A 288358-nucleotide genomic window follows, 5' to 3' on the forward strand; every position below is an offset into this window, starting at 1 on the left:
CCCTAAAACAGATTACCTCAAGTATAACTCTTCTATCTCTTCATGCATCTCTCTCTCTCTCTCACTCACTCTTTCTCTCTGTCTCTCTCTGTGTGTCTCTCTTTCTGTCTCTCTCTCCAAATTCAAATCCTTCTTGAACATTTATTCCAACAATCAACATCTATACAACTAAGACTTGTATGTGCAAATTTTATTTTGCACAATAGGGAATGTTGGTGGCAATGAAAGAAAATAAGGAAAAAAGAAAGAGTATAATTTGCAAGATAGGACAGCAGATAGAACCAAGCCTTGGATGATTTTTCCCCTTATGGTGGTGTGGATAGGAAGAAAGAGGGCAAGGATAAATCTCAGAGAATTATCTGTGCTCATGGAATATGCTTCCTTCCCTGTCGGGAGAAGAACAAATTATCTCTGAGTTAATTTTTCGTGAGTTCATCAACCATAGTCATGAAAAGAAGAGGAACATTTATCACCATAGCAGCAGTAGCAGGCAACAATGGTCATATCTATCTACATAGGGGAAAGCTTGGGAATAAAATAAAGTACTCTCCAGTACTTGTGCACATGTTGCTCAGTTGGAAGAAATATATCCCACACCAGCTGGCCCTCTCAATTCTTCTTTATTTGATAATTTTGCCTCAAAATTTTTAACAAAGAAGCCTTCCCATAAGAATCAATTCCTACATATTATAAAATGATAATCTCTGGGTTAATATTGATGGGGGGGGGAGAAATATTCCAAGGCAATGTGTATTGCTTTGATTAAGTCTAATTTCTCCCCAGGAACTTGTATATACGTATGCTTAAGTTGTGTTGTTAAAAGACATGAATATTAGAAAATTAGAGATGGGTAAATATTATCTTGATTTTCAAAAATAAATTGATGGATCCTGGAAATTATGCCAAAAGAAACATGAATTCAATAATAACAACAACAAAAGAAAAAACAAATCTGACTTCATGGGCAGACTCAAGATGACGGCTTGAAGTTCCTGGAGCTTTTCCCTACACAATTTTAAATGAAGCCACTATGTAGACATTAAAGAAGAAAAGACAATATCAATATATGTTTTCAACTGTAGACATCATAGAGGTTCTTCAGAGAAGGTCTGTCTCTTTAGGGGGGAAAAGGGGAAGCAAATCCTATCCTAGGCAGGAAAGTAGGTAAGCCAGCAGGAGGTTTTGATCCATAGTGCAGTCCAGGTTCCATCAGCTAGACAACAGCACAGATTCTTGCAGTTAGCTAACCCCAAACAAAGCATGAAGCCTGGGAACACTGGGGCAAAGACAAGACTCTGTTAGAAACAAGCCATGGCATAGGAAGATTATGGACATGAAGGACGAAACAAACCTCTGCATAGAATAACCGCTGAGTTGCAAAAGCAACATTTTGACTAGTGATAAAACAGGAATTGGACCCCAGCCCCACCATATAAATGTTGTCAATACTCCCTATATCCCAGCATCAGAGCTGAAACAGTGAAAATGAGCAAAAAAAATAAAAAAACAACAACCTGAAAGAGTATTAACCACAGAAAGCTTACAGTATAGCTAGAGATGATAAAAATGCCACCTCAGAAGAAGAGAGTAGTGAAATATTTCCTACATGGAAAGTCTCAAAGATGTCTATTAATTGGACTCAAATCCAAAACCTCATAGAAGAATATAAAAGAGAATTTAAACACCAAAGAAGAGAGGAAGAAAAAAATGAAAAAAAAAAAGAAATCAGATCATGCAGAAAGATTATGAAAAATTGACTAAAGAACTCAATTCCTATAAAAGTAAAAATAACTAGAATGTAACTCTTCAAAAATAAAACTGACCAACTGGAAAAGGAATACAATGTATCTAAAACTCAAATCAACAACTGGAAAAGTAATGCAACTCAACTAAAACTCAAATCAACTGATTGGAAAGAGTACAACTCAACAAGCAGTAAAATTAGCTAATTGGAAAAAGAAACAAAGCTAAATGAAGAACTAATTCTAAAAATTAGAATCGGACAAATAGAAGCCATTGAATTTATTAGATAACAAGTCTCCACTAAACAAAGTAAAAAGGCTGACAAAAATGAAGAAAATGTAAAGTACCTTCTAGGAAAAAAAACAAATGACCTGGAAAATTGATTCAGGAGAGAAAATGTTTATGCATGTGGATGAATGTTGAAAAACATTCATAACATGCGATTGAAAAAGTAAACAAAATATCAGCTGTGAAAAAATGATGGATGGAAACTATGCCAAAAGAAACATGGATTCAATAAGAACAACAAAAATAAAAAAAACAAGTCAGACTAAGTTAATCTTATTTTCCTTTTTGGTAGACCTTTTTGAATGGTTCAGAAAGATATTTACCAAAATCCATTTTCAGCTATTCTGTGGATTTAATGACAATAGAGCTAAACACACTGAAATTGGTCAAACCATATCCAAAAATGTCAACTAAGGTTTAATTTTAACATCAAAATAAATGTTTAGTGGTATTTCACAGGTCTATCTTTTCTGTTCTGTTCTTCTTTAAAGTTTCGTAATCAGTGATTGGATAAATATATGCCTTGCTTATAAAAATTTGTTAATGTTCATAAGATAACTATTGAAATTGATTGTAGATTCAGTATACAAATGGAGTTCAATGGAAAGATTTGTTGAACCAGACAATAAAAAAATCAGGAAAAACTGTTTGTTCCTGCTATTTGGTTCAAAATATCACCTGTGTTTGAGAATAGCACAAATAAAGAATGGGAGTGATTCATATAGACAGGAGTTCAATGAGAAAATAATTAGAGGTTTTAGTTGACTGCAAACTCAATATGAGCCAACACTATAATGCTGACTGCCAACAAATTTAATGTATGCTTGGGCAACACTGACAAAAGATAGAAATCCAAGAAAGTAAACGTCCCCTATATTCTGTTGAAGTCAAACTACACATAGGGCATTGTGTATAATTCTGAGAATGATATTTTAAGAGGTATATTAATAATTTAGAGTAACTACTGAAAATTATCACCCTAATGTAAAGGAGATTTGAACCTGTGAGATAGGAAAAAGAATTGGGCAAAAGTAAGGATGTTCAGCCTGAAGAAAAGAAGATGCAACAAAGACATGTTTGTCATTCTCCAACATTCTCCAACAACAATGAGAAAAAGGAAATAACTGTATTCTCTTTGATTCCTAAAGGTAGAATTAGGACCTAGGGGAAGATGTTCTGCAGAAATCATTTGTTTCCTTTTATAAAGATAAAACACTTGACAATTAAACAATAAAAAAGTGTAATGAGCTTCTTGAATTATCATGTTTTTCTTTGTTGTAACAATTGTTTAGGTGTTGAGTTTCTAGAAGTGCCCATAGATGCAGATTCACCCATTTGTGGCTTATTCTATTGCTTTCTAATAATAGAAGATAGCAGCAGGCTATCATGGAATCAATAAATTACCTAACAAAATTTGGGATGATAAATAGGGGGAAGGACTACAAACTGGAGGATACCAGATGGTAACTCTAGCTATCCTTGGGTTACCTACTTAGTTGAACTTCTTATATAGGTATTTAATGAATCCATGTTATCAGTGAATTGGTCCTTAGACTTCATAGATGTATAGTAAAGAATTAGAATGGATCCTTAATGGTTATTCCAAACAGCAAAACTTTCTCATTTTATCCATTAAAATCCTATCCAATGAACTTTGAATTCACCCTGTCAGTCATGAATTTGAATTGATAAAATTTGACAATCCACTCTTAATAATGGATTATTTTATTTTTGAAGCAATCAAGTATCATAGCAGTCCAAAAGTAAAACAAAATGCATTCAAATGGCAATCTGGAAGGTTGATGCAACTTGTGTTGTCTTCTGCTTTTTCCTTACTTTTCTTCTTTTTAATCTAAAGGGTAGGCATGAAAATTAATAGTTTGAGCAAATTTTATAACTTAAATGATTTCCTCAGTAAGTTATCTGAGAAAAAATAGGGAAACATCTATCTCTTTTTTTTGGAGCAGACAGACAAGGAGACACAGAGATAGAGGATAAATATAGATAGATGATGAGAGAGAAATAGAGACACAGTTGGTAGACTTCTTTCAGCTGATCTCAAAATTGAGAAATATTGTAGTTTTTTTGGAATTTGAATCTATTCAGGTTTCTGGGATGTCAAAGACTCCAAAGTCAAATGTCATGATTCTTACCCAAACATTAGGAATCATAACAAGAATGTTGCATATCACAGCTTCTTACTTGCCTGGACTTTGAAAAGCTGAAATTCCTTCCATTTATGGCACTCCAGAGATAGTTGGTGGATCTGGATATACTAGACTAGCAGCATTCACTTTTCTGTTGACAATACTTCCTTTAAGAAACTTCGAGATTGAACTGTTATATTTCAAATATGGATTAGTTTTATCATTCTATCATCAGGCCATAAACATTTTCAGGCTAAAATTCATGCATTACAAGAATAAAGAAATAAAATCAACAAAATTTCAATAGAAGAAACCTAGGTACCTGATCTGGAATTTGATCCAAAGGTACCAAAAAAATAAAACCTCTCTTATTGATCTAATCACCATCTCATGGTATTTAGTTTTGCCCCCACAGCAGTGAAAACCATTTCTTAAGATTCTATTTTAAAATCCAAGATTTTATTGACCAAATGCATTAAAACAATTATGTATCTTATAAAACCAAACAAACAGTAAATTAAAAGACGTTAAAAAGACAGGTTACAGTATTGTTTCAGCCTGGTCTAATTCTCCTTACCATTCACCATTTCTCTAAGCTAGTCTGGAAGTATGAATAGGAAAAAGAATGAATTGAAAAAGATTCCTTCAGTAAGAGCTATGAAGAAGTAGAAAAAATGGTGGAAACTATATTCTGGTTTCTTTTTTAACCTAATAAGAAAATTTTTTTTCTAAATTGAAAGTAACAGTCTTTGTTCAAACTCCACAATTATTTCTCTGGATGTATATGGTATTCTCCATTGCAGATAGCCCAAAATTGTCCCTGGTTGCTGCACTGATAGAATGATCAAGTCCACCAAGTCCATCATTTCATCATCCTCATGTTGTTGTTAGGGTGTACAGTGTTTTACTGGTTCTGCTCATTTTGCTCAGTATTAGTTCACGCAAATCCTTCTAGGCTTCCCTGAATTCCCATCTCTCCTGGTTTCTAATAGAACAATAATGTTCCGTGACATACATATACCACAGTTTATTAAGTCATTCCCCAATTGAAGGACATTCATTTAATTTCCAATTCTTTGCCACCACAAACAGGGCTGCTATGAATATTTTTGTACAAGTGAGGTTTTTACCTTTTTTTCATCATCTCTTCAGGGTATAGAACCAGTAATGGTATTGGATCAAAGGGTATGCATATTTTTGTTGCCCTTTGGGCATTATTCCAAATTGCTTTCCAGAAAGTTTGGATGAGTTCACAACTCCACCAATAATGTATTAGTGTCCCAAATTTCACACATGCCTTCCAACATTGATCATAGTCCTTTCTGGTCATATTGACCAGTCTGAGAGGTGTGAAGTGGCACCTCAGAGATCTTTTAATTTTCATTTCTCTAATAAGTAGTGATTTAGAGAAATACTTCATACAACTGTGGATCACTTTGATTTCCTCAACTGAAAATTGCCTTTGCATATCCTTTGACCATTTTTCAATTGGGGAATGGCTTGTTTATCTGAAAATTTGACTCAGTTCTCTGTATAATGATAACAATATTCTTGCCAGTAGCTAATAATGCTCCTCTCTATTCCTCATCATGTGCCTCAGGTTCATCTACCTTTGGATCCTTTCTACATCCTATCCTTAACTCCATCATAGTTCTCTGGATTTCTTAGCCTATACTTCCAGAAAGCTAACCCATGTCCAAAGAAAATCTGTTGGAGTGATCCCAGTTATTATTGCCCCACTCCACCTAGGGTGATTGAATAGAATATAAGGTATTTTTCCTACTTTTAGTTCCTCAGAAGAAAGCAATCCAATATTGAGTTCAGGTATCAATTTCTCTTTTGTCCCAAATCTTTGGGAAGTTAGAATTGAAACCCTTTAGTTAGCTTAGAGAATTATAGAATCCCAAACCTAACTACTCTTAGGAAAATGTAAACTTAACACATTTCCTAGTTGATTTGTTTCCTCTATCATTTTTCATTTTGATCACTTATAGCATATCTTATTGTATAAATCTAGATGATTAAATAGAGGCTGAAAAGTTAGGTGATAAGATAATGTAGACAGAAATATGGCATCAGTTAGAGGATGAATTAGATGTTTTTAAGAGACCTTCTGGTTCTCTAATGGTAAATATAATTTAAATACATTCCAAAAGAGACCTCTTATATTTACTTGCCTTATCAAAAATAGATTAATAAAAGGAAAACCATACTGTGTCATGATGTGTTAGGCTAAACTCATATGATGATCTTTTAAATTTTTTTCTAATATGTTTTGGTTCTGCTTTATGTATACCTATCTCACCTTTTTCTGTCCATTTTAAGACAAGTTACCTGATTTCCTATTTTTATTTCTAATAAACATAAGGTAGGAGTATCTTTTTTTCTAAATGTAGTTGTTGGTATTTGTCACAGAAAAAATATTTAGTAGAAAGGGTTTACAAGGATAAGAATGATAGTACAGGCTTAGATATTATTCCTATATCTACTCACTTTATCCTCTTCCCACATGCAAGAAACCAACAGAGACTGACATTTGAAAGTATAATTTTATTCAACCATTTAAAATTTATTTAGTATTTTATTTTTCCAGTTACATTAAAAATCAATTTCAAATTCATTTTAAAAATGTTGACTTATAAATTCTTATTCATTCTCCCTCCCCACCCTCACTCATTGAGCCTACAAACAAATCCATATAACTGCTGTAAATATTCCTGGTCATAGACATCCTTTTCCTATTTGTTTTTTTTAATCTCTTTTGGGATATAGACCTAATAGTAGCATTACTAAGTCAAAAGTTTTATATGGCTTCATAGCCCTTTGGACGTAGTTCCAACTTGCTTTACAGAATGATTGAATCAGGTTATATTCCAATGACAATAGATTAATGTCTCATTTTCACCACAGTCCCTCTAGCATTTGTCATTTTCCTTTTCAGCCCTATTAGCCAATATACTAGCAATGAGGCAGTATATCAAAATTGTTTTAATTTTCATTTCTCTAATAAATAGTTAGAACTTTGGCTATAGATAGTTTTAAATACTTATGAAAATTACTTATCTATTTTGATCATGTATCAGTTGGGTAATGGTTCTTGCTTCTATAAATGCAACAGTTTTTTATGTGTTTTAAGAAATGATGCTTATATCAGAGAAACATGCTTCAAAATTTGTTTGCAGTTACTATTGTTAGCTACATTTCCACCCACTGAAAAATTACTCTATCTCTTTGTCCACCCTGTCCTTCCTAAAATGATTTGGATTCTAACTACCTGCTCTTCCATTTTGTCAGCCCTTCTATAATCTCCCTCTTCTCTTAGTCCCTTATGATTTCCCTCTCCTGTTTATCTTTTATGCTTCTCTTGAGTCTTCCTTTTGAAACTTTCTATTCAACTTCGGCCATTTCATCCTTAATTCTTGAAAGTCCTCTAAATCATTGAATATTCATTTTTTCCCTCAGAAGCATTATGCTCAGTTTTGTTGAATAGGTAATTCTTGGCTGCAATCCTAGCTCTTTAGCACTCTTGAATATCACATCCCAAGTCTTCTAAGCATTTAATGTGGAAGATATTAAAATTTGTGTTATTCTTACTGTTCTTCCATAATATTTAAAAATATTCCTCTTGACCTAGAAGCTCTGGAATTTGTTAGAATATTTCTGATAGTTTGCATTTTGGGTTCTCTTTCAGGAGGTGACTGGTGAATTCTTTCCATTTGTATTTTACTCTCTGTCTCTAGAATATCAGAGCTGTTTTGTTTTCCTTGTTAATTTCCAGATATATTTTTTCAGGATTTTGCAAGGCAAATGGGGTTGAGTGGCTTGCCCAAGGCCACACAGCTAGGTAATTATTAAGTGTCTGAGACTGGATTTGAACCCAGGTACTCCTGACTCCAGGGCCAGTGCTTTTTCCACTGCACCACCTAGCTGCCCCTTTTGTTTTTTTGAAAGATAGTGGGATTAAGTGACTTGCCAAGGTCACATAGCTAGGTAATTTATTAAGTTCCTGAGATCAGATTTGAACTCAGTTCCTCCTGACTCCATGGCTGATGTTTTGTCTACTGTGTCAACTAAATGCCCCTCCTTAATAATTTCTTGAAAGCTGATGGCTAAGTATCTTTTTCTGATGATGATTTTCAAGTAGTTCAATTATTTTTAAATTATTACTCCTGAATCTATTTTAGAGTTTCCAATGAGACATTTCACATCTATTTTTTCATTCTTTTGGTTTGATTTTATTTTCTTAATTTCCCTTAAAGTCATTAGCTTCTATTCACTTAATTCTATATTTTAAGGAATTATTTTCTTTAGTATGTTTTTATACCTCCTTTTCCATTTGGTCAATTGCACCTTTTAGGATTTTTTTCCCTTCAGGGAATTTTTATTCCTTTTTCTCCATTTGTCAATTATGTTTTTTTTTTTTGCAAGGCAATGGGGTTAAGTGGCTTGCCCAAGGCCACACAACTTGGTAATTATTAAGTGTCTGAGGCCAGATTTGAACTCAGGTACTCCTGACTCCAGGGCTGGTGCTCTATTCACTGTGCCACCTAGCCACCACCTCAATTATGTTTTTTAAGGCATTCTTCTCCTCATTGATTTTGTGTATCTCCTTTATTAATCGAACTATTATATTTTGTAAAGTTCTATTTTCTTCTGTAATTTTTGTGTCTCCTTAAAAAAAACTATTACTTATTTTTTATAATTTGCTTTTATCAGTCTCATTTCTCTTCCCAATTTTTCTCTACCTCCTACTTGATTTTCAAAATCTTTTTTTTTGAGCTCTTCTTTGATCTGAGCCCAATTCATATTTTTCTTGGAGACTTTTAATGTAGGAACTTTGACTTGTTTCTTCATAATGTATGTTTTGATCATCCTCATCATCACAGTAACTGTCTATGATCAGAATTTTTTCTTTTGTTTGCTCATTTCTCCAATGGATTACTTAAATTTTAAATCTTTGCTAAAAATAGAGCTCTGCTTCTAGAGTGGAGGGTGAGCTATCCCAGGCTTCAGAGGTTTTGTTTTTAAAGGTAATTTTAGGGATCTATAAGTTTTCAGTTCTTCCAAACTGGGTATAACCTAAGGAGAGGCATGTTTATTACTTTCCTGGCATGTGTTTTGGTCTGTGAGTAACCACAAGCACTAGTTTCTGTCCTGGAACTGTGATGAGAATTCTCAGTTTAATATGACTCTAAGCCTTAGTGTGCTAGTACTCTTCCTTTCATTGAAATTGCCATTCAGGTCTTCCATCTGGATCTGAATATGGGCAAAGCAAAAGATTTCTATCTCAGTGATAGCATAAATACCCTTGTAATCTTCTAACAAGCTTTTTAATCCTCTTACCATCTGTGGACTGAGGGCACTGAAAGCTTCTGCTGATTCAGTAGCTTTCAAGGCTTGCTCTGTGTTGGCATGGCCTATGTTAGACAATATTCCATTCTCACTCAAGTGTGACACTCCTTTCCTGTTGACCTTCTAATTTGTCTTTGTCTTGAAAATTATTTCATCTCATATTATGTGGGTTCTGCTGCTTTAGAAATTATTTTTGAGCATTGTTTAAAAGTGTTTTCAGAGATTCTGGGAAGAGCTCAGTTGAGTCACTGTCTTTTCTCTGCCCTATTGGTTCTGTGTCCTTTTACTTACTTAACCTTTTGCAATGACAGCTTTGCCTTTTAATGGTATATCATTTTATTACAAAAATGGATTAACAATTCTTAGTTCCATTGTTCTCTAGAGGAACAGAGTCAGTCTTTTTGCTGATGTTGTTGTATATTCTTAGTTAGCCTCAAGTAAAGAGAGAGATACTAGGAAATTTCCTCTAGTTTGGAAATACTGGTAGCATACAGGCATGTAGCTCAGAGAGAAGAAAATGTAAGCACCATGTCCATTGTATAATTCCCTCAAAATGACTCTCAGTGGAGACATTGTTAAATGAATGTTTCATAAGCTGAGGGTTGTAAGGACAGAACAAGTCAAGGAAAAGAGCAGATGTTGGAAAGGAAATTGATGCAATTAAAGGTATTGATAAAGAGAGCTCTTTTATTCTAATGTAAAGGAGTCTACAGCAAGTCCAACTAATAAAATGGAAAACGCTGAGGTATTTCTTGAAATCTTACTTTTTAAAGTTAAATTTCAATTCCATATTAATTATATAATTTTTAAAAACTTAGAGACAATGAAATGTAATGAAACACATAGTTATCATATAGTAATGATTTTTAAATAACAGTGAATAGTCAAAATATCAACAGTCTAATTTGCTCTGCTAATGAAAATATCGCTATCTGAAATGTCTTCAATTTACATTGAACTGTATGACATGTCACTACCAACATATATATTTGTAATAAAATATGGAAGATAGAAGCATGAAAGATAACCTAATGACAGTTCCATCTTTGTTAACCAAGAGGTTCTTAAATAAGACAAGATAAGCAGAGAAAATTAAGAGTAATATACTGTTAAATTAGTCTGTTGTCATCCTCAGAAGAAAAAATAGCATCAGATTATTTTACGATTATAGCAATCCTAGTGCTCTCTTCTCATTTTTTCAACTTTCAAGTTAGCTCTACATCCTTTTTGGTTTATGCAGTTTTAGGTACCCAATGTTTGGAATCAATCACTTGGCATCATTTTGAGAGTCTCATGTTCCAAGTATATGTCAATGTCTTTCAATCAGATCAACCCCAAATTTTAAGAAGGGAAAGAGGTTAACTGAGTACTTATAATGAAACTAGAGGTATAAAAACTGTATGATCTGTCATTTTTTTTGTATTCTTCCTAATCATTCCTCTACCATTACTACAAAAGAATAATGGGACCATATAGGATTGCAGACTATTGTAAGTTTTTAATTTTTTTTTGGTTTCCATGGCCATTCAACCCAGGTACCTGCCTCACTAGTTATATGTCTATTCACAATTAGCTGTATTAATACCCAGAAAATAGACTCATTCTGTTTGCAGGTACCATATTCAAAGTCTCTTCAGCTGAAAAACATTGAGTCATTTCCATGCTATGATGAAGTATCAGTGGAGATCCTTAAGGAGTTTATATCAAATTGATTATATCATTTTTTTCAGTTCCACAATCATGGGACCTAATTGTTGTATTATTCTAGAAAAACCTTTTCAGTGTTGACTCAGAGAAGTGGTTCAGTCACAATAAGAATATTTCCTATATGACAGACCCTGGTGTAAGTTCTGGGAATACAAGTAGAAAAGATAAAGAAAAACAATTTCTTTCCTCAAGAAGTAAGCCTTCTAATGAAAGAAGAAAACAGACAAAATGAAGAAGAAAAACAGTGGCTGTACATGGGACCCACAAGGATATATGGTAGACAAAATCTAGAAAGAAAGACATGTCTGGAGAGGAATGAAAGCATGACTGACCTGGAAGCTTTTATTAAAATAAAAGTTCTAGGAAGAACTAGTTGAATCAAAGAAAGCTTCTGAAGAGTTGATATGGACTTCCAATTTGAGAAATACTTTCTGGGTGAAGATTCTTCTGTGACATAGCTGAGAAGATTTAGTGAGATCTAAGAGTAGTCATATTCCTTCTGTGATACAAATATGAATTTAATACCCAAATGTCCTTCTTATATGGAGGTTTGGGGGGGTTCCTTCTGATCAAAGAGTCAGAGCAAATAGTTAAAGGGCACTGTCAATGTATGTTTGAATTCAGCTAATTTCCTTGCCTATTTCTCTTATCGTTTAAAAATGAAAATCAGTAAGATGGTGATACTGAAACAAGGATTTGCAAAGAGTTTGAAAGTGGTGTAGCACTAAAAATAAGAAACTTCCAAAAAAAAACTTAGCATAAAGAAATTCATCAAATAAATATTTGAATGAAAAAGACCACCTGTTCATGTAGTAAGAGGAAGGGTTTGCTAATACACTATCCATCAGTTGTGTTGGTCGTATCATTTTAATCTAATCTAAACTACCAGGAGACAGACCTGAATCAGGTCTGGACTAGAATAGAGTTGCACTCAAAAGAGATAATTCCATGCTCCTGATGCTGGCTGATCATAGACTGTGATAGGTCAGCTTGAAAAAAATACATCAAGCTTATAGCTTTTATGAATTTTACTCTTTGACTGAAAATTGAAAGTACTCAAGATATTGAGCTATAAGTATGACATGATTCCTATATCAGACTACCCAATCACTTGTAATAAACCTTCCTCCACATTAACCCTTTTTTCTACTTTAAACCTAAGTTCAGCTATGACTTTCTGAATAAATTCTGAAGGCAAGATCAAATATTCTAGGACATGACTGGTTCTAACATATTCAGATGTTCAGGGTCATTATGCAAAGAAATGAGATACTTACAGGTCACAAAACATTTAACAAAAGAAGCTTCCTTAACAATAGCATGGAAAGGATATCTAATAAAAATATGGTATTAATTTCATTGGGCATAGCTATGTACACCTTCAAATTTATCTTGATACTGTGTTTATTTAAAAGGAATATGTTCATTTTCACAGTAGGACTGTGATCAGACTTTAGGAATGCAATTACTCCTGTTTGTACATTAGGCATCTAGGTAGGTATGTTAATATTTTGAACTTCATCTGAGCCAATTAAGTGTCAAGGACTTTTTAAAAGAAAAAAAAAAACAATGTCGGGAATCTTCCTGAGTTTGTAATGGATGTAGTTCCTACAACAGATACATTGACAGATAAAAAAAAAACCTGTTATCACATCTCCCAGAGGACAAAGATTCCTAGGAGACTTGTGAGAAAGTTCAAAAACAGAAAAGTTCACTTTTCTCTCAGGTTCCACTATCCAAATACCAACTCAAGATCTCATTCCTCTGATCATCCTGGCATGTATGATTCATCTTCCTGGCATTGTTCATCATCTCTTGAGAAGAGAGAGTAGCAAAGTAGCAAAAAGAATACCTCACTGCCAGTGAGCACCTAGAAAATCTTGTTCTTTCAAACTCATAAGACATTCACTCTTAAACCAGAAAATATAAGAATTGTTTTACATTCATCTAGTCTCAACACAATGGGTGACTAAGGATGCTATCTGGTTTAAAGCTTACCTGGCAAGCATGACTTTTTGTGGTCATTGGGCTATAGCCACCAAAGCTGGTGCTGGGGATGAAGGAGAAAGATGCCCTCCTCCTCCTATCCTTATTTGGATTCTGAAGAGAGAGAGAGACAGACAAATAACTGAGAATTGCAATCCAGTTTCAGGTGGCACACTTGTTTTTAACCCTGGCAGTGAGGACTCTGCTCATCTTTTATGCAAAAAATCAGAGAAATTATATGTCTTATGAATAAAGAAATGTAAGGTGTTTTGAATTCATACTTCTTCAAATGGAGTAACATTTGGATGATGTGTGAGTCAGTCTTGGAGGTGTGCAAATAGATAAAATGAGATGGATTGCTTTGGGGAAGCTGCACTATTCTAATAAAGAGTACAAGTTTTTCCCTGAAAATGAGGACCCCCAAATTCTAATGCATATGATACTTTCGCATAACTCTAGTAGAGCCAGAGAGTCAGAGACAGACAGACAGAAAGATAGAGAAAGAAAATGTCTTTTTTAATTTCTTGAAATTGGTTTAAACTATTCCTTGAAATAGTTGAACATTAAAGTAATACTAACATGGCAAATGATTCATCATCACATAACTTAGAAGAAAGAATAAGGTTCTACAAATAATAAAGGTATGTATTTATGTTTTTTAATTTCATATTTCATCACAAGGCATTTTAAAGAGATATTCTAGAGTTGAAGAATTTGCACAACCAAATGAAGAATATCCATATATCTCAACAATTACTATTCCTTTTAGGCATCATTCCAAAGGGAAAACAATTGAATATTGTCATAATATTGAATTATTGAATGAAAGATTATCAGCATTAGCTATTTCATTTTATTTCTTTCATTAGTCTCTCTTAAGAGACATCTTTTTGAACATTATACTCAAATCAGTCTTGTTATATACAGATTCTGTATGCTGTAATACATGCCTGAAATACTTAATGCGGTGCCTTCTCCATGATACCCAGCTACTGACTGTACATGTTTTAATGTTAGAATATGCACACTGTATGGATAGTTTCATTCCTAATTAACTTAAGAAATCTCTGTTGGTATATGACTTGCAGAATAGCAACTGAGTGTCTTCACTGGCAATGGATTTCATAGTTACTTTCAGAAAGAGCCTGAATGTTTCATATTGACAAATTTCATATTTCCTGCATATGTATATCTGGTCTCTCTTGAGGAATGTGAGTGGCAGTTGCTCATTTCTGGAAGTGTGCCACTTGTCATTCCATTTAATTTTCCAAGAGAGTAATTTTATAAAAGGAAGAACTTGAACAATTTGAAACACTGCTGGTAACCAACTGGCACAGTAAATGGAGTCGTTAAGAACTACAATTTGGGATTTTTTCCCCTCGAGAGAAGTAAAAATATTAAGTGACTAGGTTAGATAGAAACATTACCATTTGGTTGTCATCATTTTCTGCAAATATTTTTAGATTACTTGGGGTACAATTCTTTTTTAATTCTTTTAACATTAACTTTTTAACTTAAATACTTTCTAAAAAATTGTACATAAATTTTTTTCCACCCTGTTGGATCAGATGATCTGATTTGCATATTAAAATATAAAATCAGCACAATATTGGAAATATCTAATTTTATATATTAGAAATATGTAATTTTCCTCATGAGAAAACTGAGATGATTCTTAAGTGAGACCTAATGTTTATTGATTGACATTTTGTTGTCTTCTATATTCTTACCCCTTTATGAAATAAATAGAGGACTAGTACCTTTTCCAGATATCTGACCTATTTATACAAAGTTGTATTGGTTTCTGTAATACCATCTCCATCACAGCTTCTTCATCTTCTTTCTCTCTTGATGTGTGATTCTGGAATGTACTTAAGAACCTATTTTGGTTTCCTTTTATAGGTCTATCTAGATGTTCCTTAAGATATTTAGGGTGAGAGTAGGAGAGCTGGATTTCTATACACTATCTTTTATGCCTCTATCAGAATTCATTACTTCTTTTCTTCATATAATATTTATAACATTTTTCTCATGTCCTTATGGTTTTAGGTAAAATAATTTTCTGCATTCTAGCTCTAGGCAGCATTTAATTTTCATATGATGAATTCTTCCTTTTTTCCAAAAAAATGGAGTCAAGAAGCTCCAATCCTATAATCTTGTCAGTTTAAGACAACTGCCTTCTCAGTAAATTTACATGGCCATAGCTGCTGAACTACCTTTTCCATCCTGTCTTAGGGCTCTCACTGGCAGAGAGAGAGATGAGAGAGATGAATATATTCATCTATCTTTACGGGAGGCAGGGGTGGGTGGATGGTGTCTTTCCCCACTAAAAAGTTAAGTACTTATGCTCAAATCACTAAAAAACAAAAGATAAATTTAAAATATCATTGATGTTTCACCTTATACCTATCGATATGAAAAAGCTGATAAACTATTCAAATGATTACTATTGAATGGGCTGCCACAAAACAAGCTTCAGTATTCATTTTTGGATAAGCTGTGAATGAATTCTAATATCCTAGAAAGCAATGTGGAAATATGCCCCAAAGTCATTAAATTATTAACTCTCTTAACTAATAATAATACTGCTAGGTTAATATTCCAAAAGAGAGAGAAAAAATAATAAATAAAAATAAAAAGCAGCATTAAATTAAATATAAATAGTAAATTAAATAAATGTGAAAAAAAGCAGCATTTTTGTTGCAGCAAATAATTGGAAACAAAATTATTAATGGAGTAATTGTTGACTTCATTGAGATAAAATATGATGGAATATTTTGCCATTAAAATAAGAAAAAACCAACGTTCAGTGAAATATGAACTGCTGAAAAAAGAAATAATCAGAACTAGGAGAAAAATTTATATGATGACTGAAAATGAAAAAAAGCAAGATTTAAGCACTAAGGAATTTTTTTTAATTAAAGGAGAGATAAAATATTTTTTGTAAAGAATAATCTTTATATTACCATTCAAAAGATGTAAGAAACTGCTACTGCTATTAATGAATGTTCCAGCAACTAAAAGATGTAAGAAAAGAACTTTGATTACTTTGAAACTGCCAATATATACATAAAAAATTTTATATGATATTTGAGCAGTCTTATGTAGAAATTTAATTATGGCAAAAATAAAAAAGGCAGATTATCTTGGAATTGGTGTAAAAATGATTCCTCTTTTATGTGTGAAATTTGATTTTGAAAAGAATATTTAATTATTAAAAAACTGGAAAAATATGATGGCAAAGAAATACAATTTCAAATATACGAAAGGAGATGTTTACCATGTTTATGACAGTGTTGCAAGGAACTACATTATTTCAGTTTATTGGCAAAGAACTATTTTATGACAAAAAAGATAAAAATATTTATAAAATAGGGGCAGCTGAGTGGCACAGTGGATAGAGCACTGTCCCTGGAGTCAGGAGGACCTGAGTTCAAATGTGACCTCAGACACTGAATAATTGCCTAGCTGTATGACCCCGGGCAAGTTATTTAACCCCATTGCATTAAATAAATAAAAAAATTTCAAAATATATTTTAAAAATAGTAAATTATATAAACTTGATAATTATGGCATGATTTTAAAAAGGATTGTCATTTTCATAGGGGAAATTTGGAGATTAGTTACATTTTAAGTAAAAGGAGAGTCACAGAAATCTAGCAGGCTTTCATTTAAGACATGGGAGGTTTAGGAACCTGACACAGGAAGCCAAGAAGAAAAATCATAGACACATACAACAAATTTTTACTCTATCAGAAGAAAAGAGAGGGAAAAATTCAATGACTTATTTAAAAGAGATTCAGTAGAAAACTTGGGATGCATTTCCAATGAATAGAGTTCTGGGCTTGGAGTCAGGAAAACAAGTTCAGATCTAGTCTCAGACACTATCTGCTTGTCTCTGGGAAAATCACTCAAACTCTATTTCCTTCTGTTTTCCCATTACTAAAATAGGAATGATAATAATACTTACCTCTCAGGGTTGTTGTGAAGATCAAATGAGATAATATATTTAAGGAGCTTAACATATCCCCTAGCACATAGTAAGCACAATAAATGTTAGGTATTTTATTATTATTATTATTATTATTATTATTATTATTATTATTATTATTATTATTATTATTATTATGAGCAGAAGGAAATTCCAAAGGGGACACAGACAAGAAGGGTAGTATCAGGATGACAATTTTAAATTGAATATATATGTTAAAAAATCCAGCATGTATAACTAATTCTTAGTGTTTCATATAAAGTCATTTGTTATTAAACAAAGAAGTTAACTGATGTGTGTAAAGTTTATAATTAAAAAATGAAATTAAAATATTCTTCAACCAGACTAGAATTTGTGAATGGCACGTCAAGTGGTTGCCTATAGGACTTTTGATTTCTACTTTAGCTTTTCTCTCTCTTTTGTATAGATACAGGTACACTAAAATTCAGGATAATTGGTGAAGAAATGATTTAAGGTAACTGGGATATTGCTAACATGTAAAGTAAGAGTGAAGGTTGTACAATGATTCATTTTCTTGACATTTGTCTGTGTGTGTGTGTGTGTGTGTGTGTGTGTGTGTCTGTGTGTGTATGTGTGTGTGTACTTTATTTTATTTTTCACCTTTCTCCTGAAATCCTATTCTGCACATGTGGTTCATTTGTATTCTATAAGAAATGAGTCTATGTTTTGTGACAAGTCGTAATTTCAAAAATATTTACAAGACCTAAGATTTACAAGAACCAACTATTTATTTTAAAAAACCATATCTTTGTAGATAATATATTTCTTGAATTCATGGGCAATCTCTTTGTCATCTTTCACATATATACGTTACACTATCTAGTACAGTTAGACAAATAGTAAGTACTCAATAAATAGCTTTCAAGTGAGCTATTTAAAATATGACAAAGTAAGAAATGTACATTGATTATAAATAATACACAATGCTAAAATACTGAATCATTCATAAGTAGTAGAATAAATGAATATATTTTACTCTATTGAAATACGAAATATTGAAATGAATAATAAGAGCCAAACATTTATCTAGCACTTTGAAATTCACTAAAAGTTTTAACTCTATGAAGTAGATGCAAACAGTTTTTGTTCTGTGCCATGGGTACTATTATTTTCCATGTTTTATAAATAAGGGAAGTGAGGATAATGGTAGGTAGGTGACCTGTTCAGGGTTACACCACTAGTAAGTTTATGAGAGAGAATTTGACCTCCATTCTTCCTGACAACAAAAGCAACATTATTATCCACTGTGCCATCTATGTGATGCTTATGAAATAGAAAGTGTTTGAAGTAATAACTTTGAAGACTCAAAATCTGTCCTAAAAGGAATAAATCTCTAATTCCAAGATTGAGTATAGGTTTTGCTTCATGTTTTCATTCTAGATTCTTTTGTGTATTTTGTGTATTTTTCTTTTCTTTGAAATGTTTAGATTACAGTACAACTTATTACTAGAAGGTTAGCCAACCAAATGGGATTGTAGTTCTAAAGCATAGTAAGAAGATATTTTTACTTCTGCCATCAAAAACCAAATAGAAACATAATTTTCTTTGTTTCATCTAATATCTAGATAAGTATGGAATTAGATACCCTTAAATAAATCTTTCAAAGGAATGTTCTGTGACTTTTTCACAGACAACTAATTTGAGGAAAATGCTGGATTTCAAAGAAGGCAAAGTATAATACTAGAATTATTCAGACAAAAACTGGAGATGGAACTAAGAAGAGACTGTATTTAATATCATTCAGTAATAGGAACATATAAGGCAGAGAGAGTTCTGACAAAAATAATTTGAAAATATTTTATTCATAATACAATTACATTTTCTTGAATAAATTATGCCTTTGCTTTTGTAGTTAATAACTACTTTTATGGAGGAAAATGTGAATTCCATGTCCTATTTCAGAATGCACCATTTTACAAAAAGTACAGTGTTCAGATTTGAACAATGCAAAATTTTATTCAATCAGGCTTGGTTTTCCAATCCATTGTCAACACTAAGCTGAACTTACTTCCAAAACTTGAAAATAAACTTGAGGTTGACTAAATAAACTGCATCTTGGAAGACAGCAGCATTTTTTCCTCTAGATTTCCATTTTTCTTCCTTTGTTGCAGTATTAGATATCACTTTTTTAAAATGAAAAATTCTATGAAATGATTGTAACAATAGCAACAAATTCTAAGTAGCCTAGAAATGTATACAAATAAGATACACTGAAGAAGTAAGATTACTTACATTGAATTATCCATAATACTCTTATTATAGCTATAGATTAAGGGACACAATTTTCACAGGAAAAGTTGGGTACTTTTTAATGATGTTTCTTTGTACCCAAAGAGAAAAAGAAGATATGGAGTTTGCTGTCATGCCTAGAACACAGATTATATAGAATTATGTGTATTTTAATTTTTTCTCTTGTAGGAGGACAGTGTAGTATACATGATTTGTGATTTTTGTATTAATCAAAGTGCATTACTAGGGAACACTGAAATTCACATTATTCCTCCAAATGAATTCAAACTAAACTAATATCTAAAACATGAATGTTGACTAGAATATGAACTATCAATCATTTAACAATCAATTAGTAACTCTTGCATGATTAAGCTGCCTCCCTAAGTCTCAATTTCTTCATCTGTTTGAAAAAATTGAGTTGCACTAGCTATCCTCTAATATATCTTTCCTGATATAAAATATAATAAAAGATTCTTTTTAAATGAAAAACTTCATTGATGTCAAGGCAAGGGATAATGTATGCTTGTAAAAATGAAAATCTTATTATTTATTGTCAAAGTATGCAAGATATTGCTACTATTGTGGAAAAATTTGTTACCTAAAATTAGTTTTTAAAATTGCTTTAATTGATGACTTCCTGTGCAGACCCAAGGTGGTAGCATAAAATTATCAAGCACCCAGGGTTTTCCCCCAACCAACGTTAAATGAAGCCTCTACTTCTCAGGAAAAACAAACAACCAGGAAAACAGATTCAGGAGAGATAATTTACAAATTATTGATCCATTCAAAAACCTCAAGCAAAAAAAAAAAAGAGCTTGGAAAATATCCTTCAGGAAATTAACATGGAAAACTATCCTAATATACTAGATAAAGAAGACTTTGAGAAATAGTCCTTCCAAGAACTCACGGAACACATTAATAAAAACACCCAAGAGTAAAAACTTCAAGAAATATTGTAGCTAAATTCCAGAATTCTCAGTTAAAGGAAGCAGTCAAAAAGAAGCAATTTAAATAAATGCCAAGGAACCACAATCAGAATTATATTGGACATATCAGATTCAGCATTAAAAGATCAAAATGTCTGTAATATGGTAATCTGAAGGACAAAGGACCTTGGATTATATCCAATAAATCAACTACGCTGAAAAATTCAGCTTACTCTTTTGCGGAAAAATAGGTTGTCAGTGAAATAGAGGACTTCCAAAATCTGCTGATAAAAAGCCCAGAAGTGAACAGAAAATTCAATCTTCAAATATAAGATTCAAGAGATGCATAAAAAAGTAAACAGGGTGAAAAAACTGTTAGTCAAGAACATTAAAATGTATATACCTCTCTACAAGGAAAGATAATATTTATAATTCTTAAGAATTGTATTTGTCTTAGCATCCTTAAAAGAAGCATATGAAGAAAGAGGCTATGGGTGTAGGAGGACCAAAAAAGGGTCCAGCCTTTAGCCAATTCTTTAGCTAATGAGTATTGAATATAATAGGAGGGATTGTGCTTAGAGCATATGGGTATAAATGAGTCGTGAAGCAATGTTGATTATGAAGTTTATTTTTTGGGGGAAAGAGGGTAGAAGAGTACTTGGAGAGTCTGTACATAATTAAATCATGAAGTGATCTTCTTTCAATGGATACTTTACTTAACAAATGTTACAATACAATAGTTCTATATGGAAAGAAGGATTTGTGCCCAATACTTTAGTTAACACAAGTTGTAGACCAATAGTTGAAGAATAGGAACAGAGAAAGGGGGGGATACTTAGTGGGGAATGAACATAAATAGGTCATGAAGTGATTTTGCTTTACTTCATGCTTTAGATACAATTAGAGGCAGTATACTTAGGGGGAGGGCATAAATAGTTTATGAAATAAATATTGCTGTACATGGTACTTTAGATCATTAGGATTATATGTCTATATAAGGTAATTGAAAAAAGGGTGTGGTATAAATTGATTATAATTTGATATCGTGACTCGTGATAATTGCATTTATTATTTTTTTAATATTTAATTTATTTATTTTTCCAACTACATGCAAGAGTACTTTTTAACCAATCATTTTTTTATCAAGATTTTTAGTTTTACAATTTTTTCCTCCCTCCCTTCCCTCTTCCTCTTCCCATGACAGAAATTAATCTGATGTACACTTTACATTTATAACCATGCTAATGAAACATAAATTGACGTTGAACATATTGTGAAAGAGGAATCATCTCCAAATGAAAAAAAACATTAGAAAGAAAAAAATGACAATGCATAAGACAACTTTTAAAAATTGAAGATAACATGCTTTGGTCTTCATTGAAACTTCACAGCTCCGTCTCAGGATATGGATGGCATTTTCCATTACAAGACTATTAAAATTGTCTTTGATTATTGTACTGCTGAAATAAACAAGTCCAAGATGGTCAATCATTACCCCATGTTGTTGTTAATGTGTATTCTTCTGGTTATATTCATTTCATTTAGTATTAATTCATGCAAGCCTTTCCAGGTTCTTAATGAAATCCCTGCATCTTGGTTTCTCATAGAACAATAGTATTCCATCACATACATATACCACAATTTGTTCAACCATTCCCCAATTGATGGACATCCTCTCAGTTTCCAAGTTTTTGCCACTACAAAGAATTGCTATGATTTTTTTACATGTGTTATTTTTACTTTTTCATGATCTCTTCAGGATACAGACCTAGAGGTGGTATTGTTGGATCAAAAGGTACACACATTTTTATTGCCCTTTGGACATAGTTCCAGAGAGGTTGGATCAGCTCACAACTCCAGCAACAATGCATTGCTGTCCCAGGTTTCCCACATCTTCTTCTACATCTAGCATTTTCCTTTCTAATCATATTGATTAATCTGAGAGCTTTTTTATAATGTTCTCTCTCTCTTCTTTGATCATGAACTGCTCCTCTTTCCATGGATCTGTACCTTGTTCTCTTAATTGGTTCAAATTATTATCTTTTATGAATAAATCCTGCACCCCTTTCAACCTTATCTTGGTATAGATGCTGGTCTATGCCTAGTTTCTGCCATACTCTCATCCAGATTTCCCAATTCTTTGGATTTATCAAACACTAGATTACTAAAGTCATTTACCCCTTTCTCTTTTGTGCCTAATCTATCATGCCATTTCCTAGTAAGTACCAAATAGTTTTGAGGACTGATGATTTATAATATAATTTCTGATATATAATATAATTTTACATCTGGTATGAGTAGGACACCTTCTTTTGCATTTTTTCATTAATTCCCTTGATATTCTTGATCTGTTGTTCCTCTATTTGAATTTAGTTACTATTTTTTCCTAGTTCCCTAAAGTAAAATTTTGGAAGTTTGATGATATGACACTAAATAAACAACTTTATTTGGGTAGAATTGTAATTTCTATTATATTAGCTTGCCCTACCCATGAGCAATTGACATTTGCCCAGTTATTTAGAACTGATTTTATTTGTGTGAAAAGTATTTTATAATTGTTTTCATAAAGTTTCTAAGCCTTGGCAAGCAGACTCCCAATCTCAATAGAGACATATAGAAATGCTAGGATTTATGTGGATTTATTTTATATACTGTGATTTTGCTAAAGTTGTTAATTGCTTCCAGTATATTTTTAGACAATTTTCTAGGATTATCTAGGTATACCATATAATCTGCAAAGAATGAGAGCTTTGTTTCTTCATTACCAATTGTGAATTTCTTTTTCTTCTCGTTGTTATAGCTGGCATTTCCAATACAATATTGAAAAAATAGTGGTGATAATGGGTATTCTTGTTTCACCCCCCTGATCTTATTGGGAACCTTCCAGGTTAATCTCATTTGATATAATACTGGTTGATGATTTCAGTTATAAACTGCTTATCAATTTAAAGATTATTCCATTTATTCTGATACTGATAGTAATTTTTTTAAAAGTTGTCTGATAGTAATTTTTAGTAGAAATAACTGCTGCCTTTTGTCAAAAACCTTTTTATCAACTATTGAGATCATATGATTTCTGTTAGATTTGTTATTGATATGGTCAATTTATGTAGATATTTTTCCTAAATCAACCCTGGTATAAATCTTGGTATAAATCTTGTTTGAGAATAGTGTACTATAGTAGTAATAACTATCACTTTATTAATGTTTTATTCAAAATTTTTGCATGCATATTCATTAGGGAAATTAGTCTATAATTTTCTTTCTCTGCTTTGACTATTTCTGGTTTAGATAACAACATCATACTGGTGTTATAGAAGGAATTTGGCAGACCTCCTTCACCTATTTTTTTCAGAGTTTATATATAATTAGAACCAATTTTTCCTTGAATGTTAATGGAATTCAATTGAGGATCCACCTGGTCCTGCAGATTATTTTAAGGAGTTGATTGATGGCTAATTGATTTTTTTTCTGAGACAGGGTTTTTAAGCATTTTATTTCCTCTGCTTTTAATCTAGACAATTTCTATTTTTATAAATATTTATCCATTTCACTTAGATTATAATTATTTTGGTATACAGTTGAGCAAAATAGTTTTGAATTATTGCTATAATTCCCCCTCATTGGTAGTGAATTATCTTTTTCTTTTTTGATACTAGCAATTTGGTTTTCTTCTTTCTTTTTTTGATAAAATTAACAAAAGGTTTATCTACTTTATTGTTTTCATAAAACCAACTCGGTATTATTTATTAATTCAATAGGGCTTTTGCTTTTATTAATTTCACCTTTAATTTTTAAAATTTCTAATTTGGAATTTAATTGGGGATTTTTTTGTTTGTTCTTTCCTTTTTTTAGTTACATGCTCAGTTAATTGATCTCTTTCTCTACTTTACTCATATGAACATTTAGAGATATGATATTTCCTCTAAATAAAACTGCTTTGAATGTAGTTCATAAGTTTGGGTATGTTATCTCATTATTGTCATTGTCTTGGATGAAATCATTAATTCCTTCCATGATTTGTAGTTTGATTTACTCATTCTTTAAAATTAGATGATTTAGTTACAATTAGTTTTAAATATATCTCTATATGGACCTTTATTTCACATGATTTTTATTGCATCATGGTCTGAAAAGGAAGTATTCAAGATTTTTGCCTTTCTTCATTTGATTATGTAGCTTTTATGTCTTAATACATGGTCAATTTTAGGGCAGCTAGGTGGAGCAGTGGGTAGAGCATCGGCCCTGGAGTCAGGAGTATCTGAGTTCAAATTCAGCCTCAAACACTTAATAATTACCTAGCTGTCTGGCCTTGGGCAAGCCACTTAACCCCATTTGACTTGTAAAAAAACCCTAAAAAAATACATGATCAATTTTTTTGTAGGTACCATGAACTGCAGGAAATTAGGTATATTGTTTTTTATCCACTTTCAATTTTCTTCAGAGATCTATCATAACTAAATTTTCTAACATTCTATTCACCTACTTCAATTCCTTCTTTTTTATTTTATGGAGATATTTATCTAATTCTGAGAAAGGGGGGTTGAGGACCCCCACCACTAGAGTTTTCTTGTCTGTGTCTTCCTATAACTCATTTAGCTTCTTCTCTAAAAATTTGGATGCTATACCACTTGGTGCACATACATTTAGTATTGAAAACTCATTGTCTATGGCACCTTTTAGGAGATTACTGTTTTCTTTCTTATGTCTTTTAATGAAATCTATTTTTGGAACTGCTTTCTCTGCGATAGGAATTGCTACTTCTGCTTTTTTTCATTTAATTTTAAGCATAATATATTCTGCTCCAGTCTTTTACCTTTACTCTGTGTGTATCTCTCTGCTTCAAATGTGTTTCTTGTAAGCAACATATTGTAGGATTCTGGTTTTTAATCCATTCTGCTATTTACTTCTCTTTTAAGGGAGAGTTCATTCCATTCACATTCATTATTATAATAACTAACTCTTTATTGCCCTCTATGCTGTCTTCCCTCTGTTTTTATTTTTTCCCATTCTTTCACTTTGTCCCTGCTTCTAACCACTGCTCTCCCTTTTCTTTCCCCATTCTCGTTTCTCCTTTTCTCCCTCCCTCCCTTCCCTTTCCTCCTCCTAATACTTGAAAGGTAAGATAAATTTATAAACTCAACTAAATGTGTCTGTTAATCCCTCTTTGATCCAAATCCAGTAAAAGTAAGATTCAGGCAGTTCTCATCTTCTCCCTTCTGTCCCTTTACTGCAGAAGGTTCTTTGTACCTCTTCATGTGATATAATTTACCCCATTAAACCTCCCCCTTCCTTCCCTCTCTTTACTGATCCCTGCCTTTTTAAAAGAAATACATATTATATATATATATGTATATGTATATGTATATATATTAAATCATTCCATCAAAGTCATAGACAAACCATGAATGTTCATACCTTCAGCCCAAGCATATTACCACTGATTGTGTCACAATTCTAAAGAGTTATGAAAAATGGAAGCAGATGGAAGAATGCATTGACAACTAGTATGCTACAAGTTACTTTTTATAAGAATCATTTGAAGCAAAGAGGTATACATAAGGAAAAGGTTAAAGACTGGAACAAATTATATTATGCTTCAGCAGAAATAAAAAAAATCAGGATAGCAATCCTGATCTCAGACAAAGTAAAAATATATATCAAAAGGTATAAAGAAGGAGACTACAGCTTCTTAAAAGACACCATAAGTAATGAAATGATATCATCATTAAACAAAAATTCACCAAGTAGTATGGCATTCAATTTCTTAGAGGATAAATTAAACAAATTACAAGAAGATATAGAAAGCAAAGCTATAATAGTGGGGTATCTCAACGTAGCTTTTTCAGGATTAGATAAATCTAACTGCAAAAAAGAGGGAAGTTAAGGAAAATAGAATTTTAGAAAATTTAGATATGATAGACATCTGATGAAAATTGAATGGGGATAAAAAAGAATATACGTTTATCTCTGCAATATATGTCACTTATTACAAAGTTAACCATGTACTAGGACATACAATTCTTATAATCAAACACAGAAAGAAGAAAAATTAAATATAGCTTTGTTTAGATAATTATGTAATAAAAATTGCATGTAATAAAAGATCTTGGAAAGATAAACCAAAAATTTATTGGAAGCAATAAGTTAATTTTAAAAAATGAGTGGATCAAACAACAAATCATAGAAATAATTAACAATATCATTTAAGACAATGACACTATTGGGACATCATATCAAAAATTATGGGATGAATTAAAAGCAGTTTTGGAGGGGAGCTTTATATCTCCAGAGGTTTACAGGAATAAAATAGAGAAAGAAGAGATCAGTGAATTGGGCATGCAACTAAAATAGCATTACCAAATTAGAAATTATGAAAGATCAATGGGGAAATTAATAAAAATGGAAGTAAGAAAACCACTGAACTAATAATAAAGAGAACAAAGAATGAATTTTATGAAAAAATTAAAACAGATAAAACTTAAGTTAATCTAGCAAAAAATAGTAACAAAATTTATCTGGAGCAATGCAAAGTCAAGAGTATCAAGGGAATTAAAAAATACAAGGGAAGGTAAGTCTAACTGTATCAGATCACATTATATATAACATATCATATATCATATATCATATATCACACATTATACATCATATATCATACATTATACATTATATGCTATATGCCATACATTATACGTTATGTGCTACATGCTACATGCTACACATTACACACCATATCTTATAAGTTATATGTTATATGTTGTATGTTATGAAGCAACAATCATCAAAACTGCCTGGTAGTAGTTAAGAAATAGAGTGATAGACCAATGGATTAGAGTAGGTGATAAAGAAGAAACAGTAGTAAATGACAATAGTAATCTACTGTTTGACAAAACCAAAGACTTTATTTTCTGGAATAAAAACTCACTATTTGACAAAAACAGCTGGCAAAATTAAAAATAGTAAGGTCTATGCCTAATTTTTGGCCATACTATTTTCAGACCTTTGGAAAGGGAGCAGTTTATGACCAAACAAAAGGTTAAAAAACATTATAAATGCAAAATGGGTAATTTTGATTACATAAAATTTGAAAAAAATTTTTACACAAATAAAACCAGTGCAACCAAGATTAAAAGGAATACAGAAAGTAGGAACAATTTTGACAGCTAGTGTTTCTGATAAGGGACTTATTTCTAAAATATATAAAGAAGTGATTGAAATTTATAAGAATACAAGTCATTCCCCAATTGATGAATTGGCTAAAATGACAAAAAAGGAAAATGATCAATGTTAGAGAGGATGTGGGAAAACTGGGACACTAAAGCACTCTTGGTAGATTTGGAAGCTAATCCAACCATTTTTGAGAACAATTTGAAACTATTCCCAAAGGGCTATCAAACTGTGCATACCCTTTGATACAACAATGTCACTGCTAGGTCTGTATCCAAAGAGATTATAAAAAAGGGAAAAAACCCAGAAGTACAAAAATGTTTACATCATCTCTTTTTGTAATGATAAAGTATAGGAAATTATGGGGAAATCCATCAGTTGGAGAATTACTGGACACATTTTGTTATCTGAATATGGTGTAGTATTTTTGTTCTATAAGAAATTATAAAATCTGATTTCATAATGATTTCAGAAAAGCTTGGAAAGACTTTCAGGAACTGATGTAGAATGAAGGGAAAAGAACAAGGAGAACATTGTAATTGTGTGATGACCAACTATGCTGAATGCAGCTCCTCTCAGTAATTCATTGATCAAGGTCAATTCTAAAAGACTTGTGATGGAAAATGCCATCCACGGCTGGAGAAAAACCTGTGGAGTCTCCACATTGATCAAAGAATACTTTTTTCACTTTTTAAAAATCTAATTTTATGTTTTTTCCTTTCTTTATCAGGTCCCCCCCTTAGTTTTGATTCTTCTTTCTCAATATGACTAATATGGAAATATGTTAAATATGATTATAACCTGTATCAGATTACTTGCTGTGGGGAGGAAGGAGGGAAGAGTTGGAGGCAAAAATGTGGAACTCAACAGCTTACAAAAAGATAAATGCCAAAAACTAACTGCATGTAATTTAAAAAATGAATTGGAAAAAAATCGGAAAATTTCAAAAAAATATTTCAGAGACTTCTCTAGAATTCAGTTCATTTGCTTAGGATCCTTAGTTTTTGAAAGTATGATTAATTATTAAGATTATGGATTATTGTTGATGATATGAAAGAGTTGTTCCTAGAAAATATTGCTGAAAATATGTATATGTAATAAGAGTAGAAATGAGTGGCAGGTGGAAAAATGCTAGAAGGAAGATTTGTCTGAGACTAAACTAATATATGTGTGATCCTGGATATTAAATGAGTAAATCAATGGAATAGGGGACTATAAAGTGCTTATTATATGTCAGGGATTAAGTCAATCACTGGAAATACAAATACAAAACTGAAAACATCTGATATCAAGGAGTTTATATTCCAAAAAGAAAAAGACAATGCATATATAGGAATAGTGGCCATGGTAGCCAGCAGTGATCTGGAGAGTTAAAGCAATGGTGAGTTGATCTCTAGGGTAGTCAATTGACAAGTCCATTTTGGAAACAAAAATAATAATGATTTACTTACTGTTCCTTATGTATGAAGTAGAAAGCACATGTGTGGGTGTGAGTGTATGGCAACATGAAAGATGGAAAATTGGTCTGGCTGAATTGCTTGTTGGGATATGAAGCACAGCTATGATTGATTCTGGCTAGACATACTGATTAACTGGGTTTGTACTCACTAACTCACTCTCCATTCATTAATTAAGACAAATCAACACCACTGAAGAAGCTCAAAGCTCAGAGCTAAACTCCCCCAGAAATTCAGTGTACAAATGTCAGAAGTATGGTGGAAAGGGTGCTACTCCAGGCAGAGAGAAGCAGGATATAGTTATGTAGAGACAGCAGGTGACACAATTAGACCACTGGACATTATATAAAGTATGGTCTGGGAGAGGAGTATGCTGAAGACATCTCAAATCATCTTGAGAAACCACTTGTCAGATTTCCAGTGTGGGCATTTACTTTATCCTCAGAAATTGGAAAATGGTAAATATTACACATCACAATTTGTGTTAGAGTTTTTGTGATGGTCTCCATTTTAAAAAAGTGCTTGAGAAAATGATAACGCAGATGAAACTTAAAAGTTTAATCTGGGTCATGACTTTATATCTTTACATAATATCTATTTCTTCTCTCTCTCTTCTCTCTCTCTCTCTCTCTCTCTCTCTCTCTCTCTCTCTCTCTCTCTCTGTGTTTCTCAGAACCACTTTTTAAACCTTTGCCAGGATACTTCTAGTCTGGGACCAAATAGATAATGTTTGGAAGGTTTGTTCTCACTCACATACCAAGATAGCTTAAATGCAGGAAGGGAGTTCCAAAACTAAGAGAATTAACTCTAAAAATCTGTGACATAATTTCTGAAAGACTTCTATGGAAAGTATAACTCTGGAAGGTGTGGAGTGGAAGATGTCAACATTAATATAGATGAGCCGTTGATAATATGCCCAGGTGTCTCTCTGGATCTCAATTTCCTAATCTATAAAATGAAGGGATTGAATAAAATGATCTATCAAACTCACTTTCAGATAAAAAATTCAGCAATAAATAGCAGACTTGGATTCATCCAAGGCAGTCTAGAATTCTGTCCACTATACTGACCAAATTGCCTTTCTTTTGAAAACTTTTGGAACATTGTCTGTAAATTCTCTAAGTCCTATGTAAGTCATTCCTGGAGATTGATTCCATTGAAACCTGGAGAATGAGATGTCATTAAGTATTTCATATATTTTCTCCAATGTGGAATTTAGATATTCTGGAGGGTTTAAATACACCAAATTATAATAATAAGAAGGGGGTTTTAGTGTTCTACTCTGCACCAATTTTAGCCTTTTGAAGATTTATAAAATATTACTTCAAGCAAGGAAAGTCTCATTCCCTAGCTTCTAGGGAAATGAGAAACACACAAAAAAGGTTTTAAAAAGTATTGAAAAAAGGCATTTAATAATTATTAGTAATAATTTTGGAAGCATTGAATCTACCCAAAAGCTAATCTCTCATGGGAGAATATGCAGCTTTTCTTAGACCATCCCTTTGTCTTCTAACTGCCTATGTCTTCTTACCAAGAATTCCAATGTACCTTATCATTTAATAATTGCTGATAGCTACTGGAGTGGCAGTAGATAAGGCTGCAACATCAAGTTGTAAAAAAGTGGGAACTATTAGCAAAAATGATGTTTTAACAGAGCAATGAGGCTTTAAGAAGGGAAAGATTGGTGGTTCTATAGTGTTGCTGAGAGACCTAATAAAAGCATGTCAGAGTTGAATGGAATATGACAAATGAGTGTCCTTTGGGTCCTAAACTATACCGCTTACATTGGCAAAAAGAAATGATACCTGTAGCTTTTTAAAAATAGCTGATTTTAAATCTTCCTCTTTTTATGGCACGGGTGTTGAAGAAATATTTCTTACTACTAAGAAAGAAAATTAACCCTCATTTGATCAGATCTATGAAAAGCCATCAAGTATTTTCATCTCTAACTTTTCAGTGACAGTTCTACTTCTTTAGTGATTTCATCCTTGAACACTTAAAAAATCATGCCATATAACCACTTACATAATTTACTAAAGTATTTGTGTTTCTTTCTTCTTAACTTTTTCCATCAACCTATAAATTAATTAACAAGTAATTACTAAACACTTAGAGAAATCAAGTGATGCATGGATAGAGCACTGGAGTTAAAGAAGATCAAATTTCAAATATACCATTAGATATTTACTACTTAATGTACAATTTTGAGAGAGTGAAAAAAACAGGAAATATAAAATAACAACCATCAAAACATTTGCTTTGTTTTTGATGAAGGGATGCTGAAAGAACCCGGGCTAATAAGAATAGGAATATGTTTGTGACACTCTTTTAAGTCAGGTGAGAGGAAAAGGGCAATGCTTTTAAGAAACCTCCTAAATCTAGTGACTTAAATGGAATTGAAACTTAACCTGATAAAATAGTGAGTAAAAGAAAAATAGAATCACTAATACTAAAAGCAAAATGCAGTCACTAATGTTAATTTGTAATGTAACAGGTGTTACCATTCAATGCTTTGTTGTTTTTATTTTATTTTTATTTTTTATAATTATTTATCTCTACTACTCTTTAAGGTTTCTTAAAATGTAGATCTACTACTCTTTCCATTAATTGATTTTTCTTTGTACCTTCTCTGGTCTCAGTTTTTATCATTCCTACATTTTTTTTAAATTGCTATTTCCAATTAAAGTAATAATTCAGAATTATTTTGCCCAACTTTATGCCAATAAATTTGACAATCTAAGTTAAATGGATGAATATTTACAAAAATATAAGTTGCCCAGGTTAAAGGAAGAGGAGATTAAATACCTAAACAATCCTATCTTGGAAAAAGAAATTCAACAAGCCATCATTGAACTCCCTAATAAAAAATCTCCAGGGTCTGATGGATTCACAAGTGAATTCTACCAAACATTTAAGGAACTGGTTCCAATTCTATATAAACTCTCTGGAAAAATAGGTGAAGATGGAACTCTGCCTAACTCTTTCTATGACACCAATATGGTGATGATACCTAAACCAGGAAGAGTTAAAACAGAGAAAGAAAATTATAGACCTATTTCTCTGATAAATATAGATGCAAAAATCTTAAATAAAATCTTAGCAAAACAATTACAAATTATCACGAGCATGATACATTTTAACCAAGTAGGATTAATCCCAGGAATGCATGGTTGGTTCAATATTAGGAAAACTGTTAATATAATTCATTATTTCAATGACAAACCTATCAGAAACCATATCAATAGATGCTGAAAAAGTTCTTGACAAAATACAGCACCCATTCCTACTAAAAACATTAGAGAGTGTAAGAATAAATGGATTGTTCCTCAGAATAATAAACAGTATCTATCTGTAACCATCAACAAGCATTATATTCAATGCTAGAGGCATTCCAAATAAGATCAGGGGTGAAACAAAGGTGCCCATTATCACCACTGCTATTCAGTATTACATTAGAAATGTTAGCCACAGCAATTTGAGAAGAAAAATAAATTGAATGAATTAGAAATGGGAAGAAAGTGACAAAACTCTCACTCTTGGCAGATGACATGATGGTATATCTAGAGAATCCCAAGAAATCATCCAAGAAACTACTGTAAACAATTAGTAACTTTAGCAAAGTAGCAGGATATAAAATAAACCCTCATAAATCCTTAACTTTTCTATTTATGACTAGCAAGATACAGCAGGAAGAACTAGAAAGAGAAATACCATTTAGAGTAACCTCAGACAATATAAAATACATGGGAGTCTATTTGCCAAGGCAACTCAGAAACTTTTTGAAAACAATTACAAAACACTTCTCACACAAATTAAATCAGATTTAAATAACTGGGCAAACATCAACTGCTCATGGATAGGTTGAGCTAATATAATAAAAATGACAATTCTACCAAAACTAAACCACCTATTTAGTGCCCTACCATTCAAAATTCCAAAAAATCATTTTGAGTCAGAAAAAGTTGTAAATAAATTCATATGGAGAAATAAAAAGTCAAGAATTTCCATGGATTTAATGAAAAAAAAGTACAAAAGAAAGTGGTTTAGTCTTACCTAATCTAAAATTATATTATAAAACATCAGTCATGAAAACTGTCTGGTATTGGCTAAGAAATAGAGTGGTGGACCAATGAAATAGACTAGGTGCAATGGCAGGAAATGATTATAGTAATCTGCTGTTTGATAAACCCAAAGAGTCCAGTTCTTGGGATAAAAACTCTCTCTTTGATAAAAACTGCTGGGAAAATTGGAAGTTAGTATGGAAGAAACAGACCAATACCTCACACCCTATACCAAGATAAGATTCAAATGAATACAGGATACTATATGGATACTATAAACAAACTAGAAGATCAAGTGCTAGTTTTCCTGTCAGGTCTATGGAAAGGGAAGCAGTTTATGATTAAGGAAGAGATGGAGAACATCACCAAAAACAAACTAGATTATTTCGATTACGTTAAATTAAAAAGCTTTTGCACAGACAAAACTACTGTAATCAAGATCAAAAGAAATGTAGTAAACTTGGAAACAATCTTTGCAACTAATGTTTCTGACAAAGGACTCATTTCTAAAATATACAGAAAACTAAGTCAAAAATTTTTTTAAGAAAAAAGCCATTCCCCAATTCACAAATGGTCAAAGGATATGCAAATGCAATTTACAGATGAGGAGATCAAAGCAATCCATAGTCATAAGAAAAATTGCTTTAAATCATTACTTATTAGAGAAATACAAATTAAAACTTCTCTGAGGTATCACCTCACACCTCTCAGACTGGCCAATATGACCAGAAAGAAGAATGATCATTTTTGGAACAGTTGTGGGAAATCTGGCACACTATTACATTGCTGGTGCAATGTAATGAACTCATTCAGCCTTTCTGGAGAGCAATTTGGAATTACGCCCAATGGGCAAGAAAAATGTGTATACCTTTGATCCAAAAATTCCACTACTGGGTCTATACCCTGAAGAGATGATGGAAAAGAGTAAAAACATCATTCGTACAAAAATATTCATATCAGCCCTGTTTGTGGTGGCAAAGAATTGGAAATTAAGTGAATGTCCTTCAATTGGGGAATGGCTTAGCAAACTGTGTTATATATATTTCACGGGCCATTATTGTTCTATTAGAAACCAGGAGGGATGGGAATTTGGGGAAGCCTGGAGGGATTTGCATGAACTGATCCTGAGTGAGATGAACAGAACCAGAAAAACACTGTACACCCTATAGCAACATGGGGGTGATGATCAACCTTGATAGACTCATTATTCCATCAGTGCAACAATCAGGAACAATTTGGGGATATCTGCAATGGAGAATACTATCTGTATCCAGAGAAAGAACTGTGGAGTTTGAACAAAACCAAGGACTATTAACTTTAATTTAGGGAAAAAACCTGATATCTTATTGTCTGATCTTGCTGAGTTTTTGTTTCTTCCTTAAGGATAGGATTTCTCTCTATTCACATTCAATTTGGATCAATGTACAACATGGAAGCAATGCAAAGACTGGCAAATTGCCTTCTGTGTAGGGGGGAGTAAGATTAGTGGGAAAATTGTCAAAATAAATAATGGTCAAAATAAATAAAATCTTTAAAAAATTGCTATTTCCATATCCTTATATAGATCAGATACTAAAGAATAAGATTAAATTATAATTAAGGGACAAAATAGCTATAGAAATACTAGAAAATATGCTTCATTTATATCTATTATTGTTTCAGTTTTAGCTATAAATACTCTCAATACAATATGTCTTCTTTGCTTCTCATTCCATTTTTTCAGCATTCCTTTTCAATCCATCTTCTTTCATTATTCTATCTTCTTGCTCTTCAATATCCTATTAACAATTTTGTTTCCTAATTGACTTTTCCTTTTGGTTATCATAATTCTCCATTTTATAATATCAAACTCTGACTAAAAAATAAAGTATAGTTTATATATACTCATATAGATTTACTATTGTCATAATATAAACCTTCTGATGGTCAGGGGCTAGTTTTTTCTTTCTTTAGATCTTTAGTACTAATGACAATTTAAGTGCTTAGTAGGTGATTGTTGAATGATTGGTTGACAGAATGTAGAGAGAAGAGGATGGGAGAAGAGATGTCAGAGAAAGAAGGAGATGAGTCAATAAATCTCTTGTAGCCTCGTATCATTGCAGTCCATACTATAAGATGGTGAAACTTCTTTTAGAAATAATAATCAATGTTCAACATTACTATTTTTATTCCACTTTTAGAATCAGTAGCTCATTTGAATAGGTCTGATTGGAACTTTTGTAATTGTGTGTAAGTCTTCTCATCTTTATGTTTCTAATTGGGGAACAGCTTTGATCTTTGCTCTATTACTGCACACAGACGATGAAATCTGAAATGACTTTCACAATAGTAACCAATCATTCTTTAGTTCTGCTAACAATATTGTTTTGAAAAAAGCCCCCTTTGTTTTACTTAACATTCCTCACAAGTAACACTTCATTTTAAGTTTTAATTCATGAAACTCCTCTTATGAGATCATGCAACTGTTGTGCTATTCATTCTCAATTATCAGGTTTTTTTCCCATCATCTCTATTTTTTAATCTAATAGCAGCTACCTTTGACAGTGATATACATATCCTTTCATTCTTAGGAAATGAAAGTATTATATCTTTCTCTTAATGACAAAACAGACTCAGAAATATTAATTGACTTGCATGAAAATACAGATTTTTTTCTCAATTCCATGCTCTTCAATTATGCCATGGTATCTCCTCTAATTTTGTTTATAAATCTCCTAAAATCTACATTGTTGTCTTTAGTGAGATCTGTTTGTTCTTTATTATTGGAACCACTTATATTTGTTTCACATTTGATCCTTAAAAATATATCTTTTCCCTTTATATAATGTTGTAGACTATAAAATCCTATCTGTACTTTCTCTTAAGTCTTAGAAATTTCTTCTAATATCTTGAGTGGTCCATATATCATATAATGCTTTCTCTTTTTATCTGTCATTTTCTCCCTTTAAAATTCCTATTTTGACCATTGGTCTGATTCATTGTTCAGAATCTAGGCAAAAAGAGCAATCAACAAACATTTGTCAATTGTGTTCAGTAAGTATGACAAGGAACAACCTACTATAGTAGTTAGATGGCTGGATGACCAGCTACCCTTGGAAAACAAAAAACACAGGTTCAAGTCTTTTCTCTGGAACTTACTAGCTCTGTAATAATGTGCATTAAACTCTACAGTACATCAGAGGATTCATTCCCTATGTCTGAGAATTGCAGATGAATTGTTGATCTATATCAGTCGAATATATTTTCATATTAGGAGTTACTATACTAATAAAATCATAGATCAAATATATTAAACTCTTAACTCGTTACCAATATGAAAGTCAGTATAATAGGTATGAAGTATAAAGAAAATAAATAAATAAAATATTGAAGCCTAAACCTCAAGGAATTTAGAATTTCTCTTTTGGTCCTGAAATAAGGAAGATCTGAATTCAAATTCAGTCATAGATGCTTACTAGATCAGTAACCTTGGGCAAGTCATTTGAAGAGGATAATAACAGCATCTTCTTTGCAGGATTATTTAAGATCAAATGAGATCACATTTGTAAACCACGGTAGAGTAGCTGGAAAATATTGGTACCATATAAATGCTTCTTTTTATTCATTTCACCCTTTTGAGGGAAAAAACTGTTTTCATTCCACAGTCATGTTTTATCATATACAATCATAGATAAAATAATGGATCTAGGTCTTTTTAAGATTCTTAATTTTTGCTTTTAACTTATTTCATGAAAGACAGAAATGGCCCTAGCACATGATACTGAGACTATGTCCCAACTATTGCTTTATTTGTTATATTGAGAGAGTGTTGTAGCTGCATTCCATTATTTCTGTTTCATAAAGATCCTCTTTATGTACCAGAATTATGGTGAAAATAACAGTATATCTTGTTATTTTATCTTCCTTCTGAAGGATGAAATAAGCAGCAAGGCAAGTCTAGATAGACTTGATACATATTTATCTATAGATTTGATTTTAGCAAAGAGGTACTTTCAGAGGATGAAGGGTTATTTATAATCCTCCATTATGTCATCACATCTGACAGAATGAATGCACATTGGATTTTCAGATTTTTTTTCCATTAAGTACTTGGGAGTTACTTGGAACACTAGGATCTTTCTAGAGTTCCTAAAAATCACAGTACTTGGTTTTTTGATTACCTATTATGCTGATATTCCTAACTCCAGTGTGACCTTAGAATGAAATCTAATCCATGTTAGGGCTACTGATTCTTTGCAGATTAAGAATAATTTCTATTTTGCTAAGGAATTCTTTATAAAATGTATTGTTTAATACTGTAGTAACTGGAATAGTAAGTGACTACATCTGTGATTCTATTGGTTAGGGAATTTGGGGGGGGGTCACTCAATATTGGTTGGTATTTTCTCTGCAATTTGTAATCATAGAGAATTGTGTAGAACTTGGAGAAGTTGTATGAATTGGCCAACTTCACAGAATCAGAATGTATCAGAGGGTGGATGTGAACCCTATTCTTGATGACTTTGAGACCAGATCTCCAATCACTAGAACAATAGTTCTGACTTGTGAAACCCCAGGAGTTTCCAAGACCCTGTTGGGAGATCTACAAAGTTAAAACCATTTTCATAACAATACTAAGATATAATTTACTTATTAAAATACACTTCCCCAATTGTCTATCTGCTTGAGGATGATTTTTTCCTCATATAATACATGCAAAACATTATAGCACAACAGATTAAATGAAGAAGCAGATGTAAGAACTTTTGTTTTTGTTCAGTCATTTCAGCTGTGTCCTACTCTTTGTGACCCCATTTGGGGTTCTCTTAATAGAGATATTGGAGTGGTATTCTGTTTTATTCTCCAGGTCATTTTACATATGGGGAAACTGAGGCAAATAAGATGAAGTAATTTGCCCAGGGTCACATAGCTACAAGTGTCTGAGTTCAGATCTGAACTCAGGAAGATAAGTATTAATGATTCCAGGCCAACTACTCTATCCACTGAACTATCTGAATGACCATGTAAGAATGTGCCTATTTTCTATTAAGCCAGATATCAAAAAAACATGACTCTGTTCTCTCTCTCTCTCTCTCTCTCTCTCTATATATATATATATATATATATATATATATGTGTGTGTGTGTGTGTGTATATACATATATATATATAGCATATGTGTGTTATAAAACAGACTTTTTCATCAACTGTTAGTCATGTTATTTGATATGTCTATTATTGTTACTTTCATAGAAATAATAAAAATACACATTTAAAATTAGTAGTTTTAATTTATTCTATATTAAATATGGATAGTTATAACAAGGTGGAGAAAAAATAAAGATTTGTTATGCACCTACTCCATGTCAGGCAACATTCTAAGTGAACCACAAATAAATCTCATTTTATAATCCATATAAATAATAGCTCTTTGATGCTTTCAAAAATTTTGGAGAATGTAAAGGGATCCCCTGATCAAAAAGTTTGAGAATTAGGGCAGCTAGGTGACATGTGGATAGAGCACTGGCCCTGAAGTCAGGAGTACCTGAGTTCAAATCCAGCCTCAGACATTTAATAATTATCTAGTTGTGTGACCTTGGGCAAGCCACTTAACCTCATTTGCCTTGCAAAATCCTAAAAAAAAGTTTGAGAAGCAAGACACTATTATATACTGCCACTCGTAATTTTTAAAAGAAATAATACTCCCTCAAGATACTCATTAATTGGGGAATAGTTGAACAATTTGTGGTATATGAATGTTATGGAGTGCTTTTGTTCTCTAAAAAATTATGAGTGGTCAGACTTCAGAGAGGCATGGAAAGAATTATATGAACTAATGCTGAGTGAAGTATACAAAACCAAGAGAACATTTTACACATTAACAACATTTTGAAGTGATCAACTATGATGAATGCAGCTCCTCTCAGCAGTTCAGAAATAAAGGACAACCATGAAAGACTTCCTATGGGCCATGCTGTCTACATCTAGATGAGAAACCCATGGAATCTGAATGCATACCATGTTCACTCTTTAAAAAACTTTTCTTATGTTTTTCTTTCCTATCCCATGATTTTCTTTCTTCCCCTTAATTCTAATTCCTCATACAGAAAATGATTAATATGCAAATATTTTAAAAGCAAATGTAAATGTGTGATACTCCCCAGACTGTTTGCTGCCCAGGGAAAGGGGAGGGAAGGGAGGATGGTAGAAAAATGTGTGGTTCATAAATTTGTAAATGGATGAATACTGAAAAACTACAGTAGCATGTATTGGAAAAAAATAAATCTCAATTAGAAAAAATACTTCCCCCTGAAAACAGGCAACTCCATTATTTTATTAATATAAATAGCAATAAAGAATTTTCTGTTACATTCTCTTCCTTGAAATTTGTAATACTGATTCAATTGACAGGAATCTGCTAAAGTGATACTAGTGAAATGAGTTCTATAAATGATTAATATGCAAAAAATAAGAAACAACTAACTACAATAACTGACATTTATAAATGTCTTACAGTTCATGAGTCATCTAATGTACTTTTTCCTTTCTTAGACCTCACAATAACTTGAGAAAGAAACTTCAAATACTTTTACCCTCATTTTACAGTTAAGAAAAGTGAGGTACAGAAAAGTGAATTGATCTGTCCATAATGACATGCATGGCTATTAGACATCACAGATGAAAGTTGAATTCCAATATCTTTTAAACTCTAAGTCTAGTCCTTTTCCCACTACCTCTTATAAGGGTCAAGAGAATGAGAAAACACTTAATATATTGAATGTTTCAACAGTAAAACACAGATTCAATTCAATTTAATTCACAAGCATTTATTTAGAGCCTAATCTATGGTAAGCCCTGTGCTAGGCATTAGATATTTTGAGTTAAAATATCAACAGTTCCTGTTCTTTTTTTCATTCAAAAAATAATTTATTTAATGCAGTAGGGTTAAGAATGACTTTCCTAATATCACACAGTTAGGCAATTATTTTCTGAGGTCACATTGGAACTCAGGTCCTCCTGACTCAAGTGCTGGCACTCTTTCCACTGAGCCACCCAGCTGCCCCCAGTTCCTGCTTTTAATGAGCTTACATTCTAAAGTGGATATCAACAATATGTTTACAGACAAGTAAATACAAACTTCAAACATAATTGGCCTATGTTCTTAGTTTTTCCCCCTTCAACGTCATAGTAAACTTCTAAAATCACATATTTTTTCTAATTGCAAATTATGACTTTAATTCAAATGATACACCTAAAATAAAGGTTGCTTTAAAAATGTGCCTATCAGTTTCCAGAGGGTCCATAATAGAAAAAAAGATTGCAGATTGATAATCATTTTGTTACTATGATTAACCACTTTAATTTGAGCCCTAAGAAGAAGGTCCTATTTCTACACTATTTATCTAGAAAATTATGCCATTCATTCTCAGAATGCACCTCATCCTCTTATCAGAGAATAAAGCACTATGGAGAAATATACTTTTCAGTACTTGAAAAATAAGATGAAACCGATTACTAGTCCATTATTTTGAATAGGAAAAACTGAATAGTTCAGGGGGTTCTGGTGATTATTCTCCCATAAATGCTTATTATGCTTAGCTCTACTTTCTTTAATTGAGCCTGTCATCAAGGATAAGCCAAGGGCAACTGATTCCAGTATGTGTCACTGTCTTCCTTTTGTCACATCTGTAATCTGGATGGACATATTGACCCACCATCTAATAACTATCTTTACAGTGGCCTTGGTCAAGTCAGATGTCTGCTCAGTGAAGCCCAGATGAAGAATAGTGGGGCTTTAGAAAGGAAAGTACTTGGGCTAATGATAAGGACAATTATTCACTGAAACAAAGTATTGGCTGCTCTTGGTGTATATTGAAAGTAGATTCTGCCTTTAAATGATTATCTTTGCTCCAATTTGGGGTTTATTGGGAAAACAAATTGTTGCTTTCAAATATTCTCCCCAAAATCTTTGGATACCACTCTTAAGATGAAACATATATCAATAAACAGTATATACCCTACCACCTCACTAAACTGAAATTAAAGTTGTCTGGACAGGCAACAACAATTTCAGATATGCAGATGATAACGCTAAAATGGAAGAAAACAAAGAGAAATTAAGAAGTCTTTTGTGAATGTAAAAGAGAAAAGTGTAAAAGCTGGCTTGAAGTTTAACATCAAAAGAAAGCTAAGGTGTTATTATCTTTTCATGGCAAATAGAGGGAGAAGAAATGGAAACAGTGTGAAATTTTATATTCTTGGACTCAAAGATCACAGCAGATGGTGACTGCAACCATGAAATTAAAAAAAAAATACTTGTTCTTTGGAAGAAAAGCCTTGAAGAATATGGACACTTTACTAAAAAGGTAGAGATATCTTATTTACAAAGGCCGTTATAGTCAAAGCTATGGTTTTGCCAGTAGCAATGTATGAATGGAAAAGTTGGACATTAAGTAAAGTGCTGCAGAACCTATGTTTTCAGATTCTGGTGCTGGAAAAGTTTTGAGAGTCCCGGGGACAGCAAGACCAGATGAATCAATGCTTAAAAAAATTAATTCAACCTATTCACTGAATGGTCAAATATGAAGCTGAAACTTAAATACTTTAGGCACATGATAAGAATAGAAAAAAATAGTGGAAAAGACTAATTGTTGGGAAAGACTGAAGACAAAAGGAAAAGGGAATTACCTTTGAGTTGGATAGATAGTGTCACAGAAACAATGAACATGAACTCAAAGAGACTTTGAGAGATAGTAGGGTATAAAAGGGTCCGGCATGTCATGATCCATAGGGGGGGTCACAAATTGTCAAATACCATTAAACAATACCCTACTAAAAGGTCTTTTGTGCTACTGATTTATGCCTGTAATCAATCTGGTTCCATTCTGGTGAATTTTGGACTTTGAAGGAAGAAATAGCCTTTTCTTTTCATTTTTTTGACATTCTTTGACTTTTTATTGCCCAATTGCAGAGTACCAGAGAAATTACTTAAAGGTTAAGTTTTGGCTCATATCAAGAGCTAACCAGTCTATTTACAAATTAGACATTAGAAATTTAATCAGTATTCCATAGGAATCAGACAGGACAGCTATTTATTTCCTCATAACAGAAGTACTAAACATGAAAGGCTTTCATAAGTGCACATTAACAAACATCTATTTTATAGTAACATAAATTATACTGAATTAGATCTTTAAAACATTAAGATATGATATAGTTTGAACTTTACATTTCACCTCAACTCTGCGTTATAGAATTCCTTTCTGGTTCAGGTCTTCTAGCTAACCCAAAGGGGTTTGAGTTCCTCTCCTTGTTGATGACTATCTTTTTCAAGTAGAAACTAAACTTGTCTGGATTCCTGGAATCTCTGACCTTTTGAATTCATTATATTGCTTCCAGGATCAGACATATCATTTTCAGGATTGCTATTTGACAGCCTATGCTCAGGAAAAAATATAACAAAATGAACCCATAGGTCAGGATCACATTTAACTTAGCACATGCAAGGGCTTCAGCAGTCATGTGGTTTATTAAATCTGAAGGGGTTCTGAAATGTCACCAGTTCCACCTCCATTTTATTAAATGAGGGGTTCAAAGACTATTCTTATGCACTGCATATAGAAAATGGAGAGACTAATGGGTCACATTCTTTTTAAAAGACCCAGTGAATCAGCAACTCTTCCTACTAGGTGACCAAAAAATGGAATAGCTTCATCAAGCCCTTATACACTGAGTTGCTTTCACAGACTATCCAGGGTGCAGTCTGAATACTCAATGATAAGTGTTCTTATCTAACCTTTGGGGGGGAATATATTGTTTAAATTATTTTTTAAAGATTTTTAAGTACCTATTTTGTGACAGGCCCTCTGTTGAGCATTGGGAATAAAAAGTTAAATCTTCAAGGAGTTTGCATTCAAATAGAGTCTACAGCATGGAAATAGTCAAATGGAAAGAAAAATGGATGCAAATTAATTTCAGGATAAATGTTTTTACTGTTTCAAATGTTTTCTTAACAAACTAAGGAAGGCATTGGCCTATTTGAAATGTTTACTGCAACTAGAATGAGACGTTGCAGTGTATACAATGTTGGAGAGTCTGGGTAGAAGTGTTCCCCTAGTAACCAGGGCATGTTGAATTCAGAAAATTTAATTTGATGACTGGAAAACACGTTATCTAGGGACTGAGATGGTGAGTGCCTGGTAATAAACTTGGGCAAACCTTAAAATAAACAGTGTCTCCAAAGCTGGGACCCTCAGATTGGATGAATCTTGAGACTTCAGACCCTAACACTGAAGGGTAAATCAATGTATTATTTTCTGGATTATCTATTTAAATATATTTTACTATGTTTCTTCTAAAAAATGTTAACTAATATTTTAAAATGCCCTTTTGGGTCTCTGTCTAATCATTCTCAATTACTTGCAATAGTTTTGCATTACTGAATATTTGAAGCATAGAATGTCTTTTTCTTCAATCCATTTTCTGTCTTCCCTTCTGTACCAAGGGAATTGAGACTGTATAGTAGCCCCTAACTCATCTGGGCAGTTAACATGAAACCCATATAAATGTTGAGCAAGGCAACTTCCATTAGTTGCTTCTGATTCAACTTCTAGAAACACTGTAGTTATACAAAACATCACATGTAATCAGCAGCATAGGAGAAACCTATTGATCATAACCAAGAAGAGATGATCTTGGCCTAATATTGTTAACTAAAGCAGTAGTCATAATTCTGAAAGGCACTTGTCAAAAACCATATGTTCTAGATTTTCTACAATGATTTCAAATATTTTATATCGTTACAATAGTTTTCCATAAAAATTGCCTATAAATTACATTTTCAGAAAATAATAATGATGAAAAAGTATTAATGAATATAATAAAATAATATAAAGTTGAGAATCAAAAAAGATGACTAAGCATAGGATGAAAATATATAATTATTACTCAGAAAAAAATCATACATGCTCACACAGATTATAGGATCACCAATAATCCTATATCTATAAATGGATAGCTGTGATTTGAGGAAATTGTGGGAGAGAGGTTAATTATATGCCTCAAGTTTCACAGAAAATGACAGATTCAAAATTTGAAACTTAGTCTTATAATTCTCCATCATGGGCTCTATAGCATACTGTCTCTCTGGTCAGAGTTACATGCTGCTTTGCATATACATGGTAGGTGTGGCACGGATACTATGGTTTTGAAGTGCAGTAATGGAAAAGAATGCCCAGGCAATGAACAAGTGATTGTGAGCATAAGATAGAACTGACTGATAAAAATTTGAGAAGATAATTTTGGGAAATATTTCCAGATACAAATTGTTTTTCATAATTTCCATGAGAGATTAGGGACTTCTCTGTGCAACTTAGAAGCAAGAAAAAGTACATTAACTACATACATGTAGGTATGGTGACCAGAGGGAAGACTTCATATTACCACAACAGAAAAATGAATACCCCTATGCCATATGTAAAACTGGCAGCAAACATGGCCTTTACTATTACACCATTAGAAGAGGGTAAATAGTATGAGAAGTGAAAGCATGCAACTATGTTTCCACAAAAGGCTTAATGGTGGAATTTATGGCAATAGGAACTGATTATCCCAATGATGATAAGTAAAAAAGAATTGTTTTCTGGAGTCTCACAACCCTTCCTAACTAACCTTCTACAATGAGGCAGATTATTAACATCAGCTCTCCAGGGGGAGCCATTGCCTTTTAGATACAGAATAATTTGGTGGATGTTAGTCAAAATGAAACTAGTAAACAAATATTTTAATTACTTTGAAAATCACTAGAAACTATTTCCCATCTCCTTCCAATGCCAGGAAGTAAAACTAGTTATATAAAACGACCTCAGAGTATTTTCTGATGCTAGATTGGTGATTTGAAAGAAGCTGGTATAAAATGGATTCAGAAAAAGAGAAGTAGTCATGGAATCCTTGTGAAGTTCTTTCCAACACTCAGGTTCTTGGCAGCAGGAGTGGAAGTTATTGGGTGAAGGTTTGGGTTAAATTATCCATTCCCTACATATTCTGCTTCATTGTATTAAGATAGTTTATAAGGGTTATGACAATTAAGAACTGAGACTTTCAAAACTGTATTTTGAACTGTTATCAAAACAATTGCCAATACCTGAAGGGTTGTGGTTGCAATTGAGTGAAGTCAAGAGTGAAGCCTCTATTGATGGTAGCTTATCCTCTGGGATTCAAATAAAAAGAGACATCTCCATTTCCTATCATGGCAGAAAACAGTTGATAAAAGTCTCTAGATCCTTAGGTTCTCCAAACGCTCTGCTACTATACCCTCCTGACCAAGTATTGTCATCTGCTCTGCAATTGTTAAATGTTATCTCTCCATATTGTAATGTTAACTCCTTAAAAGAAGGGATTGGTATACTTTTATATTTATGTCTCTAGAGTTTAGTTCTTTGCACATGGAAAGCATTTAATAAATGTCCATATTCATGGTTGAACAAGTTGTACAATAATACTATTGTGCTATAAGAAATGACAAACAGGATGCTTTACGAAAAAAACCTGTAAGGACTTAGATGAATTAATGCAAAGTGAGATGAGTAGTAACAGGAGAACATTGTACACATTTACAGCAATATTGCATGATGATGAATTGTGAAATGACTTAGCTCTTCTTAGCAATACAATGATCCAAGACAATTCCAAAAGGTTTATAATGAAAAATCCTATTCACCCTCAGAGAAAAACCTGGTAGGGTCTAAATGCAGATCAAAACATACTTTTTAACTTTATTTTTCTTGGAGCTTTTGTCTATTTTCTTTTGCAGCATGTGAATATATTTTGCATGACTGCACATGCATGAGCTGTATCAAATTGCTAGCCTTTTCAAGCAGAGATGTGGAGAGGGAGGAAAAAAAATTAAAACTCAAAATTTTTAAAAATTAATGTTAAAATTTGTACATGTAACTGACAAATATTTTAAATATTCATTCAAACATTTACCCATTCTTAGCTGTTTGGGCTTTGCTTAATCTCCTTGTTAACACTGTAAAGAAACTTTACAGAAGTTAGGAACAAAATGAAATACATTGCAAGCTAGCAATTACAGTGCTTCCCTGATTGTGTGCAGAATTCTCCCAACTTGAGATATTTAAAGACAAAAAACATACCCAGCAGTTAACTGTGGAATATAACCTCAATGGTATGGCATATGATTAACAACAGACTCTTTGGAGAAAAAAATGTACACATGACACATTTTTAAGTTTAGTCTGTTCTATTAATACATTCTATATCACTTTTTTAAGTCTAGACAATTAAAAAAACTATGAATTAATTTCTGGTTTGAAGCGCTTGCCAGTTTTTGAGGTATAAATTCTCCCATTGAAAATTTAACAATTGATAAGAACTATTTAGACCTGGCCCCAGAACAATACTTCCTGCAAGTGTCTACCTTGGGTTTTCTTCACATGACCAAAAGACAAAATGGTAACAAACAAAGAAGTTGGTCTTTAATACTTTTTAGTTTTAATTTGGTAGAAGTATATTCAAACTTATTTAATGATATTTAACCTCTCTGAATAGCCTTCTCCTTCTCTGATTGACAGATCTTTTGCCAGTTTACATTTTATTCCAGGATTGACCAAGCGGTACCAGTCTAGATAGGTAATGCTGGGTTGTGGTTCAGGAGAATTTTTGAGGGCCTAGCAGCAGGAGAAATGAAGGTGTTGAACTTTTAAAAAAGTGTCAAACTAAAACTTAAAGAAAGCTAGGAATTCTGACAGATGAACATATGGAAGGCATTTGTAATTCAGGCATGGAGGATAGATCGTCAAAAGACATAGAAATGGGAGATTTAGTGTTATATATGAAGACCTAGACAATTAGAAGACTTGAGCAGATCTGAATTCAAATTCAACTTAGACAATTACAAACTGTGTAACCCTGGGCAAGTCACTCAACCTCTATCTGCCCTAATCCACTGGAGTAGTCACTCAACCTCTGCCTGCTTTAATCCACTGCAGAAGGAAATACCAATCCACTATAGTATCTTTGCTAACAATATGCCATGGTAGGGTTCACATGGAAAGAGTCTAACATGATTAAATAAGACCTATGCAGTTGAGCTAAAGAGAATCTGAAATAAAATATTCTGTCTTTAGTAACCTCTAGAACTTTAAAAAGACAATTCCTTTTAAAGATTATCTTATAAATTATCTTAATATAGTTACAGCAAAATTGTTTTAAGAACAACTTTGAGTGAATATTTATAAAAACCCAAATTAACTATAAAGGATGTGTGCTTCCGCAGAAAGAACTCAGAAATAGAAGCATGTTTCCAATGATTATATACACACACACACACATATAATGGTAGCCTCTAGGGCAGAGAGGAGAAGGGAAAAAAAAGAAATTTGCATGATAGCTTTATCTACTTAAAAGGAATTGCAAGTTGTCCATAATAGATTTATAGGTTCATGTGCAGTCATATTTTTTGTTATACTATGTTATAGAAATGCTTATCTTATTCCATAAATTAAAATTTAAACAAATAAAAATTTTAAAAATGAATATCATTCTGGTAAAATAGATTTTTATTAAAGGAAACCACAATTACACTGGGTGAAGAATTGGGAATGGGAATGAATTTATGCTTTCTCTAATTTAGGAAATTCTCAATCTGGATATTCTCTTTACTGATGCAAGTTAGCAACTCATCTACAACCTATAGACTGGGGAAACTGAAAAGACAAGTGACTTGTCTATGGTCATTTAATTAATAAATGTCAGGAACTAAATTTGTACTCAGATCTTCCTTCATCACTCCCAAGTCTATATTATAATAACAACATTAAATAATTAGTTTTAATCATTAAGTCACATTCTTAAACTTATTTCCAGGTTGTTTGAACCTAAATATTCATCAGGACCAAAAGGGGAGAAAGTGAAGCAATAATAAAGAAAGATTCTTGTTCCAGAAGTCCAAAAAGATTTTGTCAACGTAATTGGGCAGAACTTTGTGTTCTACCAATATGATAGATTAGTCAAACTAAAAAGGACAAAGCAAGATATTTTCATGAAAGTGCTGCAGTTAATGTGAAATTTTGTGCACTTGGTGTGCTGCCAGACAAGACAAGTGGCCAATTAAATGTTCATTTCTCCCTCTGAGTCAGAGCAGTTTCTCCGATAAGATCATTGGCATGTCAACTGATGGTTCTAATTCTATAGATGCAAACTATTTAGGTTTTGAAAATCTTTTACAGAAAATGTCTTCATTTTTTTCACATAAAAAAACTTCAAAAGAGTAGGGATAGAGATCTGGTGCATTATATATAATTGTAAGTATTATATTAATAATTTATTTGCTGTCCTTATAGTTGAAAGTCACATTATTACAAAGTATCAGTCTTTTAATATTTATTATTCATATAGATAGATTGAATTTAGTTTCATTATTTTACCAAAATTATTATCTTATTTCCAACACATTAATAGAAGATATTGGTAGAATTCATAATTTTCTGCCTTATAACAACCCATAGAGGAATGAAAAAAAGCCAGCAGAACTCAGAAGGAAATGATATTTTTTTCATTCAGACTCTCTCTTTGAATGCCAGTTATTTGAGTTCCAATCACAGGTTCAGAAGAATTTCAACAAGGCAAAGGTTTCAGTACCAATTGGCTTAGCTCTTGACATTTACTAGGTGCTTAAGGAAAACTCAGAATATTTCATTTAAATGATACCTTGCCTTACAGAAACTCTGATGAATCCAAGTATTTGCCACTTTTATTGTTGACATCACAGAAATATGAAATAAAACATTACTACCCAAACTCCATTTCTTTTCTGCCACCAATGGTTCCTGGTTGGCAGATCTCATGGCCCACTTTTGGTCTTTATTCTGTTTGATACCTCTTCAGCCTTGGACTCTATTGAACACATTTTCATTCTCTCCTCTCTTGACATTCATTTGTTGTCCAATCCCAATGTCTGATCTTCCTCAGCATTCTTCACTGTTTTATCTTACCCCTCCAACTAAGGATGAACATCACTCAAAGTTCTGTCTTTAGTCCTCTTCTCTCTGTTTTCTTTATTGTTAGCTATCACATCCATTTACATATGTTCTATGTATGAACATACATGTATGCATATGTATACATGTCATGTATATAAGTAAGTTCAGAAAACAGCATTTAAGAGTCTAGCAGAGAAAGGAGAAAGAGTCATTCCAATCACTTGGGAATAAATTACTTGAGAGAAAAAGCTGATATTCAGTATTGCCCCAATCTCACTACCTTTGATCTTATGAAAACCACATCATCGTTGGAGGATTGGAGTATTTTGGTATGATAGCAGCTGATGAAATTTTGTCTGCTTTTATTCCCATTTTATCAATAGTCCCTGAATGGTATCAACTTCCATGCTTTGCAGAGGTCTCTCATATAACTGATAAATCACAAAGGCACTGAGTTGGGATGGGGCACTCCTCCTAACCTAATGGAATAATTGATATAAGCCCCCTGCGCTGCTTCCCCTAACATAGAAATTCCTTGATAGCAAGTACAGAAGCAGCTTTATGAGATCCTGACTTCTACTTTGGGGTTTGGTTTTCTAAGTGGGTTCTAGACACACTTATATAATATGTAAGCTTAGAGAAGCTAATTAACTCATATGCCAGCCTAATTCCCTTTTCTTGAGAAAAAAACTTTGGAAACTAACACCATGCTAACCTAATTCTGCCCTTTATTAGGTCAAACTCTGGAAGTTAAGACATGCTAGTTTAATGCTTTATTAAGGCCAAATTCATGGAGATCCTCATATCCCTAGGAGACAGTTAAGAATGAACTCAATACACAAAGGCAAAGAAGCTTTAAGACCCTACAAGGAACCTCATAGAAAGGCATAAGCCATCTAAGTAGCACTTGTCACAAATCAGGAGAAAAATGACTTCCAGCAAAAAGGAATAGGGAATAACCTCTTAACCAAATGAATTTTTTTTTAGGTTTTTGCAAGGCAAATGGGGTTAAGTGGCTTGCCCAAGGCCACACAGCTAGGTAATTATTAAGTGTCTGAGACCGGATTTGAACCCAGGTACTCCTGACTCCAAGGCCAGTGCTTTATCCACTGCGCCACCTAGCCGCCCCTCAAATGAATTTTTAAAGCTGAAATCAATCTTTTTTTCCCCCTGGACTCTTTATACTAGTGGGAGAATATCATATACTTAAGGAAGATATTTTATGTTCTAAGATTACCTTAAATATCATTTTCTAAAAGCTAACTTATCTAATGTCAAGTGATAATGAGTGAGAGTGGCATATTTACAAGGGATCATGATAGCATCAGAAAGTCAATCCTCATGTCTCTTCTTTGTGCTACTTCTTGAACTTTAAAAGAGATATAGTATCTATGTTTTGGGGATTCAGCCTTCCAGTAGGAGCTCTTGGGAGAGTAGTTTCAGGGTATTACTACCAGTTACTGTCCTTTAATAACCCAAATGTATTTGAGCACAGAGAATTCTCTTCCATTTTGGTCAATAAAGTCCTGGGTTAATAAAATCTATACCTGAGTCCTTCTCGACCAGGGAAAGTTTTGCAGAAAAAAAAAAAGATTTGCAGTTTTACTTTGGTAGCTGAAAATATGCCTTAACTTAGAAAATTGTCTATTAAAAAGCATTTGCAAAAGACTTCTTTCGTACTTCTTTTCTATACATCACTTTTTTTTGGAGAAAATTGCATTTTAAATGTCACTGACTCATGACCCAAACTTCAAAATACTCTTTCTTTCCAGAAATTGTTCATCAGCATTATCTATTGCCTTGTGTTTACTTTATATTCTTCATATTGAACATGAACATGTTTGTTTAAGAAAATGGAATTTGAAGGCAACCTACCTTAAGAAGAGTGAGTTTATATTTACTATTGAGTACAAGTCTCTCTAGTAAGTTGTATTTAATCTTAAAAATAATTAGAATTACCCAAAGGCTGAAAATCAATGCATTTAAAATACATATAATTTTTATTGCTATTTCATAAGCAGAAAAGTCCTACTCTAGTGCCTTACATTGGCAAGGATTTAACCTTGGGTTCCTCAAGATTATGTCAGAATAGTTCTATCTTTGACAGGTTCTACCATGCTAGAAAGGCTTTAATATGGTCCTGAAAACTGATGAACCTTCTTTTCCCCTCCTTTACTTCCCCCCACTTTTCTTCATTTCTCTGTCTCTATCTGTCTGTCTATTTTGTCTCTATCTCTCTTTCTGTTTGTTTCTGTCTCTGGGTCTCTCTATCTTTCTGTGACTACCTCTGTCTCTAACTCTGTCTTCTCAGTCTCTCTGACTTGCTCTCTCTCTCTCTCTCTCTCTCTCTCTCTCTCTCTCTCTCTCTCTCTCTCCTCTGTTTCCCTATATTTCCCCTATCGATTCTGGGCTAAAATGTATCAGTCGTTATCTCTTACCTATTCTCTTTTTTTAATCTCAAATCACTTCACTATATTTTAGGTAACTTTATTATCCTGTGCTTTCAGGGGTGAACATATTGGTGCTATGGAAAAAGCCATTAGCTATATCCTTACTTCAACTCAGAACTCTTTCATTTAAATGCTTCAACCTTCCCAGTAGCAGAGTTTACAACTGTGTGCCATCAAGCCCTGGTCTAGTTGGCTTTCAAGACAGGGTCACATAGCTAAAAATGAGGCACATTTTCTGTAACCTTGCCACCTGATAATGCAACATTTTTGACCATAAAAATCAGGAAAACCTGGATGAAAAATAACCATCCAATATGTGTGGCACCTTTCTGCTTTTGCAGAGATAGAGGCACAGAGGCAGGAAAGGTGGAGGCCAGAGCAGGAAAGAATGCCAAGAATCATACAGTTTTTTGGTTATAAACAAACTTGATTGTTGTGAGAACCTGGACTAATGACCAATAAAGACATATGTTGCTAGAAAGGATGCATCAAATCAGTCTGAAAATTCTAGAAATAAAACTAAAGGGAAAAAAAAGTCAAGGCAAACAATTCTAAAAAAAAACTTATTCATGTATGATTAGTTTTTAGTAGTAGAACTGACATGAATGACTATACCATGCAAGATGTTATATGTACATACATACATATATATATGTATATATATATATATAGTATATATATATATATATATAGTGCTTATCTAAGTATCTGGGTTATAGTAGATTTTTAGAAGTGCTTACATAAAAGCTCTAAAAAATTTTTTAAAAAGCAACACCACTTTTAAAAATTAGAAACAAAGCACTATATCCAGTTCATCCTATATGTTAGGGTGAGGATATAGGCCGAAAAATATTACCTATATTTAGAACCAATTTTTTCCATCAGTCTTTCAAAAATATTTTCTGCTAGAGCTGAGCAGAGTGACTGCCTCATAAGAAGGTACTAAATAAATGTCTATTGACAAGTAGGTTATGGTATCAAATGGATGCTATATGTTAATAGAAAAACTTTCCTCCTGTTTTATTAGAGTACCTTTTGATAGTTATGAAATATAAGATATAAAAATTATAAGTTTGCTTTTGATTAAGGTGACCAAATTATGTTAAAGTTAATAGCTGTAAAAACTTATTAAATATATTGATACCTGTGATATATGTTCCAAATCTGAAACAATATATTTGAGATCCCAATTTTATCTGTTTTTAGAATTCTACAATGGAATTTTAGGGTCCGAGAATTAAAATATTGTAGTCTGTTAGTCCTGTCCAAAACACTTTTGAAAAGTGCATACTAAAGTATTATTGTTGGTTAATTTTGAATAGCAGCATTTTCAAATGAAACAGGAGCTCATATTGTGAGACTGCCCCAGAACTACTTCAGAAACTTTTCCATAGGAATTGTATTTGCTGTTCTTCATGGTTTTAAATCTTCTAAGAATATGTATGACATAAAAAATAAGGAATGGGAATCATTCAAAATCAGTTAATGAGTTTCCCCATTTTAGATAGATCAGGATATTAAAGAAGCTGGGGAACCCTAAGTTAAGTAGTGGAGCAGAGCATGAATAATTTGCATTACCATTGCCCCCATCTATGAAACATTTGGGCAGGTAAAATATAAAGTCAGCTCCAATATTATGACCTTTAACTTTTCAGACCCTACAATATTTTCAGGCTCATTGATTTTAAGCTTCTTGTTTCTGATAAATTATTTGCTTTTATCTTCCTGTGAACTGTTTATATACCTTGGAAACTTCTTTTACCTGAGGATATGTGCATAATTTTTAATTTTTTTTCAACTGATATTTTATTTTTCCAGTTACATGTTATGAAAGTTTTTCAACATTCATCCACATGCATATGCACATTTTTAAGTTTCGTGAATTTCTTCCACCCTCCTTTTCCTCCCCCTCCCCTCAACAACAAATAGGCAGGTAAATATTGTATATACATATTTATGTTTAATATGTTTATAGATTAGTCATTTCATTATGAGGAATTAGGATTAAAAGAAAGAAAATCCATGAGGATGAAAGAAATATATAAGAAAATAATTAAAAAGTGAATGTAATGTTCATTCAGATTCTGTAGGGTTTTTTCCCTTTTGTTTTATTTTTTCTTCCTCTGCATGGAGATAGCATTGTCCATAACAGGTCTCCCTGAGTTGTCCTAAATTTCAGAACTGCTGAGAGGAGCTGCTACCATCAAGGTTGATCAACTCACAATGTTGTTGTTAATGTGTATAATGTTCTCTTGGTTCTGCTCCCTTCACTCAGCATCAGTTCCTGTAATTCTTTCCATGCTTCTCTGGAGTCTGACCATTCAGAGTTTCTTATATAACAATGGTATTCTATAACATTTATATACAATTACTAGTTCAAGCCATTCTGCAATTGACGAGTATCCCCTAAATTTCCAATTCTTTGTCACTACAAAAAGAGCTGCCATGAATATTTTGGAACAGATGGGACCTTTCCAACTTTTTATTATTTCTTTTAGATATAAGCCTAGTATTGGAATAGCTGGGTCAAAGGATTTGTTCAGTTTTATTTCTTTTTTGGGCATAGTTCCATATTGTTCTCCCGCATGGTTATAAGTTTTTATTAAATGGGATATCTATTGGAACCCTAAATATCTTACATATAGCATATTATTTTGATGGTATCTCCATTTGGTTATTATCTATTTGAAGTTAGTAGTGCTTTTAATTGTTTTTTTTTTTTTTTTGGATTCCAGAACTTGGTACTTAATTCTTTTTTCTAACTAGATTGGAAAGTATTAATTAATTTATGTGTATATTATTGATGGATGAGAGGTTTTGTGGTTAGAAAATTCATTAAGTGGATTTTTTGTAAAACATTCACTTTTCTTTTATTCCCCCCAAAGTATTGTGTCACCTGACAAAATGTGGATCTAACAGGCAATCACTCTGTTTCTTTTACAGGCATGATTTCCAGAAGGAATTAATGAGTTTCTGTAGAATTTGTCTTGCAACATAATTTTAAATAATGACCCAATCAAAATAAATTAATAAGGTCATTGTTCCTGCTAAAAATCTTATGCTTCTAGACAGACATCATAACATTTTATTGAAAATAAAATTGAAATACAGAAAGTTTAAATGTAAAATTGGAGAGTAAAAGAAAAATATAGTCTTAGATGGTCAGGATGAATTATTTAGAGCTTTCCTAAAGACATTCCATGATCAATGAATCACTTTTGTTTTTAGCTTTTCTTGTTGGTTTTCTTGCCAAAAGTTTTGTTTATATAGAGAAAATACAATATGTTGAGGTTGCTTTCTCTCTCTTTCATATATGTACTGTTGGGATTCAAATAAATTAACAACTGTTTCTCTGCCCTAATGACTGCTTTAAGTATGGTTTAAGCAATAGGTAGTTAAATATTTCATGTGTTTAATACTCAAATAAGAACAATAAAAGAGGTACACAAAACTGGATTATGTTATATGTCTCATAGTAAAGAAATGTATCTTTATGGAGTGAAAGCAGCCATGTTACCACAGCAGCCAATGTTATAACATATACAGAAAAAAAACTCATTCTACCTATTCAAACTTTTTTTTTTCTTCTGCTTCCATGACTTCTGAAATGGGCAATAAGAAAACCCATGAAATTTATGTTTTTATTGGTTCATTGTATTTCAGCTTCCTATTGATTCCATCATTCAGGGAACACTAGCACATTCATCCTTTTCTCAAGGTAATTTGGGGCATAACACAAAACAGAAACAAATGACAGTTTGTTACTCCCTGGTAATTTGGCACTTTTTCTCTATAGGTTATATGTTTCTTTACTGAAGTAACAAAAATGAGGGAATTACACTGTAGTACTTCATGAAAGATAAAATGAGTTTTAAGAGAATAAAAATTATTACAAGCATAGTTCCATCAATTTTTTTCATCTATGAACAGAATGAACAATAATATAGGTGCTTAGAAAACACTGTTGTGCAAATGAACTTTAAAAAAGAGTAAGGAATGTAAATTTGTGATTTCCACATTGGGTGGATGCCAAGGCACCCTCCTGATAGAGAATCCTGATTATAAGTACCCATTTTAACAACCTATTCAATGAACTCAACATAAAACTAGGTATCATTTCTGCCAAACCAGTGAGAACTGACTGATTCCCCACAACTGCATGTAAGTAATGATTGCCACACAGATTTGCATTGGGTAGGTTCTTAATTATTTAAAACCCAGACAAGGCAATTATTTGCTAAAGGTCTCATAGCCAGGAATTATCAGAGAAAGGATTGGAATCTAAACCCTTGATTTCTAAATTGGCACTCTTGCCTTTATTAACAGCATGTTAAGCAGTATGAGAGATCCAACATTCTTTTCACATTATATGTTTTTATTAGATTAATTTTGTCCAGACTTTGAAAGTCTATTTCCCACCTAGCATAATGTTTTGCACAAATAATGGGTTCATAACATGTTGAACAAATTGATGAAATGAAAGAAGGGAAACATATTTGCACATCAGAAAATTGAAAATGAAATTTTACAAAGTTAATCATTTAAAATAATAAAGAAAATGTCATTTTACCCTAAAATGAAAAATCATTTCCCCTAATTTTTAAATGCATTGTCCTTTTTTTGTTTATTCCCTTCCTCGCCTTTGAAGGAAAACTAAGATTCAAGAAATCTATAACTTCAGGAAAACCTTCATTTATTGAAATAGAATTGCAACATCTCTATTTTGTAGAGATACAAGGAGGAAATGAATAATCAAGGTTTTTTGTTAAGCTTAAACTCAAAATTCCAGTATGAACAGTGAATGAACTTGTACAAGGAAAAAGGGAAAACTGAATGCTTGTATACTTTATATCTAGGCCAAAAAACGGTAAATGATTTGCTCAAAGTCACTCAAATAGGAGATGGTAGAACTGATAATCAAGTTTAGATCCTCTTACTTTCCATTCTGCCACAATTGTCCCATTGATGCTCTGAACCTCCATTGCATCCATTCTCTACACAGAAGAGACTCCATTTTCACTGTGGTGTATTTTTACTGAATATGTGATTGTGGGAAGATTGTTAAATATTTTCGTATACAAATTAAATCTCTAGCACTAGAGACAAACCAAAAAACAATCCTTTGGAATCCAATAAGCCTTAATAATCATGAAAAAAAATTTCTGAAGAGAAACATTTTAGTTTCTTCCTAAATTGTCTTTTCAGTAACTATAGTAGTTATCGCAATATTTGAGTACATAAATTTATTATAGTGGATTCTCTCAGCATATAAGAAAATGCATAATTTTCCCCTAATCAAATTGTAAAGTTAACCAAATTTTCAAAAGAAAATTTTTATTTGCTCACTGAAAAAAAATTTAGTTAGGCACATTTCATTAAATTTCAGTTAGAGAAAAGCTAAGGAGTATGATATAATATGGATTGTATTAATAAAATTTATTTTCCTAGTCACAGTTACTATAAATAATTATTATATTTATAAGTAAAATACTTTATTGGTTCTCCAGTCTTTTGCAATTAAAATGGAATCATGAAAGGTCTAATTTTCTAACTCTCACCCTGATCCAGCTTCTTCTTATAGTTGCTCTTTTGGAACTAAACAGTGCAAAAAGGAACGAAATGGAGTGGAAGAAATAGAACTCCTTTCAGATGTGAGGTTAGAAAAAGAAAAGTTTTAAGCTTACTTTAAAATATCATTCTTTTTCTACATTTTCTGTAATATAATAAAATCTACTATTTTGATAAGTTTATCATAGGAAAATGCACTGAAGTATAACTTGATAAAATAGAATTTTAGAGTTAGAATGAACTTATATAATACTTGTATGGACTTTTGTTTTTTACAATATGAAGGACTGAGGTCCATAGAGTATAAGGGATTTACCCAAGGTCCTGGAGATCACACATAATAGAATGGAGATAAAAACATAGTTCTGTCAACTCTCAGTCCATTGACTGTGCTATTATACTACAGTCATGCCACTACAAGTAAAATATTCTTGACTTGAATCATGTATATATAGATTGAAGTTCACAGAATTTAGGTCACCTAAACCAAAATCATGTAGTTCATGCATGCTAAAGTGGAGATGAGAACATAGTTCTCCTGACTCTCAATCCATTCATTGTGCTGCTACAGTAAAGTCATGACTCTACAAGTAAAATACTTTTGACTTGGATCATGTTTGTGGCTGAAAATGAAAGGGGCTAGATTGGATATCTAAGTTTCCATCCAAATCACTATTCTCTTATCTTGATATCATGGTCATTCTAGAGGAACTGATAACTAACTCATAACACTATGAACAAATCAAGAGCATATCCCTTGAGCATAGAATTTATACAAAGTTTCCTAAATTTCTGTTGATACACACACACACACACTCTATATCATTTATTCATCTATGTATCTAAAGGGTCATCTATCTATTTAACACATATTTACTTAGACATATATAATATTCATATATATTTGATATATGAACATTTGTTTTTTTATAAAGACTACTATAAAAGATAGCTATGATTAAATTCTGTAATCAAGGGATACACACATAATATATAGGTATATAGATATATAGATATTATATATGTATAGGTTGATAGATTATTGCCTTTTTAATCTCAATTAAATTGTTGCATTAATTCTTTTCATTTTGAAAGATTACCTTTAGAACATACATAAGATGAGTTGACTAATCAGTAGTTGCTAAGAGAGGAATGTCAAACCCAAGAAGCATAAAATCTCCACATTAACAAAGGGCATCTAAAATTGTCATCGGCACATAAGATTCTTAACTTATACATTTAGACCTGGAATAGTCTTCAAAGATCCCCAAACTCAAGCCCAAAGATGGTAATTGATATGCACAAGGTTACATAAATAGGAGATTGCAGAACTGGTATTTCAAGCTTAGACCTTCTTAATCCTATTTCACTGGATTTTCCATGTTGCCACAATTGTCCCAATATAGTGCTAAACCTCACATGGAGAAGAATGCTGTGTTGTACTTGTACTGTTTAAGTGTGGGAAGATTGTTAGCTATTTTCAGTTTCCTAAATTTGGCTCCTTTAATCAGAGTTTTTTTAATGGTTATGGAGACAAGCAATCTGATATATAGAGGAAATATATAACAGTATGTCTATTAGAACTGAAGGATGTAAAGGAAAGAACTACTATATACTACTATATAAAGAAATTTGTGTGATATTTAAAATGTATGTAACCATCTTTCCCTATTTACTTTTTTTTTTGCAAGGCAGATGGGGTTAAGTGGCTTGCTAGGTAATTATTAAGTATCTGAGGCCGGATTTGAACCCAGGTACTCCTGACTCCAAGGCTGGTGCTTTATCCACTATACCACCTAGCCGCCCCCCACATTTACTTCTTAAAGGGTATTGGATAACTAGGAGTCCTAACTATAAACAATAGCATGCTTATCAAGGATTTCAACATCTCACTATAAATTACACCGTAAAACCTTGATGATGATGATGATGATGATGATGATGATGATGATGATGATGATGATGTGTGCACGTGTGTGTGTGTGTGTGTGTGTATGGAGGAATAGTCTTTTAAGTAGCTATTACATAATAATAGGTGATAAAATTGCTATATATTTGACACAGACAAGGATTCATAAAAGTTGACTTATTTTATTGAAAATTACATTTTATTGATATTTTGGTTCCTACATGACCTAAATTTCTTTATTATTCCTCTTTCTCCCTTATCACAGAAACATCCCATATAAGAAAAAATAAAGGGGAAATGCAAGTAAGAGGGGAAAATTATTAAAAAGTAATCAATACAAGAGAAAATTTGAAAATATACATACCATTTCCACATCCATGGGTCTTCCATTTCTACAAAGTACTTGGAGAAGTATCTTCTGTCATTTCTTTTTGGTGTCAAATCTTTTCTTTATAATTTTATACCACATTTTATTGTTTTATGACTTAACTATATCTGTTTACATTACTGTAGTCATTGTGTATGTTGTCTTCTTCACTCTGCATCAAGTGCATTGCTTCATGCTCTTTTTGTGTTCATCATTTTTCTTATTTCTTAAAACAGTAATATCTGTTTTCATATATAACAATTTATTTAGCCATTTCCCCATTGATAGGTATCAAGTTCTGTGCTACCATAAAAATATCACAATGACTCCAAATTACTTTCCAAAATGGTTATACTTACTCAAATCCCCAACATTACATTACTATATCTATCTTTCCAAAACTCAAACATTTACTATTCTAATTTTTTTGTGAATGTGTTTTGATAAATTTGCTGGATTTTTAGTTGATATCTAAGATATGCATTTCACTTATTATTGTGACATGGAACAGTCTTTTATATGGATGTTAAGAGTATGAAATTCTTTCTTAAAATATTAATTTATTTTTCCCATTATATGCAAAGATAGTTTTCCATAATCATCACTTAGTAAGCTTTTGAGTTCCAACGTTTTCTACCTCCTCCCTTCCCTCCTTTCTTCCCATAATTATCAATAAATGTATAGTCAAGTCATGTTTAACATATTTCCATATTTTTAATATTGTAAGAGAAGAACCAGAGCTAAAAGGGGAAAAAAACCTATGAGAAAGAAAGGAAAAAAAATACTACAGGTTTAAAAAGTGGAAATAGTATGGTTTGGTCTACATTCAAACTCCATAGATTTTTCTCTGAATGTAAATGCCATTTTCTATCACAAGTTTTTTTTTTGAACTGCATACATCATAGTTGATCATCACATAGTGTTGCTCTTTTTTTTAAGTTTTTGCAAGGCAATGGGGTTAAGTGGCTTGCCCGAGGCCACAAAGCTAGGTAATTATGAAGTGTCTGAGGCCAGATTTGAACTCAGGTACTCTTGACTCCAGAGCCGGTGCTCTATCCACTGTGCCACCTAGCCACCCCTATGGTGTTGCTCTTAATGTGTACACTGATTCTGCTTACTTCACTCAGTATCAATTCAAGCAAGTTTTTCAAGGTTTTTCTGGTCTGCCTACTCTTAATTTCTTATAGAACAATAATACTACATCACATTTATATACCACAATTTATCCAGCCATTCCCCAATTGATGGGCATTCCCTCAATTTCCAATTCTTTATCACTGTAAAAAGAACTGCTATAACAATTTTTTTTTTTTTTTTTTTTTTTGCGGCTTGCTTCACCTTGGGGCCCTAACAGCAATGACGATGACCTCCCTCCCGGAGGGGAGCTGAGAATAAAGAGTCAAGCAAAGCTGCCTTATGCCTCCAGCTCAATTTTATTACTGCTTAGCTTCTACATATATACAGTTAGGTCTTCCAAGGTGGAACAAAGAAAAATGAGGGAATGGGGAATGTACAAGTGGTGTACGTACAGCATCTTGCATTACAGGACAAGGGGGTACATTGGTGGGGGGGATGGTAAAACACAGCTGTGTCCTGTGCCCTTGGGCCATGGGGCAGAAAGACCAGCTCCCAAGGACCCCGGCACACCTTATCTCTCAGGGCGACATGGCAGCTCCTGAGACTGTTCAGGTGCTAGGGCCATTAGAATAGCTTGTGTTCTCACATTTTTTTTTTTTTGTATTTATGGGTCTTTCTCCCTTGTTTATGACCTCTTTGGGATATAGACCTAGAGGTTATTGCTAGATCAAAAGTTTTGCAGAGTTTTATTGTCCCTTGGACATAGTACTAAATTATTCTCCAGATTGCCAGGATCAGTTCACAACTGCATCAATAATGCATTGTTGTCCCAGTTTACTCCCATCTCCACCAACATCCACTCCATCATTTTCCTCTTTTTTTTTAAAATCATGTTAGCCAATTTAATAGGTGCAAGGTGGTACCTTAGAGTTGTTTTTTTTCTTTGTAATCCTTTTGAGAATGATTTACTTTTGTCCAGGTTTCTCTAGTGGAATAGTTTTTGATTTTGTGTACTTATCAATTTGTTATTTAGTTTTAATACTAAGCATTATTGGAGATATTTGATACATAGTTTTTTTCTCCTTTGACTCTCTCTCCTATCTTATACTTGAAAATGTAGTCAAATAGAAACTTTTGATTTTATGTGACCAAATTTGTTAATTTTATTTTTTCTATCTATCTTTCTGGTTAAGTATTTCCTCCCTTAGCTTTGAAAAGAAATCTACTTCCCTTCATATTTTGAATATTATGAACTCTATAATGCAGGTCCCTCATAGATTTTTATGATCATTTTTAAAACATAAAACTTTGAAGAATTCTATGATTTGTTAAAAATCACTGTGTTTCAATTTGGTCTCTGTCTGTGTTCAGTAGATATTGTAAACCAGATTCATTTAACTTGAGTGGTTAAGATTGTCCTTTAGAGATCAGTAGATTATACCTTCTATATAGTGTATGTATGCATGCATATTTATGCATATAGTAGATTATATAGATTAAATCCTAATTTGATAGGAAGTGTGTCAATTTATTATTGTACAAAGGATGAATAGGAGAAATAGGAGCACCACCATTCAAAATGTAGCAATATTAAACAACATGACTGAAATTAAAAATGAATGAAGTATTTATTAGCCACTTCCCACTGTGTTATATTCTGGGGATATGAAGCTAAATCATCCCTTCCTTTCAAGGAACTAAATATATATGGACACCACACACAGGGACATGGTAATCAGAAAGAGGCACTTTGGTTCAGAAAATCAGAGAGATGATGAGTGGGATATAGACAATTAGACCTTCCAGGAATAATGGGAAAGTTAAATTCAACACTGTTCCTGAGATAGGAGGTAAAGTTTTGGAAATGATATTAGCAAGAAGGCAGTTACTAGTTAGAAAACAAGGTAGATGCAGAGTAAAAGATAGAGTAAAGCATAGAGAAGAGAAACACTGAAGAATGAGAACAATGGGACCTCAAGGTACATACTATAGGGTCAAAAGTGTCAAAACCTTTTTTGATGAAAGAAGAGGAGGGAATTAAGTGAAGAATGGTTGCAATCTGCTGGAAACTGAGGACTAGAAAAGGGAGCCACAAATCTGGGCAGTGGTTCATTTTGTATATTAGTAAGAAAGGAGATACAGCATTCTTGTGGTAAGAATGAAAGACAATATTTCAGCTCAAAAGGGATAAGACTGCCCTTCCCAAAGGCAACCAATTACCAGTCTTGAAGACATCAGTTCCTTTCAGTAGAAGTGCTTTGTACCACTAAACCAAGGGAAACTATGTTTCCCCTCAAGGGTTCACCTATATTTAGTTACATCACTTTATAAATTGTCTGAGAAACTGAATTTCCTCCATCTTTCTGTGTGACTATCCTTTGCATTCCTCCTTCCTAATTTTATCTCAGGCACAAGAATTTCTGTTTCAATCTCTGAGCCTTTATTTAAATTTAACTATAAAGAAGGAGACAGAGAGTATGTATTAAATAACTGTAGAGGAGAGATCAAATCAAAGCATTATGAGTTACGCATGTGTGACCCATATTAGATTACACACTGTCAATGGCAGAGGTGACAGAAGGGAGGGAAGAAGAAAATGTGGAATTGAAAACCTTACAAAATAAGTTGAAAACTACCTTTTCCTATAGTTGGAAAAAATAAATAAATATATTTTAAAAACATTATGAGATACCTGAAAAGAAACTGTCAATTATGTTTGTGATGGTAAGATCAAGGAGAAGGTATCACCTGAGATGGTACTGTTCTCAAAAACAAAAAAGAATACTGCCAACTCAACTGGCAGCTTTCTCATCTCAATCACAGTCCCTATCTGGAAAGTCTGCTTATTGTCAACATAAGGACAGAACATTAGGCTTTCAAGAATACTTTAGATCATCTCCATTGACAGTACTTTGTACAATGCCTGTGTTTGCTTGCTGACTGACTGACAGTCCAAAGAATTAAAAAAATCATTTTTATTTAATATGTCTTTTTTTCTTTTAAGAAAGTAGCAAAGTGCTGCCTCATTTAACATTTTTTCTTGCAAATATGTCAAAAGAAAGTTAAAATATAGCAGACATGAATGCAGAGATAATTTTGATTAGTAATTGCTAAATATTGACATAAAAAATAAATCTTTTCTAACTAGTTTACCATTGTCATAAAAAATATCCTGACATAATATTTAATGAAAGAAAGATTTCATATTAATTTCAAGGTTCTCTAAATATTCCCTTTTTGCAGATGACATTGTATTAATTAAGACAGTTGTGTATGTACTTATATAATATACATATTCTATATGAAGCATGATATGCAATACATGTATTATGTGAAATTATAACATATACAATATTTCTTTTTAAAATTTTATTTATTTTTTCCAATTACATGAGAAGGTATTTTCCTACATTCATCCTTTTGCAAGTTTTGATTTCCATTTTTTTCTACCACCCTTTCTTACCTCCACCCTCCTCATGGAATCAAATAATCCTATAGAGGTATATCCTTAGTGGAAACCACATCATTGTGGAAGACATGTCAAATCATACAAAATGGAAAAATCAGGTAGGTGACAAATACCTATTGTTCAGATTATGACAGATGATGACAGATATGATGGGCAGAACTGCAGGTGAACAATTAGCCTGGCATTATGTTATCCTTGAGGCAATATGAGTTTATAAACATTCATATGTGCATATATACATTTATATAAACACTTACTGCTTGTGTGATTCTGGACAAATCTCAGCCCTGTTTGCTTCCATTTCTTCATCTGTAAAATGGTTTGGAGGAGGAAATGAGAAATCATTTGAGTATCTATACTGAGAAAACTTCAGAAGGGATCGGGAGAGTCAAATACAAATGAAATGTTGAAGAATACATACATATGTGTGTAAAGCTATAATATCTGTGTATGTTACCTGGAGGAGTTTGGTATGAATTTATTAGATCTCTTAATCCTATCCCATTAACATGCTAACAGAGATGCCTTTCCCAGGGCAACAGTCTTTCCCTTGCAAAACACAAAGATAGTGGTCGTCTTTCTCAGACATTTTGATATAGGATAGGAAAATTTTATAAAGTATATGAAATAAGTATTACTATCTAAGTATATAAATAACTTTTTAGTAATATCTTTGCTTTTATAGGTATAGGAAACTCATAATTTTGAAACTTCTCCCCATGTCAATATTTTTCAGAGACAAGACTTCAACTTGATTTTCTGACATTGGGATGTCTTTTTGACACCAATCATTTTTCTTCTTTGTGGGAATCATGGAAATAAGGATCAAAAGACTAGGGATGGAGCACTTAGAGAAAGGGACCATGATATAAGAAAACATTCCCCTAGTTAGCTAAAAAATCCAGACAAGGGATTATAAGACTGGGGTGATGTAGGGAGAAAGTGAGAATGACTCTAGGGGATACTATGAACTGTTAAAGCCAGAAAGATCTGGGTGTAAATCTCACATTTGTTATTTACTAGGTGTATGATCATTGTCAATCCACTTTGGTCATAATTTTGGCTATATCACTTTGGCTGTGGTATGGAAGATAGACTGGAGAAGATCAGACTTTGACTGACTTTATGCTGACTGGAGGGAAAATTTCATTATTGTGAACCTCTGATATTAGATGTTACTGAACAAAATTTCACTACAATTAAATTGAATAAAAACATTAGATTTACTGAGACTTCAACCCTCTGTGAACTAAGTCTGTTATTCCAAAGGGAGATAGCCTTCTCTTTTTATACCCTTGCTGACAATTCAGGAAATGTTTATTTGGATTTTGTGTCTTTTTCCCCCTTACCAAAAAAAAAAATGTGTTCCCACCCCATCTATCTAATTAGATAACATCATCAAGCAAATTATGTTAGATGTCCAGAAATTAGTCATTGTTATATAATAAACCCAACTTTAGACATCATATGCACATTATCTTGGTTTTAGTGAAAACCACAGTGGAAAAACTCCTATGTGTTTACTGGGGCTTGTTCACGGGACTGAAATGTCATTTGCTTATTTATTCTTTTGTCTATTGATAGTTTCTTAAACCAGAAGTCAGTTAATGTTACAGCTTCTCAAATATTGGTTCCTGGTAAGTGTGTGGCTGGCATTTCTTAATAAACAAATTCCCCATTTAATCCAAACTTGTCATTTACTTACAAAAATTGGTCCCGATTTGTAATACCACACCATATGCCACTCAGGGCATTCTGGAATAATTACTATTTGGAATTGATGGTTTTAAAGTCCTGTGAGCTCTGTAAGGAAAGTTTTCCTTAATAGATAAGGTCAACATTTGAGTTGGAATAGGAAGAAATACAGAAAATCAATCTAGATATTTAGCTTCTATCGCTTCTCGGCCTTTTGGCTAAGATCAAGTGTAGATATTTAGCTTTTAATTCCTAAAAGACAATGAATTATTGAGGTGATCATCACAGTTCATATCAAAGTGGTTCTTCTTATACTATTCAAAGCTATTTTCCTTACTCCTTTATTCCTTCCTAATCTCCCTCTTTCTTTAGTTTGGTGATGTCTATGGCCTCTTTCTGTGGCTCAGTTTCAGATTAATCATTCTTACTATTTCCACTTTTGAACACTCAGAAATCACCCTATTCCATCCTGCTAATCCTCTGTAGAGAGAGAGGTTGATACTCATGGATCTAGAACCAATCAAGGTTCAACAAATCTTCCCTAAAAGTGGAGAAGAGTGAATGATATTTCTAAAGAATGATGAATTTCAGATTGGGCAATCAATAGAATAAGTGGACATCTTGCATTATAAACTTTTTGTGTATTATATATCAGCATCACTTTCTCTTTGCTTTTATCCACACTATCCTAACTCACATACCAATCCCATATCATCTCAAAGAACTTTTTAGTGTTTTTAATGAATGATAATGATAGCCCAGGTAAAAGCACATAGATGTGAGATGGAATATCATGTACATAGAGTAGCAAGATGCATTATTTAAATATAGTACTTCTAATGTGTGTCATTTGTGATCTCACAAAAGGAATGAAAAGCTTGTCTAAAACTCAAAACTACTGCTCTTCAAAGTTAGAATTTGTACATTATTAAAATAATTCATTCACTATATATCAGATAATAATGATAACTAAAATGTATATAGTGATTACCTTATGCCAGGCAATTTACAATTATTATCTCATTTGGTCTTCAACAACAACAGGGGTAGGAGGTTAATGGCTATTATTAAATCCTTAAAATGAGGAAACTGAAGTAAAAACAGAGGTTAAGTAACTTGCTCAGGGTCACAATTATTAAGTATCTGAGTTTGGATTTCAACTTGGGTTCATCCTGACCTCAAGCCTGGTATTCTATCCACTGTGATTCCTAGGGACCTAGAGGTAGAAATTAATCAAGCATACATTCAGAAACTAAAAGAAATTTGATAACATATTCCTGAATATTAAGCATTAGGAAGAAATTTTATATTTAAAAGTGACTTGTGATATTGAATTCTCCCATGCCTGAAATGATTGCCCTTGTCATCTCTGCTTCCTAGGATTTCGACTTCTTTTGAACTTTAATTCAAATTTAGCCTCCTTTATTTTTCTTTCTCTCTGTTAGTACCTTCTCCTCTGTGATTACAATGTATCTATTTTGTATAAAACTTATACGTACTTAGTTATTTACTTGTATTTTCCATTAGAATTTGTTCTTTGTGGGCAGTAATCTTTTTTGTCTTTCTTTGCAACCTCTAGCATTTAACATAGTGTCAAAGAAATTTATTTGAAGCCTAAGTCAATGCTGTATTAAAATGACTGATGGAAAAAAGGAATAATATAAAACAAGAACAGCAAAATTTATGTAGACTAATGTAGAGGTAATGAAGTGTTATAAGAATATAATAGCTTGAAGTCATAAGACAAGTTTTCTATTAGTCTCAATTTCAAAATAACTATGTTATCCCATAGAAGTTCCAAATCAACTCAAAATTTTATACTTATCTGCAAATAGAAATATCACTTTTATTACTTAAACCATGTAAACTTAGCCAAAGCTTCACAAGGTTCTCCTAAGGATGAAAAGAAATAATGGACTGCATTAGACAAGTTATAGATAATCATCTTACACAGACTATGCTTGGGCAATAATCATTCTTTGAGTAAAAAATAAAGTATCATTCAATATTCACATCAATGATCTGGGCAATCTTTCTAACTTTTACCTATCTCAATTTATCCCTTCTCATTCTGTGTACTTCTAATTCGTGTTCTCTCATAAATTCATATAGCACCTGTCAAATGTGACAGAGGCTTTTATATTGATAAAATGATACAACTTAATATGCCCACCATTTTATTTCCATCTACCTTTAGTACATATGTAGTGTTGATAGTTCTGAGACAATAAAAGTTATTGGTTTACTATGATATGACATCAAATTAGGAATGCTGTTAAAAATTTTTCAAATTTCTCATCTAAGCACAGTCAACAACTTGGGAAAGGAAGGGCATAAACTGACTGAAGAAAACTATTTCTTAAAAAAAATACAATTGCTCAATTGAAGGAAAAAATTGCACTAAACAAAAGAACTCCTTTAAAAGTAGATTTGATTAAAAAGAAAAGGAGACACAAACACAAACTGAAAAAATATATTCCTTAAAAAATAGTATTGAGGGGCGGCTAGGTGGCACAGTGGATAAAGCAACAGCCCTGGAGTCAGGAGTACCTAGGTTCAAATCCAGTCTCAGACACTTAATAAGTACCTAGCTGTGTGGCCTTGGGCAAGCCACTTAACCCCATTTGCTTTGCAAAAAACCTAATTCAGCAAGCCAAAGCTGACTCTATGAGACAACAAGAATCAGTTAAACAAAATCAAAAGAATGGAAAAAAATGGATGAAATTGTAAAATATCTCAATGGAAAAACACCAACCTTAAAAATAGATCCAAGAGAGATAATTTAAGAATAATTGCAATACTTGAAAGACTATTTAAAAAAAGTCTGGACAATAAAACTACCCTGAAAACCTGGAAACAGTAACTGAAAGAAGTCACTAATTATCGCCTAAAAGAAATCCCCAAATGATAATTCCAAGGAATATTGTAGCCAAATTCCAGAATTATCAGGTCAAAAAGAAAATACTGCAAGTTATCAAAAAAAAAATCAAACCAAATATCAAGGAGTCACTGTCAGGATTACACAGAACATAGCAACTTCAACATTCAATGATCAGAGGGTCTGGAATATGGCTTTTCTTTTTTTTTTGATAAATTTAAACATGGAATAGGATTTTTCTGAAAGTAAAAGAGTTTGACTTGCAACCAAGATTCAACCATACAACAAATTTGAGCATGAGCTTTTAGGGGAAAATGTGGATATTCAATGGAATAGTATAGAGGATTTTCAAACTTTTCTGATGAAAAGATTATAGTTGAACAGAAAATTTAATCTTTCAATGCAAAAATAGTTTAGAGGAAAGAAAAAACATTTTATTCAATATAATTAAGCTATTTGAAACTCTATATAGGAAGGTGATACTTGCACCTCTTAAAAATTATATCTGTAACTGAACTGTTAGAAGGATGATAATTAGTCAGATGGCATAGAGATAAGGTGACTGTTATGATCTTTAAAATACTTAAGGGACAAAAAGGAGATGAGTAAAGGGGGGAGAAACAATAAAATATATTAAATGAAGAGACACAAAAAACCCATTACTGGTTCAAAGAGAGAATAACCAACATAATCAACTGGGTATAGAAATTTATCTTACCCTTTATGGAAGTAGGAGGGGAAAGGGAAAAGGAAAAGGAAAAGGAAAAGGAAGGGCCTGATAGAAAGGAGGACAGATGGTAGTCAGAAAGTAAATACTGATGTGAAGAGGAACAGGGGGAAAAGGAGAGAGAGAGGAGAATAAATTAGATGAAGGGAAATATAAAGCAATCATAACTGTGCATATAAATTTGATGAATTCCCCCCTAAAATAGAAACCAATAGCATCGTGAATTAAATACTTAAATTGCTTACTCTCTGTCTTTAAGAGAGAGGAAAGAGTGGGGGGGGGGGAAATTTGGACCACAAGGTCACATAAAAATGAATATTAAAAACTATCTTTACATGTAATTAGATGGAACAAAATGTTAAATGATAAAAAGTATATCTTTTCTAGATGACTTGTGAAATTGAAAAGCTTTTTTACACAATAAATGATGAGAGAGAAAATATATAAAAAAAAGTGTGGACAAAAACATGACATGTTATAAATGAAATGATGGAAAATGTAGGTAGATAGAAGTGATGGATTATGATGTGGTTTCTAAATTATTCCCAGCAGTTATCCAATGAAGTGAAAACTTGAGCTATCTATCTAAAGATGAATATGGTTTCTTTTTTCCTTTTTTCTTTTTTAAGAAAGATTTTATTAATTTTGAGTTTTACAATTTTTCCCCCATTCTTGCTTCCCTTCTCCCCCTCCCACAGAAGGCATTCTGTTAATCTTTACATTATTTCCATGGTATACACTGATCTCAGTTGAATATGATGAGAGAGAAATCATATCCTTAAGGAAGAAAAGTAAAGTATAAGAGATAGAAAAATCATATAATAAGTTAACTTTTTTTTTCTAAATTGAAGGTAATAATAGTCTTTGGTCTTTGTTCAAAGTCCACAGTCCTTTCTTTGGATACAGATGGTATTCTCCATTGCAGATAGTCCAAAATTGTCCCTGGTTGTTGCATTGATGGAATGAGCAAGTCCATCAAGGTAGATCATTGCCCCCGTGTTGCTGTTAGGGTGTATAGCATTTATGTGGTTATGCTCATCTCGCTCAGCATCAGTTCATACAAATTCTTCCAGGCTTCCCTGAATTCTCATCCCTGCTGGGTTCTAATAGAACAATAGTGCTTCATGACATACATATACCACAGTTTGTTAAGCCATTCCCCAATTGAAGGACATTTAATTGATTTCCAATTTTTTGCCATCACAAACAGGGCTGCTATGACTATTTTTCTACAAATGATGTTTTTACTTTTTCATCATCTCATCAGGGTATAGACCTAGTAGTGGTATTGCTGGATCAAAGGGTATACACATTTTTATTGCCCTTTCAGCATAATTCCAAATTGTTCTCTAGAAAGTTTGGATGAGTTCACAGCTCCACCAACAATGTATTAGTGTCCCAGATTTCCCATATCCCTTCCAACATTGATCATTGTCCTTTCTGGTCATATTGGCCAGTCTGAGAGGTGTGAAGTGATATCTCAGAGATGCTTTTATTTGCATTTCTCTAATAAGAGATGATTTAGAGCAATTTTTCATATGACTATGGATCACTTTGATTTCCTCATCTGTAAATTGCTTTTGCATCTCCTTTGACCATTTGTCAATTGGGGAATGGCTTGGTTTTGTTTTTTTTTTTTTTTTGAAAATTTGAATCACTTCTCTGTATATTTTAGAAATGAGTCATCTGTCAGAAATAATAGTTGTAAAAATTATTTTTCAATTTACTACATTTCTTTTGATCTTAGCTACAGTTTGTGCAAAAGTCTTTTAATTTAATGCAATCAAAATTATCTACTTTGTTTTCAATGATGCTCTCCATCTCTTCCCTGGTCATAAACTGCTTCTCTTTCCATATAGCTGACAGGTAAATTGCTCCTTGATCTTCTAGTTTGCTTATAATATTGTTTTTTATGTCAAAAATTTGCATCCATTTTGGTCTTATCTTGGAATAGGGTATGAGGTGTTGGTCAAATCCAAGTTTCTTACACTAATTTCCAATTTTCCCAACAATTTTTGTTGAATAGAGAGTTTTTAATCCCCAAAATTGGACTCTTTGGGTTTAATAAAACAGCAGATTACTATAATCATATCCTACTATTGCACCTAGTCTATCCCACTGTTCTACCACCCTCTTTGTTAGCCAATACCACACAATTTTGATGACTGATGCTTTATAATATAATTTTTTTATTTTTTTTATTTTTTACTTTTTTAGGTTTTTGCAAGGCAATCGGGGTTAAGTGGCTTGCCCAAGGTCACACAGCTAAGTAATTATTAAGTGTCTGAGACTGGATTTGAACTTAGGTACTCCTGACTCCAGGGCTGGTGCTTTATCCACTATGCCACCTAGCCGCCCCTTTATAATTTTAGAATTGGTAAGGCTAAGCCACTTTCTTTTGTACTTTTTTCATTGAATCCCTGGAAATTCTCGACTTTTTATTTCTCCATATAAATTTACTTACAACTTTTTTCTAACTCATTAAATAATTTTTAGAATTTTGATTGGTAGGGTACTAAACAAGTAGTTTAGTTTTGCTAGAATTGTCATTTTTATTATATTAACTCAACCTATCCACGAACAGTGGATGTTTGTCCAGGTATTTAAATATGATTTTATTTGTGTATGAAGTGTTTTGTAATGGTTTTCAAAAAGTTTTTGAGTCTGCCTTGGCAGGGAGACTCCCAGGTATTTTATATTGTCTGAGGTTACTTTGATTGGGATTTCTCTTTCTAGGTCTTTCTGCTGTATCTTGCTAATCATATATAGAAGTGATGATGATTTATGAGGATTTATTTTATATCCTGCTATTTTCTAAAGTTGCTAATTTTTTCTAGTAGTTTTTTAGATGATTTCTTGGGATTCTCTAGATATACCATCATGTCATCTGCAAAGAGTGAGAATTTTGTCTCTTCCTTCCCAATTCTAATTCCTTCAATTTCTTTCCCTTTTCTAATTGCTTCAGCTAACATTTCTAATATGATATTGAATAGTAGTGGTGATAATGGGCACCCTCCCTTGTTTCACCCCTGATCTTATTGGGAATGCCTCTAGCCTATCCCTATTGCATATAACGCTTGTTGATGGTTTCAGATAGATACTGCTTATTATTCTAAGGAACAATCCATTCATTCCTACACTCTCTAGTGTTTGTAGTAGGAATTGGTGCTGTAGTTTGTCAAAAGCTTTTCCAGCATCTATTGATATGATCATATGATTTCTGATAGGTTAGTTATTGAAATAATTAATTATACTAACAGTTTTCCTAAAATTGAACCAACCCTGCATTCCTGGGATAAATCCTACTTGATCATACTGTATCATCCTAGTGATAACTTGTTGTAATCATTTTGCTAGGATTTTATTTAAGATTTTTGCATCTATATTCATCAGGGAGATAGGTCTATAATTTTCTTTCTCTGTTTTAACTCTTCCTGGTTTAGCACCATATTGGTGCCATAGAAAGACTTAAGCAGAGCTCTGTCTTCACCTATTTTTCTAAAGAGTTTATATAGATTTGGAACCAATTGTTCCTTAAATGTTTGATAGAATTCACTTGTGAATCCATCTGGCCCTGGAAATTTTTTCTTAAGGAGTTCAACAATGGCTTGCTGAATTTCTTTTGGGTATTTAGGTTTTTAATTTCATTTCCTCTTCATTTAATCTGGGCAACTTTTATTTTTGTAAATATTTGGTCCATTTCACTTAGATTGACAAATTTATTGGCATAGAGTTGGACGAAATAATTCCAAATTATTATTTTAATTTCCTCCTCATTGGTGGTGAGTTCAGCTTTTTTATTTATGATAAATAACAATTTGGTTTTTTCTTTCTTTTTTTAATCAAATTGACCAGAGGCATAAAAATTTTGTTGGGTTTTTTTCATAAAAACCAACTCTTGGTTTTATTTATTAATTTGATAGTTTTTTTTTTTGCTTTTGATTTCATTAATTTCTCCTTTAATTTTTAGAATTTCTGATTTGGTATTTAATTGGTGGGTTTTAATTTGTTCTTTCTCTAATTTTTTAGTTGCATATTATTTCTTTTTTCTCTAATTTATTCATGTAAGCATTTAAACATATAATGTATCCTCTGACAGTCACTTTGAATGAATCCCATAGGTTTTGGTATGTTGTTTCATTATTGCCATTATCTAGGATAAAATATTTGATTCTTCCTATAATTTGTTGATTGATACAACTCACTCTTTAAAATGAGATTATACAGTTTCCAATTAATTCTGTGTCTATATCTCCCTGGCCCAATATTGCATATGATTTTTATTGCATTATGATCTGAGAAAGATGCATTCACTATTTCTGCCTTGCTACAATTATCAGATTTTTATGCCCTAATACATGTTCAATTTTTGTGTAAGTGCCATGTACTACAGAAAAAAAATGTATATTTCTTTCTATCCCCATTCAGTTTCCTCCATAAATCTATCATATCTAGGTTTTCTAACAATCTATTTACCTCCTTAACTTCTTTCTTGTTTATTTTATGATTTGATTTATCTAAATCTGAGAGCAGGAGATTGAGGTCTCCCACCAGTAGAGTTTTGCTGTCTATGTCTTCCTGTAGTTCTTTTAGCTTCTCCCTCTCAGAATTTGGATGCTATCCCATTTAGTGCATATATATATATACATATATATATATATATATATGTATATATATATATATTCAGTATTGAAATCACTTTATTTTCTATGGTACCTTTTCAAAAGATATAGTTTCCTTCCTCATCTCTTTTAAAGCTATCTACTTTTGCACCTGCTTTGTCTGAGATAAGGATTGCTACCCCTGCTTTTTTCATTTCAGCTGAAGCAAAATACACTTTGCTCCAACCTTTTACCTTTACTCTATATGTATCTCTCTGCTTTAAATGAGTTTCTTTTAAGCAGCATATTGTAGGATTCTGGTTTTTAATCCAGTCTGCTATTCTCTAATGTTTTAAGAGAGAGTTAATCTCATTCACATTCAAAGTTATAATTACTAACTCTTTATTGTCCTCCATGCTATCTTCCCTCTGTTTGTATTTTCCCTTCCCCCCTTTATTCATATTCCCAGATATTTAGTTTCTGAATACTGCCACCTTCAGTGTATTTGCCCTCCTATATCCAACCCTCCTCTTTCTTTCCCCTTTCCCTTTTCCCTACTTTCCTTCCTTCTGCTAGTTCCCCCTTTTCTGCCCCTCCCTGTCCTCCCTCCCCTTTTCCCCTTTTAATACTTGAAAGGTAAGATAAGTTTAACTTTACTGACTGTGTCTAAGCTAACTTTAAGCCAAGTCTGATGAGATGAAGATTCAATTGGTTCTCACCTCCTCCCTTCTTCCCCTCTATTACAATGAGTCTTTTGTACCTCTTGATGTAATGAGATTTACACCATTTGGTCTCATCTTACCTTCTATTTACTGTCCCCCTTTTTAAGGAAGTATTATTTTTAAATCATTCTATCTGAGACACAGAAAAGTCATGAGTGTCCATAACTTCTGGCTAAGTATATTTTCTCTAATAGAGTTACAATTCTCAAGAGTTATGAGACACTTTCTCCCAAGTGGGTATATAGACAGTTTCATCTTATTGCAAGCAGTTTCTTCTTTATCCCCCACCCCATGTTTTTTTCCTTTTCCTGTGTCTCTTGAGCCTCCTGTTTGATGTCCAAATTTTCTATTTAGCTCTGGTCTTTTCTTCATGAAATCTTGGAAGTCTCCCATTTTGTCAAATGTCCATCTTTTTCCCTGGAAGAGAAGGCTCAGTTTGGCCAGGTAGTGGATTCTTAGCTGCAGTCCGAACTCCCTTGCTCTTCAAAGTATCTTATTCTAGGCCCTTGGATCCCTTAATGTTGCTGTGGCCAGGTCCTGGTTAATCCTTACTGTGGCTTCTTGGTATTTATTTTTTTTCTTTCTGGCTGCTTGTAGGATTTTTTCTTTTTCTGATAGTCCTGGAATTTGGCCACAATATTCCTTGGGGTTTTCATTTTAGGCTCTCTTTCTGGAGGGGATCAATGTATTCTTTCAATAACTATTTTGCTCTCTGGTTCCATGATATCAGGGCAATATTCCATCACTATATCCTGTAATATTAAGCCCAGGCTTTTTTTCACTTCAATATTTTCAGGAAGGCCTAGCCAGTTATGAATCACAACTGCAAATTGTCCTGAAAGCAAGGCAATTAGGATTGTGACTTGTCCAAGGTCACATCACTAATAAGTGCCTGAAATTCAATTTGAACTCAGGCAGTCTGTCCCTTCCTGATCTGTTCTTGAGGTCAGTGGTTTTGCTGATTGAGGTATTTTACATTTTCTTCTATTTTTTTCAATCTTTTGATTTTGTTTAACAGAATCTTGTTGTCTCGTCAAGTCATTAGTTTCCACATAGAAGAATTTTCTTCATTTACCTTTTGCAAATGCTTTTCCATTCGGTCAAGTCTATTTTTGAAGGAGTTTTCCATTTGCCCAAGTGTAGTTTTGAGAGAATCAATTTCTTTTTGCATTTGCCCAATTGAAGATCTGAAAAAGTTATTCTCATTTTGTATTTGTCCCGTTGTATTTTCCAAGCATTCATTTTCTTGTTACAAGGTGTTAATTTTATCTTGAGCTTCTTTTCCCAATTTTTCCAATTGCTTTTTAAACTCCTTCCAGATTTCTTCAAGGAAGTCTTTCTGGCCAGGATACCAATTCATATTCTCATCAGAAGTGCTAGATCTTTCTGGGTTAAAATCTATTTCTTCTAACTATTTCTCCATGCCCCCCCATCCCTTTTGCTGGCTTTCTTCATATTTCTAGGATCTTGTGTTGAGGGGGGCAGGGCTGGCTCTCAGAGGTTTGCTTTTGAAGATCCTAAAGGTTTTGTTCACTTGGCTTAGTAATTCCAAGGGCCGGCCAGTAGGGAGCACTGGTTGCTTCTCTGGAGTATCTGGGGCCCTCAGCAGCAGGGTCTGAGTTGACCTTGAACAATGTGCTTTGCCCTGGGGGAGGGAGTTAATCTCTTTGTGTAGAGAGAACTCTTGCCCTGAAGGGGTGGGGTGTTGTTTATTGTTTGTTCTGGGCAAAGGGACTTGATGAAAGTATGGAGCTCAAGGCCCTGGCCCAGCTGGTTGTTCTCTGGGTGTGTTCTGAAACTCTGTGCTGGAACTCACCCTCCCCTCTCCTGGGGCCAAAAACTGTGCAATTAAAGTTGGATCTCACATGTGCCAGTCACCAAAGTCTCTAAAACTGAGGTCAGCCCTCTGGCTTCCCTCAGCTGCTGTCCCTGAGCTGACCCTCTGCTCTTGGCTCTAGGTTCACCCAAGGTACCCTGAGACAGACCTTCTTGGTAGATATTCTTCTCCTATCTTCCCTTTCTAGGGTTTTGTAGATCAAATTTCTGCTAAGAGGTTTCTTTCATATTGTTTTTGAGGGGAAAGAGGAGCACTTAACACAGTGTCTGTATTCTCTCTGCCATCTTGGCAGGAAGTTGAATATGATTTCTTTACAGCATATGTTAGCATTGTAGATTTAGAAATGGAAGAGACATTAGAAATCTTCTATTCTAATGCCTTCATTTTACAAATGAACAAACTGAGTTCCCAAGAGGTCAACTGACTTACCTATGGTCAAATGGAAAGTAACAAAACCAATATTCAAACTTAGATCATGACTTCAAGTTTGTCAATCTCTTTAGTATATCAACCCTCTCTCATCTTAATGATGAGGAGACTGAGGCCCCAGAGGTAAATGATTTACCCAAGCACACAAGTGTAATAATCTGAGCTCAAGGACTCCAGATGTGCTGTGGACTCTATACACAGGCTTAGATTTAATGTGATCTGGAAGTCTAAGGTCAACTTGCCTTAACAGTACCCTTTGAACCAAGAATGATTATAGGCCTGGTAAATCCTCTCAGAATGTTTATGAAACAATGCATTTAGAGCTAAATGGTATTTCAAGGATTAGCTTTTCTAATCATTCAATTTACAAAGAAAGAAATAGCCTCATAGATAAAAGCTGATGAAAACATCCAAGGTTGTAATAATAATTATAACAATGCCAATAATAGTAATAATAAGCTCATATTTAGATAGTGCTTTAAGGTTAACAAAGCACTTCACATATAGTAGTTCATTAGGTCCTCATCACTCTCTGAAATAGTTTCTATTAAGAAATACAAATCCCTATTTCATGGATGAGGAAACCAAGGCAAAGAAAGATTAAATGACTTCCCTAAGGAGCCACAACTAGTAAATAAATGAAGGAAGGTTTTCCTGATGCCAGTTTCCATATTCTATTCACTGTACCCACCTAGTTAAGAGGCAAAATTGGGACTCAAGTATATTCAGGTTTTGCTCTAAATTCGATTAATTATGTTTTCACTAAACCATTCTGGGGGTTTTCCCAAGGAAACTCTAAACCTGGACTCAACCTTTAGGAGGCAGGGAGGAACCAACATCAGAAACATATAATAGCATCATGTTACCTATCTGTGACAACTGCACTTCTACTAAATAGAAATATGATGCTTTCAATTTTGAGGAAAATAATGATAATACTGCATGCCTTTCAATTCAATGTAATAAGCATTTGTTAAATCATGCTATTGGCAAAGTGAAGTTCTAGTTATGAATTCCAAAATGAAAACAGTCCCTATGCTTAAGGAGTTTATATTATATGGTAAGTGGATGAGTAAACAAAATATGATTTTCCTAATTTGTAGGGGGAAATTACACAAGGACACTTCCATCAGAAGTGTCACTTAAGCTGATCCTTGGAGGAAGCTAAAAAAAATCTCTCAGAAGGAATGAGGGAAAGCATTTAGGGGTCTAAATGGACTAGAAGATAGATTATCAATTAAGGAGGCAGGAGTGTGGAAGAGCGAAGAAAGAATTTAGTGAAAGGGGAATCAGGATAAATTATTTTTGGATGGAATATACTTTAGTGAAGGGAGTCATGTGAGTGAAAGAGATCTAAGATCAAATAGTAGAGAATTTAAATGACAAACTGAGGGATTTTCATTTATTTTATCCTAAAGCTATATGGGAAACAATGAAAATCCACTTTATTTAGTATTTCTTTGAATTATAACTTATGTTATATTTGTGGTCCTGTTATTAAATGTTTGAAACACTAGATTATATATGTTGAAGAATTATTCATTTTATTTACAATATTTCTAATTTCCTATATCTTAACTAAGACCAAAGTTTAGTTTCTTTTGTCTCTGTGTTTTATTTTGATGTTTCATAAAGGTAGCTAAATCCCACCTATAGTGAGTTATTAATTTAAAAGTAAGGGATGCATGACAAGATCATTTCATTTCAAGGGAGGTCTACCTGAGTTTAATTCCCACATCTACCTTTACCTAGCTGTTTCATCCAGGTCCAAATAGTTAACCGTTCTGGGCCTTAATCTATTAATCTGTAAAGGGTGAATAGGGGTTTTGTCTAGATGACATCTAAGGTCATTTTCAGCTCTAGTTCCTTAAGACCTAAAGGGAGATTGCATTCTTCTGTTTACTCAAAAAATGAGGTAAAAAAGAAAAAAAAAATCATGACAATGTTGTAAAGATGGCGATAGGAAGAGTTTAGAGTATAAACTAAGGCAAATATAGAGGCTGTGCTTGAAGAGTGACAACATAATTGACAGTTTAAAAACTAAGATTGTGGCTATGAAAAATTACATTCCTCTCAGACACACTTTACAAGATGTGTATCTATCCTTAATGACCATTGACAGGTCTCAACTCTGTAGTTTCTGAAATGATATGCTTGTTGTCACAATCAATGAATATTTATTGAATTTCCCCAACATCTAAGACAATATTCAAGATCTCTGGTCTTCTTTGCAATCTATCCTAACCTGCAAGTCAGAACAAGAAGACTTCCATTTCATTTATTTACATTGTTACCGTTTCTATTACAGTATTTGACTCAAGGTCTTCCTTTGATTTCAGTCCGTTTAGACATTGTTGATGATGATGATGGTTACATAGGAATAGGAAACTTTCATCATATATCCACATCCATATCTATATACATTTATAAATATTAATATTTTATATATATATAATATCGGTACTAAAATGATCACATTTTTTGTCAGTCATCATGATGTGACATGCCAGGGGAATGCCAATATCATTTCATTACACCAAACTCTTGACAAATATTTGATAGACAGTCATGCAAAGGGCAGCCTCATATGAAATTTTATCTAACTTACCAATTATCATTTTTAAAGGGCAATTCAGTGCACGGAGAACTCAACTTGTTCTACTCTGTGATTTGTTCCTTAATGAGCTTGTTAAAGGACATTCACCATTTCAGAGCAAAAGAAAAATCGTTATAGGCAGGTGTTCTTAAACTAGAGTGTATGAACTAGATTTTTAAAATATTTTTGTAAATTTATTTCTTTAAAAAAACAGGATATTTTAGTGATGAATCTGGAGTCCAAACACCTGGTTTCAATATCTAACAGTGATACATGTTAACACTGTGACACTTGAGGATTCATTTAATTTTTTTTTTTTTAGGTTTTGCAAGGCAATGGAGTTAAGTGGCTTGCCCAAGGCCACACAACTAGGTAATTATTAAATGTCTGAGGACAGATTTGAACTCAGGTTCTCTTGATTCCAGGACTGGTGCTCTATCCACTGCACCACATAGCAGCCCCTGAATTCACTTAAATTTAATATGCATTTCGGGTATCTTCCTAGAACTTATATGTCAATGACACGTTAATCCTAGTTTATACTGGTTCAAATGGAGGGAGACACAACATTGAGTATTACACACACTGACAAAATCACAGATTCTTTGTTTAATCATATAACATTTTTCTTTTAATAAGAGGTAATTAAAGCATTCTGCTTAGGAGTCCATGGTATGTGATAGAGTTCTGTATTTAGAGTTGTAGACATAGGATTGAATATTTAGCCCATATCAATTATTTTCTGTCTGATTTTAGATGAGTTAACCTGCATGGGACTCAATTTTCTATGTGTTAAATGGAAACATTGGATATGACTTCTAAAATTCCTTTCTGCTTTAAAACTATGATACTGTGACTCAATGTTCATATTTTCTGAAGGTCATTGAGTGGCAACTTGAATTTGAATCTTGACTGATACTACTATAAACTATTATGTGGTTTGGAAAAATTATTTAATTTCTATATCATAAGTGAAGAGTTTGAATTAGATGATCCTTAGGGTTCCTTCCAATTCTAATTCCTATAAACCTTTCACACAATTGCTTTCCCAGTACACATTTATATCATTTTGCAATTAATAATGTTATATAATTAGAAAGTATAAATCTCCTAAGTTGTTTTCCATCTTTAATCAAATAGTGCCTTAACTTTTGAGATCAATCATAAAATAAACCAGTCAACATTCTAGAACTTCTTTTCCAGTTCCAAACATTTCACTTTTATATCTAATATACACATTTGGTATATGCAAATATGCAGATATTTATGTAGATGATAATGTTTGTCTTTGTTCTCAAAAAGACTCTGATATCAGGGAATAGGCATCATGATAGTGACAAGAATTGGATTTGAGTGAGGGGGAGGCCAACTGCAATTATCCTCCAAAGTCGTTTGAGTTTAGGGGCCAGTTATGAATCATAACTGGAGATAGTCCTGAAAGCAAAGCAATTAGTATCGTGACTTGCCCAAGGTCACATCACTAAGTGTCTGAAGTTCAATTTGAACTCAAGTAGTCTGACTTCAGGGCTGGCACTCTATTCACTTTGCCCTTTAGCAGCTAGGTGATGCATTGGATAATTCACTAACTCTGGAGTCAGGAGAATCTAAATTCAAATATGACCTCATACACTTAACTCCCCAAGTCACTTAAACACTCACAAAAATGCTTATATACATATATTAAATTTGTGTTACTATTATATATATATATATATATATATATTAATGACAATAAGACCAAAATGTCAAGCATGTGGTGTGATACATCTGAATTTCCTGAAAGTCACTTGATATAGTCCCTAACACACAGTAGGTCTTTAAGAAATATTTATTGATTAATTGATCTATGGACACATATAAAAACCTTAAGAAATTTTATTAGTTTTTAAACATACACCAATAGCCAAAAAAAAAGATATAATGACTTAAAGAATAGAGACTTTTCCTTTATGTTTTGATAACTTGGGTTCAAGTCTTACCTCTTATATATCCTACCTGCACAGCTGGGGTCAAGTCAGGCCCTCTGTACAAATCTCTAAGATTCTCATTTTTAGAATAGATATTAACCAAAACTGGGTAAGGATTTCCTAACCAGAGAATTACCTAAACCAGTAAAAAAACTGTTTATGCAAAAACAAACAAATAATAAAAACATATTTGTATACATGTATACATACACATGTGTCTATAGGTATGTTTTTATAATATTGAAATGGATGCTATGAGATGACCCTCAACCAAGAACAAGTCCATGATGCAATCTTTCTTTGCCTCTAGTAATGAGATGCTTTCTAGAGGCCTCAAATTGATTCATTTTGATACTGAGAGCATTACTGAAATGAGAGATCAGTTTTCACGGAGGCCTTTTGAAAGAATAAAGTTCACTTTTATTCTAAAATGTGCTGTTATAATACATGCATAATTATACCCTTATACATATGCATACATATAAAATATATATTTGGTATGCATCCATATTCATATAAACATATATGTTAAAATATGCTTCCAAAGATTTTGAGATGAGAGTTCCATATAGAAAAAAGGAAAATGAGACAAGAACTCACTGTCTGTACCTTAATGTTTTAATACCTATGCCACATTGTTCTCACAATTAAAGTTGAAAATTCTTTCTTCCTTAATCAAGCCTTTAATTTATATCTTCCTTTTCTATCTGCTTGGAGTTTATCCAGAAAAGCAAATCAAGAATAAAAGAAAGAAAGATTTGATTAAAGGCTCTTCTTAAAATTCCTTCCTTCAATTTCTACTTTGAGATCTCTTTAAAGTTTGAGAATGATACTGATTTCTCCTAGCCAATGGAGGTGAAGTTCAAACCATGTCAGGACCTACCAATTAGGGTTCCATGGAAACTGGAAAGACTTTTTATATGGGTCCAGCGACAGACTGAATTTATGGTTTCTGAGGGTTAGATCAAATAAGGTTAGAATGATTTAGCTCAAGGCTGATCAAAAACTAATGAATTTTATTGGGTCCTAAAACTTAAGAGATGATGATATTAGCATTATGTGAAGAACAAAATTATCATGAAATCATTTATCTTTGAAAAAGAATGTTAGTAAGATGTCAAATATCTATGCTTCCATATTATGTAACAATATATTTTCATATTAATTATGTGGTTATATTGTAGATGCCAGTATCCCATCAAAATTGATTGAATGATTTTTATGAATGTGGATTACCCTACATGTTTTGGCCATCTACACAGAAGAATTAGATAATCATAGTCTTAATAAAAATTGTATTAATCCATTCATTCTCTAATATTTATTCTCTAAACATTTATTAAGAGAAGATATGATAGCTGTTTTAAAGTATTCAAAGGGCTGTCTTGTGGAGTATCAACTAGATTCCATCAGTTGGTCTCAGAGAGCAGAACTAATCACAATGGGAAGAGGTCATAAGAAAAAAGAGTGAGATTTAGAGTTCAATCCTGATTCTGCCACTAAATTCCTATATCATCTAGGTGGCACAGTGGATAGAGCATTGACCTTGGAGTCAGGAGAGCAGGAATTCAAAGACAGCCTCAGACACTTGACTCTTACTGTGTGACCTTGGGCAAGTCATTCAACTCTTGTTAAATTGGGTTAATGTTAAATTGAATGTTAAATAACAATTGCCTTGTCCTGATTCATATCTGGTCTCTGGATCCAGATGGCTCCAGAGAAGAAAATGAGGATGGTAATTCAGCACAGAATCCAGTTCACAAGCTTGTCATGGTATCACCTCCCTAACATCATGGTCTTCTTCAAGAATGAAGGACAAACATCATTGTCATCATATCATTTTAAGCAATCCACCTTATCTCAGTGAACTAATTTTTGATCCTGAAATGATGGGGTTGTACTAGATAACTTTCAAGTTCCCTTCTATCTCTAGCTAAATCTATTATCCTTAAGATTACAGAGAAACAGAATTCAGCTCTAAAAATGGAATGTTAATTGAACTGTGAATTCATCAATTTGGACACTTCTTCCAACAGGTCAGATTGCAACTCAGCTAAACCTTTTTTATTCTATATCATTATTGTCTACCTCCTTCCATAAAACTTCCACAGGATGTCCAGTCAATATTCTGAGAGTCTACATCTTTATCTCTTAGTAGGAAATGTCTATCTGTTGTTGCTGTCTATCTGTTATCTTTCTCTCAAGCTACATGGCTCATCCAATTTCATTTCTGATTATTTCTTGTCAACAGTATCTTTTATGCACAGTTACTTATTGATAATATGTTACAACATATATTTAAATGATTGGATGACTCTCAGTTATACAATATCACTGAGGGAATATTCACAGTAAAAGTGTTTGCTATTATTTGAGGAAGAAATTTGAGATAATTGCAAATTGTCAATTTTTGCCCCATCAAAAAAGCAGGAAAACAAATCACCTTTTTGATACCAAAGTTCTGTAAACAATAAAACCTCATACCATGAGTCTATTAAATAAATATTAGGTCTGTTAGTAGATCAGGAATGCTAATACAATTAGTATGTCTAGGACTCTTGACATCCCTAAACCTATTTATATTTTGATACTACCATACTGATAATATCAATCAAGATATCTATATCAATTATATCTATATACCTATATTTACCTATATAGGTATGCATATATATACATATATACAAATCTACATATACATAACTATTCGTACATATTCATATATGTGTGCACATGAAACAATGCATATATACATGTAAACATACACACTTAGCATGTCCTAGAGGAATATAGACAGACAGACAGATAGAAAGTTAAGTAGTTGATTTAACCCTATTTATTTCTTGGCCTAGCTCATTGCTTTATAAATCCATAGTTTTTATGAATCCATGTACTGAGGAAACTGATCAATAGATTGAATATCCAACAAAATATCATAGACTGAAAAATTTATATTTTTCATATTCTCGATTTTTCTTACATGAATAATTATCTAAAACCCAATTGAGGAGCTATGAATATTATTTCTGAAGTGTTACAGGAATTATTGCATATCAGAATAATGTCACAGGCAAGCAAGAACACCTAGAAGATTTCTCCATCAATAAAGAATTCCTCATCCATTAGGAACATGCCCTCGATATACTTTGAGACAATCACAAACACCATATTAAAACCACAGGTTTTAAATATCTGAGACCAGATTTGAACTCAAGAAGATGAGTTTTTCAGTCTCAGCACTCTATCTACTGTGCTACCTAGTTGCCTCATGCTGTATCTATAACTTTATATAACTATTAAGTTATAATCTTATAACTTAATCTGATATGTTAAGAATAACATTATTTGATGTTAGGACTATATATTGTACCATGAAATCAAATTCTTTTTGACCAAAAGCAGTAACAATAGTAGGATATTGCAATCTCTGCACATTTCAGTCTACTCTGTGACTATAAATGTATGATCTGCTTTGTGACTACAGAATATATGATTTTTGTTTGCTTCATTTCTTTCTCATCTTTCTTTGATTTTTTTTGAGACTTGGTCTTCCCAAACTGGAAGGGCAATGGTTACTCATGCTCCTGACCTTATTACTGATAGTCACAGAAGCTTAAACATGATCTATTTCCATTCTGGGCTAATTTACCCTTCTTTAGGAAACCTGATGTCCCCCTGCTTCTGAGAGTTCATGATATTGCTGCCAATCAATACAGAAACTCAACTAGCTTTAACCCTACTTACTGTTGCTCAGAACCCCCAGATCAAATGGTCTAACAGCCTCAGTGTCCCCAGTAGCAAAGATAATGAGAATGTACCATTATGCCCAGCTAAAGATATAACTATGAAAGTCTTCCTATTCCTAGCTCATACTTTCTTCAAAAATGTCTTTGATACATTTGAAGAGCCTTCTCATAAAGTTTTGTAGAAATTTGTACTATGAAATTTTTGAGGTCCTTTCCAGCTGTAAATTTCTATAGTTCTAACATAGGACCAAACCATCATGTCTTTTATCATCACTCTTCCACTTTCCTGCTTTTCCCATATCAGTTCAGAGTGAAGATTTCTTTCTTATTAATTGGTTCCATAGTGTAGCACTTACTTACATGTTGGGTCCTCCTCATAATTAATGTTGACTCACTAGGAGTCAAACTCCCAGGTACTATTTGCTGGTTTTCTCCTATCCTTCAGTCTAAAAGTTCTCTCTTCTTCAGATCAGCAATAATTTAAGGAGTTATCAAGAAGAGAGTCAATAGAGGGAGACTGTAAATTCAAGGGAGAGGCAAGCTTCTGTGGAAAAAAATGAAGGGATAGGGCCAAAAGCAAAGGTGGAGGGTTCAACTTTAGAAAGGAAGAGGTTCATTCTTTATTGAAAACCAGAAAGAGAGAACAATCAAAGAAAGAGGGCATTTAGATTTCGACAGTGGAATTGACAAATTAGACAAATGAATGTCCTCAATGAAGTAGGAGGCATGATCTCCAAAAAAGATTAAAGGTTTAGTGTTGTGGTCAGATCCTAGAGGAGTAGGGCAAAGTTTTTGAACAACCTCTTTTGGAAATGTTAATTGAGAATACAAAAAAGGAATAAAAATGTGCTTATCTTGTGTGCTGAGAGGCATCAGTGCCTCATCTAAGGTTAAAAAGGACATTTTACTTTAAGACTGCCCTTATTGGTAGTGGGATAAGGAAAGGAGAGGAAGAACAATGAAAATAATGAGAACCAGGACAAGAAGACTCCTGCTTCCCAAATTCTTATCTGAAAATTTGAGTCAGATTCTGCAATTTGTTTAGCCAAGAAATTAAATATTTATTTACCCATTTCCAAGGACGTTAAAAGGAGAAAATGTAGTGCATTGGAAAGTACATTGTAATGGAAAACAGAAAGACTACTTCTACATTGCCACTACCTAGCTTAAGAACTTAAAGTTTGTGTCTGCTTCAGTATATTCATCAATAAAAAGCTGAGATTGTATTGGTTGACTATAGCTGATCCTTTCCAGCTCCAAAATTCCATGACTGCCCTGGAGTATTGTTTTATTTTTTAAAATGAGTATGGGAAATTGTGGTTATGGTCTTAATTTAAAAACCCCATTGTTATATGAATGTTATGGAATATTCTTGTTCTGTAAGAAATAATGAGGGGTCAGATTTTAGGAAAGCCTGGAATGTCTTGTCTTGCATGAACTGATATTGAGTGAAGTGAGTAGAATCAAGAGAACTTTGTACACATTAACAGTAACATTGTGAGGTGACCAACTATGATGGATGCAGCTTCTCTCAGCATTTTAGTGATCAAGGAAAATCCTAAGAGATATGATATGAAAAATGCTATCCATATTCAGAGGGGAAAAGAACTATAGAATCTGAATGCAGAGCAAAATATAATATGTTTGCTTTTTAAAACTTCTTTTATATTGTTTATTTCTTTCTCATGGCTTCCCTCCATTTGTTCTAATTCTTCTTTCACAAGATGATTAATATGGAAATTGGTTAAGCATGTTTGCACATGTGCAACTTATATCATCAGATTGTTCACTGCTATGGGGAGGAGGAGGAAAGGAAAGGAAGGTGATTAAAAAATGTGGAACTCAAAAGCTTGCAAAAGAATGAATGTTGAAAATTATCTTTGAATGAAATTGGAAAAATAAAATAAAAACTTTATCATTTTTATCTCTGATTTGGATGATAAGTCCCGAGCTGGGTGTGTATATAGGAAAATACAATATGCTCTTAGAGGTTTAAGAACCCTTTTTGTGTCATAGACACTTTTGGTTATCTAGTAAATCCTGGACACCTCTTCACAAAAAAATGTATTTGAATTTATAAAATCAAATGCATAGGCTTATGAAGGAAATCCATATATCAAATAAAGTCATCTTTTTTAATATTCCCAGAAACTAGGTTAATAACTCCTGCTTTAAAAGGCATCTCTTTCCAGCATGGTTTCCAAGAGTGATGGGCAGTGGGGATGCAAATTTCCTTTTATCTACCATTACTTAACATTAAGAATTGCTTGATGATTTATTGCATGAGAGACTAATTGATTTCCTATGGGAAAAGTCAGCAATGATAATCATATTAACACTGAAGTTAAGTAAGGAAAGGAATTGGTAATATCAAGAATACACTGAGAAAAATAAAACACTCTGGATAAATATCAACAGATACAGTTGCCAGCAAGCAACTAAAAGCTAACTATACATGGAAGTGGCACCCCCGAGGGCCACATGTGGATTCAAATCAATTAAGTTAAGCACTAACTAAAACTTCTTTCTCTCATTTCAGAGCCTTGAGCTCTGTGGTAAAAGCTACTCAACTGTTAATTTCCTAATCTAATTGAAGGAACTTAGTCTCTCAATAGGCACCAACCCCATACCATGTAAAATATAAACATAAAGAAACATTCCTATTTCTCCTGAGTGAATTTTCTTTATTACAGTACCCACTATAATGTCTCACTGCTACAAAGATGTCTTGCCCTTACCTGCTGCATTTGGAACACTGGTGCCATTGTAGGTAACCTGTTGCAAGTTCTGGATAATCAGAGGGTAATTCCAGGATAACTTGGGAATAAGGCAAAGAAAGAAACCAGTAGTAGAGATTTCAGATACTGACATTTCTAATTAGAGTACAGAAGGAGCATTTCATTTTTTTTTCTTTTTTTTTCCTTGGTTAATTGCATACTGTATGATTTCTCTAGAGAAATTTAGGTCTGATACACAGTTTTGCTAAATGCTTTGCATGCAGTTTCTAATGTATTGACACTGAAAGAATGATCCAATTATTATGTGATTAATCACAGGCTGCTATAGGTTTTAGACGGATTATATTGATGGTTTATGCAGTAGAATAAGCATTTGGCTCAAATGTCTTCACCTACACCAGTAACTTCCACCTGCAGATTTGAACTACACTGAAAAAAATATTGCAGGCAGAAGCACAAAGTGGTAATTATTCAGTTAATTCCCATTGTCACTTGGAGACATGCCGTTACTAGGCAATGGTAATTACAACTCTGGCACTGGTACTGCTGTTGCCATGTTTAAAATTAATGAATATTTTATTGTCAACACAAAAATAGAAGTCATCTGGAGTTGTTGTGCAGACAAATCATCAGTGTTTCAGCAACAGACACAAATAAAATTAGCGACCATACAAATTTAATTATGATATGATACCCCAAGAAATGAGTGACATTACAAAATCTGGAAAGAGAATGAGAAATTCAAAAGTACTCATTTTAATAAGGTCAATTAACATTCAATGGAATGAAATATAATGTATGACTTCATCAAATACTCCCCTTTCTATTCCTTATTATGAGAAAAAAAATGCCTTCAGTCACTTCTCCCACCCTTTTTGAGGGGTTTCCTGCAAATACTCTGTTGATAACTAAACTAAATCTCTTCATTTTAATTTCTTGACATGCTCAACTACCCTTTGTCACTTCATTCTAATACTGTGCTTGCAATACTTTAGTTAATTTGGTGGTTCTAAGATTCTCCCACTCTTTCCTTGTGACATAAGATTCATTTGAAAAGAATGACACCAGTAGGAATAACACATTGAAAAAGAGAAGAAAGAGAAATTCTGGTTTTTAGGCTACAGAGTAAAGGTATATTGAGCAGTATTGGAAGCATTTCTTTTTGAGAGAAACAGAGAATAAACTAATTTTTTTTCTGCAAGTGACTGGAAGAAAATAAATATTCCTATCCATATTTGACTTATATGCTTTGTTTGCCTTCTTGAGTAGAGAAAGCTCATTTTTACTTCAATTAAAGAGAGGAGACAGTGATATTTAAATTAGGACATTAGGAATTCAACAGATTCACAAACTTTTAGTGAGATCTACTGCAGCCAGAAATAATTACTTCTGAAAACAGATTATAGACTTAAAAATAAATAAATAAAAGTCATCTTTGTAGCAGGTTGATCAATGTGTGAAAAACTTTCCTTTCTTTTGTTGCTATTGCATATTTTCACTTGGTTGAGCTTAAACATTCTTCTACCTTGTTATCAGTTTTGAAGGATCAGTTTGAGCAATTCTGAAATGCTGAATTTGAAATTCCTACATCAATATTTCAAAGTATTCTAGCTTTTATCAAGGTAGGTACTCCTGCTATCCAACAGATGGTAACCCAACCATGTCTTCTGATCCTCTTTGCCATTTTTGACCTTGTTTTCCCATAAATCCTCCACTGGGGATATACACAAACGCCTGGCAGTCTTCAGGTTTCTTAATATTCTGTGGGTACAAGTGAAGTGACACATTTGAAACACTGGCTGAATGTTAAATGTACCTTCTCTTCCTATCATAATTGCCAAGATGTTATGTGGATATGGGAAGAAGTTTCAGAGAGCTAGATTTAGGCTATCTGTAAGAAATTATTTCCTAATAATTAGAACTACACAAAAAGAGAGTCAGATTACTTGGTAGGAATGATGAAATACCCAGAAGCAGAGAGTTTTAAAGAGAATTATCCACTTATCAGTGATTCCTTAGAGGAATGGTCAGATATAGATTAGATTTTGGCTGATTCTTTCCAACTCCAAGATTGTGTTCCTGGAATTCTGTGAATTGAATTAGAGCAGAGATTACAAATAAAGTTGAGACTAAAAATAATGAGTAAGAAAGTTTCTTTCTCCTGTCTATCCTCTCATGAGATATGCTAGCCACAGCCAAATGAAAATTTCTGAGATTGTATGTATATTAGTCATTATATTTCCTTCCACTGGTTTTATAATTTATATTTATAATATTAATTATAATTATATATAATTATATTTATAATATTAATATTTATATTTCTGATTTTTTCCTTTAAGAGAGAAAAAAAGTAAATTATTATAGTCATCTACTTTTACAGTTAAGGCCAAAAAATGTAAAATGTTTTTCAAAAGACAATATTTTAAAACAATGTCTATTATGTACTAGGCCTTGAGAAATAGTTTTGTTTTTTTTAAGTATCTGACACACACAGTAGAAAGTAAAGCCCTGTGATTAACTTTTCTCATTGTATCTTAAATTAGATTAAGCAGCCCTACCAAGAAATGCATGCTGAAGCTAGACTATCTAATCAGCTGTTAAGTCCTTTTGTGGATACATTGATTCATTCACTCACTCACTCACTTATTCATTCAGGCATTCATTCATTCAGCAAACATTTATGTAAATCTTATTATTGATAGGCTTAGTGCTTATTATAATGCTATATTCACTAAGTTTCAGATCCTTTCCTGGGCCACAAATGATAATTCAGAGTCTATCATTTACTAAAAATTTCTGCCAAATATCTTTAAGCTCCTGTTCAGTCTAATTTATTTAGAACATAATTTTTAAGCATAAGAATATCCATTTTATTGACATAGATGCAAAATTATGAACAGCTAGATATATATATATATATATATATATTTATATGTACTGTGCTAAACAAATACTATGTGAGATATTGATATACTATGCTAAATAATAAATATAGGGCTAGACATTAGGGATATAAATAACAATCCCTGTTGTTGAAGTATGTGTAACAATGATGGCAGGGAATGAAAACTTTCAGACATACATGTAATACAGCAGCACATATGAATATATATTTTACATAGTGCATACTATTATATATTAGTTTATATATTTTATGTTTAAACAAATAAACAATAATATAGAAATATATTTATGAATAAATAAAAGATATATTTATATTATTGTTGCTAGCAATGATATATGTGTATCTGTATGTATACAATGTGTGCATGTTTATACATAAAATATACACATATAAACATATTACTCTTTTTAAAAAAAATGTATTTATTCAAGGCAATGGGGTTAAGCTTAAGGTCACATAGTTAGGTAACTATTAAGTGTCTGAGTTCAGATTTGAATTCAGGTCCTTCTGATTCCAGGATCAGTGCTCTATCCACTGTGCCACCTAGCTGCCCTTAAACATAATACTCTTAAAAACTAATGGACTTAAATGAGAAATATAGACAAAATAACATAAGAAATTTTGAGGTACCATTTCTAGTTGGAGAGCTCTGAAAAACCTTTGCTTTGAAAGGTGAGGATGAGTCAGGAGTGGTGGCAGCCCACATAAATTTATAGAAGGTCACAATATGCCAAATTTATAGAATAGTTAGTCAATTAGCTTGATTGTAATACTGAGTATGTGAAGTAGGATGGGATAGGGGGATTATCAAACATTGTTGGAAAAGTAGTTTGGACTAAGGGTTGCCATATGGTTATTTTAATCTATGTCACCAATGGAGTGAAATAAGTTTCTGTTCTTCTACTTTGCTTTTAAGCATGATGCTTTTCAGTCATGTTATCAAATGCCTTCACTGAAGATGAAAACAGCTACTTCATTGATGGCAAATTCTTCAATTTGAAAAGGCTACAAGACAAAAACAAAGTGAAGAGTGTTTGTGAATGCTTTTTTGTTTGCAGATGATTGTGCACTCATTGTAGTCTCTGGAGTTGAGATGCAACAAAATATGTGTTTATTCTCTCCTGCTTGTGCTCACTTTGGCCTAATAATTAACACCAAGAAAACAGAGATGCTCCATCAGCCAGGCCCACACCATCTGTATGTAGAGCCATAATTTACAGCAAATAGAGAAGTCAAGAATGATTAAATAAGTTCACTTACCTTGGCAGTGTACTTTCCAGGGAAGTACCCATTGATAATGCAGTTGACACATGCATTGCCAGAACTAGCTGTATTTGGAAGACTCTAAAAGAAAGTGTGGGAGAGAAAAGGAATTAAACTGACTACCAAGCTGAAGATCTACAGAGCCATCAGGCTGAGCTCATGCTCCATGCCTGTGAAAACTAGAGAGTCTACCAGTGCCTTGCAGGAAACTGAATCACTTCCATTTAAATTGTTTTAGGAAGATTTTGAAGATCACCTGGCAGGAGAAGATACCAGACACTGAGGTAATTTCTCAAGTTAAACTGCCAAACATTCAAATATTACTACAGAGAGCACAGTTACCATGAGGTGCTCATGTTTGAATACATGCTATATGGAGATTATTTTATGGAGATCAGAAAGAGTGATACAGGGATCCACTGAAGGTCTCTCTTAAGAACTTTGGAACTGATTGTGCAGCATGGGAGGCACTGACACAGGACCACCCAAAAAGGGTGTCCTCATCAGAAAGGGTGCTGTATTCTATGAGCAAGACAGAATTGAAGCAGTTTGAAGGAAACGTGAGATACATAAATAGAGTGATAGAGTAATTACCACAGGTTCACATGAACTATTTGTGTCCATTCTGTGATAGAGCATTTGGATCTCGTATTGGTCTGATCAGTCACAGTTGGACACACTGTTAATCATCTCTAAATCATCTAATAATGTTCACTCTAATTAGTGAAGTCATTTTGGTCTTTGATAACAATCTACAAGATCGATCAACCAATCCTTTTATCCTGGAATCAATAGAAAAGGATAGGAAAGAGGGGTGTGTGTGTGTGTGTGTGTGTGTGTGTGTGTGTGTGTGTGTGTTTATGTGTGTGTTTTCTGGTGGTTGTTATTGTTTTGGGGGTGAAGGGTGAAGTCATAGTCAGACCTATGCCTTGGCCAAATTATATTGCTAGCTGTGTAGAAGATTACTCATAGAGGGAAGAAAATGAAGGTGAGAAGACCAATTACAGTAATTTAAGTAATAAATGAGAAGGGTCAAATAGTGGTCAATTTTTGTGGAGAAGGGAAAAGTTGTTAGACATTCTACAAAGCTAAAATTGATAGGATTTAGCAATTAATGATTAGATATACTTATTACATTACCTAGAAGAGCTAAAGAGGCAGACTCCTAAAAATCATTTTATAGTAATTTTCACACTGGTACAATAAGAATATTTTCACTATTCCAGATTTTGATGAGTGGTCATTTCCATAATGACTAGGAATATATTCTCTTTTATTGGCAGTAATTTAACATGTGATACATCTAAACATTTCTAGTTCAAAAATTGAATTGAAGTGTTAGGACATTACACTCTGTGATTTCAGATCCCTTTTCTGACTCACAAATGAGAGTCCACAGTCTAGCATTTCCTAATAATTTCTACCAAAAATATTTGTTTCAATTCACTTTTGTTTAATTAAAATTATTTATTAAGTATATTATATATGTTAGTCACCTGATATAAAAGCACAAAAATGAAACAGACCCTGTCCTTAAGGAAATGGCACTTACATGGAGACTGTTAAATAAGCATAAGATTCAAAGATGTTAAGTAACTTCTGTGTATTTGTGTGTGTGTGTGTGTGTGTGTGTGTGTGTGCATGCATTTGTGTGTGACAGAGAGAAAAACAAAGAGACGGACAGAGACAGAGAGAGAAACAGAGACAGTGAGAGACAGAGAGAGACAGAGGGTCAGAAGACAGACAGAGAGAGACAGAGAGAGAGAGACAGGGTCAGAAGACAGAGACAGAGACAGAAAAAGAGGGACAGAGAGAGAAGAGGAGAGAAAACATAAAAAGAACAAGAGGGGAAAGTGAACATGAGGAATAATAATGCTCAATTAGCTTAGAAAGACAATTCAGGCAATAGTTTCTTGAGCATGAAAATGACAAGGAAAAAATATATATTAAAGTATCAGTGGGATAGTTATGTGAAAAATAGACTAAAGAAGGGATAAATTTGAACTAAAGAGACCAATTATGAGACTGTTATAATAGTCTAGGTAAGAGGGATGAGGACTTTATCAGAGACAATTATGGCATGAGTAGAAAGAAGGAAAGTTATTTTAGAACTCTCCAGTCATTCTGATTCATATCTGGTCATTGGATCCAGATGGCTCTGGAGAAGAAAGTGAGTCTGGTGACTTAGTACAGTGACCCCTCACTCAAATCCAATTCATGTACTTGTCATGACATCATCTCACTGATATCATGATCTCCTTTGAGAATGAAGGACAAACACCATCATTCATATGTGCTACATATATGTAAATATATACACACAAACATAAGTCAGAATGTATGGTCAATGCCAAAGATCAAGGCCACAATGACAGGAATTTATAAAACTAATTCATGTGCTAATCACCCAATATTTCCAGGTTACATTATCAAGCTAGACAGGTATTATAGAAAACCAATACACTATTGTCCCTTCAGAATAAAAATAGACTGCAGTATTATTTCATTTTCCTATCTTTTCAGTATATATATAACAGATAAAAAGGCAAAATCTATTTAAAAGTGGAGATATCTTATTGGTTAAAAAAAGCGTTTTCCCTGAGAGTACGTAACTTACAAATTGTATAAATTTCTTTTCACTTCAGTTCAATCCCTAGTAAAATGCAATATAGCAGTTCATGAAAATTATACTGTCTTCAATTCTGGCTTCTACTCTATCCCAACTTTTACTGAAATCTGTCAACAAACATTTATTAAGTGCTTTCTCAGATACTGTACTAAATGTTAGGGATGTGAAGAGAGAGAAAAGCAATTCCTAATCTCAAGGAGTTTACTGCATGATGGGGACATCAACATGTAAGGGACTATGTAAAAAAAAAAAATATATATATATATATATATATATACACACACATATATATATATATATATATATATATATATATATATATATATATATATATATATCCTGGAATTAAGAGGAATTAGTTAAAGTTTCCTAAGCTATGTGAAATTTTCCTTTATGGTTTTTAGTTTGAACATTTCCTCATATTCAAAGAATGCACCAGTTCTGGTTGATGTCTATAAATAATATAAATAGAACAGACACTAAAAGTAAGGAATAAGAAAATAAATCACTATAAAGTTATTTTCTTAGAGCCACAACTGCAAGGGTACATTTTCCCTCCTTAATCATAGTTATTTTTTTAATTCTTTAAATTAGAAATATAAAAATCTGAAAGTAGAAATTTGAATGACAGGAAAGAAAATGATTTGCTTGATTCACCAAATTTCTATGGCAGCTATTGTGAAAGAAAGAGTGAGTCTAAGAAGAGATTGAGGGTTACATTTCTTTCTGAAGCAGAAAATTTTCATTACCTTGTAAACTACCTATCAATTCTTAAAATCCATTCTTTTTTTGACAAGGCAATGGGATTAAGTGACTTGTCTGAGGCCACACAACTAGGTAATTATTAAGTGTCTGAGACTGGATTTGAACTCAGGTCCTCCTGACTCCAGGGCCACTGCTCTGATCCATTGTGCAACCTGACTACCCCTTAAAATTCATTCTTTAAAAAAGAATGATCATCCTAAATAATCATTCCAATGTAATTTTCATCAAATTCACCTTAACATTAAATGTAATATAAGGCCAGAGCCAAAATGATGGAGTAAAGAACGAAATAGAAAAGAGTTCTCCTCCAAACAGTTTTACTGTAACATCTAAAATCAAATTCTGGAGGAGCACAACCAATAAGAGGCAAGGATGATACATTTTTTTTCAGCTTAAGAAAGCTTAGGAAGTTGACAGGAGTGATTTGTGATGCCAGGGTGGGGTTCATTCAGTGCCCATGCACCTGCAGCACAAGTGATGGACTTTGAAGGCATTGACAGAAGCAACAGAAGTAATTAAAGTTCTCAACCTAGAGAAATTACAGGAGGCCTTTTGCGGGCACTGAGCACTATTGTTTTCCAACTTCATTGCCCATATATGGTTTTGAATCATTTGACCAGGGCAGAATATTTGTGGCTGCTCACAAAAAGAAAGGAAGAGGGGCACTGGTTGCAGGTGCAGGACCCAATGAGCAAAAGAACTTTTGTTTGAAGTGGAAAATGAACTAGTACTCTCTCCAGATCAAACTACCTTGGAAACATCGACAACCAGAAGTTTCTATGGCAACACTAGTGCAAAAAATATCTGACTCTTTGAATAGTGCCTCCCTGTCTACAAGTAAGCAGAATATGACTTTAACATAAAGTTCAGTAAAGAAAAAGGCTGGAAAAATGAGCAAACAACAATAACAAAAATAACATGATCATAAAAAATTACTATGATGGCAGGGAAGATCCAATCACAAACTGAGAAGCAGAACCCCCCAAAATGATAAATGACCAGGTCCAACAATAATTACTGGAAGACCTAAAGAAAGAGATAAATGGTAGAATATATCCTATGGGGAAAATGGTTATTTAATGAAATAAGAGAACCTGAGGATATAGGTATAAGTTGATTATGTTGAGATGATCTAAAAAAATAATGAAAGGACAAAGAAAGATACACACTGGGAGAAAGGAATAGGGAGAGGAAGAATGGAGAAAAATCATCTCAAATTCTTGAATTTTACTCTTACGGGATTTGGTTCAAAGAGGAAAGAATATACATACTCTTATCTTACCTAAAAGGGAAGTGATAGGGAAAGGGGATAAGAGAATGGTGAAAGACTAATAAAAGGGAGGCAAATTATGGATTCCAGTGGTCAGAAGCAAAATAATTTTAAGAATGATCAGGATAAAAAGAGAAGATAATCAGAAGAAAATAAGATTGACAGAAATACACAGACAGAAATATAACTGTAATGTGAATGGGATGAATTCATCCAATAAAAAAGATGTGTATAGCATAATGGATTAGAAACCAGAATCCAAAAATATCTTATTTATAGGAAAGACACAGAAATAGAAAGTCACACTGAGAGTTGAAAATAAGGATTAAAGCATAATCAATTATGGTTCTGTTGAAGAGGAAAAAAAGGCAGAGGGAGCAACCATGATCTCAGACAAAGGAAAAGCAAAAATAGATCCAATTAAAAGTGATAACCAGTGAAACTACATTTTGCCAAAAAGTCTTTTAAACAGTGAAGTTTATCAATGCTAAAGATACATGAACCAAATTTTAAAGAAAATGTTAAATGAGTTATAGTTGGAAATAGATTATAAAACTACACTACTGAAGGACCTTTATTTTCCCCTTTCAGAAACAGATAACTCTAACAATGATATAAGGAATAAGTTAAGGAAATGAATAGAATTTTAGAAAAGTTAGATGTGAGAAATCTCTGGAGAAAACTAAATGGAAATTGAAGGAAGTATAACATTTTTTTTCAGCTATACATGGCTCCTGCACAAAAAAACTGAACATGTTTCAAGGTATAAAAACTTCCTACCAAAAGCTAAAATCAGAAATATTAAATGCACCTTTTTAGAACATAATGTACTAAAATTATATTCAATAAAATATTAGAAGCATAGATTAAAAATTAGTTGGAAACTAAATAATCTAATCCTAAAGGATTAGAGGGTCAAAGAAGAAGTCACAGAAAATTGAATATGAAATTATTGTTATGACAACAATAAGAGGATATGCCAAAATTTGTGGGATACTGTACAGTAGTACTTAGCCAAAATAAATCATTTCTCCAAACATTTAAATAATATAAATAGAGAAAGTGAAATAATAATAAAATAGATAAAAGCAGATAAATGAATTGGTCATATTATGAAAGAAATTAGAAAAAGAACAAATTATTAATGTCCAATTAATCTCTAATTAATAACCAAAATAGAAATTCTGAAAATCAAAGACAAGATTTAAAATTTACAAGTAAAAACAAAAACTTATTATCTTTTTAAATAGAAGAAAACTAATTTAAAAGATTAAAACTGAAAAGAATAAATAAACCACCAATGAAGATAAAAGTAATTAGTAGAATTTGTTTTGCCCAAGTATATGCAAATAAAATTGAAAATCTAAATGAAATGATTTAATATTTATAGCAATTTAAATTGCCCTGATTGACAGAAAGGCAAATAAATTATTTAAATAATACATCTTTAAAAAAAGAAATTGAACAAAACATAATGAAATCCCTTTTAAAAAATTCTAAGATGACAGCTAGGTGGTGCTGAGAATAGAACACTAGCCTTGGAGTAAGGAGGCTTTAGTTCAAATTCAGACTCATATATTTAATAATTACCTAGCTTAATGATTATCCAAGTTACCTTGGTCAAGTCACTTAACTCCATTGCCTTGCAAAAAAAAAATCTCTAGGACCAGATAGATTTACAAGTGAATTCTACCAAACATTTAATTGATTCCTATACTACATAAACTATTGAGAAAATAGATAGAGTTCACCCAAATTCCTTCTATGAGAAAAATATGAGCTTGATACCTAAATAAGAGAGAGAGTAGAAAAACAGAAAGAAAACTGCATTTTAATTTCCCTAGTGAATATTGATTTTTAAAATGAAATTCTAGCAAGAGATTACAACAAAATTTCACAAAGATCAAACTTCATGACTAGGTAGAATTTATGCCACATATGTAGGAATGGTTCATTATATCAAATTAACCATATCGATTTGATTATTTCAACAAATGCAGAAAAAGTTTTGGACAAAACACAGCATTAATTTCCATTAATGGTACTTGAAAGCATAGAAATAGATGGAGCTTGTCTTGAAATGACAAGTAGTTTCTCTTTAAAAGCAGTAAATGTCTATAATAAGATAAGTTATAAGCTTTCCTAATATGACCAGGTGTTAAACAAGGATGCACAATTTCAACACTTCTATTGAATATCATGCTAAAAATGTCAGTTTTAGAACTAAAAAGAAAAAATTGAACAAATGAAAACAGGTAACAAAGAAACAAACTATCATATTTTGTAGACGTGATGGTATATTTCAAGACAAAAAACTAATTGAAACAATTAATAACCTTAGGAAAATATTAGAATCTAAAATAAATCAATATAAATCAGTATGTCTATATAATTTCAACCAATCCTGACAGGGAAAGAAAGAGAAAATTCATTCATAACACCTTATAGAAAGGGAGCAGCTAGGTGGCTCAATAGATTTCAAGCTCTGACATCAGAAGGACCTGAATTCAAATTTGACCTCAGACACTTAAAAATTACCTAACTTTTTGATCATGGGCAAGGACTCAACCCCATTGACTTGCAAAAAACAAATACACACACACACACACACACACACACACACACACACACATATATATATATATATATATATATATATATATATATATATATGTATGTAAAATTACAGGCAATAAAATATTTGCCAAGACAAATCAAGGAACTAGATGAACACAATTACACAAGATCTTTCACTCAAATAAAGATAAAAATTAAACAATTGAAGAAATAGTAATTACTTTTGAACCAATTCAATACAATAAAAATGACAATTCGACCTCAATTAATTTGTTTATTAAATGCTATACTAACCAAAATACCAAAAATTATATTGTAAATAAATGAAAATATAACAAATTTTTTTCTGAAGAACTAAAGGAAAAGGATATTTTTACAAAGAGTATTTTAAATTTGTATTTATGTTTAATATTTTTAAAATTTTTACAATTTTCCCCTAATCTCACTTCCTTCCCTCAATGAGTATTTTTTAATTTTACATTTAAATAAAAATAATAAAAATATTGTCATATGCACAACCAAACACAAAAGAATTAATATAAAGTAATATATTTCCATTTCAAGAAAGTCCATGTAATAAATATTATATATCTTTTTTTTATTCCTTGTAGTTTTCTTCTCTCCTTGATGTGTACTAATTTTTCTCTCCCCTAAGGATGGCTATAATTAGGTATGAATATATATATATATATATATATATATATATATAATATGTATACTCACATTAACATTGACATATACACATCTATATTCATACATGTATATCTTTATAGATAGATATACAGTACATATATCCAGATGCATACACATAGATATATAGATACATATATGCATGCATATTCATAGATAAATATTTGGTTTGTGTGTATTTCTCATTGTTGTAACATTTCCTGAAAGAAACAATTTCTTCTCACTCCTGTACTTCTACTCCCTATTAGGTACCACCTATTCATTAATCAACCACCCTTCAAAGAATTCCCATTACATACTTCTACACTCTCTCCACTTTTATGTCCCTCACATTAATGTGAACATCCTTCTATACACCCTCTTATCCTATTCCCTTGCCATCTAACTAATTACTTGCCCTATCCCTTCTTATTTCTTCCTGAATATAGAGGTTTTTATAGCATTATGAGTATGTGTATATGTATTGTTCCCTATTTATCCCACTAGTAAGTTTCCAGAACTGCTACCTCACCTTCACATTTAATTCCTCTATCAATTCTTTCTCTCAAACCTCATTTGCATAAGATGACAACTCTTTTTTTAAATTTTAACTTTTCCTACATCTTTTTTTACTTTTAAGAATCCTATCCTATTCAGGTCTAACCCTATCTTTCCTTCTTACTAGTAAATTACTAATAACAATCTTGGACATATAATTTATATTTCCAATTTTCCCTTATTGAGTAAACTGTAGATAGTTTACTATCTATACATAAATTATATATGTACATATATATATATTTATTGGCTTTGCTGTACATAGTAAACAACTTTCCTTTATTGAGTCCCTTATAATGTGTCTTTGATGTTTACCATATATTTCTCTTAGTTCTTATAAGTTGCATTTTCTATCAAGTTTAGATTTTTGTTTGTTTGTTTTGGTTTTTGCAAGGCAATGGGGTTAAGTGAGGTTACACAGCTAGGTAATCATTGTTTGAGGCTGAATTTGAACTCAGATCCTCCTGACTCCAGGGTTGGTGCTATATCCACTGAGTCACCTAGCTGCCCCAAGTTTAGATCTTTTTGCAAAAGAATCCTGAAAATCTGGCAACTTGCTAATGCACATTTTTTAAAATTTAGGATTATGCTTAATTTTGATATTATGGGAGGCAACCCCAATTCTTTTACTCTTTCATTTGGAAGTTTCCAAGACTTGTGGTCTTTTAAAGTAACCACAGGTAGGTCTTGTGCAATTCTAATTGTGCTTCTGTTATATTTTCATTGTTTTTTATTGATCTTTTCTCCTTAACATATGGATTTTGGAATTTAGCTATGATATTTGTGTCATTTTTTCTCCTAGAATTCCTTTCAGGTGGTGATAGGTGAACTTTTTTTTTAATTTCTACTTTCCATTCTTGTTCTAACACTTCAGGACAGTTTTCTTTATTTCTTGTATTATCATGTCAAGATTTTTTTTTGGCCAAAACTTTCAGATAATCTGATAATACTTACATTTTCTTCTTTTGATCTATTTTCCAAATCTGTTGTTTTTCTTGTGAGATGTTTTAGTTTCTGTTCTGCTTTTTTATTCTTTATATTTTGTTTCATTATTTCTTGGTCTTTCATAATTTCACTGAATATCCCTTGCCTAGTTCTAAATTCAAAGAGTCATTTTCATCCTTAAGATTCTTGATCTCCTTTTCTAGTTGGTTTACTTTATCTTCATAATCTTGTTTTTCTTATGTTGTTTTCATTTTTTAATTTTTTTCCTTCAATCTTTCTTATTTGATTCTTATTTTTAGGTTTTTGCAAGGTAAATGGGGTTAAGTGGCTTGCCCAAGACCACACAGCTAAGTAATTATTAAGTGTCTGAGACCAGATTTGAACCCAGGTACTCCTGATTCCAGGGCCGGTGCTTTATCCCCTGAGCCACCTAGCCGCCCCCTTATTTGATTCTTAAAGTCGTTTTTGAGTTCCTCTTTTAATTCTTTTTGAGAAGGAAGATATTTGATATTGCTCTTTGGGGTAGAAGAAGCTTTTTTACTTTAACATCTTCCTATGAAGATGAACCCAAGTCTTAACTACTCCTATATTAGCTCTCTATGGTTGAATTCTTTTTCCTTTGCCTTTTCATGTAAGAAAAAATATTCTTAAATTCAGCTTTAGTCCTGTGGTGTAGGAGTTTGTGTTTCTGACCTCAGGAGCTTTGTACTTGACCCATCCTCTGCACTCTTTTCCCCCTTCAAGTAATAGCTAGAGTCCCTCAGCATACTGTGCTGGAAATGATTTTACTCCCTGAGAATCCTACAGTGGCTATAATCTTCACTTCTCCCCTCTGGTCTGGCATCAAGATGAAGAATTCAATTCTACTGTCCACAACTATATTCCCATGTCACTGCCTCTCCATTCACTGGAAATTGTTGACCAGGAACACATCTCACCAATACAGATGGGCTTGGTATTTCTTATCAAAGAAGTTCCATTTCTTTCCCTGCTCAGAAGCTGATCACTCTCACCCACCGCTGCAGTCTGAAAGTAGGCTACCTCCACCCAGCTCAACCTGCTTGTCCATAGGGATCTCTTCTTGCTATTTCAGAGGGCTAACTTGGAGGTGTTTGCACTTCACTCAACTGAATCTTGGTCTCAGAATCTTTCTTCAGATGTTCTTCAGAACAGAACACCACTCTCCCACAACTTTCGTTTTTTTGCCACTCTATTTTCACCCTCAGGTATGATTCTAATTTGCTAATGAAAGAAACCTGGAAAGTCTGAAATTTTTTCTCATCTTCTACTCTGTCATCTTCCCAGAACTCCTCCAAAAGGTCAAGAATATTAAGGGAGGGGGAGGAGCCAAGATGGCAGTGTGAAGGCAGCATTTCCCAGGAATTCCTTCCACAAAAACTCCCAAAGTCATCAAATTATGACTCTTGTCAAGATTTAAAGGGGGGCAGAACCCACAGAAAGACTGAGTGATACATTTTTCCCAATCCAAGATAACTTAGAAGTTCATCAGAAAAGGTGTATTTCACCAGGACCAGGAGTTAGAAAAAGCCCCGGGTCACAGCACAGCCCCAGAACAGCTTGAAGGGGCAGTGAGAGAATTCTACACACACCAGAATGAGTGTGGAGTGAGGAACAGTGGCTGCAGAATCAGGAAAACCCAGCCTGCACCTCCAGAGCCCAGCCCACAGATAGTAAGGAGATCAGGGAAGATTGCAGAAATTTCTCTGCTCTCCCTGGGGACAAGACTCTGCTGTTTGTCCACACTCAGATCCAGGTTATAGTTTGGATTTCCATACTGAGATAGCTGAGCATGGCTCCTCCTTACAGCTCTAGGATAGAGGGGAATGCTGTGGTCATCTACATATCAACACACAGGCAAAAGAGCATAAGACCTTGGAGAAATAAGGGTCCCAGTGGGGTATCCCCCCCCCCAAAAAAACCAAAACCTTGGAAGTATCATAAATTAGTCTCAGGCTGAGGAAGTGAGCAAACAACAAAGATTAAAAAGAACAATCTGACCATAGGAAATTACTTTACTCCCATGGAAGATCAAAACACATATTCAGATGATGATAAAATTACAACTTCTCTACCCAAAACCTCCAAGAGAAACAGAAAAATAGGCTCAGTCTATGGATGAGCTCAAAAAAGACTTTGAAAAGCAATTAAGGGAGGTGAAAGAAAAATTGCGAGGAGAAATGAAAGCAATGCAGAAAAACCAGGAAAATCAAATCAGCAGCTTGGAGAAAGAAATACAAAAAATACCAAAGAAAATAATATGTTAGAAACCAGTTAAGACCAAATGGAAAAAGGCAAAACAAAGGCAAATGAGAAGAATGCCTTAAAAAAGTAGAATTGGCCAGTTAGAAAAAGAGATTAAAAAAAAGCTCCCTGAAGAAAATAACTCCTCCAAATGCAGAATGGAACTAAAGGAAGCTGATGACTTTGCAAGAAAACAGGAAGAAATAAAACTTTTCCAAAAAAGCCAAAAATTAGAAGAAAATGTAAAATATCTCACTGGAAAAACAACTGACCTCAAAAACAGATCCCGAAGAAATAATTTAAAAATTTGGGGGCTACCTGAAACTCAAGACCAGGAAAAAAGCCTAGACTTCATTTTTCAGGAAATAATTCAGCAAAATTCCCCTGAGATCCTAGAAGCACAGGTAAAATACAAATTGAGGGAATTCACCTGTTACCTCCTGAAATAGATTCCAAAAGAAAAATTTCCAGTAACATTATAGTCCAATTCCAAAACTCCCAAATCAAAGAGAAAATTCTAAAAGCAGCCAGAAACAAACAATTCAATACTGAAGCTCTATAGTCAGGATTACACAGGATCTGGCAGCATCTACATTAAGGGCTCAAAGGGATTGGAATATAATATTCCAGAAGGCAAAGATCTTGGTTTACAACTGAGCATCAACTACCCAGCAAAACTGAACATCCTCTTTCAGGGGAAAAGATTGTCAGAGAGAATACTCAGATACAACATACTTTTAGACAGGGCTAGGATAAAAGGAGAGAAAAAATAGAATAAATGAGAGTGAGGAGGAATAGACTGAAGGGAAATACAGGTAGTAATAGCAACTGTGGGAAAAATATTGAAGGAACTTCTCTGGTGGACTTAATGAAGAAAGCAACTCATTCCAGAGACAGAGCCATTGGAATCTGAACACAGACTGAAGTACATTTTTTCTCTCTCTCACCATTCTTGTGGTTTCTCATCTTTGGGGGGGGGAGGTGGATTTATGTTTACTGTTATGACAAAATTATTGTAATAATATAAAATCAATAAATCTAGATCCTTCACTGGAAAAGAAGAATATTAAGGGAATCATTGAAAACAATGTAGTGGAACATGGCCTAACAGAATCATTTTGTAAACTGTTTTATGAAGAGTTTATCATAAAAATAATCTGGTACAGGCCAGCTAGGTGGTGCAATGGGTAGAACACTGGCCCTGGAGTCAGGAATACCTAAGTTCAAATCCAGCCTCAGATACTTAATAATTACCTAGCTGTGTGACCTTGAGCAAGCCACTTAACCCCATTTGCCTTGCAAAATTCTAAAAAAAAATCTGGTGCTAGCTAAGAATTAGAGAGATGCATTAGTCGAATAGACTAGGTTCATAATATACACTAATACATAAACACAGCAATCATGAATTTGATTAATCCAAATATCCTGCTTTTGGAAGAAGTTACTACTTGAAAAATAATTTGCTGAGAAAACAATAAAGTATTTTTGGCAGAAATTAGGCAGAGATAAATATCACAGAATCTTTTACCAAAGACCAAAGAGTCAAAGTGGGTATATGATTTAGAAATAAAAGAACGAAATAAGCAAATTAGCGGAACATGGAAAATATTACCTGTCTTATAAATGGGTAAGGGAAGCATTTATGCCCGAAAAAGAGATTAAAAGAATCAGAGGAAGCACAATGAATTTATTTAATTATATGCAATTTAAAAAATTTACACATAAATCCCAATGCTACCAATATTAGAAGAAAGTAGGAAACTGGGAACTAAATTTTATGCAAGTTTCTCTTTATCAGGTTTCATCTCTGAATTACACAGAAAACTGAAGTCAAATTTACAATAATAAGAGCCATTCCCCAATTGATAAGTAGTCAAAGGATATAAACAGGCAGATTTCAGAAAAAATCAAAGCTATCTATAGTAATATGAAAAAATGTTCTAAGTAACTATTGATTAGAGAAAGGCAAATTAAAATAACCCAGATGCCACTTCACACTTATCACATAAGCTAACATGACAAAAAAGGAAAATGACAAACTGGAGAGGATATGGAAAAATTAGAACACTAATACACTACAAGTAGAGGTGTGAACTGATAAAGGGCTATAAAGCTGGTCATTCCCTTTGACTCAGCAATTTTAGTACAAGACCTGAATCCCAGAGAGAACAAAGAAAAACGATAAGGACCCCTTTGTAACAAAATCTTTATAGAAGTTCTTTTTATGGTGGCAAAGAATTACAAATTAAAGTGCTTCTTATTATTTGGGGAATAGTTGAATATAGTTGTAGTATACAATTGTAATGTAAAACTATTGTAATATCAGAGAAGACAATATTAATAGAGGAAAACCAGGAGGTCATTTTCCATAGTAACTACAATTTTGTAATGTTGATTAACATAAAAGCCTTATTAGTCTTATCAATACAATAATCCAACACAATTCCAAAGGATTCATGAAGAAAAATACAATGTTCCTCCAGATAGAAAGTTTGTGAACTCTGAATGCAAATTGAAATATATTTTCACTTTATTTTTCTTGCTTATTTTGAAACATGATTAATACAGACATAAATTTTACATGATTTCAAATGTATAATTGATATATTGCTTGTCTTCTTGATGGATGGGAGAATAACTAGATGAAGTGAGAGATTTAGAACTCAAAATACACCAAATAAATAATTTTAAAAGCATATCAAACATGATATATGTAGCACAATGGAGAACATCAGCTGGAAAGCTGCTACATTTACTAGATGTCCAAATTGTAAGCAGGTTGTATCACATGCTAGAATGTATAATCAAATAAATGACAATTCAAATACAAATACAAAATGCAATACAATACAGTACAAAAAATACATTGAAAATGCCAAACAAATAGTAGAAATCAATAAATATATATAGACAAAGTTATACAATATTAGTAAAATACACATCAAAACAATGCATATCAGATTGATGGATATTCTTAAACTTCATGTATAAGATTAGCACATAAGCAAATAAACCAAACAACAAAATAATACAAATCATTCTGAGTGACAATTCAAAAATATGAAGAAATTAATTTGAACACCACTCATATAATTTCATACCCAATATATTGCTTCAACAACAGGGATTTGTCTAGATCTATAAATACATCTTTTGTTTGACCTTTAATTTCATAAATTAGTCTAGTTACAAATTAGATGAACCTTTCATCAATGTTGGCTGCCTTTTCCATTTCTGTCACTATACTATCACTTTTATGAAGGTTCTGTGAGCGGAACAGACACTTAGAAAATCAGTGGAAAGGTCATAATTATTGTTTGAGAGACCCCAAATCATTTCCTTCTCTCTGGCCTTATCTTCTTATTCAAATTCTGGTCCTTAAATTTTTAGTTCTTTATATATCAGCACTATACCAGCAATCTTCATGTTCATCCAAGTCATAGTTACAAGATAGAATGGTACTGATTCTCCACTGTTGCTATTATTTATATCAAGATATGCTGACCTCTATTCACTGGGGCCTAAGTTTTTCAAATACAATAGTTTTATCTGTGGTTCAATTTCTAAAAAAAGCGGGGTTTTGGTCTTATTTTGCTTTGTTTTTGGAATGTTCTGCCTTTAAATCAAGAACTGAACTAGAGATTTCTTTACTTCCATAGACCATACACAAGAAGATATTTTTTAGTTTGTTGAGGATAAAAAAAACCCTTATTACCATCCCTGTAATATGGATTATAAATACTTTTTTCCAGCAACTAAATTTTTTTTCTAAGTTGCTAGTTAAAATCTGCTATCATCTTCCAAAACTCAAGTCATTTATATACTATTTTATCTTTTGTTTATAGATCAAGCCTCTATGCATTTGATCCCATCTAAAATTATTTGCTGCTTCAGTCTTTAATGCCCCTCCAAGAATGTAGTAATTATGTCATAGAGCTAACATTCCATGTTTGTTCTCCAGGATGACAGGGTTCTTTTCTAGAGAAGCTTGCTTACTCGAGTCTATGATATCCTTTAACAATATGTCTGTTTTCAACCTCTTGTGTGGGGTAAAATTTCTTTTTCTGGGATAAATGTGAATAAAAGATAAAATAATAGCTTATAAATTTCTTGTGGGTTTAGAATTCCATTATTTTTTTTCAGGTTCAGTGCTTAATTTTGGTGTGGCAGTGAGGAAGAACTAGACAGTAAATTTATTATTACTATTCTGTGAAAACTGATGAGTTTTTCTAAATTTGATACATGCATAAACATTATGCTTTTAAAGTTATTGAACCTAAAATTTTGAAGCACATTTATTTTAGATCTCTTCTCTGTTTTCAAAGTACCAAATTCCCTTTTTTCTACTTTATTTCTTCTCCACTTTTTCCTTTAATCAAAAGTTTTGAAGAATGTAGCGGTATCGCCATCTTCTGGAGGTTTCGGACATTGCTACTCTGAACTAAGGAAAGTGGAACAGCGTTACAATTTTACAACCATCGGCATAAATGAATGGATTATGTTTTCCAAAACAATATATAATTCATAAATTCGCTCATTTAAAAATTTATTGAGAAATTATTTTGTGAAAAAAACATTGTGCTAGGTGGACAAAAGAATGAATTAGAAACAAAAAAATGATTATTAAAGGCTGGTCCTGCTAATTCAGGTAGTCATTAAATATCCTCTACAAATTAACTCAATTACCTTTACATTTCCTTCCTTCAAATGAATGTGGCTGAAATTAAATTGGCTCTGCATTCCATCTTCCAGATCATTTTGGAAAGGGCTAAATTAGATTGAGTTCTTTGTCTAGTGAGTAAGAGTTCTAAAACCAGTATCCTATTTTTTTTTTTAAGAATTAAAAATTATTTCAAAAAAATCAGTTTTCTAGTAGGTTCTGGAAGGGAAAAAAAACAGGTTAACAACCTTTGGTCTACATAATGCCACAATTTATATTTCTCCTATGGAGAGGAAAATTAGTCAGTTGAATCAAAGTAAACTGTTGATAATCTATAGAATTTGAAGTTAATTCTGTTGCACAAAGTGAATGATAAATTCTCAGGTTATATATTTATAAAAGGAATATTTCCAACAATCTATCAAAATTAAGGTTCTTTTAGGTCTTTGAGATGTAAACTTCAATGTTTTTTGGAAGTCTAAATAAATTTTAACTGTTACCTTCATTATTTTATTATCCTTAATGACTACCTCAAAGAACTCCAGCAGATTAAGAAAATTCAATTTTCACTTTAAAAATAATTGTCTTGTTTCAATGGACAAGATGACTTAGTTGTTTTCTACATCTCTCCAACCCCAAAAAAAGCAAAAAAGCAAGAACAAAACAAAAAAGACTTCAAAAGGAGGGAAAATGCACCAAATCTGGAATGATTATAAGAGAATTCACAGGAACATAGAAACAAATAAAAATAAAATAAGACTTTTGTCCATGAAATGACATTGAAGAATTTAACTCCTAAAGTCTCCCACTCACTGAAATCACTCCCAGAAATATTCCACTGTGTAAAACCTCTCAGAGTTTGACTTTTGGGGTTTCTATTTGGTTTTCCATCACAACAACTCAACATAATTCCCTTCAGACACACGTTACAAAAGGGAAAACATACTCGTGATACCTGAAAGAAATAATCTATGATTTTGAGGACCTATGGACCTCAATTAAGCTTATTTTTCATATTCTGCCAATTCAGTCAGACTTCAAGACTGAAATTTGAAACATAACAGATAGTAGTAAAGAGATAATTAAAGTAGAAGGATCACATATTCTTAAGAAAAGATGACTGGATAACAGAGAAATTCCTTTGCCTAGAGAATAAATATATATAATAAATAATAATAATAGCAATAGGCATACTGTCCCAATTTTGAAATAGTAAAGCATATTAAATAAAAGAAGTCAAAAGTGGATATAACTGAATCATGTAAATAAAAATTACTGAACCATGCAAATAAAAATTACATTTCTGATTCAATATTTAGTGAAAGTCTTTTAAAATTCATTTTTTGTTTATAAAAAAGGAAGGGGCAGGGACGGCTAGGTGGCATAGTGGATAAAGCACCAGACTTGGAGTCAGGAGTACCTGGGTTCAAATCCGATCTCAGACACTTAATAATTACCTAGCTGTGTGGCCTTGGGCAAGCCACTTAACCCCATTTGCCTTGCAAAAATCTAAAAAACCAAAACACACACCAAAAAAAAAAAAGGAAGGGGCAAAAATCAATTCAAAAAAAAATCTTTTGTCAATGGAGTAGACAGGAATGGATAATACAACAAATCTACCAATCATAATACTAAATGTGAATGAAATATCTGATCTAATAAAATAAAAAGGAAAGACAAAATGGATAAGAAAACCCAATAATTTAGGGGCAGCTAGGTGGCGCAGTGAATAGAGCACCATCCATGGAGTCAGATGGACGTGAGTTCAAATAGGGCCTCAGACACTTAACAGTTACCTATCTGTGAGATCTTGGGCAAGTCATTCAATTCCATTGCCTTACAAAAAAGAAAAGAAAAGAAATCCAATAATTATATATGACACATATAGAATGAAAATGAAATTCTAGAACAAAATTTCCTATGCATCAGATAATTCTAAAAGAGCAGTCATGCTATCAGAAAATAAATAAATGTAGAAATTTACAGTGTAAGAGATTTTTTTTTAGGGTTTTTTTTTTTTTGCAAGGCAAATGGTGGTTAAATGGCTTGCCCAAGGCCACACAGCTAGGTAATTATTGTCTGAGGTCAGATTTGAACCCAGGTACTCCTGACTCCAAGGCTGGTGCTTTATCCACTACGCCACCCAGCTGCCCCCTAGTGTAAGAGATTTAAATAGGGAAAGTATAGTATGTTTAAATGTATTATAGATGTTAAAACAATATCAATATTAAGCATATATTAACAAATGATATAACATCTAACTTCATAAAGGAGATACTAATATGAACTCAAATGCAAAAAATACATAAGCAATGAAGAATGCAATAATTCTGAGATGGATAAATATAACAGAATGAAAAATAGAAAAGGAAAATAAAAATTTGAATATACTATCTAAGAAGATAGCCTGCTACTGTTCTGGAAAAGAATTCAATAGAGCACGTGACTAATTAAGCTAAGTTGGTGACAATATCTCTAGGCTTTAACCCCACCACTGACTTAATAATGCACTTTGAACAATTTACTTATACCCAATTTCCATTTGTTTGTTTGCAAAATAAGAATCTATAGTGGACTTTTTTTTGGAATACTAAAATAATTAATTAGGCATGCTTTTTTTTCAAATGTTAAAAAAATTCAAACATTGATATGAAATCAAAGCATGAAGAATTGACCTCAGCATCTAGTTAATGTGCAACTTCCTGGTTCTCTTTATAATTCCATAGGAATAAATATCAGCCTGGATCATGATTGAATTCATTGCACAAAGAATGATCTCATAGTCTGATGAGCTATTGGGAACTTTTTGCAACTAACTATATGTAATTACAGTTGTTAAGAGAGCCAGAAACATATTTTCCTTTTGAAGTGTGAGCTCTGAGGAACTTAGAGCAAACTTGAAGGAAGAGATTATATAAAATTAGGTCATCAGTAGGTGCACATAGAAAAATTTCACATCTTTATAATTCACCTATTTGAGCAGAGGTACTATTCATGTTAATTTCAAATCAACATCTCTTATTGAAAGAACATGAGACAAAAGAAGTCTATACTTTGCTATGCTTCCCCATAGCAAATATCTTTGCAAGAAATTCCAGCATTTGACCTGAATCCAAATTAGGATAGTTTTATGTCTGATTTGTTAGTTTAAATGCCAATTCCAAAGCAACATAAGTAATATTCATATATATACATACATATATATACATATATATTTACATACATACATATACATATATATATATATATTAGCCCTAAAGATGCCCAACAAATAATAAGCAGCTAATGGGTTACTTGAATTATTTTAAACAGTGAGACAGAGGCATGTATACCATTTTAGTTCCTCTGCTTTCACAACTTGGCTGGCCTTTGCAGGCAAATTTTTCTTTCAACCCAATCTTTTCATTTCAGATGTCCTATTGTGTAATCATATTGATATTGAGTTACATTAGAGGGCACCTGGGTGTCTCCTAAATTGGTCAGAGTAATTTACTTTTGGAGGAGAATAATATTATTATAATAATGAATCTTTCTGTCAAATGTGATTCTGAAAAATATGAGCAACTTTTCATAGGTATACTACTACAAAACTACCTTAATTCTTTGTGATTCTAGGCAAAGATCAGTAAAAATATGCAAGATTCAAAGGATATGATGACCAAGTCCAAGTCAAACAACTGAGAAACTTTTCAATTCAAAAGAGAACAATGGGGAATGAGTTAGTTAGACTATGCCAAAAGAAGCTGGGTAAGTCAATGGATAGATGGCTGAGTTTGGAGGCAGGAAGCCCTGAGTTCAAATATAGTCTCAGACAATAGTTGCGTAATCTTAGACAAATCAAGTAACCTCTATTTGATTCATTTTTTCTCAATAAGAGCGAACAATAATAGCACCTACCTCTCAGGATTGTTTTGAGGATCAAATGAGATAATATTCATAAAAAGTGCTTGGTACATGAGTTATATAAAACATGTATTCCATTTTCATTTCTATGTAAAGCACCATCTTTCTAAATTTCCCACAATTTATATTCACTAAGGACTGATTAATGTGGATAGTCCACTCAGAGAAACATAGTTGGTAGCCCAGTGACATTTTCTTCCTATATGATGTATTGCATATATGATTTAACAGAAACACTTTTACAAAGAAGAGGGCCAAATCATAGGCAATAAACAAAACAACTTTACAGGCCTAAGCAATTCTACCTTATAGAGCAAATTTAATCTCTTATAATTACTATTTTTACATAAGATAACAACATAAAGTCAAAATTGTATGTGATTTAGGGAGATACCAACAGCCATTTTGAAGAGTAAGAAATGGTTTACCTGTCAGATCTATGTAGAGGAGAATAATTTAGATTGCATTAAATTTAAAAGATTTTCCACAAACAAAATCAATGCAGCCAAGATTAGAAAAGATAACAGAAGACTGAGAAACAATTTTTATAGCCAGTGTCTCTGATAAAAACCTCATTTCTCAGATCTATAGAGAACTGAATCAAATTCGTAAGACTACAAGTTATTCCTCTATTGAAAGAATAAAGAATATGAACAGGCAGCTTTCAGATGAAGAAAGTAAGCTATCTGTAGTTATATAAAAATACTCTAAATCAATATTAATTAATGAAAATTAAAATAACTCTAAGGTATTACCTCAAAAAATATAAGATTAGCCAATATAACAGAAAAGTAAAAATAATCAATGTTGGAGATCAATGTTGGAGGAATTAGGGGCAGCTAGGTTGCACAGTGGCCCAAGAGTTAGGAGGACCTGAGTTCAAAGCTGACCTCAAACAGTCAATAATTACCTAGTTGTGTGTTCTTGGGCAAATAATTTAACCCCATTGCTTTGTCAAAAAAAGAATAAAAAATGTTTGTGGAATTGTAGGAAAACTGAGACACAAACACATTGCTGGAATATGATGATATGATTGAACCATTCTGGCATAAATGATCTACTCATTTAAAACTATGTGTGTGGTTTTAAAACTGCATACCCTTTGGTCCAGCAATTACCCTACTAGGTTTGCAAACCAAAGGGATCATAAAAAAGGGCAAAGGGCCCATAAGTATCAGGAGGTATTAGAATCTGTTTATAATTATAGCATAATACAAGAAGATAATTCAATATATCCATCATTTATACCCATTAAGTCCACTCAAAAGTCTGAAAGTTTCCAGTTTTTTTTCTCTTCTTTCTTTGACCCATTCATAAGCAAAAACATCAAGGGTTTTAGGCAATTCTCTAGAAAAACCCATACATAATTAAGGGAGATAGAGATTTAAATTAGAGGACTTATAAAAGGGAATAAATATTAAAATACAAGAGGTATTTTTTTTATTTCTCTCTCCTTATGTTCATCTACCTCTATTTTATTAGATTTGACACAAGGATGTAAAGAATCTCAGAAATCTCTTCTTAAGTTATAACCATTATAACATTTTAAGTAAAGCAATACTGAAACTAAATCAAACATGAAGATCACCACTTGTCTGGACCATGTTCGTGATTCTCCTTCAAGAGAATTCAAGAAAAGATGACTAGAGGAGTCCTGGCAATATAAAAGATTAAGCGATTCATACTTAGGGTCTTGAAAGTTGACCTGATATTATGTATCTGTATAATCTACAGTGGTAGTGTTGTTCCCAATACAGTAGTGAATTATACATTCCCCCTCAAGCACTATAGATAAAGGACACCTCTAATTAGTAGGAACACTTCCATATCCTGGAGATTTGGGAGTTTAAAATGAAGCACTGGGTATTTCTTGTAATTTGAAACAAAAGTGAACTCATCTTGTGCTTCTTCATTAGGTTCTAAATATGCCCTGTAAGCCTTGGGATATAATATCTATATCTCTTCTAGAAGACCAATCATGCTTCTTCATAAAATTAATGAAAGTCTCACTGATCATATGGAAACCCCTTCATCAAAAATCAGACTTAACAGGCTCTGTTGCATTATTTTTACCAAAATCAAATTTGCTCTTAACATAGCAAAGTAAAGTAAAGAGGATAGATATAATATCCCTCCACTCCTCCCTTAAAATCACACTTTCATAGGGAGGTTCAGGGTTGCAACATGTATGAGATTTAAAAGAAAAATTATGAGACACCTACCTGATTTTCTAGTACTAGTTATACAAAGAAGGCCAGTGGAATTGGTTGAACAGGAAAATGACTTTTATTTTAAAAATAGAATTCTTGACACAACAAGGAAGGATGTAGAACAAAAACAAAAAAGCAGAAAAATATCTGACTAAGATACTTAATAGATATTTCCTCATTCAGTCCTCACAACAACTTTGTAAGAAAGATTTGTTTTTTTATTAATTGAAGTTGTTTTAAATAATCTTAAACTTCAGTTAAAATTTGATAGAAATCACAAGTTATCTTGTTCCACTGAGGAGAAATTTAAGTAAATATCCAAAAAAAATCTAATTCAAGGATTTTGGATTCATTACTTATCATTATTATTATTATTATTATTATTGATGGATTTTATTTATAGTCTAGATTCTTCCTACCAGTTCCAGTGTAACAAAAATGATTGCTACACTATGATGTTAGAGATATAGTCTTGGCTGTTCATCCCTTGCCTCCCAAGGTCATTAAAGTCAGCTCAGTTAAAGGCTTCCTTGTCTCTCTTGGGTCTTAGAGCAATAAGAAAGGACACCTAGTTTCCAGAAATCTATCTGTTCCTTTGAACCCAAACAGTTCTAGTCTTCCCGATTCTTCTCTGATGCTTTTGGGAACCATGGCTGGGATGAGACAAAAAGTGTCATGATCCAAGTGAGAAATCTGTTCTCAATCAGATGATCACATATTTGTTTGAGGAACATTGGGATGTTGTTACTATTCTCTTATAAGAAAGATCCTAAAGGGAATGCGTCCTCATCAGGGTAGCCTTGAGCTCTCTAACACAGTGGAACATCTGTTTTATTTTTCTCTGAAAGTCATCATAAGGGTTTTGTATGCTAGACAAGAGCAGTGATGCTAGACAAGATGTCCCAAAACTGGGGGATAGAACTTCATGAACAGGATGAGGGTACAGGACTCAGTCTTCCCAGCATCTTGTCCACCATTTTGTTTGGTTCCAGTTAGCTCATATTTGGCGAAGTTTCTTGAGACTCTCATTCAATGGTATAGTACTCGGTTTCACATTGTTAATGAAGCTGATGATCGGAGAAACCTTCAGATCATGGCCATTCTGTTTGGGCTTTCCCAGTTCAACCAGGAAGTACTGAACAGCCTGCTGCTGGTGATGAGGGGCAGCAATCCTAGATGCACAAAATTAAACTGTTTTAGGTTAACTGTTGGAGTGATGGTATTTTCAATGTCCCTTGGGAGGTAGCAATCTCAGACAGCTAATCATCTGACATGGGCAGATTCCCTTCTTCAGAATGCTTTAATACATTATCTACTTTTCAGAGTCATCTGGTCAAATCTACCACTTAGGAAGGCAAACATTGATATGGGCATATTTTATCCATTCTGTTTAGCCACTTGGATCACATCTACTGTTTAAACCAGATTACCCATCTAGCATTAAGTCCTGATTTGAAGTGTTACCATTTTATGAATATTACCAACATGTTTACCAGTTCTTTCTTTGGATTGATAGACTCTTTGTATTATCTGGTGCTCTTTTTCAGTTTTGCTAGAGTGCTCCTCAGGTAAACTGGAATTGTATGGAAATTTTTTAAGTCTTTGTGTTTGCCAAAAGTCTCACTCATTGATTAAAAAACATTTTAAATTTACTTCTCAATGAATAGGTATTTTTAAAACTCTTGCCACCTCACCCTCCCCCATGGAAAAAAGTTGAAGAGGAAAAAAACAAAAACTTTTGATGAGTGTACATAATCAAATAAAACAAATTCTCATATTATCATGTATAAAAGATGTAGCTTATTTATCCTCCTGAGGATATCACCTATGTTAGAATGGGGTAGCATAGCTCATCTTCAGTCCTCTGACACTGTGATTGGTCAATGACACTGATCAGAATGCATGACAGTGTTTCATGGTTGTTTGTTTTATAGTATTGGGGTCAGTAAGCCACATTTTTGGCTTTTGCTCATTTCACTACCAATTCATATAAATCTTTCCAGGATTTTCTGAAGCTGTCCCTTGGGCAGTTAGGTATAACAATGGATAAAGCATCAGGTCTAGAATCAGGAAGCTTTGAGTTCAATTATACTCCAGGCAAGTAACTTGACCCCTGTTTGCCTGTTTCCTATGCTATAAAATGGGAATAATAACCACAACTTAACAAGATTGCCATGAGGATCAAATGAGTTAATAATTGTAAGGTACTAGGACAATGCCTGACCCAAAGTAAGCAGCATATAAATATCATCATCGTCATCACTATTATTATTATTATTATTATTATTAACATTATTTACTATTCCATTGGTTGTTTCAGGAATCATGATTCCAAATATTTTGATTGCCTGTCCCATTCATTATTAAATTTACAATAGGAATTCAAGTAACCCAAATTGATTTGTATCTGAAAACTACTTTAGTTTGTAAGTTCAAAAGTATTGCTTAAGCATGCTAGGTTATAACATCCAAAATTATTGCATATCTTGAACACTGTTCAGGGAAAATCCAGTTGATGTATTTGTTTTATACACATTTCAAAAGTTTCATAAATTTGAAGTCATTTAACTTTGGTGAGAGTGTATCTTGGCCGGTTGATTCAATAATTCAGTTTTACTTGTCTATCTTTTAAAAGACCAAAAATAGACTTGCAGAAAATGCAAATCATTGTTTAGCAAAATTAGAATTATTTCAATTAATTATTATGAGGTTTAACTTTTATAATTGTGGATAATAAATCCAATGCCTTTCAGTTATTTCTACTCCATTATAGACAAATAATAATCCTTCCTCATTCTGGAAAATAGATTTAAGATAGGAGCGTGAGAGGAGTAGGTAAAATCAAGATATGTTTTGACAGAACTCCTGTACCTCAGGATCTCAACTCCTAAGAATTTAGATACTCACAGTTTTATGTCAATAAAGATGACTGGAGAAGACAAGAAAGCACATTCTAGATACTAAGGTATTCTTTTTTAATTTGAATTTCAACTTCCATTTTAAAAATCCACTGGGAAGGACATATAGAAAAGTTTCTTCATGAAGTTCAGTCTCTGACACCATCATATCACAGATCAATCTTTTTCACTTTTAATTTTGATTAACCCATTAAGTGCATATAAAAAATGCCATGACTGATTTTTGAGAAACAACAGAAAAAAACACAGGAAGAGACAGAGACAGAATCAAAGAGAGAATTAGAGACAGAAGGGGGGGGTGGAGAGGGAGAGAGAGGGAGAAACAGACATTAAGAAACAAAGACACAGAAATAGAATAAGAGACAAAGAGAGACAGAGAGAGACAGAGACAGAGACATAGAGAGGCAGACAGACTCAGAGAAATTTCCTTTTCTCCTTTTTCATTTCTCCCCAACCTTTTTTAAATCTATTATTGGTTGATCAAATCAGTACAAAAAAGGAAAGTTTCCTGCTTAAATCAAGCTCTAACTTCAATCAGAAAGTTTGGTTAAGTTTTATTACTAAAAAACTCCTACTTTAAATACTGACTGCAATTTTATTAGGTGCTAAATGGATTCATTCCATTTAAACAGATATACATAAAAAGAAGAAAAATGAGCAACTTTGCTAGTACTCCTTAACCATACAACCCCAACCCAGACACTATCATAGTTTGCTAAATTTTCTGGGATGCATGCCAGGCCTTGAAATTTTCTCTATTCCTTAAGAGGGAAAAGAGAGTGAATTTTATCTTCTGAGTTTCTTTGAGCATTCTAATTTGACCTTGACAGACTTTCAGCACTAAATTGAGAGTTATTTAAGATAGTTCTGGCTTAGAAATAGTTAATTTCTGCTTTAAGAAAACTGGTGGGATTTCTCTTCCTCCAACTGTCTTGCAAGTCAATTGGATTTTCAAAAGGCAGGTCGGGGAGTGAGACACTGCTAAAATACTATAAGCTAATTTACTGCTCCAATATATTCAGATGCAGCTACCCAAGGTGAACTTAGGAGATGCTTTCCAGTATTGAACTTGCTGTTAATTCTTTTGAACTCAATCATTAGATGTTCTCTTGACTCCATTTATTAGATCATCCTGGTGACTTGGTATTAGGTACTTATGGCTAGACATCTAGATCATTTTATTTTCCTTCTCTAATGACATTCCTTTTCTACCCTGGATATAGTTATTGTAATAGCCTACTACTGCCATTGGTTATATCGAACCTTTTTTTGGAATAGTAAAATAATGAGTTAGACATGTCCTTTTTTGTGTTCTAAGCCTAAAGTTTATGTAAGAAAGCTAGCATGCTTCTAATAGATTATTTGCCTTGAATTGTGTGTATGTTGTAGATGTTCAACAATGTACAACTTCCTGGGTTGCACACAAGTCCTAATTTATCTGAGTAAGGCTCTTTTAGCTATAGAAAATCATTGTAACATTTAAAAAAATAGATTTATAACACTTGGCCCTGAGCCAAGTCTGAACACCTGGATATAACTGTAGCTATTGTCAAGGTCTAGTGAATAGTTCTGGGGCATGAGCTACCTGGAATACTTTTGATGCCAAGAGGAAGAGGGTTAGCTAAAGTTATTATCCAACAGACAACTCTGAGACTAACCTCATATCTGCAGAAACATTAATGAATATTGACCTCTACATGGTTGCTGTGAGTGATACCTAATAAAGATACCAATGAATCACTTTGCAACCATGATTGATAAATACAAGGAAAATTGCGTTTCAGCTTCTTTTTACACATTTATGCCACAAATATCATCTTCTGGTGACTAAAATTGTATTCTATAGCTATTTGTACTTTGATGATCCAGAAACTGGCATAGGTCCTGAGAATACAAAGATGAAATTTGGAAAAAATTCCTTCCCTCAGAGAATTTACATTCCCCTGCTTGGAAGCAACAGATACACAGAAAGTAGTTATAAAATATATTTCAACTCAATACATCCACAAACACACACTCAAACATAGACAATCAGTAGTGTGAGGTTAGAAATAATAGAATCTTCTTCTAAGATGTAACCATTGTGCTGAGCCCTCACAACAATGTAGCTGAGAATACCCGACTCCTAAAATAGTTTTGCTTTTTGTTCAAGCTTCAGAAAATTTGTTTCCAGATGAGTGAAAGAATGCATTTGAATATAATTGGAAAACAAATAAAATATTTATATAATTAAAATAATGAATTTGAAAAATGTGTCAAACAAAAATACCATGACGATCTAGAGTGAGAACATGTTCTTTTGTTCTTTCAGAGGTTTTCAAAGATTTCATTTCTTTAGTTACTGAAATTTATGTCTTTCTGGGAAACTGCTATGATAACAAGGTATTTTGCCCTGAAAACAGAAGTAACAGGTTTATAATCCTACACTAATTACTTCTAAAGAATTTATGACTATCTGGGGGCTAGAGTATCTTACATGTTTATTCTTGTTGGGAAATTACCATTTCAATGGGCTTGTGGAAGCCCAGAAAAGTTCACCTATATGTGAGCCCAGGGAAAGCTTAATTAAAGTCAATTGAACATCTATGTATACAGCCACTAAAGAAAAAAGTACTCATGAACTCCCTTGGGGGGAAGGAATCTATGCCACGTTTACTTCAGTTTTATCTTTGGCTTCTCTTACAATCAAGGAAAAGAAACTAACGCACTCTTCAGAAGTTCTGTCCACAGTTTTATTCTCAATCACTTTCTGTGGTGCTCAAGAGGGAAAGGAAAAAAAAAACACTTTAGTGGTCTTTTAAGGTTCCAGTCTTATTTATCTCTAAACCTTATCATTTCTTTCTTTTCAGTTTCTTAAACCCTTGAAAAAAATAAGAAAATATGAAGTCCTCTGAAATTTCAAAATGCGTGGTCTACTGCTTCTTCCTTTCAGAAGTCTTGGGAACTTAAACTGTTTGAGTTTCACCATTAACAAAATTGGAATATCTTCTAAACACTTGTTATTTCATCCTTGTAGGAACTCCATCATCCATCCATCCAGAACATAGTCATTCCCAATAGCAGATAGACTTCATGAATTGTAGCCAAAAACAGGCACCTCCTCATGGCTAGCCTTCCAGTGATGAACTACTGTAAATTTACCCATTTTGGTCCTCCCTCAACAATTCTGTCCTAGCAATTCTAATCTTTTTCCCATTAATATAACTGGGCACCATCAGCATCACTTTCAGGATTTCGAGGTCACTGCCACACCATACCACACCACACCCCTGAAAAGAAAAATGCTTCCAGGTCTTATGATGAAAAGTGTTAAAATGATCATTTTCACTTTTGCATCTTAAAATGACAATCATTCTGAATATAAATTCTATCAGAAACTACTTTTACATCAACATTAAAGGAAAAAAGGAAAAGAATGAAGGCCCGTTATTATATTGATATTGGGGATATCCAGGATAGGAAACTTTCTATATTAAGGTAGATCACAATCTTTTTACAACATAACAGTTGTATCATAGAGTTGCCTATAATCCTTATGTCAGTACATGTCAGAGTTGGAATTGAGTCTCTCTTGTCTTCCTGCCTTCAAATCTAAGCTCTCTATCTACTATATCAAGCAGCCTCTTATATAAGGGGACACATTTGAAACTTCATCAGCTTACAAAGAAAAACAAAACACTAACACATCACCAAACACCGCCACCACCACCACTACCACCACCAACACTAACAACAACAACAAAATAAAAGACAAAACTATGCTGACTCTGTATGCAGAGACTAGATAGTAGGGCTAAATAGTGCTGATCCATTCAAGGATGGGGAGTCTTTTTTCTGCCAAGGGTCATTTGGATATTTATGACATCATATACAGACTATATTTGGTCAAATATTTAATCCATTTTCCCCTAAAAATCTATTGGATTCAATGAATTTTGAGTCCCTCTTGCAACTGGGTTGACAATGGCAGATCATTATAGATGGAGAGATTTCTAGTCCTTTATGTGAGATCAATATCATAGGATTTTGAAACTGTCACTTCAGACAAGGAGGGCAATCTGGAAATAAGCATCATAGTTTGTCTTTAAAAAGTTAATTGGGCGACAGTTGGATGATGTAAATGGGGCAGCTAGATAATTCAGTTGAAGCAGCTAGGTACCACTATGAGTAGAACACTGATCTATGGGTCAGGAGGAAACTGAGTTCAAATCCAGTATCAGACACTTACTAATTGTGTATGTCTGCTCAAGTCACTCAGTCTCAATTGCCTCTAAAAAAAGCTAGCTGGTTTATTTATAACCATAACCTATCAAATGGTTTCATCTACTATGTTCTGACCATCACAGAAATGGAATTATAAAGGGGTCTTGGAGGCCATCTAGTCCAAAGCCTTCATTTTGCAGTAGGAATCTGATAAGAGAGGTTGAGAGAATTGTCCAAGTCATACAGATTTTTTGAAGTACAGTCATGATTCAAATGCAAGTTTCTCAAATCTAATTCTTACAGGCTTTCTTTTTAAGATGGCTTTTAATTTTTTTAGGTTTTTTTTGCAAGGCAATGGGGTTAAGTGGCTTGCCTAAGGCCACACAGCTAGGTAATTATTAAGTGTCTGAGGTCAGATTTGAACTCAGGTACTCCTGAATCCAGGGCTGATGCTCTATACACTGAACCACCCAGCTGCCCTGGTTTTAAATTTTTTTTAATTATTATTCATTTATTTTTTTAACATTCTTCTCTTTGAAAATCTTGAGCTCAAAATCCTCTGTCTCTGTCTCTCTCTTTTCTCTGTCTCTCGATGTCAACAATACTTGTGTATATTTAGTCATATGAAAAAAGTAAGACAAAAAATAATTATACTACAGTTTGCATTCAGATTCCATCATTGCTTTCCCTGAAGATGGACAACATTTTTTAATCATGAATTCTTTGAATCTGTTACCAAGTCTTTCAGAATTGATCATCATTATAACTTCATTGTTACTGTGCACAAAGATCCTCCATTTCTTCTCACTTTACTTGCTATCTGTTCATATAGGTTTTATTACATTTTTCCCCTATAACCATCTCCCTCATTTTTTCTAATTGCTATAATGTTATTCATTTGCTTTTCAGTTGTGTCCAATACTTTGTAATCCCATTTGGTGTTTTCTTGGTAAAGATAGTTGGAGTGTTTGTCCATTTTCTGCTCCATCTCATTTTAAAGATGAAGAAACTGAGGCAAACAAGGTTAAGTGACTTGCCTATAAGAATCTGAGGTTGAATTTGAAGCCAAGGAGATGAACCTTCCTTACTCCAGGCCCAGAATTCTATCCACTATGCCACCTAGGTGCCCAATAGTATACTATCACAATCATATGCCACATTTTGTTGCCCATTCTCCAATGGAGAACATTCCCTTGATTCCTAAATTTTTTGCCACTGCTAACAAAGAGTTACTATAACCAGGGTGAAATAGCACCATCTTTGAATCAGGATTTGGTGAAGTGAGTGTAACTTATGACCCAGTGGGTTTGAAATTTCTAGATTATTTGTTGAGGAATGAATTGAGCAGAGCTTCTCTCTATATCTTAAGAGTTTTGAATTCATGTTTGAACATACATAGCATTGCTGCTTTGAGGAGTGAGGAGTGACCTTTAAGAGTGATCTTTGGATTTCCAGCCAAGGGAAATCTGGAAAAAAAGACTCTTCTAGCAGTGATATCACCTCTAGACATTTAGTTAAATTTAGAATTTATTTCCCAAAGACTGAAAGGACAAAACCCCCCACACACACCCCCAGGAGTTGGAGGGTGGGGAGTATGTAAATATGCTCATACCAAATATTTGTAACATGTTGTAAAAGCTAATCAATTTTAAGTGGTTAAAATGGAATTGGGATGCTAGTCTCTCCCCATAAATGGAAGGAACATAGCCAATGAATGTCTCAAGCAATTGGCAGTAAAGAAATGCTATGCTCCAAAACCCTCGGGTATCCTAAAACCCTGAGGGAAAAATTTAGAGGACACATTAAAGGAAATTAGAATATTTAGACTAAAGTTGAAAGGAGACAAGGAGACAAGGATGGCTTCAAGCCTTTGAAGAGCTAACATGAAGAATTAGATTTGTTTGACCTCAGGACCAATGAGTAGAAGCAACAAAAAGACAAATTTGGGTTTAATGGGTGAAAAAATGTTAACAACTGATCCACCAAGCTGTTTGGCACAATGAATAGAGTTCTAGGTCTGCAGTTCAAGCAACTTCAAATAACTTCAAATTAGTCAGTTGTATAACAATCACTTAATCTCTCTCAGCTTTTCATCACTTATATCATCAGTTTTATCACTTATAAATTAGAATAAGAAAAACACTTGAGTTTTGTTGTGAGGATTAAATGAAGCACTTTGCAAATTTAAAACACTATATTAACGTTAGTTATTGCTATTTTCATCATCATCTCATTCATTATAATTGTCAGTGTTCTGTTTTTGTTTTTCATTTCTTTGGATATATTAATTTCCTGACTCTGCTTATTTCATCATGCATCATTTCTTCTAAGTTTTCATAGATGAACTTCTAAAGTCCCATCCATCATTTTGAACTTAAATCTCTTCTCCATACTTCTTTGTATGAATAGGATTATTCAAAGTGTGTGAAAAGGACAGGTCTAGCCAATAAACTATGTGGCTGGAAATTGTTAACCTTAGACGTTGTATTACTTAGTCAACTTCAACTACATAATACTTCAATGAAATTTCTTTACTTGTAAAATAGGAATGAAAACAATTGTCTACTAAGGAAGGACCCAGGGTGAGAAGGTTAATTAAGCAAACAGTTTATAAAATGCTTTTATTTCCTAAGAGGTGTATGGTATTATATAAATTAGAATTTTACTTTCCTAAACATGCAGTTCCTAATTGAATATTGTAAGAATTTTTTTAAATGAGGACAAAGCTTAGCATAAGAAGCTAATCTAGAAGGACTCCCCACTATATTGCTATAAATCAACATATAGAATAGTCTTATCTACAGCTTACCTCATTATATTCATTTATGGGGGAGGTGACTGCTTCCAACAGAGATTCTATGATTACAAACTGCACAGAAAACAGGAGACAATAAGAAGTCCATCTGAATTCGTTTTCCAACTTCCTTCCTTATAAGCAATTTCCAAGAGTAATCAAGCATTAAAAAAACAGGTTGATTAGATCCCTTACTGTGGAACCTATTTGATTTGTCATCTCTCAAATAATTCAGGTCTGTTGGGTTTTTTTATTTAATTGTTTCCTAGTTTTCAATAAAGTAAAGCTGAAGTACAGAGTTCTGAATTTATGTATTCATTCAGAAATTCTATAAACTTTGAATTCCTTTCTTAAAAATTCTTCTGGAGTCAATGGATAGTTTATCAAGGATCTAGTTTTCCTAATTGGACATTGTTCCTCAGAGATATTAATAAAATCTCAAAGTACAAATCATAGACAATTCACTATTACTGAAGAACTCTCAGATTTTGCAAAATTTCAACTATATAAATGAATCTAAAAATAATTGTAATCATTTTTTGTAACTAAGAATTAGCTAATTATGAAGTAAAATCTTAGACAAATCCATAGTTTAAACTAAATACATAATGTCCACTCACTATGGGCATGTCATGTTCTACAGCCTTTAATCTCTTGTTCTACAGGGGACAGACTTGCTGAGACTGTAACTTTAAGAGTTTAATACAGCTTTAAGAGCTGTAATACTGTGTATATCAGTTGTGTCAAATTTAGAAAGGAATGGGGATTAATAATCTATACATTAGGATCCTAGAATGCCATATCTTGACTTATTTACAAAATGTAGTATTATCTATGATTTATTGTATTTTTTATTTCATTAAATACTTTCCAATTACACTTTAATCTAGTTTGAACTGCTCTCAAGATTGTTGTGGGTGACATAAGAGCTGTAGTCTGAGTATTTGACTTCTCTGATATAAATAGTTGGTACAACTGTCAATTTAAAAATATTGCTTGGCTGTCATAGTCAATAAAAAACTGAATAAGATAGTGAGAAAAAGAATTGGAAAGTTTTCACTGTTTATAAAACATTTAACTTTTTCCTTGCAAAATAAATGAAAATAGTACTTTCCAAGAGATCTTATTTGTTACCTTGAATAATCTAAATGTCATAAGACTGCTCCAAAAAGTGAAGTCATCTATTATTATGAGGGTTTATCATCACTATGGTTGAGAATATTATTATAACTAAAATTGCATAAATATCTATGTTTTTGTTTTATTATTGACATCAATAAATTATAAATTTAGTAAATTTAATATTTATTTTAATCAGAAATATATATGTATATGTATAAAATATTCAATTCTGAATTCAATTCCTCTTCAAAAGATTGTTTGGGAAGGTGGTGGCTCTGAGCTTAGTTGATTGAGAAATGTTGAAATTGCATTAATTAAAGAGGAAATTTAGAAGCACATCCCTTGGATTGACCCAGAGTTTGAAAGGTAAGCTAATTCCAGTGGCAACACTAAAGTCATGATGATGGACAATAGCCCAAGGTGTAATGTATGACCTTGTCATGTCTGATGTCTGGTCAAGTTCTACACACACAGTGCCTGTTTCAGTTGCTTTCATGTCTATTGGAACAAATTGTTCTTATACATCCAGTGCACCATGAGATGTTTTCGCATGCTTGGGATAGACATTCCCTTAACTCACCTATGATTTTGATGCCACACAATTACCCTCAATTTGGTTTAGCCTATGTAGAGAGATGGTTTTACTGGGGTGTGGCTGCTGTGCATGCTACAGCATCTTGGAGTCACAGATTAGAGCTGGGTAAACAGTTGGACACCAAAGGTGGTTGAGCAGCCCTGAGCTTCTAGTTCTTTCTTAACACTCCATACATTCCATTATATTAAATAACAGTTGACAAAACAAACTGAAGGATAATTATAAATATGATCCAGTAAGCCTCCTACAAATATTTCATCTTTGACAATTGTCACTTCTATTGTCTCTCCTTACCACTTCCCTTTCTTGATACTATTTTCTTTGTTTTTCCATCTTATTTAATTATATTCTTTTTTATTTCACCTATTTGGTTAGTTGATTAGTTGGTTGAATTGTATTTTTCTCTTTGTTCTACTCAATGAAAATGAGTTCATGCCTCATTTCTAAGTTACATTCATAGAAAACAGTGCTGCCTGGATATTAGTTGAATTCATTTGTTTGTTTTTCCTCTTCCAGAAAGTTTATGTCTTTGTCATACCTGACTGTGCCAGGGTTTTTTTTTCTTTTTGACAAACATATCCTCTAATATGCTGAGTTCTTTTCCAGTTTGATTGCAGAATGTCAAAACCACTGAGTTCTAATCATGAACCTTTTACACAGATTCAGTTGCTTCCCAGGAGCTGAATACTGCCATCCATCCACTTATTGCTTGGCTGTGCTCTTGTCAGCTTCCTGCTGCCTCTTCATGGTGAGAAGCTCCTAAGATCTTCCTTTAGCAGCTTAATGAGCACTTTTACTTGTGAATAACATTTTATCAGTGTGGTTCAGGCCACAACTCTCTCTTCTTAGCTTTTTTCCATCGCTCATTAGAGAAGGGGAAAAAAATAAAGCCTTCCTACATCGTTCTTTTTTACTAGCGAAATGCACTCAGTCTCCCTAAACTAGCTATTACCAATTTTGCAATCTTGTTGTCTCTCTGAGTCTCTTTTTCAGGACCAAATGTAATTTTAACAGGAGCTCTTCTTTGACAGCTGATCTGTCATACACCAAAGCAATTGGATTGTGGAAACCTTCCCAATATTGTGGAAGATATAAATGTGCTGTGCACAGATAAACAGTTTGGTTGGATATAAGAACATTTAAATTTTGTTTCCACCTTCCTTCCAATCTTTTGTGATTCTTTCTCCTAAAGAGAAAAACATGGAGACTTGACCCCTATCTATTTTTAATGATTACTTTACAAAGATTTTTTCTGCCATTGGGTTGAATTCTGAGATCAAAAAGATTAGAATCATCTGGGAAGAATGTGAGCATTAAAACACTCCTTTGTAACATTTGCATTGTTTAAACTTGGAATTTTGTCTGGTTGAAGGTTTGAAAATGAAGAAGAATGTAGATTCCCTCCTTCCTCTGGCTCCCACTCTTGGAATGTAGGTCTTCTTTTCCCTCTGAGATAGCTTCAAATCATTTTGCCTTTACAACAAAATACATTAGTAAGTGAATAGGGAATGGAGAAAATAACAGATAAGAAAATAAACTAATATCCTAATAATGGTGATGATAATTGAATTGTTTTGCCTAAGGATAAAAGTCATAGATACAGCATTATTTACAAAACATAATATACAATATCACTTTTTTGTTAATCATCAAGCTTCCAGACAGTATTTAGAATTACCAGTGATTCACTATCGCCTCTCTAGAGAAACCAATCTCAGGTTATTTCATCTGCAAACTCTTAGCCACACATAGTGAAACATGAACCTCAAAAATGACTAGGATAAAGCAAATTATTTTGACAACATTTATACAAGATAAAATAATAAATGGTATTTGCTGTTGATTCAATCTTGTCTGACTCTGACTTAATTTGGGATTTTCTTGGCAAAGATACTTGGTGTGGTTTGCCATTTTCTTGTCCAGCTCATTTAACAAATGAGGAAACTGAGGCAAGCAGGATTAAGTGACTTGCCTAGCATCACATGGCAAGTAAGTTTATGAAGTCAGATTGCACTCATGAAGATAAGTCAATCTAATTCCAAGTACAGTGTTCTATCCACTGAACCAACAACTTTAAAAAATAGAAAAACTTTGAATTTAAGATCTGCCTTTTCAATGGAGAAAGAGTGGAAGGAAGGTATGGCATTTTATTGTCTTTTTTTTCAGATCTCATAGAAAGAAAAGTTCTGCAAATTTTATTCCAGTCAAGACATTTATCTTCTCAGGTTCTGATAGGTGAAGATGGAACTAGCAACAAAGGCAACTTATGCACATTTCAGTTGCCCAGTCAACTGCCTCCTCCCATCATTCTCTTCCTCATTTGTCACATAATTATAAGAAAAGCAAAATAGAAAGAGCAGAGAGCAATATTTCTTCAATTTTTGAATTTTGTTGCATTCTTTTCTTGACAAAATTCAGGAAATCTTATAAGTGCATAAAATTTAGAGCTAGAAGGAAACTAATTATTTTTCAAATTCTTTCATCTATATAAGAGGAAATTCAAGGTCAGGAAAGGAAGGTCCTTTACTCTATTCTTTTAAGTATCTTGTTGCTAAACTAGGCAGAGATTCACTTCTCATGCCCTTTACCAAAATAAAGTAAAAAAGATTAAAGGTTTTAGACATAAAGAGTGATAGCAAAGAACAATTGGGAGAATAAAACATAGTCTATTTTCCAGATCTATGGAGAGAGAAGTCTATGAACAAGCAAATGAAAGAGAACATTATGAATTGCAAAATGGATGCCAAGTGCATTAAATTAAAAAGCTTTCAGACAATCAAAACCAGTGCAGCCAAGATTAGAAGGAATACTGAAATATATGGAAAACAATTTTCACTGCTAGTATTTCTGATAAAGGATACATTGCTAAAATATATTGAAAACAATCAAATTTATATTACAAATCAATCTACAATTGATAAATGCTCAAAAGGTATGAACAGGCAGTTAAAAGATGAAGAAATTAAAGCTTTCTATAGTCATATGAAAAAAGTTCCAAATCATTATTTATTAGAGAAATGCAAATTAAAACAACTCTGATGTATCACCTCACACCTAGAGGATTGATAAGATGACAGTAAAAGGAAAATGAAATCAATATTGGAGAGGATGTGGAAAAATTGGGACACTATGTACTATTGGAGGAATTGGGAACTAATCTAACCATTCTGGAGAGGAATTTGGACCTATGTCCAATGGGCAGGAAAACTGTGCATACCCTTTGACCTGACAGTACCACTATTAGAGCTATAACCCAAGAGATCATTAAAAAACAGGAAAAGACCCACATGTATAAAAATATTTATAAAATCTCTTTTTGTAGTGAAACAGAATTGGAAATTGAGGGGATGCCCATAAATTGAATAATGGCTTAAAAAATTATGGTATACTTACTGGGTCTATACCCTGAAGAGATGGTGAAAAGGCTAAAAACACCACTTGTACAAAAATATTCATAGCAGCCCTGTTTGTGATGGCAAAGAATTGGGAATCAAGTAAATGTCCTTCAATTGGGGAATGCCTTAGCAAACTGTGGTATATGTATGCCATGGAGCACTATTGTTTTTTAGAAACCAGGAGGAATGGAAATTCAGAGAAACATGGAGGGATTTGCATGAACTGATACTGAGTGAGATAAGAAGAACCAGGAAAAACATTGTACAGCCTAACAGAGACATGGAGGTGATGATCAACCTTGATTATTGACTTGCTTCCATCAGTGCAGCAACCAGGGACAATTTTGGGCTATGTGCAATGGAGAATACCATATATATATATATATATATATATATATATATATATATATATATATATATGTGTGTGTGTGTGTGTGTGTGTGTGTGTGTTTGTGTGTGTGTGTGTGTGTCCAGAGAAATAATTATGGAGTTTGAACAAAGACCAAGGACTACTACCTTTAATTTAGAAAAAACCTGATATCTTATTATCTGATCTTGCTATCTCTTATACTTTATGTTTCTTCCTTAAGGACATAATTTCTCTCTCAACACATTCCATTCCATTTGGATCAATGTATACCATGGAAACAATGTAAAAACTGGCAAATTGCCTTCTGTGGGGAGTGGGGGGAGGGAAGTAAGATTAGGAGAAAAATTGTAAAACTCAAAATAAATAAAATATTTAAGTTTAAAAAAGTTCAAGATTCAATAAAAAAAAAAAGAAAAAGAAATTAATTTGTTCAGCCATTCCCCAATTGACAAATGGTCAAAGGATATGCAAAGGCAATTTACAGTTGAGGAAATCAAAGCAATGCATAGTCATATGAAAAATTGCTCTAAATCATCTCTTATTAGAGAAATGCAAATAAAAGCATCTCTGAGATATCACCTCACACCTCTCAGACTGGCCAATATGACCAGAAAAGACAATGATCAATGTTGGAAGGGATGTAGGAAATCTGGAACACTGATACAATGTTGGTGGAGATGTAAACTCATCCAGCCTTTCTGGAGAGCAATTTGGAATTAAGCCCAAAGGGCAATAAAAATGTGCATATCCTTTGATCCAACAATACCACTACTGGGTCTATACCCTGAAGAGATGATGAAAAGGGTTAAAAACATCACTTGTGCAAAAATATTCATAACAGCCCTGTTTGTGATGGCAAAGAATTGGAAATTGAGTGAATGTCCATCAAATGGTGAATGGCTGAACAAATTGTGGTATATGTATGCTATGGAACACTATTGTTCTATTAGAAACCAGGAGGGGTGGAAATTCAGAGAAGCCTGGAGGAGTTTACATGAACTGATGCTGAGTGAGAGAAGAAGAACCAGAAAAACATTGTACACCCTAACAGCAACATGGGGTTGATGATCAAACTTGATGGACTTGCTTTATCCATCATTGCAACAATCAGGGACAATTTAGGGTTATCTGCAATGGAGAATACCATCTGTAGCCAGAGAAATAATTGTAGAGTTTGAACAAAGACCAAAGACTATTACCTTTAATTTGGGGGGGATAGGATTTTTTCCAAGGCAATGGGGTTAAGTGGCTTACCCAAGGCCACACAGATGGTTAATTATTAAGTGACTGAGGCCAAATGTGAACTCAGGTACTCCTGACTCCAGGGCTGGTGCTCTATCCACTGCACCACCTAGCTGCCCCTGTTACCTTTAATTTTAAAAACAGTTATTATTTTTATGTAATTTTGCTATGGCTCATACTTTATTTTCTTCCTTAAGGATATGCGTTTTCTTTCATCACATTCAACTTAGATTAAAGTATACCATGGAAACAATGAAAAGACTAACAGACTACCTTCTGTATGGATTGGAGGAGAGAATCAAGATTGGGGAAAATTTTAAAATTCAAACTAAATTGCAAAAAAGAAAAAAGTTATGGTATATGAATGTTATGGAGTACTATTATTCTATAAGAAATCATGAGCTACCATTCTTTAAAAAGGTATGAAAAGACTTGTTTGAACTGATGTTGAATGAAGTGAGCAAACCAAGAGAACATTGTACACATCGACAGTAACATTGTCAGATAATCAACTATGATGGATGCAGTTCCTTTCACTAGTTCAGAGATCAAGGACAATCCTGAAAGACCTGGTAGAGAAAATGCTATCCACATCCAGAGGGGGAAAAGGTATGGAGTCTGAATGCAGAGCAAAGCAAGCTAAGTTGCCTTTTTTTTTAAGGGGCTTGCCCAAGGCCACACAGCTGTAATTGTCTGAGGCCAGATTTGAATGCAAGTACTCCTGACTCCAGGGCTGGTGCTCCATCCACTGAGCCACCTAGCTGCCCCAAGTTCACTTTTTAAAAATTCTTTATGATTTTCTTTTTTTATTTATCATGGAATTATACTCTTAGTTATAATTTCTCTTTCACAACATGACTAATACAGAAATATGTTAGACACAACTGCATCTGTACAATTTTTACCAAATTGTTTGCTGCTTTGGGGAGGAGGGAGAAAAGGGAGGCTGGTAGAAAAGCGCAAAACTCATAAACTTGCAAATGAATGATGAAAACTTCCTTTGCATGTAATTGAGAAAAATAATAAAAATGGAAAAATAAAAAATAAAATAAAACAAATATTTTGTTGTTGATGCTCAGTCATTTTAATTGTGCAGTTCCTTTCTTCAGCTACAATCCATTGGAGCTCAAGCTATTAGAAGCCTATGTCTAATGCTTTTGAACATTAACAGCAGGATGAAAACCCACAGAAAAAATGTTTAAACTCTAATAACTGTTTCTTCTTTTAAGGTCCTCCTCTACCTCCACATTTTGTGAGAAAATGAAATGGGGTTTTCAAGTCCTAGACCAAGTTGGTCTCGCCAAGCTACATCCCTACAATGGATTGTTTGTCACTTGTTCAGAGAACAAGTTAACTAAATTGTAAAGGATAATCACTGGGCTAGCTGATGACATTTTTTTTAGCAACTATGGAGCCTGTAAGACATCTTATATCAAGTTTTCAAGGAATTGAGGTTTGGATGAGAGTGATATGTAGACAGCCTGATGAAATCATGATTCCTTTAACCATCATTTAAACTTTCTATATAGTAAGATGAATCAGTTCACAGATCCTAGTATTTTAATGAGGCTTGAATTTTTGCAAAATTCTTGGGGGTTTTGAGTCATTAATTTTTCTTTGATATATGCAGGGGAAACAGTCAAAATCATTGAACTGAGTTTATCATAAATAAGGAATGATGTCCAAAATCCAATTATTTTTCATTAATGTGCTTCCCATGTCAAGGTTTTTGAATCTAAATAAATTAAAACAGGCACACAAAAAGATGTTTTTTTTTAATTGAGGGGTATAATTGCTCAAAGTGAGATAAAATAAAAATGATTGTGACAAATGAATAAAAGTACATGACCAATTCTATATCATGTCCTCAGGGTACTTGCATTAAATGAAGAGCAAGACCTGGAATTCCTAAAATTCTGACATTTCCTTTGATTAGCTATCCTTCTGATCCTCATCATCAAATACTAATAAAATACCTGCTCTATTACAGTACTGTTGGGGTTACAGAGAAGCAAACATATTTCCTAATATTAGGAAATTTCTGATCTGTTGAAAACCATAATTGTGAATAAAATATGATCTGGGTATACTGCCAAAATATTCATATTGTATGCTTCCTTTCTCCTCAGGCCTAAGATTCATGGGAATGATTTTTTCCCTAAAATGATCGTATATGTAATCATATATACATATATAATACTTTAATGTATTTATGTATATAAATGTTTACATACACACACACACACACACACACACACACATATATATATATATATATATATATATATATATATATATATATATATATATATATATATCCAAAGTAGCATGTTGCCATTGCCAAATGTGCATTGGTGCTGTGGGTAGTAAGTACCTTGGAGCAGGTTATAATTATTATGGGCTAGGCAAAGATTCAAAAAGGTATGGACTTGAATTCAATCTTAAAAGCAAGGTAAAATTTAGTTTTTAAAAAGAAGATGAGGATAGAGGGAGACAAACCTGCTCCCATTAAAAATACTAGCTTCCCCCCCCCACTTCACGTTTGATTATGAGCTTTCAACCTGAGTCTTCCTATGAATGATGCTATCTTAATGCAATATTTCTCACTGGTAATCCTCAACCTACAGCAGTAATATGAATTATTTACTCTGTTACTATGAAAAAAAAGTAGGCATTTGTAATAAAGATGCCATAATCCCATTGTAAATAATAACTTTATGCACCAACAGTTTTCTGTTCCCTCATATATCACATGCTTCCATTTGCACTGCTTTTTTACCATTAGTTATCTAATCCCAGATGCTAGGCTATAAGGGGTACAATTCTGAACTCATACTACTGACTGAATGGAGGTTCCTACCACAGAAACACCTGTTGGAATGTCCCTAGAGTAAGATTTCCATTGGCCTATAACATTTTTCTATGCAAAAGGGGATGAGTATTATGCCAATCTAATGAAAAATAGTTCTCAAAGGTTCTTGGAGGTCTCATAGCTCTTGCTATAAAACAAATGCCTCAGTAAAATTTCCCTTAAATCACAGGGAAGGCATCTTGGCAAACTACATTTCAGGTTCTCCAAATGCACCTTGCCAGCAAATTAGTTGGGAAAGTTTGACAAATCTTCCAGGTGTATGTAATATAATAAAAATGACTTGTACTTCTATATCCCCCAATACCTTTTTTCCAAAGCAGAAAATTCCCCAAACACTTCACAGACTAATTCTATAAAGTGGAAATTGCTTCTCCATAAGTACAGTATGGTAATACTCAATGTCCAACTACATCAGTGGTGGGAGGAAAAATGATTCACCTTCAAAATTCATTGTTTTACCATTAGATTACATCTATTATATAAAATCATTTTCATATTCATATAGAGAGTTAGCATTATGAGACTCACCTGCATATTGACATTCAGAAAAATATTGATGGAGATTGTCTGTGTTTAACCACTGAACAGAATATTTTTTGAAAGGGGTAAGGGTAGTCATTCAACTTCACTTCAGCTAGATAATCATTTTCAAGGATGTCTGAATAATTTTGTTGATGGATCATAGAATTATAGATATGGAAAAGAATAAAATCTAATCTGTCATTGTACAGATAAAGAAACAGAAGCCTACAAATATAAACTGACTTGCCCATGGCCACTCAGTCAATAAATGCCTTCTGAAATGAAGCCTTTTTGATGTCAAGCCCGGAACTCTGTCTTCTGTGATATTAGATAGAACTTGCCATTTGACAGGTGGTTGAGATGCAAACCATTTAGATACACATTCAGGTACTTCTCAGAGACAGTCATTTGTACTTTGAGACAATATAACATCTATCATATTTACACCAGAGGATATATACAACTTGGCATGACTGAGAAGAAGGAGAATGCCATCCTGAGTCTTTAGGGGCTCACTAAGGAGAGGTCACATCAGACATATCCATTCCCTATTTGACAGGAATATTATGGCAGTGAAATATCACAGATACAGAATCTAAATTTTACTAAACCTTTTGATAAAGACTTGGAATGTGGTTCACTTAGGAATGTTAGAATTTCTTCAAGTACTGCAACAAAGATTGTTAATTAATGATACAATGCCCTTCTGGGCTTGAGGAATCTAATAGAGAATGAGTACAGGAGTCCTTGCTTTACAACAGTCATGAATATGTTATGTAAGAAGAAAGAGAAAAGATATGAACTAAACCAATGAATACCTAAATAGAATGGCAAGTGTTAGAAATGACAAGAATCAAAGAATAGCTGATAGCAGTTCAATGTTCACTTAATAAGAAATCTCTAGTGGACAGTCATTTTATTTGTGATTGGTCTTAAACTGTTTATCATTTTAATCAATAACATAGATTAAAGGTATAAATGACATATTCTTGAAATTTTAAGATAACTAAAAAATGTGAGGTTTAGCCAGTACACTTATAATCCAAAAATGATGGTCAAGGAATCCAGAATCTAGAGAATTGGTTGACTTTGATATCAAGGAATTCAATAGAGATTTATTTACAAAATATCTTCATAAACATAAGATAGGGAGGAATAGGTAGATAGCAGTGATCCTGAAAATAACCTGCAAAACCTTTTTAGCAGATCATATAGATCATCAGTCTGATGTGGCAGCCAAAATATCCAAAGTGATTTGAGACTCCATGAAGAGAGTTACATCTTCCAGGATTAAGGAGGTAATGTTCTGACTGTATACTGAGCACATCAAAATTCTTCTCTAGTATCCTGTTCTATGCAGAGTGGCATGATTTCAGAATGAAAAATAATGTAGAAAGTTTCCTAGAGGAGGGAAACTATGGGTAGAGTGCTAGTCAATAGCTAGAGTGCTACTGAAACTTAGTAAAACCTGAGTTCAAATCCTGCCTCAGGTATAATCTTTCTCAGCTTCAGGATCTTCATTTGTAAAATGGGCATAATGATATTATCTACCAAATAAGATTGTTATGAGGATCAAATAATATAAGATATGAAAAATGTTTTGGAAAATTTAAAGCACTATATAAATGCTAGTCATTATTGGATAGGCAACCAAGAGACTAATCTATCTGACAACAACTTAGGTATATCAATTGCATGGGATATATATATATATATATATATATATATATATATATATATATATATATATATATATATATTAGCAAAGGATTGAGTCAATTTTCCCTAATGCTTCATTATCCCCCCAAAGATAAATACTGTACTCCTATCTGGTACAGCATACCCTAGAGACAGTGTGGTTTCAGTTCCAGACTACTGTAATAAAGCAAATAGCACGCAATTTATTTTGGTTTCCCAGTGTATATGAAAGTGAATTTGATGTTCATCCTTCATAATTGAAGATCATGTTGTTATAATCATTATGACATGACTTACACGATTTTATTTATTATAGTTTGGGGATTGTTGGGCAAAGTCAACCATTTCACTTTTCCAGAACCATTCTACCCTGTAACCTGATTGATAGGAAACAACACTATTGGTGATGGTCTGGATGTTGCTCTTATTCCTATATCAATAAAACACCTTGGAAAGAAGGTGACAGCACAATATGTCTAAGTCTGTTTCTCCATAGATCAGCCCATGTTCTAATCATCAGTATGGCCTTTGCTCTCAGATCTTCCACCTTTGTCAATCATACTATATTTTTGGATATATAAAAGTTATATCTATTCCATCCTTCATTCTATTAATTGTTCAACACTGCACATACTTTAATTTAAAACTATGCTATTGTGAGAGTGGAGCCAAAATAGCAGAGTGAAGGCAGGGAATCCCAGAAGCTCTCCCTTAGACCCCTCCAAATGCCTTTAAATTGCTACTCTAATCAAATTATAGAGTGGAGGGACCCTCAGAAAGACTGAGTGAAACAATTTTCCACCCCAAGACAACTTGGAAGATCCTTGGGAAGGGCCCATTTCACCATATTTGGAAAGGGCCATAACCCAGACCAGATCGGGCAGGCCACCAGAGCAAATCAATTCCAGTCATCCAGACCTTCAGGGTGCCTGGGTTCCTAGGTTCCTGGGGGCACTTGGATCCTTGGCAGTGGGGGCAGTTTCCAGACTTCAGTCCAACGATTGTCAAGGACAACGTGGAAGGTCAGCAGGAAAACTCTGCTACACCACAGTGAGTGTGTAGTCCAGGCCAGCTCAGGCCTCAATGTAGCCCTGGACTCAGGAAGCAGAAGCAGGCCTGAGCACCCAGAAGCTGTTTCCATAGAGTTCAGCCCACAGACAATAAGGGGGTCAGGGGAGACTGCATAGATCTCTCTGCCATCCCTGGGGCAGTACTCTGTTGCTTTAACCATATTCAAATCCAGTCACAGTCTGGATTCCCATAATGCCATAGTAGGAACACACTTTAAGGTTCCAGGGCAGAAAGGGGGCTTGTGGTCATTCATAGACCAGAGCACAAGCCAGGAAAGCAGTCTGAGACTCTTATAAGATCTTTAAATTGAAGTTCCTGCAGGAGGGGTCTCTGAAAACTGAAGCAAAAATCCTCAAAAGCTTGTGAAAGTGCATCCTCCACCCTGGAAGCAGAGCCCCACCTTGCCAAAGAGTTAAAATCAAATCATAGGCTGAGGAAATAAGCAAACAACAGAAGGAAAAGAATCTGATCATAGACAATTACTTTGGTCCCATGGAGGAACAAAATACACACTCAGAAGATGACAAAGTTGAAACTTCTGTATCCAAAGCCTCCAAGAAAAATATTAATTGGTTTCAGGCTTTGGAAGAATTCAAAAAAGATTTTGAAAATCAAGTAAGGGAGGTAGAGGAAAAATTGGGAAGAGAAAAGAGAACGATGTGGAAAAATCATGAAAACCCAACCAGAAGTTTTGGTTAGAGTCACAATTTAAAAACCAGTTTAAGTCAAATGGAAAAAGCAATCCAAAAAAAATCAATGAAGAGAAGACTATATTAAAAAACAGCATTGGTCAGATGGAAAAGAAGATTAAAAACTCTCTGAAGAATGCAGAATGGAACTAAGGGAAGCTGTCAACTTTATGAGAAATCAAGAAACAATAAAAATACTCTATTGCTAAAAATTTGCTAAAAATATTGGAGCCTTCAACAAGTTATAATCTTTTTGCTGGTAGAAGGTCTTGCCTCAGTGTTGTTTGTCACCACCTGAACAGGACAGTGGATGTTGAAGTTTAAGAAGGCTCTGGCAATTTCCAAAATAAGAAAACAATGAAGTTTGTTACATTGATCAACTCATCCTTTCACTTGAGTAGTTGGAGGTCACTTTAGTTTGAACTAATTTCTTTCTTTTTTTTTTTAGGTTTTTGCAAGGCAAACGGGGTTAAGTGGCTTGCCCAAGGCCACACGGCTAGGTAATTATTAAGTGTCTGACACTGGATTTGAACCCAGGTACTCCTGACTCCAGGGCTGGTGCTTTATTCACTACACCACCTAGCTTCGCTAGCTTGAACTAATTTCAATACTGTTGTGTATCAAGAAATAAGGTTGGTTGAGAAAAGAAAAAGAAATGGGGGGAGAGTCTCAGTGGAGTAATCAGAGAGTACAGAACATTTATTGATTAAGTTCACAGGTTTTTATAGGTGCAGTCCCTAGTGCACATAAATAATTACAAAAGTAACGTCAAAGAACACTGATCAGAACTGCATCAAATTTATAAAGTTACGAGTCATTCCCTTATTGTTAAATGATCAAAGTATATAAAGACAGTTTTCAAATGAAGAAATTAAAGTTATATATAATCATATGGAAAAAATGTTCCATCTCATTTTTGATTAGAGAAATAAAAATTAAAACAACACTGAGGTATCACTTCATACCTATCAAATTTGCCAAGATGAGAAAAAGGGAAAATGATTAATGTTGGAGAGGTTATGGGAGTATTGGGACATTGATGCATTGCTGGTGGAGTTGTGAACAGATCCAACTTTTCTTTAGAGCAATATGGAACTGTGACCAAGGAACAATAAAAATGTTCATTCCCTTTGACCCAGTAATTCCAATTCTAGGTCTATATCCAGAAGCAATCATAAAAATGGGAAAAGACCCCCATGTTCCAAAATATTTATAGTAGCTCTTTTTGTAATGGCAAAAAAATGGAAATTGAAGGGATGCCCATCAACTGTGGAGTGGCTAAACAAGTTATGGTACATAATTACCATGGAATATTATTATTCTATAAGAAATCATAAAGAATCCATCTCTAGAGAAACATGAAATGGGTTACAGTATCTCATGATTAATGAAAGGAGCAGAAAACCAAGAGAACAATGTACACATTAGCAACAACACTGTGAGATGATCAACCTTTATGGAAACAGTTCTCAGCAGTTCAGAGAGCTAGGAAAACCTTATTAGACCAGCTATGGCCAAGGTTATCCCCACCCAGAGGAAGAAAAAAACAACAACTACAGAGAAACTCTTCAGAACCGGATGAACATTTTATAAAAATATCCCTTATGTATCTCTTTCCCTTAATTCTAATTTCTCATACTGAAAATGACTAATCTGTAAACATGTTTATCACAAATAGGTATGTACAATGATAACCTGTTACTGAGAGGAAAGGGGTGGGAAGGGAGGGGGTGGAAGGAAATTTTGCAAGAAATAATATATATATATATATATATATGCATATGGATGAATTTTGAAAAACTTTCATAACATGTTTGTAGAAATAAGATACCAATAAAAAGATCACTGATAATCATAACAGATATTTTATTATTGTAAAAGTTAGAAATATTGTGAGAATTACCAAAATGTGATACAGAGACATAATTTGAACACCTGCTAATGGAAAAATGGTTCCAAATAGACTTGCTTGATGCAGACTTACCATAAACCTTCAATTTTTATAAAACACTATATTTGTGAAATGCAATCAAAGCAAAGTACAATAAAATCATATAAGTATATACTTGTTTCTGGGCAAACATGGTGTCATTCATATAGTAGTCAATGAATATTTGTTGAATTGAAATGAATTTCTATTTGGAAACTAGGTTTGCCTGAAGTATCATGTTGACACAGAGCTCCATGAACCTTAATGAAGTAACATAACTGTACTTCCTTGTATTTTCAGCATATAGGTTCTGCTCAGCGACCTGAGCTGCCCATGCTATTAATGCTTTTTCAACTTTATCTTGCCACATAGTTTCTGTTAAACCCTCCAATATCCTTAAAACCTACAGTCCCTCACACATTATCTGCCACTATCTAATCATCCATTCCATTGTTCCTCCTAAAAGTGAATCTGATATCTATACTTCAAAATTCTAATCAAATTTATCTTACTACAACCAAATACAAAGTACCCTCATTTAAATAATATCTTGCTGAAAAAAGGGAGGAATTAATATGTCAGCCCAAACTGATCTTTACAAAGATTTTGAAACTCAGTCAATGTAGTACAAAGACAAGGTTTAGTTAAAACTTTAAATTTACATAGCCATCTGTTCTATTTACTTAGCCATATCTACCTTAGGGGTTCACAATTCATTTAGTATACATTTGCATTTAAATAAACATTTATTACCTTTTTAAAGAGCAAATTCCCTTTTGGGTTACCATAGCAAAATCGACATCATTGAGAGTGATAATATCAGAGTTCTAATCTTCTTACAGTTTTGTGTGTGTATGTGTATTTCTATAATACTATAATTATGTGTTCATTCTTCTTATATTTGTAGGTAAATCATTTCTTTTCTTTGCAGTCATTTTAGCATCATAGAATTTAAACTTGTGGAGGGATCTCAGAGTGAAAAGATCTTTCAGGTCTAGTCTAACTCTTAGAAAAGTTTGGTTTTTTGTCACAGCTTTCTTTTTTTATTGTTATTATTTTTATATCACCTATACTTCCTGAGAACATTCCTGTCTTCTTCCCTACTCATTAACCCATCTCTTTTTTATTTTTTAAAACTGTTTATTTATTTATTTAGGGCAATGGAGTTAAGTGGTTTGCCCAAGGCCACACAGCTAGGCAATTATTAAGTGTTTGAGACCAGATTTGAACGCAGGTACTCCTGACTCCAGGGCCAGTGCTTTATCCACTGCGCCACCTAGCCACCCCATGAAAGTCACTTGTTGATGAAGCAAGTTAACCTATCTCAAGTTACATAAAAAATGTGAGAAACAGATTTCTCCAGATCTATCCATTTCTTTCTTCTCTTTAATATCTTCTTTAACATCATATTTGCAGGATTGGGTCATCTGCAATCATGATTATTTTTTTTTGGAAATCAGCTTAGGAAAACTAAGAACCTTATCAATAAGCCTTATGTATATAAAAATTCCTTACCTATAATACCTCTACAAAGGAGAGAGGGAAGGCTATATTTTCTTTTTTATTTTCATTTTGAAAATTGTTTTATTAATGACTTTAGTTTGTACGTCACACTTTCCCCAATATTTATCCAACTGTCTATTAAGTTTTTCCTTGCAAAAAATCCCAACAGACACAGTCACCACCCTTGATAGTGTATAGAATATTCTACACATAGATGTTCCCAACAAGAATTTCTTAAGCCACCATTATGTACCAGACAAATCCCTGTCTTCAGAGACCTCCCATGCCAAGAATCAAGTTCAAACAGGCCATCTACTGGGTCAGTCTCTGGGAAATAATCTCTGCTGGGAGGCATCAGAGAAAAGAGGGATGTGGAAGCCAGAACCAGAGGTTGGGCATATTTTCCCATTTCTTCTCTGGAGGTTCAGCATGCTCACTTTGTCTTGTATACAGAAAGACAAAAACCCTGGTCCTGATATTGTAGATAGGAAAAGAGCTTTGCCTATTCTGTAGGGACCTTTCCAGTGTTCAGCCAGCCAGGTCTGCTCAGCAACGGGAAGTCCCTGAATGACCTGAAATTAAAGGAGAGAACACTGGCTTTGGGTTCAAATCCCACTTTGGACACACTTCCTTGGGTGACTGGGCAAGCTTCCTTAAGCCTTAGTATCCCCAATTATAAAATGAAGTGATTTGACCAGGTGATTACTGATGTCCCTCTTGTGCTAGGAGAGAGTGCTGGACCTAGACTCAGGAAGTCCTGGGTTCAACTCTGTGTCCAAGCCCTTTCCCCTCAAATGCAAACTCCTTATGAGCAGGGCCTATTTTGTTTTTATCTTTGAATTCTCATACCTGGTAGGTGCTTAATAAATGCTGAATGAATGAATGAAAGAATGATTGGGTTGAGAACACCCTTGGGAGTTTCCCACATTAATGCTGGGGCTGAAAAAAAGGATAGGACACTAGTCTTGGAGATCTGAGCTCTAAGTCAGCTCTAGTCACTAAATCACTTAATCTGTCTGCCTCAGTCACATCAACTGTAAAATGGGGGTAATAACTACACCTAATTCCCATGGTGATTGTGAGGATAAATAAGATAATATTTGTAAAAAAAAACAAAAAAACAACTCTTACAAACCTAAAGTCCTATGTCAATGCTAGCTAATATTATTATCATCATCATGACCATCCCAGCACTACTGTTTTCTATCTGCATGACATCTCAGGGCCTCAGTTTCCTCATCTGTAAAAATAGGTGAATTGTCCCTTCTAAATCTTTTAACCTATTCCTACCTCCCATATTTCAGAGGTTCAGACTGGTACCCACATAGTCATGGTCCTGGGACTGAGTGTTTTTCAGCAGTTTACCAGTAGTTGGTATCAAGGTGAGGAATTCCAACCAACCCTCTGACCCAGTCTTCTGACCTTCAGCTCTCCCAGCCATTCAACAAGAAGAAGCAAGCCAGTGAGATAATCCATTTATCTGCATAGTTCATTTGGCAAGGAAAACTAAAAAACACTGATTTCTTGGGAAAGAACACCTACAAAATAGAGATCTAAAAACCCCCGTGTCATAATAAATATCAAGTTGATAAATGACCCTATAAACATTATACTTTATATTGATACAGAGCTAAAAGCAATCTTCTCATTCTTCAATCTATTAAAAATTCCTTTCTTTTCATTCATCTTCCATGCCCAGTTTTAACAGCAGGGAAAACTAATGAGGGTGAAAAAGGGTTGCTCTCCCATTAGAAAGGAGAAGAAAAGAAACAATGATGAAGTCCATTAGAAAGGAGAAGAAAAGAAACAATGATGAAGTCTCACTTACTCACAGAAGTTTTGGGGCACTGAGGTCTTAGAATGATCACCTGCCACAGGTTGGCCCATACCTATCTGTACATTAAAAGTTCTCGACCTATGATCAGGTGTTCTGGTTCGATTCAGGTGCCTTACAAGAATGCTCCAATCCAAATGGCAATCTGACAAATATGACCATGGAGAAGAAAAGGAGCATGTCCCTGAGGCATGGAGCTTCTTTCCATTACTAAAAACCACCTGTATGAGTGGAGTGGCAGAATATAAGAGAGGTTTTTAGAACTATTGCCCCTCCTTCATACACACTTTTGGGGGCATTACTCAGTATCTATTGAAGCCCCCCCCACAACACTGGGCAAGAGAGAAGGGTAGTTGAGCAATCTTGCCTTTGGAAGTTGATGGAAGAAGAGAAGCATCTAAAGTAAAACCAATAACATATCCCTTCACCAAAGATGAAAAGCAAATGAACCTGATCATGGGAACAGAACAGAGGAGAAGGGAAGAGTTCTATTTTTCTTTGACTCCTCATTATTTCCTCTTTGAAAGGCTTGGCTAAAAGGGAGGGAAGAGAAGGGAAAAAATGCTACCAAGAAAATGGCAAAGTCCTGGAAACTTTTGACAGGTGGGGGAATAAAGAATATTTCCCCTCTTTTTGCAAAATTAATCCCCCCCCCCCCATATCCAAACTTTGACCTTCCTTACTCCATCTACCCAAGTCTTAGGGTTCCCAGTTACCCCTTGGGCCCAAAACATAGGAAACTTAAGTAGAAAGGATGACAAGAATGCTAAACATTCACAGGGATGGGTCCTCCGTGGGGGACAAGTTGCTGGCCATTTCTCCCAGGCCAATTTGTAAGGCACAGCCGGTGGACATCATGGCAAGTCTTTGACCACACTCAGGTACACTTAGTATAGCAGGGGTTACTGAGAGAAGGCTGCTTGGCACGCTCGGAAAAGAGCCCTTTGGTGCCTTCTCTCTTCCTCCTCCTGTTTTCAGGCCATTTGTTCTGCTTTGATCTCAGCTTCAAATTTGCTGGTCAGGGACAAGGCTTCCAAGAAGTTCTTGGCCGCTTTCACTCCTTTGATGGCCACATTGATCTCTGAGAGCTTGGCCAGACACATCAAGCCGCTGCCTTCCTCCAGTTCCCCTGCAGCTGCCTTGCGGAAAATCAGCAAAAAAACTCTCGAAAGCTCAGCTTGCTGTCTAGGTCCGCATCCACCTTCTTGATCATGTTCTTAAGCCCCAGGTGGGTCTAGGGAGCTCCAAGTATCTCTATCTTCAGCTTCAGTTCCATCAGGTCAATGTACCCATCCTTGCCAGAGTCATACCGTCGGAAGAGGCTCTCCATGTCCTTGATCTGGCGGCGGCTGAACTCCGGGAACTCGGTGTGGGGCTTGAAGACCTTGACCTGCCGGGGCCGCGCCTTGCCCTCGTGGATGGACTGGAGCCGCTGCAGCTTCAGGGCCAGCGCCCGGGTGGCCATGACCTCGGCCCCGCGGCAGCCCAGACGGACGCAGGCACGGAGCCCTGGATGCGCGGGGCTCCCGGCTCTGCTCCGGGCCGGCCTCGGAACCCGGGGAAAAGGGCGGAAGGCTATATTTTTTCAAATCCTCTTTGGAATCAATCTTGGTCATTCTAATTAAATAATATTCAGTTTTAATATCCTTTTTTCTATTCTTTCTGTTTTTTGTCAATTTATATATGTCTTCTCAAGATTCTCTGTGTTTTTCATTTTTACATATACCATCACAATTTTCATTAAAATTAGATAATTGCTAAACAAGTACCAAGGTTCAAAACCTAGTCTAGACGTGAGGGAAGGAAAGATAGAGCAACTAATTAAAAAGAGGTGATATGAGTTTGTTCAAAGCTATTGGATGAACTCTAAAGGTTGTTCATATAACTGCAAATCTTAATTTGGATATTAGGCATGAATAACGCACTTGATTTTTTCTTTGAGGATAGTAAGGAAAGATCTTTTTTGTGTGACTATGGATCTTGCCTTGAAAGTTCTGCAATATTCTTTGACTTGATTAAATCAGCATAATGTCTTCTGCTAACAGGAGAAACTGAGGACTTAAGCACTTATAAGGAATCTCTCTTCAACTTTGTGTTCTATATATATTCCCCATGAAAATTATAAATACTGTTGACAAATATGTCCCCATTTCATGCAGTACATAAATTAATTATTAGAAGGTTTTTGTAAGTATTACATACTTTGAGGAATCTGGAAAAATTGTAATATATCAGCAAAGGAAGTCTTACAGAACTTCACATTTTCTACAATTTCTTGTTAAAACCTGTCTGTTTCCTTTGAGTGCTCTCACCAAAGATATTTCCAACATTAATTATCATTTATGTGGAAAAGTAAGCATAGAAGTCAGTACCTTTGATGCTATATTTTTTGGAATTAATCAAGTCCATTTTTTCCATGCCTACAGTATCTTCTCCACATTTGTTTTGTGAATTGATCACAAATGTCTTCACAATTATGTCACTGCTAGACATTAGGAAATATTTCAAAATTAAATAAGATAGAATTCTTGTCCTCTTGAGGGATACTGCCTATAAGAACAAATATACTTATATACTTTATATATATATATATATGATTTTTCCCAAATTTTGTCAGAATTTGAATTCTAATTCATTGTTCCATAGTATGTGAAATGAACTCTTTTCATGCATTTTGCAAATTAAGGCAATTGTTTTTCCTATTTATTTACTTTTTTCACCTTTCCAGTTAGTTATCACTTATCAAAGATTATGAATTATCTTTTCATTATTGCATTTTTATCTTAATTCTATAGTCAATTATATAATTCATTTGAGCATGCTGATTTGATGCATACTCATTCTGTCTCCTTGCTTATTTTATCTTCAATTCCTTTTGGTTAGGTTGGTTGAACATTCATTTGGTTGATGTCCTTTGTTTTATGTCATAGTTATTTCTGCAATTACCACTTTCCCATTGACTAACATCCCTTGAACCAAGAACAACTAATTAAGTAAATTCACTCAATATGGTGACTGTCTGAAAAAAACAAGCAAAATTTTGCTCTTCAAATCCTTTCTGACAGAAGGAATGAGGTTTATTTTAATATGTTTTATTAGTGTTTTTATTTATTGTATTGTATTCTTTGTGCATACATTATTTCTGCTTCTTTTATACTGTATCAATTTTTGTTACTTCTTATTTTATTATATTAGGTGTTTATATGATGCAATTCCTTTGAATTCTGTTTTGCTGTTGTATTATAGCTTTTTATAATAGGATTATAGGTTTAGGGAGGAAAAGGAACTTAAAAGTTATCTAGTCTTTATCTTCATTTTACAGTTAAGTAAATTTAGGCTTAGAGAGATTAAGTGATTTACCTAACTTATCTAATTTATCTAACACTTACTGATCTAACAATTAGTGAATATTGAAATCTAGGTTTGCTGACTTCAAACCAAGAAGTATTTTTTTTGAACCATGCTACCTTACTGATAATCTCATTATTTCTTCTCTTTGAGGTAGAAATATTGATATTTTTGATGTGGTAATTTGATTTTCCAGGAATTTATGGTCTTTACTATGCCCCTTGCTTTTATGGGGTTCCAAAGATATTTGTTTTGAATTGTATTTTTTTTGATGATTCTGATGAAGACTACATTTAGTGGATCTAAAATTATTTCTCATAAATACCTGTGTTTGACCTTTCTTTGAACTTTCTTGGAGCCTACTTTCTTGTAGAATCTGACAAGCAAAACAATAGCTATACTCACTCTGTTGTGAGTTCTATGGTGAATGAGTATAGCACAATGAAAAAAAGCATTGGTTTGTGCAACTAAGTGGTCCAGTGGATAGGACACCAGGCCTGGAGTTAAGAGGACCTGAGCTCTAATTTGAACTCAGACACTAATTACCTAATTGTATGACCCTGGACAAGTCACTTAACCCCACTGTCTTACAAAAAAAAAGAGAAAGGAGTATTGAATTTCCAGATAGGGGAACTGTGTCCTTGCTCATACCACTGAACTTCTCTGAATCTTAGTTTCTCTATCTGGAAAAGAAGAGATTTGGACTAGATGCTTCTTCCCACTGTAAATTTTTGCTTTATAACTATGTCTTATCTGAAAATTAGGTTAGTAAATTCACTGAGGTTCATCATTATCAGGTTCATCATGAAGTGATATTTTTTCATCAAGACAGTGCATATCAAATTTAATCACTAGCATTTTAAAAAAGATTTAAGTTTTACAAAGCACTTTGAACAAATCTCATAATAACTCATGAAACAAAATCATTTTAATCTGGGTGACTGGAAAGTGCCCATATTCCTGAAATTACAGCTCTAAGTATCAAAATATTAAGACTTTGGAGCAGAAAAGAATAATATTTCAAATGTCATATTTCAATTTTCAAAGGAAGATGTGCCAAATCTTTTCTTCCCTTTGGAAGCCACACATATCTAATTAGAGATTAAGTTTGGCACTACTGGTGCATAGAAAAACATTTTTATTTACCATATCAACAAGTCATTTTGTTTGATGGGTTCACAATGCTCATTGATAAAATATCAGATAATAATAATATTTATATGGCTTTTTTAAGGTTTGCTATGTGTCCTTTAAATATTTATCTCATTTGATCCTCCTAAGAATGTGGAAATAGATGACATTATTATCCCCATTTTACAGATGGCTTAACTGACTCACCTAGTAATAGTAGCTGGGATCAACTATTAGATGGGTAAGCACTTTAAAAACATTAGTTAATTTTGCTCTCACAACAACTCTGAAAAGTAGAGGCTAATATTGTCTCCAAATAATAGTTGAGGAAACTTGAAGACAGAAACTCTTTCATGTCTAGTAAGTATCTGAAGTTAGGTTTCGACTCAAGTCTTCTTGACCCCAGGCTCACTGTTCTATAAACTTTGTCTCATAGATTCCAAATGAGATAGAAAAACCCCTCACAAACATACAGTGGATAAGAAATGTGAGTTATCATCATTAGAACTATTGCATTTTGCTAGTACAAAAGTTATTAAAAATAGGCAAGAATTATTGAGGAATAAAAGCAAATAAAAGAGTTGGAATATTAAAATATGTAAATATTAAAATATTTTTATAATGACTGCAGAATCATTTTGAGAAATATGAATACTAGGAACATATAAGCCCATTACAGAAAATCCTAGAGTAGCATCAGATCTGCCCTGTTTAGTTGTGAGTTTCTTGAGAGCAGATTGTCTTTTGCTTTTCCTTATATTCCCATTCATTAGAACAGTGCTTATAGCATATTAGACACTTCAGTTGTTTTTGTATCATTTTAATCATGTCCAACTCTCCGTGATTATTTGAGATTTTCTTGGCAAAGATACTAGATTAATTTGCCACTTCCTTCTCCAACTCATTTTGCAGATGAAAAAACTGAGTGAGCAGGATTAAGTAACTTGCCCCATGTCACACAACTAGTAAATGTCTAAAGTCAAATGTGAACTCAGATCTTCTGACTCTGGGTCTGGCTTTCTATACACTGGCCCACCTAGTTGCCCCAGTTAATAAATGTTTATTAAAAGCTGGACTGACCTAAAATCTAGCCTAGAAGATTCGGTGTCAATCAAAAACCTGAATAGTTCCTGGAAGATGTAATTTTATGGGCATCTGGTGAATGCTTCATAGCAGGACATTCATAGATAGAACCAAAAGATTCCTAAATTGAAGTCTGTGAAACTATTACCCAAACATAAATAGTCCCCCCAAAAATCTTTCTTTATATACCTCTTTGTTCTTTAGTTATATCAGTTACGTCTAACTTTTAATGACCCCCATTTGGGGTTATCTTGGTCATTATAGTGAAGCAGTTTTCATTTCCTTCTTCAGGTCATTTTTACAATTGGGAAATTGAGGCAGGTAAGTGACTTGCCCAAGATCATACAGCTCATAAGTGCTTGAACTCAGGTCAGGCACTCTATCCATTGGACTACCTAACTATTCTATAACTAAACAGAGAAACTTCAAACTATTCCATTAAAAGATGATAGTGTCCAGAAATACTTCCCTCTCCTTAATTTAACTGAACATTCTAATAAATGTATGATCAAAGGAAATGAATAAAAATTTAAGTGCTTTCTATGTGCACAGCAACATGCTAAGTGCTACAGATAATATTGAATCCATAGAATCTGTGCTTTCAAAGAACTAACATTCTAACAGGAGGAGAACCTCTGTATCTCTTCAAAACTAGTTGCAACTTCACCTACTTTATAAAATTCTATGGTGTCCATCTATAATCTAATAATCCCTTGTCATTGATTGTAGAGGGAAATTTTTGTGTAGATAATAATAACTAACATTTATTTAGGTGATTAAGGTTGAAAAGCACTTCATGTGGATTATTTTATATGATTCACACAATAATCCATGAAGAAGATTCTCTTATTATCTTTATTTTATAAAGGAGGAAACTGAGACTCAGTTAAAGTTAAATGATTTGCCCAGTCACATAGGTAATAAATGGCTGAGGCAAGGTCTGAACTTACACATTTCTGATTCCAAGTCCACCTTGGTATGCTACACCACCTCTCTGCTTCAGCAATTGACCAGTCTTAGATGATTTATGAGACTCTTTACAGCTAAAAAGAAGCTCTATAGAGTTCTACATGGTGTCCAAGAAGACTATATTGAATCCTTGCTATGTGATTTTTAACTTCTCTGGATCTTTGTTTCTTCACTAAAAACTGAGTCTACTGATATCTAAAGCACCTTCATCATAGAGTAATTCTTAAGCTCTAATGAGATAGGAATGTGTATTATGGGATATGTGCTAGTCACACTATATTCAGACATATCCTTGTTTACTTGTACAATTATAATTTAATGAGTATGTTATGGAATATACTCAGAATTAGTATGAACATCCGTTTCTGGAAGTCTATCTCCCCACTCCCGACCTTGCTCATGAATACCTAAAACTCATTTGATTCAACAATTCAGTATCAAATCGCTATTTCTTTTTGAGTGTCAAAAATCATTGGAAATGTAAATTGTATTCAATTAAGTGCTAAAAAATATTCTGAAAAAACAATGAATTTGAATTTATTTTCCTTGCTCTCATCACATTTTTTCTACAATGAGAAGGAAAGTGATTGGACAAATCAAGTGAGGATGAATTTTTCTTACAAACATCATTTTGGTGAAGCAAGGTGACAAAGAAGCTATGATCTGGACTCTGCATTCTCTGAGTAATGGAAGTTGCTTGTTCAGCCTGACTAGGCTCTGCTGTATAGTTGTTCTCTACTTTCTCCATCTAACTCCAATATGCTCCTAGTTCACTCAGCACTATGAGTCTGCTCAATTTTTCAATTCCATTTTCCCTCACTTACACTCAATGAAGAAACATATTTCTAGATGACTTCTTCAGTATGACTAGTCAAGCATAGATAGCTTCAGAGGTACTCTTCCTCTTTGTTCTTCTCTACCTCTCCACCCAGGTGCCAAAAGCCCTGTGCAAAAATCCCTTGAAAATCTAGCATGCTTGGAAAGTTAACCCATACATATTCTAGCCTACTAGGTCTCTGTGACCTTTGTTCCTCAAAATTCTATGATCTTTGCTTCTTGCATCTTCTATGTAAAATGGTACATAAATTCTTATTATTTTATAGTTTACTTAGTGGAGAGATAGTAAGTAAATTGGCTGGGATACAATCAATCTGAGAATAGATTTTGAAACTTAAAAGACATTCTATAACTAAATCTTGTCTACTAGTCACCTATGGAAGAGAGGTGTTTTGGGTGGACTGTGGAGTCAGAACTGGAGTTCATTCAAAAGGTGATAATGAGGAATTATCATCATATTCCTATAGATGAGTCTTTTCAAGTAAGGTATGTAATGAACATTTAAGTTGTATTGCATATCCACTGTAGTTGTTTAAATGTCTAGGCATGTGACTCTCAGGAGGCTGAGCTCTGTATTACCTCTAAGAATAGGAGAGTGAAGGATGATGTCTTCACCACAGAGGTGGGGGTTGAGGAGGAGGGAAGAGTAGGGAGAAAAGACAAGAAAGCTCCAACAGCACTGCAATTTTCAGGGACTCTTCCACAATCAATGAGAAGAGTATCAAATTAAAATTATGTCTGCTCCAACTCTTCTCAAATATTACTAGGCCAATTCAATTATACTTTCAAACAAATGATACTTCCCTTGTCACTCTCAAAGGATTAAGGTAGCAGGCTTGCCCCTTCATACAAAATACCTTTTACAGAAAAGTTCATCAGAAATAGAAAGTAGAAGGTTAACTTATTTTTCCAGGGAAACAGAAATTAGATACTTTCCATGAACTTGACACTAACTCTAACCTCATGTAAACATGCAAACATTATGTCTTCATTCTCTCTACCAATTAGGAGTCTCTGTATATTCAAAAGTATGAAAAATGCCTCAGGCTTGAAATCATATGCTACACTCATAACATTTTTATAATATAAGTTTATGACCACACAGATGCTAATTTCTCACCTGCTATTTCCTCTGTACTGGGTATGCCCTGAAAAATGATGATCTGACCATGTTCTTGAATGACCTTTCCTGGAATAACCAATTAATTTTTGCCCTTGACACCTGACTGTTTAACTAAACACTAGTTGAGTCCTCTGTTTCTGATTACTATCAATCTCAGTCCTTAACTGTACCAAATTTCCTGAATAATCAGTCTTTCACCTTGTATTTTTGATACCACCTGACTCTAATCCTATAAATGATGGCCAAATCCTGTTCACACCATTGGCCCACTCAGGCTAGTAGGCTTAAGCCTTCAATCAAATAACTATATTTCATCAATGTTTGAAGATTTGCTATAGTATTAAGAATTTGTACTTATTTCTAAAATGAGTTGGAGAAAGGGCAAACTAGCGCAATAATTTTGTCAAGAAAACCCTAAATAGGGTCATGAAGAGTATGATGCAACTGAAGATGACTATACAACAATAACACTAATAAAACACAGAAATATGATATGTCACTATATACCTAGACATTTATTAAGTTTCTCTTTTTTTAGCAGTGAAATTCCTAGTAATATTTTACAACTTAAATCAATTTACACATTCAGTTATCAAGGAAGAGCACTAAGTTGATTAAAGGAAATTCTGACATGACAAGAAATTAAAGCATTTTGCTTTTGTTTACTTCAATTTTTAATCCCTTTGACCTTCTCACTGTGGAGCATGTTGTCTCCTTCTCCCATTGGGGCATTCTCCATTTAAGGAAACAATCTTCCTCACTGTGCCATGATGATCTCACGGGCATCTTCTTTCACCCTCTTTTTTTGCCTCTCTTTTATGTCTTTTTCCCTCAATAGCAGGTAAGCTTGAGGGCTTGTATTTATAAGCAATTTAGTACAGTGTTAACTCTTAGTAAACAGGTTAATAGATGCTTGTTAACCTCACTTTGCCTTGCCTTTTAGTGTAGATTATCATGTCTAAATATGCATGTTTTATCATTTTAAAAAGATGACTATTGAGATCCATTGATGATAATTATCATGTAAATGAAAATGTTTGATTTTAATCAGAAGAAGGAAATGAGTTATTTGCTGACAAAGAAGGAAATAAACTGTTCCTTTACTTCAACTTTAGTGTTTTGGGATATCCCATTTACTTAGAATGAGCTGAGAGACAGAAACATTGTTACTCTATTTGTCATTAAATTTGGAACTTTTTAGAAAGAGCAGAATTGTCACAGCACAATGCAAATGCTTAGTAGTATTTTTGGATTCCTGAATGCCCCTGGAAACCTGTTGTTCCCTTTTCCCCTTGAATGGACAGTATTAGAGCATTAAATTTTTTTTTCTATTTTCAGGGAACCAAGCAGTAACTTGGAAGTCTGAAGATACAGACTTCACAAATAGTTTCCTCTAAAAACCATTGGCTTCTTATTTATCCTATCCCCTAGCACCATTACTACCAGGAAAACAAAGTCCTCCAATTAATTTGAGTTCAAAAAAGGGACTTTAGTCCTAATAATAGGAACATTTTTATAAGAATTTATTTAGTCAGAGTTCTAGCCAAGAAGGCAGAGAGAAGCCAGGCCCTGTTCTAAGGTTTCCTTTCTTTCCCTCAGAAATAATATAAATCAAGCTTCTTATCAGAATTTAGATCCATAATATGCAGAAAAAGAAGCTAAGAGAAGAACATCTACCAATAAAGTCTGTCTCAGAGGAACATGGGTGAGCCAGGGGCAGAGAGCAGAGAGCCAGTCCTGGGGTGGCAGGATAAGACCAGGGACTAATGTGACAACAGTCATGCAAGCTTTAGTTGTGAGCCAAGCAGACAGGAAAGTTCCAGCAGAGAGTTCCAGAGTGAGGCTAGACATCGATTCAGTCAGCCTGGCTGCTCTGGAAGACCAGGGCCATGAGTCCCATATTTTCAGTGGGATCCCCATGTTTCCAGTAGAGTCTCTCCCCCCCCACCCCATCCGGGTGGTAGAAAGTGACTCTTCTTATAACAAGCACTTTAACAGTCCCCCCACCCCAACCCCAGCCAGGCTCAAGCAGATCTCTCTCAGTACTGAGTGAATAATAAGGTGATTAGCTATAGAGTCTGAGGGCCCAGCTCACATTGTTCAAGGATGATCCAGACCCTGTTGCTCCCCACCCGCCCCCACCCCAGACATAAGGAGTGGGCCACAAATCAAGGTCACAGACACCCCAGAGAAAGTGGTTTAGTGGAGTTACTAAACCCAGTGAGGAAAGCCTCTAGGATTTTCAACTCCAAATGTCTGTGAACCAGCCTCACCCCCAACACAAGATCCTAGAAAAAAAAAAGCCAGTGGGGTCTATTAAAAGCTACCCTGAAGACAAAGATCCTGATTACAGAGATCTAGAACTTTTGAGGAGAATACGAATTGGTCTCCAGCCCAGAAAGACTACTTAAAAGAGATCAGGATGGAGTTTAAAAACCAATTGGATAAACTGGGAAAAGAAATTCAAGAGAAAATTAACACCCTGCATCAAGAAAACAAATCCTTTGGGAAAAAAATTGGGCAAATGAAAAACTCTTCCAAAAATTGAATTGACCAATTCAAAAAGGAATTGCAAAAGGTAAATGAAGAAAACTCTTCTCTAAAAAAAGATTGGAATCTGTGGAAATTAATGACTTCATGTAACAGCAAGAATCTGTTAAACAAAGTCAAAAAATAGAAATAATAGAGGAAAAGATAAAATACCACATCTGCAAAATGGCAGAACTAACAGAATAGATCCAGAAGAGACAACTTAAGAATCACTGTTCTTCCTAAAAACAGTGAGGATAAAAAAAAGCCTGAATTGGATATTTCAAAATTTAGTGATGGAAAATTGCCCTGATATTATGGAACCTAAGGGCAAAATAGTTATTAAAAGAATACATAGATCCCCTCCTGAAATAGATCCCAAAATGAAAATACTAAAGAATACTGTTGCCAAATTTCAGAACTACAAGATAAAAGAGAAATTACTGCAAGCAGCCAGAAAGAAACAAATTTGATACTAAGGATACACAGTAAGGATTACACAGGGCTTGGCTGTATCAATATTGAGGGATCAAAAGGTCTGAAATACAATATTCTGTAGAGCAAGGGAGCTTGGAATGTATCCAAGAATTTATCTGGAAAAACTGATCCTTCTTTTCTGGAGAAAAAGATGAACATTTAACAAAATAGGAGACTTCCAACTTTTCCTGATAAAAAGGCAAGAACTAAATAGAAAATCTGGGCTTCAAAAGGAGACTCAAGAGATACATGAAAAGGTAAAAATGGGGAAAAGAAAAAAACTGCTATCCTATAAGATGAAACTGGCCATATCTCCACCTGGGAGAAAGATTCTCATAATTCTTGAGAATTGCAACTCTATTAGAGAGTATATACTTAGCCAGAAGTAATGAACACTCATGACTTGTCCATGACTCTTATAGAATGATTTAAAAACAATATTTCCTTAAAGGGATGGGACAGTATAGAGAGGGCAGAATGGAGGAGAATGAATGGGGTAATCACAATATATGAAAAGGACCTATTGCAATAGAGGGGAAGAAGGGAGGAGGTGAGAATGGCCTGAATCTTATTCTCATCAGATTTGACTCAAAGAAGGATTAGCATACACATATTCATTTAAGAAACTTATCTTACTTCTCAAGTATTAAAAGGGGAAAGGGGGAGGGAAAGGAAAAGAGGAACTAACAGAAGGAAGGGAAGGAAGAAAGGGCAAAGGGAAAAGGGAAAGAAAGGAGAAGGGCATTAGATATAAGGGGGCAAGCACATTGAAGGAGATTGTATTCAGAAGCAAAATATTGGGGAATATGGATTAGGTTAAAAAAAGAGAAAATACAAATAGAGGGAAGCTAGCATGGAGGGCAATAAAGAGTTAGCAATTAAAACTTTGAATGTGAATGGGATGAACTCTCCCATAAAATGTAAGTGAATAGCAGAGTGGATTAAAACCTAAAATCCTACAATACATTGCTTATAAGAAACCCTTTTAAAGCAGAGAGATACATACAGAGCAAAGGTAAACAGTTGGAGCAGAATATATTTTGCTTCAACTGAGCTGAAAAAGGTAGATGTTGCAATCCTTCTCTCGGACAAAGCAGCTGCAAAAATAGATCTCATTAAAAGAGAAAAGGAAGGAAAATATAGCCTCCTAAAAGTTACCACAGACAATGAAGCAATTTCAAAACTAACTATGTATGCACCAAGTGATATAGCATCCAAATTCTACGAGGAGTAGCTGAAGGAGTTACAGGATTACATAGACAGCAAAATTCTACTGGTGGAAGACCTCAACTTTCCTCTCTCCGATTTAGATAAATCTAACCATAAAATAAACAAGAAGGAAGTTAAGGAGGTAAATTGAATGTAAGAAAACCTTGACATGATAGACCTTTAGAGAAAATTGAATGGGGATAGAAAAGAATATAATTTTTCTGTACTACATGGCACATACACAAAAATTGATTATGTACTAGGGCATAAAAACCTTATAATCAAATGGAGAAAGGCAAAAATAGTGATTACTTCCTTCTCAGATAATAATGCAATAAAAATTGCATGCAATAATTGACCATGGAGAGATAGACCTAAAACTAATTGGAAACTAAATAACCTCATTTTAAAGAATGAGTGGAACAAACATAGGGAGAATTAATGATTTAGTTCTAGAGAATGACAATAATGAGACACATACCAAAACTTATGGGATACAGCCAAGGCAAATATTAGGGGGGATATATATTTTATCTTTAAATGCTTAGATGGATAAAATGGACAAAGAACTCAATGAACTAAACGTGCAACAAAAAAATAGAGAAAGAACAAATCAAAAACCATCAATCAAACACCAAATTAGAAATTCAAAAAAATTAAAGGAGAAATTAATAAAACTCTAGGAAAACAACTATAAAATACTTTTCACACAATTAAAATCAGATTTAAATAACTGGAGAAATATCAACTGCTCATGGATAGGCTGAGCTAATATAATAAAAATTACAATTTCTACCTAAATTAAACTACTTATTTAGGGCCAATCAAACTTCCAAAAAATTACTTTTAATGAGCTAGAAATATTGTAACTAATTTCATATGAAGAATCACAAAGTTAAGAATATCAAGGGATTTAATGAAAAGAGTACAAAAAAGGTGGCTTAGCCTTACCAGATCTAAAATTATATTATAAAACATCAGTCAATAAAACTGGTACTGACTAAGTAATAGAATGGTGGATCAGTGGAATAGACTAGGTTCAAAAGAGATAACAGGAAATGATTATAGTAATCTGATGTTTGATAAATCCCAAGAGTCCAGCTTAAAACTGTTGGGAAAACTGGAAGTTAGTATGGCAGAAACTTGTATTAGACCAGCATCTCACACCCAAGGTAAGATCAAAATGGATGCAGGATTTAGACATAAAAGATAATATTATAAGCAAACTAGGAGATCAAAGAATAATTTACCTATGAATTCCATGGAAAGGGAAGCAGTTCATGACCAAGGAAGAGATAGAGAATATTAAAAACAAATTAGATAATTTAGATTACATTAAATTAAAAAAGCTTTTGCACAAACAGAATCACTGTAAACCAAGATCAAAAGAAATGTAATAAATTAGGAAACAATTTATACAACTTGTATTTCTAACAAAAGACTCATTTCTAAAATATATAGAGAACTGAGTCAAATTTATAAAAAAAAACAAGCCATTCCCAATTGACAAACTATCAAATGATACACAAAGGCAATTTTACAGATGATGAAATCAAAGCTATTTATAATATATGAAAGATTGCTCCAAATCATTACTGATGAGAGAAATTTAAATTAAATCATCTCAGGGGTAGTACCTCACACCTCTCAGATTGGCCAATATGAACAAAAAGGGCAGTGATCAATTTCAGAAGGGATATGGGAAATCTGGGACACTAATACATTGCTGGTAGAGCTGTGAACTGATCTAACCTTTCTGGAGAGCAACTTGGAATTAAGTCCATATAAAAATGATCATACCATTCGATCCAGCACTATTTCTTCTGAGTCTATATCCTGAAGAGATCATGAAAAAAGGGTGAAAACATCACTTGTACAAAAATATTCATTGCAGCTCTGTTTGTGGTGACAAAGAATTGGAAATCAAGGAATGTCTATCAATTGGGGAATGGCTGAACAAATTGTGGTATGTGTATATTATGGAACATTGTTGTTCTATTAGAAAACAGGAGGGATGGGATTTCAGAGAAGCCTGGAAAGACTTGTGTGAACTGATGCTGAGACAAATAATCAAAACAAGAAGAACATTGTACACTCTAACAGTAGCATGGGATGAACCTTGCTCATTCCATCAGTGCAATAATCAGGAACAATTTTAAGGTATCTGATGGAGATTGCCATCCGTATCCAGAGAAAGAATTGTGTAGTTAAAACAAAGACCAAAGACCTTCAATTTTTTTAATAAAAAATGTTGCCTTATGTACTACATAAGATAATCTCTAATATTTCATTTTTTCTTCAAGGATCTAGTTTTTCTCTCAACATATTCAATTTTGAACAATATACAGCAGAGACACAATGTAAAGATTGTCAGACTGCCTTCTGTGAGGGATTGGGAGGAGGGAAGCAAGAGTGGGGAAATTGTAGAATTCAAAACCTTACAAAAATGATAAGTAGAAACTACTATTGTAAATAATTGGAAAGCAAATAAAATATTTATCAAAAGAAAAAAAAGAATTTATTTAGTCTTTTTATTTCCCTCTTCTTCAGGCATCTTTGTCTCAGATTGTCATATATTCAACAGATCAACTTGAATTTTGGAAAGCACATAGAGATAAAGATGGACATTGATGGAGAACACCCCTGTTTAGAAACATTCAATAATTCACACAAGAGATGAGAAAAGGCTTTGAAAAATATTTGAAAGTTAAGTGAATATAACTAAACTTCACCTGCTATCTAGATGAATAACAATGAAGACTTGAAATGTTTTATAGAACTGGAGAAGATCAGAATAGACCAACACTTTGCAAGAGATGAGCATCAGGGGTGCAATAGGTTTATTATTTGGGGATTCATACCACTGTCTGTAAGGAGAAGCCTTTGATGAGATGACTGAAACCCTATTATTGGCATTCTTAGGACATGAGGAAAGACTGACACATCACAGAAAAGATATAATCCACATAGAAAATTAAATCCAGTTGAATCAGTATAGCATCTCCATAGGAAAATCCTCAACAAAGAGGAAAAGAAACATGTAGCCTGTTTCAATGATATAAATTCAACATTTACATTATACAATTATCGAGAAAGCAATGATTAAGGAATTAGTATATAGAAGCAGCTAGATGGCACAGTAGATAGAGCACTGACCCTGTAGTCAGGAGGACTTGAGTTCAAATCCAATCTCAGACATTTAAGAATTACCTATCTGTGTGACCTTGGGAATGTCACTTAACCCCATTATCTTGCTTTTCCCCCAACCCAAGAAAGAAATTAGCATATGGAAGATAGTGTCCTGAACCTCATGGAAAACAAAACTGGGGGAGGGTGAGAAGTATCATTCCTGACTTCAAGGTATTCGCATTCTACTCTAAGATGCACCATGTGCACAGACAGGTAAAAATGTGATGATTTGAGAAAGAAGAAAGCACTGCTACCTAAGAGGACTAGAATGTTAAGGGAAGCTAACAAGTGAAAGAGATAGAGTTGAGAAGGCAGCAAATTCCACAAATGTAGAACACAACTTGTAACAGGGCAGGAAGTCATGAGAAGAAGTGCTGAATTTGGGGAACCAAGAGGTCATTTTGTCTTTAATGTAAGACACAGGAAAGGCAGTAAATGGAAAATGGATTGAAGCCATATTATGAAGGACTTAAAAAAATTATTTTGAGTCTTTAAATTATCATTTTGGAAAAGCAGTCCCCTAAAACTATCTTTTTGTCTCCAATGATTAATTTTTCATATTCTATCTTGCTCTTGGAATATTTGGTTGTAAATGCTTTCATTACAAGATTTTTATTTCCTTGAATTTCTGATCCTTCTTATTTCTAGAATACCTCTATATATTTGCAACTATCCTATGAATTCCAAAATAAGAATCATGATTCTCAGAAAAGTCTTTTAATGGTTTGTGAGATCCTCCAGGAGACATACAGAATGGTCCTTAAATTATTAATATTACAGGATTAAAAGTTAATAACTAGAAAGGACTACAAATGAATAAAAAATCTTTGTTAATCCATTATCAATGTAATTTAATTGAATCATTATTAAATAATAATCTATAACCTGGAAGAATTTGCATGAACTGATGTGGAGCATTCTGCACCCTAACTGCAACATGGGGTTGATGATCAATCTTGATGGACTTCCTCATTTCATCAGTGCAACAATCAAGGACAGTTTTGGGGTATCTGCAATGGAAAATACCATCTGTATCCAAAGAGGGAATTGTGGAGTTTGAACAAAGATCAAAGACTATTATTACCTTTAATTTTTAAAAGGTATATTATTATGTAATTTTGCTATCTTATATTTTATTTTTTCCTTAAGGATATGATATGATTTCTCTCTCAACACATTCAATTTTCATCAATGTATAGTGTGGAAACAATGTAAAACCTATCAGACTGCTTTCTGTGGGGGATGGAGAAAGGAAGTGAGATGGGGGAAATTATAAAAATTCAAAATACAATATAAAATAATAATCTATTCATCATTAATTATTAATGAAAATTATTAACTATGTACTGAAGAAATAAACAGAAAACCAAGGTAGTCCCTGTCCACAAGGGCCTTATACTCTAATGAGAAAGCTAACACATATAAAAAGTTTCAGCTTTAAGTCAGGTGGAAAGGTCCCATGGTCCTTAGGGTGCAGGGGCAAAGTAGAAAGTAATGCATATTCATTATGCTATTTCTACTGTTATAATTGTATATACTTCTGATGTTGGACCATGACAATGCCAGGGACTTTGATACCAAGAACTCCTTCTGTTCTCCTCCTTGAATAGCTTCCAGTTGGTATAAGCAATGGGATTCATTGTCTGGATGAAAGTTGGATTATATAAACTGATCTGATAAGAAATGTTGATATTCTTGAGGCTTTTGGACCTTAAAAAGTTATCATTGGTAAATAGACTACAAAAGAGATAGGTCAGGATCTTGAACTCCCCAAATTTGAGAGTAATAGTGCAGTCTCCCCTTTCTCCAACAGACTACCAGTCCTACTACCATAATTACAGAAAAGTGGTCATATAAGAACTTGCTAACTTAACTATAAAAATTGGCTTCTAAAGGTGATTGCTTTATGAGACACAAATCAGTCCTTTGAATGAAGTGAAAAAGCAATAGGAATCTCATACTCTCTAGTCATGTGACCTTGGAAAAATATTAAATTTTTCTTTTCATTTTTTCTAATTTGTGAAATGAGGGGAATGTACTACATAGTTTTGAGATCCCTTGAAGTTTTATGAGCCATAGGATGAAAAGTATTAAGTCATGCCTCCCAGTGACCTTACAAAGTCAGTTCATGAAGTCTAAGAGACTAAAACAGGATTTCCTATTCTTGATAAGATATCTATAGATCTGAAGAAAATATTTCCCTGAGAAGTCCCATGTTTCTGGGAGAGTAGTATGGGAAGAGATATCTATCATAGAGGAACACTCTAGGAACAAGGGTATTTAGGTATAGAGGGTACAAGGAGTATTTGGACAGAAGCATTACTATCTTCTTTCATTTCTTTTATTTCCTTTTCTTCTGGTCAACTATTAGGGTCAGCAACCTGTGGTTAAAATTTGATGCTGGAATGAAATGAAGCATTCACAGGTCATTCATCAGTTAACAAAAGGAAGTTTATTCTGCAAAAGCTGAAGATATTTAGCCTAACTGGGGTAGACCCAGCTTTGTTTTCATAGGCTTCAGTGAACAGAAAAAAAGTATGGCAACTCATATGGATTTAGTAAATAAATTTAACTAAATAAGGAGACTCTCACTGGTAAGTGAATATAACTAAATAGATAATATAACTAAATATATAACTAAATATAACTTAGGTTACCAAGAAGTCAAATCAACATGGCCCGAGCCTAGCAGGAAGTTCTAGTCAAGGGTACAGTGTGGACACCCTGGACCAATAAAATCTTTCTAACATTTTAGGGAAAAAAAAACAAACATTCAAAACTGCATGACAGTATATTATGAACATTTCTATATCTGTCTATTAATCTAGAGAAAAAAGGAAAGAGAGAGTGAGAGCAAGAGCGAGAGCAAGAGAGAGAGAGAGAGAGAAGAAGAAGAAAGGAAGGAAGGAAGGAAGGAAGGAAGGAAGGAAGGAAGGAAGGAAGGAAGGAAGGAAGGAAGGAAGGGTCATAGATTACAGATTTACAACCACAGGAATATACCTTAGACATTAGAGCTTGAGAAAATATTTTTAGGTTTCTTTGTGTTATATATTTGATTTGTCTTTGTAGACAAAGTTAAGACTTTACTGTGTTGGGCATGCTCACTGTAAATAAGAAGACAATTGAAGGGAAATGGGATGGACCATATCCCCAGAAAGAAATGAGAGAAAAATCAAAACTAAAATAGTTTTCCAGGGTCTTTTCTGGGAAGAGGAAAGGAAGGGATTGAAACTAAAAGAAGAAAGAAAAAATTTCATGTAATTTGATAAGTCTTCCCAGAGCAGAGAAGGTACTAGAAACCCCATCCGAACAGTATTAGGAGTAAGGTGAAAGGGAAAATAGCAGCTGAACACCTGATCACCACTCTATCCCCTCAGAAACTGTAGTGTTTAATAATCTCCTTAAAGAAATAGATAAATATATTCTTAAAAGCTTGCTTCTTTCAATTTTTGTCTCCACAGAAAGGTTACTTTTGTTGTCATTTTGTTTAGGTTTAAGAGTATGGGACAGATAGATGGCATAAAGGATATAGTACCAGCCCTAAAGTCAAAAGGACCTGAGTTCAAAGCCCACCCCTGACACTTATTAGTAGTGTGACCCTGAGCATGTAACTTTACCCCATTGCCTCAAACAAAAGATAGTACAGTAAGAATTACATAGTTATTCTTGAAAAGAAATCCTTACTGGATCATAAAACTGTAAGGCAACTTAGACACTCATTCCACATCATCATCTGAACAGCTACTTCCACAATGATACCAAATCATGTCAGGATATAACTTTTCTTTAAAAAAGTAGGAGAGAAGATTGGAGTAGTATAACATCCATCGATAACTGATGTGTAGAAATTGTAGAAACACCAAGATTGAAGAGATTATATCAGTCTGCATATGCTTTTTCCCCTAATGTAATTGTAATTGGTATGCTAATATTCACCAAGGAATAGATGACTGCCTCAGATAGGCACTAATGAAGACAAAAAGGTGGGGATGTGGTCTAGTTTGGGGTTTGAGAATGTGTGAATGAATTCTCAAGAGTACAGCTCTTGACTGAAAAGTATTTGGGAATAAAAAAAATATGGGGGAATTTATTGCATATTACTGTAGTAAGCAGAAGCTAAGGGAGAGAGAAAATAAAGGCATAAAATCAGATGGAAGTGAAATAAAGTCAGATGGAAGTGACTGATCACCTGAGGGATTAGCAGCAGGAGCAGCAGCAGTCACCAGCAAGGGATAAGTAGCATAAAGAGATAGAGCAGTACAAATGACAATAGGAACAGTTGCAGTGCTTACAACTGGACTGAAAACAGCAGCAATCAACAGAGAATAAGACCAGGTATATAGGGGAGTAGGGTAGGTGTACATACTGAGAAAGGGATAAGGGAGGAGATGGGAAGGAAGTTGAGTCAATTTTCATCATCTCAGTGGTGTTTACATCTCAGTACCTCCTCTTCAGTGGTATAGCCCTTGATATTGAATTTCCAGGTAGTCTGCAATAGAAATATCTAGCTAGATAGCAGTGGGAAGGATATCAGAAGCCCATAGGATAGCAAGGCCAGTACTGAAGAAAATAATATTTGTTTGCTCTTACACAAGAATATTTTAGTAATGTATAAAAAAACATCATTTGTACAAAATAAGAATAAATAAATCCCCTCATTCCCCCTAGGTTAATTTTCCCTTTCTCTATCCCTCCTTTGTGCTGTGAAATGCTTTTATCCTAAGTTGTCTCAGAATTCTGCTAAATTGTTTTTGTACTCTCTAAGTGGACTTAAAAAAACTTAATCTATACCTTAGAAATTGCAAGTTGCTATCAATCAGAAGTCTTCCTTAACATACTAATAAATTTCTTTGTGTTTAAAAAAAAGAAAATAATATTTGGTATAACATTTTTCTGTCTAATATTTCCTGTATGTCAGTACCTTTGCCTATGTGCCATCTTTCCTTTGTTTATCTTACAATAAAAATACACGATGTCTAGTAGGTATAAGTTATCTATAACTAGTTGCTTACTTGACCATATGTTTGGTTTTCAGTTCTATTTAGCTTCATTTCTTCAAACCAGACTAAATGATGACAATGAAGTGACAAGTGCACATGTTTTCTATCCATTTTACATCCATTAGAAATGTTTAGCCCATTAATAACTTCCACAATTATATCAATATAATGTATATTTTGTCTGTCCCTTATCTTAAATAACACATTAGTTGGATGGGGTAATATATTAGATTGGAATCCAGGTCATCCTGATTCAAGTATTTCTTTTTTTCTCCTCCATCAACTATCTAAGTTCCACTCTGAGCATTCCAGTACCAACACAAAAATTATTCTTTAAAAAAAATGAAGAACAAACATGGTATAGTGGATAGTATTCGACTTAAAAGTCAGGAAAATCTGGATCCAAATGTTATCTTTTCTTGTTTCTGTTGTTATTTCTTCACTTCAGTCATGTTTGACTCCACATAAACCCATTTTAGTGTTTTCTTGGCAAACATATTGGAGTGGTTTGCAATTTCCTTCTCCAACTCATTTTACAGATAAAGAAACTGATGCAAACAGGTTTAAGTGATTGAACAGAGACTCACGGCTAATAAGTGTCTGAGTCAGGATTTAAACTCGGGTCTCAGGCCTGGCACTCTAGACATTGTACTACTTAGCTGGTCTGCTCTAAAATAATCTTGCCTTAAACCTTCCATAATTGTGTGGTTTTGGACAAGTAAGTCATTTACCTCTCTGAATTTAGTCATCTTCAAAATGAAAATGATGAAACCCATCTTTCTCAACTCCTAGGCTTGTAATATGGCTAAAATGAGATAATATTTATAAACTATTTTGCATACTTCAAAGTTACGTAACAGTGTCAGCTGTTATTTTCTTTTATTCATTTTTTATACATCTGGTTGTATTATACTCTTTTAATTTCTAGCACAGGCTTAGCTCAAAATAACTTTTGGAGGGTTATACTTATATTTTGATATTCAAGACACTTCATTTTGTTACTGGCGATATATGTAACCCTGGACAACTCACTTCATTTATCTAGGACTCTTGTTTCCTTGTCTGAGACATAAAGAGCTTAGATTAGATGATCTCTGTGTTCCTTTCAAGCTCTGTATTCTATAATAACCTTCTGACAGATTCTATTAACTGGAAACAGCAAGTTAAATAACAAGAAATGACCATTGCCAAGTACTGAGGGTAAATAGTTGAATTTTTAGTCTTTATCCTTGGACAAGATCAGATTAGACTTTTAAATTCTTTGGGGAATATTCAAAAGTGTGATGTCAATCAGCCTGCTTCTCAGAATCCATATGAAAAGAAACTTCCCTATCTTCAAATGAGCAAAAGAAAAAACTCAGAACATGCTTCTCACATTTGATGCAATTGAAATACATACTAGAATTATCTAAAGCAAACCTTTAATCAGAATCAGAACCATCGGTCACTGGGTTAAATCCATTTGTCAGAATTAGAAACCTAGTAAGAGTATTCCTGATCATAATACAGAGCAGTGGCAGCAGGCTATATTGTAGGGATTTCTTAAATGACATATTGTCTTATAATCTTGTAGGCGGAGTCAATGATGAATCTCTTCAATAAGCTCTCTTCTTGAATGAATCAGATTTGTGTTATAATGCCCTAAGAACATATACAAGTTATATTGCAAGTCACTGAAATTAAAGGAGCAGTGACTAACATCTTTGCTTTCCATAGATTGAAAATGGTAGAGAGATCTAATAGTTTCAGGAGAAGAAAGAAAATAAAAGTTGCAGAAATAATGAACACCATTAAATCAACAGAAAAATTAAGCATTACAATAGTCTCAGAGAAGTCTAAACAAATCCATGACTGCAGTTATATCCCTGGGCTGAATAAGAAGGGGACAACCCTCTCTTTGTCCATCTCTGTCTCTCTGCCTCTGTCTCTATCTCTGTTGCCTCTGTCTTTGATTCTGCCTCTCTCTCTCTCTCTCTCTCTCTCTCTCTCTCTCTCTCTCTCTGTGTGTCTCTTCTCTGTCTCTTGCCTCTTTTTCTGGCTTCTATTATTTCATACATTTCAAAATCAGGTCTTCCTCACATCTAACCTTTGTCTTTCTGAAAGGCAAGTGAAAACTTTTTTCTAGTCTTAACTTTAGGAAAACTGAGAATAAAGAAAGCACTTCCTCTTGACTATTGCCAGAGGCTCACATTTATGGTAAGTTAGGTACTGTGGGATTGAAATATTTCAATACATCTCAGTTGAATTTAACAAGTCTTTATTAAGCACCTATGCTATAAAAGGCAGTGTACCAAGTGCTGGTTATAGAAACAGAAAAATGAACTATTTCCTTTATGCAAAGAGCTTATGTTCAATGGAAACATTTGGTTCTGCAATTGCAAAAATCATCAGAACTGGGACTTCCACCTTTTGAACTCAGGCATAAAGAATCATCCTGGGTGTTTTTCTATTTGATCAGAACTCAGATTGGCTGCTTTTTCTTTGCTATTTCATCTCTCTGTACCTCAGTTTCCTTATCCATAAAATTAGAGGGTTGTACTAAATCAGAAACTTTTAATCTTTTGTGTTTTATTTTTCTAATAGTCTGGTGAAACCAATAGGCAAGCCCCTTCTCAAAATAATTTTATACTATCAAATGCATAAAAAATATTTGGAATAACAAAGAAAATCAATTATATTAAAATATTTTTATCTATGTAAGCATATGTATGTTGCTATTGTTTAACCACTTTTAGTCATGCCCAACTCTTTGTTGACCCCATTTGAAGTTTGCCATTTTCTTTTCCAACTCATTTTACTGCAAACAGGTGACTTGCCCAGGGTCTCAAAGTTCATAAGGGTTTGATGTCAGATTTGAATTCAGGGAAATATCTTCCTGACTCCAAGTCTAGCACTTTATCCATGGTGCTATATAGCTATCCCTGGCATATATGAATAGATGTGTATATTCATTTACATAGAACTATGCATGATAAAAACATACATTTATTTATATATGTAAATTTACATATATATATATATATATATATATATATATATATATATATATACCTAATGCTATGAAGAAAAGTAGAAAGAAATGAAGAAAGGAAGGGATGAAGAAGCTAGGAAAAGAAAGAAAGAAAGAGAGAGAGAGAGAGAGAGAGAGAGAGAGAGAGAGAGAGAGAGAGAAGGAAGGAAGCCTTAAGACTCCAGATTAAAATTCCCAAGAAGAAATCTAAGTAATATATCTTCTAGTTAAAAATCTATAATACTATCATTCATTGACTTGCTGTTTTCAAGTTTTTAGGGAATTAGGTCAAAACTAAATAGCTCTTTCCACACTATGAAAATAAGAACATAGTCTTTTAGTGAAAATATAAGGACATAAAGGAACTTCTCTTCCTTGCTCCTCTTCCCTCTTTCTTCCTATACATATTGCAAAAATGGGAATCAATATGTCCATTATGGTAATTTCCATGTCTTTATTCATGGTAGCCTAAGCATCATAGCTGTTTTACCCAAAAAGGGCGAAATGACAGCATTTCAATGAATTGACACATTAGATATCTCCAAATGTTCTTTAAAACTCATCCATTAACCAGGTAATAAACAAGATCTTCTCAACCTGGCACAACTTTAGAAAACAAGATGAGAAAAATGTCCTGAAGCTGATCTTCTCAAATAAAAAGAGCATTGCCATTTTATATATGGGACAAGAAAGCTCAATTGCCTTTGTTTTCTTAATGACAGAATTGATATAATGCTTGGGAGTATAGGGGTTAGGAAGGTGGAGGTAATTTCATGGAGTCATTTGTCACTGATGCCAGCCCCAAAATGTGGGCATGTTTACTAGTCAAAAATATTTGATTTTTTGTTTTGGTTTTGGGTATTAGAAAAATAAAATTCCAAAAAATGATTGATTTGGCTATATCCCTAAAGTTTTTCTAGTATTTATCACTTTTAAAAGTTTATTTAATTTTTAATTTATTGAATAAAACAAGCATTTCCATATCTAGATCTCATTTTTCCCTCATATGATTATATGAAAATGGGTTGGCCAGATGAATACCAAGATCCCTTTCAACAATAGATATTGATGGAAAAAAGGCAACTTCCTTCAAATGTATAGCTTTCACCTAACTGAGAGAATACCAGAGATGGGTTTACATGCTTGGGTTGAGCTATGGTCTGTCAGACTTAAATCTCTAGTTTCTCTGTCTGTCTTTCACTCTTTCACTCTTTTTTTTCCATCATCATCATCAATAGCAGCCACAACTTTTATTGCATTTTTGGCTTTTGAACTGAAGACAAAAAGTTTACTTTGGCAACCACAGATAAGATATATAAATCATAAATAATTTGAATGTACACCCGTCAGGTTTCTTACTCTTCTAATCTCATCAAAAGACAATTGGCTTTATTTTTTCCATGGGCTGCAAGCAGACTCTGAATTGTTCCCTTTTCATTCAATGTCCCCAGTTCCTAGGGTTCTTCCTTGTAATAGGTATGGAAGTATGATGTAGAATAAATAGTAGGAGAAAGTGGGTTTCAATGGGATGAGGAAAAACTATAGTTTCAGTCCTGATTATGCTACTGCCTGCATAACATTGGTTAAGTGGGGGCATCTACGTGGCACAGTAGATAGAGGACCAGTCCTAGAGTCAGGAGATTCTGAGTTCTAATCTAGTCTCAGACACTTACCATATTTCTCCATATAAAAGTCATACCTTAATTTTGGGGCCTGAAATTTGAAAAAAATATTACATAAAGTTATTGAACTCAAGTTGTATTCATCATGATATTCAAGGACTTTCTGCTCACAGCTTTCAGGCATCTTTTGGGCAACTCTGTTGTGTGTGTATATGCATGCTTAGTCCATTCCTTTTCATGAACCTGAAACATCAATTGTGTCCTTCTTTGAAATCAATCACTGTTTTCAACATCAATTCTTCTTGCCTCATGCTGAATCATTTTTTACGGACACAGGAATTCCAGTGGCCCTTTGCTCTTTAATTCATCTCTTCAATTTCCTCTCTAAATCAGGCCATTTGTCTGACTTCCCTCTCCTGGCCTTTTTCTGTTATGGCATTTTCAGTCGGGTTTCCTCTTTCCAGAGCTGGTCTTGGATTGTTTTCTCATTTGCAGGAGGACCCAACTGATATTCAGCAGCACAATTTCCATTCACTTTTTCAAATCAGATCACTTTGAACTTGAATTCAGCTCTGTTCAAAATATATTTTCTGAGCCATTTTTGGGCAGAATGTGGCAAAACTTAACCTAATACACTGGTAACAAATGTGAAACAATGAGTGCAAAGACAACAAGTGTGAAAAAGCAGGAAATACAAGTTAAAAATATCTGTGGGACAACTAAGTGGCATAGTGGATAGAGCACTGGCTCTGGAGTTAGAAAGACCTGAGTTCAGATCTGACCTCAGACACCTAATAATTACCTAGCTGTGTGACCTTGAGGAAATTACTTAACCTCATGGCCTTGCAAAAACAAAACAAAACAAAACAAAAAAAGCAAAACAATCTGCAACCATTGTATAAGACACTCCCAGTTTTTAGTCCCCAAATTTTTCAAAAAAAGGGTGCATCTTATACATAGGGAAATATGGTGATGCTTAGCTGGGTGACCTTGCGCAAGACAATACTCTATTGCCTGTAAAAAATAAATAAATAAAAACAGTGGTTAAGTGGTCTAATACCTCTGATTCTGTTAAATATGGAGGTTATAATAGATATCTTCTAATGCCCTTTAGGTTCTAAGTATGTGCTCCTATAAGTCTAAGAATGATCTTCTTTCCCACTTATTAAAAGAATAGATTTTAACAAGTACATGTAACAAGGTTCATATCTTAATTAAAAACTGATATAGACTCCATGGTTTGGTCCAAGAATCAGACTCTATCAAAAAGACATTAGTAAGCCTGTCTGTATTGTGCTTAGAACCTAGTTCAAGAATATATTGAAAACACTGGAAAATCCTTCAGGAAATACAAAGGAATAATTTTCAATATGATGAATTTACATGTGTCTCATTGGCTAAGAGTGTATATGATTCTGAGATGAATGTAGAATTAAAAAGCAGCTTTGCCACATAATAGCTATTTGATCTTTGATTTTGGGAAAGTTATGAGAATTCCCTTAATCTCAATTTCCTTGACTTTTACATGAGTATAAATAATATCTACTCTACTGACTATAACCATGAAGGAATATTATATTATGATAAGTAAATAAGATTTTGTATGAAAAAAATCATCTTTTCCAAAGATAGGCGGGGAGGCAACCAGAATTTTTTAAGAACTTAATATGTGTCAAGCCCTTTGTTAAACACTGCGGATACAAAACCATGCAAAAAGAAAAAAATCATTTTTTACCATTGGGGTTTACATTCTAATGGGTACCTGAAATTGAGGAGGAAAGAAGGTATCCATTGGATGAAACCAGCAATGGAAAAAGTTTGGGAAGTTCTGCAGGAATTTCTGGGTGATTAAACAGCTGGAGACAGTATGACAAGAGCCAGCAGAGAAAGGAAATAAAACCAACACGGGGCTCCTCATGTACAAAGACTGAATGACTTCCCAAAGGCTTTCTCTAAAGGGGTTAGATGAAGGGGCATGGAGGGACAACTGGACAGGGCTTTAATAACCTAACTTCCTTATTGTAGAAACTGGGGGAAAGAGACCCAGAGTCATGAAATGGTATGTTCCAAATCTCATAGCTGGGGCAGTTAGATGGCAAAGTGACTAGAGTTCTGGGCCTGGAGTCAGGAAGATCTGAGTTCAAATTTGGCCTCAGATATTTAATAACTTTGTGGCCTCGGTCAAGTCACCTAAGCCTGTTTAACTCAGTTTCTTCATCTCTAAAAATGATCTGGAGAAGGGGCAACTAGGTGGCATAGTGGATAAAGCACCGGCCCTGGAGTCAGGAGCACCTGGGTTCAAATCCGACCTCAGACATTTAATAATTACCTAGCTGTGTACCTAGCTGTGTGGCCTTGGGCAAGCCACTTAACCCTATTTGCCTTGCAAAAACCTAAAAGAAAAATGATCTGGAGAAGTAATGACAAACTACTCCTCTATCACAGCCAAGAAAACCTCAAATAGGACCACATAGAGTTAGAAATAGCCAAAATGACTTAACAACAACAATAAACCACAAAGCTAGTTGAAGAAAACTGCTCCTAAAACCCATGCTTCATAATTTCTATAGATTACAATTTGTGAATCCAAATTTATTCACAACTTTGAGACTCATTTTCCTCAAACATAAAATGGTGATGATAGAATATTTTTATTTTCTGCCCAAGGTGTTTGTGAGGATCAAGTGAGATAATCTAAACACAAATGCAAAATATTTCAATTCTATGAAAATGCCACCTAATATTGCTATCATTAATACTATATTATTATTTTTACTAATCTAGGACTACCAGTTTGAGGAACAAAAAGGATGGACTGTCTGAGGAGAACTACATGGATGCACTAAAAACTCATTAATAAGCACAATACACACACACATTCACATGAGAATATAGAAATATAGAAAGAGATGGCCCTGGATTTTGTGGGAAACCCTGGCCTTTTTAATCTATGGTCTTTAACAGGTCTTTAATAGTTTATACTGAGTTCCTGTCCATTCAGTGATTAAAGTAGGTAAAAAATGATACAAAAAAATGAGAAAAGAAAGAGTAATTGTAGACCCTTGAATGGAATAATGAAAGCACTCTAATCAATTTTCTCTCAAGGTATTCTTGTAAAGAGACTCTAGATAGATATGAGTTGGGTAATAGTTTATTCAGGTGAAAATAAAACTGATTGACTGGATTAAATAGAATGGATAATGAGGTAACAAAAGTGTCTCTTTTGCAGACTAAATGATGTTACTCATGGAAAACCCTAAAAAAGTTAGTTGAAACAATACTTTTAGCAAAGTAGTTGGATATAAGTTAAATTGAAATAAATCATCAATATTCCTATATATCACCAATAAAAACCTACGAGAGTGGTGATTAGAAATTAATTTAGATATTTTGAACACATAACTTGGGACTTTATAAGTTTTCCTTGGGTTTCCAAAGACAGGTTTTTTTACACTTCACTACTCCCAACAGAATGCACCATGATCACATGCTCATAATCATACAAACCTGTGCTTGCCTAAGTAAGGCTGAGACTAATCCCTGAATCCCCTCCCCTTTTTTTTCTTCCTTAAGTCTAGGGTCATTAAACAGTCACCTTGAAAAATAGGCATTTCCAACTTGGGGTACCCATGTGTAAGAAAATTTCTGGATTCCTGAATTGATTCTGGGTGCCAAGTAGCATTTTGCTACTATATTTCTTCTCAGAGGAGAGAAGGACCCATTCAATAGAATCCTACAACTGAAAGGACAAAGAAAGAATGAATCAAATGACAAGTCATAGAAATAATCAATGATTTTACCCAAGGCAATGACAATCATGAGACATCATACCAAAACTTGTGGGATGCATAGAAATTATTAGCAGAAATTTTCTATCTCTAAATGCTTGCAAGAATAAATTAGAGAAAGAAGAGATCAATGAATCAGGCATGCAACTGAAAAAACTAGAAAAAGAATATAAATTTAAAATCCCCAATTAAATACCAAATTAGACACTCTGAAAATCAAAGGAAAAATTAATAAAAGGAAGAAAACTATTAAATTAATAAATAAAACTAAAAGTTGGCTTTATGAATAAATAATAAAAAGATAAAACTTTGATTAATATGATTTTATAAAAAGAAAAACTCCGAATATCAGTATGAATTCACAACTAATGAGGAGGAAAGAAAACTAATAATTTCAAATATTTTTTCCCAACTCTATGCCAATAAATTTATCAATCTAAATAAAATAGACAAATGTTTACAAATATATAAATGGCCCAGATTAATAGAAGAGAAAGAATAATTAAATAATCCTATTTCAGAGAAAGAAATTGAACAAACCATCAATGAATTCCCTAAGAAAATATCTCTAGGACCAGAGCGAGTTACAAGTAAATGTGACCAAACATTTAAAGAACGATTAATTCCAATTCCATATAAACTATTTGAAAAAAAATAGGTCAAGGAGTCCTGAAAAATTCATTTTGTGACACAATAATAGTGCTGTTACCTAAACCAAAAAAGAGCCAAAGCAGACAAAGAAAATTATAGACTAATCTCCCTAAATTTTAAATAAAATTTTAGCCAAGAAATTACAGCAAGTTATCACTAGAAAAATATACTCAAGTAGGATCTATACCAAGTATGCAGGAATATAGTTCAATATAGGAAAATAAAACAATTGACCATATCAAAATGATGCATAACAAAATTGACAGAAATCATATGATTATCTCAACAGATGCTGGAAAAAATCTTTGAAAAAATGTAACATTCATTCTTATTAAAATCATTAGAGATAAGAGGAATAAAAATTTTTAAAATGATAAGCATTATTTATCTAAAAGCATCAATAAGCATTTTATGTAATGAGAATAAACTAGAAGCATTCCCAATAAGATCAAGGATGAAACAAGAGCTCTTTACAACTACAGTTATCCAAAATTTTATTAGAAATATTAGCTTTAACAATAATAAAAGGAAAAAGAATTCCACTGAATTAGAATAGTCAATGAGGAAACAAAACTCTCAGTCTTTATAGTTGATCTGATGATAATAAACTTAGAGAACTCTAGAAAATAAACTTAAAAACTACTTGAAACAACTAGCAATTTTTAGCAAAGCTGCAAGATAAAAAATAAATCTACATAAATCAGCAACATTTATTTATATTACCAACAAAGCCCAGCAACAAGAGTTAGAAAGAGAAATTTCATTTAAAGTTACTATAGTCAACATAAAATACTTGGGAATTTCCCTACCAAAACAGATCCTTAAACTATATGAACAAAATTACCAAATAATTTTCACACAAATAAAGTCAGAATTAAACAATTATAAAAATGTCAATTGCTCATGGGTAGGCTGAGCTAATAGAATAAATATGAAAATTCTATCAAAATTAAATTAATTATTCAATTCCATACTAATCAAACTATCAAAAAACCCTATTTTACAGTGCTAGGAAATAAAACAAAATTCATCTGGAGGAACTGTGTGGTACTGACTAAGAAACAGAGAAGTGGCGGGGGTGGGGGAATGCAGCTAGGTTTCTCAGTGGTTAGAGCACCACCCCTAGAGTCAGGTGGACCTGAGTTCAAATTTAGCTTTAGACACTTAATAATTGCCTAACTGTATGACCTTGGGCAAGTCACTTAACATTATTGCCTTAAATAAATAAATTTTTTTATAATGAAATAGAAAAGTGGAACAATGGAATAGATTAGGTATAAATGAAGCAATTAATACCTATGGTAACTTACTATTTGGTAAACTCAAAAGCTCTAGCTTGTGGAATAAAAACTCTTTATTTTATTAAAAAGCTGCTGGGAAAACTGAAAATAATATGATAGAAACAAGGCATAGATAAACATCTCACAAGCTATACCAAGATCAGGTTGAAATGGGTATACAATTTATATATAATATATACCAATTAAAACAAGAAAAGTTGATTTGTCAGATCTTTGAAATGGGGAGTTTATGACCAAAGAAAAGAAAGAGGACATAATACATTGTATAATGGATGATTTTGACTACATTAAATTTAAAAGTTTTTGCATAAAAAAACCATTTCAGTCAAGGTTAAAGGAATACAGAAAAAGGGGAAACAATTTTCACAGCTAGTATTTTGAAAAAGGACTCATTTCTAAAATATATAGAGAACTGAGTCAAATTTATAACACTACAAGTCCTTCCCCAATTGATTAATGGTCAAAGGAAATGAATAGGCAGTTTTCAGATGAAAAAATTAAAATTATCTGTATTCATATGAAAAAATGCTCCAAATCATTATGGATTAGAGAAATGTAAATTAAAAGAACAATGAGGTATCACCTCACACCTATCTGATTGGATAAAATGACCAAAATGGAAAAAGGATCAAGTCCCACTTGGGCAATTGCTTGGACCTTGGCTCAAAGCAAATGTAAATTCCCTCTCTCTCTCTCTCTCTCTCTGTTTCTATGTCTCTCTGTCCCTATGTCTTTGTCTCTCTCTCTCTCTCTCTCTCTTTCTCTCTCTCTCTCTTTCTCATAAATCTATTTTTTTACTAGGTAAAAGAAGCCATTCTACCAAGGAATACCACTGCATTCAGGGCCATCTCCAGTCCTCTTCATCTTTATGTGGCCACTGATCCTAAATGGTTCTGAAAGAGAAAATGGAGCAGGTAACTTTGCACAGCCCTCCCAGATTTAAATCCATTTCATTAGCTTTTCATGACATCATCTTCCTGATACTATGGTTCTCTTTGAGAATGAAGGACAAACAAAAGGTCTGTTATAGAGTAAGTTAATAATGAATGCCTGTTGACTGACTGCCTTGGATAAAGGCAAAAGTGGTACATTGAACAATGTACCACTATGGGACCTACCAGCCTCTAATAATGATAATATTCAGAGGTGTGCTTAGTCAACAGTTCTTGTATATGTCACTGCCACAACCTGCTCTGGTAATTTGATGCAAACACAAAAAAATACAAAAGAATGCATATGAAATGTGATAGGAGAAAACTGAGACCAAGGATGAGTTGCCAGTGCCTGATTGACTGAAAGAAGGCAACAGTTATAGATTGCCTTTCCCTATCATATGGAGCTCAAGAGAGGTGAGATTTCAATTCATGGACCACAAGATCTTTTGAATTCATAAAAACACCTATTAGATATAACCATATTGAAGTTGCTTTTTCCACTATCACCCCATCCCAACTCTCAAGACATAGTCCCATAGCAATACCTAATCAAAACAAGAGAGAGATGGGAGCTTAGAGGAAGGTAAATTCCTTTAATGCATGCTCTGAGTCATCAGTTCCTCTTTTTCACCAATTTTTCATCTACTATTGTAAGAGGAGAAAATCATGCATGTCTCGGAAACTAGACCCAAGGCTCCCACATCAGAATTAGGAGTTGAAAGGAAATAGTAAAGGTAGTTTGGAGATGTTAATGCATAATGGTAAAACTAATTAACTGTTAGAGCTCTCCTAAAGAAGAATAGGATGTACCAAGAGGGTCGTCCATTGTAGGTCATCTTCTAGTATTATCTAAATTGATCATTTTTCAAAGATGTTGCATAGAGGTTTATGTTAGATTAAATGAATTCTGATGACCCTTGCAAACTTGAGATCCTAGAATTCTTAGTAATTTTTACTAAATTATGTGTCTTAAAGTTTAAAGAGAAATAAAATATTTCACCTGATCTCTGTTTCTTCTCTCATATATTTAATTCCAATTTTCAGTTTATCTGGATTAAAGTCTATTATATGTCTGACACTTCACAAGGTAATAGGCTGCAAAAGAAACATGGAATGATTCTTTACCATGTTTTTTCTTCCACTAAAGGTTATTAAAATTGGATGGTCCATTGATGTAATTGGAGGTAGGAAATTCTGTTATAAAAACTCCATCTGTAACATATCTGTAATTTATTAAGTGACTTGTCAAGGCACCCAGGCTCATATAACCAATAAATGTTAGAGACAGACTTTGAATCCAGTTATTCTTTTTTTGTTTTTGTTTTTTCTAAGGCAAATGGGGTTAAGTGGATTGCCCAAGGCCACACAGCTAGGTAATTATTAAGTGTCTGCGGCCGGATTTGAACTCAGGTATTCCTGACTCCAGGGCTGGTGCTCTATCCACTGTACCACCTAGCTGCCCCTCATTTATTCTTTTTTTAGTTTGTTTTTTTTTTGCAAGGCAAATGGGGTTAAGTGGCTTGCCCAAGGCCACACAGCTAGGTAATTATTAAGTGTCTGAGACCAGATTTAAACCCAGGTACTCCTGACTCCAGGGCCAGTGCTTTCCCCTCATTTATTCTTGACTCAGAAATTGGCTTTCTAAATTTTATTAACACAGTTTCCTATGTTTATAAAAATACCTTTGTTATTTAAAAATAAACTTGCAAGAGTCTGTTGTTTCTTCACGTGATTTGGGACTATCTTTTTGTGTATCTTCAGCATTTAGCACAGTTTGTGGTGCAGGAGGGTTTTATAAAAGTTTATTGCTTGATTTATTGATTGGAATATGAGATATTAAGGAGGTCATATATTAGAGAAGTTCTTGAATAAAATTATGCTTGATATTCAGTGGTACTTGAGAGTTCATCAAAGTCAACAACATTTTTTAATGTGCATAAGACAAAGCAGTACAACTAAAAATAAGTTGCTAGGGAAAAGCAAACTGTACATAGTTGAAATTCAGTGTTTTACAACAATCCTTTCTTCAGCTCTATTTTGGATATGAAAAATGATCATTTATTTGCCATCTATTAGATTCAGACTAAAAAAAGAGAAAAATAATGCAGGGCCTGTGTATATGTGAGAAATTAATGTATTCAACTATCAATTAGAAAATGACAGACAAACTTGAAAATGGTTTATCTGTTTTCAAATCTAATGAATCATGATAATTTAAAGAGAAGTATTCTTTCACTTGTATAAAGTTTCTAAATTTCTTTGAATCAAGTCACTTTAATATATGTTTCTGTTAGGTTTTGAATGTGACTGTATACATATATGTATATACATAAAGATAAATGGAAAAAGCATGATATATAAAGGGAGAGCGTCAGACCAATCCTAATCACTCAGGGTTACTAACAATTCTGTAAATCACCTTACCTGACATGATCTCTATAGCATTTCTAGCGGAAATATTGTCTTCATTTATATTCTTTTTGGTTTCTCTATAACAAATAGTGGAGGAAAGATGATTTCAGTTACGAGATCATTATCTGCTTTTCTTATATGGTCATCAGATGAAGGCATTTACAAAAAGTGAAACTAATATACTACCTTAGTTTTCTCTTCAATTGGACAGATTTGATTTCACATCATTCCATTTCTTTACATAGAAATTACAGAACAGCAGATCTTCCTCATTTTCTTTTAAGGAACTTCATGTCTTTCTTTGGGGCTCATTGTTAGTTATCATATTTTACACCCAGATTGAATTTACACCCAGATTGTAGTTATCTTATTTTACACCCAGATTGTAAGCCCAGGATGAGAAGTTTAATATAGTCAAAAGCATTAGTCCTCAAAATACAATTTGCAGTCTTGGGTAGGTCTTTAACTGCATATGTAATTAAAATAAGTCATTTAACCTCTTTTACCTAAGTTCCTCATCTGAAAATTGAGTTGTCCAAATGTTTCAAATGCATTCTGGCTCTGTATATATTGAGAAGCAAAATTAGAGACATACCTTGGTTGTTAGTCATAAGATCCAAAATATTTTTAATAAATAGCAGGTGCTCTATCACTCTCCCTCTCCCTCTCTCCCCCTCTTAGTCTCTCTCTCTCTCTCTCTCTCTCTCTCTCTCTCTCTCTCTCTCTCTGTCTCTCTCTCTGTCTCTCTATCTCTCTGTCTCTTTCTGTCTCTCTCTCTCTCTCTCTCACACACACACACACACCTCCTTGTTATATTTCTGATGTTCTAATGTTTTCATGGGCTCATTATAAAAGTTCCCAAGTTCCCATGTCCCTACCAAAAAGGAATAAATGAATATATATGTATGTATTAGATACCCATATACAAGGTCATGCAAAACTCATATGTGTATTGTGTTTAATACCTCTAAAATCAAAACTCAAACAACATCAGTCTCCTTTTCACCTGCCTTCATCAATTTAAGATATCTTTGTTGCTTAGCATGTAGATCTAGAATTAGAAGAAAAAAAATTGCTCCATGTCTTCACAGCAGTTTAAATATTGGAAAGAGGCATCAAAGAAACTTGTATGAACTGAAACAAATTAAAATGATCAGGACCAGGAGACCAATTTATACAATCAAAAATAATAATGTAAAGACAAACAATTTTGGAAGCCCTGGGAACACTGACCAATGCAATGACTAACCACATTTCCAGAGGACTCTTGTTAAAATTTGTTACCCTAGGGGCAGCTAGGTGGCACAGTGGATAGAGCACTAGTCCTGGAGTCAGGAAGACCTGAATTCAAATCCAGCCTCAGACACTTAATAATTACCTAGCTGTATGATCTTGGGCAAATCACCTAGCCCCATTGCCTTGCAAAAACTAAAAAAAATTGCTACCCCCTCCTCCAAATAGAGAGGTGATGAATAGATATCTGTGTCTGTGTGAGTATATGTGTGGGAAGGGGAGAATGAAATGTCAGAAAAAGTGTTGATTATAACTAATGCAGGAATCTGGTTTGCTTAAGTATACATATTTATAAAAGAGCTTTGCCTTTTTTTGATTTCTCAGTGGAGAAGGGAGAGAAGCCAAAATTGAAAGTAAACTAAAATTGAATTTAAAATATTTAAGCAAATAAAATAAAATACTAAAAAGTCCAAAGATGAAATTGGTAAGTTAGAAACCAAAGTATATTCCTAAATGTTCTCTAAAGCATAAAGGCAAAAGACTGAGTAATTCTATATGACTGGAAAAAATTAAATGATTATGATTGTAAAGGCTGGACTCAGAATCCTGAATTCACATTTCAGTCAAGATAGGATCAAAAAATAGTCAGTATGTTGTACATATCATCATACAAAAATTAAACCAAAGACACATGACTGCATCTTGCTGTCATTTTTGTGTTGAGCAAATCATAATATTCACGGTTATACAAAAAATTGTGAAGTTGGGAAATATTAATTATTTGGCTCTTCTTTGTGAAATCTGGGCAGAATGCCTTCCCAACCCCTTTCTCCAAATACTCTAAAATTCTATGATAATATGATGATATAAAACATAAGGGTTTTTTCCTGATCTTTTCCATCTTTCCTACAGTTAGGGATGAGACAATGTTTTAATTGGTGTCAATAATGAAGATCACTGCTTTCCTCTTCTGAGATGGTGTTTTTATTGTCTCTATCAGAAAATTAACTTTGTATGATTAATGCACTTCTTGGTTTATTGCTCCTTTTGATAGTTGAGCTCTGATATTGGGGCACAGGGGGTATACTACCATGTTTTATTGCTGGTAGATGGGAGTCCCATCCTCCATGGCTTATAACTCTATTTTCTCAGGTGCTCACAGTTTGGTCCCTGTACTAGGGTTGTCAGATACTGCACCAGCATTTTGGGACTTGAACCTTGCTCTTAGAACTGGAGTGGGGACCCTTAGCACTATTGTGCTTTACCACTAGTGTATTGACCTGATCTGTACTATAGCTAAGAACCACCTAGAGTTTCCCAATTCTCCATACTCCACTGGGCTATACTGCCCTGTTACCCAGATAAGACAGATCTTTTTTGAAATTCCTTCAAGGTTTCCCAACTTGAAAACTTGTTTCAACGTGTTTTTCTTTGAGTTCTGTTGCTTTAGGGTATGTTTAGAGGCTTCAACCAAAGCTGTTTCAGGAAAAACTGAAGAAGCTTCCTAGCTTCATGTCACCATCTTAGATTTGCCCAAGAATACAGCTTTACTTTTAAAGGAGCTGTTTTTCCATTTGGTCAACTTTACTTTTAAAGGCATTGTTTTTTTCAGTCAATTTCTGTTTCTATTTTTTTTCATAGTTCTCCTGCATGACTCTCTTTTCTTTTCTCAATTTTTCTTCTCCCTCTTTTTTAGGTTTTGAAAATCCTTTTGAACTCTTCCAAGAGGATTTTTGTATTTGAGGCCAACTCATAATCCCCTTTGAGGCTTTACATGATGGAATTTTGTCACTGCTTTTCTCTTCTGAGACATTTTGATCTTCCCTGTCAGTATAATAATTTTTAATGGTTACAGAAGTTTTTAGATTTTTGCTCATTTTAAAAGTTGATCTCTCCTTCAGAGACACAAGAGGTACAGTTCCAAGCTTTTTGTGCAGGAACCAGGAGTATGGTACCTGGCATCAAAGTTTCTTGGGTCTTGTTCCTTCCATTAGGGTATCTCAACACAATCCTACTGGCTGCATCAGCATTCAGGGGCTCAAAATTTGTCTTCTGGTTGAGGTCCTCACTGATGATCTCCTGTATCATTGGTCTACTGAGCCAGGATCCAGATGTTTTAGTTTTTTTTAATTACACTGAGTCTAAGAGGCCCACTCTGACTCCCCAAGTCCCCAACCTCTGCTGGGCTACATTCCACTTTTACCCACATGGGAAAAACCTTTCCTGAAATTCCTCCAAAATATCTTCAGCTGAAAAGTTGTTTTGCTATGCTTCTTTGTGGGTTCTCTAGTTTTTTTTTTATCTGTTCAGGAGCTGTATTTAAAGTTGTTTTGGAAAAGGCTCTTTTTGCGGTGGCCAAAAATTGGAAATTGAAAGAGGGGTCATCATTTTGGAAATGGCTATATGATTGTAATGGAATATTATTGTGCTATAAAAAATGTTGAGCAGGATGCTTTCAGAAACTACCTAGAAAGATTTACTTGGACTCCTGTAAAATGAAGTGAGCAGAAGAAGGAGAACATTGTAAGTAGTAATAGCAATATTGTAAAATGATAAACTTTGAATATCTTAGTTATTTCTCAGCATTACAGGGATACAAGAGAATTCTAAAAGGCTCAATCATTAATTCCATCCACCTTCATAGAAAGAACTGATAAAGTCTAAATGTAGATAAAAGAATAATTTTTAAGCTTTATTTTCTAGGGAATTTGGGGGGTCTGCATTTTTTTACAACGTGACTAATATGGAAATAGTGTGCACAAGTGCACATGTATAGCATATATCAAATTGCTTACCTTTTCAAAGAGGGGACAGGAAGGAGGGAGATAATTTGGAACTCTAAATTCAGAAAGAATAAAACACTGAAATTTACTTTTAAATGTAATAAGAAAAAAATATAAATTTTTAAAATACAATTTTAAAAATTAACACAAATATTACCAACAGAACTTCCAGAAGTATATTTCAAATGAGACAGAAGAGGGGAGACTACTTAGTGAGTCTGTCAATGCTGCTTATCAATCAATCAACTTTTGGGAATAGTACTTCTATCAGGACAGATAAAAGGAGCATATATTTATATGTATGTATATATATGTGTGTATATATATATATATATATATATAGAGAGAGAGAGAGAGAGAGAGAGAGAGACAAAGGGGTTGTAAATACAAGACAGGGTTAAAAGAAGAAAAACACAAAAAGAAGGATTATAGGAGGAAAAAGTTAGACATTAGTGAATTAATAACACCCAATAAAGAGACACAAAGATCTATTATAGTAGAGAGAAAGAAGGGAGGGTATGAGAATTAACTAAATCCTACTCAATACATTTGGCCCATAGAGGGAATAATAAATTAATAATTTAATTCCCAGAGAGGGAATAATATAATTGAGTTTAATTAATTTAAATAATATAACTGAGTTTAAAAATTTCTCCTACCTTATAGGAAGTGAAGGGACATTGGCAGGAAGAGAAAGAAAGGGGGAAAGGGGACTGATAAAAGGGACAACAAAGGTAAAGGAGAAATAAAATTAAATTTAAAATTTTTTAAATTAAAAGAGGGGTCAGTTAGATGGTACAGTGGATAGAGCACTGGCCCTGGAGTCATGAAATCCTGAATTCAAATTCAGCCTCAGACCCTTAATAATTGCCTAGCTATGTGACCTTGGGGAAGTCACTTAACCCCATTTGTACCAGACCTGGAGTCAGGAGTACAAATCTGGCCTGGGACACTTAGTAATTACCTAGCTGTATGGCCTTGGGCAAGCCACTTAACCCCATTTGCTTTGCAACAACCTAAAAATAAATAAAGAAATAAAAAGTTAATGGAGAAAATATTGGTGAGGAGAAATGAGATAAAAGAAAGAAGAAAATCATAAATGGGGAAAGGCAGTTTGGAGGTAAATACAGAATTAGTAATTTTAATTATAAACCTGAATGGAATGAATGGATAGCAGAATGTATTAAGAACCAATATTGTACCATAAGTTTATAAGAAAACCATTTGAAACTGAGAGATACACACTGGATAAAGGAAAAAGGTTGAAGCAAAATATATTTTGCCTTAGCAGAAATAAAAAAAAAAAAATCAGAGGCAGTAATCCTCATCTCAGACAAAACAAAAGCAAAAACAGACCTCATTCAAAGCCATATTGAAGGAAATTACATCTTCATAAAAGGCACAGTAGGCAATGAAATTATTTCATTATTAAACATATATGCACCAATTGGTATAACATTCAAATTCTTAGAGGAAACCTGTTCAAATAACCAGGGGACATAGACAACCTTAACTTTAATAATGGGGGACTTCTACCTCCTTTCAGAATTAGGTAAATCTAAATACAAAATAAACAAGAATGAAGTTAAAAAGTTAATAAAATCTTAGAAAACCTAGATATGATAGATTTCTAGAGAAAACTGAATGAGTATAGAAATGAACATAACTTTTCCTTTGTAGATGACACCTATATCACAATCCAGGTTCTAGGGCATACAAACCTCACAATCAAATAAATCAGCAAATAAAAATGCATGCTTTTCAGATCATGATGTAATAAAAATTACATGTAATAAAAGACCTTGGAAAGAAAAACAAAAAATTAAGTGAAACTAAATAAATTTAAATAATGAGTGAATTAAACAACAAATCATAGAAATGATCAGTCATTTCATCCAAGAAAATGATAATAGAGAGACATCATACATACTAAAATGTCTGAGACACAGCCAAAGCAGTTTTTAGGGGAAATTTTACATTTCCAAATACTTATATGAATAAAATAAAGAGGAGGTCAATGAACTGGGCGTGCAACTAATAAAAATCTAGAGAAAGAACAAATTAAGGATCCCTAATTAAATACCAAATTAGAAATTCTGAATATCAGAGAGATTAATAAAATTGAAAACAAGAATTGACTTAATAAACAAAATTAAGAGTTGGTTTTATGAAAAACCAATAAAACAGATAAACCTTTTGTTAATCTGATTTTAAAAAAGAAAAAATACCAAATATCAGAAATGAAAAGGGTGAGCTCACCAGCAATGATGAGGAAATTTAACAAATAATTCAGAGCTATTTTGCCCAACTGTACTGCAATAAATTTGACAACTTGAGTGAAATAGATGAATATTTACAAAAATATAAACAACACAAATTAACAGAAGAGGAAATATAATATCTAAATTACCCCATTTAAGAAAAAAATTGAAAAAATCATCAATAAACTCCCTAAAAAAGTCTACAGAACCAGATGGATTTATAAGTGGATTCTACCAAACATTTAAAGAGCAATTAATACCAATTCTATATAAACTATTTCTAAAAATAAAAGAAAATGTTCTGCCAGTTTCCTTTTATGACACCAATATGGTGCTGATACCTAAGCCAGAAAGAGTCAGGACAGACAAAGAAAATCATTCTCTCTAATCAACATTGATGTAAAAATCTTAAATAAAATTTTCACAAAGAGGTTACAAATTATTTTTATGATAATATACATTAATCAGATAATGTTTATACCACGGTAGACAGGAATGATTCAATATAATTGAACTTATCAATAAAAAATCATATGATTATCTAAATAAATGTTGAAAAAGCCTTTAACAAAATACATCAATTTCTATTAAAAGCTCCAGAGAGTATAGGAATAAATGGAATGCTCTTAAAATGAAAAAGGTATCTATCAACAAATACTATATGGAATGGAGATAAACCAGGAGCATTTTCAATAAGATCAAGGATGAACTATCCATTATCTCTACTACTACTATTCGATATAGTATTAGAAATATTAGCTTTAGCAATAAGTGAAGAAAAAGAAATTGAAAGAATTAAAATCTATGAGGAAGCAAAACTTTCACTCTTTGGAGGTTATATAATGGTATACTTAGAGAAACCCAGAAAATCATACAAAAATCTGTTTGAAACAATTAACAACTTCAGCAAAGTAGAAGCATATAAAATAAACCCACTAAATCATCATATTTCTATGTATGAACAACAAAGTCCAAGGGCAAGTGATAGAAAGAGAAATTCCATTTACTATAACTGAAGACAATATAAAATACTTGAGTCTCTACCTCCCAAGACAAACCCAGAAACTATATGACACAATTACAAAATACTTTTCACACAAATAGTCAGATCTAGACAACTGGAAAAATATCAATTGCTCATGGTTAGACCAAGCTAATATTAAAAAAATTGAAAATTCTACCCCTATTAAATTATTTATACAGTATCACACCAATCAAACTACCAGATAATTATTTTACAGAGTTAGAAAAAATAGTAACAAAAATCATCTGGATTGAAAAAAAATGTCAGGACTATCAAAGGAACTTCTTAGAATAAAAAATGTAAAGGAAAGTGGCCTAGTTATAAAACATCTAAAGCTTATACTAAAATGTTTCAGTCATCAAAACTGCCTGGTCTGGTTAAGAAATAGAGTAATGGACCAGTGGATTAGGATAGGTACAAAAGAGGGAAGAGCCAAGATGGTGGCATGGAGGGAGAAATTCCCAGAAGCTCTCCTCCAGAACACTCCAAATCCTTTAAAATTACAACTCTAAACAAATTCTAGAGTTGTGGAACTCCCAGAAAGACTGAGAGAAGCAATTTTCTAGCTCAAGACACCTTAGAAGGTCCATGGGAAGGGGCTATTCTACTAGGGTTGGAAAGGACCACAGTGCAGCTTGGGGCCTGGGTTGGAGAGAACCAGCTCCAGTCTTCCAGGAATAGCCCTTCAATCTCAGGAGGTGCCCATGGTAACATAATTGGTTTCCAGACTTCTCATCCCAGGGATCAGCAAAGACAACTTGGGAGGTCAGCAGAAAAACTGCCACAACAGCATGAGCATGGAGCCCAGTGCATCTCAGACCTTAGCAGTCTCAGCCCCAAGAACCAGAAGCAGGCTGTGGAATGCCCAGCTATTGCTTCCAGAGTACTCAGCTCATAGTAAGGAGTTCAGGGGGAGAATGTCAAAGTTTCTTTGCTATTCCCCACTCTGTTGCTCTGCTTAAGCTCAGATCCAGGTCTCAGTCTAGGATTCCATACTGCCAAAGTGGGGCAGGGCAGAAGGGGATGCTTGTGATCATCCATAGAGCAGAGCAGGAGAGCAGTTAGCCTCTTATAACAACTTGAAGGAATTAAGGTTCTCAGGGAGATGTCCACAAAACACTCAAAAGCTTGGAAAGTACATTAAAATCAGGTCATGGGCTGGGGAAATGAGTACATAACAGAAGAAAAAGAATCTGACTATCCACAATTACTTTGGTCTCATGGAGGATCAAAATACACACTCAGAAGATGATAAAGTCAAAGCTCTGTATCTAAAACCTCCAAGAAAAATAAGAATTTGTCTCACACTATGGAGCTCAAAAGAGGATTTTGAAAATCAAAGGAAGTTGAGAAAAAATTTGGAAGAGAATGAAGAGCAATGCAGGAAAATCATGAAAACCAAGTCAGCAGTTTGTTGAAGGAGACACAGAAAAAATATCGAAGAAAATAAGATGTTAAAAACCAGTTTAGGTCAAATGGAAAAATAGTCCCAAAGGTCAATGGGGGAAAGAATAACTTTAAAAGCAGAAATGGTCAGATGAAAAAGAGATTAAAAATGTTCTCTGAAGAAAATAATTCCTTCAAATGTAGAATGGAGTTTAAAGGAGGCTAATGACTTTTTTTAAATTTTTTAAATTTATTTTTTTATTCTTATTTTGTACAAATTTTTTTTACATTAATAAAATATTCTTGTTTACAAGTAAACAAAATACCCCTCCTCCTCCCCCATGAATATAGATAGACTTGTTTGGGTGAAAAAAGTAAAGGGGAGAGGATAAAAATTAAAACAAAAACATAATAATAGTACTAATTGTAGGTATGGCCAGGTGGCGCAATGGACGAAGCAACAGCCCTGGAGCCACGAGCACCCAAGTCCACATCCAGCCTCGTAAACCCAACAATCACCCAGCCGTGTGACATGCAAGCCACCCAATCCCCACTGCACTGCAAAAACCAAAAAAAAAAAAAAGAAAGAAAAAAGACCCAAAATAAAATAAAATAGTAATAATAGTAGGGGTGGCTGGGTGACAGACAGAGCATTGGCCCTTGGGCCAGGAGCACCTGGGTCCAAATCGGGCCCCAGACACCCAAAGATCACCCCGCTAGCTATGTGGCCCCAGGCAGGCCATCCAGCCCTACTTGCCCTGCACCCTCCCCCAAATAATCATAACAAAAAATGTGCTTGAGTCTTTGTTCCAACACCTACAACTCTGTCATGGGTGGATCTCATTCTTTATGATAAGTCCATCACAAAAGTTATTTCCATATTTTTACACCGTTGCCATTGCTGATCGCAACTCCCTCCTTTCTTATTTCTCCACTACCATGTACTCTATTTTCTCTCTCCTTTCACTCTGACTCTGCTGTAGGGTCACTGAGTGGCACAGCAGACAGATCTCTGGTCCTGGGGCCAAGAAGCCCTGAGCCCCCATACCACCCCTTAGGCCCAGAATCCACCTGGCCCTGTGGTCTTGGGAAGGCCTTCCATTCCCAGCCCCTTGCAAGAAGAAAGAAAACGTTTTATATCTGGCCACTCTCCCCCCATGGTCCATCTTCTCCTCCTTTATTCACATCCTCACCCCTTCCCCCTGCTCCCCCCTCCTTCTTACTCCAGATGTCTATACCCCATTGAGTATATTTGCTGTTTCCTCTCCTAGCGATCTCTGATGAGAGCAAAGTTTCCCTCATTCCCCCTTGCCTCCCCCCTTCCATATCATTGCAATAGCTCATTGTAATAAAAAAAAATCTTATGTGAAATATCTTGGACTATTCCCCTCCTCTCCTTTTTCTTTCTCCCATTCCATTTCCCTTTTTTTCTATTGACTCCATTTTTACACCATATTTTATCTTCGAATTCAGCTTTCTCCTGTGCTTCAACTATAAAAGTTCTCTCTACCTGCTCTATTAACTGAGAAGGTTCATATGAGTATTATCAGTGTCATTTTTCTATGCAGGAATACATGCAGTTCATCCTCATTAAGTCCCTCATATTCCACCCCCTCTCCTCCAATCTCCATGCTTCACCTGTGTCCTGTATCTGAAGATCAAACCTTCTGTTCAGCTCTGGCCATTCCAAAAGGAACCTTTGAAATTCCCCTGGTTCATTGAAGGTCCATCTTTTTCCCTGGAAGAGGACATTCAGCCTTGCTGGGCAGTTCATTCTTGGCTGCATTCTAAGCTCTTTTGCCTTCCGGTATATTGTATTCCAAGCTTCCAATGTAGTTGCTGCTAAGTCCTGTGTGATCCTGACTGCAGCTCCACGATATTTGAATTGTGTCCTTCTGGCTGCTTGTAATATTTTCTCTTTGACTTGGGAGTTCTGGAACTTGGCTATAATATTCCTGGGGGTTGATTTTTTTTGGATCTCTTTCTCTGGGAGATCAGTGGATTCTCTCCATTTCTATTTTGCCCTCTGCTTCTAGAATATCAGGGCAATTTTACTGTAGTAATTCTTTGAAAATGATGTCAAGGCTCTTTTCCTGATCATGACTTTCAGGAATTCCAATAATTTTCAAATTACCTTTCCTAAGTCTTTTTTCCATATCAGTTGTTTTTTCAATGAGATATTGCACATTTTCTTCTAATTTTTCATTTTTTTGGTTTTGAAGTATTGATCCCTGATTTCTGTTAAATTCATCAATCTCCCTGAATTCTATTCTTTGTCTGAAGGATTTGTTCTCCTTAGAGAGTTTTCTTATCTCTTTTTCCATCTGGCCAATTTTGCTTTTTAAAGCATTCTTCTCTTCAATAACTTTTTGAACTGTTTATCCATTTGACCCAAGCTAGTTTTTAGCATGCTATTTTCTTCAGCATTTTTTTGGATTTCCTTGACTAAGCTGCTGACTTCATTTTCATGTTTTTCCTGCATCTCTCTCCTTTCTTTTTCCAGTTTTTCTTCCAACTCCCTCATTTGATTTTCACAGTCTTTTTTGAGCTCTATCATAGCCTGAGCCCATTTTCTCTTTTTTCTTGGAGTCTTTAGATGCAGGAGCTTGTGCTTCTTAGTCTTCAGACTGAGTATTTTGGTCCTTCTTGGGCTCATTTGCAAAATATTTCTCAATAGTCTTCTTTTTGTTTCTCTGCTTGCTCGTTTTCCCAGCCTGGGCCTGGTTTGGGGTGTTTCTTGAGCTTTTGGGACACTCCCACAAGGGTCTCAGTGTGTGAGGTTCTGTCCTCCCCCCTGGTCTGTGAATGACCATAAGCGCCCCCCCCCTCTGCCAAGGGGCTGATGCGGGGGGGGGGGGGGCTGCTGTTCTATAGGGGTGCCTAGACTGTGGTCAGGATCTGAATGTGGTCAGAGCCCCAGAGTCCTGTTTCAGGGGCAGAGGACAGAGCTCTGCAGTCTCTCTTCACTCCCCTCCCTCAGCTCAATGGGCTCATGCCCTGGGGGCTCCTGCTTACAGGCTCCACCTGCTTCTGTTTCCTGGATCAGGGCTGGGGAAAGAAGATGCTGCTTGATGTGTGCCCTGAGGGCTGGGCTCCATGTGCTCACTCTGGCAGAGGTCCCCCACTGTTTCCCCACTTTGTGCCCGGGGCTCCTCGGTGTGCAGCTCAGAAGACTCCCCCACTGTGGTGAGCTGAGACCCCCAGTGCCCTGGGGCTGCCTCCGGGAGGCTGAGGTTCTTTGGTTCTGGTGGGCCACCCCTCTGGCAGGCCGCCTCTCCGACCCCAGGGAGCAGAGCCTTTCTGCTCTTTTCCAGGTTACCTTGAGTAGGAGAACTGCCTCACTGGGTCCCTTTGTGTGTTCTGTCTCTCGAAAGTTTAGTTAGAGTCCTTAGCTGATGAATTTTATCAGAGAGCGCCTAAGACTCGATCCCTTCTTCGCTAATGACTTTTTGAGAAACCAAGAAACAATAAAATAAAACCAAAAGAATGAAAAACTAAAAGAAAATGTGTAATATCTCATAGGAAAAAACAACCGCCCTGGAAAACAGATTCAAAAGAGGTAATTAAAAATTATCAGGTGGTCTGAAAGTTTTGATGAGGAAAAGAACCTAGACTTCATTTTTTTTCAAGAAATAATTCAGCAAAATTGACATGATATCCTAGAAGCAAAGAGAAAAATAGAAATTAAGGGAATATACCCTTCCAAAAAATACCTCCCAGGAATATTATAGCCAAATTAAAGAACTTCCAAGTCAAAGAGAAAAATGTTCCAAGCAGTCAGATATCATGTCAAAGAAGTCAAATATCATGGAACTACAGTCAGGACAACAAAATATTTAGTAGATTCTACATTAAGGTTCTCATAGGGCTTTGAATATGATATTCTGGAAGACAAATCCTATCCAATAATGAATTAACCAGGAAAACTTAACTTACTCTTCCATGGGAAAAGATGGATATTCAATGAAATAGGGGATTTTTGGGGGTGGAGCCAAGATGGTGACAAGAGCAGATCGTATCTTAGGTGCTCTTTCATAAAGCATTGAAACTAAGGACTCTAACAAAATTTTCAAGAGACAGAACCCACAGAGGGACTAAGTGAGACAGTTCTTCTACTCAAGGTAACCTGGAAAAGAGCAGAAAGGCTCTGCTCCCTGGTGTTGGAGGGGCGGCCCGCCAGAGGGGTGGCATGCCAGAGCGAAAGAACTCCAGCCTCCCAGAGGCAGCCCCAGGATGCTGGGAGCCAGTGGCTCACAGCAGTGAGGGAATTCTTTGATCTATGCCCTGGGAGCACCAGGCACAAATTGGGGGAACAGAGGGGACCTCTGCCAGAGAGAGCAGGTGAAGCCCAGTCCTCAGCGCACACAGCAAGCAACATGGCCACCACAGCTCAGATCCAGGAAACAAAAGCAGGCAGGGCCAGTAAGGAGGAGCCCCCAGGGCATGTGCCCATTGAACCTAGGGAGGGGAGTAAAGAGAGAGAGAATGCAGAGCTCAGCTCCTGGAACAGGACTCTGGGGCTCTCAACACATTCAGATCCTGATCACAGTCTAGGCCCCCCCATAGAATAGCAGGGCCCCCCCCACCTCAGCCCCATGGCAGAAGGGGGAGCATATGGTCATTCACAGACCAAGAGGGAGAACAGAGCCTCACACACTGAGACCCTTGTGGGAGTATCCCAAAAGCTCAGGAAGCACCCCCAAAACAGGCTTAGGCTGGGAAAATGAGCAAACAGAGAAAAAAAAGAGGAACACCATTGAGAAATACATTAGCTATGATCCCAGGAAGGATCAAAATACTCAGTCTGAAGACTAAGAAGCACAAGCTCCTGCATCTAAAGACTCCAAGAAAAACAGAAACTGGGCTCAGGCTATGACAGAACTCAAAAAAGACTTTGAAAATCAAATGAGGGAGTTAGAAGAAAAATTGGGAAAAGAAATGAGAGAGATGCAGGAAAAAACATGAAAATTAAGTCATCAGCTTAGTCAAGGAAATCCAAAAAAATGCTGAAGAAAATAGCATGCTAAAAACTAGCTTGGGTCAAATGGATAAACAGTTCAAAAAGTTATTGAGCAGAAGAATGCTTTAAAAAAGCAAATTTGGCCAGATGGAAAAAGAGATAAGAAAACTCTCTGAGGAAAACAAATCCTTCAGACAAAGAATAGAATTCAGGGAGATTGATGAATTTAACAGAAATCAGGGATCAATACTTCAAAACCAAAAAAATGAAAAATTAGAAGAAAATGTGAAACATCTCATTGAAAAAACAATTGATATGGAAAACAGATTTAGGAAAGGTAATTTAAAAATTATTGGAATAACTGAAAGTCATGATCAGGAAAAGAGCCTTGACATCATTTTGAAAGAATTACTACAAGAAAATTGCCCTGATATCTTAGAAGCATAGGGCAAAATAGAAATGGAGAGAATCCACCGATTCCCCCCAAGAAAGAGATCCAAAAAACCAACCCCCAGGAATATTATAGCCAAGTTCCAGAACTCCCAAGTCAAAGAGAAAATATTACAAGCAGCCAGAAGGACGCAATTCGAATATTGTGGAGCTGCAGTCAGGATCACACAGGACTTAGCAGCAACTACATTAAAAGCTCATAGGGCTTGGAATATAATATACCAGAAGGCAAAAGAGCTTAGAATGCAGCCAAGAATGAACTACCCAGCAAGGCTGAATGTCCTCTTCCAGGGAAAAAGATGGTTTCCAATGAACCAGGGGAATTTCAAATGTTCCTGTTGGAATGGCCCGAGCTGAACAGGAGGTTTGATCTTCAAATACAGGGCTCAGGTGAAGCATAGAGATTGGAGGAGAAGGGGAAAATATGAGGGACTTGATGATGAATTGCATGTATTCCTGCATAGAAAAAAATTACACTGATAATATTCATATGAACCTTCTCAGTTAATAGAGCAGGTAGAGGGAGCTTTTATAGTTGAAGCACAGGAGAAAGCTGAATTCGAAGATAAAATATGGTGTAAAAATGGAGTCAATAGTAAAAAAGGGAAATGTAATGGGAGAAAGAAAAAGGAGAGGGGGAATAGGCCAAGATATTTCACATAATAAGATTTTTCTTTATTACAGTGAGCTATTGCAATGATATAGAAGCAGGGAAGGCAAGGGGGAATGAGGGAATCTTCTCTCTCATTAGAGGTGGCTAGGAGAGGAAACAGCATATATACTCAATGGGGTATAGACATCTGGAGTAAGAAGGCGGGGTGGAGGGGCGGGGGGAATGGGGGATGTGAGTCATGGAGGAGAGTATGGACCATGGGGGGAGAGTGGTCAGATATAACACATTTTCTTTTTTACTTCTTGCAAGGGGTTGGGATTGGATGGCCTGTCCGGGGTCATAGGGCCATGTGGATGCTGGGCCTAAGTGGTGGTATGGGGGCTCGGGGTCTCTTGGCCCCAGGGCCAGGGATCTGTCTGCTGCACCACTCAGCTATGCTACAGCAGAGTCAGAGTGAAAGGAGAGAGAAAATATAGTACATGGTAGTGGAGAAATACGAAGAGGGAGTTGTGATCAGCAGTGGCAACAGTGGAAAAATATGGAAGTAACTTTTGCGATGGACTTCTCATAAAGAATATGATCCACCCACGACAGAGATTTTGGTGTTGGAACAAAGACTGAAGCACATTTTTTATTATTATTATTTTGGGAGGGGTGCAGGGCAAATGGGGCTTGGTGGCCTGCCTGGGGCCACATAGCAGGACAATTGTTGGATGTCTGAGGCCAGAATTTTACCTGGGTGCTCCTGGCTCAAGGGCCAATGCTCTGTCTGCCACCCAGCCACCCCCTACTATTATTACTATTTTGTTTTATGTTGGGTCCTTTTTTTCTTTTTTTGGTTTTTGCAGGGCAGTGGGGTTGGGGTGGCTTGCATTTCACAAAGCTGGGTGATTGTTGGGTATATGGGGCTGGATATGGGCTTGGGTGCTCCTGGCTCCAGGGCTGGTGCTCCATCCATTGCATAACCTGGCCATACCTACAATTATTTTTATCATTACTTTTTTAATTTTAGTTTTTTCTCTCCCCTTTACTTTATTGCTCAAGCCAGTCTATATTTTTTGGGGGGGAGGTGGTATTTTGTTTACTCTTAAACAAGAATGTTTTATTAATGTATAAAAAATATTATTTGTACAAAATGCAAATAAATAAATATTTAAAAAATTTAAGAAAAAAAGAAAAATTAAAAAATTAAAAAAACAAAAGAAAAAAAGAAAAAAAAAAGAAAAAAGAAATAGGGAACTTTCAGACTTTCCTGATGAAAAGTCTTGAGCTGAACAGAAAGTTTGATCTTCAAGTAAAGGACTCAGATGAAACACAGAGAGGGAAGATGGGAAGGGCAAACTATGAGGGACTTTATGATATTGAACTGTTTGCATCCTTGCATGGGAAGATAATACTGGTGACTCATATGAACCTTCTCATTTATTATGGCAGTTAGAAGGAGCATATATAGACAAGGCACAGAAGAGGGTTGAATTTGAAATATATTTAAAAATGAATTTAATGGGTGAGAAAAGAATGTACTGGGGGATAGGGAAAGGAGAGGTCTAATGATGTAAGTTATTTCACATAAAAGAGGCAAGGGAAAGTTTTTGCATTGGAATGGAAGAGAGGGAAAGAAAGGGGGAATGAATGAATCTTTACTGTCATCAGAAATAACTGAGAGAAAATAACATACATACTCAATTGGGTATAAATATCTAAACCTAAAGAAAAATAAGAGAGAAAAGGAATGGGAGAGGGGGTACAGAGGGAGGAGAGAGAGGTGTGATAGAAGAGGGAGGAATTATGGGAGAGGGTAGTCAGATACAACATGCTTTTGAGGAACATGATGAAAGGAGAGAGAATAAAATGAATGAGGTTGGGAAAAGGATGGAGGGAAATACAGCTAGCAATAGTAACTGTGGAGAAAATAATAATGAAGTAATTTCTCTGATGGACTTTTGGTAAAGAATGCTATCCATCCCAAAGAAAGAACTTATGGAATCTGTATACAGACTATAGCACACTATTTTTTCCCTCACTTTATTTTTCTTGAAGTTTCTCTTTTTCATGTGGAGGAGAGGAAATTTTGTTTACTTCTGCAACATGACAATTGTAGTAATATATCTATTTCATGGATTACACATTTTTAACCCACACCAAGTAACTTGCTTTCTCAATGGGGTGTGAATTGGAGGAAGGAAGAGAATTTGAAACACAAGGTTTTGGAATAAATGTTGAAACTTGCTTTTGCAGGTAGTGGGGATATTTTAAATGAAATGAAATATGCATAAAATAAATAAAATAAAATATATAGAGAATTAAATCAAATTCATAAGGTTACAAGTCATTCCAATTGATAAATGGTCAAAGGTTCTGAATAAGCAGTTTTCAAATGAAGAAACTGAAGTTATATATATAATCATATAAAAATGTTCCAAATCTTTACTGATTAAAGAAATGCTAATTAGAACAACTATGAGTACTATTAAGATGATAAAAAGGGAAAATGATCAATATTGGGGAGGTTGTAAGAGGATTGGGACATTAATGTACTGATGGTGGAGTTGTGTACTAAAGCCAACCATTCTGGAGAATATTAGTGAACTACGTTCAAAGAGCAATAAAACTGATCACACCCTTTGAATCAGCAATGCCTATATGCAGAAGAAATCATGAAAAAAATGGAAAAAGCCCCATATGTTCCAAAATATTCATAGCAACTCTTTTGTAATGGCAAAGAATTGGAAATTGAAGGAACTCCCATCAATTGGGGAATGATTAAACAAGTTATGGTACATTAATATTATAGAATACTACTGTTTTATAAGAAACTGTAAATTGTCAGACTCTAGAGAAGCATGGAAAGAATTGAATGAACTGATACTGAGTGAAGTGAGCAGAACAAAAAGAACATTGCATACATTAACAACAACATTGTGAGTTGAGCAATTATGAGGGTTGGAGCTCCTCTCAGCTGTTCAAAGAGCTAGGATAACTCTGGGAGACCTGCTATGGACAACACCATCCATATTGAGATGAAAAGTAAAACCAAACAAAATAAAACACAGAATCTGAATGAACACTATATTCACTTTAAAAAAATGCTTATGTTTTTCCTTCCTATACCATGTTTTTTTTCTTTTCCTCTAGTACTAATTCCTCATACAGAAAAATGACTAATATGTGAACATGTTAAATGCAAATGTGTATGTACAATGTCCATTAGACTATTTGTTGTTGAGGGGAGGGTGGAAGTAAATTTTGTAACATAAATATCCAAGTGGATGAATGTTATAAAACTTTCATAACATATAATTGGAAAAATCAAACCAAATCAATAAAAAAAAACCCATAAAAACAAAGAATAAAAAATAATACCAATGTAAGTATTTGCTTTGGTTCATTTTATGTCTTTGTAATTAGGGGCTTTGGTTTTCTTTCTCTTTGGAAAAGGAATAAGGAAAGTATAAGAGAAAGAGTATGTGTGATTTTCATTTACTGAAGAAAAATAGTTAAAATCACTTAGTTATATCTCTGTGTCCCTTTTTGCACTAAGGTCTAATTTGATATCTCCCTGAGGGGGATAGGATTTCTGTTAAGGTCATAGTAGCATAATTTTTCCAATTATGTGCAACATAGGCTTACTGTCTCAATATTTCAAAATTATTAAACTCATAGTTTCATAAATTTCAAGCTGGAAGGGACATTATATAACATATATTCCAACTCCCTACATTTTAAAGAAGTCAGGTGACTTCTGAAGGTCACATGGGCAATAAATTAGGAAACTATGACTTGGACTTTTTTGCCCCAACACTTGTTGTTCTTTTCTATAGTATGAATAGTCTTTTCAAGTACCATATCCCTGCAGATAATGTCCATTGCAATATTGTCAAATTCCTTCACAAAATAACTTTTTAAAAAATTATTTTATTGATATTTTATTTTTCCAAATACATGTTAGTTTTCAACATTCATCCATATGTCTATGCATATTTTTGATACAAATTTTCCCTCCATCCTCCCTTCCCACCCCTTCCCCTCAGAGGCAAACAGTCAGGTTAATTTTGTACACAATCATTTGTGTTAAACATGTTTACATATTAGTTATTTTCGGTATGAGGAATTAGGATTAAGGGAAAGAAAATGCATAAGAGGTATTTTTTCACAAGTAATGTAGTGTTCATCAGATTCTGAAAGCTTTTTGTTTTGTTTTGTTTTTTCTCTGGATGGGGATAGTATTGTCCGCAGTTGGTCTAATAGGGTTGTCCTAGCTCTCTGAACTGTTGAGAACAACTGCACCCATCAGGGTTGATCATTGCACAATGTTGTTAATGTGTACTTCATTCTCTTGATTCTGTTCCCTTCACTCAGCATCAGGTCCTGTAATTCATTTCATGCTTCTCTAGAGTCTGACTATTTATGATTTCTTAAAGAACAATAATATTCCACAGTATTATTGCACCATAACTTGTTTAGCCACTCCCAAATTGATGGGCATCCTCTCAATTTCCAATTCTTTGACACTACAAAAAGAGCTGCTATGAATATTTTGGAACATGGAACTTGTCCTATTTTTATGATTTCTTCTGGGTATAGGCCCAGAATTGGTATTGTTGAGTCAAGGGTATGAACAGTTTTATTGCTCTTTGGGCATAATTCCATACTATATTGTTCTCCAGAATTGTTGGATCCATTGCCACCAGCAGTGCATTAATGTCCCAGTCTTCCCTCAGCCTCTCCAAATTTGATCATTTTCCCACAGAGGAGCATTCATCGACAGTATTCCCCTACTACCACCAACATAAGTTTTCCCTCTCTATCCTCTCTCCACTTCTGTTCTTCTTCCCTCCCTCCCATCCCCTAAATGTTCTTAAAGCATAGATGATGCATTCCACTTTTTCTCTTAACCTGACCAGGGCACATAACAAATTCCCTTCTATCTTTTTTTCTTCCTTGCTTCTACATATACTCTCATTTTATTACTGTCCTGCAAAAAAAAAAAAAGATTCATCTTTAGGTGGGGTACTGTGAAGTCCTATCTATAATGTCCCAGTCCTATCTCTCTATCCTTACCTCCACTTGATTTCTGTCTTCTCCTCTGTCTCCTTGTGCATATTTAAAAAGATGTATCTCACTAATTTTTGAATATACTTCTGTTGCTTTGATTGACTTTGGTTTTTTCATTTGTTCACCATCCCTGCATTTCACTGAACTTCCGGAAAAGCAAATAATCTATTCAGTTTTGTTTTGGGTTGCTTTTTGAAAGATAATTGATAGTTTTTAAAGAGGATTTATATTTTATTATCCTTCCAATTACTTGCTATAGTTGTTTTTCAACATTTATCCATTTGCAGATTTATAAGTTACACATTTTTCTACCACCCTCCTTTCCCTCACCCCTCCCTTTGGCAGCAAACAGTGTGATAAAAGTTGTATATATATTTGTGTTTAACATATTTATATATTAGTCATTTTGTGTAAGAGGAATTAAGACAAAGAGGAAAGGGGAAAAACACAAGATAGGAAGAAAAAAACATGAGAGAACTTTTTAAAAAGTGAACATAGTATACATTCAGATTCTGTGACGCTTTTTTCCACTAGATGTGAGTGATATTGTCCATAACAGTTCTCTCAGGGTTGTTCTTGATCTCTGAACTGCTGAGAGGTGTTGCATCTGTCATAGTTGATCAACTCACAATGTTGTTGTTAATGTGTACAATGTTCTCTTGGTTCTGTTTCCTTTGCTCAGTATCAGCTAGTGTATTACTTCCCATGATTCTCTAAAGTTTTAGTTTCTTTCTAAAGATATTTTAGGTATATTTATTACACAATAACCATCTTGTTTTATTTGTGGTTAAGCTTAGATAAGCTCAGAGTAGGTCACCCTGAACTATATTTTGAGCTCCATTGTTCTTCAGAAAACATGAGATAATCATTAAGATTTTTGGTTTTGTTTTGTCTTTTCCAGCTTTGATCTTAGGAAAGACAAAGAATCTAACACAAAAGTAAATGAGAGACTACTTATAGTGAGTTAAATATAGGATATCAGTGTAAGAACAGAGGCGAGTCAGCCAACCCCCCCCCCCCCGCCTTGTCTGTGGCATAACCCTAATTTTTACCTGGTCTATCACATGAGATATAACCTAGATATACTGGAAGTTGACTGTGGTGATCTGCCTTAACAATTCTCCATTCCCTTTAACTTCTCAACCCTTTCCTCCATCAAAATTGAGCTATTATAATATGTTTTCTGAGGACCTGGCAATGTGACTGACTCACAATATTGATAAATTAATTAATTTTATTAATTTAATCATTTATAATGTGTCACTTTCCAAAATGGGCATCACTTTCTTCATCCCTAACATTCCTACTAATTCTGAATGTTAGAGTCATGAGATAATGCACCCTTTTAAAAAGGGAATTTTATTGTTTCATTATAAAGAACTAATGAGACTATCAAGAGCAATCACTGAGGTTGGGGAATGTATGTTAGTGGGTTAGTATCTTTAGTTATCCCTTAAATCAAAGTACATAAAAAAGAGAATGATGTGACTCTCAGAGAATTTAACAAAAAATGGAAAAAAAATAAAATACATGGAGAGGAACAGTTATGGAGACCTACTTAGAAGTAAATAAAAATTTATTCTATTAAATACATTTAAATTAATATAGTTAGTTTAAAAATTAAATATATTTATATTCAACATTGAATTAGTAATAAACCCTTTTCTCCAAAAAAAGGCTTATTTAGAAGAATTTAAAAAGGCTTGCAACTAAAACTGAATACAAAAAAGTGTCATAGTCTCATTAGAAGAATATAATGAAATGAAGTATAGAAAGCTGATACTAATGATAAAGATGAAACAAAACTTTTGAAACTATGTAGGGAGCAAGGATAATATCAAGGAAGCTGGAGAACACTTTTTTGGGATATAAAACTACTAGACTTTCTATTATAAAGTGTTTATATTATAAAGTTCTAGTCATCAAATCTATTTGGCACTAGTACAAATAGAAAATTAGATTGATGCCACAGACTAGATTAGAAAGAAGCAAATACAATCAAATTCAATAACCCAGTATTCAATAAACTAGTGAACATAAATTACCTGGGAGAAGAATTCAATATTTGACAAGAACTTCTGGGAAGAATGGAAAGCATTTTGGAAGAAATTAGGTTTGGTCTAATAACTTACATATATATCACAATAAGTTTTCATATAAATGCACAATATGAATATTAAATGCTTCACTATACAAAATTAGACCAGACTAGACCAAGTAGCTTTTATAAATATGAAATCCTTAATCAAAGAAAGGATAACAGTGATCATAAAATAGAAAAAGATTATTTTCAATTACACTTAATGAAAAAGATTTTGTATGAACAAAATAATTGTATGTAGGACAAGAAGGAAAACTATTGATGAGAGAAAGATATATTTTCATTGGATATCTCAGAAAAACTATGTTTATAAACATATATCTATGAACTATTTCTAAATATATATAATTTTTTAAAAAAGTTTGCAAAGGATTGTGAATTATGATCAACCGTAAAATGATTGTTCCAAATTATTGATAATATTTTAATTTTAATAACTTAAATATTCAACTCACACTCAGAAAATTTGCAAAGATGAAAATCTTCAATTCTGAAAGCACCACAGGATGAGAGGCACACTAATATACTATTGTTGATATACATTTTTTTTTCTCAACCATTCTCAAAAAACTACTTAGAATTCATTTAAGGTCAAATCTAATATATCTAAACACTTTGACCGAGAGTTCTCATTGTCAGGCTTATATTTCAAGAAGATTAGAAAAAGTTTGAAATTAAAATAAGAAACAAATATAGTTAGAATTTAATTTTACACTTGTTTTGAAAAACTCTATACATATTATTGTATCCTCCATATCTCATTTTATAGAAGGAGCCACATATGCAAATATCTTAATAGCAACAAACTAGATGCAAACCTAACAAAAGTGGCTAACAAAAGTATAATACCAGAATGTAATGAAATATTTTTATTTGTAAAAAGCAACAAATATTACAAGATCAATTGCAGACAATAATATCAAGTCAAATATAAATATATGCATACTATATACATATACATTTGCTATAACAACTTAAATTGGAGCAACAAAACCCAAAATGTAACATAACTGCAGTGATCAAGTTTGTCCCTCAAAAGAGATGAGTAAATGTACTTCACTCCCTTCTTTATGGATGTGGAAGACTTAGGGTATGGAATATTGCATGCACTCTCATTCTCATGAGTTTTAGCTTGGTGAATTAACTTTTTCCCTTTATTTTTTATTTGTTTTTCAAGAAATCATCTCATAAAAATGGAATATTATGATTGTCAAGAAACTGGATTTAAGTTTAGGACCCCTTAAAAAACATAGTACACAAAAAGAGATAGATAATCAAGGTTTTACAAGAAGGGGGAAAGGTAGAAAAAATGGATGGAAACTTCAAAAAGTTGTAAGATTTAGTTGTAACATAAGGAAAAATGAGTGGAATGGGATGCTCTTACCTTGAGGTCTTCAAGGAAAGACTAGAAGATGATTTGTTGGAATTGATTTAAGGGAAATCTGCATGTAGGTCCAAGTTATAAGAGAGAACCTCTCTTGTCTCTTCAATCCTAGATTCTTTGATTTTATAATTTTCTAAAGTAAGGAAGAGTTTTAGGAGGATTATTGAAAAGAAAAGGAGGACATTTTAGTTTCACTCAGGAAAGAACTATGTGACTTTAACATACTATTTGCTGTAGGTTGCCAAAACACAAGAACAACATTTAAATAAAAGTTCAAAAACATAATTCAAATTCAAATATCAGTAACTTTTGTTTCTCCAGTCAATTTTTCCATTAGGATAGATATTTAAGAGTTGTCTATGTTGTGAATCTCACTAACTGATCATAAGTGTAAAAAAACACAACTATTTTTGCAGATTAACTTCTGGGTCATCATTTTAGAATCATCTTAATATCTGACATTTGAATAAATTTAAAAATTTGTGATTTTTTATTTGTACTTTAACAAGAACCCTATAAGATGGATATGCAGAATATTTTGTTATTGCTTTACAAATGACTGTCTCTGTGCCCCAAGTCTTTCCCCATTACAGTCCATCATCCCTTCACCTTTCAAAAAGATCTGCCTAAAACAAAAGTCTGACTACTCAGCATAACATACTAAGTACTTAATATTAAGTCCCTTCTGCATCTTCTCATCCCTATTCACTAAACACTTTTTTTGTTTTTCAATCATGTCCAATTTTTTATGATCCCATTTGAGGTCCCATATGATTCCATATGATCCTATTTGACAAAGACACTGGAGTAATTTATCATTTCCTTCTCCAGTTCATTTTACTAATGAGGAATCTGAAGTAGACTGATTCTCTCTTACTTCTAGAATTGAATATCAAAACCCTCTGTTTGGCTCTTAAAGCACTTCAGAAATTGACCCTTTTTTAGCTTTTCAACATCATACTTGCTCAAAAACAATGATGCACTTCTACAACTCACACACATTTTCTCTGGTTGCACACCATGTCTGAAGTTCTCTTTTATCTCATCTCTACCTTTTGACTTTTTGAGTTTCATCAAATTTCTGCTAAAGAACCACTTTCAGTAGGAATCTTAATCTGAAATGCCTTAATCTCATTGCCAAAGTGATTATGTTCAATTTAACCTATCTATAACTTGTTTGCACATGATTGTTTTCAAGTTATCTCCCCTATTAGTCTCAGCAACTTGAGAGCAGAAGCTGACCTTGTTTAGCCTTTCTTGCACTTAAAGCAGTGACTGGCAGATAGTAAATGTGTAATAAATGTTTATTAACTTTACCTACCAGGATATAAAGCCAAAGCTTCTTGTCTCTAAGCCTAGGACATTAACTACTTTGTCACATAGTCTCTCCTAAAGTTATACCTTTGTTATTGTATTAATCATAGAGATATTCACATGGTAAAATGATTATTCTGAATATTCCAACATTTTGTTGTTATCTAAATATACTTTCTACTGAAATGTTCCTACCTGATAAATTATTTCTATTTTCTAAACACATTGTTTAAATACAGCTATTAAAATTTAAATCTTAATACACATTTATATCAAAATACTCTTGAAAAATATATAAACAGCAATTTAATTAATTTTCTTTGGCATAAATTGCTTCCTGACAGTGCAAAACTACAATCTTTAATATTTCCTTGATGTTGATAATAACATTATATAGGAAAAATCATTATTTTGAAATCATCATATAGTAACATTTTCAATAACAATCATCTCAAAGGAAAGTGAGATTTGAGACTGTGGGGAAGGAGGCATAATTTATAATTCAACTGGTCTGTGGTCTAGAAATCATCATCATCTCTTCATTATATAAATGATACCCCCCAAAAGGAATCTGATCAACATGAAAATCTGAAGTTTTCCAAATCATTTGTCATGACTTCTTAAGAAATTAAATTTCTACAAATGAATGATGTTTTAAGGATTGCAAACTGGATTTAGAGAAAAACATCTGACCTTCAATATTAACTATGCATATCAGAAATGTGACTGCAGAATATAATTCCAGTGTTCCTTCCTTTAGTCACTGGTCCTAACACTAGACATGCTTAGCTCATTATATCATAAGTTTAGCATTTTGCCTCTGTTAATACGATGATTAGTGGTCTGTTATTTTTTCCCTGAAAAGCAACAAACCTTCTAAGAATTATGCCCTTTTTGATAAGTGCACATATAAATGCATTTTTAGTGCTGGAATTGCTAACTGGATGATACATTGGCTTCAGTCTACAATATGTTTTCTTTTTAGTAGGCAGTTCGTGTCTTTCCTCTAGCTCCATAGAAATTGGTATGCATAATATATGTGTAAAAGCTGCAAATGTGCTTGTTTGGCTCCCTCCTCCTTTTCCCAGAGAGGACACCCTTCAGCTGTGAACCTGAGAAGAATGCACTGCTGATCAGTGAAGCTGCCATTGATGAATAACAGAGCAGCAAGTGCTGTGGTAAGAGTCAAAGGAATGTGCTTGGGGAATCAGGCTGAGGCTGGCCAGATAATTTGTAGGAACTGCAACCTTGATCTAAGCTCTAAACTACATATTCTCAAGACAGAGTATTATTTTTTAAAAAAGAAATGCCATTTTTTTAAAAAAAAGTAATGTACATATTGTACCTTTAGGATCTCACAGTGTCCTGTTTTTTGAATTACCAGTGAAAGCAAATATAATTTGTTTTCTATTTTCTGATCTAATCTCTTTCCATTCCTTAGGCATAGAAAAAATATACATTTAAAGACTTAGAATGGACAGCTAGCTTTTTTTGTAACACCAAAACATCTGGGTGAAAAAAAGAAGAATTCAATCAGCTGGAAATGTTGAGAGAGAGAGAGAGAGAGAGAGAGAGAGAGAGAGAGAGAGAGAACATATTCAAATGATTAGTTGAAATTTTTCACCTGAATCTTTTGGCTGATTATAGAACCAGCCTCTGCCTCAATTAAATGTGGATATTGGTATGGATGGAAAAGGATTGGTCAATCAATCAACATCTATTCATCAAATTAGTTAGTAATGTGCTAAGTCCTGTGTTAATTGCTGTGGTTAAATATAAAGAAGGGAAATAGTTTGGGGAAACTAGGTGGCATGGTGGATAGAACACCAGCCCTGGAGTCAAGAGGATTTGAGCTCAAATCCAGCCTCAGACACTTAATAGTTCTAGCTGCGTGACCTTAGGTGAATCAATTAACCCCGTTGCTTGCAAACACCAAAAAATAAGAGTGAGGCAATCCCTGGTCTCAAAAAGCTTATGATATATATATACATATATATATATATATACATATATATATATATATATAGGCACTTTACATTTAAAATGAGTACATTTTTTCAGCATATTAAACATCTGAGGGTAATAATGATTAGTCCAATGTGGGTATAAATTTATTATATTAAGCCTGAAAAAATTATTTTAGCATTCAGTGGAAACAGGAATCAGTGAGGTCAAATAATAACACATTTCTATACTTCTCTGTGGTTTAAAAGGTGGCACAAAGGATAGAATGACAATCACAGAGGTAAGAAGGACTGAGTTCAGATCCTGATTCAAATACTTATGAGTTTTGTGATTTTCGGTAAGTCACTTGGTTTCAACTTACCTCAGCCCAATTCTAAAATGGGAGAGATGATGTTGATGATGATGATGACAAAGTAATATCTCCCTCCCAGAGTTGTGAATATAATATGACACATTATTTGTAAATTACTTGTCAGATCTTAAAGTTCTATATAAATGCTAGCTTTTGTTAGATGGTAGGTAATACAGGCTATAGTCCACATTATATAGACAAGAAAACTAAGATTTGGAAAGGAAAATGACAGATAGTATGGGTTTTGAATATCTGAACTCAAACTCTGTTTATCTGGGCCCAGGGCTTTTTTTCCATAACCCTTATATCTAACCAAAAAAAGGTAATATTCTTCTATTCACTTGTGACAGATAAAATAAACTTAACCTATTAATCTGATTAAGAACAGTAGCTTAACAGTGTCTAAATTGTTCTGGAGATAAAATTTTAGGGAGAATTGAGAATGCTGAAATAGAGTTACAAATCTATGCTCTCACATTAACGTTTATGATAAAATGGGCACTGGGCAAAGAATCCCCACCAACCCTTCTATGAAAATATTGTCTTAAATTTGTGACAGCTCTGTTCAGTTAAACCCAAGAGCATCTCCTTTTAGCCAGTCAAGTAGGTTATTTATTATAAAATTCTTAAGTTGATAACTCAGATGTGATATTGAGAATAGAAATTCCATAACTCTAATAAACAAATTGGGGCATTCCATTAATTGTCCAGATCAAACTTGGAGTCTAAGGACCATTTGAGTTCATTTGGGTTCATCCACTAATTCTTTGTGTCTATAAAACAGTGTGATAGGCAAGACATAGACACAAAAATGAAACAAAATACAGAAAAAAGCATAGGACAATGGGAAAAAATGCTGTCTTTGGGGGCATCTAGATGATGTAGTGGATAGAGTACCAGCCCTGGGATCAGAAGGACTTGGGGTCAAATCTGGACTCAGACAATTAATTACCTTTGTGACCTTGGGCAAGTCATTTAATCTCAATGCCTAGCAAAAAAATGCTGTCTTTCAAGCCAAAGGGTCTAGTTTCAAAGCCCAACTCTGTTATTTAATACTTCTCCAAGCTTCGAAGTGTCACTGGATTTCATTTTCCTACTCTGTAAAAGAAAAGGAAAAAAGGACTAGTCATCGTCAATGCTAAGATTCTATTCCTGCCTCTGAGTCTAGGATTCTATGATCCTTAGCTTTAACAGATTATAATCTAAAACTCATAAACGTCATTAATAAATTAAAGGTTGAGAATGGGGGTAGAAGTAAAAAAAAATCTATAGAATGCTTCCTAAGGACTATGCTAAGTCTTTTACAAATATTTCATTTAATCATTACAACAATCCTGAAAAGTTATTGATTTTATTGTTAACATTTTATAGTTAAGTCCCAAATCACTTAATCCTGTTTGATTCTCCATCTGAAAATAAGCTGGAAAAGAATTGGAAGTCACTCTAGTATCTCTCCCACAAAAAAAAAAAAAACCCTAAATGGAGTCCAGATGAATCAGGTATGACTGAAAACAACTGAACAAAGCAACAACATCCTGATACCAGACCCACAGTGCCATCTACTTGTGTCTAGATGGACAGTTAAACAGTCTTTCTGTGTGATACTAAAATTTTGAATGAAAAGAGGGCTGTTTGTTCAGAGCCAATATAAGAAAGAGGATTATAGGCCTTCACACTAGAGACTCTAGATCCCTAAATCACCTCATTAAAGATCATATACTTCAGCCTACTTTGACAGAGGAGATTAAAATTCATCAATTAGGGAATTTCAGTTGATCAAGACGATAGAGTTATTGATCAAAAATAGGATTTGAATGTAGGTTCTCAATCAAGTACACTCATAGATAATGCAAGATCCAAGAGACCTGAATGACGAACAGTGTTTGTTGCAAGAGGACTCAGAAGGTATGGTATCCAAATAGATTTGTGCCCAGCCTGTGGTAGAGCATTCCAGGGTCATATGGTCCGATCAGCCCAGTTGGAGACACTGTAATTTGTCTAAAACATAATGACGTTATTTTGATCTTCTTCTATAAAGAAGGACAAGAAACAACTCTCTCAAGTACATTATCCTGTCTTTCAAGAATCTTGACCTCTGGAGTGGCTAGGTAGCACAGTGGATAGAACATCAGCCCTGGAGTCAGGAGTACCTGAGTTCAAATCTGGCCTCAGATGCTTAATAATTACCTAGCTGTATGGCCTTGGACAAGCCACTTAACCCCATTGCCTTGCAAAAACCTAAAAAAACAAAAAAGAATCTTGACCTCTAATCTTGACTCTTTGCTCTGCTGTCTGACCTTGTGGAAAAACACTTCTGTGGATATCAGTAAATTTATATTTAAAATGGAGGCTTATGTATTTATTGGTTTCTGAGGTTAGTTTCTGTTCCAATTTAATGACAAAAATCAAAAAGGATAGATATAGATAGAGAGATAGATAGATAGATAGATAGATAGATAGATAGATAGATAGATAGATAGATAGATAGATGATAGATTTGGGAAGGTTCATTTGCTCTGGGTAAATTTATTAATGATTTCTTTCTTTCCATCATTGGCTTACGTAATATTATTTTGCTAGAAATACTGAAATTTTCTCATACTGAAATGTCGTTTTGAAAGGTGCAGCTTAAATATAGAATTTTCTTCAGTGAAGGAGACAATCTCCTCTAAATCTGGTAGCATTTGGGACAGAATTTCTACAGAACTCCTTTGACTCTTAAAATATTTATTTTAATTTACTATTTTTACTATATTTTAATGACCTCCAATCTTTTTGCGATCTCCTTAACAGCCTTTCCTCAACAGCACTATTATTCTCATGATAATAATGACTGTAGGTCAGATAATATGTCTTTGGAGAATTATTAGTTGTTGATAACCCCAAGGATAATGGGAGTTACTTGGTAATAATATAATGCCCCAAAATATTCAGAAATAGCAAGAATGGAGGAAAGAGTACCAAAAGGAATGCCATTAGAGAGATGTTTGAATTACAGAAAAAAAGGGTAATGACAATATAAACAGAACAAGGGAAGGCTCCTGGTGATTCTCCATTTACTACTAAGCTGGTCCAAGAGCAGTGGTTAAAAATGAGCATCTTGGGTACCATATTGGTATCCTCACAACATCAAAAGGATAGAAGGAAGCATGATAAGGCTTTTAATTGGTGATAAATATAATATTCAATGGATTATAATTTTAATTATGAAAGAGATGGTTTTCTCAGTGGATAAAATGCTGAATTTGGAGTCAGGAATTCCTGAGTTCAAATGCAGCCTCAGATACTAGCTATGTGACCCAGGGTAAGTCATTTAGCTTCTGGAAGATGGGATAATAATACATCTACCTCACAAAGTTTTCTTGAGGACCGAATGAGATACTAATCATGTATCACTTAGCCTGGATCCTGTCACATATAAGCACGCTATAAAAGTTAGTTATCATCAACATCATCACTCTTATCCTCTTCCTCCTCTTGCACCTTCTTGTTATTATTTTCACCACTCACATCAGGGGAGTCATTGGTCCTCTCAAGTTTTGGAGCATCTGGCGAATAGCAGATAGCAAATACATTGTGGAAGTCACACCAGACTTTATCTTTTTTATATATCAATATGATTTTCCATGTATATCCCTCCTTTCTTTACATAGATAAGAGAAGAGGACCATGGAACAATACATATAACATGAGATTCATTTGTGTGTTGATAAATTCAAGTGAACCTTTTTCCTATTTCTTTGTTATAAGGGATAGTTCTAAAAATAGCAACAAAAAATTTTTAAAACGAAACAAAATCAATGTGTTTTCTCATCATATAAGGATTCTAAAAGGTACAACACTGCAATTACTGACTTGGAGTAAGTTTTATAATATTATTCAAACATGAATTTTTATACTGTACTTAACTTTATTGGCATTCATTGAGAAGGCTCTTCAGTTGTCAAAATGTAATTTTAACGTTGTCAAGTAAGAGTCAGTGAATGGTATGCAAAAGGATTCTTTCTGAAATCTCAATGATTGTAACTGAGAGGCAGTGGGAATATTTAGGTGGCAGCTAGAAAAAAAAATGCCTTCCTGAAAATTCTCTAAAATATTCCTCATTTTATTTCACTTTTTATAATTTTGATGAGTTTCTATGGTAGAAGATATCACCAGCTTAATTATCATGGGGAAAGTTCAAGGCAAAGTAAGCAAACTGAGTCCTAATAAAAAATCCACATATGAGATAAATGAAAGACAACACCCAACTTGCTTTGGCATAATCAGGTGTCAATCTTACTGAGCACAGAGTTTACAATAAGGCTTTGATTAAGGATGTCCATATTACCAAGCATATCTGAAAATTGTTTGATGATAAGAAAAGCAAATACAAAAAGCTTCAAGGAAAATTAAAAAGTAAAGAAATCCATAAAATGTTAAGGGAAATATCCCTATTTTCTAAAGAGAATAGTAAAAGTCTGCTTAATTTTAAAATTGTTGAGATAAAAACACAAATGTTTAATGCTGTAATGCAGAATCGAGGGCCAGTTATTTGAAGGGAGGAGAGAATGCAATCATCTTCTGCCTATTGAATTACAAAGAAAAGTGGCAGTTCATAGTATTTATTTCTTTCCTTTACTACCTATGTAACCACAGATAAGACAGACAGCATGTTAAAGATAAGAGAGAACTGACTATGGAGTCATAAGATCTTTCCTTTCACTGATACTTATCATCTATGAGACCTGGGATCAATCACTTAATATTTAATTTCATTTCTATACGATAATTTGTTCAACCATTCTTCAACTAATGAAGCCCCAAAATTGCAGTTTTTAATCATTAAATGTTTTTCCAGAATCCCACAAATTATTTTTAATTTTAAAATTTTATTTATGAATTAAAATAAGCATTTCTGCATCAAAGAATTTAAAAAGATGATTTCACTTGACACTGCAAATCTATTATGTATAATTTACTAATTCATTTGATGATATCCCATGACATTAGAGAGGTGATGCCATGAAAAGCACATGAATTAAATCTGAGTAAAAGTGACGCTGTGCTAAGTCATCAACTTCACTTTCTTCTCCAGAGTCATCTGGGTCCAGTGGCCAGATATGAATTAGGACAACTAGAGATGACACTGGATGTGAGACTATCAGGGTTAAATTACTTGCCTAAGGTCACAGAGCTAATAAGTGCCAAGTGTCTGAGTCTGGATACAAAATCCCATCCTCCTGTCTCCAAGGCTAGTATTCTATCCACGGCTCCACCTAGGTTTCCCTGCTTTTTCTTTTAAATATATTACAAAATTATCATGTAAATTTCATTTTCACTTTTTTCGCTTCCTTCCCTCCATGCTAGAGATGACTACCATTAAATACAAATATGTATAATATATAACTACACATACATACACATGTATATATATACATACATACATACACATATATACATATAAAACATTTCTATTTATCATTTCTTTCTCTGGATGCAGATAGCATTTTCTCTCATAAGTCCTTTATGGTTCATTTGGGTAGGTATAATAGTTAAAATGAATTAGTTGCTTAAAGTTGTCACTGTATACAAACGTCTTTTGGTTATGCTTATATTGTCCCAGAGAAGAAAAGTGACTTATCTAAAGTAACACAGCTAAGACTTGTGTCTTGATTCCAATCTACTATGTCATGTTATTGAGCCCCCATATTGATGACTCTGATAAAACTATGTCATAAACCCTCTCAACCTCAACTCTAAAGACTTTCTTCTCCATGCCACTTCACCTCTACATTGTTATGTTTCATACTAGACCTAACTGTCTTTTGGAACTGTGAAGCCCCCAAAGTATCTTCATTGCTCCCTCACATATATTAAACCTGTCCTTTGTCTTTCATCACCACCTAAGTCACTTAACTTCTCTTTACATTTCCAGTAAATCTCCCCAATCCTGGTTTCACATGCGTGTTAATAACCTTGCCCCTATAATCTTCAATATTCCCTTTGACTCCAGATCCAAACTAATTGACAAAATAGCTTAAACTTTCTCCTCACTAAAACATTGAATTAAAAAAAGTCTTCCTTAAGTTTGTTTGCTCCATCATTAAACATTTTTCATAATTATTACTTTTTCACAGTTTTTCATATTTCAATATAATTCACACCTGTGCATATCAAATCATTTTTGTAAATAATGTGGAAGATTATTAAGATTTTATCTAATAGCTTTCACCAATATTCATTAATGATACTGGCTCATTTTTCCCTCGGCTTTCTTTTGCCCCACTTTGGGAATAAAAATTATATTTTTCTCATAGAAAAATTTATTAGGTTATCTTCTTTATTTTTATAAAGAGTAATAGGCATAGGGAATACAGGTTCCAATACTCAATGCAATTTGCTTAAAAATTCACCTTGACAAGAGATTCTTTTTTTTAATTGTTCATTTGTTGCTTGATCATTTTCCAAAAGTTAGAATGATTTTTCATCCTGATCTCCACTTCTTAGAAATTTTACTTCTTTTGAGACTTACCTCTTGGTTCTGTTCTAAACCCCCTTCTCTTTTGCTCTATACTATCTCACTTGATAATCTCATCTGCTTTCATGGAATCTATCATCATCTCTAAGGACATTATTATCGAATCTACCTTTAATCTCTATCGCTCATCTTCAATTTCCTCTTGTACCATAGACATCTCTAATTCAGCATGTCCAAAATAGAACTCTTTGTCTTTCTTCTGAAACTCTGGCCTAGACTACTTCAAAAGTCTTCTAATTTTCTCATTAGAAGAGAAAGTGATATACAGTAATCACTCCTCACTTTTCCCTAGTTCTTCAAGCTTATTAACTTGACACCTAAATTCAGAAGATACTACAATCTTAATCAGTTTATTATATATGCATATATGTAATTTTTTCAAATGCACTTTTCATAATCAGCTTTACAGCAAGCTTACTCATCTGCTTTACCTACCTGCTTATGTGTTAAAAGAATCAACTGATGTCAGTAAAAAAGATGCATGGCTGAGAGGCACTAACACCATGCAAATAAGGAGAAGTCTGGTCCCAAGATAAAAGTATAATTGTGGGAAATTGTCCTGACATCACTTTTTAATATGCTACCTAATTTAGGCAATATATCAAGGATTCTCACTGAATCATAAAGTAATAGCTCTTCCAGAAACTTGTTAGTGGTTGCTAAATATTATACTGCTGAGACTAGTAAAGTTGTTGGGCATAAATTCCTAAAGGACAGCAATAATAAATGATATTTATTTCTTTAACAAGTTTTTCTCTGACTTTCCATTGCTAATAATGTCTGTGTGAGCCTTTTACTGGCAACCATCAGGTCTCAAATGATAAGGAAATGAATTTGTTTTGCCTAATTCAGAATCGCGAGACACCATCAAAAAAAATGAAAATTTGTTGCCCATTCCCAAGTGAACTTTGCCATAGTTTCCTTTTCAATCCAGTCTTGACTACGAAGGGAAGAATTTTGAAAATGTTATTTCCTGATTCCAGTGGAACATAAAATTCAATTAAATAAAGATTGGTTTCTAGTAAAAAAAATAATAAATTTCTTATTTAAATAGGTAGAGGTGGAAAATTACTATTTTTGTTGTTCATACAAGCTGCACTGCTAAGCATTGTCTCCATCTGACATTTATAAAACTTGAGACCTTTCTTTAATCATACTTTTAATGTCATATACTTTAAGCCATACCATTTTGCTTAGTAGAACCAGAAGTAGAAATTACATCTTCAATTTCTCCAGCTATGTATATTGATTGAACAAGAGCATGTGACAACACGTGAAAGGATATCTTTCTCAAGATAATTCTGGCTTCTTGAAAGTGAACTTATTTTAATTTTTGTCTTTTCATCCTGGGTGTCTAGTGTATATAATAATATATAATGGATGCTTAATAAAGCTTACAAAATTGAATTGAATTAATCCTAGAGCTTCAGTGTAAAGGAATCCCATAAAGCTAGATCCCTTAGAGATGAGGATCTCCCTGAAAAGCTCATCAAATCTTCCTTACATCCCAGAAGGCTCCATAACTGGCAAGGTGGCACAATGAGATCTTTAGGAATACCATTTCTCTTTTTTGTATTTATTTAATTTTATTTTTCCCTGCAAAAATAAGTTGCAGCATTCACTTTTGAAACCTTGAATTATTAATTCTCTCCCTTCCCACCCTAAAACCCCTCATTAAGAAAGCAAGCTATTTGATAAAAATTAAAAATATGTAGTTGTGTATAAATGTATTATCATGCTATAAAACTAAGCATAACCACTCCCCCCCAAAAGAAACCTCAAGAAAAATAAAAGGAAAAAAAGTATGCCTCAAACTGTATTCAGATATCAACAGTTCTGTCTTTGGGATGGATTGTATTCTTTATCATAAATCCTTCAGAGTTGCCTTGGGTCACATTAGTTGCTGAGAAAAGGTAAGTCGTGCACATCTGTGCATCCTACACTATTACTGTTACTATGTATATAGTACATTCCTCATTGCATCTATTCATGCAAGTTTTTTTCACTGGCAGCATCCTGTTCATCATGTCTTAATTTATTTTTAATTTATTTTAATTTATCTAAGGCAATGGGGTTAAGTGACTTACCAAAGGTCTCACAGCTAGACAATTATTAAGAGTCTAAAGTCGGATTTGAACTCAGGTCCTCCTGACTCCAGGGCCGGTGCTCTATCTACTGTGCCACCTAGGTGCCCCCATCATCATTTCTTATAGAAGAATAGACTTTGATCTTAATCATATAACATAACTTGTTCAGCCAGTCCCCAACTGATGGTCCTCCTGTGAATTTCCAGTTCCTTGGCTCAAGAAAAGAGCTGCTTGAACCTTGAATTAGACCAACATCTCACACACTATACCAAGATAAGATCAAAATGGGTGCAGGATTTAGACCTAAAAGACAATATTTTAAGCAAACTAGGAGAACAAGGAATAGTATACCTGTCAGATCTATAGAAAGGGGAGTAATTTGTGACCAAGGAAGAGTTGGAGAACATCATTAAAAACAAATTGGGGGGTATGGCTAGGTGGCGCAATAGATAGAGCACCGGCCCTGGAGTCAGGAATATCTAAGTTCAAATCCGGCCTCAGACACTTAATAATTACCTAGCTGTGTGTGGCCTTGGGCAAGCCACCTAACACCATTGCCTTGCAAAAACTAAAAAAAAAAAAATTGGAGGGGGCGGCTGGGTTGCAAAGTGGATACAGCACCGGCCCTGGAGTCAAGAGGACCTGAGTTCAAATCCAGTATCAGACACTTATTACCTAGCTGTGTGGTCTTGGGCAAGCCACTTAACCACATTTGCCTTGCAAAAATGTAAAAAAAAGAATTGGATAATTTTGAGTACATTAAATTACAAAATTTTTGCTCAAAGAAAACCACTTGTAAACAAGATCAAAAGAAATGTAGTAAATTGGGAAAAAATTTTTACAACTAGCATTTCTGACAAAGGATTCATTTCTAAAATATATAGAGAAGTGAATCAAATTTATAAAAAAAATGCTAAACCATTCCCCAAATGAGCAAAGAATATGCAAAGGCAATTTGCAGATGAAGAAATCAAAGCTGTCCATAGTCATATGAAAAATTGCTCTAAATTGTTACTGATTAGAGAAATGCTAATTAAAGCATCTCTGAGGTATCACCTCACACGTCTCAGAGTAGCCAATATGACCAGAAAGGACAATGAACAATATTGGAAGGTATGTGGAAAAGCTGAGACATTAAAGCATTTTCGTGGAGCTGGAGCAGTGAAGTGATCCAACCTTTTTGGAGAGCAATTTATGTCCAAAGGGCAATAAAAATGTGCATACCCTTTTATCCAGCAATACCACTACTGGGTCTATTCTCTGAAGAGATTATGAAAAAGGGTAAAAATATCACTTGTACAAAAATATTCATAGAAGCTCTGTGATGGCAAAGAATTAGAAATCTAGGGGATGTTCATCAATTCGGGAATGGCTAAGCAAATTGTGGTATATGTATATTATGGAACACTATTGTTCTATTAGAAGCCAGGAGGGATGGGATTTCAGAGAAACCTGGAAAAACTTGCACGAATTGATGTTGAGCAAGATAAGCAGAACCAGAAGAACATTATACATAATAGCAATATCATGGGAGTGATGATCAACCTTAATGGACCTCTTCATTCCATCAGTGCAATAATCAAGGACAATTTTAGGGTATCTGTGGCATAGAATACCATCTGTATCCAGAGAAAGAGCTGTGGAGTTTAAACAAAGACCAAAGATTATTACTTTACATTTTTTTAAAAAAAACTTTTCTTATGTAGTACATAATTTTGCTATCTCTAATGTTTTAATTCTTCCTCAAGGATATGTCTTTTCTCTCAACACATTCAATTTTGATCCAGTGCATAGCATGGAAACAATGTAAAGATGGTCAGATTCCCTTCTATGGGGGGGGAGGGGGAGAAGGAAGGAAGGGTGGGGGGGGGTAAATTGTAAAATTCAAACATTACAAAAATGATAGGTAGAAACTACTATTGTATATAATTGGAAAACAAATTAAATAATTATATAATTTTTAAAAAGTGCTGCTATAAATATCCTTATACATTTTAGGTCATTTTCCTTCCTGTTTTTCATCTCTTTTGGAATATAAACCTGTTAGTGACATTACTAGGATGACATAGTTCCAAATTGCTCTACAGAACTGATTTATCCTTTCACAACTCCTCCAACAGTGCATTTATGTCTCATTTTTCCTACATCCCCTCCACAATTTATCATTTTTTCTTTCTGTCCCATTAGTCAAACCAATAGATATAAGGTAGTACCTCAGAATTGTTCTAACCTGTCAATAGTGAGCTAGGGAATTTTAAAAAAATGATTTAAATGATAGTATCTGAAAACTGCTTATTTCTTTTGATCATTTATCAGTTGAGGAATGGTTCTTATTTTTTTTAATAAATTTGACTCAGTTCTCTATATTGATGAAATGAGGTCTTTATCAGAGAAACTTATTTCAATATTTCCCCCACAGTTGCTATTGCTAATGATTTTCCCCCATCCTATTCCCCTCACCCCCATTTATTCTATTTTCTCACCTTTCACCCATTCCCTCCTCAACAATGTTTTGCATCTAATTACCCCTCCCACAATATTTTGTCCTTTCTGTCCCTTACTCCGTACCCCCTACCCCCTTTCTCCTATCCATTTCCTCTCCTACTTTCCTCTAGGGTAGGATCCTATTTGAGTGTATATGTTATTCCGTCTCCCAGATAAATTTGATCAGAGTAATGCTAACTCACTTCCTGTCACCTCCACCCTCTTCCATCCACTGCAAAAAAACTTTTCCTTGACTCTTTTATGTGAAATATCTCATTCTATCCCCACCTTTCCCTTTCTCTCTGTACATTCTTCTACTTCCACGCGTAAACTCTCTTTTTAATATATTATCCCTTCAAATTCAACTCTCACCTGTGCCTTGTTTATATATGCTGCTTCTAACTGCCTTAATAAGTGAGAAAGTTCATTTGTCAGTATCATCTTTCCATGCAGTTCAACATAATTAAGTCCCTTTTGATTTGCTTTTCCTATTTACCTTTATATGCTTCAATTGAGTATTGTATTTGTTTTTGGTTTTGTTGTTATATTTGGGTTTTTTAAAGTCTTTGAAAGGTAATGGGGTTGCCCAAGGCCATACAGCTAGGTAATTATTAAATGTTTGAGGTCAGATTTGAACTCAGGTACTCCTGACTCCAAGACCAGTGCTCTATCCACTGTGCCACCTAGCTGCCAACGTGAGTATTGTATTTGAAGATTAAATTTTCTGTTCAACTCTGGTCATTTCATCAGGAAATCTAAAATGTCCCTTATTTCATTGAACATTCATCTTTTACCCCTGAAAGAGTATACTCGGTTTTGTTGAATAGTTGATTCTTGGCTATAATACAAGTATTTTGCCTTCTAGAATAGCATATGCCAAGTCCTATGTTAAAACTACTAAATTTTGTATTATCCTGACTGTTTATATGATATTGATGCTTTCCAATTGCTTGTAATATTTTCTTCTCAACTTGAAAACTCTCAAACTTGGCTATAATATTCCAGCTAGTTTTCATTTGGGAATCTCTTTCAGAAGGTAATCAGTGGTTTCGTTTAATTTCCATTTTACCCTTTGCTTCTAGAATATCAGGGCAGTTTTCCTTAATAGTTTCTTGAAAAATGATGTCTAGGTTCTTTTGTTTTTGGACATGACTTTCAGATACTCCAATAATTTTTAAACTATCTCCCCTAGATCTTTTTCCATGTCATTTGTTTTTCCAATGAGATATTTTACATTTTATTCTAGTTTTCTATTCTTTTGGTTTTGTTTTTATTGTTTGTTAATTTTTCACATAGTCATCAACTTTCCCTTTGCTCTATTCCTTAATCTAAGGAATTATTTTCTTCAGCGAGATTTTATGAAACTCCTTTCCTTTTTGGCCAATTCTGTTTTGTAAAGAATTCTTCTCCTCACTGGCTTTTTTGGACCTCTTTTTTCCATTTGACCCAATCTGGTTTTAAAGATGCTATTTTATTCAGTATTTTTTTATATCTCACCAAGCAGCTAACTCACTTTTCATTATTTTCCTGCATCCCTCTCATTTTCCCTACCAATTTTTCTTCTGTCTCCTTTACTAATTATTCAAAATATTTTTTGAGTTCTTCTTTGACTTGAACTCAATTCATAGTCTTCATGGAGGCTTTGGATGTAGAAGTTTTGACTTTCTATCTTCTGAGTGTGTATTTTGATTTTCCATATGAACACAGTAACTCCCTAAAGTTGGAATTTTTTTTGCTCATTTCCCCAACCTATGATATGATTTTAACTCTTTCTTAAGGTGGGACTGCTTCCAGGGCAGAGGATACACTGTCCCAAGTTTTTGAGGTTTTTGCAGTTATTTTCAAAGATACTTCTAGGGACCTGTAAATTTTCAATTCTTCCAAGATCTTATGAGAGTTTATGCTACTCTCCTGTCCTTTTCTCTGATCTGTGGGCAACCACAAGCACTCCTTTCTGCCTTGGAACTATGAGGAGGGTCCCCACTCTGTTTTGGCAGCAAGCTCTGTTACGTTTCAGCTCCTTTTCCTGAGACTGGGGTTCCAGACTAGGACACAGATGTGAGTATGGGCAAAGCAACAGAATCCTGCCTCAGTGAGAATAAAGAGACCCCTGTAATCTCCTTCAAATTCCCTTATGGGCTGAAAGTGTTAGAAGCACCTACAACTGTATAATTCAGTAGCTCATGAGTTCTGCTTATGGTCTGCTGTAGTTGGATCTTCCCTGCTGAGGCCTGAGCTGGACTAGACTCCAATCTCACCCTTGTGGGGAAGTTTTCCTACTGACTTTCCCAGTTTTCCTTGGAAAACTCTGGGCTGAGAGGTCTAGAAACCACCAATGCTGCTACTGACCCAGTCACCTTGTTTCCTGCTCCTGGATTGTTAGGGTTGGTTGGCTCTAGTGCAGGTTGTGTTGCTCTGTGCTCCTCTCTCACTTAGGGTAGCAGATGCTTCCCCCATCTTCTAAGTTGTCTTGAGCTGGAAAACTGTTTCACTTTGTCTTTTTGTAGGTTCTGCAAAATACTATACTTGGTTTAGAGTTATTATTTAAAGGTATTTGGAATGATCTGGGAGAGAGCAAGGATGAATCCCTACCTTGCCACCACTATCTTGGCTCCATTTCTGGGAATACCATTTCTTAAAGAATTTTCACTTTGCCTAGGGCTTAGGTTCTATTTACTTCTTCTAGAAAGAAATTACAGAGGTTGCTGCTTAAAGATAAGAAGGTAGCTTTAGGAAATTCAATGAAACAAAGTGAAAAAATAGAGAGGGGAGGGAGACAGGATGGTAGATTCAAGTGATTCCAAACACTGCAAATTAATATAAAACTGTCAAATGAAGATGGCAAGTGTTTTTAGAATTTATTTAGAATTCTGTTTTTAAAATTATTGAAGAACTGAGGACTAAATTCAATTGTCTTTCTACTCTGTAGGAAGTAACTTCCTACAAAAAAATCTTTTCTGATTTCCCATTGTTTCGCTCCCCTGTAACTCTGTAACTTTATATTTATTTTTCTTCATACAGCAATTTCTTTCCAAAGAATGTAAATTTCTTTGAGAGAAGAAATTGTTTTGTTTTGCCTTTTGTCTTTTGATCCCTTCCACTATGCTGAGCACATTATCCAGAACTTTTATTTTGTTCAATCTCTGATTTCATTGGCTAAACCATTTCCCCTACTCTTTCATATTGTCACCAGATTTGCAACTCTCAATGTACAAGTTAACTTTGAAGCTATGAATTAAAAGACATGCCCAGGTAACCATCATGTATCAGAACCAGATTTGAACTAAGACCCTCCTAGCACAAGTATCAACTTTCTGTCTTCTTGCCAAATGTGCTTATTACATTTTTGTTAAATTAGATTATCCCCAAAACAAACCAAGAATCTATTTTACAGTATTATGCACAAATGTACCTATTGTATAGATACCAAGGAACAGATCAGCTACAGAAACAGACAGACAGACAGACAGACAGAGACTCAGTGAAACCTGACTTTAAGTCCTGCCTTGACATATATTAGTTATCTTTTCAATTCTCTAGTAGTTGTTGACTGCCCTACTCTACAAAACAGACAATAAGCTAACTACATCAGTGGAAGGAGTTTCTACTTGAGAAGTTACATATATCAATGGAATTAAAAACATGCAGTCTACATAATGAATACCTACACATGCATGTTTTCCTTAACTAAACCAACATGAAGGATACTCATAGATTAGATTCCTAAGTAGAAACTTTGTGAGTTCTTTAGGTGTGACAAAGTATATGAGATATATTTTTCTGTTGTTCTAAAGGACAAATACAACACATTCCTTCAATTTGTTACTGATTTGCTATCTTTTTATTTCTTTATCTTTCTAAAATAAAGGCAGCTTATAGGTTTGAATTAAAATTATTTTGAAAATCACTTAAAATACAAAATCCCTCTTACTAATCAATTGGTCCCTACCCTAGTTGATGAAAATTGGAGAAACTTCTTTTCTCTGCCTGTCTCAAATCCCAAATTGATAGTCTTAAACAGATATCACTTTTGCTGACTGCATAATGTATTAACAGTAACTAGTAAAACAGAAACCTAGAAGAATATTTAAATAATATATCAGCTGAGATAGGAATTGCAGTGAAAGTCACTTTTGTGTTCTGAGAAATTAGAGCCTAGAAGAAGCTGCTGACTAAATTAAGTGAATCTTGGCCAGACTATTGCAATAAGACCAAGTGGCCATGTGTGTTGTAGATATGGAATGAAAATGAATCTCATGAGTGGAGAGTAAATAAGAACTCAGCTAGTGGGATCAGGAAATCAAGGATCATGTGGGAAAGGGCCAGAAAAACAAAGTTGTCAAAGGAAAGAGTCCTGAGGCACTCAATGTATAGATATTCTGTTTTGAAAGTTACTTGAAGGGATGGCTAGGTGGCGCAGTGGATAAAGCACCAGACCTGGAGTCAGGAGTACCTGGGTTCAAATCCGGGCTCAGACACTTAATAATTACCTAGTTGTGTGGCCTTGGGAAAACCACTTAACCCCATTTGCCTTGCAAAAAACTAAAAAAAAAGTTACTTGAAGCATCTTTGGGATAATGCAGCATCCAATATTTGGAAATTAAAAAACTAACAAACAAACAATTTTAGGGAAGAGGACTTTCTAACCCTCTTTGATCCTCTAAGTTGATGAGACCACAAAGGGTACTGTTAATAGTACATTGAATTATCCACTTTGAGTTGGACAGAGGAAAGCAGAGTCTGTCCTCTTAACCACAAATATTCGGTTCATTTTTGTGCATGTAACATTGGTGATTTTATATGTATATATGTATGTATAGTTTTATGTATATATATATATATATGTGTGTGTGTGTGTGTGTGTGTGTGTGTGTGTGTGTGTGTGTGTCTAATTTGCAGCTATCCTGCAAATTATAAAGTTTTTAAAAGTTCCAAGGAAAACAGGCAAAAATGAAACAGTCCCTATCTTCAGTCCCTCCCCTCCCAGGGGAAACAATATATATCTACGAATGACATATTTAAAGGAGACACAAAGTTAACTATGTATGGAAAGGAATTAGCAGCTGGAGGCATCTTGAAATGCTCCCCTCCACCTCCAAAAAGTGCACTTGAGCTGTCAGCTAAGGAAAATCGGGAAATTTATAGAAAGAATGTGTCAGAGGTAGGCTTTGAACCTTGGTCTTCCTAATTTGGAGATCAGCTCTCCATCTCCTGTGCCATTTGGGGTGTCTATATATGTTTGTATGTGTGTATGTGTACGTGTGTGTGCAGGGTGGGGGATGAGTAGAGTAAGTTTTTTAATTTTTTTACAGGATTTTGTTGGAATGACAGGTTACAAAGAGACAGATTGAGCACCCAGACCCTTGTGTTGCTTGCATTAATAGTTATTCTGGGGGGAGTGGTCAAGGCTCTCTAACATGGAGCTAGATGAGCTATGATTATTCAAACAACCACCTGGATTTCTATTGCTCTAGTATCCCTGCTGTGTTCTATTTATAGGGACTATTTGACCAGTTTTGTGACTAGCTTTACATATATTTAGCTTGTGGTAATACACATAAGACCAGCAGGATATGGCTTCTAAGTAAAGCTAAATATAAATGTGTGTGTGTGTGCACGCACACGCACGCATTGGGTATACTCATCTATGTACATCACACACATATTACATACCTGTCATAAACACCATATATGTACATGGATACACATATAGATAGGTTAGCCAGAAAGAAATTGGAATTGAATCAGTTCTGTGATAGCCAATTCAAAGGTACATGACTGCCATATGAATGAGTTAGAAATCCCTTACATTTCTTTAGGTCAGAAGTTCTTAATCAGGGGTCTATAAAAAAATTTTGTTTTTATATCTATATTCTAAAATCATAGGTTCTTTTATAATGGTATGTATTTGCTTTATGAATTTAAAGACATGATTCTATAGCTTTATAGCTATATCTATATACCAGACTACCAGAGTGATCCAGAACATACCAAAAGGATTAAAAACCCTTGTTCTAGTCAATATTAATGAATTTTCTCAAATAGGAGGAGGAGAAAGGCTGTTAATATCATTTTCCTTTCAAGTCTTCTTTGTCAGAGTGGGTGAAATGATTAATTTCTGATTTCATATGAAATCTAATTATTAAAAACCTTTTTAAAACCATGAAATATAAGTTATTCAAATAATTAACTCAGCCAATAAGGTTTTCCAGAATGAGAGATAAGTTTTGGAAAATAAGATGCATAGTTAAAATACAAACATTTTTTTGCTTCCTTATTAAAAAAATGTAGATCTAGAATTAAAGGATCAAAGATCATGTGGCTCTGCTACTTACTATCTGTGTAACTATGGTCAAATCATTTAAACTTGCTGTACATCAGTTTCCTCATTTGTAAGGTGAGAAAAATTTAACTTGATGATGTCAAAGGTCTCTTGCATGATCTTATGTGGAAACTTTCTTCAAAACAAAAGATTCAGTTATATGTTATATACTGCAATTCCAGAATTTTATCTTTAACTTCTTTTTTAAGCTCAAAAGGAAATGGAGGAAAGGAAAATATAAAGTGCAAGATACATAATTTTTCAAATATTAAAGTTTTACATTATAGCATGGTAATTTTGTTGTAACTGTTTATAAGTATTCATGACCTAAATAATGAAGACTGTGAGCTGCACTAAGATAGACAATTTAAGAAAATACATGTCAAGTATTTTGCTCTACTTTTTAATACCAGTGTCATTTGAAGACACATATTTATCGATGCTGTTATAAAAAAGTTTGTCTTATAAGAAGAGAATTAAGAATTCTAAACTTTAAGAACTGAGAAGTACCTGAATATTTTCACCATCCTCCAACATTCATTTTCCCTCAATATCCACAAACTCCTGCATTCAATAGCATGCTGTGTCTTCCTCTGAATTAGACAATTTAAGCAAACTGGACTTTCTCTCACATGCAGAAAAATAAATAGAAAGGAAGTTGCTTCTAGCTTACCTCTGGCCAGGATATAACCAAAAAATTTTCAGTGTCAGATAACATCCCATTTGAAATGTTAATTAGTAAAACCAGACTGACCCTGAATTACTTACTAAATCATTTTGGTTACCTTCCAGCCTCAAGGAATGTGACCTCTTCTCTGACTTGTCCCACCCCCAGAGTCGGTGCATTGGGTCCACATAGAACCATCTAACAATGTTAACCCAGGCCACCTGATAGCCTTATCCTGACAAGTTAATTTTCTTCTATTTTATTTTATAACCTTTCCTCAACCTCAATCTGTGCTGGCTCTGAAGAACAGATATTTTGGTGACCTCTACAATGGTGTAGCATCTCTAACTAGCTTGCTTTTTTTCCCCTTTACTGAATGAAAGGGAAAGATGAGAAGCAGGGAGGTCTTTGTATAGTCAACACTTCTAACAGTGGGTTTCTGTGCTTCTAGCAAGAAGTATGTGGGTTAAAAGATGAAAGGTTTATGAGTCTTACTTATTGTCTGGCTCCAACACTTAAATAGGTGGAGTCACTCATTTCCAGCTCTTCTCATCATGTATGCAGGTTTGCTTTTTCTTCTCCCCCTCACCCCCCTTAATCATATTACTTTCTGTTCTACCAAGGAGAATGAACTTCCTTTCAAACCTGCTGGAGAAGAAAAAAAATGAACTTTGGAATGTAATAGAATTGTCCTCTAGAAGAACTACTCTGGTTTACTTTTATCTCTCCTTATATAGACTGCCATAGACTTATTTATATCTATGTTTCAGTCCATATTTACTTGTTCTTTCTCTGTTTTGAGAAAGCTATAAAATATGAATCAATAATATCTCCCCTTTTGCTCCAAGCTCCAGTTTTGCCAGAAGTGCCCCCCCAGCTTTAATAAGGTCTATCAATCTCTCTTTCTCTGAATACTTGCTATGCATTTGCCAACACCCCCACCTTCTTTCAGCAGCATTTGTCCCAAGGCCACATAACAAACCAGTAATTCAATAAAACAACTACATTGTCTAAGAAAAATGAGTTTCTTTCTAAAGAAATGGCAAAATAGAAAGCAAAGGAATTCAGAGCAGGGCATTCTTTATAAAGAGGACTCATCTCTCCCTAGAGAAAAAAAGAGGGGAGAAAAAGGCAGAGGATGAAACAATAGTACTTATTGGATTCTGTCTCTGCTACACTTGTGTTCAGCACCCAGAGATCTTCTTTCAGCCTTGGGACACCTTGCCCTGGAACAGAAGTTATTGTGTTCTCTTTACCCTGGTCTCAATAAAAAAAATGGTGTGAAGATTGTAATGGAACTTAAGACAGACCTTGCTCCTAATGACATCTTGCGTAGGCTTCTCTTCCCCTAGTTTCCTGGAGGCCTGAAATCCTCCCCTGCTTTGTGTTCTTCATTTATATCCCACCTTTCCCAATGTTTCAATGACTCCACCCTGAAAAAGGAGTTGAAGAAAGAGAGAGGAAAAAGAAGGAATATGGGAGAGAAGAGGGAGAGATAGAGATAAAGAGACAGAGATAGAGATAAAGAGACAGAGAAACAGGTAAAGGGAGAGAGGGAAGAAGAGAAGGAGAGAGAGAGAGAGAGAGAGAGAGAGAGAGAGAGAGAGAGAGAGAGAGAGAGAGATAAACACACAAAAACACCCAGATCCTTGAAAGAAAAGACAGGAAGGTGGGGAGAAACAGACAAATATAGAGAAACAGGGAGACAGAAAGAGAAGAAAAGAGGAAATGTGAGATAGACAGAGATTCAAAAACTATGAAACACAGATAGAAAGAGGAGGGAAAGGAGGGAGGAAAAAACAAAGAGAGGAGAAAGAAATAGAGATAGAAGCAGATGAGACAGAGACACAGAGCCCTTTCAGGCACAGTCTTAATTCCTTCAATCTTTGGATAAAAACGCATGGGATATTTATGTCCCAACATATCAATGTCCATCACAACTACAATACTTAGACCACTTCCAATAGGGAACTACATACAGTTCATTTTTTTTCAACTATAAAAATGAATTACATGCACCTACACTTGTCATTTACAGAGTGACATTTCGAAGTTCTAATTTGACCTACATTTGTTATTTGCAAATTTCTTTTGACTTTAAAATAAAATTTATTTCTCTCTTCTTCTTGACTTTTTCTATTTGTCAAGGATTAGGTCCCCCCCATTTTTCCCTTATTCTTTTCCTCCCTTTTCTCTGTTCTCGAGAAAGTCCAAGCAAGCATTACTTTCTTATTTTCTTCAGTTATTGAAATATGGCCACTTTTGAATCATATTGCTCTTCAAATATCCATTTACAGTGATACAGAGAATTTCTCATCTAGAAGGCTATTTTGGCTTACTCCTCCAAGATTCTCTCTGTGAACAGACTTGTGACTAATATGATATATTTATTTTTTTAAATTAGGAATAGAGGATACATTGGAAAATTGCATAGCTAGCTCATAACTCTTTATTAGATTCTAGTCTTGGAAGTAAGCTTTAACTGTTCTGGGGTTGACTTCTTCCTGTGACTGACTGACTGTATAAAAACTTTTTTGCTCCAAAGGGGGAAAAATTATTTACTATTATAGAATTGACCAGATGGTCTCTAGGCCAACAAATGACTATTACAAAACATTTGGATGAGCTAACTTGAAATGAACCTAAAACATTTTCCTCAAAAAGACACAAGGGCTTAAAAATAAATAGGTTCCAAAAATTTTAAGGTTTGTGTGTGTGTGTGTGTGTGTGTGTGTGTGTGTGTGTGTGTGTGTATGTGTGTGTGTGTGTGTGTGTATGTATGTGTGTGTGAAGAAAAACAGTTGGCTAATATGTTCCTTGATCTAATATTCTTCAAGGGGAAAATTCAGAGTTCTGGTAAAGGATCAAATTTGATAAAGCAACAAGTACATCCCTGGCACTATGCTAGGCTCTGTGTAGAATATGAGAGAAGTAAAAGACTCTGTCCTTACAGAGATTTCTATACAATGGGTCATGCTTTCCTAAAGTTGATCCCCATGTCAATATTTCTAGCAGTATCAAAACTTTTTTTTTAATTGAAGTTTCTTCTAGGGGAAATTTCTCATCAAGAATTTGTCGAAGGGGGCAGCTAGGTGGTGCAGTGGATAGAGCACTGGTCTTGGAGTCAGGAGGACCTGAGTTCAAATCCAGATTCAGATATTTAGTAATTACCTAGCTGTGGGATCTTAGGTAAATCACTTAGCCCCGTTGCCTTCCAAAAATAAAAAAAAAAGTTTAATCTAAAATGGCAACTAGCTTGAACTAGAAACAAAATAAACCAAATGTTTGACACTCTTTGCCAGATCCCACTCCACCAATGAAAGATTATCAACAAATGCCATTTTATTAAATACAAAGTAACCTTATTGCATTATACATTTGAATATGTCAAAGAGATATGTCTTTTGTTTTCTTTTTTCTTTATTTCTCATGTATGTATACAGCCTAACTCCTTTGAATAAGGGCACAAACACTGACATAATTATTCATAAGTCTGTCATGTATACTTGATTCCCTTGCTCTATTATATCAGAAGCTAAGTGTTCATCTTTTGAGCTCCCAATCACATGTAGAAAAATGTAGTGTAGTGTAGATCAAATAGTTCATTTAATTAACTATTTCTTTTCTTGAACTCATAAAAACATTCAGAAATGAATCATTTTAAGTCAAATGTAAGTCTTTTTTTACCCCTAACTCCATCCTCAAAAGTACAAAATTATGTGGAAAGCATCAGTATTGGAGTCTTTAGCAAAAAGACCTTGAAAGTGGACTAATTTTAAATGAATGTCATTAAGACTTTTGTTGATGAAGAAATATTTTTTCAAAGCAAGGAAACAATGATGCACATGAATGACTGCCTACAAATTAGTAGAGCAAATATCATAAGAATCCAACAACATGTCTATATAGTACTTGATCCATGAGGAGTTATTCAACTATCACTTATGCAAATGTCAAAGTTCAGCTATTTCTTATATTTGCTATCCGAAAGCTTGGAAACTTCTGCAGTAGAATCTGAAAAGATCAGGTTAGGAAAACTGATAGGAGACTCAGATTAATTTTTCAAAGGGTAATTACATTTCAAAACCCTGGTTCTTTTCCTTTCTGTTTTCATTGTCCAAAAAGTAAAAATGGATGGAATTTCTGAAGACCTAACAGAAAAAGATCAAATTTAGGATGTGCTATAGATATGCAAGCTGATTGCAAGAGAAGATAGAGAAATAGAATTACAGGCTTGGTTAAGATAATGAACTACAAAACATTCAAAAAGAATTAGCAACAAAACATTTATAAAAAAGACTATTTTCTCCAAAGAAATTTTTTCTTTAGCCATTTTCAAGTCCTGTCCTATTCTTTGTGGATTTATTTATATCTTTCAGCTTTTGTTGTAGTTAATTATTTCCACTAATTCTTAGTTGATTCTTTAGAATTTGCTAATTAGACCATCCTATCATCTGCAAGTAGTGAGAGTATTATTTCCTTTCTTATTCCAATTCTTTTAATTTCTTTTTCTTGTCCTATGGCTTAAGAATATTGGTAATAATGACTATTTTTACTTCAACCTTAATCTTATTGGGAATGTTTCTAGCTTATCTCCATCACAGATAATGCTTACTGATGGTTTTAGATAGAAACAATTTATTTTAAGGAAAGCTCCACTTATCCTTATGTTTTTAAAAGGAATGGGTATTTTGTCAAAAAGTTTTTCTGCACTCATTGAGATAATTGTATAATTTTGTGGCTTTTGTGTTGGTAAATTATGCTGATAACTTTCCTCATATTAAATCAGTCTTCTATCCTCATATAAATCTCAACTGGTCATTCTGAAATATTGCTATAATCCTTTTGACAGTATTTTATTTAAATATTTTGCTTCAATATTCATTAGAGACATTGACCTATAGTTTTCTTTCCCCATTTTTTCTGTTCCTGATTTAGGCATCTGCACTATATTTGTCTTATAAAAGAAATTTAGTAAGACTCCTTCTGAGTCTATTTTTATAAATAGTTTGCATGGTATTGTAATTAATTGTTCTTAAAGTGTTTTATAGAATTCACTTGTGAATTCATCTGAACCTTGGCGTTTTGGGGGGGGGGGAGCTGATTGATGATTTATTAAATTACTTTTTCTAAGATAGGGTTAATTTTTTTCTCTTTTCTGTTAATTTTCCAGTTTATAGTTTGTAAAATATATATATTAATTTCACTTAGACTGACAGTTTTACTGGTATAAAAATTGGGCAAAATAGGTCTTAATTATTCCCTTACTATCTTCTACATTGATGATGAATTTACCTTTTTCATTTTTGATACTGGTAATTTGATTCTCCTTCTTTCTTTTTTGTCTTTCTTCCATCTCCTTTTCCTGTCCTTTACCCTTCTATAAACCATCATGCATATTTATTATTCCAAGTAAAAAGCTGAGTGGATAAGTCAGGGAAGATTTACAATTCCTCAAATAAGATAAAATACCTCCAAGTTCAAAGATCATCTCAGACCCACTGTCGATGAGGGAACTGAAATGAAAGAAACCAGTAGATGGGCACAAGAGATATCAGTGCCTAAAGCATCAGCAAAAGGGATAAGCTTAACACAGGAACAAATCACATCTATAATTTTGACTCAGACCCATTAATCCTATCATGTTATAGCCCAAATCCTTGGTGTGTAGGGTAAGCCGATTGTAAGGTGATGATCTACAGTTTGTCTCCCAATGATATTTTGCCCTTGCAAATTGTTCCATCTAACTTAGCATACAAATGGCAAGTCTTTGCTGCTTGAATTATAAAAAAAGGTCCATTATCAGCTACTGATACAGAAAAAGCTTGTACACCTCCAGTCTTCCATAAAGATATGAAACTCAGATATGTGAAACCATTGAAAATACTTGTGTTAAATTATATTTTTTTCAATATCAATTAATATGTCTTTGTGGCTCAAAGGGTATGAGAGTTTACCAAGAAATCTCATCAAGTATTCATGAAAGTCACCACTAAAAATGACTTAGAGGTCCATCTGAGTCTGGACAGTTTTTAATTTATTAAAGTCCCTGCTTTCAAAAGGCTACCTTTTTGGATAGTAATATGTTCTGAACACGGGAAAAAAATCTGTCTTAAATAATGTCAAAATGATCCAACACTCATAATCTTGTCTAAAAATGGGAGATGGGAGTAGGGGAAAGATGGAAGGAAGGGTTCTCTCACCTTCCTAGTCTGTGCTTTTGATAAAGTTCTAAGGATAGTGTTCCATGGAGCCTCTTTGGTGAACTGGAATTGCAGTAAAATAATGGATCCTTTTGTTCCTCTTTTCTTAAGCAAAGGCGATGTTGATTTGTAGAGGGAGTTATTTTATATTCATTATATCATTAAGCATGTTTGAAAAATAAGAGGCTATTAGTGTTCCAAACTGCTTTCAAAATTCAATGGACTAGCCATCTCTGACTGTAGAGTTTCCATTAGGCATGACATCAGCAGTTAAACACAGTACTTTATTTTCTAATGGACTGTCTAAAGCCTAAGAACATTATGTGCAAAGTTAGTAAGGGCATGGTTTAGAGTTGTTCAAGGAAAAATTTATTTGGCTGGATGAAGTTAGGTTCTGATTTGTACAATTAAGTCAAATATTTTAAAGAAGGATTAATTTTTTCTAAAGTCAGCAATTCTACCACTAAGCTGGCCTGTAATTGCTAGTTTGTTGACTTTCCAATAAAGAATCAGTTAGCCAATATTTATCCTCCTTTGTCTCTAAAGGTGGCACATCTTTATCTCATTCAAAGGCTGAATGAATGTGTGTTGATAGAAAAATCTTTCCCCACAGTAAAACTTTACTTTTAATACATCACTAAAATTAGTTGTAGGCGAGAATGCTTTCTTCTTGGATTTTCTTTTCCTAATTTTTTCCTTTTTTGTTCTCATTCAAAGTAATTTTTTAAAAAAAAGCCTAGGCTGAGTTACACACACTTGGTGGAGAATCCCTGCTACCATTGAAGCTAAGACATATGGATTACTGTAACTTAGCATAGTGTTGTGATTTCAGAAGATCCACACTACACAAGGGCTAAAGTTAACTGAGTGTCCAAGAGCTAAAGCTGTCTGGGTATCCACATTAATTCTGTTACTGATATAGTGAACTTTCAGGAACAAAGGATCATCAGACATCCTAAAGAATGGCAAAATAATCTATATAGAAAATCACAGATTTTGGGGGTGGCTAGGTGGCACAGTGGATAGAGCACCAGCCCTGGAGTCAGGAGTACCTGAGTTTAAATCAGGCCTCAGACACTTAATAATTATCTATCTGTGTGGCATTAGGCAAACCACTTATTCCCATTGCCTTGCAAAAACCTTTAAAAAAAAAAGAAAGAAAATCAAAGATTTTCCTGTTTTCAGTTAGCAGCAGGAGTAGTTCATGAGTATCCATTGAATTTACAGCTTGACTGAGATAGGGACGCCCAGTTTTCACAAAGATAATGATATCAATAACAATAATTATGATTATAATGACACCATAATAATGATGACAATGAAGTTAATAAACTTATAATTAAATAATTTTAAATTCAATTTTACTATGCCCTTTATGATCTAAAAACCTGAAATAAACTACTTAAGGAGATTTCTGTTCAAGAGGAGGAGTGATGAGTTTACTCTGGCTAAGTTTCTAATTCAATTTCTGTTCAAAAATGTCTGGCACAAAGGTCAATTTCATCAATACATCACCAGGTTCATCGGTTTGGAAATGGGCAGGTGGCCACTTCCAAAATACCATTAGAAGAAGATAATGATGATAATTAGATGTTAATGATCATAGTCATTTACAACATGCAGAGTCTTTTGTGTAAGTGAATTTTTGTGCACATAGTATATAGATACTTTCAAGTGATTCATATGCTTTCTTTTCTGGATTACTGCCTCTTTATTCTAACTGGGTAAGAAAAAAATGTTTATATAGAGAAGGGGTACATTGATGGAATGGATGGGAAGGAAAAAAAAACCTTTAATTCAATCTATGCTATGAGGCAAATGATCTTTTTACTGCCTGCTTAATTATTATTTCCCAATGTGCTTTCATCTTCGTTTGACCTACCAATTGTATTATGGTTCATTTTTTCCCAAATGACCAACCCCAATCAACCTCCTTATTTTGATTATTAAAGCTGAAAGCAAAAATTTCCTTATGGGTTAGCCAGATGACTTTTCCCTGATTCCCAGTGTTTTCCTATCAACTATGTCCTTGCTTATCCTGTGCTTAATATCTCTGTCCTGAACTGTATCCAACTACTTGTAGTGTGGCTGTGGCAGGTATCTCTCAGTCCTCTCTTTATTAACTTCTCAGTGACTAAAGTTGAGCCATTATCTGGTGTTGACCAAAATGATCATATTTTTCACTTGCCAATGCTTAATGGGGCAAAATTATAGGTAGAACAACATGCTAGGAGATGAGGAACTGGTTTGTTAACCTTCTACCTAAATTATAGGGAGATAAAATTAAACCCATAGCATTCCGTCAGTAAGGAACTAATCTGTTTCTCTCTTTTTAACAGATTCCATGCTAGATATATGAATTATTTCCAGGAAAAAAGGAATAGATTGTCTCATTTATGTCCTCCATAGTAAAATCACAGACACAAGGAAAGAATAGGGCACAATGAAGATTACAGGTATGCCTCTCATTGTAGAAAAAAATATTCCTTCTAAAAATGATTTCTATGATGAAACTAAATTCAATTCAATATAATTCAATAAACCTGTGTTAAGTATCTACTCTGTGCTACATTAGGAATAGAGACAAAACCAGTGATTTCATTGATATTTGAGACTCTCCATTTTAAAAAAATTCTCATCACCAATATGAGTTGTCACCTTCTCTGCCATTTCAGCTCTTAGAGAGATTTAGCCCTTTGCTGAGGGTATCACAGTTAATATGTGTTAAAGGAGTATCCTTAATATAGGTCTTTTGGGCTTCAAGGTGAATTCTCATTCCACCAAATCATAGAGAATGAAAACACTGTAAAAGAGAAACAAAAACAAAATACTCTTAGCCTTTCAGTTCACATTCTGCTAGGGAGTTATAAATACATATTGATATAATAGATAGATGATAAATTTATTAAAAATGATTAGCATGTACATAAGTAAGACTACAAAAAACTGGGACAGGGAAGGAAAATTAAGAAAGGTCTCAAGGAAGATCACATCTTAACTGTGCTTTGGAGGAATTTAGGAATTGCAAGAGGTATAAGTGAAGAGGAAGCAAATTCCAAATTTGCAAACATTGAGAGGCATGTGAGTGGGGAGGGGTAGGGAGTTTTCATGATATAAAACTAGAAAGGTAGATGGGAACCAGTTTTGTCTATGATTTTTTGCAAGGCAATGGGGTTAAGTGGCTTGCCCAAGGCCATACAACTAGGTAATTATTAAGTGTCTGAGGCCAGATTTGAATTCAGGTACTCCTGACTCCAGGGCCAATGCTCTATTCACTGTGCAAACTAGCCACCCCAGGGAACCAGTTTTCAGAAGGCTTCAAATTCCAACTGGAGACAATAAAACTGAATCCTTTATAGACTTTCTAGCATGACCTCACTGGTTACTTTATAGTAATGTCGTTTTGGTCCTCTTGAAGAACTAAGGAAGCAACCATGTACGTATATAAAATGAAAATTTTAAGCACAGAATACTCATATATAATAATGTCCTGATATAATTTGTTTTTCTATTTTTTTTAATTTATTTTTTTATTCTCATTTTGTACAAATGTTTTTTTTTTTACATTAATAAAATATACTTGTTTACAAGTAAACAAGTTATCCCTCCCCCCATGAAAATAGATAGACTTGCTTGGGTGAAAAAGTAAAGGGGAGAGAAAAAAAATTAAAATTAAAAAAATAATAGCAATAATTGTAGGTATGGCCAGGTGGCACAATGGACGAAGCACCAGCCCTGGAGCCACAAGCACCCGAGTCCATATGCAGCCTCCTAAACCCAATAATCACCCAGCCATGTGACATGCAAGCCACCCAATCCCCACTGCCCTGCAAAAACCAAAAAGAAGGGAAAAAAAACGACCCAAAATAAAATAAAATAGTAATAATAGTAGGGGTGGCTGGGTGGCAGACAGAGCATTGGCCCTTGAAACAGGAACACCTGGGTTCGAATCCAGCCCTAGACAAGCAAAGATCACCCTGCTATGTGGCCCCAGGCAGGCCACCCAGCCCCACTTGCCCTGCACCCTCCCCCAAATAACAATAACAAAAGATGTGCTTCAGTCTTTGTTCCAACACCAACAACTCTGTCATGGGTGGATCACATTCTTTAAGATAAGTCCATCACAAAAGTTGCTTCCATATTTTTCCAACTTTGCCATTGCTGATGGAAACTCCCTCCTTTCTTATTTCTCCACTACCTTGTACTCTATTTTCTCTCTCCTTTCACTCTGACTCTGCTGTAGGGTCGCTGAGTGGCACAGCAGACAGATCCCTGGTCCTGGAGCCAAGAAGCCCTGAGCCCCCATACCACCCCTTAGGCCCAGAATCAACCTGGTCCTATGGTCCTGGGCAGGCCATCCAATCCCAGCCCCTTGCAAGAAGTAAAAAAGATGTGTTATATCTGACCACTCTCCCCCCCATGGTCCATCCTCTCCTCCTTTATTTATATCCCCTCCCCTTCCCCCTGCTCCTCCCTTCTTCTTACTCCAGTTGTCTGTACCCCATTGAGTATATTTGCTGTTTCCTCTCCTAGCCATGTCTGATGAGAGCAAAGTTTCCCTCATTCCCCCTTGCCTCCCCCCTTCCATATCATTGCAATAGCTCATTGTCATAAAAAAAATCTTATTATGTGAAATATCTTGGACTATTCCCCCTCTACTTTTTCTTTCTCCCATTCCATTTCCCTTTTTTTCCTATTGACTCCATTTTTACACCATATTTTATCTTCAAATTCAGCTTTCTCCTGTGCTTCAACTATAAAAGCTCCCTCTACCTGCTCTATTAACTGAGATGGTTCATATGAATATTATCAGTATCATTTTTCTATACATGCAGTTCATCCTCATTAAGTCCCTCATATTCCCCCCCTCTCCTCCAATCTCCATGCTTCACATGAGTCCTGTATGTGAAGATCAAAAACCTTGTGTTCAGCTCTGGCCATTCCAAAAGGAACCTTTGAAATTCCCCTGTTTCATTGAAAATCCATTTTTTTCCCTGGAAGAGGACATTCAGCCTTGCTGGGTAGTTCATTCTTGGCTGCATTCTAAGCTCTTTTGCCTTCCGGTATATTGTATTCCAAGCTTCCAATGTAGTTGCTGCTAAGTCCTGTGTGATCCTGACTGCAGCTCCACAATATTTGAATTGTGTCCTTCTGGCTGCTTGTAATATTTTCTCTTTGACTTGGGACTTCTGGAACTTGGCTATAATATTCCTGGGGGTTGATTTTTTTTTTGCATCTCTGGGAGATCAGTGGATTCTCTCCATTTCTATTTTGCCCTCTGCTTCTAGAATATCAGGGCAATTTTCCTGTAGTAATTCTTTGAAAATGATGTCAGGGCTCTTTTCCTGATCATGACTTTCAGGTATTCCAATAATTTTCAAATTACCTTTCCTAAGTCTTTTTTCCATATCAGTTGTTTTTTCAATGAGATATTTCACATTTTCTTCTAATTTTTCATTTTTTTTGTTTTGAAGTATTGATTCCTGATTTCTGTTAAATTCATCAATCTCCCTGAATTCTATTCTTTGTCTGAAGGATTTGTTCTCCTCAGAGAGTTTTCTTATCTCTTTTTCCATCTGGCCAATTTTGCTTTTTAAAGCATTCTTCTCCTCAATAAATTTTTGAACTGTGTTGTCCATTTGACCTAAGCTGATTTTTAGCATGCTATTTTCTTCAGCATGTTTTTGAATTTCCTTGACTAAGCTGCTGACTTCATTTTCATGTTTTTCCTGCATCTCTCTCCTTTCTTTTCCCAGTTTTTCTTCCAACTCCCTCATTTGATTTTCAAAGTCTTTTTTGAGCTCTATCATAGCCTGAGCCCAATTTCTGTTTTTCTTGGAGTCTTTAGATGCAGGAGCTTGTGCTTCCTCATCTTCAGACTATTTTGATCCTTCTTGGGCTCATTTGCAAAATATTTCTCAAGTCTTCCTCTTGTTTCTTTGCTTGTTCATTTTCCCAGCCTAAGCCTGTTTTTTGGGGTGCTTCCTGAGCTTTTGGGACACTCCCACAAGGGTCTCAGTGTGTGTGAGGTTCTGTCCTCCCTCCTGGTCTGTGAATGACCATAAGCACCCCCCTCTGCCACAGGGCCGAGGTGGGGGGGGGCCCTGTTGTTCTGTGGGGGGGCCTAGACTGGGATCAGGATCCGAATGTGGTCAGAGCCCCAGAGTCCTGTTCCAGCAGCAGAGGACAGAGCTCAGCAGTCTCTCTCTCTTCACTCCCCTCCCTCAGCTCAATGGGCTCATGCCCTGGGGGCTCCTGCTTACAGCCTCCACCTGCTTCTGGTTCTGGGTCTAGGCTGCTGAAAGACCAAGCTGCTTGCTGTGTGCCCTGAGGGCTGGGCTCTGCGTGCTCCCTCTGGTAGAGGTCCCCCGCTGTTCCCCCAATTTGTGCCTGGTGCTCCCCAGGGTGCAGCTCAGGAGACTCCCCCGCTGCTGTGAGCTGCGGCTCCCAGTACCCTGGGGCTGCCTCCGGGAGTATGAAGTTCTTTGGCTCTGGCGGGCCACCCCTCTGGCGGGCCGCCCCTCTGACCCTGGGGAGCCGAGCCTTTCTGCTCTTTTCCAGGTTACCTTGAGTAGGAGAACTGCCTCACTGGGTCCCTTTGTGGGTTCTGTCTCTCAAAAGTTTAGTTAGAGTCCTTAGTTTATGAGTTTTTATCAGAGAGCTCCTAAGACTCGATCCCTTCATGTAGCCATCTTGGCTTTGCCCCTGACTACATAATCCTGATATAATTTAAAAATAAAACATGTTAGTATTGAAGGTAAGCTTACTATTTAAAAAGACTTGTATTAAATATATTTTTGAAAATTTGAATTATGGAAAGATAGACGCAGCAATGTATTTAGTGGCAAAACATTTGAATTAAAATACCATGTCTGATCCTACAGATCTGACTTTAGGCAAATCACTTAACTTCTCCAAACCATATTTTCTTCAGCTGTAAAATGGGAGTAATAATATTTGCACTAATAATTGCAAAAAATTATTGAGGGAAAAGCAAGCTTTCAGCAGTCTAGTATGACAGAGATGTGTGTGCAATTATTGTTAATTTTGTCCAGACTTGTGGTTGCATGAGTGTAGGGAATTTTATGTATCAAACTGCTTGATATAGTCTTATAATTTAACATCTTAGAGAGGCTTCCAAAATATAGATGTTTTTGTCTGCTAAGGGCTTTGAACCTTTCTCAAAATGTTTTTATTTTTTAATATTTTTATTTTTTATAATATGTAAAAATATTAAATGTTAATTTTTATTGATATTTTATTTTCCAAAGTACAAGTCATGAACATTTTTCAACATTCATCCATATGCCTATATATATTTTTAAGTTACAAAATTTCTTTCCACTGTCCCTTTGCACACCATTCCCCCTCAGGGGCAAACACAAATACATTTGTGTTAAACATGTTTACGGATTAGTCATTTTTGGTATGAAAAAATAGGATTAAGTGAAAGGAATACATGAGAGTTATTTTTTAAAAATTGAATGCAGTGTTCATCAGATTCTGAAGGATTATTTTGGTTTTATTTGTTTTGTTTTTCTTCCTCTGGATAAGGATAGTATTATCCTAGCTCTCTGAACTGCTCAGAGGAGCTGCATCCATCAGGGTTGATCGGTTCACAATGTTGTTGCTCATGTGTATATTGTTCTCTTGGTTCTGCTCCCTTTATTCAGCAACAGATCCTATAATTCATTCCAGAGTTCTCTAAAGCCTACCATTTAAGATTTCTTATAGAACAATAGTATTCCATAATATTCTTGTGACATAACTTGTTTATCCATTCCCCAATTGATGGGCATCCTCTCAATTTCCAATTCTTTGCCACTACAAAAATAGTTGTTTTAAATATTTTGGAACATATAAAACTTATCCCATGTTTTATGATTTCTTCTGGATATAGGCCTAGAATTGGAATTGCTGGGTCAAAATGGATGCTCTTGCTCTCCAGAATGGTAGGATCCATTCACAACTTCCCCAGCAATGTCCCAATCCTCCCACAACCTCTCCAACATTGATCATTATCCTTTTCTCATCTTAGTCAATCTGATAGGTATGAAGTGATACCTCAGAGTGTTTTAATTTGCATTTCTCAAATCAATAATGATTTAGAGCACTTTTTTCATTTGACCATATAGAGCTTTAATTTCTTCATTTCAAAACTGTCAATTCATATCCTTTGATCATTTATCAATTGGGGATTGATATGCAACTGCATAAATTTGATGCAGTTCTCTAAATACTTTAGAAATGAGATCTTTATCAGTACTCCTAGTTGAAAAGATTATTTCTTAGTTTTCTGCTTTCCTTCTAATTTTGGCAGCATTGATTTTATTAAAGTAAAAACTTTATAAATTTAATACGGTCAAAATCATTCATTTTGCAGTTTATAATATACTCTATTACTAGTTTGGTCATAAATTTGTCCCCTTTCCATAGATCTGATAGAGTTTTTCTTGGTCTATTAATTTATCTATGGTGTCACCCCTTCTGTCTAAATCCTGTATCTATTTTGACCTTATTTTGGTATGGGCTGTAAAATGTGGGTCTGTGGCTAGTTTTGCCATACTATTTTCCAGTTTTCCCAACATTTTTTGTGAAAAAGTGAGTTTTTGTCCCAGGAACTGATGTTGTTGGATTTTTCAAATAATAGATTACTGTAGCACTTTACTACTGCTTCTTTTTGAACTTATCCTAATGCACTGATCCATCATTCTATTTCTGAACCAGTACCAGACAGTTTTGTTGACTGTCATTTTGTAGTATAGTTTTAGATCTGGTAGAGCTAGGCCACCTTCCTTTCCAGTTTTTTCCCATTAGTTCCCTTGTTATTCATCAAATTTTGTTACTATTTTTTTCCTAGATTAGTAAAATGATTATTTGATAGTTTCATTGGCATGACATCAAATAAGAAATTTAATTTGAGCAGTTTGTCATTTTTCTTACTTTAACTCAACCTAATCATGAGAATTGACATTTTCCTAATTATTTAAATCTATCTTTATTTGGGTAAGAAGTGTTTATAGCTGTGTTCATACAGTTTCTAGGTTTGTCATGGGAGGTAGATTCCCAAGTATTTAATACTGTCTACAGTTAATTTACATGAAATTTCTCTATCTCTTGCTCTTGGGCTTTGTTGTTCATATATAAAAATACTGATGATTTATATGGGTTTATTTTGTATCCTGCTACTTTGCTGAATTTGCTAATTGTTTCAAGGAGTTTTTGAGATGATTTTCTTGGGTTCTCTAAGTATACCATCATATCATCTGCAAAGAGTGACAACTTTGCTTCCTCATTACCTTCAAATTCTTTTTCTTCTCTTACTGCTAAAACTAACTTTTCTAATACTGTATTGAATAGTAATAGTGATAATGAACATCCTTGTTTTGCCCTGATCTTATTGAAAATGCTCCAAGGTTAACCCCATTACATATTATATTTGTTGAAGGTTTAGATAAATGCTACTTATTATTTTAAGGAAAGTTCCATTTATTCCTAAATTTTCTAGGGTTTTTAATAGAAATAAATGTTGTACTTGTTCAAACGGTTTTTCATCATCTATTAAGATAATCATATGATGTCTGTTGGTTTTGCCAATGATATATTCAATTATGTGTAGTGTTTTCCTAATATTGAACCATCCCTGCTTACCTGGTATAAATCTTACTGATCATGATAGTACTAACTTGTTGTAGTCTCATTACTAAAATTTTCTTTAAGATTTTTGCATCAATGTTCATTACGGAGATTGATCTATAATGCTCTTGCGCCATGTTTGTGTCATAAACGGAATTTGGCAGAACTCCTATTTTTAAAAATAGTTTAGGTAGAATAGGAATTAATTGTTCCTTAAATGTTTGCAAGATTTATAATTCACTTGTAAGTCCACCTGGACCTGGAGACTTTTCTAGGGATTTTATTGGTTTCTTCAATTTCTTTATCTGAAATCGGGTTATTTAAGCATGTTATTTCCTCTTCTGTTAATCTGGGCAGTTTGTATTTTTGCAAATATTCATCCACTTCATTCAAGTTATCAAATTGATTGGCATACAGTTTGTTAAGTAGCTCCAAATTACCTTTTTAATTTCCTCCTCATTGGTAGATCACCTTTTTCATATTTGATACTAGTACTTTGGTTATCTTCTTTCTTTTATTAATCAGATAAACCAACAGTTTATCTATTTTATTTGCTTTCATAAAACTAACTCCTAGTTTTATTTAAAGACTGATGACTTTCTTGATGATTTCAATTAATCTCTCCCTTGATTTTCAGAATTTCTAATAGGGTATTTAATTGGGATCTTTAGTTTGCTCTGTTTTCTAGCTTTTTAGTTGCATATCCTATTCCTTGATCTCCTCTTTCTCTATTTTATTCATATAAGAATCTAGAGACATAAAGTTTCCTCTCAAAATTGTCTTGGTTGTATCCCATAAAATTTGGGTTATAATATCATTATCATCATTTTCTTGAATGTAATTATTGATTATTTCTATGACTTGCTGTTTGATTCACTCATTATTTAAAATTAAGTTATTGTATCCAATTAGTTTTGGATTTATCTCCCATGACCCTTTATTACATGCAATTTTTATTGCATCATGGTCTAAGAAGGGTGAATCTGCCTTTCTATATTTGATTAAAAGGTTTTTGTGCCCTAGTACATGGCCAATTTTGATATTAGGTATATTCTTTTCTATTCCCATTAAATTTTCTCCAGTTTCCAGTGTCTCCAGTTTTCTATAATTTCCATCACCTTCTTAACTTCCTTCTTATATTATGGTTAGATTTATTTCATTCTGAGAGAGGGAGCTTGAGGTTCCTCATTATTAAAGTTTTGCTATGTTTCTCTATAATTCACTCAGCTTTTACTCTAGGAATTTGGATGCTATCTCACTAGGTGCATACATGTTTAATAATGATATAACTTCATTATCTATGGTGTCTTTTAAGAAGAAGTAGTTTCCTTCCTTATCCTTTTTAATATTTTTTTTTGCTTTGCTTTATCTGAAATCAAAATCAGGTTCACTACTCCTGATGTTTTTTAACTTCAGCTGAAGCATAATATATTTTTCTCCATCTTCTTATCTTTCCCCTGTGTGTATTTCTTTGATTCAAATGTATTTCTTGTAAACAATATATTGTAGGATTCTGGTTTTTAATCCATTCTGCTATCTGCTTCCATATTAAGGGACAGTTCATCCCATTCCCATTTACAGTTAAGATTTCTCATTGTGCATTTCCCTCCATGCTATCTTCCCCCATTTATATTTTTTCTTTCCTTTTATTTCTCCTCACCAAAGGCTTATTTCCTTTCCCCTTAAACTTTTCTTTTAAAATTTAACTTTCAGTTTATTTTCACTTATACTCCACCTTCCCTTTTGTCAGTTCCTTTTCCCCCTATCTTTCCCCTCCCCCTTCATTTTAGAATAGGATAGATTTTTTTTAACTCAAGTGGGAATGTATCTTATTCCCTTCTCTGGGCCAAATCTATTGAATAGAATTTATTTAGTGTTCATACCCTCCCATTTCTCACTCTAAAATTATAAATCTTTGTGCCTCTACCTTGGTGTTATTTGTCTCTCCAAGTACTATTAATCAGGTATAATCAATCACAGCTTGATTAATTGATTACTTGATAAGCTCAAAGTGTTATGAAGTACCATCAGAGATTGATTGATTGTTTGTTTGATGTTTTGATAAGCAGCATTGCCTCAAAGTCACTAAAGTAGCCAATTGCCTTCTGTCTCATTAGAAGTACACTTTTGGAGGATGAGACAAGATGGCAACAGGAGAGAATTCTCTTTTAGGTTCTCTCTCTCTCTTTGATATTTCCAAACTTATACAATAAGGACTCTAACTGAATTTTTGAGAGACAGAATCCACAGAGGGATCCAGTGCAGCAATATTCCAGCCCAAGGTAACCTGGAAAAGAGTGGAAAGGCTCTGCTCCATGGGGTTAGAGGGACAGTCACCAAAGTGAAGGAACTTCAGCCTCCCGGAGTTAGCCCCAAGGTTCTGGGAGCAGTGGCTCACAGCAGCAGGGGCAGTTTCCTGGCCTACACCCTGGGGGATCACCGAGCACAACTTGGAGGATCAGCAGGGGGACCTCTGCCAGAGAGAGCACGTGAAGCCAAGCCCTCAGGGGCATTCAGCAAGCAGTGTGGCCAGCAACCCAGATCCAAGAACTGGAAGCAGGCAGAGCCAGTAAGCAGGAGCCCCCAGGCTTGAGTGCTGAGCCTAGGTAGGGGGAGTGGAGACAGACTACCGAGGTCTGTCCTCTGTCTCTGGGACAGGACTCTGGGGCTCTGACCACATTCAGATCCTGATCACAGTCTAGGCCCCCCATAGAACATCAGGGTCCCCCAGCCTCAGCCCTGTGGCAGAGGAGTATGCTTGTGGTCATTCACAGATCAGGAGGGAGGACAGAGGGTCACACACTGAGATCCTTGTGGAGGGTGGGGGTAGGGAGGGGTGTCCCAATAATACTCAAAAGCTCATGAAGCACTCCAAAACCAGTCACAGGCTGGAGAAATGAGTAAACAGAGAAGAAAAGAGGAACACCATTGAGAAATACTTTGTATATGATCCCAAGAAGGATCAAAATGCTCAATCTGAAGATGAGGAAGTACAAGCTCCTGCATCTAAAGACTCCAAGAAAAGCAGAAATTGGGCTCAGGCTATGACAGAGCTCAAAAAAGACTTTGAAAATCACGTGAGGGAGATAGAAGAAAAATTTGTCAAAGAAATGAAAGAGATGAAGGTAAAACATGAAAAAAAGTCAGCAGCTTAGTCAAGGCAATCCAAAAAAGTGCTGAAGTAAATAATGTTAAAAACCAGCATAGGTTAAATGGATAAAACAGTTCAAAAAGTTATTGTGGAAAAGAATGCTTTAAAAAGCAGAATTAGGGGCAGCTAGGTGGCACAGTGGATAAAGCACCTGCCCTGGAATCAGGAGTACCTGGGTTCAAATCCGGTCTCAAACACTTAATAATTACCTAGGTGTGTGGCCTTGGGCAAGCCACTTAACCCCATTTGCCTAGCAAAAACCTAAAAAAATAAAAATAAAAAGCAAAACTAGCCAGATGGAAAAAGAGATAAGAAAGCTCTCTGAGTAAAACAAATCCTTCAGATGTAGAATGGAACTGAGGGAGGCTGCTGATTTTACAAGGAATCAAGACACAATACTTCAAAACCAAAATAATGAAAAATTAGAAGAAAATGTGAAACATCTCATTGAAAAAACAACTAATATGGAAAACAGATTCAGGAAAGATAACAATTATTGAAATACCTGAAAGTCATAATCAGGAAAAGAGCCTTGACAACATCTTCAAAGAATTACTACAGGAAAATTACCCTGATATCCTAGAAGCAGAGGGCAAAATAGAAATAGAGAGAATTTAATGATCTCCCAGAGAAAGAGATCCCCAAAAAATCAACCCCCAGGAATATTATAGCCAAGTTCCAGAACTCCCAAGTCAAAGAGAAACTATTACAAGCAGTCAGAATGACACAACTCAAATATCATGGAGCTGCAATCAGGATCCACAGGACTTAGCAGCAACTACATTAAAAGCTCTTAGGGCTTGGAATATAATATTCCAGAAGACAAAACAGCTTGGAATGAAACCAAAAATCAACTACCCAGCAAAACTGAATGTCCTCTTCCAGGGAAAAAGATGGACTTTCAATAAACCTGGAGGATTTCAAATGTTCCTATTGGAATGCCTAGAACTGAACAGAAGGTTTGGTCTTCAAATACAGGACTCAGTTGAAGCATAGAGAGTAGAGAAGAAAGGGAAAATATGAGGGACTTAATGATGAACTACATATATTCTTGCCTAGAAAAATAATACTGATAATACTCATATGAACCTTCTCATTTAATAGAGCAGGTAGAAGAAGTTTTTATAGATGAAGCACAGGAGAGAGCTGAATTTGAATATATAGTGTAAAAATGGAGTCAATGGATAAAGGGGAAATGTAATGGGAGAAAGAAAAAGGAGAGATGCAATAGGCTAAAATATTTCATATAAGATGTTTTTATTTTGATGAGCAATGATAGGGAAGGGGAGGGCAAGGGGGAATGAGGGAACTTTCACTCTCATCAGAGGTGGCTAGGAGAGGAAACAGCATATATATATATATATATATATATATACATATATATATATATATATACACACACATACACAACATATATTCAATGGGGTATAAACATCTAGAGTAAAAAGGAGAGAAGTGGGACAGTGGGAAGGTGGGGATGTGAGTCATGGAGGAGAAGATGGACCATGGGGGGAGAGTGGTCAGATATAACACATTTCCTTTTTTACTTCTTGCAAGGGTGTGGGATTGGATGGCCTATCCGGGACCATAGGGCTGGGTGGATCCTGGCCCTAAGGGGTGGTATGTGGGCTCAGGGCCTCTTGGCCCCAGGGCCAGGGATCTGTCTGTCATGCCACTCAACTACCCTATAGCACATTTAAGAAGAGGGACAGAATGAAAGGAGCAAGAAAATATAGTATATAGTAATGGGGAAGTACGAATGGAGGGAGTAGCGATCAGCAATGGCAAAAGTGGGAAAATATGGAAGTAGCTTTTGCAATGGATTTATCCTAGGTGTTGAAACACAGACCAAAGCACATTTATCATCATCATCATCATCATCATCATCATCATCATCATCATCATCATTATTATTATTATTGTTATTATTGGGTATTGCAGGGCAAATGGGGCTGGGCAGCTTGCCTGGGGCCACATAGCAGGGTGACCAATGGGTGTCTGAGTCCAGATTTGGACCTGGGTGCTCCTGGCTCCAGGGCTGGTGCTTCATAGGCTGTACCACCTGGCCACCACTTTTATTATTATTATTATTATTATTATTATTATTATTATTTATTATTATATTTTATTTTGGGTCTTTTTGGGGAGAGGGGTTTGAAGGGCAATGGGGTTGGGGTGACTTGCTTGGGGTCACACAGATGGGTGATTGTTCGGTGTCTGGGGCTGGATTTGGGCTCGGGTGCTCCTGGTTCCAGCACCAGTGCTCCATCCACTGTACCATCTAGCTGCAGCTATTATTATTATCATTTTTTTATTTTAATTTTAATTATTTTCTCTTTCCTTTATTGCTCATGTAGGTCTATATTTTTTGGGGGGAGGGGGTATTATGTTTACTCTTAAACAAGAATATTTTAGTAATGTATAAAAAACATTATCTGTGAAAAAATAAGAATAAAAATAAAATTAAAAAGTACACTTTTTAAGATTATTGAATTACATCAAATTATAATAATTTTTACCTTATCCCCTTTTTAAGTACCCTCCAAGGATACACAATCCTCATGAGCCAAATCATTTCCTGAACTATTTATACCCGTCCTCCACACACATTTTCTCCCATACCCACCCCATCCAGGGTACTTAACCCCTTGTTAAGTAAAGTATGGATTAAGTCCAAAACTGTTTAATTATCTATAAGTATCTCAAAGGGCTCCAAGTACTCTTAATATCTCACTCAAGAACTTTACAATTGATTGTAAGTTATGGAAGAAAATAACTCAGGACTGTTCAGTTAGTAATGACATCATCAGAGAAAGGGTAAAGCTTTGTGAGCAGCAGAATTATAATAGGTCAAAGAAAACTGATATATTAAAGTTTAGAGTCCCTGACTTTCATCTGGGTTTTTTGTCTCAAACATAGTGATGTCATCTTGGATCTCTTCAATGGAAAGATAAGATCCAACCATACCCATATCCTTTAAGTCCAATATCTTCAATTATATTCAGCCCTTTAATTATCTTAAGAAAAATACAATTTTCAAGAGTTTTAAGTTATATATATATATATATATATATATATATATATACGTATATATATATATATATATATATATATATATATATATATATATATTCTTTTTAGGGTTGTATACAATTTGATGGTCTTGACTAACATTTGTTTTGTTTTGTTTTGTTTTATCCTTCCCTTTTTCATTTACCTTTTTATGCATCTCTTGAGTCTTGTATTTGGCCATTGAAATCTCTGTTCAATTCTGGTGTTTTTGTCATGAAATTTTGGAAGTTCTCTATTTTGTTGAACATCTATCCTTTCCCTTGACTGTATATGTTGAACTTTGAAGGGTAGTAAATGATTGGTTGCAATCCCAGGTCCTTTGCCCTACAATATATGGTATTCCAGATCCTCCAGTTCTTCAGTGTTGAGACTGAAAAGTCCTGTGTGAGTGTGATTGTGTTTCCTTTGTATTTAAATTGCTTCCTTTTTGCTGCTTCCAAAATTTTCTCCTTTAATTCAGAGTTCTGGAATTTGGCTTAAAGCCCAAATTTTTATCCTGGTGTTTGTTTCTGGAAGGGTCTGTGTATTGATTCAATGGCTATATTGTTTTCTTGTTTCAGCAGATTTGAAAACTTTTCCCTGATAATTCCCTATATAATGTTTTACAAGTACTTCTTTTGACCTAGGCTTTCTTGTAGTCTGATGATAGGTAAATTTTCTCTCCTGGATCTATGTTCCAGGTCATATGTTTTTCTTAAAGGTACTTTATATTTTCTTCATTTTTCAGCCTTTTATTTTGTATGATGGGATCTTGTAGTCTCATAGATTCATTGATTTCTACTTGTTTAATTCTAATTTTTTGGTTTTTATTTTCTTTTATTAGATTTTGTGTTTATTTTGCCAGTTGACTATTTTTTACTTTTAATAGAGTTGATTTCTTTAGTAAATTTTTCATAAATTTCCTGCATGACTATCATTTCATTTTTCCATTTTTCTTCCTTTTTGCTTTGTTTTTATTCTTTTGCAAACTTCTATAAGCTTTTGGATGAACTCAATTCATAGATTCTTTTGAGACTTCCCCTATGAGTAATTTTCTATTGATTTCTTCTCGATATGGCATTGTTATAATCTTTAAATGCAAAGTAGTTTTCTATAGTGAGCTCTCTTTTAGCTTTTTTGCTCTTCTTGGTTGTTTTAGCTTTGCTTCTGGGGTATAGGGAGTAAAAATCCAAACTTTTTTTTTGTTGGGATTTGGGTCTGATCCCTGGCTTGTTGCTGGCCAAGATGTTGCCTATGCAGTCCAGCCCTTGCCTTTGCAGAGGTTTTCTTCCTCCTTTATGACTTAGCAGTGGTTTGTTCCAGACTCAATCCTGTCTTTTATCCCAGTATTCCAGGGTTCAGACTTGGTTTGGTATTGGCATCCTCCTTGCTGGCTTGCTATCTAGCTGCTAGGACCTCTGGTGTTGTCAAACTATTGGGACCTGGATTGCATTGTAGTTTAAAGCCTCCTGCTGACTTTCACCATCTCTAGTCTCACTTGGATTTAATTTCCCCTTTCCCCCAAAGAGATAGACCTTCTCTTAAGATCTTCTATGATGTCTACTCTTGAAAATTTCTTTGGATCTTCTCTTTTTCTTGGTGGAATCTGTAGCTTTAATCACAGTGAAGAAGCTTCATTTATCTTTGGCAGGGAAAAAATCCAGGATCATGTTAGCTTCATGGTGCCATTTTGGCAGTGCCTCTGAGCTCTAAAATTCTAATTTTTTAAATGCTAAATTTTAACTTCTAAATTTTCTCTCTCCCTTTCTGCCTCTCATCCTTCATCATTGTGAAGCAAGAAATCTGACATAAGCAATGTATGTGTATTCCTATAATACATTTCCATATTGAACATGTTGCAAAAGGAAGCATAAAGAAGGGAAAAATATTTCAAAAAGTATGCTTTGGGTTGATAGCATTTTTATCAAAAATACTTCAGAATTCTTAAGTCATCATATAGCTGAGAATAGGTCATCCACAGTAGATCATCAACCAATATTGCTGTGGCTATATACAATGTTTTTCTTGCTCCCCTCACTTCATTTTGCATAAGTTTATGCAACACTTTTCAGATTTTTCTGAAATCATCATTCCATTCATTTCTTATAGAAATAGCATTACATCATAATCAAATACCACACTTTGTGAAGTCGTTCGCCAATTGGTGTCCAGCTCTTAAGTTTTAATATTTTACAATGAGGGCAGAGCTAAGATGGTGGCATGAAGGCAGCAATTCCCAGAAACTACTTCCCCCCCAAAACTCCAAAATCCTCAAATTATGACTTTAGTCAAAATTTAGAGGGGCAGAACCCACAGAAAGACTGAGTGACACATTTTCCCAGTCCAAGATAACATAGAAGTTCCCCAGGAAAGGTGTGTTTCACCAGGACAGGGAGTTGGAAAAAAAGCCCTGGTCACAGCACAGCACAGCCTAACCCAGGTATCACTAGAAACAGCTTGAAGGGGTGGTGAGAGAACTCTGCTACACCAGAATGAGTGTGAAATGAGAAGCACATGCTGCAGAAACTGCAGCAAGAATCAGGGTAAACCAGCCTGCACATCCAGAGCACAACCTTCAGGGAGTCAGGGGACACTGCAGGAATCTCTCTGCTCTCCCTGGGGCTGGACTCTGCTGTTTGCCCACATTCAGATCCAGGTTGCCCTTTGGCCTTCCATACTAAGATAGCAGGGACACTCCTCACAGCTCCAGGGCAGAGGGGAGATCACTGTGGTTATCTACATATCAAAGCACAGGCAAGAGAGCATAAGACCCTGAAGGAATAAAGATGGGGGGGTCCCAAAAAAACCCCAAAGCCTTGGAATTTATGTAAATTAGTATTGGGCTGAGGAAATGAGTAAACAACAGAAAAAGAAGAATCTGACCATAGAAAATTACTTTTGTCCCATGGAAAATCAAAGCACACTCATATGACAACAAAATCTAAGCTTCCATATCCAAAATCTCCAAGAGAAATAGAAAATTGGCTCAGACTATGGATGAGCTCAAAAAAGACTTTGAAAAGCAATTAAGGGAGGTGGAGGAAAAACTGGGAGGAGAAATGAGAGCAATGCAGAAAAACATGAAAACCAAATCAGCAGCTTGGTGAAAGAAATATAAAAAAAAATACTGAAAAAGATAATATGTTAAAAACCAGTTTAGTCCAAATGGAAAAAAAGAGAAAAAAAGGCAAATGAGAAGAATGCCTTAAAAAACCAGAATTGGCCAGCAGGAAAAGGAGATAAAAAAGCTCTCTGAAGAAAATAGTCCTTTTAAATGCAGAATGGAACTAATGAAAGATGATGACTTTGAAAGAAATCATGAAGACATAAAACTCTTCCAAAAAAGCCAAAAATTAGAAGAAAATATGAAATATCTCATTGGAAAAACAAATGATCTTGAAAACAGATCCAGAAGAAATAATCTGAAAATTATTGACCTACCTGAAATTCATGACCAGGAAAAGAACCTAGACTTCATTTTTCAAGAAATAATACAGCAGAATTGCCCTGATGTCCTAGAAAGAGAGGGTAAAATAGAAATTGAAGGAATGTACCAGTCATCTCCTAAAAGAGATCCTAAAAGAAAAAGTTCTGGGAATGTTATAGCCAATTCCAAAACTCCCAAGTCAAAGAGAAAATACTAAAAGTTGCCAGAAACAAACAATTTAACTACTGTGGCTCCATAGTCAGGATTACATAGGATATGGCAGCAGCTACATTAAGGGCTTGTAGGGACTGGAATGTGATGTTACAGAAGGCAAAAGATCTTGGTTTACAACCGTGAATCAACTACCCAGCAAAACTAAACATCCTCTTTTAAGGGAAAAGATGGACTTAAAATGAAACAGGAAACTTTCAAACTTTCCTATTAAAACAACCAGAGCTGAACAGAAAGTTTGATCTTCAAGTACAGGACTCTGGTGAACCATAGAGAGGATGAACAAGAAGGTTTACCTATCAGGAACTTAACTGTTGAACTATTGAACTGTTTGGGAAGAAGATATTGATAACTTATATGAACTTTCTCATTTATAATAGCTGTTAGAAGGAGTTTATAGACAAGGTACAGGAAGGAGCTGAACATAATGGTATAATATGGGGAAAAGATGGAGTCAATGAGTGATAAAGGAAAGTACTGGGAGGAAGAGAAAGGAGAGGAAGAAGGGGCTAGGATATTTCACATAAGAGTCAAGAAAAAGCTTTTCCAGTAGAGTGGAACAGGGGAAGGAGATGGGGAATGAGTGAGCCTTCATTCTCATCAGAAATGGCTCAGAGTGTAAATGACATACACACTTAATAGGGTATAGAAATCTATTTTACCCTAGAGAAAAATAGAAAAAGGGATAAGGGAGAATGGGGGGAGGGAACTGGGGGATAGGTGAAAGAAGAGAGGGAAGATTGTGGGAAGGTACTCAGATACAACACACTCTTGGACAGGGTCAGGATGAAAGGAGGGAAAGAATAGAACAAATGAGAATGGGGAGGAATAGAGTGGAGAGAACTACAGCTAGTAGTAGCAACTGTGGGAAAAATATTGAACAACTTCTCTGGTGGACTTATGTTAAAGTAGGCAACTCACCCCAGAAACAGAATCATAGGAATCTCACAATAGACTGAAGTATATTTTGTTCTCTCTTACTATTCTTTAGGTTTCTCATCTTCTTGGGGGGGGGTGTTTATGTTTACTCTTACAAGAAAATTATTTTAATAATATAAAATAAATATAATATTTTGTTATCACAAAAAAGAGTTGTTACAGATATTTTTTATATATTGTTCCTTTTCCTTTTTCTTTAATCTCTTGGGGATATGGACTTGTCAATTTCAAAAGCTCCCAAGTCAAAGAGAAAATACTAAAACAGTTTTTCATAACCTTTTGGTCTTAGTACTAAATAGTTCTCCAGGATGGTTATTTGGTTATGGTTTATTTGGTTTATTTTTTTATATTATATTATTATTATTTATTATTATTATTATTATTATTATTATTATATATATTATATTTTATATGGTTTATCTGATATATGTGTTATTTTAATTTGAATTTCTCTAATACATAGTGATTTAGAGCACTTTTTCATATGATTAGAGATAAGTCTGATTTCTTCTTCTAAAAGTTATCTGTTTATATCCTTTCATCATTTAATAATTAGGAAATTACTTGGATTTTAATAAATTTGACTCAGTTCTCAGTCCTCAGTTTTGTTAGCACAAATCTTTTTTTAAATTTAATATAATTAAAACTATCCATTTTGTATCTCTACCTCTTGTGTGGTAATAAGTTTTTCCCTTATCCATATATCTTATAGACAAACTATTCCATATTTCCCTAATTTGCTTATTACATCATCTTTTATGTGATATGTGTGGGGCAAAGGTGGATTCAAGGAAGACTATTAACTCTGGTGTGAATAACTGATGAACCCTTTTTAGGGTTGCTTTCCACCTTTGATGTCCAGTTGAGCCACCTAACTCTTACCTCTGACTTCAAGAAGCTGTAGCATGCACAGTAGCCACACCCCAGTAAACTTCAGGTTAACCTTGGGTACCTCAAACTCATCAGTGAGCTGTTGGGGTGATTAGCCCAAGCATATGAAGACTTCCACTGTTGGAATGGGTGAATGAAAACACTTCATTACAATGACCATAAATACAACTGGTGCTGAGGATTACTTAGAGCTGGATTAGATATTGAAGATGCCAAGGTAATATACTGTATCTAGAACCATCACCAGCTATCTTGACTCTGTCTTGCCACTGGATCATGATGACTTTGAAACTGAGAGCGAGGCCATGACTACATGTAATTGCATCACTTATATCCAATTCATGCACAAACATAAAAAGACATTTATATACCACTTTATCATTCTTGTCCTCAAAGTCCTGACAAAGCAACAGGTGCAGATATATTGTGAGGTGTAGTCACAACTGCACACTGGGGGCCCAGAGAGTATAGACACTTCCTCAATGAAAGCAGCAGTAGGATTGGGTCCTGCACTGGGTAACTGAACAGCCCTTTTAAGGATCACACTACTCACATCCTGAAGTAATGAAGGGGGTAGAAAACATGCCCTAAAATTGTCTGCTTACCCAACTATGGCCTTATTACCACCACAAGTGGAGATCAAAGAAATCTCCAAAAACTTGTTCAAAGATTCCTCTCACCACTGGAGCATATAACGGGCACACACTCATAGACAACACAAGATCCAAAAAACCTAAAAGATGAACAACTCTTATTGCAAGATTACTCAGCAGGTATCATATTCAAACAATAGCTTTGAGTGAAACAAGGCTGACAAGTAAAGGTCAGTTTACTGAAGTTGGAGCTGGATGCACTTTATTCTGGAGTGGTTGCAGTAAAGGGAAACACCATAAAGTTGGGGTAGGTTTCAAAATCAAAACTAATCTAGTCAATGAGCTTGAATGCCTCCCAAAAGGAGTGAACAACATACTCATGAAAATAAGATTGTCACTCTCAGGAAAATGCCATGCCACCATCATTCAGTGCCTTTGCTCCCACCATGATTAATTCTGTTGAAGATAAAGAAAAAAATCTACGAAGACCTAGAGATACTTATCATCAATGTATTAAAAGAAGATAAGTTTATAATTCTAAGTAACTTCAAAGTTCAGATTACTATTATAGCTCATATTACTAGACATGGAAAGGAGTCCTTGGGTGGAATGGAATTGGAAATAACATCAGTAAAGGTCATATACTACTAATAACTTGAACATCTCATGTCTTCTATTTATTGTCAAACACTATCTTCTATTTACCTAAAGGAAATAAAACTTTCTTGGTGTACCCTTGAAGCAAACATTGGCTATCTATTAGGTTATGTGATTGTAAGAAGAGATAGACAGGATATGAGAGTAACTAAGGCAATGTGTGGTGCACAGTTCTGGACTGAGCACAGATTCAGTTGAATAATCTCTCCTCTCCAAGCTAAATGTCTACTAGAAGTCTTAATGTCTAGAGATTAGAGTATCTTTCTGAGCAGGAATAGTTTGAAGCTAAATTGAAGAGAAAACTGAACCAACACACAATAAGTAACAGTGCAGCAGAAAAAGCAGGCAGCTTTCAGAAACCTGGTGCACAGCATTGCATTTGCTCATCTGGGTCAGACACTCACAAACATCAAGAATAGTTTGATGAAAGTGATGGGGGAAATACAGAATATGCTAAATGAAAAATGAGAACTCCACAGGGTTTACCAGCAGGATAGTTCATCCATTTCTAAGAAGGCAGCATTTAATTCCATCAAAAGTATAATTGAAACTTAGAGAGATGCAAGACTCTTGCTCAGTAAGAAGGAAGATGAAATTAAGTTTTATACAAATGATAAACCAAAACTCTTTTATGATGTCTGAAAGTTTTTTATGGGTCAACGATCTGTGGGACATCTCAACTACTCAGTGCTGATGGATTCATATTGATTAATTAATGGGACATGATCCTAGAAAGATGGGCTGAACACTTCCATCGTGTTCTCAGTCAATCAATGCAGAAACCATTGACCATTTACTTCAAGTTAAAATCAATCAGTACCTAGCTGAAGTTCCAACTGAAGAAGAGGTTTTGAATACCATTAAGGTCCTTTCAAGTAGCAAAGCACCTGGTGCTAATTCTATTCCAGCTGAGTTCTACTACATGGGGGTGGGGGGTCCATTGTTCTTTCAAAAGCTGACTGAAATTTTCCAGGTTATATAGCATGAAGAGTTTATCCCCCAAGAATTCAAGGATGCCTCCAATTTCCATCTCTAAAAAGGTAAAGGAAATAGATTGAACTAGGACAATCACAAAGGTATTTCCCTTTTACTCAATGCTGGTAGCATCCTTGCCAGAGTCCTGCTCAATAAGCTGATCCTCCAAGATGGTACTCCCTGAAAGTCAGTATGGCTTGATATAATTTAATTGTCTATTGTACTATATCAATATACACCAAGTGGTAAAACATTCAAATTCTTGGAGATTTTGAATATAGAAGCTTTGATTTGTTATCTTCTGAGTGTAAATTTTGATCTTCCTGATGACCATAGTAACTGTCTATGGCTACATTTTTATTCTCCTGTGTTTGCTCATTTATCAAGCTTATAAGTTTGTTTTAACTCTTTCTTAATGTGGGGCTTTGCTTCCAGGGTGGAGAGTGCATTGTTCCAAGTTTTTTAGTGTTTTTGCAGATATTTTCAGAGATACTTCTAGAAATCTGCAACTTTTTATTTCTTCTAAGATGTTTTGATATGAGGAGAGGCTTGTACCCCTCTCCTGGTCTGTGCTCTGGTCTGTGGAAACCACAAATACTCCTTTGTGAGGAGGTTCCTTACTCTGCTGAAGCAGTAAATACTCTTTTGTACTTTTCTCCTTTTTCTGGGATTGGGACTCAAGACTGTGACCCAAATCTGAGTATGGACAAATCAACTGAGTCCTGCCTCAGTGACAGCAAAGAGACTCCTGCAATATCCTTCCCACCCCCTTACCATCCATGGGCTGAGAGCTCTAGAAGCAGCTGCTTCCATTGTTGATTATGGCTCCTGAGACCTGTTCCTGGTCTGCTGGGGTTGAGTCTTCAATTCTAAGGCCAGAACTTGACTGTGATCTACTCTCACCCTGGTGTGGCGGACTTTTCTTGCTGACTTTCCAATTTATCTTTGGCAATCTCTGGACTAAGAGGCCTGCCTCCACTGTCTTTGCCTAGATGTCTGGTCCTAGTTCACTACAGTGCTCTTCTGCATTCCTCTTCCACTCTGGGGCAGAAGATCCTTCCTGCAGGTCTTCCGATTTGAATTGTGCTAGAAAATTGTTTTATTCAATCTTTTTGTGGTCCTGTCACTCTAGAATTTGTGGTTCTGTCACTCCAGAGTATTTATTTATAGGTATTTGAAAGTATATGTGGGAGAATTAGGCAAGTCCCTGTCTTTGCTCCACCATCTTGGCTCTGTCTCCTAGCATCCAGATTCTTAGAAGAGAAGTTAAGTCAGTTATAGGAAGAAATAAACAGTAAAACCATAATTTCTTTAAGGCATTTGACATAATTTTAATTATATACTTGCTGACAAGATGGAAAAATGCTAGCAAGATCATAATGTACCTAGATAGATTTGATAAGAGAACAAATGTAACTAAACAATATTTAAGATATCAATTTGTACCTGGAAAGATGTTTCTAAGGATACTACTCCACGGGGTTTGTTCTAATCAAAGTATTAAGTAATGCTGTTTATTAAATTAGGAGTTGACTTGAAAATCTTCTCTTTCTTCTAAAATATTCTTCCCTTGTTACACTTTTCCTAGAATATTTTAGGTGAATTTTTTCTTATCACATGTTATATCCTATCTTATTTTTTTAGATTTTGCAAGGCAATGGGGTTAAGTGGCTTGCCCAAGATCACACAGCTAGGTAATTATTAAGTGTCTGAGGCTGGATTTGAACTCAGGTACTCCTGACTCCAAGGCCAGTGCTCTATCCACTGTGCCACCTAGCCACCCCTAAAGAATTTGTTTTTGTTTTTTTGCAAGGCAAACGGGGTTAAGTGGCTTGCCCAATGCCACATAGCTAGGTAATTATTAAGTGTCTGAGCCCAGATTTGAACCCAGGTATTCCTGACTCCAGGGCCAGTGCTTTATCCACTATGCCACCTAGCTGCCCCATCATATCCTATCTTACATTATATTTATGTTTCATATATTGTATCCTCCTTGCCAGTAGGAGCATTCTCTATCTTTGTATATTTAGAACCTACCACAATATCTTGAATATAGAAGATACTTTATCTACCTACACATATATATACATATATATACATATATATATATATATATATACACACACATATAATTGATTTTAGTTTTAAAAAACTTGAAAGGACTGCTAATTCAATGTCTGAATTTAAGATTTAAGATCTTGACAGGTTAGAATAGTGAAATGAAAATGACATAATGGTACTAAGAAGTGAAAAAAAAAATCTAGATTCCAATTCAGAAAGTCAATTACATAAGGAGAGGCTGATAAAAGATGGTTCTTATAACAGCTCAAGTGAAAAAATCTTGAGAATTTTGTTGAACCCAAACTTTAAATGAATCAGTATCATTTCATAGTTAAAATTGTTAGCGTTATCTTTGAATATACTCAAGATTTCAGATCATGAAAGTTCCTGAAATTCATGTTGGTATTTCTCTTAGTCCCTATCATGTGCTTTGTAAATAGGGGACTCCTAATAAAATTTAATTGACAGTCTAATTCTAACCTTGTCAGAACAGATTTACAACCTTATAAGCAATAAAAGAGAAATGAAAGACCAAAAAAAGCATTCAAAACATTCTTTTTTGAATGATGATGTTGGAAATCATGTTATAAGAGGAACACATTGGGAAATGAAGATATTTATTTGGGAAAAGGGAATATTTAAGAAGATCACAATAGCTCTTCCTCAGTATTTGAAGAGCTATCATGTTGAAGATGTTATAATACAATTATTCAACATTGACAAGAGAGTAGAAAAATATGAAGAGTCAAATTTCAACTCTGTAGCAGAAAAAGTCTTCCTAACTATTAGTTGGGCAGCTGGATATAGTGCCAGGTGTAGAGTCAGAAAAATTTGAGTTAAAATTTGACCTCAGACATTTACTAGCTGTGAGACCTGAGCTAGCCACTTTACCCTGCTTGCTTTAGTTTCCTTATCAATGAACTGGAGAATAAAATGACAAACCACTTCAGTCTTTGCCAAGAAAATCCAAAATGGGATCTCATAGGTTTGGATACAAATAAAGCAATTGAATAAGAACAAAAAAAAGCAAATTTTAGGATTGTCTATTAATGGAATTACTTGACTTGTGAAATAATTAACTTCCTGTCACTGATGTATTCAAGGAAAATTTGGGGGATTAAAAAAAAATCTCTCCAGAATATGACAGACCAAATATTTTTTACCTGGCATCCAGAGATGAGACAAATTTGGGGAAATCTTTAATCTAGAAGAGGGAAGGAAAATGTATCTTTGTTTTCAACAATCCTAACTGAGATTTAGTCATTCCTTCTGAATGTAGGTAACAAACCAAAACAGAATTAGTAGAACTGGTGATTTATCCATAAATTGTGAGTTCCTCAAGGCTAGAAACTGTCTTTTTGCTTTTCTTTGTATTCCCAATTTTAATACATAATAGATGCTTAGTGTTTATTGACTGATTGATTAATCAGTAGAAATTATAGATATTTTCATTTCACATTACAGTCGTAATAATATTGATATACACTTATATTCATCACTATTTCTAAATTGCTATAGCTATGAGAAGTAATTATAGATATATCAAACTTACTAAAATTATTTTAAGCATTTTTCAGTATACTTGATTTTCTTTGTAATCCTCTGAATTTTATTTTAAGAATTTATTCTGAGAAAGGATGCATAGGAATCATTAGACTGACAAAGGGGTCCATGACATTAGAATCCTACTGTAGAGGAAATGGAAGAATTAGGAGTATATTGGAATATAGTTTCAAAAGCTTTTTGCCCATTTTGTACTATTTGGCACCTCCACACAATGAAAGATATGGTCTTATAGAAATTCATAAAGGTTTGATATCTTTGACTATGGCAAACAGCAACTAATCTATGACTTAGATAAATTTTAAGTTTTCCTACAGCTCTTAAATATAGTCAGTTAATATGAGAAGCAGAATTTGAACCTTGCCCCAAGTCCAGGATGTTGTCCGCAGGCCATGATGCCTCTTGGTTGAATTCTAGATATTTTTCTTGTGAACACTAAACTTAAAATACAGTCACGTATTTGATCAATTTAGCAGCTCTTTCATCATTTAAAAACTATTGATTTCTCCCATAGATTGAATAAATATGATCTAAAGTAAATAAAATTATATTTTTAAAAGAAAAATATTTCCTCCTAATATTAATTTTTTGGCTCAATATTGTGAGTCTTTGATTAACTTAAAGTTAATAATTGTGATGGAATGTAAAATTGTTTCCCAGTCTGTCCAAACCTCAGGAAGCATAGGGATGATGATACAACAATCTTTATTTTTACTAGCTCTTCAGATTATCAAGCTGTGAAGATAACTAATAGATGAAACTAGTCATGGATACCAAAGGAAACAACCTAAAAGAAATCACTATGGCGCTGTGACTAATAAAAATCCATTCTGTCAAGCCACAAACTGTCTATTGATAGCTTAAATGAAAAGTAATATACTGAAGATTGTTTGCAAATTACTATTTTGAGATCTTTAAAATTGCAGGAAATTACTATACTTTAGCAGTAGTCCAATATGAAGGGAAAAGAATATATGTACATAAGTAGTTCTGGGCTGAACCTGACTTAGTCCTGCCAAGTGGTTCAGATCCATGACTGGAAAAAATGGAGATACATATTATATCGTATAACAGTTAACAAAAAGAACATTAAGTGAAACATAGCTTGGAAAGGATTATCCACTCAAATAATTTTAGTTTATTTGAGAGCAGCTCCCCTTGCATTATTTAGTATTTGCAAAAATGACTCATAAGGAGAGAGAGTTGATTCAAAGAGGAGTAAGAAGGCCAAAGAGAGTAAGATGCATCAATTACTCAAGGAAAGGTATTTTATTCTTTATGAGATAAGAAAATCATATAATGGTTTCAGAGCCCTAGTTTCCTAGTCTTAAAGATGATTTCATTGTCTCTTAAGAAGAAAATTAGCCAATGTGGTACAACTTTGCAGGTTTCTTAGGTCATAAGCAGTGATGGGGTCTATTGCTGCAGTTCCCAATTAGATCAATAGTGGATGTTGCTACTGTCATGAAAATGATAAATGCTATCTTTTCTCACAAAATAGGATAAACTCACTTAAACTGAAATGCCCAATAACTGTAGTCAGTAATTTGAAAATAATGATCTAATCTAGAATAATCTCTTTTCTCCTCTGTATGTAACCAAATCCTACTTATATTTTGAGCCTTATCTTCTTTACTGTTTCCTCACCCACTGCAATGCATCGTGATTGCTTTGATTTCTGATATGAGTTGATACTTTTTCACATACTTGTATGCATGATGATACAAAATCTTTATTTTTACTATCTCTTCAGAGTATATCCTATATATGTCAGGATGCAAATCAGGAAGTAGTGTTCCTTAAATTCATGTGTGTGTTTACTCACATGCTTATACATTTTACACACATATTGCCACATATTTGGATATATATAAGCACTATGCACATATATGGCACATATATGGAGTCTATATGAACACAAATGTATATGCATGTAGCTTCAAATATGGGGTATGCATGTATAGGTATGTGTTTTTCAATATATGAAATGAGTGGGTGTTCAAGAAGGATTAGCATTTTTTGAATGAGGGATTCTCAAGACTTTTTTAGGGTTTCTCGTCCACCTTTGGTATCCATCTATCACCCAGCTCTCATCTGTGACTCCAAGAAGTTATAGTAGTTCAGCAGCCACACTGTAGTAAAACCACTTAGCAGATAGATTAAATGGGGGGAGGGGAACAAATCATTCTTAAACCCATTGGTAAATTAAGGGAATGTCTACCCCAAACATGAACCCCCCTCCCCCCCCCCCTTCATGGATAGAAAGGTCAGATGACAGCAATTTGTTCCAATGGCACATGAATATTCATGTATTGCCAGAGATAGTTCATTGTGTGGGAAGACCTAAATAGAGATATGAAAGTGAAGAAGTATTAGAAAGCCTACCAAACTGAAGGTCAACAGAGTTGTGCTAACCTCAGTATCATACACCTGTGAAACCTGCAGTCTTCTAGTGGTAGGAATCTACTAGGAAGGTTCTGAAGATCACCTGGCAAGAAAAAGTGCCATATTTTGAGATCGTCTCTTGAACTAAACTACCAAACTTTCAAGCTCTCCTGCAGAAAGAATAACTCTGAATGGCAATGTATATTTACCAAAAAAAATAATATTTTAAAGTGTTTTCACAAGACCAGGTTAGAAGTGGCGCATGGACATTGGTCTCTCTAAACAACTAACGACTAAGACTTGGAAGGCAGTCACAGGATCACCCAGCATTGCAGGCCCATATCAAAGAAGATGCTGTGTTCTCTGAGCAAAGTAGAATTGTAATAGCTCAAAAGAAATGTGAATATATAGGTCTAGTGTTATTTCTATTACAAATATTCAAATAAACTATTTGTGTACAACCTATGGTGGAGCCTTCTCGATTTATATTGCACTGTTCAGCCTCAGTATAACACATTGTAATTTTATGCCAGTATTTTGATATTATTGATCTTCAAATAAGAAAGATGAGCAACTATATATAATATATATCTAGACATGAATATATGATATATAGGCATAAAATCTATGCTATTTATGCATACAAATACATATCTAAATCTATATCTCTCTATATTTATAGATATATAAAACATTTATTATGTATAATTTCCTGTACATCTCTGGAACCAATCTATATATGAAAGCATCATGGAATTATCTGAGGTCACAAGATTGTTGATTTCGAGTTAATATGAACTATAAGAGACCATCTATTTTAACCCCTTCATTTTTCCAAATAAGAAAACTAAGATCAGAGGAGCTCCTTGAGTTGTCTAATGTTACAAGGAGAGAGCAGTTATTGTTTGAACCCAGTGCCCCAAACTCCAAAATCAATGTTCTTTCTATTACACTAAATTATACAGATAAATGATGACCCTGTCTTCAACATGTACCCATGGATCTGAACCTATGATACTGGTGGCCTTAATTAATTATAATTTTTTTAATTCTTTTTTTTGCTGGAAAGATATTATCTTATAATATACATATATAGATATACATGATGCTTCTTAGTGTAATTAAAATAATAAACACTCAATAAATCTTTGTTAGTTGACTGATTCACTTCAGAGGACAGCACTAAATATTGAGACTAACAGAAATGTGAGATGGAGATCCAAAAGCCATCAAGAATCAGAAACAAGTATCTTTTGGGCCCAAACCATTAGAAGTCTAGCTAAACTTTCTTCCTCAAAGTTTGTCACATGCAATTTTCCACCCTCCAGGTCACAATACATAGAGATGGCATGTGATGTTTACACAGTCTGGGGAATCACTGTAACTTGTGATCACATAAAAATGAAATATCCCATCAAGCAGAACAGTCATATAATAAATTGCCTCAAAGTTTGTTCATTTACAGTCACCATTATGGATGATAAGTACCATATTATATTTCTCTTGATAATAGATTTTTATTCTTCACCATTAAATAGGCAGGAAAAGTCACCAAAAACATAGGCAACAGAGAATGAATATTGCAAAGTTTTGAATTAAGATTCTGATTTTATATATCTTTGAATCATGGAAAATGCAATATCTTTTTGGTTTGAAGTTTTGTTGCTTTTGTTCTTGTTGCCCCTGCTGTTCTGATGGAAGAAAGGGAGGAGTAAAGATGATCAAATTAATGTTACAAATATTATATTACAATTATTATATATACTATATTATATAATATTATGATTAATATTAACAATCAAAATTAATAACAAAGAAAATAATAAAAAAATTAAATGGATTTAAATATTATCCACCATGACCAAATTGAATTTATCAGATATTTAAGGATAGTTCCATATTAACAAAAGATTAATTGGTACAGTGCTTTTAAGGTTTGCAAATTGCTACATAAATATCATCTCAATTGATCCTCACAACACTCTTGGGTAATAAGGACTATTATTAAACCCATTTTGCAAATGAGAAATCTGATGCACAGATAAATGATTTACCAACTGTCACAGAACCAGAAATTTTCTAAGGCAGGATACTAACTCAGATTTTCCTGATTCCAGGTCTGAGGCTCTCTCCTTTGAGGTTACTTAGGTAATTTATATAATTAATTTTAAAAATTAAAACAATCCAAACCACACGATTATTTCAATGAATTCAAGAAGGTATGTTGGACAAAAATACAAGACAGACATTTATGAGATATTCTCTTCTTATGCAAAGAATGTTTAAAGATTTATTGGCTACAGTAATGTTTATTGGACACAGAACAGCTTGTTGCGGTTTTTAGAAATGAGGGGTTATACTATACAAGATTCAGAGTATTATGATTGCATTGACTTTATTAAATTCCCATGAGTTTAGCACATAAGGGGACATTATCCCTATTCCTGCTGGTGTAGCTACATCTGTGTTTACAAATCTGGTTTGGAATTCTGATATATGAAACATTATATCCATACTAAGTGCACATCTGCAGGCCCAGAATAGCTTGCTAAATTTTTCAGATTATAAAGCTTCATAGTCTTTGAGAACATGAAAAATTGAAAAACAGGCAGTGCAGAAAATTTACCTTTTACCCCACAAGAAAGTATAAGTGAGCCATGGAATAGCTAGATTATACAACACTGATCCTTCCTGAGACCTCTCTATACTTCATTTCAGCATATAAGAAATTGAATGACTCCCTCTCTTAGAATGGACAATCACTTGGCACCGTAAGTTATTTTAATGGATCTCTCTTTATTCTAAGCCTTCACCATCTGTTTCACCCGCTAATTATGAATTCAAAAATGCAATTCACAATTGTACCTATAAGAAAAACATAAGAGACTAAAATGCAAGTTTGTGTTCCTGCATCTAGTTTTTCAATATTTTAAATTCAAAAGTAACAAAAGGGAAGGGAAGGTTTTTGGTTTCTTTCAATTTAATTTTTTATTGTGAATTTCTCCAACAGTTATTTCAAACATCACAAAGATGATAGAAAAAGAGATCATATAAGAAATTATAGACTTCTACTATATAGTTTATTTTATATATATGCATATTATACATAGGCATATATCAAATAGTCATAGGATAAAATAATTATGTATTTATATGTTGTTAAATTTATAATATAAATATTGTTTAAATTTTAAATAACGGGCAGCTAGGTGGCGCAGTAGATAGAGCACTGGCCTTGTAGTCAGGAATACCTGGATTCAAATCCGGCCTCAGACACTTAATATTTACCTAGCTGTGTGGCCTTGGGCAAGCCACTTAACCCCATTTGCCTTGCCAAAAAACCTAAAAAAAATTACATATAAAATAGGTTGTTATATTTCATAGGATATACACAATATGTATCAAAAATCTTATTGCAGACTAAGACTTTGGGGAAAGTATTTAAATATTATGTATATTATGATGAATACTTTAAATTATGTTAGATATACATATATGCTATATCTTTTATATGTAATTTAATACAGTACTAATACATTTGTCCTTCTGAATTTCTGCTTTTGTCTGTGTTTTAATATCACTAACATTTCCTGCCAGACTGGCTCCACACCCTCAACTTCCCCACACAATACCCCCTCCAGACCTATAAAAAGCAACTTTCCCTGGTTTCAAATAAGTATAGTCAAGCAAAACAAATCTAAACAATATTATGTATTATTATAAAGGATGTGATATATACTATATGATCTGATATGATATAATAGGATCTAATATTCTATGATACAATCTAGTACAACAGGATTCAATATGAAATAATACAAAATAATGGGTGTGTATATTCATGGGTTTATGTAATATATGCTCTGACATATACATTTGTATCATTCTCATGAGTATGTGCATATGTACATTTATACATAGCTATGAATTAATATGTACATATATGTGCAGAATTTTTTGTTGTCTATTAGAAACTGCAAAAGGAGAAAGAAAAGAAAGAGGGAGGAAGGAAGAGAGGGAGGAAGCAAGGGAGAGAGGGAGGAAGGGAGGAGAAAGGGAAAAGAAGGAATGGAAGGAAGGAAAGAAAGAGAAAGAAAAAGAAGGAATGGAAGGAAGGAAAGAGAAAGAAAAAAGAAAGAATGGAAGGAAGGAGAAAGAGGAAAAAGAAGGAATGGAAGGAAGGAGAAAAGAAAAAGAAGGAATGGAAGGAAGGAAGTAGAAACAAAAAGAATGAATGGAAGGAAGGAGAAAGAAAAAGAAGGAATGGAAGGAAGGAGAAAGAAAAAAGAAGGAATGGAAGGAAGGAGAAACAAAAAAATGAATGGAAGGAAGGAGAAACAAAAAAGAATGAATGGAAGGAAGGAAGGTAGGTAGGAAGGAAGGAAGGAAGGAAGGAAGGAGAAAGGAAAAGAAGGAATGGAAGGAAGGACAGAAGGAGAAAGGAAAAGAAGGAATGGAAAAAAGGAAGGATGTATGGAAGGAGAAAGGAAAAGAAGGAATGGAAGGAAGCAAGGAGAAAGAAAAAGAAGAAAGCAAGGAGAAAGAAAAAGAAGGAAGGAAGGAGAAAGAATAAAAGAAGAAAGGAAGGACAAAGAAAGAAAAAAGAAGAAAGGAAGGAGAAAGAAAAAAGAAGAAAGGAAGCAAGGAGAAGGAAAAAGAAAAAGAAAGAAGGGTAGGAGGGAGGGGGAGGAAAGGAGGGAAGATGGGAGAAGGAAGGAAGCTAGTGACTGTGCTAAGTATTTGACAGTTATCTCATTTGATCCCCTCATTTATCCTAGAGGGTAGTTGCTATTATTGTCCTAATTTTACAGTGGAGGAAATTGAGACAGACAAAGGTTAAGTGATTTACTAGAATCTCACAGATACTCAGCATCAGAGACTGGATTTTACTCCAAGTTCTCCAGACCAGTACTCCATTCATCTTGCCAACACACTACTGAGGAATTTAATAAATGCTTGTTGATTGCTTAGGCTTTTTTCCACAGTAATTAATTTTTAAAATTCATGGGAAATGAAAGATGTGCTGAAAGAGTGAAAACTTTCAGGAATCCTAAATTTAAAAAAGTAAAGGCATCCTTCAATAAGCTTGACTTTACTTTTTGAATATAATTTAGGAAGTATTTGAATGGGACAGCTTGTAATCTTTTAGAAAGTAAAGCAATGATCTAGAACCACATCAAACAATGAATAAAATCAGTGTGGCTTTATTAAGAACATTTCAAAATGTAACATAAAGGATGAGGAATTTGGAGGTAAGGAGCCTGATATCACATCCTTATTCTTTTATTTACTACCTACACAGTAACACCTTTTAAGTTTTCTCATCTATAAAGTTCCAGAATATGAGATTTTAAAAATCATTTTCATTTTCATGTATATATCCTATATTATTTATATACACATACACACGTGTACATATTTAATATGCATGTTTATCTTTAAATTTTTTACCTTATGTTATGTCAGTATAACTTAATTTCCTCTCATTGACAGTTGTTAGAAGGCTGAATTGGGAGAATGCAGTAGACATAGATACCTGAATTTCTGTAAGATACTTGAAAAAATGTCTCATGATAGCTTTGTGAACAAGATGAGAAATGTTTTAAAAGACCCTGACCTAGGGGTTTTAATGTATTGTAAATATTGAGTCCACAGCATGATATGGAGAACATAAAGCTAATATGATTTTAAGCTTCAAAAATATAAGCTTAGTGTCTAACACCAAGTGACAATTCCAGTGAGCAGTTAAGTTCAAATAATGACAGTCTCTAGTCTTGAAGAATTCACTTTCCTCTCTGGGCTTGTTTCTTCATACACACACACACAGACAGTCATTGAACTAAATGACCTTTAAGGACACTAAATCAATGATGCCTGGTTAGATGCATCTGACATCTGTTTTGGGGCTTCCATTTTGGGCACCATATTTTAGGAAAAAAATTGACAAACTAGAGTATGTATAAGGAAGAGTAAACAGGTCCATAAGAGTACTTGAAAGCCTGATATCCAACCTATAAAAAACATTTTATTTAACCTCTAAAATTGTTATAAACTAATCTGAAACCTGACCAATGGCACAAGGTTATTGGCAGCATTGTATGCCTCCACCACATATATCCTGACCAAACGGGGGGGGGGTGTAGTATAACAATATACCTTTTATTTCTAAATGATTCACTCATTACATCCTCCTTTTTAAACACACAATTGTATCTGCTTTCTAAATCCCTCATTCAGAAAAGGGTCACTATACTTATGGGCCAATATTGCAAAAATTATTATTCCCTATGCTCTCCAGCTATTATCTTGGAAACTAATGCAGTTAAATGGAGACAGCAGTCCTACATTCACCCTGTTAAACTTAATAACCCAATGATTTACAGGACATGACACATCTGAAGTCAAACTGATTTCACTGTCTCACTAGACAATGGAGTCAAAATTGAGAGGATCCCTGGATGTTCTAAATGAACATTTTTAATTATTTATTACTAGTTTATAGAGTTTCAGGTATCAGACTCATCTAATTCATTTACCTGCTTAAAAAAGGATAAAATCTATAGATTTTGATATGTTATAGTATATTGATAAATATTTTTGCCCTACAATTAATTTGAAATTCATAATTTTTACATCATACTTTTAAGTTAGTAATGATTGAAATACAGTAAGGCTATATATATTTTTTTCTTGGGGTTCAGTTTCCCTTTGGGGGCTTTAAAGGAAGAATTCCTAATGTTTATCCTTTAGAGATTCAGCAATTTCATTGACAGATAGCTAAGGTATCTCCCCCAGATAAAATACTCTATTTAAATACAAGCACCTGCTGTCTGATGAAATCAGAAGACGGAGGGTTCCAAGAATGGGGAATTCTGGCAAATATTAAAATATATTTTTGAGGAAAAAGTTTGGTTTACACCAACAATCTAGATTCTAAATGAAATCTCCATTGTAGTCTTTCTAGACTTTGACCTCAAATAATAAAGCATTTTTTTCTAATAACTACCATGGCTCTCTGATGCTACTATCTTTAAGGAACAAAATAATGGGGTTTTTTTTATTCTAAGCCTTTCTTCCCTTTGCCAAGCAGACGGCATATTTTTCATGAAATCCTTCCACCCATTCAACTAAAAGAGAATAGAAATATTTTCTACCTTTGTAAAAGGGAAGTACAGCATAATTTGGAAGAATATCAGTTCAAGGTTTCAGGGACAAGAATGTTCAGTATGTATATTTGTGTGCATTTATGTGTGTGTGTGTGTGTGTGTGTGTTTTCCTTATAGAATGGCATTCCTTAGAGAATGATGCAATTTAAACAACAGAGATTTGGATTAATAAGGTTCTGGTTCTACCATTCACCATCTGTGTAATCTTATGCAAGACATTTAATTTCTAATGGGTCTCAGTTTCATCATCTGGAAAATGAATGAGTTATACTAGATGGTCTTTTGGTGCCCTTTCAACTTTAAATTCATAGGAACCTATGAAATATATGACTTTTCTTATACTTGAAATATATCCTATGAGTACTTATAATTCTCTTGATCTGCAGATTTTCTGGAGTTTAGAAACTCAAAATCACCACAATGTGACTCAGGCAGATACCCATATTCCAGGTCATAAAGTAGAATTTCTAGGATCAATAAGCCCTTATTTCCCTTCTACCTATCTTGTTCAACAGAGTATTAAAAGGAAGCATATGCTAGAGATCTTCAGAAAAATACTCAGTTATCCTTTGGAGTTGTATGATTCTGTATCTACATTTATACAGATTTTCTCTATATCAAGTACTCATCAAATCATACATCTAGATTTGAAAGGGACTTCAGAGGCTATCTAGTCCAATATCTTGATTTTAAAGTTATGGAATAGCGTGATAGTACCAAGATGGAAGAATAAAGATGGAAGTTCACCATGATTTTCCCAGATTTTAAAATAATGTCTCAAATTATATTCTGAAGTGACAAAAACCAACAAAAGAAGAGGATAAAGCAATTTTGCAGCCCTTCAAGACAACTTAGAAGGTCAGCAGGAAAGGTTTATCTCACTGAGAGGGTGGTTTGGCCTGAAAGGAAATGAAGTAAAGTCCATATCCCAACAAGTAAGCAATGGAGTCTTTGAAGGTCTTGAAGAAAGTTGCAATAGCAACAGTAATAGATTCAGGAATTCTTAGCCCAGAGACTGTAAGAGGGTTGGACAACTGATCAGCAAGAGATTAGAGGGAACTCTTTGATGGCACTGGATAAAGGACCTTGTATATTACTCATACATAGTTCTGATCAGGGTAAAGAGTAGCACCAGCAAAATAGTATTTGCAATTATAGAAGAGTAGGGTAACAGTTACAAAGTGTGAAATAGTGCCTGTGGTTACAAATCTAGATCCCTAATTGATAGGGAAACCGGAGCAAAATTAGGGGAGCAGTAAAAAGCCCTTGGAAGAACTGAAAACGTACCAACCCACAGAACTAGCTTGGAAGACAATAGGACAAAATATGTGAAACTTAAAACAGTACCCCCTCCACCCCAAGAACAGAGCCAAACTTTAGCATAAAGTTAAAAGTTAAGAAATAGACTGGAAAAAAGAACAAACAACAGCAAAAAAGGATGTGACCATAGAAAGTTACTATGGTGAAAGGGAAGGTCAAAACCCATGCTCAGAAGTAAACAAAAAAGTCAAAACAGTTGGAAGCAGTCTTAAAGGAAAAAAAAAATTTGAGTTGGACACAAGCCCAAAAAGAATTCCTGAAAAGTTCAAAACAATTTAAAAAAAATCAAATGAGAGATGTTGAACAAATATTGGGTGAAAATTAGAGTAATAGAAGAAGAAAAGAGAATCAAAAACTTGGTAAAGGAGGAACAAAAATATGGAAAAAAATAATACTTTTTAAAAAGTATTGGTCAAATGATAAAGAAGCACAAAAATCCACTGAAGAAAAGAATTTCTGAAAAAAAGCAGAATTGATCAAATGGAAATAGAGGTACAAAAGCACATTGAAGAATATAGTTTCTTAAAAAAATAGAGTTGCACATGTGGAAGTTAATGATTCCATTAAACATCAAGAAAAATTAAAAAAATAAAAAGAATGAAAAATAGAAGAAAATGTGAAATATCTTTTAAGAAAAGCAAATGACCTGAAAAACAGTTTGAGGACAGTTAATTTACAAAATATTGGGCTACCTGAAAAACCATGATTTAAAGAAAGTCTAGACATTATTTTTATTGTTATCAAGAAAAAACTGTCTTGATATCTTAAAACAAGAAGATAAAATAAAAACTGAAAGAATTTATTATTACATTTTGAAAGAAATACCAAAAGGAATGAAGCCACATTTTGGAGTTGCTAGATCAAAAAGAAAATATTGCCAGCAACTAGAAAGAAACAATTCAAATATTATGGAGCCACAGTCGTGGTAATATAAGATTTGGCAGCTTCCACATTAAAGGATCATAGAGTTCTTCAAATATGATATTCTAGAAGACAAAAGAGCTAGGATCACCACTAAAAATCACCTATATAGCAAAGTTGAATATAAATTTTCAGGGGGAAATTAAAATTTAATCAAGTAGAGGACTTTCAAATATTCTTGATGAAAAGACCAAGAGTTGAATGGAAACTTTGACTTTAAAATATAGGTCTCATGAGAAATATAAAAAGGTAAAGAGGAAAAAGAAATCAAGAGGAATTCAACATTTGATTAAACTATTTACATTCCTTTATAGAAAGAAGATTCTTGCAACTTTTCAGAATTTTATCATTATTAGAGCAATTAGGAGTATATATAGAGAGAAGGCACAGGTATGAGTTTAATGGAATTATTCCAAAAAATTAAGGGATGAAAAAGAGGGATCACTGGGAAAGGGGGGCAAGAGAGAAAGATCTCACATAAGAGAGATGTGAAAGGAAGAGTTTTTTATGGTGACAGGGGCATGGACAGTATTTGAACCTTACTCTCAATGAATTTGACACAAAGATGGAATAACATGTATCCCCAGATTTATATAGAAGCCTATTTTTCCCTCCAGCTAAGTTGGGGGGAGAGAGAATGAGAAAAGAAGGGGCAATGATGAGAGCATGGAAGGTGGAATAAAGAAGAGAGTAGTCAGAAGCAGAACAGACTTTTGAAGAAAGATTGAAAAGAGAGTTAAAAAGGATAAATGAAGGGATAGGATAAAAGGGAATACAGAGTAATCATAACTGTGAATATGAATGGGTTAAACTCTCCCATAAAACATAAGCAGATTATAGAACTGATTAAAAAGCAGAATCTGACAATACATTGTTTACAAGAAACACATCTGAAACAGAGACAGACACAGCTGAAATAATTGACTGGAGAGGAATCTATTTTGCTTCACCTGAAGGGGAAAAAAGGAGAAGAGGTAGTAATTATAATCTAAGATAAATCAAAGGCAAAAATAGATCTAATAAAATTGATAAGCAGATAAGTTACATGATGCTATAAATTACCATAGACAGTGAAATAATATAGCAATACTAAATATATGTGCAACAAATAGGATAGCATACACATGCTTCAAAGAAATGTTTAATAAGATACAGGAGGAAATAGACAATAGAACTTTATTTATGGGGGATTTCAACTTTCCCTTTTCATAACTATATAAATAAAAAATAAATACATAAATAAAAGCAATGAACAGAATCTAAGAAAAGATACATATGATAAACCTCTGTAGAAAATTGAACAGGAAAAGAAAGAAGATACTTTTTTGATCAGCTGTATATGGAACTTTCACAAAAAAATCAATAATGAGCAACTTCATTATCAAATGCAAAAAAGTAAAATATTAAATGCAACTTTTACAGATTATAATGCATCAAATTTTCTTTGAATAAAGGACCATAGAAATACAGATGAAACATTCATTGGAAACAAAACAATCTAATCCTAAAAAAAGATCACTCAAAAAACAAATCAGAAAAAAATAAAGAATTTTATTAAAGAGAATGATGGGAATGAAACAAAGTTGAAAAATTTATAGGATGCACTCAAATTGGTACTAAAAAGAAAATTTCTTTCTCTAAATGCTTACCTTAATAACATAGAGAAAGCATGTTAATTAATTGGTAATGTAACTGAAAAAATTTAGAATTTGATTTTATTTATATCCAAACCCTCTATTCAAGTATACTCTCTTCAACTATCCCATTAGAAATATAACCCTCATAATTTCAAGTACTATCTCATTATGATGATTTTATACTCACATACTCTGTCCGAGTACCATCCCTCCAACTGTCCCAATTAAAGTCTACTCTCATAAGTTAAAAATAAATCATTACATCCCATTTCCAGAAAAAGAACTAGAGCAGAATGAGTAGAGATTCTTTTCTATACAATATTTTCTAGGGATTTTTTTTTTGACTGTGTTTTCTTTCAGGGCATGACTTATATGGAAATGTGCTTTTCATAAATATGTATGTTTAACTTATGCCAAATTGTTTGTTTTCTCAAAGGAGGAAGGGAGGGAAAAATTTTGGAACTCAAATTTTGAAAAAAATAAGTTAAATTGTTTTTACATGTAATCTAGAAAATTAATGAAATGTTACATTTTTATAAAGAATGTGGAAAATTATCTTTACATGTAATTGGAAAAATGGAATACTATTTATAAAAAATGAGCAGGAGGCTTACAGAAAAACCTGGGAGAACTTAAATGAACAAATTAACAAAGTTAAATGATCAGAACCAGGAAAATTGTACAAAATAATAACAATATAGTGTTATGATCACTTGTGAATGATTTACTATTCTCAGCTATATAAATGATCCAAGACAACTCCTGAAGGATTTATGATGGGAAAAAAATGAAAAAACTGATGAAATTTGAATGCAGATACATTTTTTACCTTTTTGTTTTCTGTTTTTGGGGGTCTGTTTTCTTTTGCAGCATGGCTAATATTGAAATATGGATTTTGTGACTACACATGTGGACTCTATAACATATTTCTTGCCTTCTTGAGTAGTGCTAAAGGGAAGGGAAAGAATTTTGAATTCAGAATTTTTTAAAATGGATGTTAAAATTGTTTTTTACATAAAATTGAAAATAAAGGAAGGAAATTTACCAGTAAATATGCATATATTAAGTACTTAATCTGCACCATGCTATTAATAACTTGAAATGCACAAAAAAGATAAAAGATAATTCCTGTTTAAGAGTTCATAGTAGCTTTTTGGAGAGAAAACATGTAAACCACTATTTACCAGCAAATTGTATTCATAAATTTAGACACATGTGGAAAAATAATTTATAGCAATACTGTATTATGATCAACTGTGAATGATATCACTTGAGTTCAAATCTTGTCTTAGATATTCACTAGCTGTGGTCACCCTGGGCAAATAAGTTAAGTTTGCTTTCCTAATAAAATTTACTAAAGAAGGAAATGGCAAACCTCCAGTGCCTCTGCCAAAGAAAGTCTTAAATGGGATCATGAAGAGTTGGACATGATCAAAATGACCAAGTAACAATAAACAGAGGGAAGGTATTTATATTAAAAAGATCAGGAAGTTTATTATCCATAACTAATATGGAAATATATTTAAAATGATTGTATATGTATAAACTATATCAGATTACTCACTGTCATGGCAGGTGGAGGGAAGGGAGGGAGGCAGAAAAAAGGTAGAACTCAAACTCTTACAAAAAGATGAATATTGAAAGCCATATTTGCATGTTAGTATAAAAAATCATAATATATTAAAAAAAAAAGAATGAGTGGATCAACAACAAACAAAAAGAAAGTTTCTTATAAAAGAGGGATTTTAGCTGTAACTTAAAAGAAGCCAGGGAAATTAGGAGACACACAGGGATGGGGAGAATTCTAGGCATAAAGAGAAATCAATGGAAATGCTCAGTTAAGTGATGGAGGTTCTTAAATGAGGAATAGCAATGATGTCAGCATTACTAGATGAGTAAGATATGAAACAATTTGAAAGGTAAAAGAATACCAGCTTAGAAATGCATTTGAATTCCAAAGAGAGGATATTATATCTGATCCTGGAGGGAACAGAGATAAAATGTGATAAATAAATGTAATTTATTGAAGAAGGTTGGAACATGACATGATCAAATCTACAATTTAGGAAAACTGATTTGACAGCTGAGTGGAATATGGACTGAAGTAGAATGAAACTTGGGGCCAGAGACCAATCAAAAGACTATTGCAGTATTTCAAGTGTATGATGAAGTGAAATTTTTCAGAGTACAATGTTTGAAACATTAAATTCTCCATAAATACTTGATTTTTGATAGATTGGAAAATAGAACCTTTGAAACTCTTAGGGTAACTGCATCTATGTTATTCAGAAATGACTGAACAGATCCAGACAAATAGCTGGTCTAAACTTGCATCAGGGAAAGATCCCATGGACTTAGGATTTTTTTGACTGTGGAGCAATAGATCAAATAATCTTAAGTATTAATAGAATAATATTCATATAATATGCAACATAGCCACAGAGTTGCTTTTTTAATAGCTTCTGATTTGAAAGAGAGTAATGTGCTTAAACAGTCTGACTTTACAGTTGATTCATTAAATGCACAAACTGGGGATTGTATGTTGCTGTAACCTTTGAAATCAAAACTGCTTATAATTATTAATATTACATAATTTTGCTTATACATATACACAAGTAGGGTAGAAGCCTCCAGATGTCCCAAGTTATACTTCCTCCTCTTGGACAACATGTCAGGTATCTTTACACACAGACAATGCTCTAGGTATTTGTCTCAGAAGACAATCAAGTTTGACTAATGCTGTGCATCTCTCTAATTTATGGTATCTCACCCACAAAATATCCCTTCTTCTAACTTTGTAAGGGCAATGTCATTTACCTTCTCAGGTACTGCCTTATAACGTCTGTATCTCTTTTTTTTAGGTTTTTGCAAGGCAAATGGGGTTAAGTGGCTTGCCCAAGGCCACACAGCTAGTAATTATTAAATGTTTGAGACCAGATTTGAACCCAGGTACTCCTGATTCCAGGGCCAGTGCTTTGTCCACTGCGCCACCTAGACGCCCCTGTATCTACTCTTAATGTTCCCACAATTCTAAATGACTAGGATTGTAAAATGTAATATGTTTCAGAAGATTCACTAGTTTGCAAGAGCACTGTTTAATATATGATTAATGAAGATGAAGAAAGTTTGATGCATCATTTTATTGAGGAAATGCGAATATCAAGTTTTAAAAAATAATAACATATGTGGGATCTGTACATAAAGATTCACAAACTGGGAAGAAGAATCTAAAAAACAGATGAATTAAAGTTAGATAACATGAGTTCAAATTCTACTTTAAGAATTTGTTAAATGTGTCACAGTCAAATTTCTTCACTTATAGGTTTCTGCAGTCTCTTTGGGATTTATAGAGGAATTTATGATTTATGATCCTAGATAAATTACTTTGACTGGATGATTAATTTCAATGGTATAAAAACTACCACTGAGGAAATATCCTTTACATATATGTATGCGTGTATGAATAACAAAATGTAGAGAGAGATAGAGACAGTCTCAGAGAAAGACAGATAGAGGCAGAGAGAGAAAGATGTATGACAAGTTTGTTTGGAAGGGTCCTCAGAAGTTATATAGTCCCTTTCCAATTGATAAATGGTCAAAGAATATGAATAGATAGTTTTCAAATAAAAAAAAATTAAAGCTATATGTAATCATATGAAAAATGTTCATAATCATTTTTGATTAGAGAAATGCAAATTAAAACAACAATGAGGTATCACCTCACACCTATCAGATTGACCAAGATGAGAAAAAGGTAAAATGATCAATGTTGGAGAGATTATGGGAGGATTGAGTGGAGTTGTGAACAACAGATCCAGCCTTTCTGGAGAGCAAAATCAATAAAAATGTTCATTCCCTTTGACCCAGCAATACCAACACTAGGCTTACATCCAGAAGAAATAATAAAAAATGGGAAAAGTCCCTTATGTTCCAAAATAGTCATAGTAGCTCTTTTGGTAGCAGCAAAGAATTTGAATTCGAGGGGATGCCCATCAGTTGGGGAATATCTTAACAAGTTATGGTACACGAATTTTATCAAATATTATTGTTCTATAAAAAACTACAAATTGTTGGACTCCAGAGAAGCATGAAATGAGTTGCAGTATCTGATGCTGAGTGAAGGGAGCAGACCCAAGAGAATAATGTGCACATTAATGGCAACATTGTGAAGTGGTCAACTTTGATGGAGTAGCTCCTCTCAGTAGTTCAGAGCTAGGACAACTGTCTTAGACAAGCTAAGGACAATGTTATCCCTGTCTAGAGGAAGAGAAGAAGAAACACAACAAAACAAAACAAAATAACACTTCAGAATCTGTTCAACCCTTTATAACTATTATCTCATGTATCTCTTTCCCTTTATTCTTCCCTAATGTTCCCTTAATTTCCCTAATTCTTCATACAGAAAATAACTAATCCATAAACATGTTTATCTCAAATAAATATGTATAATGCTAATCTGACTGTTCACCACTGAGGGGATAGGGTTGGGAAGGGAAGGTGGAAGGAAATTTTGTAACAAATATATGTACATATATATATATGTGTGTGTGTGTGTGTGTGTGTGTGTGTGTGTGTGTGTGTGTGTATGGATGAAAAAAATAAAATAATTTTTTTTAAAAAAAGAAATTATATGGTCAATCTCTCCCATTTGATGAAGGAGGAACTTACAACCCAATAATATTATTATTTTCACATGGTCATATAGAAATTAAATAACTGAACTAACATGAAAATATAATTTCTCTGACAAGTTTTCAGAGCATCAAGTTAGCAAAATACAATGAGATAAAATTACATAAATTTAATCTCTAAGCAATATTCAATGACTCTCATGGTGGTTCAATATTTAATATTAGATTCATAATATAAAAATAATATGATATAATGTGATGTTAAATGAATCATATATCATACAATATTCATATATGCATATATATAAATAACCACCATGATCACCAATGAACATTATATGTGTGCATATCAATTAAAATAAGTTTTCTGTAAGTCATTTCTTTTTTATTTTACTCCTGAATTGACACTTGACACTCATATGGACTAAAAATACTGAACTTACCATAAATCCAGTAGGTGGCAGTCTTTTCTCTTACTTGATGCTAAAAATGAATGAAGGCCCCAGTTGGATACTAAAGGACAAGGTATATGAGGTCTCCTCTCAAATAGAGGGGAAAATTCATAACCATTCACGAAATATTCCAAAGCTTGTTGCAGAGACAAAACTCCTATTGCTGATTGGGAATTCAGGACATGAGGACAAATACAAATTGAAAGAGTTGAGCACACTAACCCCATGTGGGAAGAACTCACCAAGCCTAAAATACTAGGGCAGAAGTGATGCTGAGAACTAATAAATGAAAGAAGCACATCTTGTCTTCTTCTTGCTCCTTATGGACTAGAGTTGCTGATGTTGTTATTGTTTGTATTGGGGGGAAGGTGGGGTAACCTCAGTAACACCATTATCCTTCTAAGCTGCAGAAGGAGAAACCACTTAAAAGCTACTATCAAATTTTAAGAGGCCATTTGGATACTTCAATAATTAAACTTCTTAGCACAAGGCCAAGATTGGCTCATTTTATTACCAAGATTCCTGTTATAGCCAGTAGCATTACAGACGACTCAGCATTCCTTCCCTATAGCACACTATAGTTTTATTTTATAAGTTGCTTCCCTAAATACTTTGTCATTAAAATTAACTCATAGAATTTCCACCTTGTTCCACCTTTGTGCATATATTAACACAGAAGCTTGACTGGTCAGAGGAAAATGAGATGGGAAATTGAAAAATCCTAATGCATAAATGATTAGGAATGAATTAGAGGGGAATAGTATAAACATTATTTTCAAAGAAGCTATTTTCAACTTATAATTTTCTCTCCCTCATATTCACATCCCCCAAGGCATAAAAGAAATAAAATATTGTAGCAAATAAATATAATTTCCTTCATTAGTCATGTCCAAAAATGAATTTCATTCCCCCCCATATCATCTTTCTGTCAAAAAGTTGGATAGCCTATATCATCATCTTGAAATCAAAGTCTTCACATTGTGTCATTTTTTTTTTTGCAAGGCATTGGGGTTAAGTGGCTTGCCCAAGGCCACACAGCTAGGTAATTATTAAGTGTCTGAGACCAGATTTGAATCCAGGTACTCCTGACTCCAGGGCCAGTGTTTTATCCACTGCGCCACCTAGCCGCCCCTACATTGTATAATTTTTAAAGTATTTTATTTCTTTTACCCTTATGATAGAAACTATTCTCCTGGTTTTGCTCACTTCATTCTGTATCAGTCATGAACATACTTTTTATTCCAAATACAAGTGTACCTCATCTTAAGGGTCCATGGAAAGCAATGTGTTATACAGAAATGTCATTTAATCTCACTAAGCTTCAGTTTCTTCGTCTAAAAAAATCCTAGCAACCATATAATGAGGTCTTTGGAAGGATCAAATTCAATATGTTATACAAAGAGTTTTATGTATCAATTATTATTCTAGATGCTATAATACAAGATAATAAAGATTTATTAAGGATTCTATGCAAGGTGTTGGAGATACAAATAAGTAAAAGAAAGACAAATGGCTTCCCTCACAGAGGTTAAAATTTGATGGGTGAATCACACAAAAAGAAGTTACAAACTGTGGAAGAGGGGCAAATAGGTCTTAGACTAGGAGCCATGATGATGGTAGAGTCTGGTTCAAGGAATGCAACTGTTGGAAAATGAAGAGTTAGTTGGGCTTCTAAGTCCTCTTTAGATGGAGGTTTGGGAATTTTTTGCTCCACCTCTCAGTTCTCTATCTCACATTATCAGAGATGTAGTGACAACTGATGTACTGATAAGAGGTGTGTACTAAAGCTAACTTAATTGTGTCAATACAGGCTGTCCCCAGGCTTAATTGCAGTACATCTAGGGTTATGCTGAAACCAGTATGAATAGGATTCTAAGAACTTATTATTGAAATTCCAGGAGGGAGCCTTTATACCTTGAAAGTCAACAAATGCTACTATCTAGAATTAAGAAAAAGTAGACAAAACATTAGTAATGTAGATTAAACTAAAAGGCATGATGCTTTTTTAAAAAAAAATTATTTCTGGAGAATCAATTGTTAGGCATGTATCAATACACCATCAAATAATTTCTCTCCCAATTCTTGTTCTCCTGCACTTTGACTTACAATCAGTTCTGCTCTTTTTGCTTTAGGATCATAAAAAAATCCAAGATTTTAAGTTGGTAAGGGTATTCTAGTTTGCTTTTTAACTTGAGATTGTTGGTATATTTAAAACTTAAAAGAAAATGATTTTAATGCTAATATTTCACCTATCAGGAGATACCTGACTATTCTACATCTTCTAACAAAACACAAGTTTAGAGAGATATCCTCTATCTATATCATTTCATCATCTACCAGTGACTTGCTCCACTTTGATTTCATTCACTCCTTTGGCCTATTCTTGCCGCAAATGATCCAGCTTCCAGTTCACTTTCAAAAATCTAGAAAATTTCTTTGCCATGTGAGCAAAAGATAAAGTTCACATTTCTCCTACAAAATTCAGGAAACTCCTCAATCCCTTCTGGCATCAAAACCATTTTCATGTCTGGTTTCCTGCAGTAATAGGATATTTTTTCCTTTCAAAGCTTCACCTGCTACATCCTTAGCCCTCTAAATTTTAATGCTGTCAATGTTGTCTATGCCTATTAATTGCATGCTTGCCCTGGTCCTAGTTCATGCTCTGATGCCTACCTGATTTCCCATTTCAAAATTTTTCTCCTATTGTTTCCCCATCTTTTCACCAAGCTGCACTGTTCTTTGTATTGCTATTTTTTTGTTTCCTTTTTTCATCTTTTTTATCTTTTCTATGGACTGACAGTTTAAAGGGAAATATCCACTAATTACTTTTGTCTTCATAGACTTTTCTTGAGATTTCCCATGCCTTTCCCTCCCTTCCCAGTTTTGGCACTCAACTCTTGCCAAAGGGTTCCCCTCCCCCGGACCTTTGGTACTGGTTTAAGAATTAATAAATGTTTATTAAAATTGGTAGTCCAGTAAAAATTATGCTTACATAATACACTTCCTTTCACATACTTTTTTGTTTCTTTCTCTTCAGAATTACAAGTGAATTTAGAATGAACATTAAGAAGAAATAACTTAATGTTCATTCTAAATTCACTGATGAATAAGGTCTAAGTGTAGCTAAACAACTTGTTACTGTGAAAAGAACAATGGATTGGGTTTCTGTTAAGCTTGGTTCAAATCCTCTGCTGACTTTTTTCCCTCATCTGCAAAATGACAGCATTGTTTTATAAAACTTCTAAGGTCTCTCCATACTATTCTATTGTTTTACGGTTATAGAGTCTATCAGAAATTCAGTCATTCTCTTTTTACATCTCTATCACTGAAAATGCAATTTACCAGTTTATAAAATCAGAGAACCATTTGAAAAGAACCATAGTAAGAATCAAGACACTTAAAGTCAAACCTTGGAACTTTAACAATGCTATGTTATTTTTCTTTTGAGGACCTTTTTTTCTAGTATAGAAGTGAGATTGGGTTAACTTTCCTCAATGGTCCCTTCAATCACTAAATTCTTTGTTTTTAAGTTCTCAAAATACTATGATCACTTTGAGGTCATATAATAGGACTCTCTTTAAACATGGATATGAAAGTATTCAAATAATCAGCGAATAATGTTATACAAGATAATTAAGGAGGAAGCAGGAGATAGTAGAAAAATTAAGAGTAAAAATCTTCATAAAGGTGGAACTTCCTTTTCTCATGGGCTTTATAACCTTGGAACCATCACTTTATTTCTTGGGAATTCATTTTTAAAATGAGAAGGTAAGCTAGGAATTTCTAGGCTTTCATTGTCCAGTACTAGCAGCCTGAAATCTTATTGGATTAAATCATAAAAGATGAAAAAGCATCAAAATTATTATTATTGTTAAAGCTGTTGTTGCTTTTTGTTTTGTGGATATAGAGATCATTCTCATCATAATATAAATGTGTAATAGCAGTTTAGGAGCATTTACCTGGGACAGTGTCAGTTTTCATCACCCATTGGTTATCAAAGTCTCTGACAATATGACATAAATGATTAACTTCCCTGTGAGTTGCTCAGTGAGAGTGTCATTCTAGGGATTGATTTAAAGAAGCACTTTATTTCTTGGACCTTTTTCTATTTCCTACCAAAACGATCACACAGATTATGGAGTTAATCATGCAAGAGGCCACAGACTGCCAGATAAAATGGCATTTTCCCCTCAGGGCTCCTACTTCAAAAACATATGAAAAAAATTATGATTTTTCCACATGAAAAGTGTCAATCAAATATGTGATTTTTTCAAGTTTACATTTAAGCCTTGATATTATAGGGATTGTTTTTATTCCCAATGGCTGTATGGGAATTTAGAGGCCAAAAAATTAATAAATATTTATTAACTTTTCTCCCCCAATTATTTTGAAGTCTTTGGCAATTGAATACTTAATTTATAAGAAAACATAACAACTTCAGAAATTCTCATAATTTTTACAAAACTTACTTGGAATGCTGTAAGGAATGATGAGTGGTTATAAAGCTTATGTAAAAACACTGATCCAACAATCTAACTCACAAAATAAATTTAAGTTTTTATAACCCCCACAGAAATAAACTCTTTTATTCGAAACATCTAAATTAAGCCACTAGGTTAGTAGGAATGATCCTAATCCTTGAAAATACTATTGATAGAAAGCCACACAGAAAAAAATTAAATCACCAATTTTAACATCTGAGACTTCCTCTTTACCTCCTTGTTGTTCAATAAATCAACTTTCACAACTACATCAAAAGTCAAGCCACTTTTGTAGACAAATGCTTTGCAAAAGCTTCATTCCTATAAAGATTAGCTGAGTTTCAAAGAGAGATTATTATACACATATATTTCTAAAAGTATCATATTTGCTTAGCACAAATTTAAGTGCAACTTTCAATGAATTCCCTGGGCTGTCTTTCCACGCAATTTTTGCTAAGGATCTTAATAAGACATGATCAAAATGACTATGATGCATTAAAAAGAACCTTATCTATGTCACTGTATAATTAACCATATCTATATAATATGGCACGATAAAATTTTAAGTGAATATTTGAAGTTCTGAAGAGACTATTCTAAGATGTACTATAATAGATTCTAAGAGAAATGATTTAGCACAATGAGAAATGTACTTCATCCACTGAGGTTGGGAACCATTTTTTTCTTTCATTCAATATCAAACCTCATGATTTACATAGGGTAGGCATTTGATAAACATTTGTATGAGGAATACTTGCCAAAAATGTAGGTGTTGAGACATTCATGAATAAAGAAATTCCTATGATTTCCCCTGGGGATAAAAGGAAGGAAGAAAGCAAGGAAGGAAGGAAAAAAGGAAGAGAAAAAAAAAATGAAGGGAGGGAAAAAGAATGAATATTTAAAAGTTTAAATTCCTTCTTAAATTAAACTCCAGCAAAATTATAAATAGACCAGGGAATTAGGGGCTTGTCTTAGAGCAGGGGGTGGGGAACCTTTTTTTTCTGCCAAAACATGATTCATGGGCTACATAAAATTATCAACTTAAAAATTAACTCATTCTATTTGGTCAAACATTAAATGAACTCACCTCTAATGCGTTGACTAGGTCTGCTTCTCTTTGGTGAGGCATGTATGTTAGCTGGTATTGATGATGTTGCTTTCATCTGCTTTCCCAGGTTTGTATAGATCAGTCTTGAGCATAGTCGACACTTTGTGATGGTAAGTTTTGAAAGGAATTCACAGCAGTAAGTTGAAAAGAATTTGAAGCAGAAATACACACAGATGCATATTTCAATTCATGTCTTCTCAAAGTAGGAAATTCATAATTATTTATGTTATATTTATGGAACTCAAGTAGGTTGCTGAACCTAGCTTTCAGCTCATCATCACTTTGCAGCTGATTTCATGATGTAGGTTATCAGACACATGAGCTGGTTCTGGTGTAACAAAGATGTTCAATTCCATTTGTTTACTTTTCATGTCCTTGAATCTTTCCTTAAATGCCTCATTTGATTTTATACATTCATCAGCCTATTCAAGAGTCACAGAAGGCTTTTGCCTTCCAGGGTGGAGGATTACAGTACTATTCCTTACCAATTGCACTTTTCACAGTCTTAATATAGCTTCAAATGATTTAAAACTTGAAAGCAGGAAGTCAAGAAGGTTGTTGGGACCCTACCCTGCAGCTTGATGTCTAACACTGAGAGGTATCTGGTAATGTCCACCATAAATAATAGATCACACAGCCACTTGCTATCACTGAATTCTATAACAGGCTTTTTCCTTTATCTCTATGATCTGATTAACTTCATCCCCCAGTTTGTATGATCTTGTGAGTATGTTCCTATGACTCAGTCATGGCATGTTACAGTGAGAAACAAGAACTGGTGGCTGTTAAAATCTCTGCTTTTGACTAAATTTAAACTCCTAGACTTATTGAATTTCAGGTTCTGCCTACAGTTGTCTTGGCAGGGCCAGACCAAATGATTCCTTATATGGCCTGCAGGTTGGACATTCCCCACTCCTGTCCTTGAGCATGGGTATCCAGCTTTTTAGGTCTTCTGAGTTACATTGTTCAGAAAAACTTGTCAAGAGCTACATATAGAATTTAATATTTATTTATGTCTACAATGTAACATTATCAATGAGTATAATGATAAAATGTAATAAAGTATAAGAAATACAATAGAGTACATTAATAAAATAATAGGTAAATAATAAAATATTTATTTTTAAACAAAAAATAAGAATGCCATTTTTAATTTGAACAGTCTGCTTTTTGAAAATTAACACATCTATATCTTGTATGATAGCAGTTATAGCAAAGAAATGATATTTTTTAGATGCTAAATAGAAATTTTTGTTATATTTTTACTTTTTGTTTGTTTCACAAGAGAAACAAATTACTCACAAATTTATGTTCTTCCCAAAAAAAGATATCATGAACAGAGTATATTTGGGAAATATCAGATGTTTTTCTTGAGGCAGGTAGAACTTATAAAAGTTCAATAAAGATATTTGAATAATTTATACTTTAAGTTTTATGTCTGATTGCAATTCTATGCATTCTGTTTGTTGCTTTAGAGATTAGTGTCAATTGAAAATAGAGTAGCAAATATATGGAAAGGCAGTTGATGTTTTCTAAAATACTGAAATCTTTTCTCAAAGTCCTGTGATAAAATAGCAATTAATGCTGCTTATAATAAGGTTTTCTGTTGCAATTACAATGAGTCATATAATTTTTTAAAATAAATATCCTAATTCCCATATGTATAACTTTTGTAAAACAAAAAACTCTGGCAGTCTATGAGAGTGTACAATGTTAGTTATGTGAAAAAGTTGAGCCATGTTAGTTAAGGGGTAAACATTATAATGTTGCACAATTGGAACACACACTCCCTCTTTCTTTCATTTTCCAGTTAAACTACATGGACCATATGAATGGGATTTGAGGGCCACATGTAGCCCAAAGGTTGAAGGTTGGACACACCTGCTCTAGAATAAACAATTTAGAGATAATGTTATTTTCAGTCTTTAAATAGTATAGAAAAACAAAAATTATTATCTTGACCAAGAAAAATTAGTTGAAACAGATAGTTCAGATGATCTTTTCTAAATCATGTTCACTAAGGACTGAATTTCTATCACTCTCTCTGGGCATATTTTATATGACACATGCCTTTTAAAATACATAGCTATATTCCAAATATTAGTAAAATGTATACACTAAATTGATATTAGGCAACATCATATTTATTTTCTGAATATTATTTATTTTTACTTTTTTTTGCATTGTTTAGAAGAAAACAATCACCCTTACTCAGGGATAAAAATCTCTATATTCAAATCTCTATATTTTCTTGATTTAGTGGAAAAGATCTATATGAAGGATGCATTCTTGAGGAATGTAGCCTCTATGATCTCATTTTAAAATACCTGTACTTTCAGGAAGATCTGCTTTATTGTATTTTTTAATGAATTGAAGCCTTAAGGATTTAAGAGTATTGTTTCTGCTTCTCAGAAGTATTTGGCTGAATAGGACTGTATATATCCCAAGAAATATTTTTATACTAATCTTAGTTTATTAAGATACTATAGAATTTAGAAGCAGACGACTGGATCAGTGTCAGTGGTGGTGGTTTCCAGATGTCTTAGCTCAGAGATTTCCAAGGATAACTTGGAAGGTCAGAAGAAAGGTCTGCTGCACCAAGGTGAGATAGATCAGTATAGACCTCAATAGTGAAGACCAGGAGCAGGCTTCAGGAGCCATTGAATCAACAGAGGCAATTTTCTCCAGAGCTCTCAGTCCTTGAATTCTAAGTCTGATGGAAATTACTGAGGTCTCTTTGCTATCATTGAGGCAAGATGCTGCTGCTTTGTCCATATTTTGATTTGGGTGCAGACCCAGGTCACAGACTCAGAAAAAGAAGCAGAAACAACTGCTCAGGGTAGTTCCTCATAGTTCCAGCCTCATAGTTGCAGGATAGAAAGAAGTGTTTGTATTCATCCTCAGACAAGAGCATAGACCAAGATAGTGATACAAACCTTAGAGTATCATAGAAGAATTAAAAATTTGCATATCACTAGAAATATCTCCACAAACTGGAGACAATGCACCCTCCACCCTGGAAGCATAGCCCCACCTTAAAAAAATCAAGTTACAGACTGGGGAAATGAGCAAACAACAGAAGAAAAAGTCTGACTATAGACAGTTGCTTTGGTCATATGGAGGATCAAAATGCTCACTTAGAAAAAGATAACAAAGTCAAAACTTCTACACTCAAAGCATGCAAGAAAAATATGAATTATTTCCAGGCCTTGGAAGAGCTCAAAAACTTTTGAAAATCAATTAAGGAAGGAAGGTAGAGGACAAAATGGGAAGAGAAATGAGAGTGATGTGAGAAATTAGTGAAAACTGAGTCAGCATCTTAGTAAAGAAGACACACAAACATACAAATAATACTGAAGAAAATCACCTTTTAAAAACCAGACTGGTCTAAATGGATTAAGATGTCCAAAAAGCCAATGAGGAGAAGAGTACTTTAAAAAGCAGAATTAGCCAAATGGAAAAGAAGATACAAAACTCACTGAAGAAAACAACTCCTTAAATATAGAACAAGCAAAGGGAAGTTAATGATTTTGTGAGAAATCAAGAAACAATAAAACAAAATCAAACAAACAAGAAACTAGAAGAAAGTGTGAAATATCTCAATGGAAAAATAATTGACTCAGAAAATAGATCCAAGAGAGATAATTTAAAAATTAATGGACCACCTGAAAACAATGATTAAAAAAAAAGCCAAGACATCAATTTTCAAGAAATTATCAAGGACTTCCCTGTTATTCTAGAAGCAGAGGGCAAAATAGAAATTGAAAGAATCTACCAATCATCTCCTGAAAGAGGTTCTAAAATGAAAAGTACCAGGAATATTATAGTCTAATTTCAGAACTCCCAGGTAAAGAGAAAATATTACAAGCAGCCGGAAAAAAAATTCAATTGTCTTGGAGCCATAGTCAAGATAAAACAAGATTTAGAAGCTTCCACATTAAGGGAATGAAGGGCTTAGAATATGATATTCTGGAAAGCAAAAGAGTTTACAATACAACCAAGAATCAGCTCCCCAGAAAAAAGTGAACTTGCTTTTTCAGGAGAAAAGATGGATAGATAATGAAATAGGGGAGTTTCAAACTTTCCTAATGCACAGACTTGAGTTTCTATTTAGCAAAATAGAGTTAAATAGAAAATATGATCTTCAAATATGAAACTCAAGTGAAGCATAAAAAGCTAAACAGGAAAAGCAAATCATACATAAGGCACTTAATGATGCTGAATTGCTTATATTTTTACATGGTAAGATAATACTGTTAACTCATATCAACTTTCTCTGTTATTAGGGCAGTTAAAAGGATTGTATATAGTCAAGACAAAGGTGGGAGTTGAATATGAAGGGATAATATATTAAAAAGAGGGAATTAAGGGATGAGAGAGGAATGCACTGGAAGAAAGGGAAAGGAGGAAGTAGAATGGGTTTAGTAAACAAAAGATAAGAAAAAGTTTTCCTATAGAGTGGGAAAGGAGAGAGTTGAGGGGAATTAGTGAGCTTTACTCACTTTACTCACTTTATAGTTGGATATTGAAATCTATTTTACTCTAGAGGAGAAGAAAGGGATGGGGGAAAAGGGAGGGAGGTGATAGAAGGGAAGGAAGATTCTAGGGGCAGTCAGGGAGAGACAGGATGAAAGGAGAGAGAGAATGGATGGAGGGGAAGAATTAGCAAGAGTAACAGGAGAGGGGGATAGTGGAACAAGTTTCCCAGATAAAGACCTTATTTCTCAAACATAGAGAACTAAGTCAAATTTATAAAAATAAAAACCATTGCCCAATTGACAAATTACCAAAACATATGAACAGTTTTCCAGATGAGTTTAGCAATGGTGATATTAAATAAAATGTCCCAAGTCACTATTGTTTGGAGAAATACAGATCAGAACAATTCTGAGGCACTCCCTTATTCCTATTTCATTGACTAATAGAATAGAAAGAGAAAACGACAAGTGGTAGAGGAGATGTAGAGAAAATGAGACATTAATGTACTGTTGGAGGCATTATGAAATGATTCTATTTGGAACTTTTCCCAAAGGGCTATAAAACTAGATATACCTATTGATCTAGCAATGCCATACTAGGTATATATTCTAGATGAGATGAAAAACAGGAAGAAAAAAACATTTATGTAAAAGAATATTTATAAGAGGTCTTTTCTGGTGACAAGGAAATGGAAATTGAAGGGATGTCCTTCAGTTGGGGAATGACTGAATAAATGGTGTTATATGATTAAGATGGAATACTATTCCGCTATGAGAAATTATGAACAGGATGCTCTCAGCAAAACTTGGAAAACTGTAAAGACTTAATGAACAGATAAAATGGCAAATGTACTATATAAAAAATAAGAGCAATATTACAGGATGATCAACTGGGAATGACTTAACCTTTTCTCAGTGATGCTGTGACCTAAGACAACCCTTAAGGACGAATGATAAAGAGATTTATCCATCCACAAAGAGAAAGTTAATGGTTGAAGTATACTTTTTCCGTACTTCATTTTTCTTGAGATTTTTCTGTTATTTTGGAGGGGGAATGGGAGTTATGTTTACATTCACAATATTATTAAAACTTTTTTAAAGAAAGAGTTTATTTATTTTTAGTTTTACATTTTCCCCCTATTCTTGCTTCCTCTTCTCATCCCCCCCACAGAAGGCAGTCTTTTTGTCTTTATATTGTTTCCATGGTATACACTGATCTAAGTTGAAAACAATGAGAGACACCTGTCAGACTGGCCAATATGACCAGAAAGGATAATGATCATTGTTGGAAGGGTTGTGAGAAATCTGGGACATGACTACATTGTTGGTGGAACTGCAAACTCACCCAACCTTTCTGGAGAGCAATTTGGAATGCCCAAAGGGCAAAAAATGTGCATACCCTGTGATCCAGCAAGACCACTACTGGGTCTATAACTGGAAGATATGATGTAAATGGGTAAAAACATCACTTGTATAATAACAGACCTTTTTGTGGTGGCAAAGAATTGGAAATCAAGTAAATGTCATTCAATTGGGGAATGGCTTAAGCAAACTGTGGTAAATGTATGTGATGGAACATTATAGTTCTATTAGAAACCAGAACGGATAGGAATTCAGTGAAGCCTGGAGGGATTTGCATGAACTGATGCTGAGTGAGATGAGCAGAACCAGAAAAACACCCTGCACCCTAACAGCAATATGGGGATGATGATCAACCTTGAAGGACTCATTCATTCCATCAATGCAACAATCAGGGACAATTTGGGGCTGTCTGCAATAGAGTATATCATCTGTATCCAGAGAAACAACTGTGGGGTTTGAACAAACACCAAGGACTATTAACTTTAATTTAGCGGGGAAAAAACTGATATCTTATTGTCTGATCTTGCTATCTCTTATACTTTATGTTTCTTCCCTAAGGATATGATTTCTCTCTACTCACATTCAATTTGGATCAATATATACCATGGAAACAATGTAAAGACTGGCAAATTGCCTTCTGTGGGGGTGGAGGGAGGAAAGTAAGATTAGGGGAAAAATTGTAATACTCAAAATAAATAAAATCTTCAAAAGTAAAAAAAAGTGATGAGAGAAATCATATCCTTAAGGAAGAAAATTTAAATATAATAGATGGCAAAATTACATAATAAGATAATGGGTTGTTTTTTCTTTAAATTGAAGGTAATAGTCTTTGGTCTTTGTTCAAATGCCACAATCCTCTCTCTGGATACAGATGGTATTCTCCATCACAGATAACCCAAAATTGTCCCAGATTGTTGCAATGATGGAATGAGCAAGTCCATCAAGGTTGATCATCACCCCCATGTTGATGTTAGGGTGTACAATGTTTTTCTGGTTCTGCTCATCTCACTCTCCATCAGCTCATGCAAATTCTTCCATGCTTCCCTGAATTCCCATACCTTCTGGTTTTTAATCAAACAATAGTGTTCCAAGACATACATATACCACAGTTTGTTAAGCTATTCCCCAATTGAAGGACATTAACTTAATTTCCGATTCACTGACACCACAAATAGGGCTGCTATGAATATTGTGTGCTATGCACATTTTTGTTGCCCTTTGGGTATAATTGCAAATTCCTCTCCAGAAAGGTTGGATAAGTTCATAGCTCTACAAACAAGTGATCATTGTTTTTTCTGGTCATATTGACCAGTCTGAGAGTTGTGAGGTGGTACCTCAGAGATGCTTTAATTTCATTTCTCTAATAATTAGTGATTTAGAGCAATTTTTCATGACTATGGATCGCTCTGATTTCCTCATCTGTAAATTGCCTTGGCATATCCTTTGTCAATTGGGGATTGGCTTTTTTTTTTGAAAATTTGACTCAGTTCTCTGTATATTTTAGAAATGAGTCCTTTGTCAGAAATACTAGTTGTAAAAATTATTCTAGTTTGCTTATGATATTGTTTTTATGTCTAAATCCTGTACTAATTTTTATCTTATTTTGTTGTATTGTGTGAGGTGTTGATCTAATCCAAGTTTCTTACATACTAACTTCCAATTTTCCAAACAGTTTTTATCAAAGAGAGAGTTTTTATCCCAATAGCTGGACTCTTTGGGTTTGTCAAACAGCAGATTACTACCATCATTTCCTGCTATTGCACCTAGTCTATTCCACTGATCCACCACTCTATTTCTTAGCCAATACCAGACAGTTTTTTTTAGTTTTTACAAGGCAATGGGGTTAAGTGGCTTGCCCAAGGCCACACAGCTAGGTAATTATTAAGTGTCTGAGGCTGGATTTGAACTCAGGGCCTCCTAATTCCTGATGCTTTATAATATAATTTTAGAACTGGCAAGGATAAGCATCCTACATTTTTCATTGAAACTGTGGAAATTATCATCTTTTTATTTCTCCATATGGATTTACTTACAGCATTTTCTAAGTAATTAAAGTAATTTCTTGGAATTTTGATTGGTAGGGCACTAAACACATAGTTAATTTTGGTAGAATTTGGTAGAATTCCCTGTGTTTTTTTTATATTCACTTGACCTACCTATGAGCAGTTGATGTTTTACCAGTTATTTAAATATGATTTTATTTGTGTGAGAAGTGTTTTGTAATTGTTTTCAAAAAGTTTTTGGGTCTACCTT

General features: G+C 34.0%; 1 long non-coding RNA gene and 2 pseudogenes across 1 annotated transcript; 1 reads left to right on the forward strand and 2 right to left on the reverse strand.

Annotated features, from left to right (window-relative positions):
- Positions 1-65791: 65791 nt before the first annotated feature.
- LOC141515805 (U2 spliceosomal RNA) lies at positions 65792-65931 on the forward strand (annotated as a pseudogene).
- A 25443-nt stretch (positions 65932-91374) lies between these two features.
- On the reverse strand, positions 91375-222742 carry LOC141511723 (uncharacterized). Its single transcript, XR_012475377.1, has 3 exons — positions 222630-222742; positions 92003-92086; positions 91375-91747 (listed from the first exon to the last, which is right to left on the reverse strand). It is a non-coding gene; the product is annotated as an uncharacterized LOC141511723 (long non-coding RNA).
- Positions 143544-144604, reverse strand: LOC141511722 (EF-hand domain-containing protein D1-like; annotated as a pseudogene).
- Positions 222743-288358: the final 65616 nt, after the last annotated feature.

The sequence above is a fragment of the Macrotis lagotis genome, chromosome 2 (genome assembly GCF_037893015.1).
Source record: "Macrotis lagotis isolate mMagLag1 chromosome 2, bilby.v1.9.chrom.fasta, whole genome shotgun sequence".
Taxonomy (NCBI): Eukaryota; Metazoa; Chordata; class Mammalia; order Peramelemorphia; family Peramelidae; genus Macrotis; species Macrotis lagotis.